This window comes from Canis lupus, chromosome 11 (assembly GCF_003254725.2).
Source record: "Canis lupus dingo isolate Sandy chromosome 11, ASM325472v2, whole genome shotgun sequence".
In the NCBI taxonomy this organism is placed as follows: domain Eukaryota; kingdom Metazoa; phylum Chordata; class Mammalia; order Carnivora; family Canidae; genus Canis; species Canis lupus.
Window position 1 is genome coordinate 1,220,529 of NC_064253.1, and position 269,853 is coordinate 1,490,381.

A 269,853-nucleotide genomic window follows, 5' to 3' on the forward strand; every position below is an offset into this window, starting at 1 on the left:
ACAAGACCCTGCCTCTCATGCTACAACAGACAAAATAGAATACCATACAAAATGCAGCATCTCAGGTAGTAAATCTAAGGCCTCTCAGAGGGAATATCACCTACAGAAGCCAGAATGTTGTGTGTTTTCAGGAGATCATTCAGAAGTGGCAGCAGTAGGGACCCCTGCCTCAGGTCAGCACTTGCATCATCCAGGAGGCTGCCACTCCAGGAGCTCAGGATCTCTCAAGCTGTTCTAGACAGTCCTCTTACACAAAAGCCATGTGAAATTTGGCATGTTCTCTGAATCATCCATTATAATGAGGGCCAGCCTATTGTGTATCTATTTGATCACTGCTAGGAGAAGGAACAGGAGAATTCTGGACACAGCCAACTTTCCCAGACCCCTGGTGCTGCCATTCCCTGATGCTCAGCATCAGCTGTAGTAAGTAAAAAAAAAAAAAAAAAATGCTAGGTTCCAACATTAAGCAGCAAGGGTCTGATTGTGCCTGTTACATATCTGTCATTCCACAGTGAATGATTCTAGTCCAAGACATGATTCTATGGGACCTCCTCCTCCTTAATACCCTTGAAATTCACTAGGGGATTTTTTTTCTCTACCTAACACTAGGCTCTCCTCTCAGCAGATCTGTCTCTATCCCAATCTAGAATAGTCTAGCCCTCCTCTGACACTGGCTTCATAGAGCCCTCTATTCTGGTGTTGGTGATATATCTTGCCTCAGCCTTCCTCTTCACTTTCAGGACTTATCTCTGATTCAAATCTCAGGCACCTCGATCTCTTTTATCTTGAACTGTTGAAGGTCTGCCCTGTGGTTCTTACTATCCTAGAACAGGAAATTAGATTCAATAAAGCTAGCAATAGAGAAGATGAGTGGCTGGAAGTGGAACTGTGGGACCAGAAGACAAGGGAAATTTGGGAGGGACAGAGGCAAGAGAGGAGGAGGGTGTGTGGAGGACAGCAGACCAACATCTGTCCTAAATCTGGCCCACATACTGATCTGAGCACCTGTAGAGGAGCTGATGGTGTTACTGAAGAGAGGCTTTATGATGCTCTAGACATAAATGCAGATGCTTCCATGACATGACACAGAGAGTAGATCTGGAAGGAAGAAGCGATGCTTCCTCTGGGCTCTTACATGGAGGCTGGCACCATTGTTAGCACCTCAAGGAATGAGAAGTAGAGAAGCATCTTGGCCAGCACCTCAGCCAACACACGATCATTCCCATGACAGCCAAGGGAAATGGGAGGATTTTCTAAGGGGTGTAGGGGCTACAGATGTGGCCAGCAGAGGGGGAAGAACTCATAAAGGATAAAATGTATCAAACACAAAGATAAGTCAGATACTACAGTTAGCACTTCAAAGGATTATCGTATTTAAGTATCAAAATGACCCTACATGGAATGTAATATTGCTCTACAAGCACAGAGTACAACCTAGACACTCAGATTTGAGGGTCAGCTCATATGCATGAGTCATGATGTCACTGTCCTCAAGTTTGCTCTGGATCTTAGCTCCATCATCTGTAAAAGACAAAAATAATAGTGACTACATGAGAAATAAAATGGGTAATAATGGCAAAGGACTTGACATCATGGAGGACTTAAATAAACATCTGTAACTCTCACTTATGATTATCCCCATTTTATCTATTAGCAAACATGATTAGTAACTTATTCAATACAGGAGCCCACATTTGAATAACAGACTGTGACACCAAAACACAAAATCTTATCCATGAGAAAGTATCTGCCCAAAGACTCAAAACTTATAGTGTCTTCAGACAGCCATGCCCTAATATCATGGTGGCAAGGGGATTTATGTATCAACCTAAAAACTTTATAACTATCCATGTGATCTTTCAAAAGTAAGTGCTAAAAATGTCACTGAAGATATAAAATAATTGAGAGAACTTACTCCCTTACACCCTCACTAAAGGAACTGTTGAAGAATAATTTCAGCAAAAACAAAGGTGAACCTAGAGAACAGACCAGGAATACAGGAAAAATGGTCCCAAACTGTATAATTATGCAATATAATTAGTTTCTTAACCCATTAAAAGAATAGATTCTATGTAACAATTAAAATTCATGGGAATATTTGATGGGTATCAGGACTTCTCAGGTACCCTTGAGAAGAGGATACAAATATAGAATAAATGAGATTTTGTCAGAAAATATACAATTAAACTGATTTGGGAATGGGACTTCAGAGTGAGTTGGTCAGCAAAGCCTTTCCTCAAAAAAGCAATTAGAGACACCATCACCATAACAAGATGGTATAAACTTACTATTCCCTGCTTCTCCCTTCTAATGCAGAAATGATATTTATTATTATCATCATCATCATTATTATTATTATTATTATTATTATTCAGACAGCAATAAGAAGACTCTGAAGGCTAGAAAAATAAAAGTGGACTGACCAGGAACCTCATGACTTGAGGAATTACATGGGATGAGTTCCCTGTGTGTGTGTTTTTTATGCTCTCATATATATCCAGGACTTGGTGCCAAGGAGGTCTGGAACCTGGAACCACCAATGGGGGTATACAAAACAACAATAATAAAAACCTGCTGTCACTGGTCATAGGACAAGAAAGGAGAAGGCCAACAGAGACTGAGTTGGGACATTCAACCCTCGCTCCACAACGGAGTCATCAGCAAGCAGCCCCAAATGCCCATAGTGGCAGCAGCAGCAGCAGCAGCAAAGCCTTTGGTCTCCCTGCCCTTTGCCAGTGGCATAAGGAGACCCAAGAGAAATGACCTCTGACCCACCCCTCTCTTCAACGGAAGGTGGCCCACGGACACTAGAATTAGTAAACACTCTGTCCCCATAGGCAGCACTAGCAGGAATTAAGCAGGAGTCCTAGCAACTTCAGAAGAATAAAGAAGATCAGAATAGCATTGCAAGGCTCTAGACAGTCAAGCTCACAAAAATAGATCAGAATTTACTAACCCTCAACAGCAAAACTACCTGCTAAATAGAAGATTAAAATAGGGTAAAGAGGTAAAGAGTGTCTTAACATCATAACAGAAACATTGAGGATATAACAGGAAAATCATTCCTCATATAAAGAACCAGTGAAGCCACAATTTGCATAAGAAAAGACAACTGGGGGCACCTGGGTGACTCAGTGGTTGAGCATCTGCCTTTGGCTCAGGTCATCCCAGCGTCCTGGGATGGAATCCTGCATTAGGGCCCCCACAGTGAGCCTGCTTCTCCCTCTGCCTATGTCTCTACCTCTCTCTCTGTGGTCTCTCATGAATAAATAAATAAAATCTTTTAAAAAGAAAAGAAAAGAAGACAACTGGCTGACACCAATATCCAGACAAGTAAGATGATGGCTTGACAGACAAGGATTTTAAAGCAGTCACCATATAAAAATGCTTCAATAATCAATTACAAATTCTCTCTTGAAACAAAAAACAAAATTTTAAGCAATGAAATAGAAGTAAGAAGAAAAGAACAAAATGGGAAGAAAGAACCAATTTGAATGACAACAGATTTCTCATCTAAAACAATGGAGGAAAAAAAATTTTTAAAATAAATAAATAAATAAAACAATGGAGGCCAAAAAGAAATGGCACATTTTTCAAGTGCTGAAAGCATAGAACTGTCAGTTTTGAATCCCATATCCTTCCTTCAGGAATGAATGGGAAATAATAGTGATATTCTAAGACAAAGGAAAACAAAGAGAATTTGTTGCTAACAGACCTACCCTTAAAAACTCAATAAAAGCAGATCTCCAAATTGAAAGAAAATAGTAACAGAGGGAGATTGAAACCTTCAGAAAAAAAACAGTAGAATGGGTAAAAATAGAAGTGAATATAATACACAATCCTTCACCCTATGGGTTTCTTTAATCACTTGTAGCTGAACCAAAATTTGTAACATCATCTGATGTGGTGTTCAATGTATATAGTAGAAATACTTATATTTTAAAAGTAGGGAGGGTAAAGGTAAGTAAATTTTCTACATTTCACTTGAAGTGGTAAGACATCAACACCAGTAGGCTGTGGTCACGTACATGTGAGATTACACCTAGAGCAACTACTAGGACAACTACAGGAAAAGTAACATATGCTGGCAAACATTATAAATAAATAAAATTTAACTCTAAATGCTCAGGTAACTCACAAGATTGAAGAAAAAGGAAACAGAAGAATGAGAAATATAGGGAACAGATAACAAATAAAATGACAGAAGCATGCCCTAGTATACCAATAATTACTTTAAATGACTGTAGTCTGAATATACAAACTGAAAGAGCTTGGCAGACCTAAGCATATGTTGCCTGCAAAAACTCACTTCAAACATAATGACATACATAGGCTGGAAAGTAAAAGGACAAAGCATGCAAACATTATTTTTTTATAATCAGAAAAGACTATATAGATATCAGATAAAGTAGATTTTAATGCAAAGAAACTTATTAGGAACAAAAGGTACATTACAGAATAACAAAAGGATCTTTCTGCCAAGAAGATACAACAATTCTAAATGTGTATTACCAAACAATAAAGCTTCAAAATACATGAAGCAAAAATCTGAAAGAACTGAAAGGAGAAACAGACAAATTCACAAGTATAGCTGGGGACTTCTGTCCTCATTTATTAATCGATAAAATTAACACAGAAAATCAGCAAAATAGAAAAATTCAGTAAAGCTAGTAACAAAAAGAATTTGGCATTTATAAAACACTCCCAGACAGTAAAATGGACATTCTTTCCTGACATCCATAGAACATTATGACCCTTATCCAGGGTCATAAAATAAACCTTAACAAACCTACCCTTTTAAGGGTAGAAATCATAGAGTATGTTCTTTGATCATACTAGACTAAAATGACAAATCAATTACAGAATGGCAATGAAAAAATCTCCAAATATTTGAAATTAGACAACATACTTCTAAACTCATGAGTCAAAGAGGGAATCGCACAGGAAATAAAAATTGAAATGAAAACACAAGGTAACAAAAAATTTGTGAAATACAGCTAAAGCAGTGTTCAGAGAGGTACTTAGAGCAATAAATGCTTACATTAGGAAACAGAACTCAGTAGAAACTCAATAATCTAAGTTCCTGCCTCCAGAAATTAGAAAAATAGCAAAAATAAATACCAAGCATGCAGAGAGAAAGAATTAATAAAGACAAAAGCAGCAGCCAATGAAATTGAAACAGGAAAATAGAGAAAAATAAGCAAAAACCTACTTTTCTGAAAAAAATAAAATCAACAAGCCTTTATCAAGATTGATATGACACTAATCACCAATTATCAGCAATTAAAGAAAATATCACAATGGAACTTGCAGTCATTAAAAGAATAATGAAAGGATACTTACAACTTAAAGGAATGGAACAAGTCTCAAAAACCACAAACTACCAAAATTAAGCCAAAATGAAGTAGATAACCTGACTATTCCTAAAACCATTGAAGAAAATTAATCTCTAGGTATAAACATCCCCCAAGAAATCCCTGACCCCAGAGAGTTTCATTGGAGTATTTTATCAAATATTTGAGGAAGAATTAATGCCAATTTTATACAATATTGTCCAAAAAATTTAATAGGAGGGAATACTTCTCAACTCACTTTTTTGCAGCCAGTGTTGTGATACCAAAATCAGATAAATACAGCACATAAAACATCAAATCTCACATGGGTGTCTTCAAAAAAATTTTAGCAAATCAAATCCAATAGTGTATACAAATAACAATACATGAAGAAGTGAAATTTAATATGTTACAATATATTACAAGTATGCAAGACTCATTCAGTATTATAACACCAATCAATATAATCCACCATATCAGCACAGACTAAAGAAGAAAAGTCTTGTATGATCATATCAGTTGGCACAAAAAAAGCATTGGACAAAATTCAACAGCCATATTCCTGATTTTAAAAAATATCTTACTACAATAGGAATATAAGCAATCATCCCCAATCCTGTAAAGAATATCATACAAAAAAAAATCTACAACTAACATCATAATTAAATGTAAAAAGAGGGGCAGCCCAAGTGACTCAGCGGTTTAGCGCCTGTTTTTGGAGGGGAGTGTGATTCTGGGGACCTGGGATGGAGACCCGCGTTGGGCTCCCTGCATGGAGCCTGCTTCTCCCTCTGCCTGTGTCTCTGCCTCTCTCTCTGTGCATGTCCCTCATGAATAAATGGATAAAATCTTTAAAAAATAAATAAAATATCTTGATGAAGTCCCAATAGTTCATTTTTGCTTTTGTTTCTCTTGCCTTCATTGATGTATCTTGCAAGAAGTTACTGTGGCCAAGTTCAAAAGGGTGTTGCTTGTGTTCTCCTCTAGGATTTTGATGGAATCAAAATTTTTGATGTCTTGCATTTTGATCTTTCATCCATTTTGAGTTTATCTTTGTGTATGGTGAAAGAGAGTGGTCTAGTTTCATTCTTCTGCATGTGGATGTCCAATTTTCCCACCATCATTTATTGAAGAGACTGTCTTTTTTTCTGCTTTGTCGAATATTAGTTGGCCATAAAGTTGAGGGTCCACTTCTGGATTCTCTATTCTGTTCCATTGATCTATGTTTTTGCACAGCAAAAGAAACAGTCAACAAAACTAAAAGACAACTACAGAATGGGAGAAGATATTTGCAAATGATGTATCAGATAACGGGCTAGTTTCCAAGATCTATAAAGAACTTCTTAAACTCAACAGCAAAGAAACAAACAATCCAATCATGAAGTGGGCAAAAGACATGAAGAGAAATCTCACAGAGGAAGACATAGACATGGCCAACAAGCACATGAGAAAATGCTCTGCATCAATGGCCATCAGGGAAATACAAATCAAAACCACCAATGAGATACCACCTCACACCAGTGAGAATGGGGAAAATTAACAAGGCAGGAAACCACAAATGTTGGAGAGGATGCGGAGAAAGGGGAACCCTCTTACACTGTTGGTGGGAATGTGAACTGGTGCAGCCACTCTGGAAAACTGTGTGGAGGTTCCTCAAAGAGTTAAAAATAGACCTGCCCTGACCCAGCAATTGCACTGCTGGGATTTACCCCAAAGATTCAGATGCAATGAAACGCTGGGACACCTGCACCCCGATGTTTGTTTGTTTATTTATTTTTAATAATAAATTTATTTTTTATTGGTGTTCAATTTGCCAACATACAGAATAATACCCATTGCTCATCCCCTCAAGTGCCCACCTCAGTGCCCGCCACCCAGTCACCCCTACCCCCCGCCCACCTCCCCTTCCACCACCCCTAGTTCGTTTCCCAGAGTTAGGAGTCTCTCATATTCTGTCTCCCTTTCTGATATTTCCCACTCATTTTTTCTCCTTTCCCCTTTATTCCCTTTCACTATTATTTATGTTCCCCAAATGAATGAGACCATATAATGTTTGTTCTTCTCCAATTGACTTACTTCACTCAGCATCATACCCTCCAGTTCCATCCACGTTGAAGCAAATGGTGGGTATTTGTCATTTCTAATGGCTGAGTAATATTCCATTGTATATATAAACCACATCTTTATACACTCATCTTTCAATGAACACTGAGGCTCCTTCCGCAGTTTGGCACCCCAATGTTTATAGCAGCAATGTCCACAATAGCCTTGTCTATACAGAATCTTTTTATTTTGATGTAGTCTTAATAGCTTATTTTTGCTTTTATTTCCCTTACCTCAAGAGAGTCATCTAGAAAGATGTCATTATGACTGATGTCAGAGAAACTACTACCTGTGTTCCTATCAAGGACTTTTTTTTTAATTTTTTTTTTTAATTTTTTTATTTATGATAGGCACACAGTGAGAGAGAGAGGCAGAGAAACAGGCAGAGAGAGAAGCAGGCTCCATGCACCGGGAGCCCGACATGGGACCCGATCCCCGGTCTCCAGGACCGCGCTCTGGGCCAAAGGCAGACGCCAAACCGCTGCGCCACCCAGGGATCCTCCTATCAAGGACTTTTATGGTTCAGGTCTCTCATTAAAATTTTTAATCCATTTTGAGTTCACTTTTGTGTATAGTGTCAGAAAGTGATACAGTTTCATTCTTTTGCATGTAGCTGTCTAGTTTTCCCAAAACATTTTATTGAAGAGAATGTCTTTTTCCCAATGAATAGTCCTACCTCAGTTGCTGAAGATTGACCACATAATTATGAGTTTATTTCTAGGCTTTCTGTTTTGATCCATTGACCTGTGTGTCTATTTTTGTTCCAGTACCATACTGTCTTGATGACTACAGCTTTGTAATATAACTTGAAGTCTGGAATTGTGATACCTCCAGTTTCTTTTTTCTTTTTCAAGATTGCTTTGGTATTCAGGGTCTTTTGTAGTTCCATACAAATTTTAGGATTGTTTGTTCTAGCTCTTTAAAAAAAATGCTGTTGGTATTTTGATAGGGATTGCATTCAATGTGTCTGTTGCTTTGGAGAATATACACATTTTAACAATATTGGTTCTGCCAATCCATGAACATTGAGTGACTTTCCATGTCTTTTTTTTTTTAATTTTTATTTTTTTTTATTTTTTTTAATTTATTTTTTATTGGTGTTCAATTTACTAACATATAGAATAACCCCCAGTGCCCGTCACCCATTCACTCCCACCCCCCGCCCTCCTCCCCTTCTACCACCCCTAGTTCGTTTCCCAGAGTTAGCAGTCTTTACGTTCTGTCTCCCTTTCTGATATTTCCCACACATTTCTTCTCCATTCCCTTATATTCCCTTTCACTATTATTCATATTCCCCAAATGAATGAGAACATATAATGTTTGTCCTTCTCCGACTGACTTACTTCACTCAGCATAATACCCTCCAGTTCCATCCACGTCGAAGCAAATGGTGGGTAATTGTCATTTCTAGTAGCTGAGTAATATTCAAATGTATACATAAACCACATCTTCTTTATCCATTCATCTATCGTTGGATACCGAGGCTCCTTCCACAGTTTGGCTATCGTGGCCATTGCTGCTATAAACATCGGGGTGCAGGTGTCCCAGCGTTTCATTGCATTTCTATCTTTGGGGTAAATCCCCAACAGTGCAATTGCTGGGTGGTACGGCAGGTATATTTTTAACTGTTTGAGGAACCTCCACACAGTTTTCCAGAGTGGCTGCACCAGTTCACATTCCCACCAACAGTGTAAGAGGGTTCCCTTTTCTCTGCATCCTCTCCAACATTTGTGGTTTCCTGCCTTGTTAATTTTCCCCATTCTCACTGGTGTGAGGTGGTATCTCATTGTGGTTTGGATTTGTATTTCCCTGATGGCAAGTGATGCAGAGCATTTTCTCATGTGCATGTTGGCCATGTCTATGTCTTCCTCTGTGAGATTTCTGTTCATGTCTTTTGCCCATTTCATGATTGGATTGTTTGTTTCTTTGGTGTTGAGTTTAATAAGTTCTTTATAGATCTTGGAAACTAGCCCTTTATCTGATATGTCATTTGCAAATATCTTCTCCCATTCTGTAGGTTGTCTTTGAGTTTTGTTGACTGTATCCTTTGCTGTGCAAAAGCTTCTTACCTTGATGAAGTCCCAATAGTTCATTTTTGCTTTTGTTTCTTTTGCCTTCGTGGATGTATCTTGCAAGAAGTTACTATGGCCGAGTTCAAAAAGGGTGTTGCCTGTGTTCTTCTCTAGGATTTTGATGGAATCTTGTCTCACATTTAGATCTTTCATCCATTTTGAGTTTATCTTTGTGTATGGTGAAAGAGAGTGGTCTAGTTTCATTCTTCTGCATGTGGATGTCCAATTTTCCCAGCACCATTTATTGAAGAAACTGTCCTTCTTCCAATGGATAGTCTTTCCTCCTTTATCGAATATTAGTTGCCCATAAAGTTCAGGGTCCACTTCTGGATTCTCTATTCTGTTCCACTGATCTAGGTGTCTGTTTTTGTGCCAGTACCACACTGTCTTGATGACCACAGCTTTGTAGTACAACCTGAAATCTGGCATTGTGATGCCCCCAGATATGGTTTTCTTTTTTAAAATTCCCCTGGCTATTAGGGGTCTTTTCTGATTCCACACAAATCTTAAAATAATTTGTTCTAACTCTCTGAAGAAAGTCCATGGTATTTTGATAGGGATTGCATTAAACGTGTATATTGCCCTGGGTAACATTGACATTTTCACAATATTAATTCTGCCAATCCATGAGCATGGAATATTTTTCCATCTCTTTGTGTCTTCCTCAATTTCTTTCAGAAGTGTTCTATAGTTTTGAGGGTATAGATGCTTTACATCTTTGGTTAGGTTTATTCCTAGGTATCTTATGCTTTTGAGTGCAATTGTAAATGGGATTGACTCCTTAATTTCTCTTTCTTCAGTCTCATTGTTAGTGTATAGAAATGCCACTGATTTCTGGGCATTGATTTTGTATCCTGCCACGCTACCGAATTGCTGGATGAGTTCTAGCAATCTTGGGGTGGAGGCTTTTGGGTTTTCTATGTAGAGTATCATGTCATCGGCGAAGAGGGAGAGTTTGACTTCTTCTTTGCCAAATTGAATGCCTTTAATGTCTTTTTGTTGTCTGATTGCTGAGGCTAGGACTTCCAGTACTATGTTGAATAGCAGTGGTGAGAGTGGACATCCCTGTCTTGTTCCTGATCTTAGGGGAAAGGCTCCCAGTGCTTCCCCATTGAGAATGATATTTGCTGTGGGCTTTTCATAGATGGCTTTTAAGATGTCGAGGAATGTTCCCTCTATCCCTACACTCTGAAGAGTTTTGATCAGAAATGGATCCTATATTTTGTCAAATACTTTCTCTGCATCCAATGAGAGGATCATATGGTTCTTGGTTTTTCTCTTGCTGATATGATGAATCATATTGATTGTTTTACGGGTGTTGAACCAGCCTTGTGTCCCGGGGATAAATCCTACTTGGTCATGGTGAATAATTTTCTTAATGTATTGTTGGATCCTATTGGCCAGTATCTTGTTGAGAATTTTTGCATCCATGTTCATCAGGGATATTGGTCTGTAATTCTCCTTTTTGGTGGGGTCTTTGTCTGCTTTTGGAATTAAGGTGATGCTGGCCTCATAGAACGAATTTGGAAGTACTCCATCTCTTTCTATCTTTCCAAACAGCTTTAGGAGAATAGGTATGGTTTCTTCTTTAAACGTTTGATAAAATTCCCCTGGGAAGCCATCTGGCCCTGGATTCTTGTGTCTTGGGAGGTTTTTGATGACTCCTTCAATTTCCTCCCTGGTTATTGGCCTGTTCAGGTTTTCTATTTCTTCCTGTTCCAGTTTTGGTAGTTTGTGGCTTTCCAGGAATGCGTCCATTTCTTCTAGATTGCCTAATTTATTGGCATATAGCTGTTCATAATATGTTTTTAAAATCGTTTGTATTTCCTTGGTGTTGGTAGTGATCTCTCCTTTCTCATTCATGATTTTATTAATTTGAGTCTTCTCTCTCTTCTTTTTCATAAGGCTGGCTAATGGTTTATCTATCTTATTAATTCTTTCAAAGAACGAATTCCTGGTTCTGTTGATCTGTTCCACAGTTCTTCTGGTCTCGATTTTGTTGAGTTCTGCTCGAATCTTTATTAACTCCCTTCTTCTCTTGGGTGTAGGATCTATTTGCTGTTTTTTCTCTAGCTCCTTTATGTGTAAGGTTAGCTTTTGTATTTGAGTTCTTTCCAGTTTTTGAATGGATGCTTGTATTGCGATGTATTTCCCCCTAGGACTGCTTTTGCTGCATCCCAAAGATTTTGAACGGTTATATCTTCATTCTCATTAGTTTCCATGAATCTTTTTAATTCTTCCTTAATTTCCTGGTTGACCCTTTTATCTTTTATCAGGATGGTCCTTCACCTCCACGTGTTTGAGGTCCTTCCAAACTTCTTGTTGTGATTTAGTTCTAATTTCAAGGCATTATGGTCTGAGAATATGCAGGGGACGATCCCAATCTTTTGGTATCGGTTCAGACCCGATTTGTGACCCAATATGTGGTCTATTCTGGAGAAAGTTCCATGTGCACTTGAGAAGAATGTGTATTCAGTTGAGTTTGGATGTAAAGTTCTGTAGATATCTGTGAAATCCATCTGGTCCAGTGTATCATTTAAAGCTCTCGTTTCTTTGGAGATGTTGTGCTTAGAAGACCTATCGAGTATAGAAAGAGCTAGATTGAAGTCACCAATTATAAGTGTTTTATTATCTAAGTATTTCTTCACTTTGGTTAATAATTGATTATATATTTGGCAGCTCCCACATTCGGGGCATATATATGGAGGATTGTTAAGTCCTCTTGTTGAATAGATCCTTTAAGTATGAGATAGTGTCCCTCTTCATCTCTCACTACAGTCTTCGGGGTAAATTTTAGTTTATCTGATATGAGGATGGCTACCCCTGCTTTCTTTTGAGGACAATTTGAATGATAAATGGTTCTCCAACTTTTTATTTTCAGGCTGCAGGTGTCCTTCTGTCTAAAATGAGTCTCTTGTAGACAGCAAAAGGATGGGTCCTGCTTTTTTATCCAGTCTGAAACCCTGCGCCTTTTGATGGGGTCATTAAGCCCGTTCAATTTCAGAGTTACTATTGAAAGGTATGAGTTTAGTGTCATCATATCTATTCAGTCCTTGTTTTTGTGGATTGTTCCACTGCACTTCTTCTTAAAGGGGAATTTTAAGAGTCCCCCTTAAAATTTCTTGCAGAGCTGATTTGGAGGTCACATATTCTTTCAGTTGCTGCCTGTCTTGGAAGCTCTTTATCTCTCCTTCCATTTTGAATGAGAGCCTTGCTGGATAAAGTATTCTTGGTTGCATGTTCTTCTCATTTAGGACCCTGAATATATCCTGCCAGCCCTTTCTGGCCTGCCAGGTCTCTGTGGAGAGGTCTGCTGTTACCCTAATACTCCTCCCCATAAAAGTCAGGGATTTCTTGTCTCTTGTCTCTTGCTGCTTTAAGGATCTTCTCTTTATCTTTGGAATTTGCAAGCTTCACTATTAAATGTCGAGGTGTTGAACGGTTTTTATTGATTTTAGGGGGGGATCTCTCTATTTCCTGCATCTGAATGCCTGTTTCCCTTCCCAAATTAGGAAAGTTTTCAGCTAGAATTTGTTCAAATACATATTCTGGCCCTCTGTCCCTTTCGGCGCCCTCGGGAACCCCAATTAAATGTAGGTTTTTCTTTCTCAGGCTGTCGTTTATATCCCTTAATCTATCTACATGGTCTTTTAATTGTTTGTCTCTTTTTTCCTTAGTTTCCCTCTTTGCTATCATCTTGTCTTCTATGTCACTCACTCGTTCTTCCACCTCGTTAACCCTCGTCGTTAGGACTTCTAGTTTGGATTGCATCTCATTCAATTGATTTTTAATTTCTGCCTGATTAGCTCTAAATTCTGCAGTCATGAATTCTCTTGAGTCCTTTATACTTTTTTAGTATAGTGCTTCTGAATTGGCTTTCTGACATTGAATTGTAATCCAGATTTTGTAACTCTGTGGGAGAGAGGACTGTTTCTGATTCTTTCTTTTGAGGTGAGGTTTTCCTTCTAGTCATTTTGCTCAGTGCAGAGTGGCCAAAAGCAAGTTGTATTGGGAAAAGGAGAAAAAGAGAGGAGAGAAAGAAGGAAAGAAAAGAGAAAGAGAAAAAAAAGGGAAGAAAAAAAAAACGAAAAAAAAAAGAAAAAAGAGAAAGAATAAGAAAGGAGAAAAAAAGGGGGTGGGGGAAGGAAACAAATCAAAAAGCAAAACAAAACAAAACAAAACAAAACAAAAAAGAACCACGGGGGAGTATCTTCTGATTCTGTGTACTTTAAGTCCCTTGGCTTCTCGTGGAAGTTGTCCGTCTAGCGGGTCTTCTGGGGGAGGGGCCTGTTGTGCTGATTTTCAGGTGTTAGCAGTTGGGGGAGCTGCTCTGCCCCTGCCTGGTGCAGGGCTCAGTGGGGGTTGTTTGCCCCGTGAGGCCCCAGGAGGAACAACCCCAGTGGCGGGGCAGCTCTGGACCCCTGGATTCAGCTCCGGCAGGAACTCCGGAGCTCTGGGTCTGCAGGGCCTGGAGGCTCCGGGGCGGGGCCGCTGAACTGCTCAGCTCGGGGCAGGAGCGTCCTCGTGATCCTGGGCCCTCCCGGCCTCTGCCTGTCCCGGGGGAGGCCGGATCCTGGGCTGTGTCCCGGTGCCCTGTGCTCGGGGCCTGTGCTGGTGGATTCGCGTTCCCGGGCCGCCGCCCCCGAGCTGCTCGCGCCCCGCAGCCCCCTCCGCGGAGCCGCCCCCGAGCCCCTCCGAGCTGCTCCCGCCCCGCAGCCCCTCCGCGGAGCCGCCCCCGAGCCCCCCGAGCTTCTCCCGCCCCGCAGCCCCCTCCGGAGCCGCCCCCGAGCCCCCCCGAGCTGCTCCCGCCCCGCAGCCCCCTCCGCGGAGCCGCCCCCAAGCCCCTCCGAGCTGCTCCGGGTCCCGCCGTGCGCGCTGCAGCCCTTAGGGAGCTCGGCGCACTCTCCCGGGGCGCAGGTGTCTGTTACTGTCCCCGGGAGCCCAGGGCATCCCCGCCCTCCTGGGTCCTGCTCCACCTCCCCGCGAGCCCCTTTCCCCCGGGAAGGTCGGTGCAGCTCCTGCTCCTCCGGGACGGGGCTCTCCTGTCCTGGGGACACTCGCCCCGGCCTCAGCCCGGCTCCTCGCGGGGCCCCTCCCCCTTGGAAGCCTTTTGTTTCTTTATTTCTTTTCCCCCGTCTTCCTACCTGATAGGAGCGCGAACTCTTCTCACTGTAGCATTCTAGCTGGTCTCTCTTTAAATCTCAGGCCGAATTAATAGATTTTCAGGATAATTTGAAGGTTTTCTAGGTAATTTGGTGGAGACAGGTGATTTGGAGACCCTGCTCTTCCGCCGTCTTGCCCCCGATCACCACTTTCCATTTCTTTATTCATCTTCAATTTCTTTCATCAATGTATTATAGTTTTCAGGGTACAAGTCTTTCACCTCTTTGTTTAAGTTTATTCCCAAGTATCTTACTACTTTTAGTGCAAGTAAATCTGATTTTTTTTTAAATCAGATTGCTTAACATCTCTTTCTGCAGCTTCATTACTGGTGTATAGAAATACAGTGGATTTCTAGAAGTACATTGAATTTTGTATCCTTACGGAATTGATTTATCAGTTCTGGTAGGTTTGTTTGTTTGTTTGTTTGGTGGAATCCTCAGGGTTTTCTATATATAAAGTATTAAGTCATCTGCAAATAGGAAAATTTTGCTTCTTCCTGACCAATTTGGATGCTTTTTATTCCTTTCTCTTCTCTGATTGCTGTGCTTAGAATTTCCAGTATTATGTTGAACAATAGTGGTGAGAGTGGACATCCTTGTCTTGTTCCTGACCTCAGAGGAAAAGCTCTCAGTTTTTCACATTTGACTATGATGTTACCTGTGGATTTTTCATATAAAGCCTTTATTATGTTGAGTTGTGTTCCCTCTAACCCCATTTTGTTGAGGGTTTTTATCATGAACAATGTACTTTGTCAAATGCTTTTTTTAAAAAACATTTATTTATTATGATAGAGAGAGAGAGAGAGGCAGAGACACAGGAGGAGGGAGAAGCAGGCTCCATGCCAGGAGCCCGACTCGGGACTCGATCCCGGGACTCCAGGATCGCCCCTGGCCATAGGCAGGCGCCAAACCGCTGAGCCACCCAGGGATCCCCTCAAATGCTTTTTCTGCAGCCATTGCAATGATCATATAGTTTTTATCATTTCTCTTATTAATGTGAGGTAGAATGATTGATATGTGAATATTGAACCACCCTTGTATCCCAGGAATAAATCCCACTTGATCATGGTTAATGTTGGTTTTGTTTTTGTTGTTGTCATTTTTTTTAAGTATTTTTGGATTCAGTTTGTTAATATTTTGTTGAGTATTTTTATATCTGTTTTCATCAGGGATATTGGCCTGTGGTTATCTTTGTGCATGGTGTCTTTATCTGATTTTCGAATTTCCTTCCTCTTCTATTTTCTGAAAAAAGTTGAGAAGCATAGGACTCTTTAAATGTTTGGTAGAATTCATCTGTGAAACCATCTGGTCCTGGACTTTTGTTTGTTGGAAGTTTTTTGATTACTAATTCAATCTCCTTGCTGATAATCAGTCTATTACAAATTTTCTATTTATTCCTGATTCAGCTCTGGCAAGTTATGTTTCTAGAAATTTATCCATTTCTTCTAGGTTGTCCAGTTTGTTGGCATATAATTTTTCATAATATTCTCTTAAATATTCCTTTGTATTTTTATGGTGTTGGTTGCTATTCCTCTTCTTTCATTTCTGATTTTTTGAGTGCTTTATTTTCCTTTTTTATTTTTATTTTTGTGAGTCTGGGTAGAAGTTTATTAATTTTGTTGATCTTTTCAGAGAACAAGCTCTTGGTTTCATCCATCTATTCTATTTAGTTTCTATATCATTTATTTCTGCTCTAATCTTTATTATTTCCCCTTTCTACTGGCTTTAGGCTCCATTTGTTCTTTTTCTAGCTCTTTTAGGTGTAAGGTTAGATTTTTATTTAACATTTTTCTTGCGTCTTGAGGTAGACCTGTATTACCATTAACTTCCCTCTTAGAACTGCTTTTACTGCATCCCAATGGTTTGGGATCATTGCTTCCATTTTCATATGTCTCTATCTGATTTTTATTTCCTCTTTGATTTCTTAATTGAACCATTTATTGTTTAGTAGGATATTATTTAACCTCCTGTGTTTCTGCTCTTTCCAGATTTTTTTTGTGGTTGATTTCTAGTTTTGTTGCATTGTGGTCAGAAAAGATGCATGGTAAAACTTTGATCTTATTGAAATTGTCAAGACCTGTTTTGTTACTCATAGGTAATCTATTCTGGAGAATGCTCCATGTGCACTTGAAAAGATGTGTATTCTGCTGTTTTAGGATGGACTGTTCTGAATATATCTATTAGATCCATCTGCTTTAGTGTGTCATTCAAAGCTACAATTCTGTTGTTGTTGATTTTCTGTATGGATGATCTGTCCACCAGTGTAAGTGAGATGTTAAAATCCACTACTATTGGAGGAGGAGGGGCAAGATGGCGGAAGAGCAGGGTCCCCAAATCACCTGTCGCCACCAAATTACCTAGATAACCTTCAAATCATCCTGAAAATCTACGAATTCGGCCTGAGATTTAAAGAGAGACCAGCTGGAACGCTACAGTGAGAAGAGTTCGCGCTTCTATCAGGTAGGAAGACGGGGAAAAAGAAATAAAGAAACAAAAGGCCTCGAAGGGGGAGGGGCCCAGCGAGGAACCGGGCTGAGGCCGGGGCGAGTGTCCCCAGGACAGGAGAGCCCCGGCCCGGAGAAGCAGGAGCTGCACCAACCTTCCCGGGCGGAAAGTCCTCACAGGGGGTTGGAGCAGGACCCAGGAGGGCGGGGATGCCCTCGGGCTCCCGGGGACACTAACAGACACCTGCGCCCCGGGAGAGTGCGCCGAGCTCCCTAAGGGCTGCAGCGCGCACGGCGGGACCCGGAGCAGCTCGGGGGGCTCGGGCGGAGGAAGAGGCTCCGCGGAGGGGGCTGCAGAGCGGGAGCAGCTGCGGGGGTGGTCTCGGGGGCGGCTCCGCGGAGGGGGCTGCGGGGCGGGAGCAGCTCGGGGGGGCTCAGGGGCGGCTCCGCGGAGGGGGCTGCGGGGCGGGAGTGCGAATCCAGCAGCGCAGGCCCCGGGGCACAGGGCGGCAGGACACAGCCCAGGATCTGGCCTCCCCCCGAGAAAGGCAGAGGCCGGGAGGGCCCAGGACAGCGAGGACGCTCCTGCCCGGAGATGAGCAGATCAGTGGCCCCGCCCCGGAGCCTCCAGGCCCTGCAGACCCAGAGCTCCGGAGTTACTGCAGGAGCTAACTCCAGGGCTGCAGAGCTGGCCCCGCCACTGGGGTTGTTCCTCCTGGGGCCTCACAGGGTAAACAACCCCCACTGAGCCCTGCACCAGGCAGGGGCAGAGCAGCTCCCCCAAGTGCGAACACCTGAAAATCAGCACAACAGGACCCTCCGCAAGAAGACCAGCTAGACGGACAAGTTCCAGGGGAAGTCAAGGGACTTAAAGTATACAGAATCAGAAGATACTCCCCCGTGGTTTTTTTTTTTTTTTCTTTTTGATTTGTTTGCTTTCCCCACCCTTTTTTCTTTCTTTTTCTTCTTTTTTCTTTTTTTTCTTCTTTTTCCTTTTTTTTTCTTCCTTTTTTCTTTTTCTCTTTTCTTTCCTTATTTCTCTCCTCTCTTTTTCTCCTTTTCCAAATAGAACTTGTTTTTGGCCACTCTGCACTGAGCAAAATGACTAGAAGGAAAACCTCACCTCAAAAGAAAGAATCAGAAACAGTCCTCTCTCCCACAGAGTTACAAAATCTGGATTACAATTCAATGTCAGAAAGCCAATTCAGAAGCACTATTATACAGCTACTGGTGGCTCTGAAAAAAGCATAAAGCACTCAAGAGACTTCATGACTGCAGAATTTAGATCCAATCAGGCAGAAATTAAAAATCAATTGAATGAGATGCAATCCCAACTAGAAGCCCTAACGACGAGGGTTAACGAGGTGGAAGAACGAATGAGTGACATAGAAGACAAGTTGATAGCAAAGAGGGAAACCGAGGAAAAAAGAGACAAACAATTAAAAGACCATGAAGATAGATTAAGGGAAATAAACGACAGCCTGAGGAAGAAAAACCTACATTTAATTGGGGTTCCCGAGGGCGCCGAAAGGGACAGAGGGCCAGAATATGTATTTGAACACATCCTAGCTGAAAACTTTCCTAATCTGGGAAGGGAAACAGGCATTCAGATCCAGGAAATAGAGAGATCCCCCCCTAAAAACAATAAAAACCGTTCAACACATTTAATAGTGAAGCTTGCAATTTCCAAAGATAAAGAGAAGATCCTTAAAGCAGCAAGAGACAAGAAATCCCTGACTTTTATGGGGAGGAGTATTAGGGTGACAGCAGACCTCTCCACAGAGACCTGGCAGGCCAGAAAGGGCTGGCAGGATATATTCAGAGTCCTAAATGAAAAGAACATGCAACCAAGAATACTTTATCCAGCAAGGCTCTCATTCAAAATGGAAGGAGAGATAAAGAGCTTCCAAGACAGGCAGCAACTGAAAGAATATGTGACCTCCAAACCAGCTCTGCAAGAAATTTTAAGGGGGACTCTTAAAATTCCCCTTTAAGAAGAAGTTCAGTGGAACAGTCCACAAAAACAAGGACTGAATAGATATCATGATGACACTAAACTCATATCTGTCAATAGTAACTCTGAACGTGAACGGGCTTAATGACCCCATCAAAGGGCGCAGGGTTTCAGACTGGATAAAAAACCAGGACCCTGGGATCCCTGGGTGGCGCAGCAGTTTAGCGCCTGCCTTTGGCCCAGGGCACGATCCTGGAGACCCGGGATCGAATCCCACGTCGGGCTCCCGGTGCATGGAGCCTGCTTCTCCCTCTGCCTATGTCTCTCTCTCTCTCTCTCTGTGTGTGTGACTATCATAAATAAATAAAAATTTAAAAAACTATTAAAAAAAAAACCAGGACCCATCTATTTGCTGTCTACAAGAGACTCATTTTAGACAGAAGGACACCTACAGCCTGAAACTAAAAGGTTGGAGAACCATTTACCATTCGAATGGTCCTCAAAAGAAAGCAGGGTTAGGGGATCCCTGGGTGGCGCAGCGGTTTGGCGCCTGCCTTTGGCCCAGGGCGCGATCCTGGAGACCCGGGATCGAGTCCCACGTCGGGCTCCCGGTGCATGGAGCTTGCTTCTCCCTCTGCCTGTGTCTCTGCCTCTCTCTCTCTCTCACTGTGTGCCTATCATAAATAAATAAAAATTAAAAAAAAAATTTAAAAGAAAGCAGGGTTAGCCATCCTCATATCAGATAAACTAAAATTTACCCCGAAGACTGTAGTGAGAGATGAAGAAGGACACTATCTCATACTTAAAGGATCATTCCAACAAGAGGACTTAACAATACTCAATATATATGCCCCGAATGTGGGAGCTCCCAAATATTTAAACCAATTAATAACCAAAGTGAAGAAATACTTAGATAATAATACACTTATACTTGGTGACTTCAATCTAGCTCTTTCTACCCTTGATAGGTCTTCTAAGCACAACATCTCCAAAGAAACGAGACCATTAAATGATACACTGGACCCGATGGATTTCATAGATATCTACAGAACTTTACATCCAAACTCAACTGAATACACATTCTTCTCAAGTGCACATGGAACTTTCTCCAGAATAGACCACATACTGGGTCACAAATCGAGTCTGAACCGATACCAAAAGATTGGGATCGTCCCCTACATATTCTCAGACCATAATGCCTTGAAATTAGAACTAAATCACAACAAGAAGTTTGGAAGGACCTCAAACACATGCAGGTTAAGGACCATCCTGCTAAAAGATGAAAAGGCCAACCAGGAAATTAAGGAAGAATTAAAAAGATTCATGGAAACTAATGAGAATGAAGATATAACCGTTCAAAATCTTTGGGATGCAGCAAAAGCAGTCCTAAGGGGGAAATACGTCGCAATACAAGCATCCATTCAAAAACTGGAAAGAACTCAAATACAAAAGCTAACCTTAAACATAAAGGAGCTAGAGAAAAAACAGCAGATGGACCCCAGGCCCAGCAGAAGAAGAGAGTTAATTAAGATTCGAGCAAAACTAATCGAAATTGAGACCACAAGAACTGTGGAACAGATCAACAGAACCAGGAGTTGGTTCTTTGAAAGAATTAATAAGACAGATAAACCATTAGCCAGCCTTATGAAAAAGAAGAGAGAGAAGACTCAAATTAATAAAATCATGAATGAGAAAGGAGAGATCACTACCAACACCAAGGAAATACAAACGATTTTAAAAACATATTATGAACAGCTATACGCCAATAAATTAGGCAATCTAGAAGAAATGGACGCATTCCTGGAAAGCCACAAACTACCAAAACTGGAACAGGAAGAAATAGAAAACCTGAACAGGCCAATAACCAGGGAGGAAATTGAAGGAGTCATCAAAAACCTCCCAAGACACAAGAGTCCAGGGCCAGATGGCTTCCCAGGGGAATTCTATCAAACGTTTGAAGAAGAAATCATACCTACTCTCCTAAAGCTGTTTGGAAAGATAGAAAGAGATGGAGTACTTCCAAATTCGTTCTATGAGGCCAGCATCACCTTAATTCCAAAAGCAGACAAAGACCCCACCAAAAAGAATTACAGACCAATATCCCTGATGAACATGGATGCAAAAATTCTCAACAAGATACTGGCCAATAGGATCCAACAGTACATTAAGAAAATTATTCACCATGACCAAGTAGGATTTCTCTCCGGGACACAAGGCTGGTTCAACACACATAAAACAATCAATGTGATTCATCATATCAGCAAGAAAAACCGAGAACCATATGATCCTCTCATTAGATGCAGAGAAAGCATTTGACAAAATATAGGATCCATTTCTGATCAAAACTCTTCAGAGTGTAGGGATAGAGGGAACTTTCCTCGACATCTTAAAAGCCGTCTTCGCAAAGCCCACAGCAAATATCATTCTCAATGGGGAAGCACTGGGAGCCTTTCCCCTAAGATCAGGAACAAGACAGGGATGTCCACTCTCACCACTGCTATTCAACATAGTACTGGAAGTCCTAGCCTCAGCAATCAGACAACAAAAAGACATTAAAGGCATTCAAATTGGCAAAGAAGAAGTCAAACTCTCCCTCTTTGCCGATGACATGATACTCTACATAGAAAACCCAAAAGTCTCCACCCCAAGATTGCTAGAACTCATACAGCAATTCAGTAGTGTGGCAGGATACAAAATCAATGCCCGGAAATCAGTGGCATTTCTATACACTAACAATGAGACTGAAGAAAGAGAAATTAAGGAGTCAATCCCATTTACAATTGCACCCAAAAGCAGAAGATACCTAGGAATAAACCTCACCAAAGAGGTAAAGGATCTATATCCTAAAAACTATAGAACACTTCTGAAAGAAATTGAGGAAGACACAAAGAGATGGAAAAATATTCCATGCTCATGGACTGGCAGAATTAATATTGTGAAAATGTCAATGTTACCCAGGGCAATTTACACGTTTAATGCAATCCCTATCAAAATACCATGGACTTTCTTCAGAGAGTTAGAACAAATTATTTTAAGATTTGTGTGGAATCAGAAAAGACCCCGAATAGCCAGGAGAATTTTAAAAAAGAGAACCATAGCTGGGGGCATCACAATGCCAGATTTCAGGTTGTACTACAAAGCTGTGGTCATCAAGACAGTGTGGTACTGGCACAAAAGCAGACACATAGATCAGTGGAACAGAATAGAGAACCCAGAAGTGGACCCTGAACTTTATGGGCAACTAATATTCAATAAAGGAGGAAAGACTATCCATTGGAAGAAAGACAGTCTCTTCAATAAATGGTGCTGGGAAAATTGGACATCCACATGCAGAAGAATGAAACTAGACCACTCTCTTTCGCCATACACAAAGATAAACTAAAAATGGATGAAAGATCTAAATGTGAGACAAGAGTCCATCAAAATCCTAGAGGAGAACACAGGCAACACCCTTTTTGAACTCAACCACTGTAACTTCTTGCAAGATACATCCACGAAGGCAAAAGAAACAAAAGCAAAAATGAACTATTGGGACTTCATCAAGATAAGAAGCTTTTGCACAGCAAAGGATACAGTCAACAAAATTAAAAGACAACCTACAGAATGGGAGAAGATATTTGCAAATGACATATCAGATAAAGGGCTAGTTTCCAAGATCTATAAAGAACTTCTAAAACTCAACACCAAAGAAACAATCCAATCATGAAATGGGCAAAAGACATGAAGAGAAATCTCACAGAGGAAGACACAGACACGGCCAACATGCACATGAGGAAATGCTCTGCATCACTTGCCATCAGGGAAATACAAATCAAAACCACAATGAGATACCACCTCACACCAGTGAGAATGCGGAAAATTAACAAGGCAGGAAACAACAAATGTTGGAGAGGATGCAGAGAAAAGGGAACCCTCTTGCACTGTTGGTGGGAATGTGAACTGGTGCAGCCACTCTGGAAAACTGTGTGGAGGTTCCTCAAAGAGTTAAAAATAGACCTGCCCTATGACCCAGCAATTGCACTGTTGGGGATTTACCCCAAAGATTCAGATGCAATGAATCGCCGGGACACCCACACCCCAATGTTTCTAGCAGCAATGTCCACAATAGCCAAACTGTGGAAGGAGCCTCGGTGTCCATCGAAAGATGAATGGATAAAGAAGATGTGGTTTTTGTATACAATGGAATATTACTCAGCCATTAGAAACGACAAATACCCCCCATTTGCTTCGACGTGGATGGAACTGGAAGGTATTATGCTGAGTGAAGTAAGTCAATCGGAGAAGGACAAACAGTGTATGTTCTCATTCACTTGGGGAATATAAATAATAGTGAAAGGGAATATAAGGGAAGGGAGGAGAAATGTGTGGGAAATATCAGAAAGGGAGACAGAACATAAAGACTGCTAACTCTGGGAAACGAACTAGGGGTGGTGGAAGGGGAGGAGGGCGGGGGTTGGAGGTGAATGGGTGACGGGCCCTGAGGGGGGCACTTGACGGGATGAGCACTGGGTGTTATTCTGTATGTTGGTAAATTGAACACCAGTAAAAAATTAATTTATTAAAATGAATAAATAAATAAATAAATAAATAAAAATAAAAAAGGATTGAAAAAAAGATATCAGTGTTGTATATGGAATAAAGGTCTGAAAAGAGGAAAAGTTAAAAAAAATCCACTACTATTAATGTATTACTATCAGTTATGTCCTTTATGTTTGTTATTATCTGTTTTATATATTTGGGTGCTGCCATGTTGGGTGCACAAATATTAACAATTGTTATGTCTTTTCTTTGGATTGTCTCCTTATTGATTATATAGTGTCCCTCTGTCTCTTGTTATAGTCTTTGTTTTAAAGTCAATTTTGTGGAGGAGGGGCAAGATGGCTGAAGAGTAGGGTCCCCAAATCACCTGTCCCCACCAAATTACCTAGGTAACCTTCAAATCCTCCTGAAAATCTACGAATTCGGCCTGAGATTTAAAGAGAGAACAGCTGGAACGCTACAGTGAGAAGAGTTCATGCTTCTATCAAGTAGCCTGCAGGAAAAACCATCTGGTGTATAGCTCTCCATCCCTGCTGGCTCTAAGTTATTCCCAGCATGTGCAATCAGAGGTATGAGGTTAGTTCTCCTCATCCACCCGAAACTGATGTTCATATATGTGATATGGGAGTTCAGTTTCACATTGTGTCTCTGAATGGTGAGTGATTAGGCCCACACAGTTTATTAAATAAACCATTTTTGGGGGATCCCTGGGTGGTGCAGCGGTTTGGCGCCTGCCTTTGGCCCAGGGCGCAATCCTGGAGAGCCAGGATCGAATCCCACATCAGGCTCCCGGTGCATGGAGCCTGCTTCTCCCTCTGCCTGTGTCTCTGTCTCTCTCTCTCTCTGTGACTATCATAAATAAATAAAAATTAAAAAATAAATAAATAAATAAACCATTTTTTCCCACTGACAGTAACTGTTGTTGCTGTAGACTGATTACCAAGTACGCTAGGATACAGTTCTGACTCTCCATTATGGTTCTTTGTTCTCCATGAAGACTCCTAACTCTGGGAAACGAACTAGGGGTGGTGGAAGGGGAGTAGGGCGGGGGGTGGGAGTGAATTGGTGACGGGCACTGAGGGGGGCACTTGACAGGATGAGCACTGGGTGTTATTCTGTATGTTGGCAAATTGAACACCAATAAAAAATAAATTTATTATTAAAAAAAATAAAAATAAAGTCAATTTTGTCTGATATAAGTATTGCTACCCTGACTTTCTTTTCATATCCATGTGCATGATAAATGCTTCACCATCCCTTCAATTTCAATCCGCATATGTCATTAGAGTCTTAAGTGAGTCTCTTGTAGGCAGCATATAGAAAGGTCTTGTTTTTTATCCATTCTGTCACCCTATGTCTTTTGATTGAAATATTTAGTCCATTTACACTAAAAGCAATTATTGACAGGTATATATTTATTAAAATTTTGTTACTTGTTTTGTGCTTGTTTTTGTGGATTTTCTCTCTTCCTTTCTTCCCTTGCTGTCTTCTCTCACCCTAAGTTTTCTATCTTTGGTGATATATGCTAATTCCTTCTCTTCAGTTTTTGCATATCTACTCCTGGGTTTTGATTTGTGGTTATCACTAGGCATGTATATAACATCTTCTACATACAGCAGTCTATCTTAAGTTGTAAGCTTGATTCCATTCTTTACTCCTTTCTTCCCCATATTTTAGGTATATGGTGTCATATTTTACTTCCTTTTATTTTGTGAGTTCCTTGACTGATATCCTTATTTTTACTGCTTTTGTGTTTCTTATTTTTCTAACTCCTATGGCCTTTCCTTTGCATTTACCGAATCCACTTTAACATTTTTTGTAGGGCTGGTTTAGTGGACATGAAGTCTTAACTTTTGTTTGTCTATGAAATTCTGTATCTCACCTTCTCTTCTGAATGATAGCCTTGCTGTATACAGTATTCTTAGCCTCAGATTTTTCCTGTCAGCACTTAGAATATATTATGCCGTTCTCTTCAAGCCCGTAAAGTTTCCACTGACAAATCCCCTTATGGGGTTTCCCTTATATGTAACTGTCTTCTTTTCTCTTGTTGCTTTTATAACTCTTTCTTTATCAGTGCTTTCTGCCATTTTAATTGCATGTGTCTTGGTGCATACTTCCTTGAGTTGATTTTGTTGGAATATATCTGTGCCTCATAGATATGAATTTCTGTTTCCTTTCCCAAATTTGGGAAGTTTTCAGCTACTATTTCTTCAAATACATTTCCTGCCCTCTTTTCTCTCTCTTGTTCTTCTAGGATCTCTATAATATGAATCTTTTTACACTTGATGGAGTCACTGAGTTCCCTAAGTCTATTCTCACTTTGCATAATTATTTTCCTCTCACTTGCTCAGCTTGATTATTTTACATTACTCTGTCCTCCAGGTTGCTGATTCACTCTTCCACTTCTTCTAGCCAGCTATTTATTACAATGAGTGTGTATTTAACTTCAATTATTGTGTTCTTCGTATCTGATTGGTTTTTTATCTCTATTAAGGATCTCATGATGTCCTCCACTCTCAAGTTCAGTATCTTTAGATCATTACTTTAAATTCCCTGTCAAGCTTATTACTTTTCTGTTTTGCTTAGGTCTCTTGCTGTGATTTTGTCCCATTATTTTCATTTAGGACCTATTCCTCTGTCTCCTCATTTTGCCTAACTCTCTTTGTCTGCTTCCATGTGTTAGGAAAGTCAGGTACCATTTTGTTCTTGAAAGTAGTGAGTAGGGCATGTACTTTTAATAAGATGGTGCTGGTCCTCTTCTACAGGGAATGTGCAGCCACTACAGAGACTGGGACAGGCCAGATTCACTCCACAATGCATGAGAAGGCAAGGGGTGCAGTTTTAACAAGGTGCACATGTCCTCCCTAGGAGGTGACCAGCCACCACCGCTGCTCCCCACAAAGGGAGCAGTAGGGAGACAGTGTTGGCAAGATTCACATGGTCTTCTGGGGGTGGGAGGCTGGCAGCACCAGGACTTAGGCAGGCCCAGCTGTGCAGGGGAAATGGGGTTTGGTGTAAGCAAGTTAGATAAGTGCATTCTAGAGCCACACCCCTTCTAGAACCATTCCCTAAAGTGGCCATGTGTTTATGCTGGGGTGCAAGGGACAGAAATTGTACCTGCCAGCTTCTTTTTTCCTGGAGAAGTCCCTCAGTGAACTCTGAGATTAATAAATTACTCTCCCTTCTGTATGCCCCAGGCATTTTTCAAACCCCTGCTTCTATGCTGTATCCCCCCTCAAGCTGTTGTGCTCTCTCTTTAAGGGCAGGGACTCAGCTTTTTTATCACCCTCTAGGCTCTTCCAGACGAGCCTACTGATTTTTAAATTTCCACGCTTGTTTGATTTTAAGAACTTGAAAATTTGGTCCCTCTGATTTTCAAAGCCAAATGCCATGGAGATTTGTCTTCCCCACACAGCTTCCCCAGTGTTATAGTCTATTTCTCATCTTTCACCACCCCAAGGTTCCCTCCCTCTGGCAGCCAGAGTGACGGTGTTTAGGTCTCCACTGAGTCTCCACCCTTCCTACTCTCTTCAGTGTGGCCTCTTCTTTACAGTTAGTTGTGGAGTTTGTTCTATCAGTTGTCAAGTTGTCCAGTTCTGGATTATCTTAACTAATGTTTTACCTAGTTTTATCTGTGGGGTAAGTTGACTTTAGGGTCCTCCTACTCTGCCATAAGTCCATTTAGAGGTTTAATACAATTCCTATCAAAACTCAGCAAGATTTTTCACAGATATAGACAGCTAATTCTAAAATTTTTATGAAAAAGAAAAACTCCTAGGATATAAAAAACAATTTCTCAAAAGAATAATGAAATGTCAGGAATCACTCAATGCTAAGTCTTACCATTTAGCTACAACAATTAAAGCAGTATGGTAATGTAGGGAGAAGAAGTTAGCGATTCATCACTTACATATAACACCCAGTGCTCATCACAACAAGTGCCCTCTTTAACACCCATCACACACTTAGCCAATCTCCCCATCCACCTCCCCTCCGGAAACCCTCAGTCTGTTCACTATAGGTTAAGAGTCCGTCTTATGGTTTACCTTTCTCTCTTTCTCCTATGTTCATTTGTTTTGTTTCTTAAATTCCACATGAGTTAAATGACATGGTGTTTGTCTTTCTCTGACTGACTTAATTCACTTAGTGTAATACAATCTACCTCCATCCACACTGTTGCAAATGACAAGATTTCATTCTTTTTTATACCTGAATAATATTCCATTGTATTATATATGCCATGTCTTCTTTATCCATTCATCAATCCAAGAACATTTGGGCTCCTTCTATAATTTGGCTGTTGTTGGTAATGCTGCTATAAACATCAGGGTGTATGCGTCCCTTTGAATAATATTTTTGTATCATTTGGGTAAATACCTAGTAGTGCAAATACTGGGTTGTAGGGTAGTTCTATTTTTAACTTTTTGAGGAACCTCCATACTGTTTTCCTGAGTGGCTGCACCAGCTTGCATTCCCAACAACAGTGCAGGAGTGTTCCCCTTTCTCCACATCCTCGCCAATGTTTGTTGTTTCCTGTGTTGTAAATTTTAGCCATTCTGACAGAAGTGAGTTGATATTTCATTGTAGTTTTGATTTGTATTTCCTTGATGATGAGTGATGTTGAGCATCTTCTCACGTGTCTGCCAGCCACCTGCATGTATTCTTCGTAAAGTGTCTATTCATATCTTCTGCCCATTTCTTAACTGGATTATTTGTTTTTTGGGTGTTGAATTTGATGAGTTCTTTATAGGTTTTGGTTACCAACCCTGTATCAGATAACATAATTTCCAAATATCTTCTCCCATTCTCAAAGATGCCCTGTAGCTTTGTTGATGGTTTTCTTTGCTGTGTAGGAGCCTTTTACCTTGATGAAATCCAATAGTTCATTTTTGCTTTTGTTTCCCTTGCCTCAGGAGATATCTCCAGTAAGAAGTTTCTATGACTAAATCAAAGAGGTTACTGCCTGTGTTTTCATCTAGGAGATTGATGGTTTCCTATCGCACATTTAGGTTTTTAGATCATTTTGAATTTATTTTTGTGTATGATGTAAGAAGTTCATCCAGTTTAGTTATTCTGTGTGTTATTGTCTAGTTTTCCCAACACCATTTGTGGGAGAGACTGTCTCTTTTCCATTGGAAATTCTTTCTTACTTTATTGAAGATTAGTGAAGCATATAGTTGTATGTCCATTTCTGGGTTTTCTATTCTGTTCCATTAATCTATGTGTCTGTTTTTGTGCCAGTACCATACTGTCATGAAGACTGCAGCTTTGTAATATACCTTGAAGTCTGGAATTGTGATACTTCCAGCTTTGCTTTTCTTTTTCAAGATTGCTGTGGCTATTCAGGATCTTTTGTAGTTCCGTGCAATTTTAAAATTATTTGTTCTAGCTCTGTGAAAAATACTGGTGGTATTTTGATGGGAATTGGAATAAATGTGTAGATTTCTTTGGAGAGTAGAGACAATTTAATGATATCTGTTCTTCCAATCCATGAGCATGAAATGTTTTTCCATTTTTTTGTGTCTTCCTCAAATGTCTTTCATAAGTGCTCTATAGTTTTTAGAATACAGATCTTTTACCTCTTAGGTTTGTTTTATTCTGATTATCGTATGGTGTTGGTGCAGCTGAAAATGGGATCAATTCCCTGATTTCTCTTTCTGCTGCTCCATTATTGGCGTATAGAAATGCAACAGATTTCTGTATGTTTATTTTGTATCCTGTGATTCTACTGAATTTGTTCTAGCAATTTTTTGGTGGATTCTTTTGGGTTTTCTACAGAGAGTATCATGTCATCTGCAAATAGTGAAAGTTTGACTTCTTCCTTGACAATTTGGATAACTTTTATTTCTTTTTCTTGTCTGATTTCTGAGACTAGGACTTCCAGTGCTATGTTAAATACCAATGATGAGAGTGGACATCTCTGTCTTGTTCCTGACCATAGAGGAAAAGTTCTCATTTTTTCCCCATTGAGGATGATATTAGCTGTGGGTTTCTCATATATTGGCCTTTATGATGTTGAGCTATGTTCCCTCTATCCCTATTTTGTTGAGGGTTTTTATCAAGAATAGATGCTATACTTTGTCTAATGCTTTTTCTACATCTATTGAGAAGATTATAGGGTTCTTATCCTTTCTTTTACTAACATGGGGTATCACATTGATTTATTGATTTGCAAATACTGAATTACCCCTGCAGCCCAGGAATAAATCCCACTTGATTTTGGTGAATGATTCTTTTAATGTATAGTTGGATTCTATCTGTTGAGAATAGAATTCTATTTGTTGAGAATTTTGGCATCCATGTTCATCAGGGATATTGGCCTATAGTTCTCCTTTTTAGTGGAGTCTTTATCTGGTTTTGGAATCAAGATAATGCTGGCCTTGTAGAATAAATTTGGAAGTTTCCCTTTAATTTCTATTGTTTGGAACAGTTTGAGAAGAAAAGATATTAACTCTTGTTTAAATGTCTAGGAAAATTCCCCTGGGAAACCATCTGGCCCTGGACTTCTGTTTGGTGGGAGATTTTTTATTTCTTTGCTTGTTATTGGTCTGTTCAAATTTCCTGTTTCCTCCTGCTTTGATTTTGGCAGTTTATATGCTTCTATGAACATATGCATTTCTTCCAAATTGCTCAGTTTGTTGGCATATACTTTTTCATAACATTCTCTTGTAAAAATGTTTGTTTTTCTGTGGTGTTGGTTGTGATATCTCCTCTCTCATCATTTTATTTATATACATCTTTTCTCTTTTCTTTTTGATAAGTCTGGCTAAGGGTTTCTCAATTTCATTAATTCTTTCCAAGAACCAGCTCCTAGTTTCACTGATCTGTTGTACTAGGGGGAGGGGGGGGTGTATGTTTGTTTTTATATCATTCATTTCTATTCTAATCTTTATTATTTCCCTTCTTCTGCTGGATTTAGGCTTCATTTTTCTTTTTCTCATTCCTCTGAGTGTAAGTTTAGGTTGTGTATTTAAGATATTTCTTGCTTCTTGAGATAGATCTGTATTGTTATATACTTCCTTCTTATGATCACTTTGACTCTATCTCAAAGATTTTGGACCATCGTGTTTTCATTTTCATTTGTATCCACGTATTTTGTAAAATTTCTTCTTTCATTTCCTGGTTAATGCATTCATGTTTTAGTATGGTGTCCTTTAACCTCCATCCATGTATTTGTGCTCTTTCAAAATTCTCTCTTGTGGTTGACTTTGTTTCAGAGCAATGTAGTTGGAAAAGATGTGTGGTATGATCTCAATCTTTTTGTACTTATTGAGACCTGATTTCTGACCCAGTATGTGATCTATTCTAGAGAATATGCCATGTGCACTGGAAAAAAATGTGTGTTCTCCTGCTTTAGGATGAAATATTCTGAATATATCTGTTAAGTCCATCTGGTCTACTGTGTCATTTAAAGCCATTGTTTCCTTGTTGATTTTCTGCTTTGATGATCTGCCCATTATTGTAAGTGGGGTGGTAAAGTCCCCTACTAATATTGTATTATTGTCAAAGAGTTCCTCTGTGCTTATTATTGTTTTATATATTTGTGTGCTACTAAGTTGGGGGCATGAATATTTACAATTGTTAGATTGTGTTGGATTCTTGTTGGATTATGCCCTCTATTATGATATAGTGCCCTTTTTCATCTCTTGTTGCAGTCTTTGCTTTAAAATCTAGTTTGTCTGATCTAAATGTGGCTACTCTGGCTTTCTTTTGACATCTATTAGCATTATAGATGGTTCTCCATCCCCTAACTTTCAGTCTGCAGGTGTCTTTAGGTCTAAAATGGGTCTCTTGTGGGCAGCATATAGATGGGTCTTATTTTTTTATCAATTATGATACCTTACATTTTATTAGAGTGTTTAGTTCACTTACATTTAGAGTGATTATAGATAGATATGAATTTAGTGCCATTATGCTACCTGTAAAGTTGCTGGTCCTGTAAATTGCCTCTGCTGCTTTCTGATCCTTATCACTTTTGGTCTTTCTCTCTTTCTCTCCCAGTCAAAAGCTCCCCTTTCATATTTCTTGCAAGGCTAGTTTAGTGGTCATGAACTCCTTTAATTTTTGTTTGGAAACTTCTTTATCTTTCCTTCTATCTTGAATGACAGACTTGCTGGATAAAGTATTCTTGGCTACTTATTTTTCCCATTTAGCATGCTGAATATACCATGCCACTCTTATCTGGCCTGCCAATTTTCTGTGAAAAGATCTGTTGCTAACCTTATGTTTCTTCCCTGGTAAGTTAGAGATTTCTTTTGTCTTGCTACTTTTAGGACTTTTTCCTTATCTCTATGTTTTGCAAATTTTATTATGATATGTCTTCATATGGGCCTGCTTTCATTAATTTTGATGGGAGTTCTCTATGCCTCCCAGATCTTAATGTCTGTTTCCTTCCCAAGATTAGGGAAGTTTTTAGATATAATTTGCTCAAACAAATATTCTGCCCTTTCCCCCCCTCTCTTCCTTTTCTGGGACTCCTATGATACAAATGTTATTATGCTTTATAGAGTTGCTGAGTTCTCTGAGTCTATATCCATGATGCAATATTTTTCTTTTTCTCTTCTTTTAAGCTTCATCATTTTCTATATTATGTATTCATTTTCTATTTCTTCCATCCTTGTCATTACATCCAGTGTAATGCATCTCAGCTATATAGTGTTTTTTATTTTGGTCTGACTAGTTTTTAGGTCTTTTATCTATGTTGTAAATGACTCCTTTGTGTCTTCTATGCTTTTCTCAGGCTCAGCTAATATCCTTATGATTGCTGTTTTAAAATCTGGATCAGGCATATTACTTATACCTGTTTCGATTAGAACCCTGACCTTCGCCCTTTTCTTGTTTCTTTTGGGATGAATTCCTTCATCTTGGCATTTTGTCTAGGTTTGTGTTCTCTTTTGTGTGTTAGGAAAGTCTGCTATGTTTCCTGCTCCAGAAAATAATGGCTTTGTTCAGAAGAGGTCATATACTATCCAGGGTCTTGTTCTTCAGTAAGTGTTTCTGGTGTATGCTGTGTGCACTCTGCTGCTGTTTTTGGCTACTCTTTCCCTCAGATCAGCCCTCTGCAGAGTTTCTCTTTGCCTGCAGTGGGGAGTTTTGAGACCTTGTCCAGAGGGTAGTATCTTAACCAGGTGTGCTCTGGTCTGCTTGTTAATAGAGATCTGATGCTATTTCCACTAGAGCTAAAGCTTTACAGCACTATATCTTCAGTATATTGGTGCATACAGGGGGGTTTATGCTGGTCTTCTGAGGAAGGGCCCCACTGCTCTGCTTCTCAGGCATACTTACCCTAGTAAAGAAGCACCTGCTGAGTGCACGGGGATATGCCTTGGTGTAAGCAGCTCAGGCCTCCACTGTTGGTGCTATGCTGCTCACTGAAGTCAGTCCATGCTGATGGGCAGGGGAGAAGAAGTAGCACTAGCCCTCTCCTTTGTCCCTGGAGAGGGGAATTTACTCATGCTAATGTCTGGAAGCCCTAACAGGAGAGTGAACAATCTCCCCTCATATGTCTCAGGCATCCCTCAGAACCCTGCCCTCACTCTGTGTCCAAGTTGTCTGCAATTTATCCCAGGCAGACCAGCTAAGTTTAAAAACTCTAAATTTTAGGAACTCAGTGTGGTGCACACCTGCAATGTTCCTCTGGGGGAGACTCTTGCCACCCTAGGGCCAATGCAGGTTTGTCCAGAAGGGCCATTGCACCAATGCAAAGGAGCTTAGAGTTTAAAGTAAAGCATTAGCAAAAAGCCAGTGTTAGGAACCCTGAGGAGGTATCTCTACCGCTATTCCAAAGGGTGAGGGAGCAATGCCAGTTCTTTTGTCCCCTCAGAAGCAATGATACCTCACCCAGATGCACACCAAAAAGGGGAACTGCCTCTCCCAGTGTGCCCCAGGGGTTCCCCAGGTCTCTATCCTCCTTTTCCACAGGAGCACTGTAGCACCCACCAGACTCAACACCAGCCAGGGTATGGACCTCTAAAAGCAGTCTTTGAACTCTGCTCATTGCAAAAACTCACAATAATCAGCCACTATCCTTTTCCCAGTCAGTGTTTCCTTGTGTGATCCCCTGTGCACTCTTTTCTCTCCTCTCTCACCTCCCTCCATGATCAGAGCCTCAACAAATGCAGCAACAGAAACAAGCCTCAGAGTAGGGAAGAGTCAGAATCCAAGACCATTACATATATTATCCAAAATATCTACTTTCTAAATAAATAAATAAATAAATAAATAAATAAATAAATAAATAAAACGTTTACTTTTCAACAACAAAAAATGTTATCTTTTGTCATCTAATGCAAAGCAACAGGGAATTGTGATGCATATTCAGTGGGGGAAACAAACAATAGAAAGTTTCTGAAGGGGCCCATTTATCAGACAAAGCAGACAAAACTTCAAAGCAACTATTTTAAAGATGTTCAAAACACTAAGAGAAAAAACATTTAAAGAATTAGCGGAAAGTAGAACAAGGACTCATTCAATAATCTCAACAAAGAGAAAAAAAATTTTAAAGAGTGAAATGGAAATTCTGGAGTTAAAAAATGTAATTGAAATGAAAAAACAAAACAAAACCCAGCAGATTTCAGATCTCAGGTAGCAGAAGAATAAATCAGTGAATTTGAAAATTTATTAATAGAAATTATCTCATCACATGAACAGAAAGAAAAACAATGAATAAAAATGAAAAAAGCCCCGCAATCCTGTGGAAAACAACACTTAGATATAATGGAAGTCCTGGAAGGATAAGAGAGAAACGGGCAGAAAAAATGATGGCCAAAAAGTTCTCAAATTTGATAGGACATTTATTTACAGATCCACAGATCTCAATGAATTGCAAGTAGAATAAATACAAAGATATCCATACCTAGACACATGAGAGTCAAACTGTTGAAAAAGAAAATATTGAAAGCAGAAAGAGAAAATGACATCACCCACAGAGGAATCACAGCAAAATTAACAGCTAATTTCCCATCAGAAACTTTAGAGCCAGAATGCAGTGGATTGACATAGTCAATGTGATAAAAGTGATAAAGTGATAAAAGGGGAAAAGCTGTTGACAAGCAACATTAAGAAAAGTCTTTAAGGAGGATGCTAATTTGAATTCCTATGAACAAAGAAAGAGCATTGGAAAAGACAAATGTATAGGTAATATAAAACATTGATCAATTTTTTTATTTTCTTCCTGTAATTTAAAAGGCATAAGATTACAAAATAATAATTATAACCTGCACTTTTAACATCTAAAGATGCAATAGCATCTCAGACAGGAGAAATAATATATTTATGTTGGAGCAAACTTTATCTTATTTACTAGAAATAAATTAGTATTAATCACTTAATTCAAATTAATCTGAAGTATATTTCTTTTAAATTTTATTTTGATATAATTTTATATTTGCAGAAAATTGGGGGGAAAGTACAGCGAATTCCCTTATACTCTTCAGCCAGCTTCCCTCAATGACAATATCTTGTATAACTACAGTACAATATAAAAACAAGGAAAATTACATTGGTACAATCTACAAAGTTCATTTAGATTTCGCTACTTTACATGAATTTATTTGTATCTGTATTTCTATGCAATTCTTTTACATGCAGATTTGTGTTACCATCACAATCAATATATAGAATTACCAAAAGCCTCCCTTGTGACATCTCTTCATAGCCACATACATCCACTACCCATCCCATGCCTAACCATTGTCAACCACTAATCTGTTCTCTAGTTCTATACTTTTGTTATTTCAAGAATGTTACATCAATGGAATCATATGCTATGTAACCTTTGGGGATTGGTTTTATTCACTCATCATAGTTCTCTTGAGGCCCATCTAAATTGTATGTACCAATAGTTTTTTTTTTTTTTTTTTTTTTGCTGAACGGCATTTCATAGTATGGATGTACATAGTTGTTTAATTATTCAGCCATTGAAGGACCTTTGAGTAGTTTCCAGTTTGAGGATATCAAGAATAAAGCTGCTATAAACTGGTGAATAAGTTTCTTAATGGAAATGTTTTCATTTCTATGTGATAAATGCCCAAAGTGCAATTGCACAGTTGAATGGCAAGTCCACTTTTGGTTTTCAAAGGAACTGCCAAACTGTTTTCCAGAGTGGCTGTATCATTTTTTATATTTCAATTTTTTACTTAAATTCTAGGTGTAGAATTTAATGATTACATATACACTCAGTGCTCATCACAACAAGTGCCCTCACTAATACCAGAGTGGCTGTATCATTTTGCATTTTGACTCACAATGTATGAATAACCTAGTTTTCTACATCCTCACCGGCATTTGATATTATTACTACTTATTTAGTGATAGGTTGTTGTTGTGGTTTTAATTTGCATTTCCCTACTAGCTAATGATGTTAAACATCTTTTTGTGTGTTTGTCATCTGCATGTCCTGAAGGAGATATTTGAAAATTCAAGATGTAAATTGTAGTTCTTAGAGCAACCACTATGAAAATAATTTTTTTAAAAAGTAAAAATAAAGGGGGAAGAGAGATTAAAATAAACACTAAAAAAATCTATTTAACACAAACAAAGGTAGTAAAGGAGGAACAGAGAAGCAAAAAGCAAAAATAAAACAGAAGACAAAACACACACGAGACAAATAGAAAATAAGTAACAAAATGGAAAAAGTAAATCCACCAATAGCAATAATTAAAATAACTGTGAATAGATTTAAAAGTCCAAATAAAAGGGCAGAGCCTGGGTTTTAAAAAGTAGACTCAATTATATGCTGACTATAAGAGATACAACTTAGATTCACATATACAAATGAGTTGAAATTAAAAGAATGGAAAAAGATATTAATTGCAAACAGTATCCATAAAAGAGCTGGAGTAACTGTAGCAATAATTGGTAAAGGTGACTTTAAGGCTAAGAATATTACAAGGGAGGAAGTGGTGGGGCACCTGGGTGGCTCAGTCAGTTGAGCATCCAACTCTTGATTTTGGCTCAGGTTATGATCTCCTAGGTCATGAGATGGAGCCCTGTGACAGGCTCTGCACTCAGTGGGGAGTCTGAAGATTCTCTCCCCCTCACACTCACACACATGTGCTTTCTCTAAAATAAATAAATCTTTTTTAAAAGGGAGTAAGAGGGACATTTCATGATGAAAATAGACAATAACGTAACTACAGTTGTGTATTGTAAGACTCTATTCCCAATAGCTGATGGAAAAATTGGACAGGAAAGTAGTAAGAATAAAGAGACTTCAACAACACTATTCAATAACTTGACTTGACATTGACTGAACACTCTGCCCCCAAACAGCAGAATATACCTTTTTTTTAAGGACCTGTGGAACATTTTCCAAAATAGAGCATATGATTAGCTATGAAAATGTCCCAATAAACTTAAAAGAATTGAAATCATTAAATGTAGGTTTAAGGACACAGTGGAATAAAATTATAAATCAAAACTAGAAAGAAATGTGCAAACCCCCCCCAAATATTTGGAAATTAAAGAACATACTTCTAAACTATGGGTAAAAGAAAAAATTATAACAGAAGTTAGAACATATATTGAACTGAATGTCATCCAAACATAGCATCAACATTTTTCTAATGCCAATAAAAGGGGAATTTGTAGCTTAAAATACCTAAATTAGAAAAAAGGTCTCAAACCCCCTATCTTCCATCTTGCAAAATTTTTAAAGAAGAGCAAACTAAACCCAAAGGAAACAGAAAGAATTAAATAATATTAGAACCTAAATTAACAAATATAGAAAATGGAAAAGTGACAGAGGAAGTAAAAACCACAAAATTTGATTTCCTTAAAAAATCAACACAATTGACCAGCATTCAGCCACATTGAACAAAGGAAAGCAAGAATGAGAATGGGAGATGTTCAGATGGATATAATGTAGAAAAGGCACTAACAAAGTTGGAAATGGAAGAGAGGGCATCATTTTCTGCCTTACAGATATTAAGATAAGGAAATACAAACAAATTTTATTCCAGCACATTAGAAAACTGATGAAATGGGCACAATCCCAGAAAGATACCAGTTTCTGAAACTAATTCAAGAAGAATTAGAAAACCTTAGTAAAGGGGATCCCTGGGTGGCACAGCGGTTTAGTGCCTGCCTTTGGCCCAGGGGGCGATCCTGGAGACCCAGGATCGAATCCCACGTCGGGCTCCCAGTGCATGGAGCCTGCTTCTCCCTCTGCCTGTGTCTCTGCCTCTCTCTCTCTCTCTCTCTCTGTGTGACTATCATAAATAAATAAAAAATAAGAAAAAAGAAAACCTTAGTAGACCTACAAGATATTGAATTAGTCATTTTTATTTTATTTTTTTTGGCGGGAGGGAACACATGCCTTTTATTGGTCTAAGGAGCATAACTAGTTCATAGGCTTGGGCAGAGCTCCCCTATCTGTATGGCTCCCATCTCCCTCTGGGGGATGATGACTCATCATCATGGGGGTTTCTGACTCACCCCCAGGGAGAAGAGTGTTCTGGACAGGGGTGGCAGACAGAGCCAGGATAAAAAATACAGAACTGGGGTCTGAAAGGGTATCATGGTGAAGTAGAAAACACAGGGTTATGAGATCATCCAAATAAAAAGTCCACCAGGGCAGAAGAGAAGTTTCTCCACATGGGCCCCCCACCTGCCCTTGCCAGGAATGGGAGGGGGCAGGAAGCTTTGGCTGGAGATTTCCTACTGTGCCCTTCATGCCATCAGCATCTCCTGGATGTTGTCCTCAGCTTCCTTCACACTCCACTCCAGGTAGGATTTTTTCTGTTCTAGTTCTTTAATTTTTTCTTCTGCTATGTTCTGTTTCTCATTTTTTTCTGTTCTAGTTCTTTAATTTTTTCTTCTGCTATTTTCTGTTTCTCTAACAGCTAACTGAATTACCTCCTTGGACTGAAGAATAAACATTCTTCGTACACCTTCATACATGTTAGTCTCATCTACCAAAGTCATAATCTCTGTATCTGTAAGATGTGCGTGCTTTTTCATTCCGTTTAGCTGTTCAATCTGTATGTCTGCAAGCTTCACCTTCTGTTGAGTGTCAATAACTTTGGCTTGAAGTTCTGTGAAGGCCTTCTTCAACTCCAGATCCACGGGAGCCACCATCTTGGTTCCTGAATTAGTCATTTTAAATCTTCTCATAAAAAGAAGGCAGGCCCACATGGCTTCACTGGTAAACCCTCCAAAGCATTTCAAAAAGAAATTATACCAATCCTACAAATTCCTTCAGGTATACAGGAGGGAACCCCTTCCCAGCTCATTCTATGTGGGCAGTATTAGCTCTGACAAAAACAGCACAAGAAAATAAAATTTCAGGCCAATATCTCTCATGAATACAGACACAGAAATACTCAATAAGAAGCCAGCCCCTAGGTGGCTCAGTCTGTTGAGCCTCTGACTCTTGATTTCAGCTAAGATCATGATCTTAGGCTTAAGAGACTGAGCCCTGAGTCATTTGGGCTTGGTGCTTAGTATGGAGTCTGCTGGAGATTCTCTCCCTCTTCCTCTCCTTCCCCCTCCAATCTTCCTCTCACTTATGCTCTCTTCTCTCTCTAAAAAAAAAAAAAAAAAACCTATTAAAAAATACTTACCAAATATAAGCAAACTGTACACCAGAAAGAGTGAGTTTTACAGTTTGCAAATTAAAATCAACTCAATTATGGGAGGAGCCCAAAATGGAATGTAGATTGTGAGAAATGAATCTAGGTGTGGTACAAATGGGAGCTTATAAACTCCTTGAAAGAAAGCTGAAAGAAGCTGATTTTAAAAGTCGTGTTTTAGGGACGCCTGGAGGGCTCAGTACTTGAGTGTCTGCTTTTGGCTCTGGTTGTGATCCCTGCAGTCTGGGATCCAGTCCCACATTGGGCTTACTACAGAGAGCCTGCTTCTCCCTCTGTTTATGTCTCTGCCTCTCTCTCTGCGTCTCTCATAAATAAATAAATAAATAAATAAATAAATAAATAAATAAAATCCTTAAAAAAATAAATAAAAGCAGTGTTTTAGTTAAAAGCAGTGGATACTATAAGACTACACAGAAATAATTGTACACAAACACTTTGATAAGTTCCTCACAGGGTTAGCAATTCTGAAACTAAAGTACATGTATTCTAGGACTGGACAAGTAAGTAAATACATTATAAATAAATGTAAATATATTAAATTGGAAAAATTTTGGATTTGGAAAAATATTAAATTGGAAAAATAAGTAAATATAATATAGGTAGATTAGACCAGGTTTCTCTGGAGAAACAGTTGGAGAAAGAAGTTACACATAAGCAAAGGGGAACAGTTCTGGAGGGAACCCTGTGGTTCTGAATTATAGTCTGAAATGCCAGTATGGATTCATTTATGCACACACATATACACACACACAGAGAGAAATACAGAAACATAGGTAAGTATGCATAGTCAGAAACATATATTTCCTAACTCTGTCTCCTGAGAGGACTTAGAAGCCGAGACTTCCTGAATACAACTGAGTGCCCATACCTGGTTTTTTTTAATTTTATTCTCCAATTAAAGGAAGCAAAGCTCCTTGGAGCAGTAATGGACTCCAGAACTGAGATAGATAAAATACAAGATGATCCTGGAGCATCTTGTGGTGCTAGAAGGTAAAGAAATCCTGCAGAAAGGGGGAAGAAGGGAATGCAGGCATGAGCAGCCTTGTTAAAAGGACTCAAAAACTACCTGAAATAATTTCACAATGGTGACATTTGGAACAATTTGAGCAACAAAATTAATAGTGATTAGATAATAGGACAAAGAATAAAATAAATCCTGATGAGCCCCTACAGATTTACATGATTGAATAAACAAATAAATCAAGAGAACCCTTCCCTAGGGAAGATTTTTTTTTAAGATTTTATTTTTTTGAGAGAGAGCACAAGCACAGAGACAGAGGGAAAAGCAGACTCCCTGCTGAGCAGAGAGCCCAAAGCAAGGCTTGATCCCAAGACCCCAAGATCATGACCTGAGCTGAAGGCAGCCGCTTAACTGACTGAGCCACCCAGGTGCCCCCTTAGAGAAACATTTTAATTAAATGTAGAAGAAACAAAGGAAGTAGAAAGAAAATCACCATTACAACAGCACAATAATGATTGCTGTGGGCAAGATTCACAGATAATGCAAAGTTCAAGGATAAACAGGGTTCTTTTGTAGCATCAAAGTATGACTCCCTCCCCCGCCCCATATTTATTACACAGGGGAAAATAACTATACAAAGTGGAGAACCCTGGCAGACAACACCTTAATCAGATGATCAAGGTTAACATTTCCCATAATAAGACATACAGATATATACCTCTGAGATGAGAAGGGTACATCACCTCTGTGAGATTTTTCTTAAAAATCCATAACCTCTATGTTCTTCTATGAAAACAAAGAGATACAAATCCAGGAAATTCTACAAAATATCTAACCAGTACTCTTCAGACATATCAAGGTTACACAAGGCATTAAGACCGAGAAACGGTCAGTTTGGAAGAGTCAAAGGAAACATGACAACTAAATGCAATTTGGAATTCTGGATTGATACTGAGACAGAAAGCAACCTTTACTAGACAAACTGGGAAAATCCAATTAAAGTCTGAAGTTTAGCTAATGGCATCATATCAATGTTAGTTTCCTGGTTTCGTTTTTGTTTGTTTGTTTGTTTTTGTTTTGTTTGTTTGTTTTGTTTTTTAGATTTTATCCATTTACTCATGAGAGACACAGAAAGGCAGAGACATAGGCAGAGGGAGAAGCGGGCTCCCCATAGGGAGCCCAATATAGGACTAGATCTCCAGACCCCGGATCACACCTTGAGCCAAAGGCAGATGCTCAGCTGCTGAGCCACCCAGGCATCCCAAGTTTCCTGGTTTCGATAATGGTTCGGTAAGATGATAACATTAGGAGAAGCTTAGTGAAGGCTAGATGGGATTCTCTGTACTCTTTGTAAACTGTTCTGTAAGTCTAAAATTGCAGCAAATTTAAGAACTAAATAAAGACTAAATTGTCACAGGTCATTTCCTTCCTAACATATACTAGACATGTTCAAGCCCATAGCGATGTCAGAGAGTAGGTGAGAAGTAGAAGTGGAAAAAGGCTAGTGTGTGGGTTGCTTTCCCATGCACTCAATACAAAAATCAGGAGTCAGCATCTTAGAGGCATGAAGTGGTACTCCTTTCCTATCAGCTGAGCCATAGATAACTTGACACAGTTAAGGCTAGCTCTTTATACAAGTCCATTTTTCCTCCACTATGTTCAAAGAACAAAGACATGGAATATTTGGCAAATTAACAAAAAGTCACATATATATTCAGTATATATTGTTATATGTAATATATGTTATATATTTGATGTTATATATGTATGTTATATCATATATGTTATATATGTATATGTATTATATACATATCACCTATGTATCACACACATAAATAATATATACATATATTTTATATCAATTATATATTCTATTATTATGCATTCTAATTATGTATTATATACATATATTATACATATGTATTGTTATATATACATCTATATTATACATATCCATTACATATATACAGTATATATCATGTATATTACATATACATTAGATTATGTAATATACAATATACACATGCACATATATGACTATATATAACATAAATGTATATGACTATATATGTGTGTGGCACATATAACTTTGTTCCTTTACTGAATGTTCATGTGGTACCAAGTGTTCATATGTAGAAAGGAGAAAGATGGACAAAGGTTCAATTAAGCAAATGAGGAAGGTGGGCAGGGGCAATTATGGCAGCCCTGGATGTCTCACCTGCTCCTCCCCTTTTGCTGGGACCCTGCCCACTGGGTGGGCCAGCCTAACAAGCTCCAGCCACCCAGTTTCTTTCTTTCTTTTTTTAAAGATTTATTTATTCATGAGAGACACAGAGAGAGAGCAAGAGAGGCAGAGACACAGGCAGAGGGAGAAGCAGGCTCCATGCAGGGAGCCTGTCGTGGGATTTGATCCTGGGACTCCAGGATCAAGCCCCAGGCTGAAGGCAGACGCTAAACCGTTGAGCCACTCAGGGATCCCAGCCACCCAGTTTCTAAGGACACATCTGGCAGAAAGACAATGGGAACAGAACGTTGTCTCTGTGGAGAGAGCTAACCTACTTGATGGGGGTATTGGTCTCACAAGGCACAGTGCCCTGGCCTTAGCTGGACTTTGGTGGTTTCCTACAATGCTTCTCCAAGGAACCAGCGAGGCCCGTACAAAATGCCTGGGTGAGCCAGGGAAGGAGGACCAATTTTTTAGAGCCAAGCCAAGCAAGGCAGAAGTTTAGGGAACACCAAAAAAAACAAAAAAAAAAACAACAACACAGCGGGTGGAGGTGCTCCTCCATCTGCGGGCCTGATGGGTTCTGCATCGGCCAGAAGCTCTTCCGCGGTGCATCAGTGCTGGGGGCGGGAGGGAGAAGTGAGGACAAACCCGCAGGCTGAGCCTGCTGCAGTTGGAGATGGCCTCAGGCTTACCCTTCCAAGACCTTGTTGATCCACTGGATCACAGCTTTCTTCTCTAGGTCAAGGTCTTCAGCAGTGACTCGATAACCTAGCTGGGGCGGTGGAGGCAGGATCATTGGGTCATTTCCCCTCGATGACAGCAGTAGTGGAATCTTGCGCTTCTGCGGCCTGGAGTGGGCAGATGCCAGTGAGCGATTCTTTAGAGTGTGCTTTCGCCCAGAAGGTGCATCTGCAACCTTTTCATTCCTGATCTTTCTTTGTGGTTCCACTGAGGCCGACGAGCTAGAATGACAGCTTTCCTCACTGGCTTTCTTTGTCGGCAGCTGGGGCTGGACTGAGGATGGGGCTGGCCCCGGCACCCCAGATGCACCTCGACGGCTCCTCTGTAAGGGTAGGAAACCTCGAGTGGAGCTGTAGGAACTGGTGATGGCATTGCGTTTGCTGCATGAGCTCAAGAAGCAGATGTGGGATTTCTTCATCAGGCTGTCTTCTAAGCTGGTGGAACAGAAGTCTCTCTTCAGAGGCCCAGGTGTAGGCACGAAGGAAGAGAGGACTCCATTGACCATCAGACGCCTAAATGCTGACTGTACACTTCGGCTGCCCTCAGGCCTCCTTCTCAGATCGTCCTGCCTCTCGGGGACTGGGTACCCTTCCTCTGGCCTTGCCAGCCCTGCCCTGCCCTCTACCAGGGAGGTCAGGTCCTCCTCCGCCTTGGCTCTCACTTGACCATTCTCTTTGAGGGCCCTCGCCAAGGTCTCCCTTACACACGGATTTGGGAGGTGACCAGGAAGTGAAGACCACATACAGATGACTGTCTGCTTCAGAGCCAAACGGAGCGTCGGTTTGCCCTTAGCCGATGCCATCTTCAGGATCACTGAGGTGCAGAACATCGTAGAGGTGCAAGCAGGCAGCACTGGCTTCGGATGGTCGGTCTGGGGCAGAGCGGAAAAGGCCCCCAGAAATAAACACCGGGCCTGCTGGATCGGATACTGCCGCGGGTGGATTATGGCAAACCGCCTGCGAGGCCGACGGCGACGCGGCGAGGCCACAAGATCCTCATAGGACAGCCCGCGAGCCACTTCGAGGGTCGGCGCCGCTGAGCGCACCCGGCAAGCGGGGGGAACAGGGCAGGCGGGGTGCGCGGGCCCAGGCCCGGGGCTCGCAGTTGTCTCGGGTCGGTCCCCACCCAGCAGAGCAGAGGACGGTGGCCGAGGGCGAGGCCGGCTCAGGTAACTGCCCATGAGGAGCAGTTCTGCAAGGTCGGGTCCTTCAAATGGAGTCAGTGGCTCCGAGAGGTTTCCGTTGGCTGCCAAAGCGGCCCCAGGCAGAGCGCAGACTGTTGGGTGCGCCGCCCGTGACGCGTCCTTGCAACGTAAGAGCAAAGAAGCGGGCGCGCGAGCACTGCACGAGGGAAAGGGGAGCGCACCCACAGGTCTGCCCGACCCTTGCTTCGCATCGAAGGTGTTGGCACGAGGTAGACAAGCTCTGCGGGCGCAGCCGCCCTTCACGCAGCCAGCCCCAGCCTGGTTAGCGGGACCGTGCAGACCGTGGTTCCCAGAGCCCACCCAGGAGTGCCCACGGCAAGCAAAACATTCAGAGTCAGCCCCGGTCCACCTGTGCTTCCTGCCACCCCCCATACTCAGGGGTCAAACCTCTCAGAACCCGTGCTGCCCAGTTCCTGAGGGGTGGTACAACCACCTGAAATGTTCAGGAGGTGGGAGGACATTAGGAGGGAACTGGCTAGACATGAGATATCAAAGCGCAGTCGCTGACCTACCCTCTTTCCTTTCCCTAGAATCTTATTTTCCAGGTATTCCTTCTTGTCTCTCCCTCCCCTTTCCTAGGAAGTAAGGATTCTAGAAACATTTTATAAAATCAGAACTTACAGACCCCAAAGAGTTGCAAAGCAATCCTGAGAAAGGACAAAGCAGAAGGCATCATGCTTCTTGATTTCAAGTTATATTATTACAAAGCTGTAGTAATCAAAATGGTATGTAATTGGCATAAAAACATTCAAATCAAAAAGCAGAAGAGAGAGCTCAGAAATAAACCCATATATATATGGTCAATTAATTTATGGCAAAGGACTCAAGAATATACAATGAGGAAAGGACAGACTCTTCAATAAATGGTGTTGGGAAAACTGGGTAGCCAGATGCAAAAGAAGGAAGCTAGACCACTTTTCTATATCAAACACAAAAATTATCTCAAAATGGATTAAAACCTTAAACCAAAACTCCTGGAAGTAAGCATAGGTGGTAAGCTCCTCCAAGACATCAGTCTTAGCAATGATTTTTTGGATTTGACAGCAAAAGTAAACAAGTGGGACTATATAAAAAAATAACTCTTGCACAGCAAAAGAAATATCAACAAAATGAAAAGGCAACAAACTGAATGGGAGAAAATATTTGCAAATTATATATCTGATAAGAGGTCAATATCCAAAATATATAAAGAACTCATACAACTCAATAGCAAAAAAACAAACAAAAAACAACAACAACAACAACAAAAAAAAAGACAACCTCCAAGTAAAAAATAGGCAGAGAACTGATAGACATTTTTCCAAAAAAAAATCTACAGATGGCCAGCAGGTATATAAAAACATGTTTAAAGTCACTAATCATCAGAGAAATCCAAATCAAATCTACAATGAGATATCACCTCACACCTGTTAGAATGGCTGGAATCAAAAAGACAAGAAGTAGCAAGGGTTGGCAAGAATGTGGAGAAAAGGGAAACTTGTGCACTGTTCCTAGGAATGTAAATTGCTGCATTCACTATGGAAAATTAAATTTTAAAATTTACCTTAAAAAATTAAAAATAGGGATCCCTGGGTGGCGCAGCGGTTTAGCGCCTGCCTTTGGCCCAGGGCGCGATCCTAGAGACCTGGGATCGAATCCCACATCGGGCTCCTGGTGCATGGAGCCTGCTTCTCACCTCTGCCTGTGTCTCTGCCTCTCTCTCTCTCTCTCTGTCTCTGTGTGACTATCATAAATAAATAAAAAAAAAAAATTAAAAAAAAAAAAATAAAAAAAAAATTAAAAATAGAATTGCCATATGACCCAGCAATTCATTCTGGGTATTTATCTGAAGAAAACAAGATATTTCACTAATATGAAAAGGTATATACACCCTTATGTTCTCAACAGCATTATTTACAAGAGCCAAGATATGGAAACAACCTAAATTTTCATCAATGGATGACTGAATAAGGAAAATCGGTATCTACACCCAATGGAATATTTTTCAGCCATAAAAAAAAGAATAAAATCCTGTCATTTGTGACAATGTGGATAGACCGTGAGAGCATGATGCTAAGTGAAATAAGTCAGCGAGAGAAGACAGGTACTGTATATCTCATTCTTACATGCAGAATGTAAAATTTAAAGATACAAAAATAAAATTAAAAAAAATAAAATAAAATTTCAAACACTTAGCTCATAAATACAGAGAACAGATTGGTGGTTCCCAGAGGTGGAAGGTGTGAGGTGGGCAAAATGGTCGAGGGGAGTCAAAAGGTACAAACTTCCAGTTATAAAATAAATAAGTCATGGAGATGTGATGTACAGCATAGTGACTATAGTTAATAATGCTGCACTGCATCTGTGAAAGTTGCTGGGCAGCTCGGGTGGCTCAGGTGGCCTTCAGCCCAGGGCCTGATCCTGGAGACCTGGGTTTGAGTCCCACATCGGGCTCCCTGCATGGAGTCTGCTTCTCTCTCTACCTGTGTCTCTGCCTCTCTCTCTCTCGAATAAATAAATAAAAGTATAAAAAAAAAAGTTGCTAAGCAACTAAGTCTTAAAAGTTCTTTTCACAAGAAGAAATTCTGTTACTATTTACGGAGCTAGATATTAAACTTTCTGTGGTGATCATTTTTCAGTATGTCCAAATATCAAATCATTATGTCATACATCTGAAACTAATATAATGTGGTATGTCATTTATATCTCATTAAAAAAATAATCCATTAGATTTTTAAAAAATCAGAATTAGAGGTAACAACTTGAAGTCTTTTGAGGCAGCCAGGAGCAGTATTATCTGGCACCTAAAATTTGATTCCTGTTTTCAAGGTCATGCTTTACCATCACTTCAATCTTTGTTTTCTGCACCTTAACAGATCCTATGGGCCGTTGTGTCATTCTTTTTCAATAAGTCTGTGTCTGTGGAATAAGAGAGATGACCTGGGAATTCAAGATGGAACTCAGAATTTAGCTCCCCACAAACATTCTGACTGATGTTGATAGGATTAGTTCAATAATGAATACATTAGAATATTTAGGCTACTGAACAGCTTTTTTATGTTCTCATAATTACCCTCACTTCCTTGTTGTTGTTTTTAATCTTTTTGCCTTCATTTGGAATATTATCACTTAGTGAATGACACAAGTCATTTTGTTAGGCCAGGTAGTTTGTTTTTCAAAGTAATTATTACTGCTCTCAACAAGTAGTAGAAATTACGATTTTGTAGAACCAGTACCTAAAGGGCTATACATTGGGATGCCTAAGTGGCTCAGTGGTTGAGTATCTGCCTTCGGCTCAGGCCCTAATCCCAGGATCCTGGGATTGACTCCGGCATCTGGAGCCTCAGAGGGTGCCTGCTTCTCCCTCCGCCTATGTCTCTGCCTCTCTCTGTGTGTCTCTCATGAAATAAAATAAATAAAATCTTTAAAGGGCTGTACATTAATAAGATATACAAATGGTTCTAAAATCCAGAAGTTGGACTATCATTTTTTTAAATATTTATTTATTCATGAGATACACACAGAGAGAGAGGCAGAGACATAGGCAGAGGGAAAAGCAGGCTCCATGCAGGGAGCCGGAAGTGGGACCTGATCCTGGATCCTGGGATCAGGCCCTGAGCTGAAGGCAGACACTCTGCTGAGCCACCCAGGCATCCTGGACTATCATTTTTAAGCAAAAAATTTTGACAATACTGACTTATCCTCCCAATGTTTAATCAGCCTATTGTGCTTCAAAGCCCTTTTTAAAATGAAATAAGAGAAAAATTCATTATACTACAACAACATGGATAATATTATCCTAGGCATTTAAAGGTAACCCACTACTCTACTGAAGAAATAAGTCTCAATTATAGACACATTAAAGTAAAACATAATCATATTTCTGTGATCCAACAAATATGTTGAATAATTCTTTTCAATTACTAATTTTTAGACAGCTTTATTGAGACATTTATTCACCATAAAGTTCACCTATATTAAGATTACACTTCAAGAATTTTTAGTAACTTTACAAAGTATGTAATTTTCACCAAAATCTAATTTTATAACATTTCCATTAACCCAAAAAGAAAATGTGTGCCTGTTTGCAGTCACTCCCCATGCTTACCCACAGGCAACTATTCTTTTTGTCTCTATAAATTTACTTTTTCTGAACATTTCATATAAATGAACTCTTATAATATATACTCTTTTATGTCTAGTTTCTTTCACTTAGCATATTGGTTTTGAGGTTCATCTAAGTAGTAGCATGCATTAATACTTCATTACTGTTTTTTGGTTTAAATGGAAACTTATTTGTTCACAACTCTGAGATCCAAGTGTCAGCAGAGTGGATTTCTTTTGAGCCCACTCTCCTTGGTTTGTAGATGGCTCTCTCCCCACTGTGTCCTCACATAGTCTTTCCTTTGCATGTGTGTATCCTAGCCTCCCCTTCTTATAAGAATGTGTCATATTGGGTGCACCTCAGTCATTGACTCTTGGTTTGGGCTCAGGTGGTGGTCTCAGGGTAGTAAGGTGGAGGCCCACATCCGGCTTCATGCCTGAGATTCTTTCCCCTTCTTTTCCACCCCTTTCGTCCCCTGACTGATGGTCTCTCTAAAATAAAATAAGTCAATAAAATCTTCAAAAAAAAAAGAACAAGTCATCCTGGATTAGAACTCACCCCAATGACCTCTTTTAACTCCAAATACCATATTCTGAGGGTTAGGATTTCAACACGTGAATTGTGCAAGGACACAATTTAACCATAGCACTCCATTCCCTTGTTTTTCCAGAATTTTCAGAATTCACATCCACACGTGCAAAATACATTTGCCTTATCCCAACAGTCACAAGTCTTAACCTATGAACTTTAAGTCCAAAATACCATCTAAATAACATCTAAATCAGGTATGGGTGAGAATAGAAGGATGGTTCCTCCTGAGGCAAATTCCACTACAGTGATAAAACTGTGAAACCAAACAAGTTATCTGCTTACAAAATACAATGGTGAGACAGACATAGGATAGATATTTTCATTCCAAAAAGAAGAAATTGTAAAGAAGAAAGCAAGCCCAAAACCTAACAGCAAATTTTATTAGATTTGTATGTTATTCAGACATTTAGTTTATTGTCTCAACATCAGCATTAGCATCTTTGATTCTTCAGCCTGCAATACTTCTACAGAACACATTTATAAGCATTAATATATGCAGCTAATATTAAGATGTTTTTTGGAAAATTCCATTAGATTTTAAAGCTAGAGAATAATCCTCTTTGGCTCAAATGTTCTGTCCTCCAGACCATCCAAGGTACTGGCCTTGCTCCCTCAGCCCTGAGCTGCACCCCAAGCCCTCTGGAACAAGGAGACAGTCTTGCTGGCTGAACATGTGCCCTTTAAACACATGGTGGCAGTGGCAGCCCTGTTGACTTCTGACCTGTGTCTGGGGGCATTTTTTCCTTGTTACTAAAGCATGACCTGTGTTCACATCCAGACAGCTATGTCATCCCATGTCCTGCCTGTGGAATCCCAGAGGTCTGACAGGGTTTCTTCAGTTCATCCCACCTCTGTCTCTCCTCAGTCCAAGCTACAGTGCTTCTGCTAGGATGATTGATTGGATCCACATTATCACATACCATGATCTCTTTAGTGGAGCTTATCCAGCCACACACCTTTGGTGCTCTCTTGAGCAGACCTCATTTTTTGCAATATGGATTAACTGATAATTTTTCAAATCTTCACATTAGTTCCTTTTTGCTTGATAATTCCATTTTCAATTGTTTCTCTCCTGTCACATTTTGCTATAAGCATTCAGGAGAATGCAAGTCATGCCTTCAATGTTTTTCTTAGAAATAGCCTCAACTAAATATCTAAGTTCATCCCTTACACATTCTACTTTTCACAACACATGGGAATACAATTTGGCCAAGTTCTTGGTCACTTAATAGCAAGGATCAGCATTCTTCCAGTTTCCAATAACATGTTCTTCATACCTATCTCAAAATTTAGTAGGAGAACTTTTAAAGTTCATATTTCTCCAGAGAGAAGAGAGGAGCTGGAAATGGAGTTAATAATTTATCATGCATATGTAAGGAAAACTCCATAAATGCCAGTAGTAAGGGTTTAGAGAGTTTTGAATTCAGTAAACATATCCCTGTACCAGGAGGGTGATGTGATCCAACTCTATAAGGACAGAAGCCTCTGCTCTCAGGACCTTTCCAGACTTTGACAGTGTATCACTTTATCTGGCAGTTCATCCATATCCTTTAGCATATTCTTTATTATCTAATAAACCAGTAAACATAAGTGTTTCACTGAATTCTGGAGTTGTTCTAGCAAATAATCAAATCAAAGAGGAAGGAGGGAGAACCTCTTATTTATAGCCAACTTGGACAGAAGTTGTGAGTAACCTGGGGAACTACTACATGCAATTAGCATCTAAAGTGGGGGGAGGGGGCTTAACCTGTGGGATTTGACTCAATCTCCAGGTAGGAAGTGTCAGAATGAATTAAATTATAGGAACCCAGTTGGGATCACAGAATTGCTTGGTGTTGGGAAAACCCACACACATCAGCTGTCAGAAGTGTGACTATTAGTCATGAAAGTAATGGAGAAACACACAGGAGGGAGAGTGAGGTTTCAAAGTTTTCCTCTTGTGTTTTTGTTTCTGTTTTTTAATCTAGGAATTTTTTAGTTTTAACTCTTACATTTACATATATGATCCATTTTTAATTAATTTTTGTATATTACATGTATCCTGGTGTACTATCATCATTTATTGAAAAGATTATCCTTTACTCCACTGAATTGTGTTGGCACCTTTGTTCAAAATCAATTAATCATAAATGTCACGGTTTATTTCTCAATTCTGTTCCACAGGCCTGTGTATCTTTTCTTATACCACTATCAAACTATCTTGATTACTATAGCTTTGTAAGTTTAAAATTGGGAAGAATAAAAGACCCCACATAGCCAGACAATCTTGAAAAAGAAAAACAAAACTAGAGGTATTACAATTTCAGATTTCAAGTTATATTACAAAGCTGTAGTAATTAAAACAGTATGGTACTGGCACAAAATTAGACACATAGATCAATGGAATAGAACAGAAAACCCAGAAATAAACCCACAATTATATGGTCAATTAATCTTTGACAAAGAAGGAAAGAATATCCAATGGGAAAAAGCCTCTTCAACAAATGGTTTTGGGAAAACTGAACACCAACATGCAACTGAATGAAACTGGACCACTTTCTTATACCATACACAAAAATAAACTCAAAGTGGATTAAAGGCCTAAATGTGAAACCTGAAACCATAAAAATCCTTGAAGAGAGCATAGGCAGTAATCTTTCTGACATCAGCCATAGTGACATTTTTCTAGATATGTCTACTAAGGCAAGGGAAATAAAAGCAAAATAAACTATTAGGACTACACCAAAATAAAAAATTCTGCACAGCAAAGTAAACAACCAATAAACCAAAAGGCAACCTACTGAATAGGAGAAGATCTTTGCAATAAGGGGTTAGTATCTAAAACATATAAAGAATTGATATAACTCAACACTCAAAAAATAAATAATCCAAATAAAAAGGGCATTTGACATGAACAGACATTTCTCCAAAGAAGACATCCAGATAGCCAACAGATACATGAAAAGATGCTCAGCATCACTCATTATCAGGGAAATACAAATCAAAACTACAATGAGATATCACCTCACACCTGTCAGAATGGCTAAAGTAAAAAAATACAAGAAATAACAAGTGTTGTCAAGGATGTGGAGAAAAAGGGATCTTCTTGCACTGTTAGTGGGAATATGAACTGGCACAGCCATTGTGGAAAATAGTATGGAGATTCTTTTTTTTTTTTTTTTTTTTTTTTTTTAGTATGGAGATTCTTTAAAAAGTTAAAAATAAAGCTACCTAAGAAAAATAAATAATAATAAATACATAAATAAATTATTTATTTTTTTATAATCCAGCAATCAATCTATTGGGTATTTATTCAAAAAGTACAAAAACACTAACTCAAAGGGATACATGCACCCCTATGGTTATAGCAGCATTGTTTACAAGAGCCAAACTTTGGAAGCAGCCCAAGTGTCCATAGATGACTAGATAAAAAGGTGTGGTATATATACACAATGGAATATTATTCAGCCATATAAAGGAATGAAATCCTTTTTCATTCAGCGTGGATAGAGCTAGGAAAACAAAGAAGTCAATCAGAAAAAGACAAATACCATATGATCTCACCCATATGTGAAATTTAAGAAACAAAGTAAATGGGCAAAGGAAATACAAGAGAAAGACAAACCAAGAAACAGTCTTAACTAAAGAGAACAAACTGATGGTTACCAGAGTGGAGGTGGGTGAGCGGATGGGGGAAATAAGGGATGGGGAATAAAGAGTGCATTTATCATGATGAAATAAAATAAAATAAATAAAATATAAAATAGGAAATTATATGTCCTCCAACTTTGTTTTTTTAAGATTATTTTGGCTATTCTTGGTCCTTTGTACGACCATAAGGATTTAAGGATGATCTTGCCAATTTCTGGAGGAAATAAAGGGCCAGCTGAGATTTGTAAGACATTGAATGAATCAGTAATCAACCTAGGAATATTGCCATCTTAAAACTATTATGTCTCCAAACCATGACCATGACCATGGGATATCTTTCTACTTACTTGGGTCTTTAACTTTCGGCACAAAAGTTTTATAGTCTTCAGTGTAAAAATCTTACATGTCTTTTGTTAAATTTATTCCTAAGTCATTTATTATTTCTGCTGCTAATGTGAACAGAATTGTTTTTCTTAATTTCATTTGCAGACTATTCATCGCTGGTTTTCAGAAATGTAACTAACTACTCCATATTCATCTATCCTGCAGTCTTCTTTAACACCTATTTTTGGGTAGAAAAGTATATGTGTGTGTCCTCTAGGATTTACTATATATAAGAACTTGTTCTGAATAAAGACAGTTTTCCTTATTTTCCAATATGAATACTCTTTTTCCCTCCCTAGTTGCACTGGATAGAATGTCCTGTGTGCCGCTGAATAGAAGTGGTGAGGGTAAACTTTCTTCTTTTGTTTCTGACTTTAGGGGGAAGTATTTAGCCTTCCACCACTAAGACCACTAAGTATGATGTCAGCTGTAGGGATTTTGCAAATACTCTTTATAGTTGAGGAAATCCCCCTCTATTTCTAGTTAATAAGGAGTTTTATTATGAGTGGATGGTAGATTTTGTGAAACATTTTTATGCATCTATTGAGAAGACCTTACGAAATCTGTCCTATATTAATATTATGGATTATATTCACTGAGTTTCAGATATTAAGTCAATCTTGCCTTCCTGTGATAAATCCTACGTAGTCATGGCATATTATCAACTTTATTTAGTCAGACTTTGTTTGCTTATATTTTGTTGAAGTTTTCTTGTATCTACATTCATGAAGGATATTGGTCTATAGTTATCTTTTCTTGTAATGTCTATGTAAATTTGGAATAAAAATAATCATGGCTTCATAGAACTATTTGGGAAGTGTCCCCTTCTCTATTTTCTGGGCACATTTGTGAAAGATTGGTATTATTTCTTATTTAAATTATTGAAATAATTCACAAGTATATTCATCTGGCCTGGGACTTTTTATTATGGGAACTTTTTAAAAACTCTTTGTTTTCAAATAATTATACATTCAAAGGAAGTTGCAAAAAAGTATACAGAGGGATCCTGTGTACCAGTTTCCCCAAATGGTAATACTTGAATAAGTATAGTATAATATTAAAGACAAGAGATTGACATTGGTACAATGCACAGAACCTATTCAGTTTTCACCATTTTACATGCACTTATTTATGTGTGTGTGCACTTGCACATGTATGCGTACCACTATGCAATTTCATCACATGTGTAGAGTCACATAACTGTCAATACAATCAAGATTCAGTACTCTACCATCATCACAAGGCCCTCTGATTTCTATTCTTTAGTAACCATATTCACTACTTTGGGAAGATTTTTAATTACTAAAAACCTTTACTTCTTATAGGTAGATTTAGATTTTCTATTTCTTCTGGATTAAGCTTTGAACTTTTTGGTTTTGCACTTTGTTTTTCCTTACCAATTTCTTTTATTGAAGTATAATTAACATACTGTGTTATATAGCTTCAGGTATATAATATAATGACCCAACATTTCTATAAGTTACTCAGTGCTCATTATTTAAGTGTACTCTTAATTCCCTTTATTTAGTTCACCCATTCCCCGCCCCGCCCCCACCTCTTTTCTGGCAACAATCCATTTGTCTTCTGTATTTAAGAGTATTTTTGTTTGATTGTTCTTTTTTTTTTTTTAGATTCCACATATATGTGAATTCATATGGCATTTGTCTTTCTTTTTTTTTTTTTTAATTTTTATTTATTTATGATAGTAACACAGAGAGAGAGAGAGAGAGAGAGAGAGAGAGAGGCAGAGACACAGGCAGAGGGAGAAGCAGGCTCCATGCACCGGGAGCCCGACGTGGGATTCGATCCCGGGTCTCCAGGATCGCGCCCTGGGCCAAAGGCAGGCGCCAAACCGCTGCGCCACCCAGGGATCCCGGCATTTGTCTTTCTTTGGCTTATTTCAATCAGTATAATACCCTCTGCATCCCTCCATGTTGTTGCTGAATTCAGTTTTGGTAATTTGTGCCTTTCTAGGAATTTTCCATTTCATCTTATGAATCTAACTTGTTAGCATAAAGTCTATAATATTCCCATAAAATTCTTTTGATTCCTGTAAGGTTGGTAGTGATATGTCTCTGTCATTCCTGATTTTAGCATTTTTCTGAGAACTTAAATTTTTATGCTTTCAAGAACTGACTTTTGGTTTCATTAATTTTTTCTACTTTTTTCTGTTTCTTATCCAACTTATTCCCACTATAATCTTTTCTCTCATTATTTCTGCTTACTATGAGTTTAGTTCCCTCTTCTTTTTCTAGTTTCCCAAGTTGGAAGTTTAGATTATTGAATTGAGATCTCTTCCTAATAAGTGTTTCAAGCTATAATTTTCTCTCTAAACACTGTATTACCTGCATTCTATAAGCAAACAAAACAAAAACCTTTTGTCAAAATTGTTGTGATAAAAAAGGACATTAAATATTGATGAAAAGGAAAATCTGCCAAGACTATAACAATTACAAACATATGTACCGAAAAGAGCCCCAAAATATATGAGACCAAAATTGATGAAATTGAAGGGAGAAATAGGTAATTCTACAAAAATAGTTAGAGATTTCACTACCCCAACATCAAGAATGGATGGAAAATTCAGACAGAAGATAAATAAAGAAATACAGGACTTGACCAATGAAACCTAGCAGACAAACACCAGACACTTCAAACAAAACAGCAGAATACACATTCTTCTCAAGTGCACATAAAACATCCTCCAGATTACAGCATATGTAGCCATAAAATAAATCTCAAATATTTAAGAAGACTGAAATCATAAAAAATAACTTCTCCAACCACAATGGCATGAATTTAGAAATCAATAACAAAAGGAAAACTAGAAAATTCACAAATATGTGGAAATTGAACAAATGAAAATAATACAACATACCAAAACTTATGGAATGCATTGAGACCAGTGTTCAGAGAGAAATGTATAGCTATAAACACCTACATTAATAAAAAGAAAAATCCCAAATCAATTACCTAACTTAGCACCTTAAGAAAACTAGAAAAAGAAAATCAAATTAAATCCAAAGTTAACAGAAGGGAGAAAACAAGAAAGATCAGAGCAAGACATAAAAAGAGAGAGAGAATGGAAACCAATAGAGAAACTCAACAGAACTGAAAGTTGGTTCTTGAGGAGGGGCAAGACGGCGGAAGAGTAGGGTCCCCGAGTCACCTGTCCCCACCAAATTACCTAGATAACCTTCAAATCATCCTGAAAATCTACGAATTCGGCCTGAGATTTAAAGAGAGAACAGCTGGAATGCTACAGTGAGAAGAGTTCGCGCTCCTATCAGGTAGGAAGACGGGGAAAAAGAAATAAAGAAACAAAAGGCCTCCAAGGGGGAGGGGCCCGCGAGGAGCCGGGCTGAGGCCGGGGCGAGTGTCCCCAGGACAGGAGAGCCCCGTCCCGGAGGAGCAGGAGCTGCACCGACCTTCCCGGGCGGAAAGGGGCTCGCAGGGAGGTGGAGCAGGACCCAGGAGGGCGGGGATGCCCTCGGGCTCCCGGGGACACTAACAGACACCTGCGCCCCGGGAGAGTGCGCCGAGCTCCCTAAGGGCTGCAGCGTGCACGGCGGGACCCGGAGCAGCTCGGGGGGCTCGGGGGCGGCTCCGCGGAGGGGGCTGCGGGGCGGGAGCAGCTCGGGGGGCTCGGGCAGAGGAAGAGGCTCCGCGGAGGGGGCTGCGGGGAGGGAGCAGCTCGGGGGGCTCGGGCGGCGGCTCCGCGGAGGGGGCTGCGGGACGGGAGCGCGAATCCAACGGCGCAGGCCCCGGAGCTCAGGGCGCCGGGACACAGCCCAGGATCCGGCCTCCCCCGGGACAGGCAGAGGCCGGGAGGGCCCAGGACAGCGAGGACACTCCTGCCGCGAGCTGAGCAGATCAGTGGCCCCGCCCCGGAGCCTCCAGGCCCTGCAGACCCAGAGCTCCGGAGCTACTGCGGGGCTGACTCCAGGGCTGCAGAGCTGGCCCCGCAACTGGAGTTGTTCCTCCTGGGGCCTCATGGGGTAAACAACCCCCACTGAGCCCTGCACCAGGCAGGGGCAGAGCGGCTCCCCCAAGTGCTAACACCTGAAAATCAGCACAGCAGGCCCCTCCACCAGAAGACCAACTAGAAGGACAAGTTCCAGGGGAAGTCAAGGGACTTAAAGTGTACAGAAACAGGGGATTCCTGGGTGGCGCAGCGATTTAACGCCTGCCTTTGGCCCAGGGCGCGATCCTGGAGACCTGGGATCAAATCCCACATCGGGCTCCCCGTGCATAGAGCCTGCTTCTCCCCCTGCCTGTGTCTCTGCCTCTCTCTCTCTCTCTGTGTGACTATCATAAATTAAAAAAAAAAAAAAGTATACAGAAACAGAAGATACTCCCCCGTTTTGTTTTTTTTTTTTTTGCTTTTTGATTTGTTTGCTTCTCCCACCCCCCTTTTTTCCCTTTCTTTCTTTTTCTTTCTCTTTTTCTTCTTTTTTCCTTTTTTTCTTCCTTTCTTCTTTTTTCTTTTTCTCTTTTCTTTCCTTCTTTCTCTCCTCTCTTTTACTCCTTTTCCCAATACAACTTGTTTTTGGCCACTCTGCACTGAGCAAAATGACTAGAAGGAAAACCTCACCTCAAAAGAAAGAATCAGAAACAGTCCTCTCTCCCACAGAGTTACAAAATCTGGATTACAATTCAATGTCAGAAAGCCAATTCAGAAGCACTATTATACAGCTACTGGTGGCTCTAAAAAAAGGCATAAAGGTCTCAAGAGACTTCATGACTGCAGAATTTAGATCCAATCAGGCAGAAATTAGAAATCAATTGAATGAGATGCAATCCAAACTAGAAGTCCTAACCACGAGTATTAACAAGCTGGAAGAACGAGTGAGTGACATAGAAGACAAGTTGATGGCAAAGAGGGAAACTGAGGGAAAAAGAGACAAACAAGTAAAAGACCATGAGGATAGATTAAGGGAAATAAACGACAGCCTGAGGAAGAAAAACCTATGTTTAATTGGGGTTCCCGAGGGCGCCGAAAGGGACAGAGGGCCAGAATATGTATTTGAACAAATCATAGCTGAAAACTTTCCTAATCTGGGAAGGGAAACAAGCATTCAGATCCAGGAAATAGATCCCCCCCCTAAAATCAATAAAAACCGTTCAACACCTCGACATTTAATAGTGAAGCTTGCAAATTCCAAAGATAAAGAGAAGATCCTTAAAGCAGCAAGAGACAAGAAATCCCTAACTTTTATGGGGAGGAGTATTAGGGTAACAGCAGACCTCTCCACAGAGACCTGGCAGGCCAGAAAGGGCAGGCAGGATATATTCAGGGTCCTAAATGAGAAGAACATGCAACCAAGAATACTTTATCCAGCAAGGCTCTCATTCACAATGGAAGGAGAGATAAAGAGCTTCCAAGACAGGCAGCAACTGAAAGAATATGTGACCTCCAAACCAGCTCTGCAAGAAATTTTAAGGGAGACTCTTAAAATTCCCCTTTAAGAAGAAGTTCAGTGCAACAATCCACAAAAACAAGGACTGAATAGATATCATGATGACACTAAACTCATATCTGTCAATAGTAACTCTGAACGTGAACGGGCTTAATGACCCCATCAAAAGGCGCAGGGTTTCAGACTGGATAAAAAAGCAGGACCCATCTATTTGCTATCTACAAGAGACTCATTTTAGACAGAAGGACACCTACAGCCTGAAAAAGAAAGGTTGGAGAACTATTTACCATTAAAATGGTCCTCAAAAGAAAGCAGGGGTAGCCATCCTCATATCAGATAAACTAAAATTTACCCCGAAGACTGTAGTGAGAGATGAAGAGGGACACTATCTCATACTTCAAGGATCTATCCAACAAGAGGACTTAACAATCCTCAATATATATGCCCCGAATGTGGGAGCTCCCAAATATTTAAATCAATTAATGACCAAAGTGAAGAAATACTTAGATAATACTTAGACACTTATACTTGGTGTCTTCAATCTAGCTCTTTCTACAATCGATAGGTCTTCTAAGCACAACATCTCCAAAGAAACGAGAGCTTCAAATGATACACTGGACCAGATGGATTTCACAGATGTCTACAGAACTTTACATCCAAACTCAACTGAATACACATTCTTCTCAAGTGCACATGGAACTTTCTCCAGAATAGACCACATACTGGGTCACAAATCAGGTCTGAACCGATACCAAAAGATTGGGATCGTCCCCTGCATATTCTCAGACCATAATGCCTTGAAATTAGAACTAAATCACAACAAGAAGTTTGGAAGGACCTCAAACACGTGGAGGTTAAGGACCATCCTGCTAAAAGATGAAAGGGTCAACCAGGAAATTAGGGAAGAATTAAAAAGATTCATGGAAAATAATGAGAATGAAGATACAACCGTTCAAAATCTTTGGGATGCAGCAAAAGCAGTCCTAAGGGGAAAATACATCGCAATACAAGCATCCATTCAAAAACTGGAAAGAACTCAAATACAAAAGCTAACCTTACACATAAAGAGGCTAGAGAAAAAACAGCAGATAGATCCTACACCCAGCAGAAGAAGAGAGTTAATTAAGATTCGAGCAGAACTCAACGAAATCGAGACCAGAAGAACTGTGGAACAGATCAACAGAACCAGGAGTTGGTTCTTTGAAAGAATTAATAAAATAGATAAACCATTAGCCAGCCTTATGAAAAAGAAGAGCGAGGAGACTCAAATTAATAAAATCATGAATGAGAAAGGAGAGATCACTACCAACACCAAGGAAATACAAACGATTTTAAAATCTTTTTTTAATTTTTATTTATTTATGATAGTCACACAGAGAGCGAGAGAGAGAGAGAGAGAATGAGAGAGAGGCAGAGACACAGGCAGAGGGAGAAGCAGGCTCCATGCACCGGGAGCCCGACGTGGGATTCGATCCCGGATATCCAGGATCGCGCCCTGGGCCAAAGGCAGGCGCTAAACCACTGCGCCACTCAGGGATCCCAATTTTAAAACATATTATGAACAGCTATACGCCAGTAAATTAGGCAATCTAGAGAAATGGACGTATTCCTGGAAAGCCAGAAACTACCAAAACCGAAACAGGAAGAAATAGAAAACCTGAACAGGCCAATGACCAGGGAGGAAATTGAAGCGGTCATCAAAATCCTCCCAAGACACAAAAGTCCAGGGCCAGATGGCTTCCCAGGGGAATTCTATCAAACGTTTAAAGAAGAAACCATACCTATTCTCCTAAAGCTGTTTGGAAAGATAGAAAGAGATGGAGTACTTCCAAACTCGATCTATGAGGCCAGCATCACCTTAATTCCAAAAGCAAAAAAAAAAAAAAAAAACAAAAGCAGACAAAGACCCCACGAAAAAGGAGAATTACAGACCAATATCCCTGATGAACATGGATGCAAAAATTCTCAACAAGATACTAGCCAATAGGATCCAACAATACATTAAGAAAATTATTCACCATGACCAAGTAGGATTTCTCTCCGGGACACAAGGCTGGTTCAACACTCGTAAAACAATCAATGTGATTCATCATATCAGCAAGAGAAACACCAAGAACCATATGATCCTCTCATTGGATGCAGAGAAAGCATTTGACAAAATATAGGATCCATTCCTGATCAAAACTCTTCAGAGTGTAGGGATAGAGGGAACTTTCCTCGACATCTTAAAAGCCATCTCCGAAAAGCCCACAGCAAATATCATTCTCAATGAGGAAGCACTGGGAGCCTTTCCCGTAAGATCAGGAACAAGACAGGGATGTCCACTCTCACCACTGCTATTCAACATAGTACTGGAAGTCCTAGCCTCAGCAATCAGACAACAAAAAGACATTAAAGGCATTCAATTTGGCAAAGAAGAAGTCAAACTCTCCCTCTTCGCCGATGACATGATACTCTACATAGAAAACCCAAAAGCCTCCACCCCAAGATTGCTAGAACTCATCCAGCAATTTGGCGGCGTGGCAGGATACAAAATCAATGCCCAGAAATCAATGGCATTTCTATACACTAACAATGAGACTGAAGAAAGAGTAACTAAGGAGTCAATCCCATTTACAATTGCACCCAAAAGCATAAGATACCTAGGAATAAACCTAACCAAGGAGGTAAAGGATCTATACCCTAAAAACTATAGAACACTTCTGAAAGAAATTGAGGAAGACACAAAGAGATGGAAAAATATTCCATGCTCATGGATTGGCAGAATTAATATTGTGAAAATGTCAATGTTACCCAGGGCAATTTACACGTTTAATGCAATCCCTATCAAAATACCATGGACTTTCTTCAGAGAGTTAGAACAAATTATCTTAAGATTTGTGTGGAATCAGAAAAGACCCCGAATAACCAGGGCAATTTTAAAAAAGAAAACCATAGCTGGGGGCATCACAATGCCAGATTTCAGGTTGTACTACAAAGCTGTGGTCATCAAGACAGTGTGGTACTGGCACAAAAACAGACACATAGATCAATGGAACAGAATAGAGAACCCAGAAGTGGACCCTGAACTTTATGGTCAACTAATATTCGATAAAGGAGGAAAGACTATCCATTGGAAGAAAGACAGTCTCTTCAATAAATGGTGCTGGGAAAATTGGACATCCACATGCAGAAGAATGAAGCAAGACCACTCTCTTGTACCAGACACAAAGATAAACTCAAAATGGATGAAAGATCTAAATGTGAGACAAGATTCCATCAAAATCCTAGAGGAGAACACAGGCAACACCCTTTTTGAACTCAGCCACAGTAACTTCTTGCAAGATACATCCACGAAGGCAAAAGAAACAAAAGCAAAAATGAACTATTGGGACTTCATCAAGATAACAAGCTTCTGCACAGTAAAGGACACAGTCAACAAAACTCAAAGACAACCTACAGAATGGGAGAAGATATTTGCAAATGATGTATCAGATAAAGGGCTAGTTTCCAAGATCTATAAAGAACTTCTTAAACTCAACAGCAAAGAAACAAACAATCCAATCATGAAATGGGCAAAAGACATGAAGAGAAATCTCACAGAGGAAGACATAGACATGGCCAACAAGCACTTGAGAAAATGCTCTGCATCACTTGCCATCAGGGAAATACAAATCAAAACCACAATGAGATACCACCTCACACCAGTGAGAATGGGGAAAATTAACAAGGCAGGAAACCACAAATGTTGGAGAGGATGCAGAGAAAAGGGAACCCTCATGCACTGTTGGTGGGAATGTGAACTGGTGCAGCCACTCTGGAAAACTGTGTGGAGGTTCCTCAAAGAGTTAAAAATAGACCTGCCCTACGACCCAGCAATTGCACTTATGGGGATTTACCCCAAAGATACAGATGCAATGAAACGCTGGGACACCCACACCCCAATGTTTATAGCAGCAATGTCCACAATAGCCAAGCTGTGGAAGGAGCCTCGGTGTCCATCGAAAGATGAATGGATAAAGAAGATGTGGTTTATGTATACAGTGGAATATTCCTCAGCCATTAGAAACGACAAATACCCACCATTTGCTTCAACGTGGATGGAACTGGAAGGTATTATGTTGAGAGAAGTAAGTCAATCGGAGAAGGACAAACATTATATGTTCTCATTCATTTAGGGAATATAAATAATAGTGAAAGGGAATATAAGGGAAGGGAGAAGAAATGTGTGGAAAATATCAGAAAGGGAGACAGAACATAAAGACTCCTAACTCTGGGAATCGAACTAGGGGTGGTGGAAGGGGAGGAGGGTGGGGGGTGGCGGTGAATGGGTGACGGGCATGAGGGGGGCACTTGACGAGATGAGCACTGGGTGTTATTCTGTATGTTGGTAAGTTGAACACCAATAAAAAATAAATTTATTGGGATCCCTGGGTGGCGCAGCGGTTTGGCGCCTGCCTTTGGCCCAGGGCGCGATCCTGGAGACCCGGGATCGAATCCCACGTCGGGCTCCCGGTGCATGGAGCCTGCTTCTCCTTCTACCTATGTCTCTGCCTCTCTCTCTCTCTCTCTGTGTGTGACTATCATAAATAAATAAAAATTTAAAAAAATAAATAAATTTATTTAAAAAAAGAAAAGAAAAAAAAGAAAGTTGGTTTTTAAAAGATCAAAAAGATCAACACTATTGACAAACCTTTAGCTACATAATCAAGAAAAAAGACTCCAATGACTACAATCAGAAATAAAAGTAGAGAAAAAAAAAAGAAAAAAAAAAGAAATAAAAGTAGAGATATTACAAACAACTTCACACAAATAAAAAGGATTATAACATAATACTATGAAAAAATGTATGCCAACAATTCAATATGTAGATGAAATACTACTTATATTGACTCAAGAAGAAATTAAAAAGTTAAACAGACCTATAACAAGTAAACAGTTTGGATCAGTGATCAAAACTTCCTAACAAAAAAGTCCAAGATCAGATGTTTTCAATAGTGAATGCTACCAAACATTTATAGAGGCCTTAAAACAAAATTCTTCTCAAACTCTTCCCAAAAATAGAAGAAGAGGGAACATTCCTAATTCATTCTATGAAGTCAGTATTATTCTGATAACAAAACCAGATAAAAACACTACAGGAAAACTACAGAGCAGTATCCCTTGTAAACATAGATACAAATCCTCCACAAAATATCTTTGAACTATATCCAGAAGCATATTACAAGGATTGTGCACCATGACCAGGTGGGTTTTATCCTAGGAAGGAAAGCAAGGGTACCAAAAATCAATGTGTACCACACTGATAGAATGGAAGAAAAACTATAATCATCTCAATTGATGAAGGAAAAGCGTTAGACAAAATCTAAGAAATTTTCATGATAAAAACATGCAATAAACTAGGAATAGAAGAGGGACTTCCCCATGATGATAAAAGGCATCCACAAAAGGCCCACAGCTAACATAGTACTCAATGATGAAAAGCTAAAAGCTTTGCCCCCTAGGATCAAAAATATGATAAGCAGACCCATTTTGCCACTGCTTATTCAACATAGTACTGGAAATTATTAGACCAGAAAAACAAGTAAAAGCATTTAAGCTAGAAAAAAAAGAATTAAAATTATCTCTATTTGAAGGTGATATGACCCTCTTACAAAAACTAGGGGATCCCTGGGTGGCTCAGCAGTTTAGTGCCTGCCTTTGGCCCAGGGCATGATTCTGGAGTCCTGGGATCAAGTCCCACGTCCGGCTTCCTGCATGGAGCCTACTTCTAACCTCTGCCTGTGTCTCTACTGCCCTCTCTCTGTGTCTCTCATGAATACATAAATAAAATCTTTTTAAAAAAACTAAAACTACTAGAGAATCCATAAAAATACACAAAAAAATGCTATTGGAGCCAATAAATGAATTCAGCAAAATTGCAAGTACAAGGTAATACATAAAAATCAGTTGTGTTTCCATATACTTGCAATAAACAATCCAAAAAAGGAAACAAAAAAAATCCAAAAAAGGAAATTTAGAAAACAATTCAATTTATAACAGCATCCAAAAAAAAGTACGTAGGAAAATATTCAAGTAGTGTAAGAATATACACTGAAAACTAAAAAACATGCTGAAGAATTTAAAGACCTAAGTAAATAAAAAGCCACCTCATGTTCATGAATTGGAAGACCTTTATTAATGAATTGGAAGACAATACTGCTAATATTTCAATACTCCCCAAAGAAATCTACAGTCTATAGAATCACTATCAAAATCCCGAGGCAGTTTGTTTTTGTTGTTGTTTTAAGAAATGGAAAAACCAATTCTAAGTCCATATGTAATTGCCAGAGAACTTAAATAGCCAAATAGTCTGAAAAACAAAGTTGGGAGACACACTTCCTGATATCAAATCTTACTACAAAACAACAATGATCAAGACACTGTGATGCTGGCGTAAGGATAGATGTAGAGATAAATGAAATAGAATTGAGAGGTCAGAAATAAATTCATATATCTATAGGCAGTTGATTTTCAACCTGGGTGGCCAACACAATTCAGTGGGGAAAAAATAGTCTCTTCAACAATGGTACTGAGACAACTGGATAGCAAATATGTAAAAGAATTAAATTAGATCCCTATCTGACACCATAAATAAAAATTAACTCAAAATGGATCAAAGATCTAAATGTAGGAGTTAAAACTATAAAGCTCATAGAATAAAAGATAGGAGTAAATCTTTATGACATTGTTTTTTGTTGTTGTTTTGTTTTGTTTTTTCAAAGATTTTTTTATTTATTCATGAGAGACACAGAGAAAGAGGCAGAGACACAGGCAGAGGGAGAAGCAGACTCCTGAGGGGAGCTCGATGCAGGACTCAATCCTAGAATCCCAGGATCACGACCTGAGCCAAAGACAGATGCTCAGCCACTGAGCCATCCAGGTGCCCCGAGGACTTTGGATTTAACTAGGGTTTCTTAGATACAACATCTTAAGCATATGTGACAAATTAAAAATGAACTTGACTTCATCAAAATTTAAAATTTTTGTGTTTTAAAGTACACTATCAAGAGACCGAAAAAAAAAAAAAAAAAAGAAGAACTTAACAGAGAATGGGAGAAAATATTTGCAAATCATACATCTGATAAGGTTCTAGTATCCAAGATATATAAAGAACTCCTATGAGTCAAAAAGACAAACTACTCAATTTAAGAAATGGACTAGGTGCTTGAAATAGACATTTTTCCAAAGAAGATATATAAATGACCAATAAGGACATGAAAAGATGTTCAATGTGATTAGTTATTTGGGAAATGCAAATCAAAACCACATTGAGATACCACTTAACACCCACTAGGATGACCATAATCAACAAAATAAATATCAAGTGTTGGCCAACACATGGAAAACTGTCACCCTCATACATTGCAGATAGGAATGCAAAATGGTGCAGCTACAATAGGAAACCATTTGATGGTTCCTTAACAAATTAACTTAGAATTACCACAGGACCTAGCAATTCTGCTCCTAAGCACATGCCCAAAAGAATTGAAAACAGGTACTCAAAACACATACCTGTACACACAAGTTCATAGTAGCGCTATCCATAGTACCCAAAAAGTGGACACACCCTAAATGTCCATCAGTGGATAAATGTATAAGCAATATGCAGTCTATCCATACAATGAAATATTATTCAGTCACAAAAAAAAATTAAGTGCTGATATAGACTACAACATAGATGAACCTTAAAACTATGCAAAGTGAGAGAAGCCAGACACAAAAGGCCATATATTGCAAGGTCTTATCTATATCTAGAATAAGCAAATTACAGACACTAACAGCTGCCAGGGGATGAGAAGCGGTGAAGTCGGGATGGCTGCTTTATAAATAAAGCATCTCCTTTTGAGGAGATGAAAATGTTATGCAACTAGATGGTGGTGATGGTTGCACATTATAAAGTACTAAGTCCCACTGAATAGCATACTTTAAAGTGGCTAAAATTGTGAATTTCATTATGTGAATTCTATCTCAACAAAAAGGAATAGATTACTGATGCAATGACTTAGATGAATCTTAAAAGCATTATGCTAATTAAAAGAAGCCACTTCAAAAAGCTACCTAGTTACTTCATGATTGCATTTGTTTGATATTCTGAAAAAGGCAAAGTAGATTAGTGGTTGCCAGGGGTGAATGCTGCAGGACAGCATGAAGGAATTTGGGTGAGTGATGGAATTGTGTATCTTGGTTAGGTAGTTGATACACCCATCTGTGCATTTGAGGAAATTTATAAAACTGTGTATCAGAATTTCATTGTAACTACATTTTAAAATACATTTTTAAAGGGGTATAGTATGAATCATGTCTTTTATTTTCTAAATGCTGATGCTTTGACATCTAGAGTTTTGTTGATCCTGGAAGGACTGTCCCTCTCAGGTTAGCTAACTCCTAGAGATAGTAAACAACTTCTAGGAAAGCAAATGTACCCTTCATATGCAAACCACATAACCCAGAGCCGCCACCCCCAACCACCTCCTTTATAGGCTTTCACACTCTACCACCTGCCCTAATAACTCAGCACCAGGTATCAGATGTCCAAGGGGCAGCCCCTATACCCCAGAGCCCACTGAAATTACTCAAAACTAGCCAATCCTAAATCTGCTGACCCTGCCTCACCAGGGAAACTGGTGGAAACTACTGTAAAGGCTGTCGCCCACAATTGCTGCCTCTCCCTCAGCCTCCTGCCTGACCCCCTGCACCCCGCCCCCTTACTGTGGCATTATGTTCCCTCCTCCTGGGATCTTTCCAATGGTGTCGTCTCATCCTCTGTCCACCAAGCCAAAGCTATATAATTTAAAAAAAAAAAAAAAAACCTATATTTTAAAACAAACAACAAGATTTATTCAGAATCACCAAGACACTTTCCCAAAAAATAAAGAGGTGTGATTTGCTATACCAGACATCAGGATTTATTTCTGATTATGCCATAATAATTAGGATGGTTTGGCAGAAAGATAGATAATAGAATAGAGCAAAAAGCCCAGAAACAGACCTAGGTCATATACAACTTTAAAATAGGTCCTAGGTGACAGAGCTTAATAGTTCTGAAGATCTGGGAGGCTTCTCAATGTATATATTTTAAGTTATTTTGGATTTTTCGTAAAGATAACTGTCTTACTTAGTTTCATGAATGGAACATTCATTTCTTTGTAGGTCTTCTATGTTGTTCTTCAAATATAAAGGGAAGCTTGGCTTGTTGCACCAGCTGCTTCACAAGGGCTCAGCTCCTGTCACTGGCAGCATGCAAGCTGAACCAGAAGCCACCTGCAGAGGGTACTGTGCAGGGCTGGAGGACAAGCTGGATCACCTCTCAGAGCCCTTCCAACTTGTTTCCCACTCAGTAGTTCTGGTAGGCTGTTCATACATGTGTCTCCAAGAGCTCAACTGATAAGTTCCTGTTGAGTGAGCAAGTACGGAGAAAAGGCACAGACAGTAGGGGTGTGCGGAGATCTCTTGGCGTGCCAGGCAGCATTCCTCACATCTGGGGCCCTTCCTGTTTGCATAATGCATCCCCCAAGATATGGCCTTTGCTCGAGACCATAGATGGCAGAGACATCTCCAAACCAGCAACAGGGTAATGCTATGGGGCAAGTCAGTTCCCAAGAAGAAAAGTCAAGATGAATATAGCACCTACCTGATAAAGTTCTGGTGAGACCAATTGATTAAAAAGGAGCAAGGAGCTCTCACTCATTCACCTCTGTATCTGAGTTCCTGTCACAGGTAAGAGTGCAAGATGTAACTATTGAATGAATAAGAAAATAAATGCATTGCGTACTTTGCATGGAGGCTGGCCTGTCAATACCCAGTAAATACAACTGGATCGGTCACCTTCTCTAAAGAGGGGTCTTCTTCTCTGAGCACAAGTACCCCAGTACAGACAGAAAGGGGAAAGATGGACCCTCCTGACTCACATTGTCTATGCAGATCTTCCTCAAAATACTTCAGCTCATGTCTCCAGTGTGCTTTTCTCTATAGGTATAAAATATGTGAATTTGAAAGAGCATGCTAAAAATCATTCATAAGGCCTCACTTTGTGCACAGTTTTTGAAAATAATGTGAACCCTTCTAAATTAAAAAAATTATTGGGGCAGTGATTTTTTTTTTATGTTTCTGGACTTTCTTTTTTAAATGTTTTTATTTAAATTCCAGTTAGTTAACACACAGTGTTATATTAGTTTCAAGTGTACAATATAGAGATTCTGTTTCCATACATCACCTAGTGTTCATCACAATTGCTCTCCTTAATCCCCATCACCTGTATCTCCCATTCCCCACCCCCCTCTGATAACCATGTTTGTTCTCTATAATTAAGAGTCTGTTTCTTGGTTTGCCTCTCTCTTTTTTCCCCCATTTTGCTTGTTTGTTTTGTTTCTTAGATTCCACATATGCGTGAAATCATGATATTTGTCTTTCTCTGACTGACCTATTTCACTTAGCATTACACTCTCTAGCTCCATCCAAGTCGTTCCAAATAGCAGAGATTTTAAAGATACCCAGTCTTAGGTGCATGGCTGCACGACACAATACAGCCACACGATGGAGCCATTTAGGCGGTAACCAAATTGTCACTGCTGTTGCTTAGGACCTTGCAACCCAGGCTGCTATGCCCCATATTTCACCTGCAAGTGGTCTGTGTGACTTTTCTTTCTTTCTTTCTTTCTTTCTTTCTTTCTTTCTTTCTTTCTTTCTTTCTTTCTTTCTTTCTTTCTTTCTTTTCTTTTCTTTTCTTTCTTTTTCTTTCTTTCTTTCTTTCTTTCTTTCTTTCTTTCTTTCTTTCTTTCTTTCTTTTCTTTCTTTCCTTCCTTCCTTCCTTCTTCTCTTTCTTTCTTTCTTTCTTTCTTTCTTCTTTCTTTCTCTTTCTCTCTTTCTTGCTTTTTGTCCATGACTATGCTGTTTTAAAATTTTTATCACACTGCCAGCTGTGCTCCAAAGAAGTGCCACAGTAATGTACCACATTCATTGGGTGGCAGCATTAGTGCCAGAGCTGAGAAACACAAACATGAATCAGTGCTTGAAATCACATGTGCTACAATGTTATGAGCCAAGGAAACTTCTACCACAGTATGCCATGCTATAATCCCAGAGAGTGTATGAAGAAAAGACTGTTAAAGTAGAATCACATAAGAGCCATTAATAGACAAGCACCAAGAAAAGATACACACACACACACACACACACACGCACATGCACATATGCATGTTTAAGGGAAAAATTACCCTTGATAAAAGTATATTTTCAATTATGCAGTGTCTTCAGAAGCACATTATTTCAAACAAAATGGAACCACTTGAAAAGATTGTGTTCCTAATTTGGCCCCCCAGAGATGGATAGAAGGAATCAAATCCTATTCCCCACAATAGCCCATTAGTTAGTTGAGCACCAGTGCTGCCCCCATGTGGACCAGTCTCAGGGGAAAATCAAGTCAAGGCCATGCCCTGTGCAGTGGGAGGGCATGAGGATGAACAAACATGGTGGCCTGTAGGATGGGGTCAGGGCTGCTGGTGGGGAGGGGCTCCACCTGGGCATCTTCCTTCCTGCATTCAGGTGGACCTTGAGGCCCAGATCAGCAGCGCCCTGGCCACAGGCAGGTGGTGGCACAACAGGCAGATCCTCAGATCTCTTCATCCTTCCCACCTGTCTCCCTGCCTTCCTTTCTTTTTCTCACTCAAAGAGATCACACCATGTTTGCTCTGTCATTTGCTCCTTTTTTTTCACTTAATCATATCTCATGGACAACTTCCACATGAGTGCATATAAAGCACTCAAGAGGGTCCACCTTTCCCCTTTCCACCTGTACTGGGATACTTGTGCTCCTCTGGAATGCCCAGGTAGCTCAGTGGTTGAGCGTCTGCCTGTGGCTCAGGGCACGATCCCGAGGTCCTGGGATCGAGTTCCGCATCAAGTTCCCCACAAGGAGCCTGCTTCTCCCTCTGCCTATGTCTCTGCCTCTTTTTCTGTGTCTCTCATGAATAAATAAATAAAACCTTAAAAAAATAAAGCAATCACCTCCTTTTAAAGGCTGTCTGGTATTCCACAATCTGGAGCTCTATTAATTTACTTAAATCCCTTCTTGGGCTTTTCTCTGTCTCACAAATGTGGAGGTTTTCACATAGATACATTGTACCTCAGAGACACAGAAATCCATGGTTCTTCATCCACAATTGAATGAAATTACTATCAGGCAACATCCTCCATTCCCACAGATGGCACAAACAAACTGCCCACACATTTGATTAGTCATTTCTAGACTGAATTTCAGATCCTCCCAAGATAACTCAGGCTCTTTGGGGTCAATGCTCGGTCTGTCAAGGCTCCTACAACTCTCCATCACCTCCCCTCTTCCCTGAAGGTAATCTAAGTTTGGGAGTTGTAGACTCCTCGGAGTTCACTCTCCACCCTCAGCAGCTCTGGGCAGAGTTAGGGTCTCTGCTGTCTGTGATCACTGGCATGTGGTCAGCTGGCCCGGTGCCATGGCCTTGTTGTAACTCTGGCTCCTCCAGAGCACACCTGCTGGAGTGCATTGTAGAAACCAGTTCCAGGACCTCCCTTCAGCCTCCCTGGCATGTAGTGCATGAGGCCCACTCTGGGAGGCTTGGTGGCAGCTCCTTCAGCCCTTGCTTGTCTATCTTCCACAGGCTAGGGACCTCCAGCACTGAGCTGGATGTGAACTTCTCTGTGGTACTCATGTTATTCCCCGGCAACCCCCAAGGAAACAAAGCACTGCCTCCATGCCCTGAATTATCCCTTAATCTTCATCTCAAGACCACCTTCCTGGGACTATGCCTAATTACTGAGGACACCAAGTAGGATTAGGTCTCATCAGACTCAGGCCCCTACACTTCTTCCTGTCTACCTATGACACACGTCTTTCCCAGGGGAAAAAAAAAATTCATAGCGACATCCCTCTTTTGTGGTGTCATTTTTTTAACTCTATGATCTGAGTCTTCCATTCTTTGCCATTTCAGGAGTTCAACCCAAAATTTCTTCCTAACACTTGCAAATCAAAAGCTATCTATTTTCAGGCTGGTTTCTCTACTCTTAGCTTGATTATTTTTTAAAGTTTTTATTTTAATTCTAGTTAGTTAGCATACAGTGTTCTATTAGTTTCAGGTATACAATATAGTAGATTCAGTACTTCCAAACATCACCCTGTGCTCATCATCAGTGCCTTCTTAATCGCCATCACTTGTTTCCCCCATCCATCCCACAGCTCTCCCCTCTGGTGACCATCAGTTTGTTCTCTATAATAAGGAGTCTGTTCCTTAATTTCTGTCTCTCTTGGTTTCCCCTTGCTCATCTGTTTTATTTCTTAAATTCCACATATCAGTAAAATCATATGGTATTTGTCTTTCTCTGACTGACTTATTTCACTTAGCATTCTATCCTCTAGCTCCACCCATGTTGTTGCAAATGGCACGTTTCATCCTTTTTAATGACCTAGTAATATTCTGTTGTGCGTATATCTTCTTTATCTATTCATCTATCAATGGACACTGGGGATGCTTCCATAACTTGGCTATTATAGATACTGCTGCTATATCAGGGTGCATGTATCCCTTTGAATTATTTTTGTATTCCTTGGGTAAATACCCAGTAGTATGAATGTTGGATCATAGGGTAGCTCTATTTTTAACTTTTTGAAGAAACTCTATATTGTTTTCCAGAGTGGCTGCACCAGTTTGCATCCCATCAACAATGTAAGAGGTTCCTTGTTCTCACATCCTCACTAACACCTTTTATTTCTGTACTGTGAGGTAATATCTCATTGTAGTTTTGATTTGTATTCCCTGATGGTGAGTGATGATGAACATCTTTTTTCATATGTCTGTTGGCTATCTGGATGTCTTCTTTGGGGAAATGTCTGTTCATGTCTTCTGCCCATTTTTAAATTGGATTATTTGCTTTTTGGGTGTTGAGTTTTATAAATTCTCTATATATTGTGGATACTACCCCTTTATCAGACTATTGTTTGTTGGTCCATTTTTTTGATTACTGATTTAATTTCATTGATGGTTTGCAGTCTGTTCAAATTTTCTATTTCTTCATGTTTCAGTTTTGGTAGTTGGTATGTTTGTAGGAATTTATTCATTTCTTCTATGTTGTCCAGTTTATTGGCATATAGTTTTTCATAAGTTTCTCTTAGAATTGTTTGCATTTCTGTGGTGTTGGTTGTTATTTTTCTCTCATTGGTGATTTCATTTATTTGGGTCCTTTCTCTTTTTTCATAGTAAGTCTGGCTAGAGGTCAATCAACTATATTGATTTTTTTTTTCAAAGAATCAGTTTCTGATTTCATTGATCCGTACTGTTGGGTTTTTTAAGTTTCTGTGTCATTTATTTCTGCCCTAATCTTTAATATTTCCTAACTTCTGCTGGCTTTAGGCTTCATTTGTTCTCTTTTCTAGCTCATTTAGATGTAATGTTAGGTTGTTAATTTGAGATCTTTCTTGCTTCTTGAGATAGGCCTATATTGCTATATGCTTCCCTCTTATGACTACTTTGGCTGCATCCTAAAGGTTTTGGACCATTGTGTTTTCATTTTCATTTATTTCCATGTATTTTTAAATTTTTTTCTTTAATTTTCTGGTTAACCCATTCATTCTTTAGTAGCATGTTATTTAACCTCCATGTATTTGTGGTCTTAACAAATATTCTCTTGTGGTTGACTTCAAGTTTTATAGCAATGTGGTTGGAAAATATGCATGGTATGATCTCAATCTTTTTGTACTTATTAAGGTCTGATTTATGACCCAGTATGTGATCTATTCTGGAGAATGTCCCATATGCACTGGAAAAGAATGGTATTCTGCTGCTTTGGGATGAAATGTTCTGAATTTATCTGTTAAGTCCAACTGGTCTAATGTGTCATTCAAAGTCATTGTTTCCTTGTTGATGTTCAGTTTAGCTGACCTGTCCATTGATGTAAGTGGGGTATTAAAGTCCCCTACCATTATTGTATTATTATTGATTAGTTCCTTTATGTTCATTATTAACTGTTTTATGTATTTGGGTGTTCCTGTGTTGGGTGCATAAAAATTTACAATTATTATTTCTTCTTCTTGGATTGTCCCCTTTATGAGTATATAGTGTCTTTCTTTGTCTCTTGTTACAGTCTTTGTTTTAAAGTCTATTTTGTCTGATACATTGTTACTCTGGCCTTCTTTTGACATGCATTTGCACCATAGAAGTTTCTGTAACCCCTCACTTTTAATCTGTAGGTGTCTTTAAGTCTCTCTGGTAGGCAGTATATACATGGGTCTTCTTTTTTGTCCATTCTGTCACCCTGTGTCTTTTGATTGGAGCATTTAGTCCATTTACATTTAAAGTACTTATGATAGATATGTATTTATTGCCATTACTTGTTTTGTGGTTGTTTCTGACAATTCTCTCTGATCCTTTCTTGGCTCTCTTTCATGGTTTGCTGATTTTTATTTAATGAAATATTTGAATCTTTATTTATTTTTCTCTTTATTCTTTGCAAATTTTTTATATGATTACCGTTTATATATGGGTTTTTGATATATGGTTACCGTTATATTTGTATATAACCTCTTCTGCAGATAGCAGTCTATATTAAGTTGATGGTCATTTAAGTTTGAACACATTCTTTGCTCCTCTCCTCCTCATATTTTAGGTATATGTTATCACATTTTATATTATTTTTTGTGAGTCCCTTGACATATTTTTTACAGAAATATTCATTTTTACTGCTTTAATGTTTCCAATTTTATACTGTCACTTTTGGTTTCTCCTTTCCACTCAAAGAGTCTCCTTTAATATTTCTTCCAGAGCTGGCTTAATGGTCACAAATTCCATTAGTTTGTGTTTGTATGGGAAACTCTCATCTCTCTTCTATCCTGAATGATAGTCTTACTGGATAGAGTAGTCTTGGCTGCAGATTTTTCCTGCTCAGCATATTAAATATATATTGTTCCACTCTATTTTGGCTTACAAATTTTTTGTTGAAAAATCTCAGGCCTTATGGGTTTTCCCTTGTAAGTTACTCTTCTTTTGTCTTGCTGCTTTTAGAGATTTTTTCCTTATCACTATATTTTGGAAATTTAATTACAATATGTCTTGCTGTGTGTCTGCTTCTGTTGATTTTGATAGGAGTTCTCTGTGCCTCCTGGATCTGGATATCTGTTTCCTTCCCCAAATTAGGGAAGTTTGCAGCTATTATTTCTTCAAATAAATGTTCTGCCCTCTTTTTTCTCTTCTTCTTCTGAGACTCCTACAATACAAATGTTATTCTGTTTGATGGAGTCACTGAGTTCCCTAAGTCTATTATCATTTTGTGTAATTCTGTTTTTTTTCTCTCTCTCTTTTTCAGCTTGGATTGCTTTTCATTGCTCTGTCTTCTAGGTCACTAATTTGTTCCTCTGCTTGGTCCATCCTGCTGTTCATTCCATCAAGCATGTTTCTCATTTCATTTATGGAAAGCTTTACCTCTACTATGCTATTCCTTACCTCTGTATTAAGGACGTCCCTGATGTTCTTCCATTCTTTTCTCAAGTCCAGTGAGTGTCCTTATGATCATTGCTTTAAATTATGTGCCACTCATGTTGCTTACATCTGTTTTGCTTAGATCTCTGGCTCTGGTTTTGTCTTGTTCTTCCATTTGGAATAAATTTCTTGGTCTCCTCATTTTATCTGCTTCCCTGTGTTTCTGTGTATTAGGAAAGTCATATATGTCCTCTGCTCTTGAAAGTAGTAACTTTTGGGGCATCTGAGTGTCTCATTTGGTTAGGTGTCTGCCTTCAGCTGAGGTCATGATCTCATGTCCGGGGGGCATAAGACTGGGCATGGTGGGGTGAGTGGGTGCAACTTACAACAGTGGCTGAGGCCATGGTGGCTGAGTGCTGTGCTGCGGCTGGGCAAGGTGCACACACAGGTTTAATAAGACTTTCCCTGAACCTTGGGCCAAGTGTCTGTGCAGCCCTATATCCTTCAGGCAGCTCTGTGTTTGTGTCAGGGAGTAGGGGAGGAAAATGGTACCTATCAACTCTCTCATTTTGGAGGACATCCCCCAACATGCCCACAAATCTGAATGGAAAAAAAATCTGTCTCCCATTTGCCCTGGCATTGTGTAAACTGCCATTTTTATTTTTATTTTTATTTTTTTATTGGTGTTCAATTTGCCAATATATAGCATAACACCCAGTGCTCATCCCATCAAGTGCCCCCTCAGTGTCTGCCACCCACTCACCCCCACCCCCCCACCTCCCTTTCCACCACCCCTTGTTTGTTTCCCAGATTTAGGAGTCTCACATGTTCTGTCTCCCTCTCTGATATTTCCCACTCATTTTTTTCTCCTTTCCCCTTTATTCCCTTTCACTATTTTTTATATTCCCCAAATGAATGAGACCATATAATGATTGTCCTTCTCCGACTGACTTATTATTTCACTCAGCATAATACCCTCGAGTTCTATCCACATCAAAGCAGATGGTGGGTATTTGTCGTTTCTAATGGCCGAGTAATATTCCACTGTATACATATACCACATCTTCTTTATCCATTCATCTTTCTTTTTTTAAATAAATTTATTTTTTATTGGTGTTCAATTTGTCAACATATAGAATAGCACCCAGTGCTCATCCCCTCAAGTACCCACCTTAGTGCCCGCCACCCAGTCATCCTCACCCCCCGCCCACCTCCCTTTCCACCACCCCTTGTTCCTTTCCCAGAGTTAGGAGTCTCTCATGTTCTGTCTCCCTCTCTGATATTTCCCACTCATTTTTTTCTCCTTTCCCCTTTATTCCCTTTCACTATTTTTTATATTCCCCAAATGAATGAGACCATATAATGTTTGTCCTTCTCCGATTGACTTATTTCACTCAGCATAATACCCTCCAGTTCCATCCACGTCGAAGCAAATGGTGGGTATTTGTCGTTTCTAATGGCTGAGTAATATTCCACATCTTCTTTATCCATTCATCTTTTGATGGACACCGAGGCTCCTTCCACAGTTTGGCTGTTGTGGACATTGCTGCTAGAAACATTGGGGTGCAGGTGTCCCAGCATTTCCCTGCATCTGTATCTTTGGGGTAAATCCCCAACAGTGCAATTGCTGGGTCATAGGGCAGGTCTATTTTTAACTCTTTGAGGAACCTCCACACAGTTTTCCAGAGTGGCTGCACCAGTTCACATTCCCACCAACAGTGCAAGAGGGTTCCCCTTTCTCCACATCCTCTCCAACATTTGTTGTTTCCTGCCTTGTTAATTTTCCCCATTCTCACTGGTGTGAGGTGGTATCTCATTGTGGTTTTGATTTGTATTTCCCTGATTAAACTGCCATTTTTATATTGCCTTTCTGTGCAGGCTGCTGTCTTCTCAAGGTGGTGGCCCAGCTATCATTTACCCTCCCTGTTCACTAAGTGCTCAGTCAGCTGACTTTTAAAGCTTCAGGCCCTAGGTCCCACTGATTTTACAAACTCATGAAATTCAGACTCTCAGTTTATTTATTTTTTTTATTTTTATCTTTTTTAGAGAAAAAGAAAAAGAGAGAGTGCACAAGCTGGGGGAGAGGACAACAGAGAGAGGAGACAGAGAATGTTAAGCAGGTTCCATGTTCAGTGCAGAGCCCAGTGCATGGCTCATTCACAAATCTGAGATCATGACCTGAGATAAAATCAAGAGTCAGATACTCAAATGACTGAGCTACCCAGGCAGCCCTCAGCCTCTCCAATTTTTAAAGCCAAACATTATGGAGATTAGTATTCCCTCTGTGAACTCCTGGATTTCTCTGCCCTGTCCACACGTGCAGCTCCCTTCTTTCCGCCGGCAGGTTCCCTCAGCCTTTCTGACCTTCCTTTCTTTTTCTTTTTCTTTTTCTTTTTCTTTTTCTTTTTCTTTTCCTTTTTCTTTTTCTTTTCCTTTTTCTTTTCCTTTTTCTTTTTCTTATGTAGGGTCCTTGACCAGCATGGGGTTTGAACTCATGACTATGAGATCAGGAGCCACATGCTCTACCAACTGAACCAGCCAGGCATTTCTGACCTTCCTCAACTTTTACCTGTAGCTTCTTCTCTATATTTAGTTGTGGAGTTTGTTCTGTCTTTGGATCACTCTCCAGTTTGTTGACTTGGTTGTGGATGATATCTAGCTGTAAACCTGGGATGTGGTAAGCTCAGTTCTCTTACTCTGCCATCTTTCCCAACACTTCTCTCTGCTCTGAGCTTTAAGACATTGAATTTCAAAGTCAAAGGACAGTCATTACTTGGTGATCCTTTTGCTTCCCATCCTCCAGAAGACTATTCTGGGCATGTACATGGATGGTGGCAAGTTGTAAGGGTGCAAAGAGAAAAGGTCTTCATGCTGTCAATTTCACTGAATTCTCTGGACCAAAGTAAGACAAGAGGATCAAGAGACAAGATATCAACATCAACTCCTTATGCGAGAAGTAGCAAAGTCACATTGTAAAAGTGTATGGATACAGGGACATGTAAGGGATGGTGGCCATCTTTGCAATATACCACATTAATAGAAGGGAAAAATGTAATAATAATTTTTTAAAAACCATTGAACCCAACTTGAGCTATAGATTGGATGGAATCCAAATCAAATTCCCAGCAAGTTATTTTGTGGATATGGACAAACTGATATTAAAGTTTAAGTGGAGAGGCAAAAGACCACAATAGCCAACTCAATATTGAAAGTGAAAAACAAAGCCAGAGGCCTGGCACTACTTAACTACAAGACTTACTATAAAGATACAGCAATCAAGACAGTGTGTATCAGCAAAAGAATAGGTAAATAGATCAGTGGACTAGAATAGAGAGTAGAGAAATAGGCGCACATAGATATAGTCAACTGATCTTTGACAAAAGATCCAAGGCAAGACAATGGAAAAGATTCTTTTCAATAAATGGCACATTTAGAACAATTAGACAACCACACGGAGAAAAATAAATCCAAACAGACCTTATACCCTTCACAAAAATTAACTCAGAACGGAGCATAGACCTAAATGTAAAATGCAAAACTATAGTACTACTGGAAGGTAACATAGGAAAAAAGCTAGATGACCCTGGGTATAGCAATGACTTTTTAGATGCAACAACAAAAATGTGGTCCATAAAAGAAATAATCAGACTTCACTAAACTTAAAAATTTCTGCTCTGTGAAAGGCAATGTGAAGAGAACAGTGAGACAAGTCACAAACTGGGGGAAAATATTTGCAAAAGACACCTCTGATAAAGAACTGCTAACCAAAATATTAAAAGAACACTTAAAACTCAATAATAAAAACAATTTAAAAAGTGAGCCAAAAACATGAACAGGCATCTCACCAAAGATGACTTATGGATAGCAAGTAAGCACATGAAAAGATGCTCAGTATCATCTGTCATCAGGACATTGCAAATTAAAACAACAATGAGATACCAAATAAGAATGGCTAAAATCCAGACCACTGACACCACAAAATGCTGATGAGGATATGGAACAACAAGAACTCTCACTAAGTGCTGATGGGAATGCAAAATGGTACAATCAATTTTGAAAGAAAGTTTAGTGGGTTTTTTTTTTAACTAAACACACACATACCACATGATCCAACAAAGAGCTGAAAATGTATGCTCACACAAAAAGTTGCACACAGATGTTTATAGCAGCTTGCTTTATCATTGCCAAAACCTGGAAACAACCAAGATGTCCTTCAGTGGGTGAGTGGATAAATAAACTGTGGTATATCCAGACAGTGAAATATTATTCAGTGCTAAAAAGAAACGAGCTATCAAACTATGAAGATATAGAGGAAATTTAAATTTATATCACTAAATGAAAGAACCCAATCTGAAAAGCCTACATACTGCATGATTCTAACTATATGACATTCTGGAAAAAGAAAAAACTATGGAGACAGTGCAAAGATGAGTTATTGCCAGGGGCTGAGGTTTAAGGGAGGTCGAACAGGCACAGCATAGAGGAGTTTTTAGAGCAGTGAAACTAGCCTGTAATAGTGGATATTTGTCAACACCCATAGAATGTACAACCCATCATTAACCCTAATGTCAACCATGGGCTTTGGGTGATAATGTGTTAATGTAGGTTTACCAATTATAATAAATGTAGCACTGTGGTGAAGAATGTTGATAGTGGGGAAGGCTACACATGTGTGGAAGCAGGGGATATATGGAAAATGTCTGTGCTTTTGCTGTGAACCTAAAATTACTCTAAAAAATAAAATCTACCAAAAAACATTCCATTGGACATGATACTGTACATAGAAAACCCAAGAGACTCCACCCCAAGATTGCTAGAACTCATCCAGCAATTTGGCAGTGTGGCAGGATACAAAATCAATGCCCAGAAGTCAGTGGCATTTCTGTACGCTAACAATGAGACTGAAGAAAGAGAAATTAAGGAGTCAACTCATTTACAATTGCACCCGAAAGCATAAGATACCCAGGAATAAATCTAACCAAAGAAATAAAGGATCTATACCCTAAAAACTACAGAACACTTCTGAAAGAAATTGAGGAAGACACAAAGAGATGGAAAAATATTCCATGCTCATGGATTGGCGGAATTAATATTGTGAAGATGTCAATGTTACCCAGGGTAATTTACACATTTAATGCAATCCCTATCAAAATACCTTGGACTTTCTTCAGAGAGTTGGAACAAATTATCTTAAGATTTGTGTGGAATCAGAAAGACCCCAAATAGCCAGGGGAATATTAAAAAAGAAAACCATATCTGGGGGCATCACAATGCCAGATTTCAGGTTGTACTACAAAGCTGTGGTCATCAAGACAGCGTGGTACTGGCACAAAAACAGACACATAGATCAATGGAACAGAATAGAGAATCCAGAAGTGGACCCTCAACTTTATGGTCAACTAATATTCGACAAAGGAGGAAAGACTATCCACTGGAAGACAGTCTCTTCAATAAATGGTGCTGGGAAAATTGGACATCCACATGCAGAAGAATGAAACTAGACCACTCTCTTGCACCAGACACAAAGATAAACTCAAAATGGATGAAAGATCTAAATGTGAGACAAGATTCCATCAAAATCCTAGAGGAGAACACAGGCAACACCTTTTATGAACTTGGCCACAGTAACTTCTTGCAAGATACATCCATGAAGGCAAGAGAAACAAAAGCAAAAATAAACTCTTGGGACTTCATCAAGATAAGAAGCTTCTGCACAGCAAAAGAAACAGTCAACAAAACTAAAAGACAACCTACAGAATGGGAGAAGATATTTGCAAATGACATATCAGATAAAGGGCTAGTTTCCAAGATCTATAAAGAACTTCTTAAACTCAACAGCAAAGAAACAAACAATCCAATCATGAAATGGGCAAAAGACATGAACAGAAATCTCACAGAGGAAGACATAGACATGGCCAACATGCACATGAGAAAATGCTCTGCATCACTTGCCATCAGGGAAATACAAATCAAAACCACAATGAGATACCACCTCACACCAGTGAGAATGGGGAAAATTAACAAGGCAGGAAACCACAAATGTTGGAGAGGATGCGGAGAAAAGGGAAACCTCTTACACTGTTGGTGGGAATGTGAACTGGTGCAGCCACTCTGGAAAACTGTGTGGAGGTTCCTCAAAGAGTTAAAAATAGACCTGCCCTATGACCCAGCAATTGCACTTATGGGGATTTACCCCAAAGATACAGATGCAGGAAAACGCTGGGACACCTGCACCCCAATGTTTCTAGCAGCAATGTCCACAACAGCCAAACTGTGGAAGGAGCCTCAGTGTCCATCAATAGATGAATGGATAAAGAAGATGTGGTCTATGTATACAATAGAATATTACTCAGCCATTAGAAATGACAAATACCCACCATTTGCTTCGACGTGGATGGAACTGGAGGGTATTATGCTGAGTGAAATAAGTCAATCGGAGAAGGATAATCATTATATGGTCTCATTCATTTGGGGAATATAAAAAGTAGTGAAAGGGAATAAAGGGGAAAGGAGAAAAAATGAATGGGAAATATCAGAAAGGGAGACAGAACATGAGAGACTCCTACCTCTGGGAAAGGAACAAGGGGTGGTGGAAAGGGAGGTGGGGGTGAGTGGGGGGCAGGCACTGAGGGGGGCATTTGACGGGATGAGCACTGGGTGTTATTCTGTATGTTGGCAATTGAACTCTAATAAAAATAAATTTTAAAAAATTTGCCTTTGACAGTCTGAAAAGTAGGTCTTGATAAGATATTCCTGGAGTTCCAAAAAATCTGAGCTAAATAAGTTACACAAAATGAAAAAAAAATCTATTGAAAAACATTCCATTGGTTCATAAAGATAGGAAAGAAGAAATAAATTAACAAAAATATAGGACAAAAAGGAAATAAATGGCAAGATGATAGACATAAACCTAAATATCTTAGTCATTACATTAAATATAACGAATGGCCTAAAGCCAAAGATTGTCAGTCTAGGTTTGTTTTTTTTTTTTTAAGTCAACTAAATGGCATTTATGAAACTTTTTGAACATAAGGGAAGAGCTACAGTCTGTTATGCTATAATGCTTGTTTTGAATATTTGAATTTTATGCAACACAGTTGATAGATTAGGAAACAATTTGACCATAACACAAATTTTGCATTTGCTCATGTGTGAGTTCATTTGCAAGAAACATTAGTAAATGCAGAAAATTGTACCCAATCCCAACTGATTCAGCCATGTAGAAGTGCACAAAAGCACAAAGGCACAAACCTCTAACACCTAGCAGCCACCTGGCTTCACCATGTGTTTTATGAGCCATATCCACCCATATTTGGTGTAACAATTTTCCATTCTGTATGATTTCAGATAACCTCCCTTCCACCACTTCACACTGACTCATAAGCTGCAACAGTTCCAACAACCATTGAGACTCAAGCAACCTTGAGTCTTATTTGGGGTAAAAATGCCATATTTATTGCAGTGTTTATCTACTTCTTAACTATTTAATGTGTATAAAACTGTGCTACTAATTCATGTACCATAAAATTCATCCATTTAAAGCATATAATTCAATGCTTTTTTGTATGTTCAGGCAGTTGTACAACCATCCCAGAATCAATTTTAGGTTTTATTACTTTAAAAAAAAACAAAAAAAAACCTGGTACTCTAGCTATCACTCTCTTCTACTCTCATGCACCAACCCTAAGCAACTGCCAATATACCTTTCTGTTGCTATATATTTGCACATTCTGGAAATTTTGTGTAAGTGGATTCGTATAACATATGGTCTTTTGTGACTGGCATTTAGCGTAATGTTTCAAGGTTCATCCATGTTGTAGCATGAATCATTACTTCATTCCTTTTCATAGCAGAACAACAGTCCATTGTATTGATATACCCCCATTTAACTTATCCATTCATCAGTTGGTAGAAATTTGAGTTGTTTCACCTTTGGACTATTCTGAATAATGCTGCTATGAACATGTGTTTATACAATTTGTGTGGATATATGTATTCATTTCTCCTGTATATACACCCGCCAGTGAAGTTGTTGGGTCATATGGTAATTCTACTTAACTTTTTGAGGAACTACCGGATGGTTTCCAAAGTAGTTCCCACAAGCAGTAGATGAGAATTCCAATTTCTTCACTTCCTCTGCAAAACTTGTTATTTTCCATTGTTTTGATCATGGTCATCCTAGGAGGGATGAAGTAGCATTTCATTGTGATTTTGATTTCATTACTTTGATGACTAATGATGTTGAGCATCTTTCATGTTCTTATTAGCCATTTGTGTGTCTCTTCTTTGGAGAAATGTCTACTCAGATCCTTTGTCCATGTTTAACTGAATTATTTGTCTTTTTATTACTGTTATAAGAGTTTTTTATAGATTCTAGATACAAGTGCCTCATCATATGTATGATTTGAAAGTATTTTCTCCCATTCTGTAATCTGTCATTTCATCCTCTTGCTGGTATCTTTTGGTGTACAAAATTTGCTACTTTTGATAAACCTCAATTTATCCATGTTTTTCTTCTGTTGCTTCTGCTTTTGGTGTCATATCTAAGAATTGCTTACCAAATCCAAAGCCAAAAAGGTTTACCCCTTTGGTTTTTTTCAAGAGTTTTACAGTTCTAGCTCTTACATTCAGATCTTGATACATTTTGAGTTATTTTTTGTATATGGTGTGAGGAAAAGGTCCGACTTAATTCTTTTGCATGTGACTATCCAATTAACTGAGCAGTTTGCTAAATAGACTATTCCTTTCTCATTGAATTGGTCAGTTGGCAGCTGTCAAAAATCAGTTGGCCATATACAAATAAGTTTATTACTGGACTCTCAATTCTATCCCATTGATCTTTATATGCACATTATGCCAATGGATTATCATTGTTCGGTGGTAAATTTTGAAAACAGGAAGTTGTGAGTCCTTTAACTTTGTTCTTCCTTTTCAAGATTGTTGGCAATCCTGGATACCTTAGGTTTCAATATAAATTTTAGAACAGCCTGTCCATATCTGCAAAAGGGTCATTGGAATGTTATAGGAATTACATTGAATCTATAGTTCTATAGTTTGGGGAGTATTGTCATCTTCACAGTATAAGTCTTCCAATCCTAGAACATGAAATTCCATTTATTTAGATCTTAGAAGTTTCAACAATATCTTGTAGTTTTCAGAGTGTAAGTTTTTCACTTCTTTTGTTAAATGTATTTAGGAATAAATAGGAATGTATCTCCCAGTCCCCTTCACCCATTTTGCCCAACCATTCCACCATTCTCCCCTCTGGCAGCTATCAATTTTTCCTCTGTATTTATAGGTCTTATTCTGCTCTTTGTTTATTAATCACTTGGGTTGTTTTTTTTTTTTTTTAGATTCCACATATGAATGAAGTCATATGGTATTTGTCTTTCTCTGACTTATTTCACTTAGCATAATACCCTATAGGTCCATCCATGTTGTTTCAAATGGCACAATCTCATCCATTTATTTATTTATTTATTTATTTATTTATTTATTTATTTTTAAAGATTTTATTTATTCATTCATGAGAGACCCAGAGAGACAGAGAGAGGCAAAGACACAGGCAGAGGGAGAAGCAGGCTCCGTGAAGGAAGCCCAATGCGGGACTCCATCCCGGGAATCTAGGAGCATACCCTGGGCGGAAGGCAGGTGCCAAACCAGTGAGCCACCCAGTGATCCCCAATATCATCCTTTTATATGATTGTGTAATATTCTATTGTACATATCAGCCACTTGTCCATTCATCTATCAGTGGACACTTAGATTGCTTCCATATTTTGGCCATTGTAAATAATGCAGCAGTTAACATAAAGGTGCATATATCCTTTTGATTTGGTGTTTTCATTTTCTTTGGGTAAACACTTAATAGTGGAATTATTGAATCATTATTGAATCATCAATCTTTCTCTTGTTCCTGATGGAGACAAACACAAATCATCCAGTCTCTCACCATTAAGAATACATGAATTGTGTGATTTTCATAGATGCTCTTTATTAGTGTTGGTTTCCTTCTAGTCCCATTTTTTTTAATGTTTTTATCATGAAAAGGTGCTGAATTTTGTCAAATGCATTTTCTGCATCAATTGATATAATGTTGTTCATTTTGTTTTTTGGCTTTTGAAATGTGTACTATATTAATTGATTTTCAAATGTTAAACCAACCTTGCATTACTGGAATGAATCCCTCTTGGTTACAGCATATAGTTACATGTACATGTTGATAGATATTATTTGTTAGCATTTTGTTGAGGATTGTTGCATCTATATTCATAGAAAATATTAGGGTGTATGGGGCACCTGGGTGGCTCAATTGTTTAGCATCTGCCTTCAGTTCAGGTCATGATCTCAGGGTCCTGAGACTGAGCCCTGCACTGAGCTCCCTGCTCAGTGGGGAGTCTGTTTCTCCCTCTACTTGTACTCTCTCTCTCTCTTACTCATTCCTTCTTTCTCTCTCTCTCAAATAAATAAATAAAATATTTTTTAAAAAAGAGAAAATATTAGGGTGTAGCTTTCTTTCCGAGTGATGTTTTTATCTTGTTTTGGTATCGGGATAATAATGACCTTGAGAATGAGTTGGAAGGTGTTCCCTCCCTCTTCTATATCTCAGGAGAGTTTATGAACCATTGGTATTAATTCTTTAAATGTTTCACCGGATATAGTAGGGAAGCTATCTGGGCCTGAGTTTTTTCCTTGTGGGTGGTTTTTTGGGTTCCTAATTCAAATCTCTTTGCTTATTATAGGTATATTCAGATTACCTATTCTTTCTTGAGTCAATTTTGGTAGTGTGTGTATTTCTAAGAATTTGTACATTCCACCTCCATTATCTAATTACTGGCACACTATGTTCATAGTACTCCTTTATACTCCTTTTTGTTCTTGTAAGTCAGTGGTACTATCCCATATTTTATTTTTTATTCTACAAATTTAAATTGTCTCTTTTCTCATAATCAGTCTAGCTAAAAGTTGGTCAGTATTGTTGATTTTTTCATAGAATTAACTTTCTATCCTATTAATTTTCTATATTGTTTTTCTACTCTCAATTTCATTAATTTCCAACTGTATCTTTGTTATTTCTTTACATTTTCTTTCATAAAGTTTAATGTGCTCTTCTTTTTCTGGTGTCTTAGATCACTGATAAGACCTTAGCTGTATCCCATAAGTTTTGTATGTTGTCTTTATTTTATTTACCTCAAAGTATTTTATTAAGATTTATTTTTTTATTTGAGAATGTGGTGGAGAGGGGTCAAAAGAGAGGGAGAGAGTGAATCTCAATCAGACTCCTTACTGAATGCAGAGCCCAACATGGGGCTTGATCTCACAACACTGAGATCATGACCCGAGCCAAAATCAAGAGTCAGATGCTTAACTAACTGAGTCACCCAGGCACCCCTCATTCACCTCAAAGTATTTTCTAATTTCCTTTTTTATTTCTTCTTTGACCACTGGGTATTTAGATATATGTTGTTTAATTTCTGAGTTTCTCAAATTTCTCTCTGTGATTGATTTTTCATCTACTGTGGTGAGAGAACATACTTCATCTGATTTCAATTATTTTACATTTACTGGCATTTGCTTTATGTCCTACCACATGGTTTCCTCAGGAGAATCTTACTTGTGCACTAGAGAAGGTTTCTGCTGTTGAAAGGTTGAGTGTTCTATAGGTTCTATGGATCCAACTGGTTTATAGTGTCATTCAGGTCTTCTATTTCCTTGTTGATCTTGTTATTCTCTCTATTGTTAAAAGTAGGGTTTAGGGGCACCTGGGTTGCTCAGTCAAGTGAGCATCTGATTTGATCTTGGCCCAGGTCTTGATCTCAGGGTTGAACTCTGATTTTTTTTTTTTTTTAAGTTAGAAGTAGGGTTTAAAGTCTCCAACTCTGGGACTGAGTCCCACGTCAGGCTCCCTGCATGGAGCCTGCTTCTCCCTCTGCCTGTATCTCTGTCTCTTTCCCTCTCTCTTTGTGTCTCTCATGAATAAATTAATAAATTTTTTTAAAAAGTCTCCAACTCTGTAATAGTCTATTTCTCCCTGTCTTGCTGTCAGTTTTTGATTTGTGTGTTTTAATGCTTTGTTGTTAGGTGCATATTTGTCTATAATTGCTATACCTTCAGGACGGATTAATCCTTTTATCATTATAAAATGTTCCTCTTTATCTCTAGTAACATCATCTGTTTTGAAGTTTATTTTGTCTGAGATTAGCCTACCATTCCAGGTTTTGTATGGTGGCTGTTAATATGATGTATCTTTTTCTATCCTTTTTCTTTTCAATCAATTTGTGTCTTTGAATCTAAAGTATGTATCCTGTAGACAGCCTATTGTTGGGTCTTGTTTTTGTACATTTTGATCATCTCTATTTTTTTATTGGATTTAATCCACTCACATTTAATGTTGTTATTAATATGATGGGTTTATTTATTTGCCATTTCAATTTCCTGTTTTCTATATATCTCATGTCTTTTTTGTTCTTCTATTTTCTTCTATTTCTCTTCTATTCTTTTACTATTTCTTTTTCTATTCTCTTTATTTTCTTTTTTAAAATGTTTATTTATTTTAGGGAGAGAAAGGGAGAGAGAGAGAGATCATGAGTGGGAAGGACAGAGGGAAGGAGAGAGAATCTGAAACAGACTCTGCACTGAGTGCAGAGCCTGACTAAGGGCTTGATCTCACAACCCTGAGACTGCTACTTGAGCTAAAACCAAGAGTCGGACACTTAACTGACTGTGCCACCCAGGTGCCTGTAAGTGAATATTTTCTTATCTAACATTTTAATTCCTTTAATGAGTTGTCAAACTACTTTTTTGTTATTTCCTTCGTTATTGCTCTTGGGCTTACACATACATCTGAACCATCAGAATCTACTTATCTTTTTTTTTTTTTTATGATAGTCACAGAGAGAGAGAGAGAGAGGCAGAGACACAGGCAGAGGGAGAAGCAGGCTCCATGCACCGGGAGCCTGATGTGGGATTTGATCCCGGGTCTCCAGGATCGCGCCCTGGGCCAAAGGCAGGCGCCAAACCGCTGCGCCACCCAGGGATTCCTCTACTTATCTTTTTAAAAATATTTTATATTTATTTGAGAGAGAGGGAGCACAAGTGGAGGGGAGAGGAGGAAAAAAAAAAGGAGAAATGAGCTTTCCTGATGAGCAGGGAGCCCAATGAGGGGCTCAATCTCAAGACCCTGAGATCATGACCTGAGTCAAAGGCAGACACTTAACTGACTGAGCCTTCCATATGCCCCAAATCTACTCATATTTATACAAAATTAATTCCAGTAAAATATGGGACTGTTAGTACTATATAGCTCATTTCCTTTTTCCCTCTTTTTTGTGGTATTATAGTTATACATATTTCATCCCTGTTACAAATACAATACAATGTTAAAACTTTAAAGTTTTAATTAGAACTTTACATAATTTTGTCTTTTATTTTTTAATTAAATTTTTTATTTTAATGCCAGTATAGTTAACATACAGTGTGATATTAGTTTCAGGTATACAATATAGTGATTCAACAATTCTATGCATTACTCAGTGTTCCTTATGATAAGTGCACTCCTTAATCCCCATCACTTATTTCACCCATCCTCCCATTCTTCTCCCATATGGTATAGTCATCAGTTTGTTAAGACTGTATTACTTGATTTATCTCTTTTTCCTTTTTTTCCTTTGCTCATTTGTTTTGTTTCCTAAATTCCATAATTAAATGAAATCATATGAGATTCCTCTTTCCCTGACTGGCTTATTTTACTTAGCATTGATTCTGTGTTGCTGCAAATGGCAAGATTTCATTCTTTTTTAATTATTTTTTATGGTTGAAAAATATTCCAGTGTGTGTGTGTGTGTGTGTGTGTGTACCACATCTTATTAATTTTATGTCTTTTAAAGAAGCTGAGATACAAAATGATATCAAATATATAGTTACAGCATCTGTCATTTTAGGTTTCTTATTTACCATTTCTGGCTCTATTTGTTACTATGGCTTTGAATTACTGTCCATAGTGATGTCTTCAACCTAATATAGCTTTGTCCACATCTCCCTCCCTTGTGCTAGTATTGAAAATACGTTACATTTCTACATGTTAAGGGATCAACAAGTAATTATATACATATCGTTTTATATAATCATTTTTAAATCTGTTAGTAGTAGAAAGGAAAAGAAATATGCATTTACACTGTCTTTTATAATTACATTTATTGGTGTTCTTTGTTTTTTTTTTCATGTGGAATTGAATTATCTGTGATCACTTGCTTCCAGTCTGGAGAAATTCTGTAGTATTTTTTTGTGAGGTGGATTTTCTAGCAATAAATTCTTTCAGATTTTGTTTATCTGGGAATGTCTTTATTATGCCTTCATTTTTTGAAAGTTTTATTGTCTATAGGATTCCTGGTTGACAAGTTTTTTTCTTTAGACACCTGAAATATGTCATCCAAGTGTCTTCTGGCATCCATTGTTTCTGCTGAGAAGTCAGCCATTAATCTTATTGGGGGGGTTCCTGTATGTGATGATTCATTTTTCTCTTGCTGCTTTAAAGATTTTCTCTTTGTCTTTGGCTTTCAGCATTTCTACTAGGATATATCTGCTTGTAGATACCTTTGTGTTTATCTACCTATCATTTTTTAAGGTTCTCAAATGTGAAGTTTTCTTTCAAATTTGGGAGATTTTCAGCCAATTTTTCTTCAAATGTATTTCTTCCTTTCATTTCCTTCTATTCGTCTGGCATTTTTATTACACGTATATTGGCACAGTACTGGTGTCCCACATTTCTATGAGGCTCTCGTTCATTTTTCTTTATTCTTTTTTCTCTCTGTTCTTCTGATTGTATGATCTCTATCCATCTATCATCAAGATCACTGATTCTTTTGCTAGTTCAAATCTAGTGTTAAGCCTACTATAGTAAAATTATTTCAATTATACTTTTCTGCTCTAGAATTTCCATTAGATTCTTTTTAATAATTTCTACTTTTATCGATGTTCTTCATTTAATGAGACATTTGTCATGATATATCCTTTATTATAAGCATGATTTAGCTGAGTTCTTTAAAGATATTTGTGGCTACTTTGAATTTTGTTAACTCAGACATCTAGTCTTTCTCACAGAAAGTTTGTACTGCCAGCTTTTTTCTTCCGAGTCAGACTTTCCTGGTTTTTTGCATGTCTTATAAATTTTTTTTGTTGGAAACTGGACATTTCAGGGAATATATTGTAGCAACTTAAGGTACTGGTCTCCACCTTCACCTTCCCCAAGATTTGTTGTTTGTTGATTTGTTTAGCAATTAACTGGATTATTTTAGTGGCCTCCATTGTTCTCCATCAGTGTAAATGTTATATTGCTCCTTAGCAGGTACAGCCAGAACATGTACAGTTACCCTGGGATGACAGGGATTTGGGCCCTTTTGATTCTTTCGTTCCCATCCACACCCAGATGCTAAGCTCCATTATTGCTGACTGAATACTCTATTGTTTTTAACAATGCTCTGGGGCTTTAATTTTTGCACAGACTGATCAAATTAAACTTGGGCTCCTTAACAGGAATAGATTTTGAAGTCAGAAATTTGTTCTGACCTCAAAGGAGCTCTTCTTGGCCCTTATGGTTTATTTTAGACCTCTAATAAATCTATGAGTGTTCCCTTCTCTTATTTTCCCCAAAACCTCCATTGTTTTTTAAATATACCCTTAGGCTTGATCTTTCTTACTTTCTGTTGTGAATGAACTTAGTTCTTTTTGGAAGAGCTTCAAAGTATTCTATCTTACACCCACCTCTCCCTTTGGGAAAAATCTCTGATCCAGACTCTAGAGTTAAGAGTGAGAACAGTAATATGCTTCTTTCTGGGAAAAATACCTGCTTTAGGAGCTTGATGCTCCACAGAAAAGGAGGGGAAGCTGCAGCTTCTGTTCTTCTTGGTTTGCCTCTCCTATCATCGGGACCCTCACTTTACAAACTAACTGTGGTGAAGGCAATCAGGGCTCCTGGATTCTCAGTGTACCATACTTGAGGTAGATCCTCTGTCTTATGAATGGGGACTGGGTAGAATGTGGGGGCTTCACCTCTGGCTACATACACTCACCCCAAACCTAGCTTCTGCAACAGGTAACAGGTACCCAGGGGCAGGATGAGAGATGTTGATGCCCTACCCCTTCCGGAAAGAAACCATGGGCCTCTGATTGAGGGCTAGAGGGTAGGGTGCCTTATACTCTTGGCTACACATGTCTGTAGTGGAATTTCCATCACTCTGAGCTTGGGGAGGGGAGGGAATATGCAGACTGTACTTTAGCCAGAGCTCTCACTGTTTTTACTGAATTTCATACGTTTTCTTGAATAAGTGTTTCTTCGTTTTCTGTATACCCTTAGGACCATTTCCAGAGAATTGCCTTTTTAAATTTTATTTAAATTCAATTAGCATATAATGTATTATTGGTTTCAGAGGTAGAGGTCAGTGATTCGTCAGTCATATAATACCCAGTGCTCATTACATCCCATGCCCTCCTTAATGTCCATCACCCAGTTATCCTATCTCCCCATACCCCTTCCCTCTAGTGACTCTCAGTTTGTTCCTTATGATTAAGAGTCTCTTAAGATTTGTCTCCCTGTCTGATTTTGTCTTTTTTTATTTATTGACCTAATTATTATTTTACAATAATTTTCACCAGTGTCTACAGACTCCTTATGTTGCTATGCCAAAAGTAGAACCTCTGATACCATTTTTTACTAGATTCCTATCTCCTTTTCTTTTTTTATTGTGTCTGGCTGAAGTTTTTGAGTATTATGCCCCTGGTCTCATTTCCCCTCTACATTGTGGTTTTTGTTGTGAGATTTGTGTAGTCTGGTGACTTTTAGCAATGCATATGTTGAAGTAGAGAATTGATTGTAAGTTGGAAGAAAATGGATAAGAGATAGACCAACACCTACTCACCTACTAGCCAACAGAAAAAGTTGGTGTGGCTATAATAATGTCAGACCAAATAGACTTTATGTTAAGATGTATTACAAGAGATAAAAGTTATAAGTATTACATACAGGGGCACCTGGCTGGCTCAGTTGGTAGAGCATGTGACTTTTAATCTCAGGGTTGTGAGTTCAAGCCCCATGTTTGGCATGCAGCTTACTTAAAAACAAAACAAAACAAAAAACGCAAGTATTACATACAGCTAAAAAGGTCAATTTAACAGGAAGTTATAACAACCTTAAATTCACATGCCCCCAAAAATATTCCTCCAGAATACATGAAAGGAAGAGTTGCCAATCACATTGTAAAGGGCATGAATACAGAATGAAATAAAGGTGGCTATCTTTGCAACCTTCCACATTAATAGAAGAAAAAACGTAATTATAATACTTGATTAATCTATTAAAAAGGAAAAAAGCACTTCATTAACTCATAGAAAAATAAATACATAAATACATGATAATGTATATTTAAATTACATAAAGCAAAAATTAACAAAACTAAAGAGAAAATTTACAAATCCAAATTGCAGATAGAATTTTAACATATCTCTTTCAGTAACTGACTGAACAGGGCAAAACCCAAAAAGTTAAAGATACAGGAGCTCTGCATAACATAATTAATCAACTTAATTTAGGTGCCATGCTACACTAAACAACCTTTTCAAACATTATTTCCAAGTAATTATGGGCTGTTTACCAAGATAGACCACATCCTGAGCCTAAAGGAAGCTTCAGCAAATTTCATTGGATTGAACTCACTGAGAATACATTCTCTGATCAAAGAATAACCAAACTAAAAATCAAAGTTAACCTAAAAATCCCCAGATATTTATAAATTAAGTAATGTATTTCTAAATAATTCATAATTCACAGAAGAAAGCACACTGGAAACTTTAAAATGTTATGATCTGAATTATAATAAACATAGCAATCAAAACTATAAAACACTAGAGATAAAAATAAAAGATTAGATAAATGGATGGACATAGTGTATTCATGATTGAAAGTTATTAAGATGGTAATTCCTCCAAATCTATTCAATGGAATTCTGTTCAAATTTCCGGCCAATTTTTCAATTCTGAAAATTCACAAGCTGGTTCTAAAATGAACATGGAAATGCAAACAACCAATAAAAAAAGTAAGACACTCTGGAAAGGGAAGCAAGAATTTTAAGCACTGAGAATATCACATATTAAAAGTGGTCATAAAACCACTTGGTATTGGACAAGAATATGCCAGTACACAAATGATGTCCAGAGACATCTCTCCATGTAAGGTAACACGGTTTATAACAAATGTGCTTCTATGATGCAGGGGAGAAAGCTTGGTTATTTCAACAAATTATACTGAATTAATTAAATAACAATATGAAAAAAATGGAGGCATCTGGTTTCTCAGTCAGTTAAATGACCAACTCTTGGGATGCCTGGGTGGCTCAGCAGTTTAGCGCCTGCCTTCGGTCCAGGGCATGATCCTGAAGTGCTGGGATTGAGTCCCACATCAGGCTCTCTGCATGGAGTCTACTTCTCTCTCTGCATGTGTCTCTGCCTGTGTGTGTGTGTGTGTGTGTGTGTCTGTCTGTCTCATGAGTAAATAAATAAAAAAGTCTTTTTAAAAAAATGACCAACTCTTGATTTCACGTAAGATCACCATCTCAGGATTGAGAGATCAAGCCCCATATGAGGCTACTCACACACCATGGAGTCTGCTTGAGATTCTCTCTCTCCCTCTGCCTCCAACCCTCGCCCTGCACTCTCTCTCTCTCTCTCATTCTCTCTCTCAAGTCAATAAATCTGAAAAAAAAGTGCTTAACTTCAACAATAATTAGGGATAAGTTAATTAAAGCTCTAATGGGATGCCACTACAAGCCAACTGGAATGGCTAAATTAAAAAAAAAAAAATCAAAACTGACAATACCACATCTACCAGTTACACTACTGTGGAGTCCAAAATGGTACAAATAACAACAACAAAAAATAGTTGGCACTGTCACAGAAATTGAAGATACACATTCTCTGACCTAGCAGTTTCACTCCTAGACACACACCTAGAAAACAGGCACATGTACACCAAGAAACATAAAGAAGCATGTTCATAGCAGCAAAATTTGGAAACTAATAACAACTGAAACTTCCATCAACAGTAAATGGACAAATAAATTGTGGTCATCTCCACAATGATGAAAATAGTGAAGCATAGATCCTCATATTGGTACAGATGAATCTCACAAAAGATGCTGAACAAAAGAATATATAGGAGTCAATTAAAACAAAGTTAAAAAAAAACAGCACATATATTTGAGTACTAAAAAGATAAAGAAAAGCAGAGAAATTAAAGCCAGGATTTGGTGGTTAGGGAGGAGTCTGTGATGGGATATCTTGGGGGCTTCTATCTGGAATGCTGATGCCATTCTATATCAACTGATGTGGGCAGTGGAGACATAGGCTTTTAAATATATATTTATAATACATTGACCTATACTTTCCATATGTGTATTATATCTTTTTTTTAAATTTTATTTATTTATGATAGTCACACAGAGAGAGAGAGAGAGGCAGAGATAGGCAGAGGGAGAAGCAGGCTCCATGTACCGGGAGCCCGACGTGGGACTCGATCCCGGGCCAAAGGCAGGCGCTAAACCGCTGAGCCACCCAGGGATCCCTGTATTATATCTTAAAATAAGTTTTTATTTTAAAGCTAAAAATGCTGGAAGAAAATAAATATATAGCTGAGAAAAAGTCTAGCTTCATTTTTTGGGTTGTCTAGTTTCTCCAACATTATTTTTTAAGTCATCTGAACTATCCCCACTGATTTGTGATTCCAACTTAAAACATATTTAATACTTACTCGCAGTTGAGAGTCAGTAGTGGTTATCGACAATCTGGTCTTGGTTTTTGGCCGGGATGAACGGACTTTTGCGTACGGGGTGGGGCTGGAGTGTGAATAAAGTAGAATAGAATTGCTGGGGAGGGAAGATGCGATAGTTATCGTCATGGGATTTATTTTTAAATAGGAAAATTCTAGAAACAGAACTGAAAAGAGAAAGGAAGTCTGTGAGAGGGTTGCCAAGTCAGAGTAAAGTGTCACCTGATACAAGAACTTTTGAATGAGCTCAGAGTAAAACTATTTGGAGGAGATCTAAGGAAGAGGCCGGGCCTGCAGGGTGGAGGTCTGTTACCCTGGGAGCCTCGCCCAAGGGTACAACTTTCATCCGCATCAAGTGGGTGGTCGCAGAGAGCTTGCCGAATGTTCTCGGAGATTTGACACACGGCTGTTTCTTAGTCGTGTTCGCCGCTTTATTTTTTCTTCTTAAACACCGATTAAAGGAAATTACGGAACGACGCGCGCGGACACGCTGGGTCTAATCTTGGCCGCGGGGGTCGCCGCCTTCTCCGCGAGCGGCGGAGGCGGGGCTGGGGCGGGGCTGGGGCGGGGCTGGGGCGGGGCTGGGGCGCTACCTGCGGGCGCCGCCCGGGGCGGTCCCGGGGTGGGGCTCGGAAGCCGGACTCGGACCCCCTCGGGCCGCCGGCGGGGCGCACCGGGCAGGCTCCCCACGCCCGGCGGCCGGGAGGTGCGCGGGGCGGTGCCAAGGCCCGGCCCCGCCCCTGGGAGGGGTGTCGCCCAGGCCCGGCCGCCCGCGGGTCCCCGCGCCCGCACTCGGCGCCCCGGGCAGCGGCAGCGCGGGTCGGAGCGAGCGGCGCGGCCGGAGATGCAGCGGGGAGCCGCGCTGTGCCTGCGCCTGTGGCTCTGCCTCGGACTGCTCGACGGCGAGTGCGGTGAGGCCGGGCGGGGCGCGGGCGCGGCGGGGCGCGGCGGGGCGCGGGAGCCTCAGGCCCCGGGGGCAGGGGGCCGGTGCTGGGCGCCGGGGGCCGCGGACACCGGATGGGGCGCGGCGGAGCCGGCCAGCGGGCTGGGGAAGGGCGGGCGGAGCCTGCGGACGGGCCGGGACCGCGGCGGCTCAGCGCCTTTGGAGCCGGGCCCGGCGCCCCGCATCCCCGCTGGGCCCTTCGCTCGCGCACTACCTTCGCGGCGCCGCACGGCCCTGCCCGGAGACCCGCCCGCGAACGGGACGTAGCCGTCCCCGCCGGGCAGCCCGGGTGCGCACTTCCCGGCGCCTCGCAGTCCGCAGAGGGCGCTCCCCGCAGGTGTCCACCTCCCCGGCCGGGGATTGCGGAGGCGGGGTTCTGGGGGCCGCGGAGACCCGCGCCGCAGGGCGGACTGGGCGCAGCTGCCCGTGGGAACTTGGGGATCTTGAGTTGGCGTCGCAGGACAGCGATCGGCGTGGCGTGGCGGAAGAGGCAGGATGCCCGCGCGCCCTGCACTGGGCGGGGCAGCAGCCTTGAAGGCCACACTCAAGAGCTTGGACTCCAAGGCAGGAGCAGCCACGGAAAGCTCATGAGCACAGGAGAGGCCGGGGTAGGGTCTGTGACAGGAATAGGACCAGAAGTTGCCCCTGTGCAGGTGGAGAAAAGGGAGTGTGGGAGATGAGAAAGGGAGCAGAGAAGTATCATTGCACAGAGATGCCAGGGCGTCGGTGAGGATAAGCTCTAGTGAGCCAGGCAATCAGAGGGTAGAGAGAGGGTCATGAGTCCCCCCCCAATGGCTGGGGAGAAAGTACTGGAAGGGCTGGGGTGGAGGGGTCCTTGCTATTTTTGAACACCGCAGATATTGAATATGGCTTGACATGCTTCCTCTTTTTTAATGATCCTCACAAGGGAGTGTTAGACCCATTTTACAGAGGAGGAAGCATAGAACAGGGACATATGTAACTTCTCCAATGCTCCCGAAGGCCAGCAATAAGAGCAGTAGTCAACCCAGGTCTGTAGGATAACAGAGCTCTCTATTCTCTATGCCTTCACAGGCTGAAGGGCAGAGGACAGGGGAGATGAAGGAGGTGTGGATGAATCTAGAGGCAGGATGGAGGAGGACATCTATCTGGCTGGGGCCTCTGAGTTGGGGCAGGTCAGAGATGAGGAGCTGCCCCTTTGCCCTTCCTTGCTCCCCTGCATCCAGCCCAGGGCCAGGCTCTCACAGATACTTAGTGTGCTTGCTAAGTGACCGAAGGAGTGTGGAGAGAGAAGTGAAGTGGGTCAGGCTGAGGAGTGGGAGAACCCCCTACACACCCCTTTGAGAAGACATCTAGCAGCCAGTTGGGTATAGTGCCTGAAGCTCAAGAGAGCCTGGGCTGGGGAGCTGGAAAAGGAGCAGAGCAGAGTCCAGGATGGGAGCTAAACGGGAAGAGGCTTTCAGGGAGACAGGGAACATTCTGCAAGGTGAGCCTGGTGTTGGGTGATCAAGAGATGGAGGAGGAAACAGGGATGAGGCTGGTCCTGTGGGGGAGTTCAGGTGGTTCTTACCTAAGTCAGACAGTGAAGAGGAGGAGAGAGGATGTTAGCTGAAGGGGCCCATGGAGGAGGGTGGCCTAACTGGACCATGGCATGGCTGGTGGGAAATGTGCCCTGCATTTGTCCTGAAGCTCCCAGCCTGATGGAGGATGCTAGAGCAGAAGCATAAACACTTTAAGTGTAACCAAGTGTCAGGGGAGCCAGAGTGGGTGGCCAGGTACTGGTAGGTGAGAATTTCAGGGATGCTGAAGCTTAACCCTCAAAGGTATGCAGTAGCCCTTAACCCTCAAAGGTATGCAGTAGCCCTACATCCAGATTTCTGTTCCAGCTCTTCCCCTAAATTCCTGGCTGTGTGGCCTGGGCCCCAACTTCCTCTCCCTGCATCTCAGTTTCCACATGCATAGCAGGGCAATGGGCAAGCACTTGAGAGGCTGTGCTTGGGCTGGACTTTATGGCTTGGGTCCTATTCTAGTTCCAAAAAGTAGTTCCTTGGCAATGTCCCTGTGGAGAGGGCAGGTGGCAGAGGACAGGCCCAAGAGGCTTTGTCTTCAGGGCTTAGTCTAAAGAGAAGCTGGGTTGCCCTGGCCTGAGGACTGGCCCTTGCTGAGGCTCGTGTGGCCAGTCATTGTGCATTCCCCTGGCTCTGTTCCTCAGCCCTGAGCTAGATTCAGGTGTGGACAGAGGTATGGGGAAGGGACGGGGCATGCCAGCCAGGGTAGGCAGGATGTGGGGGCCGCCTTACTTGGTCCTGTGGGCTGCTGGTTCCAGCTCAGTCACTGTGGCTGAAAGGCTCCCTCCCAGAAGAGGACCGTGCACAGGGCACAGTGCCCACACGACCAGGCATTAGACTGAGAATGACGTGCAACAAGAGGATTACCTGGCCAGCTTCCTGATGTTCCATTCCCAACCGGCCCCAGGCAGTGGGACCCCGACCCCAGGAAGGAGACTGCAGTTCTATGCAGGTCACAAGCCATGGTGCCTGCTCAGGGTGGCTCAGGGAGGATTTGGACCAGCTCCATCCTGCAGGGATTTCCTGAGTGCCAGACTAGCAGGAACGTAGGCATGGTATCAGACACCTGTATAGTAGGGACAAAAGTGCTCAGTGACCCCTTTGAGCCCCAGTTGGTAGCTGGGGGCTGCATAGGAAGATGGCATCACTTCTAGCTGAAGGCTTCCTGAAGGGATCTGCGGACTCTAGGGAAGGGAATTCCAAGTATCGAAAAGAACTCCTCAAAAGCGCAGTCAGGAAAGTCTAGAGGGGGCCACGGGTAGGGTTGGGGAGGTGAGGCAGCTGGAGATGGAGATGGTAGGAGCCAGCAGCACACCTAATAATGGAAAGTTCTGGGCCACGTCCCCTGAAGGCACGGTCAGAGGGGCAAACAACACAGGAGCCCACCACAAGGAAGATGAAGCAGGGGAGGAGGGGGCAGAAGGTGGAGGGATTGGGGTGTGGGGTAGGGGGATGTGTGCTAGTCTGTGGCTTAAGCCACAGAATGGGTCATGAAGGTTGTTTACTAGATGGGGACCCTGGGAGGAGGAGAGTATGTGGGGAAAGATGAGTCGCTGCCCTGGGAGGCAGGTCCTCCAAGAGATGTCCAGCAGGACTTCCCGGGAGACCCCAGTTGACCAATCTGGGCCAGATAAGGAAGGAGGACACTTGGGAGCACCTGACTGTAATAAGGCAGAGGGGAATCGGGGGATCCAGGAAAATTAAGTGGGTCTCAGCCACAAGGGCTAAGGTTCTTCTCTGGGTCTAGCCGACACTCCTCCCGCTGTCACTGGAGCGTAACCGTCCCCATTGCAGGTTTCTCCCTGCCTGTCCCCCCAGCTCTCAGGGGTGCCTCCCGGGGAGGCAGGGGTCTGGAGAGCCCCCTCACACTCCCTGCCCTAACTTCAGCCAGAGGCAGCCGACGTGTCCAGCTGGAGCCAGGGATTCCTGAGTTTCGATCCTTTTCAGACACTGGCTTCCTCTGGGATCTCAGTTTTCCGGCCAGGCCGAAGGGAGAAGTCTGGGAGCAGGAAGGTGCGGGCATTCAGGGCTGGCAGCGCCCGCCCCGCCCCCGCGCCCCAGGCCACCTCTGCCCCCACCCCTCGGGCCAGGCCCCCGATGTGGGCGGCCACGAGCAGGCGCAGGGCAGGGTGGCCAGTGGGGGAGTCCCGCCACGCGGCCAGGAGGTCAGCAGGGGTTCATGGGAAAGGACTTGCCGGCCACAGGAGAGGACATCCTGCCTGCGTTTCCCTCTTCCTGCAGCAGGAGCCCACGGCCCCGATTTAGCAGCGCTGGGGGGCCACCTCTGAGCCAGCTGGACTGTCTGATAACACCGCCCGTCCTGTCTCTGGGGAGCAGAGCCCTGACCCCAGGCAGGCCCGGGGCAGCTGCCTGGCACAGCTGGCTGCACCCACAGCTGTGCTGGGGCTGGGAGCTCAGATCTGCCAGGGTGCCCCTACCTCCAGGTCAACCTCAGGGGGTACTCAGGCAGCCCCTGCTCCCACTCAGCCCCCACCTCCCTCTCTGCTTCCAGAAATTGCCTCCAAGGTGCCCCAGCGGGACATCTCTAAAACACAGGTCTGATCTTTCAGTGGCACCCCCATTGATAAGCACCAGCTTCTTCTGGGGTCCCAAGGGCAACCCTAACCAGTCCACGTAGCCTGCCCCACCACACACCCCAGACCTTAGCACATGACCTTTCACCTGCTCTAGAGACACCCTGCCTCTCACCCTGCCCTTGGGGAGGCTGCCAAGAACTCCAGGCAGAGGATGGTGCTGCTTCAAGTGGGTGGGTGAGAGGGGGTTCCATTCCCACTTACTGTGTGCCCCCAGAGCGTGGAATGTGGGCTTTCAGGAGGGACTAGGGGAAGCTCTTATCCTTCCCCAACTTAAAGCACCATCCTTAGAGCTACTGTAAGTTCTACCAAACAGAGATTCATTCATATTAAGCAGCACACACGCACCCACAGATGCATATTTGAAGTGTCTAGCAGTGGAGCCTCCCCTCAGTGTAAAATGGTTAATTAAACCATTTTACCCTAGGGTTTGTGAAGGCTTTAGCTCCATATCACAGGCTTATTGTGTCCATTTTGGAGATTAGGAGTTAAGGCCAGAGGGATGAAATGGCTCACAAGGTGCTAGAGAAGCTTTGTAGGAATGTCAGGCATCAGCTATCTGGTCTCAGATGGCATGGGGGCCCAGGGGTTTGAAGGGACAGGTGGCTGTCCACATTCCCCAAGGAAGAGTCTGGGTGGGGGAGGCAGGTGCAGTCCTAAATTTCTGACCACCTCTTGGACATTTTTACCTTGATTGCTCCAGAGACCTTTCAAAAGCAGCATGCCCCACAGACACGTTGCCTTTCCCAAGTCCACCCTGACCAACACGCCTACCTCAGTGCCTACATCTCCACCTCTGTCCCTCACCTCCACACCTGCCCAAACACTCTGTGCTGTCCCTTTGCTCCCCAGATCCTCACGGGGAGTCGGGACAATCACAGGCCAATCTCATGCTGGGGATACCACCACGAAAGGCAAACATAAGCCCCCTTATCCTTGCACTAAGCAGTTGTCAAATGCAATGAGCCAACCACTGCGAGGGTTGAGCCCCTCCCCCCACAATGAGAGGGCCTCAACATGTGACACTAGGGTTGGAATGGTCACCAGTCATCTGTAAGGCCATGCAAAGAACACAGCTTTTGCTCCCAAGTAGCATAATGGTGTTAGGTGGGAGAGGGCCTTGTGTTCTAGAGAGAGAATCTAACCATTGGGTAAAGTCTGAACCAGTGAGGAGAGACTGGTGTGGGGAGACACTGGCGTGGCAAGCCAGGGGATGGACGTTGAGGCAGGCCAAACAGTGGGTTGGAGAGGCGGGGTCTGGAGTGGGGCTGTCCCAGGATCTGGCTCTCTGGGTGGAAGGCGTCCACTGCTAGGTGTCTGAGCGCTATAAGTGCAAAGCACTTTGCCAGAGGGGCAGGGAGAGAAGAGGGGTAAGCCTGGAGCTCCCAGCTACCCCGCCTTTGGTGCTGCCTCTGAGAATGGATATGACTTCGTGACCAGTTAATTGCCTGTGGGGGATGAGTGGCGTCAGGAACGCTTAACAGATGACCGCCAGCCACTAAGATGGCAAACCTAGCAAAAGGGAGAGCCAGTGCTTCCAGGACTGGTGGAGAAAAGGTGGTTCGATCAGCTTATGGCCTTTACTATTCCATAAACTGCAGAAATGCAAGGAATGCAGACACGTAAAGAGTCAGGAGTTGCTTCCCATAATCCTGTCCCCTGAAGATCATCTCTGTGCCTTTGTCTTCTCAATTTCAAAATGACAAGAATAGCACCCACCTCAGGGGGCATTAGAAGGGTGTGGTGTGCACAGGTGCAAAGCCTGGGCTGACACACAGAAAGTGCTAAATCCATGTTTGCTATTATTATCCTAACAGGATGTATGGGGGAAGCAGAATTTGGGAGTCAAGGAGTATAAGCATTCTTCTATCACTGTGAGCGCCTGTTTGCCTATTTGCCCACACCCTTGCCAACATGGGAATTCTCTATCCTTGAAACACTTGCTCATCTTGTAGGGTGGAGAGTTGTGTGTGCCCTGTGGCTCCAGGTGTCCTGCTCAGTGGTGGGTGTGGTGCGGTCTGAGGGGTGGAGGTTCCCTGCCAAGAGACATTTTGGAAGCCAGGTGCCCCTCAGGACTAGGGCTCAGGAAAGCGACCCAGAGAGGGTGGAATAGCTCAAAAGTAGAGGTGGAGCCCTGGAGGCTGCCATCACCAGGAGAAGGGAGCACACCAGTGAGCAAGGCCAAGAGCCTCTGGCTGGCCTGTGACCCAGGACCCTTTGCTGTGGCCTCATTGCCCCACATCTGTTCCATCTACCTGACAGCTCCAGGTCACCCATATTCCAGCCTTGCACATTCCTTCTGCCCTGTGTGTTCTCCTGAGCCAGCGAGCTCCTACTCAGTCCACAAAGCACTTTTCAGCTCCTCCTACCAGCAAGGCTTTCTCTGACCCCACACTGCCCCCTCCCCACTGCAGCCTGCTGTGACATACAAAACACTCAGCAGGCAGTGACAGCCAAGGGCCCAGTATGCATTTGTTCTTGACGTAGTATTATGTTGTTTGTGTTCCTGATAATTCTGGGGACGATTCTCATTTTGCAAGTGGGAAAACCGGGGCTTGGAAAGAGCAAGTCAGAGAGTGGCATCATGGAGCACACAGTCAGGCTCAGGGGGCCCCAAGCACATCCTGGGAATGAACAACCCCTCTTATCTCAGCCTTCTCAGTCTTGTAGGGTCAGGGGACTGTGGCCTCTTGGCCCTCACCCTTGACCTCTGGAGGCACAGAAGTTAGCTGCCAGGTATGGGGGGACTCTAGGACCGAACACCCTTGTGATTCTCCCTCTAAGAGTGAAGGGAGAGCAACCTGGAGCAGGTCTCCCCAAAACTGCCCGGCTCTCAGACAGATGCATAGAGGCCCCAGGCCCAGCCTCGCCTGGCCAGCTGTTCCCCATGTTCCTTCTTGGGCTCACCTCCGTCCTCCTGGGCACAGCTGTGAAGGAGAGTTCAGATGAGACTGGCATGACTGCCACATAGTCCCCATCCCCCACAAGGTGACCATGGCAGTTGTCTGCAGTAAGAAACTGTCAGCATGTGGAGGGATACCCCTGAGCTCACAGACCATCCCAACTTCATCCCTGGGTTGGCCATCCATGCTGGACCTGAGGACAGAGCAGTGACCAATGACGGGGCTGGGGCAAGGACAAGGCACTCAGCCTTAGGTCTCCCAGTGAGTAGCAGTAGCCATCATCTAAGCACTGGGCACTGAGAGCAGGAAAGAATAAAGGACACAACGTGAGGCCTGCAGGGAGGTGGGCAAGGCTGGCAAGGATGTGGTAGATGCTGGATGTGGCAGGTGCACTGGAGGTTGAAGCCGGCCAGGAAGGTGGAGCCTGTTGGGATGGACTTCACCCTGGAGGCCAGGCCAAGGGCATGCACAGTTCCCAAGGGCCACAGGGACCCGGTGAATGTGTCTTCAGGCCATGACGCCCCTCTGGGCCGAGGGACCAATTGGAGGCCAAAAGGGAGGCTGCTGAGGAATAGAGAGGCAGGTAGTTCTGGGAGAGTAGCGGCCAGAGATGTGAGGACTGGGACCTGGGCAGGGACAGGCCCAGACTCGGCCAGACATGAGCTCCTGCACAGCTGCCAGCCCACTGCCTCCGTGAGTCCTGGGGCCTCAGTTTCCTCATTGCCAACTGGCCTCGGATTCTTCCCTTCCTCCTGGGCTGTGTGAGGAGCAAAGGAAGCAACGACTGCAAGGCTATGGTCGACTGCAAGGCTATGGTCGGTGCCTCATATTCAGGACTTCCCACACCCCCGCCCCCTGCCACTTGCCCCTCACCCAGGATCCCAGTGTGCTGCTCTCACAGCCGGCTGCCTGTGGCTGACGCCAAGGTCCCCACCGCCCAAGGCTGCTGACAGCACAGAGAAGAGAAGGTGTGCACTCTGGCCTCTCCGACCTCTGCCCGGCGCCTGCCCCGACTGCTCTGTTGCAAGCTGGGGTCCAGGGCCGCTGGCCAGGGGAAGGAAGAAGCCAGTTCCTGGGCCAGGAACAGGAAGGCAGGGGGAGTGCAGCAGAGGCCAGGATGACAGCGCTTCCTGCTGCGGGAAAGGAAGGACAGTGGGGACAGACAACAGCCAGTCAGGAAGGATGCATCTTCTTTGGGGTTGCAGGTGGGGGCTGGGCAGCGTGGAACCTCTGGGCAAGGCAGTCATTGGGTCAAACCTGTCTTAGCTGCTGAGCATTCTAGGGTACACGTGGTCACCAGGGAGCTTGGTCTATAAAAATGGAAACAGGGTCTAATCTAGTTCCAACATAAAGGACAACCTGAGGTTTAGCCAGCCAGTCAGCCATTCACCTATCCTTCTATCCACTCACCCATCCATGCATGCATGCATCCATTCATCCTTACATCCATCCATCCATCCACTCCTCCTTCTATCTATCCATCCACCTATCCATCTATACGTCTATCTGGCTACCCCCCCTTCCATCCTTTCATCCATCTTTCCATCCATTCATCCACCCACTCACCTACCTGCCCATCCATCCATCTGCCTGTCCATCTATTCTTCTTCTAGCCTTCCTTCCATCTTTTCATCCATATATCCATCCATCCATCCACCCACCCTTCTATTCCTCTATCTGTCCATCTAACAATACAGCTAGCCATCTTTCCATCCACTTACTCATTCATCCATCTATCCATCCACTCATCCACTTTTTCATTCAACAAGTATTTATAGAGTCTTAGTTCTGTGCCAGGTACTGTGCTAAACATGCGGTGGGGTTAAAAAAAAAAAAAAAAAAAGAGAAGCACATCCTACAGCTGCTCCCATATGGGGAGATGGGAGCTATCAAGGAGAAGCCTTGGGAGGGGTGAAGAGGGTGTGGGTCTGATGTTCAGCATCAGAAATGTGGGACCCAGGATGTCTGGAGGGTGTCCAAGTGCAACAGCGACTGGGTACTTCAGGCTGGAGGTGAGAGGACAGGCCGTAGAGACTCTGGAGGTATCTAGACACTTAAGGGAGAGATCTACAGAAAAGAGACTGAGGTGCTGGGCAGAGAGAAAGGAGGAAGACAAGGCAACAGTGAGCTCACAGAAGGTAGCAGAGGAGGTGGTAGCCCTATTCCCTGCCTGGAGTGCCCACTGGTCCTGCAGCATGGAGATCATGGGATGCCTTGACTCCATAAAGCATCTGCACCCCAGAGGGAGGATGAGCAAATATGAGAGGAGGGGACAGCAATGAAGGGGAATAGGAAAGGGGGCAGGGCTGGAAGGGAATAGAGGATCAAGGAATTTGGGAGGGGAAGGGTTAGGTATTTATAGGATGGGAGATGGAAGGCTTGGCTTTGGGGAGTATCAGAAGGTTTCCAGGGCCCAGGCAGGGTGTGTGGAGTTTGGATGTGGGAAGATCTCCATCTAATGGCTTTATTTCATTAATGCTGAGAGTGAGGGAGGAGAGAACACCCTGTGCTTCAGTCCAAGGGCCCATTTAGGATCTGCCTATAGGACAAGAAAGGAGGGGTGGGGTAGCAGCATAGGGCTCTGGCTTTGCACTGCATGCTGAGCCACTGAGGGCCATGGTGGTGCCACAGGGTTGGAATGGAAGGTGAAAAACAAGGAAACAATCCGATTAGTGGACCAAGGGCCATAATGTGCCAGGACAGGGATGAGGCCAGGAGAGGGTATCTATGGAGAGGAGTCCCTGGACTGGGAATTTTGATGAGGCTGAAGGACTTAGCGGTGGTAGGACAAGGGCACCTAACAAGAGGCAGATGAGATGGGGAAAGCAGCGCAGGAAGGCAGGAACTTGGTGGTGGTGTAGCTTCTGATAAGGACCAGGTCCAGGGTGTGCCCAGGAAGTGAGTGGCTGACAGGAGGAGGGAGGACAGTGGAGATGAGGACCACAAAGGCCAGCATGCTGGTGAGTCATCTGTGTGGATGTTGAAATCATGGGGAACAGGATGGCCTGAGTTGGGGTGATGGGAGCTGGAGAGGCAGGAACAGAGAATGAGGGGAAGTAACAGGACTGCAGCTGCTGACAGCCTTAGTGGGGAGCAGGTGGTACCATTAGAGAAAGGAGATGACCGCAAGGAGCTTCCACTGCCAGGCATGTGCAGGGGAGAGCACTACTACCTCTGGGGCAGGAGTCCTTAGGAAAGTGAGGTTTCAATTAAGCAGAAGGGATGGAGGAGGACAGTCAGGTCCACAGCAAAGTCTGCTGATCATTCAGGGCCTGGTGGACGTGAGTGAAGACAGGGGCACTGGGACAAGAAAAGAGAGACTTGTACAGGTGGATAAAGGGTTGCCAAGGACAATGGATGGTCTCTCTGTTTAGTATAGTGATATGGACGCTTCCTTTGGTAATATGATAGCCTCTGGGAAGGGAGATCCTACAGGCCCCATTCCCTATCCATCAGCCCACTCTAGCATCCACCCTTCCATCCACAATCCACCCATCCATCCATTCCTATCCACCCACAGTCCAACCATTCAGACCCTATCAACCCATCCACCTACCACCCTTTCGTTTACCCATCCACTATCCACCCATCCACCATTGATTCATCATTCCATCCATCCACTATCCATCTACCCACCATCAATCTACCCACCTATCCACCCACCCATTTATTCATCTGATCATCCATCACCCATTCTACCATTATTGAATCTTCCATCTTCGGTGTGTATCTTCTCTGTACTGAATTTAGGAATGTGAAGAAAACATAGCCTCTCCCCAATGTGAGCAGAAAACCATAATTCAGTCTGAGAAGTGTTCTAACAGTAGGGGCCCAGGGAGCCAAAGCTGCTTGAGTAACACTGATTGCCCCACCAGGGGAAGAGATGTATGAATTGGGCCCAGCGCGGGGGGGGGGGGGGGGGGGGGGGGGGCTCCCATTAGGAAAGGAAATACAAATGTCCAGGGATAAAAGACAGGTGAAGACAAGACTTCAAGATATGAAAAGTCTGGCACTTTGGGACAAAGGTGAGAGCTCTGTACCTCTCAGAAATGTATCCGGAGATGAAGCTGGAGAGAAGGGCAGTGGGCAGAGTCCTGGCATCCCCCTACTTTATCCGGAAGCAAAAGGGAGCTGCCCAAGGAAGTGGGGCTGGCATCTGCCACAGCTGCATGGCCAGGGGTGCCAGGTGTGTGCCTTGGATGTGTACCCCAGGGGACCATGGGCCTCCCTGGGTGTCCCAGGGCAGTGCTGCAGGCCTCACCATGGGCATGCACAGGCCTGGGGCAGGTGGGTGCTGGCAACCATGCCTCTCCTCTGGTGCCCACACACTAGCCTCAGGCCTGACCCCCAACTGGTCCACTGGGAGGGCCCATTCTCTCATCCCCTGCAGGTCCAGACCCAAGCCCACTGTCCCTCCTCTTCTATAGCTCAGAGGCCAGTTGTCTGCTTGCTGTGGCTTTATTCACCTTCCATTCCCTGGAAAATCCTATTTTTCCTTCAACACCCAGGCCCTAACTCCTAGAGGGGAGCTTTCCCTTTGCAGAGCACCCCCTTCCCAGTAGCCTTGCCTGGAGGTGTGCAGTGGAGGCTGGTGTGCATGGAGGGCTAACACTCACCCTAGGGAGGATGAATCTGGTGGCAGAGCCCCCTGGCCTGACTGCCAGGAAGGGGTGCACTGGGTTCAGGCTGGGTCAACAGTGGCCAGGTGAGTGGCCTTCTGAGGGTGGTGGTGCAGCCCAGTAAGAGGGCCTCGTTTTCCCTGTCTGTACAATGAGACTAGATGTTCAGTGAAGACCTTCTCCTTCTGACCTGCGTGGTGGGGTGCCTAGAAAGTTTTGGCCAGCAGGAGGCATGGAAGGGAGGGGCGAGCCAGGCCCTGGCCAGTGGCCATCCTGTCCATGTGATCTGAAATGAGATCTTGGTGTACACAGCATGCCGTCCTGGTGCTGCCTCCTAGGGCAGGTCAGGGTCAGGGTGGTGTAAAGCCAACTAGGTGGAGGGTCCCTGGGATCCACGTTCTGCAATTAGCTGTCAGGGTGGGACAATGCTGCATCAGGGAGCTGGGCCAGAGAGGACAAAGGAGCTGGATCTGTGGGACTGGAGAGGATGGCAGGCTGGGGCCAGTAGTGGTCAGTGCCCCCCAGGAGGACAGGGACACAGGGGGAGGGACAGGACACAGCCCTGGGCCTCCAGCCACACAGTCCTCTCTTCCTGTTGTCTCAGGATGGTCCTGGCAGGATGCATCTGCCAGAGTTCCATGTCCAGACCTCCCCCAAGGCTTGCTCCTACCCCTACCGGGATCGCACGCACACACACACACACACACACACACACACACACACGCCCATGGGCACGCACACACTGACATGCCAAAGACATGCATACACATCCACTCCATAGGCACACATATCCACACCCACAAGTACAGACACATACATACACACACGCACACGTGCGCACGGACCCTCACCTATCAACATGCACACAGGCGGGGGCACACACTGCCCTGCCAGGAGGAGGATGGTGGGCAAGAAACTACATGGGCAGCAGGGCAGCAGGAGGGTTTTCAACCAGGCGAAGCAGTTAATTGTGCGATTGGGGCCAAGCCCTGGGAGGGGCTTGGAGGAGTGGGAGGAATGAAGGAACAAGGCCAGGGATTAGGGGGGAGCTAGGGTAGCTGGAGGGGGCTGCAAGGGTGAACAGAAGCATATGGAGCCAAGGACATGAGGTAAAGTCCACAGGACCTGGGAAAGAGTGAGGTCATAGGCAGAATTTTGGGGGAAGGCCGAGGCCCTTGGTTCTGGGCATCTGGGGAGGGTCTGCACTGTAACACCAGTACAAGCAGTGGCTGTGCATCTGAGGTTCAGGAAGGAGGGGCCTCAGGCAGACATGTGAGGGTCACAATGCCAAGGTGACACATTCCAGGTCTCCCCCAGTGTAGGATCAGGCCTGCAGTCTCCCCAGTCGACTTCATGCTGACAGCTCAGCTTATGTGGGGCCAGAGATTGGGGTTGGGTAGGTCAGGGCTCACTGGGGTCTGGGACCTGTCTGCTGCCAGGGCCAGGAGCTGGGGCAGTCTCTGCCCCAGGAAAAAGTATACTCTTAGTACTGGATTGACGTCACCATGTGAACTCACGACCCAGCACCACACTAACCCTGTCTTCCACCCCAGGCCTGGCAAGGGGCTACTCCATGACCCCCCCAACTCTAAACATCACGGAGGAGACACACATCATTGACTCCGGTGACAGCCTATCCATCTCCTGCAGGTACTCAGACCTCAGCCAGAGAAATGGGCCTGGGTCCCCACCCCAGGCCAAGGGGACCGGAGAAGGCCAAAGCAGGAGGTAGTAGAGGAGAGCCCAGAAGGCAGCCCCTCCCCGAGGCAAAGGGACCTCAATGCTTAGTGGGGCTCCCTGGTCACCTGGGGGTGGGCACCCGAAGGCATGGACCATCCTTGGCCCTGCAGACACCTTGCAGCCACTCCCACCTTGCCCACACTCGCACCTGGGACACTTCTTGCCTACCTCCCAGGTCACCCTGCATGGACCCCAGATCCCCTACATCCACCCCAGCCACCCTCCACTGGCACCAGGCCCACCCACCCAGACTGGCCCCGTTACAGTCCCTGTAGCCCCAGGGATGATCAGCAGGCTTCTCTTCAGGCCAGCCTACCTCATGCAGGCCTAGGAGCCAGTGAGCCCCAAAATTGGGCTGATCTGATCTCTGGATGAGATGGGCTGCAGGCAAGGCATGGCCCCAGGAAGGGTCCCAGGGACTGTGCCCTGGGACCACAGCTGGGGCCTCTGTTATGCTCTCGTGTCCTCTGCCAGGGGGCAGCACCCCCTTGAGTGGTCCTGGCCAGGGGCTCAGGAGATGCCAGCCACCAGGGAGAAGGATGGCGAGGACATGGGAGTTGTGCAAGACTGCGAGGGCACGGACACCAGACCCTACTGCAAGGTGCTGCTGCTGCCCGAGGCACACGCCAACAACACAGGCAGCTACCGCTGCTACTACAAGTACATCAAGGCCCGCATCGAGGGCACCACAGCCGCCAGCACCTACGTGTTTGTGAGAGGTGAGGGGACCCAGGCTGCCTGGCCCCGCAGCTGCCCAGGAGACATGGGCCAGGGGCTTGGATCCTGGAGCGGTAATCTGCACTTGCACCCCCCGGCCCCATCCTGCAGACCCTGGAGGGAAGGGATGCCCGACTGCCCCTCACCTGAGTGGAGGACCCCCGAGCCCCGCCTTCCCCTCTCACAACCTGCTCCCTCTCCCCAGACTTGGAGCAGCCATTCATCAACAAGCCAGACACGCTCCTGGTCAACAGGAAGGATTCCATGTGGGTGCCCTGCCTGGTGTCTTTCCCCGGCCTCAACATCACGCTGAGATCGGTACAGCCCTTATCCCCAGTCCCAGCCCAGGATCCAGCCATCCTGTCCCATCCCGGGGAAAGGTGCCCACTGGTCTGGCTGGGAGAAAGAGTACTGACGGCCACCGTGTCCCTGCAGCAAAACTTAGCACTGCAGCCTGATGGGCAGGAGCTGGTGTGGGACGACCGCCGGGGCATGCGGGTGCCCACGCCACTGCTGCGCGATGCACTGTACCTGCAGTGCGAGACCACCTGGGGTGGCCAGGCCTTCCTCTCCAATCCCTTCCTCGTGCATATCACAGGTAGGGGCCGCCTGCACTGCAGGGCCCTCCCCCAGTGACCACTGCCCACGTCCCAGGAGAACTGCAGGAGGAGGACGGGGGATCCCCCAAATCCCAGTGGTGGGGCCGGCCATAGGTGCCACCACTGATCTTGGTGGGCGCCCTGCGCATGCCATCCCATGAGGAGCATGGGGGTCACTGTGCATGTATCACCAGGCAATGAGCTCTATGACATCCAGCTGTTCCCCAAGAAGTCGCTGGAGCTGCTGGTCGGGGAGAAGCTGGTCCTGAACTGCACAGTGTGGGCTGAATTCAACTCGGGTGTCACCTTCGACTGGGACTACCCAGGGAAGCAGGTGAAGCCGACGGCCCCACCACGGGCCATACTGGAACCATCCCCAAAAGTCCTTGTCACTGCCTACACCTGCCCTATGCCTGCACTGTCCCCAGGGGGTCCCCATCACTGGCCACGCCCTCCTAGCCTCTGAATGGAAGAGGTGTGGACCCAGTCCCGCCTCAGAAGCCCCTGTCTGATGAAAGGGGCTACCCCAAGGAAAATTCTAGGTCTGGGCCTAAGGCTTCCAGGCCCACTTCTGGGCTGGGGTATGTGCCCTGGGCATTCAGTTCTGCCAGAGGCCACCTGCTCTGACCCTGGGCTTCCCCTGGCTGTGGGTAGGCAGAGCGGGGTAAGTGGGTGCCAGAGCGGCGCTCCCAGCAGACTCACACAGAGCTGTCCAGCATCCTGACCATCTACAACGTCAGTCAGAATGACCTGGGCCCCTATGTGTGTGAGGCCAACAATGGCATCCAGCGATTCCGGGAGAGCACCGAGGTCATCGTGCATGGTATGGCTTGCGGCTGGCTCAGGTGTCAGTCATCAGGCCTGGGGCCCCGGGGTACTTGTGCAGTGGGGGCAGGGGCAGAGGTCAGGGTGCACCTGAGCAGTGTGGAGTCTAGCCAGAGGGAAGGGAGGGCAATGAGTAGACCCCAGGAGGGCCCGATCTGCAGGCGTCTGGCCCCTGGGCGTGCTGGATCGTGGCTGAGAGCCCCTGAGCAGTGGTGGGTCAGTGCCTTCAGGCCCCGACTTTACACTGATGCCTCCCATCTGGCAGAAAAGCCCTTCATCAGCGTCGAATGGCTCAAGGGTCCTGTCCTGGAGGCCACGGCAGGAGATGAGCTGGTGAAGCTGCCTGTGAAGCTAGCGGCATACCCTCTACCGGAGTTCCAATGGTACCAGCCCTGGTCCCCTGCCTCTCGCTACCCACCAGGTCCAGCAGGAGAACAGACCACCGGGCAAGAAGTGCAGCATCCCCCTCCCATTAGGGTCTTTGCCCTGAGACCCTGACAGGGACTTGCCTCTGAAGACACTCTAAGGAGTGTGCACCTAATACAATAATTAAGCCAGAGGGAAAGTTATCTTGCTACGAAACTGGGCAAGCTTGCACCTACGGGGCTGCTCTATGTGTGGGTGCAGTGGGCACAGTGCAGAGCTTTAGCTTACTGGTTCCTGCACCTGCTCAGTGTATTGGAGGGCCCTGCCAGTGGGAGGGTGTTACAGAGCTCTGGCCTGCCCAGCAGAGTAGCTTTGGGTTTCCCAGGCCTCCCTGGACAGATTTGTCTCCCCGAGGACCCTCCTACCAGAAGCTGAGATGCCACAAGGGTTCCACAAACTGTTGTAGAGAAAGGCTCAGGGCCAGGCCGGAGCTGTGTGGCAGTAATCAAGAGTTTCCAGGAGGCCCACAGGCTCCATTGTCCCAGCTCTGGTCTGTGAACTGAGAGTAAGACCTCTCCTATGGGATGTATCAAAGGTCAGTGAGGCAGTGAGGGAGTCCCTTAGTGATGGTCCACCCTTGCTAGGTGCTCCCAGAGAGCTCCCTAAGAGCTCAAGTTGGCATAGCATCCCTACACACACCCTTGGGTCATCTGAGCAGTCCGTGTGGCCCAATGCTGGAAGGTCACACTCTAGCCTGACCCCCCCATGGTACAGACAGGAAACAGGTGGGGGAGGGGACAGGGCATTCCTACCTGAGTACTGAGTCCCCTGGGAGGGTTCTGCTTCATCCTTTCCCCGATGGCCAAAGGAGCCCTGCCCTTCCCAGCCTGGGGCACCTCCCTCCAGGCAGGATAACCTTTTCTGAAAGCCTGGGGCTGAGCAAGCAGAGGCCCCAGACATTGTCAGCTGGGATCTCACTGTGCTGGCCGTGGGCTTACAGCAGGCTTCTCCTAGGAGGGCCCCAGGATGGCCTGGGCCTGGTATAACCCTACATCTGAGGCCACAGGCTCTGGGCTCCATTGCAGGGGTACCTAATATAGGACCAGCATTTGGGGGGCAGGGCACAGCCTGGAGCCTCCTTCATATATCAGCCTCCTAGAGACACCTGGAGCTCTGCCCTCTGCCCCCGAAGGCCAGCAGGACTGCTCCTGCTCTGAGAGGGAAGCCCAGCTCTTCATTCAGGGTCTGGCTGCTTCTCACCATTCCCACTACATCTGGTTTTTCTTCTCTCGCTTGACCAACATCTGCCTCCAAGAAGCACTCAGCTGGGCCCACTGTCCACTGAGACACCTGCCCCGGGACCCTGTAGCACACAGGGGCCCACTCTACTAGGTTGTCAGGCGATGATTATGAGTACGTGAATGGATGGAAATCTAGTGGACAGATAGGCAGGCCGGTCCTCCACTCCCGAAGCACTCTGTGTCTGGGGCAGTGCTGACACGAAATGCCGTAACTCCGTTCAACCTCGCGACCCCTGCAAGAAAGTGCATTGTTTCCCCAGTTTTCAGATGAGGACACTAGGTGCCCAGGCCCATGAGAGGGCTTTCCCCTGATCATAGATACAGCAGGTGGCAGACTCGGGATTTTGCACCAGAGCCTGGCAGACCACATGGCCTCGGGTCTGTTCTGCCCTGCCCTGCTATGTGACCCCAGATGAGTCATGTCCCCTGCTTTCATCCCCCTTCACTGTTGCTGACCAAGGATGTGCCTCAGCCACAGCTCTGTGGCTGAATACCAGGTCAAGGCACCTTCCCCAGGCCTGAGGGAGGACCATTTCCACGGAAAGCATGGGTTGCAGAGTGGCCACCCTGCAAGTACTCCCAGCTCAGGCCTGGGCAAGAGCCACCCTGTGGGGTGTGAGGCATCTGCTTACTCGCATATGCATTTATTTGCATATGAATATGCACTGAATGCCTGCTTCTACCGCTCTATTTGTGAGGGACATAGCAGTCCAGGGAGGACGGTGTCCACATGGCTTAGTGGGGGAGATGGATGGTCAATAGACACGTGTGTGAAAATCAGTATGCTCATGAGCAAGCAGGTACAGAGCAGAGGGCAGGAGCTGGTTCATAGGGCGGTAGGATGAATGGGTATTTATAAATGGGAGAGAGGGAGCCATACAGGTGTGTAGAGCATTGAGCATCCAAGCAAGGAGGGGACAGCGAGTGCCAAGGCCCCAAGTGGGAGTATGGGAATGACCAAAAGTTCCTGTATCTGAAAAGTTCCAAAAGGGCAGAGCTGGGGGTCAGAAAGTGGTGATGGTCTGGGCAGTGCTTCTAGGGGACTATACCTCCGATCCTTCCCAGCACACCCCACTGAAGCCTGTGAGAAATGGGGCACTCTGGGCACTGTAGTTGCCTCTGGGCCCGCAGATGTGAGACCTACCATCCCCATAGCCCTGAGGCCACCTGCTCTCCATCCCAAGTCACTGTCCCAGCCCGAGCCCCTGACACCCTTCCCTGAAGCCTTCTGGTCAGGTCTAGGAGGGGCCTTCTGCTCCAGCCAGGCCCATTAGGACTCTGGCACCAGCCTCCTCCCGCCTCCCCAGACAGTGTACGCTGTTGGTGGAGCCTGGGTGTGGCGGGGCTGGAGCGGGATCCATGCAGTCCCCTGAACTCCCTTCCTGGGCCAGGTACAAGGACAAGAAGTCAGTGTCTGGGCGCCACAGTCCACATGCCCTGGTGCTCAAGGAGGTGACGGAGGCCAGCGCGGGCATCTACACCCTCGCCCTGTGGAACTCTGCGGCCAGCCTGCAGCGCAACATCAGCCTGGAGCTGGTGGTGAATGGTATGGGGGCAGAGTAGGAGGGAGGACAGTGCGTGGCAGGTGTGCCGGCAGGGGCCTGCTGACCAGGCCAACTGCCTGTGCCCCCAGTGCCCCCCCACATCCACGAGAAGGAGGCTTCCTCCCCCAGCACCTACTCCCGCCACAGTCGCCAGGCCCTCACCTGCACTGCCTACGGGGTGCCCCCCCCTCTCAGTGTCCAGTGGCACTGGCGGCCATGGACACCCTGCAAGACCTTCACCAAGCGCAGCCTGTGAGTGTGGCTCTGGCCTGTCCTTCCTCACTTCCCAGCCCTGTCCCCAACCTTGGCTGTGAGCCCCTTCTTACCACTGCCTGCACCCATCCCCAGAGCCCTGCTCAGAGCCCTACCACAATTCAACTAGAGCCAATCCCTGACCTCACCTCTCCTGATTGAGGTCCACATGCCCCCAGTCAGGCTGGGCTGGACACAGGAATGGCGCAGTCCCCACCCATCACCCTTGAAAGTAAAGCCCCCAGGACACAAAATTACATCATCCAGGAGGACCTAGGGACCTGGGCATCAAGTGGGTGGACCTGAGCTCATTAAAGAGCCTTGTGCTCAGCCTGGGGACATACCAACCATGCCCAGTTAGCTTTTTCTGAGCCATGCCCATGATGACCACTTACAGAAGAGGCAGCTGAGGGTAGGAGGAGGGATCTGATTTTCCCAAGGTCATGGCTGTAAGCAGCAGAGCTAGCCCGACTGCTGGGCCATGCTCCCCAGTGCCGCCAAGCTTGTGTGCCAACAAGACAGACTGCCCTAGGAGTATGCTCAGAGCAGTGACAACTCGGGACAAGCAAGAGATGGGAGGGGGCTGCCAAGCTAGCCAGTGGTCTGGAGGGCACTAAGGTGGAAGGCCACAACCTGGGGAAGGATGATGCTGGGAACCCGAGGAGGAGACAGAGTGGCTGCACCGGGAGACGGGCTGTAGCCCCCACACAGTCAGTGGAGGAGGCTCTATAGGGGTGGCCTGCTACACCCAAGGCTCATAAGAGATTCTTCTAGACCACCAGACACTTCCAAATTTGTTTCCCTCTGATACCTTCCCTCTACCCCAATCTCTGGGTCAACTGACAGAACCATGGAGTTGGGAGGACTCTTGGGTGGCTCAGCAGTTGGGGTCTGCCTTCAGCTCAGGGCATGATCCCAGAGTCCCAGGATCCAGTCCCACACAGACTCCCCGCAGGGAGCCTGCTCTTCCCTCTGCCTGTGTCTTTGCCTCTGTGTGTCTCATGAATAAAATCTTTTATTTAAAAAAAAAAAAGAACCCTGGGGTTGGGGTCTTGCTGGGGGCAGATAAAAGCCTCCCCTGGGGTCCCAGACCCATATTCCAACAAAAGACCAAAGGTACTGGGGTCACATCCAGCCCAGGAAGGGGCTGCAGCTCTGGAAGGAGAGAGATGGCTTCCTGGAACAGAAGTGGTGACTTTGCTACCCCTGGGAGATCCAGGTGGACTTTGCAGGAAGAGGCACATCTCAAGTAGGGGATGGTGGGTAGAGCAGGCTAGAGATGAACCACAGGGCCACAGGTATGTGCTACTCTGAGGGCAGCAACCCTTTGCCTACTGGGGACAAGATTGTTGCAGGGCCATGAGCGTAAAGGGTGGAAGACAGTGTTCCAGGCACAAAGCCCCAATCCCTGCCCTTGCCTCAGCCTGACAGCCAGCCTTACCCACCCATGTGAGTAGGTGACCCTGAGTATGACAGCAGCTTGACCCCCACTCCCTGAGGGGCATTCTCTGCCCACACCTGCCCTGCCCTGCCCCCTCCTTGCTCACAGCAGCCGGCGGCAGCAGAGAGACCACATGCCACAGTGCCAGGACTGGCGAGAGGTGACCACCCAGGATGCCGTGAACCCCATCGAGAGCCTGGACACCTGGACCGAGTTTGTGGAGGGGAAGAATAAGGTACACGCCAGCCATGCCACTGACAGGGAAGGAGAAGGGAGGTGGGGAGGGCCATCTCCTGGCTTCCATCTCTACCAGGCCTGCAGAGTTCTGAGAGTTGGTGGTCTTTCTGCAGTGTTTCTGGGCCTCAGCTACCCTTCCTATATGTGCATTGGAGGGGAGGGACCTCTAGCTGCTTTCCAGACAGGGAAGCTTTGATGGAAGGTGGCCTGGCCAGGTCCTGGGCCCCAGCCACCCACAGGCCCTAGGGCTAGGAAGGTCAGGCCCACGGCCAGCTAGGTCCCCTCTGAAGGCAACCAAGCTGCTGGCCCAGCCTGGAGGCAGTGCCTAGAAGGGGCCAGGCGGGGGAGGGGACAAACAAAGGCACCCACTTCCTACAGTCACTTCCTGTTTTCCTGCACACCTCCAGAGCCTCTTCCTGTTCCAGGCCTGGCCAGGAAGTGCCCAGCTTGGAAGGGGGGTTGGGGGAGAGGTTGTTTGGATGGTAGGCAGGGCCTAAGGCCTTCTCTCCTCCCCCTGCCTCCAAGCTTCTTACTGCCCAGGCCAGAGGCCTTCTGGAGATCTGGGACCCATTCTCATTCCCTTCGCTGGCCACCATGCAGGGCCCTGAGAGAGGTGGTGTGAGCAGCCCCAGGACACGTGGCACATCACAAGGATCTTACACAGTGACCAGCCTTGCCCTGCCCTCCAAATCATAGCCCAGTGCTTGCTGGGTCTGTGCCCTTGCTCAACATGGCCAGAGCCCCAGCCCATCCATGCCCAGAGGTCCCTCTTGCTCAGCCTAACATTGTCCTCGGACCTCAGCCACAGCCGATGCCAGCTGTTCATAGCTATGCCCTGGACTTTCCCAGAGAGCCACCTCTGCTGTGCAAGGGCTTCACCTTCCACTCCCCACCTCACCCTTCCGGGTCCTGCCTCTGAGCTTTGGTCCTTCTCAGCTCTGGGCCTCTAGCATCCCTGATACTCAGCTGACCATGGCAGCCTCCCTGCAGGTAGGGAGGACGGTCAAGCTGGGAGGAACTTGGGCAGGACATGGATCCGTGTGCTTGTGCTCTGCTTAGACGGTGAGCAAGCTGGTGATCCAGGATGCCAACGTGTCTGCCATGTACAAGTGTGTGGTCTTCAACAAAGTGGGCCAGGACGAGCGGCTCATCTACTTCTACGTGACCAGTGAGTGACCTGGGCAGGTCTGGGTGGAGGTCAGGAACAAGAGGAAGGCGAGAAGGCCTGAGAGAGGACAGTGAGGCCAGGTCGGGCCCATTGAGTTTCTGATGAAGTGGGGTGTCCAGGAGAGATACTTAGGGCCCACTGGGCCCCTGGGTCTGAGCAGGCAGGATAGATTTGGAGGTCATGAGCCTATGGACTGGGGTGCTGATCCTCCAGCATGGAGTGGCACTCTCTGCCTCCAGCCTTGGAGGTGCCTCCCCACCGGTGCCCTTCCTCTCCCTATGGCTCCACCTCCCTCCCAGTCCCCTTCCAACAGAGCAGCTGGCTCACAGGTACACTTCCCGGGGGAAAGATCCATAGTTTCGTCCAATTTTCAAATGTGTTAGTGACCCCAGGAAAGCTAAGAAGCCCATTAAAGGGACAGTTGCTGGGCCCAGGAGTGTAAATGAGGCACCTGGAAGGGACATGGGGCCAGAGAGAACCCTGCAGGAGGGAGGAGGGGAGAGGAGCCCACACAAGCCTGACAAGGAGTGTGGCCAGACAGACAAAAGGAATCAGGAGCGAGGCATTGCCACAAGCTAATGAAACAACAAGATAATTTCAAGGAGAGGCCAGTGGTGGAGTGTGGTCAGCAGCAAGGCAGGATGCAACAGGACCGCACCAAGTGTGCTGATAAGAACCACACGGATGACCTGGGCTCCCGGGAGTGTAGGGGCAGCAGCCAGGTTGGGGCTCAGACGGTAGAGAGCTAGAAGAAGGTGAGGCAGGAGAAGTCAGTGGGGCTGACTTCAGGGAGGGCCCCGTTGGTCAGTGCTGGGGAAAAGAGTACCCAGAAAGTCCCCAGTCCAGACTTAGGTGGTACAAGTCTTGGCTGAGGGCAGAGTGAGTTCAAAAGCAGTTGGAAAAGCGAGAGCAAGCACCAGCGTGGGCAGGTGGGTGAGCCAGCTCCGGGTGCCCGTCACAGAGGCTCCTCCTCGCTCCGCAGACATCCCCGATGGCTTCAGCATAGAATCCGAACCATCGGAGGAGCCCCTAGAGGGCCAAGAGGTGCGCCTGAGCTGCCGGGCAGACAACTACACCTACGAGCATCTGCGTTGGTACCGCCTCAACTTGTCCACGCTGCACGATGCTCATGGGAACCCGCTGCTGCTCGACTGCAAAAACGTGCACCTCTTCGCTACGCCGCTGGCAGCCCGCCTGGAGGAGGTGGCGCCAGGGGCGCGCCACACCACGCTCAGCCTGACCATCCCCAGCGTGGCACCTGAGCACGAAGGCGACTACGTATGCGAGGTGCAGGACCGTCGCAGCCACGACAAGCACTGCCACAAGAAGTACCTGTCGGTGCAGGGTGAGGCGGGCAGCGCTGCAGGGGAGGGCTGGCAGAGCCCCGCGAGGAGCCTTCCTCCCCGCCCAGAACCCTGTCTTTCCGGGAGCCTGAATCTGCAGGAGGGTCCTCCTCCCCATCCCTACGGTGGAGGTCCACAGCCCACACGACCCTGCGCTCAAATCCGATCCTTCCCAGAGCTTGGCACAATCCGTCCCCCCTCTCGGCTTCCAGCCCTGGAGGGCCCCTTCCCCGAACGCCCTCTTGTTTCCTGCAATCCCGCTTAGCTCCCCCTTGACCCCCCCCCCCAGCCCTGGAAGCCCCGCGGCTCACGCAGAACTTGACCGACCTCCTGGTGAACGTGAGCGACTCCCTGGAGATGAGGTGCCCGGTGGCCGGGGCACACGTGCCCAGTATCTTGTGGTACAAAGACGAGAGGCTGCTGGAGGAAGAGTCCGGTAGAGTGGTGGACCCCGGGGCGAAGGGCGGGGTGCAGACGCTTACCAGGTCAAGGCCCTAGACCTACTTGAACTCGAAGCCACACACCGTCCCCTACAGGAATCGACCTGGCAGACTCGAACCAGAAGCTCAGCATACAGCGCGTGCGTGAGGAGGACGCGGGCCGCTATCTGTGCAGCGTCTGCAATGCCAAGGGCTGCGTCAACTCCTCTGCCAGCGTGGCCGTGGAAGGTCCGGCCTCCCCTTAGCGCCCTGCCACCCACCTGCCACCTGCACTTGGTGCCTTCTCATAACCACTTCCCTCAAGCCGTGCCCACTAGAAGGGGGGCTTCCTGCAGGGTTCACCCCCTTCCCCCTAACACACACACGCAGACTGGCCCCTTTTCTGCCCGCACAGGCTCCGAGGATAAAGGCAGCATGGAGATCGTGATCCTTGTCGGCACTGGGGTCATCGCTGTCTTCTTCTGGGTCCTCCTTCTCCTCATCTTCTGTAACATGAGGAGGGTGAGTGCTCCTCCCCCAACTGAGCCTCTTCACTGCTCCTGTGGGGTCTCTCTAGGCCATTCACAGCCTGTAAGATAAGGAATGGGGTCCTCCACCATCCTGGCTCACCTGGAAGTCTCACCTCCCAGGAAGCCTCTCTGACCCCTCCATGCTGGGCTCCTATACAACCAGAGATTGTCAGTCTGCCTGTCTCCTCCTTGCCTGAGAGTCCCAAAGGACATCCCACCTGTCCTGGGGAAAAGTTCACCCAAGATGGTGGAATGGCCAAATCAATTAGTTGTCCCCACCCCACCCCAGCCAGCCCACGCAGATATCAAGACGGGCTACCTGTCCATCATCATGGACCCGGGGGAGGTGCCTCTGGAGGAGCAGTGTGAATACCTGTCCTATGATGCCAGCCAGTGGGAGTTCCCCCGGGAGCGGCTGCACCTTGGTGAGGGGATCAGCCAGCACCCCTCACCCACCCATCCATCCTATCCTGCCCTTGTAGACTGCTTTCTTCTGAAGTGCTGAGATGCCTCCGTTCTCAGGCCAGAAAGTTATGCCTGGCCCCCACCTGGTCTGTCCTGCCATCTGGGCGGGCACCCCAAGAACTTGGCCAGGGCTCCAGTTCTCAGGCCCCCTAGGGTCACTTCCCACAGCTCTCAGCAGGGTGGACCCAACACACCTGCCGGGAGAGGATGCAGGCCTTCCTGTCCACTTCTCTCCTCCCTCTCTTCCCACTCCTGATCTCCCTGCTCTTCCTGTTTGGCAGAGAGGCTCCCAGGTTTCCTCCCCCTCCTGGCCTTCCTTCCTGGCCCTCCACAGGAGTTGCCCCTGCTGCCAGTCCCTCCCCACCCTTGCCCTCATACAGCTCACCTGGACCCGGCTCCCCGCTCCCACAGGGAGAGTCCTAGGCCATGGAGCCTTCGGGAAGGTGGTGGAAGCCTCGGCTTTTGGAATTCACAAGGGCAGCAGCTGTGACACCGTGGCTGTGAAAATGCTGAAAGGTGCGGGGTCAGCGACTCTGAGTGGGCTGGTGGGGCCGTGGTTCAGGAGGGGAAACCGAGGCACAGAGCCAGAGTCTACCCCGGGCTTTTCACGGAGGCGTTAGACTCAGATCTGAGCAGTCCTTCCCAATCCGGCCTGGAACTGCGGCCTCAGGAGGCGAGCGGGTCAAGCCGGGGACCCTGGCCCGCCGCGGCAGGCGCCCTAGCTGCGCCTCGTCTGGGCCGGCGGCAGGGGTGGGGGCGGCGGGCCCGGCACCGCGCGAAGCCCCCGTGTCCCCTCCAGAGGGCGCCACAGCCAGCGAGCACCGCGCCCTGATGTCGGAGCTCAAGATCCTAATCCACATCGGTAACCACCTCAACGTGGTCAACCTCTTGGGCGCGTGCACCAAGCCCAACGGTAGGGAGCTCGGCCGGGGCTGGCGGGGCTCCCGGGGCGGGGGGCGGGGGGCGGGGCTCGCGGGGCTCCCGGGGCGGGGGGCGGGGTCCGAGCTGCCCCGCTCGCGCTCCCAACCGCCCCGCTCCCGCGCGGCCCTAGGCCCCCTCATGGTGATCGTGGAGTTCTGCAAGTACGGCAATCTCTCCAACTTCCTGCGGGCCAAGCGGGAGGCCTTCAGCCCCTGTGCGGTACGTGGGGCCCTGCCGAAGGCCCGAGTCCTGCCGGGAGCCTGCAGGGACGCGGGGGCGGGGGCGGGCGGGGGCGGGGGGGGCGGGGCGGGGGCGCCCGGCGTGGGCGCGGAGCCCCCTCACGCCCGCTCTGCACTCGCAGGAGAAGTCCCCTGAGCAGCGAAGGCGCTTCCGCACCCTGGTGGAAGGTGCCAGAGCTGACCGGAGGAGGCCGGGAAGCAGCGAGAGGGCCCTACTGTCCCGGCTCCTCATGGGCAAGGGCGGGGCAGGGCGGGCGCCTCCGGGCCCGGGAGGTGAGAGCCTGGCTTCCCCTTGCCCAGGGAGGGGCCTTAGGCACGATCGGGGACCACGGGAGAAGCGGGCCCCAGGCCCTCCTGGAGGGGCTTGCATGGGTGAGCGTGTAATGGATTTTCCTTTGGAAGGGAGGAGGACCCCACAGGGGCAGTTTCCACAGAGACTTTTGACGTTTGGGCATCAGCACTGGCTATCTAGGCATTGGCCTTCCAGGCAAGGGTGGGAGCGGACAGGCAAAAGTAGCAGGTGCAAGGTACGAGGATGCAACAGTATTCACCTTTCTGGGAGTGGTTCGTGGGTTTGCAGAGCGCTAGATGCTGAGGGGCAGGAGAGGGGGCCCACCCGCTTGTGAGCTAGTGCCAGGAGCTTCAGGGGCCTGACCAGGAGGGATGAGGCCAGGCTTAGTGATCGAGTGCCCTCTTTGGGGAAGGGTATTGATGGGAGTCATGGAAGAGCCCCACCCCCCACTGCCCACCCCCACCAGCTGAGCCTGCCTTGCTCCTCTGTGCAGCCCAGGACTTGTGGCTGAGCCCGCTGACCATGGAAGACCTTGTCTGCTACAGCTTCCAGGTGGCCCGAGGGATGGAGTTCCTGGCCTCACGCAAGGTGACCACCCCAGCAGGCCCCTCCAGAAGGGAGAAGGGTGCATACGCCCTGTTCATCTCACTGCACAGCGATGCTGTGGTCAGCACACGTTTCTCCCACTTTGCAGAGGAGGGAACTGTGACCAGAGTGTGCGAGTGATTTCGTGATATCTCTAGCCAGTCAGTGTACAGAAGGGTTGTAGGATCTGTCCTACCCCACAGCCTCCTCTGCCTCCCCATTTCCATGAACCCTCTGCATGGAGAATTCTGGGAGAGCATAGAAACCTCTCCCAGAAAGAGCAGGGCTCAGGTGGGGGGGGAATGAGGGGGCCTCAGGGATCTGTGCTGACCACCCTCTCGCACCCCTCCCATCCTGTACCCCTAGTGTATCCACAGGGACCTGGCTGCTCGGAACATCTTGCTGTCAGAAAGCGATGTGGTGAAGATCTGTGACTTCGGCCTGGCCCGAGACATCTACAAAGACCCTGACTATGTGCGAAAGGGCAGTGTGAGTGCAGGCCACAGAGGGAGGGCCGAGAGTCAGCTGGGGGACTCAGTGCCATCTACATGGAAGGTCTGAGAACCACCTACAGGGACCTTAGTGGCCCCAACAGGGCACATGGGGCAGGGGCACAGAGATGGGAGCTGACAACTGGAGCCTGTGTTTGGCCCCATGGCTGTGCCCATTAGGTGGACACAGCTGACTGCATGTCTGCTGAGCAGGATGGCCATTGAAAAGTATATGGGTGCTGGGAGCAGCGTGTGTCTCATTGGTGGTGCTCAGAGGTGGCAAGAGGCACTTGGATGAACACTCAAAGCAAATTGGGGGTTCATCCCCAGAGGAGGAAGGAAAAGGCTTGCAGAGAGGGGGTAGTGGGCAGCGTGGGGCTAGGATGTGGTGGGTCAGCCTGCAAGGTTTTTGCCCTTCATTCTAACTCGCGAGTGGGCAGAGGCAGGTAGAGGGGAGAGTCAGGTGAAGCCCCATCTGCAGACTATGAGGAAAGAGGAGTCAGTGTGCTGGGGGTGAAGGCAGAGGCCTATCATGGGGGCCAGGACCCTCAGGGCTCCCAGGTAGAGGCCCTAGAGGTAGAGACACCGGCAGTGGATGGGGAAAGCACATCAGGAGCCACAGGACGAGGGATCAGGAGTGATGCCCAGCTTCCGGTGGGGGGCCAAGTGAACAACTGAGGGGGGATGGTGAGGGTGTGCAGGGTCCCATTTCCTCCAGAGACTGGGTCTCGGGTCTGAACGAGGAGGGGTCCCAAGTGCCCCCCCAACAGTGCACAGAGGAAGAAAGGGGCCCAGACAGACCCAGGAGAAAAGCAGCAGGGCAAAAGCCTTCAAGGAAGACACCAGGCACCTACGGGGTGGGGGCCGATTGTGACCGTCTTCTGAACACACAAGGGGTGGATTTGGCCATAGGTCTTTCTTGGGGTGTGGCTGCAGGGTTCTGGGGAGGCTACAGGTGAGAGAGGGGCTACCCAAGGGTTTGGCCTCTCCCTCTCTGCCCTCCCTCCATGGAGACATACTTCCTTCGGCCTCCCCCAGGCCCGGCTGCCACTGAAGTGGATGGCCCCTGAGAGCATCTTCGATAAGGTGTATACCACGCAGAGTGATGTATGGTCCTTTGGGGTGCTGCTCTGGGAGATCTTCTCCCTGGGTAAGTGCAGGGCAGGGTGTGGGGGAGGGGAGAGGCAGGGTCACAGGCTGCAGCCCTTCTGAATGAAGCGGGGTGGGGGCTGGTGGCCCAGAGGTGTGCACCTGGAGCAGTCATTCAATGGCAAGTGGTTCAAGAGCCCTCCCTGTCTCTCCTCTGCCTCCAGCATGGGCCACGCTGGCCCCACCCCTGGAGGGTGCTGTGCTCGAGCTTCTGATGAGGCAGAGCCTATGTTTACTACCTGGTCCCCGGGATCACCACAGGTCCCCGAGGAGCGGCCTCATGTGTTCCCCAGATCTTCACCTCCCTGAATGACCTGTCACTGGGGATGCTTCTCCTGCCTTCAAGGGCTGGGGAGCGCCCTGGAGAAGACTGGATGCTCACTCAAAGAGTGTACCTACTTATGAGAGCTCCGCATAGGGCCCTGGGCCCTTCCCCCGGGAGCAAGATGAAGCCCCCGCGCCAGGGCAGAGGCAGGCAGTGAACAAAAGGAGAAGTAAAAGCACCAAAGAGCCACTATGATGAACACTATCACTAAAAATGCGAGGGCCTGGAGAGCACAGGGAGGGCAGGAGCTGTGTGTGAGCTGGGGAGGGCCCAGCTGATGAAGGGGTTTTGGGTCAGGCAGGCAGGCTGGAAGACAGCAGTCCAGGGTCGGGGGTACAGGTCCCCACCTGTTGGAGGTGGGCCAGGGGTGAGCAGGGGCATCAGGAGGTGCAGCAGGCAGGAGGATGGGAGGTCCGTGTAGCCCCTGCAAGCCAGCCAGGGTGACGACCTGGACTAGGTCTCAGGGGAGCCGCTCAGGGCTTTGAGCAAGGGAGAGAGCAGTGTGACTTATCTTGCAAAGATAAGCCTGCTTCTGTGGAGACAGGCTCTTCGGGGCTGTTCTTCCTATGGTCAGAAGAGGCGAGGTGCTGTAGGGCAAGGAGGAGTTAGGTCCTGGGTATCTTGGCAAAGCCTCAAGATTTAGGAAAGGATTGGACTGAGTGGCCAGGGAGGGCGTCTCTGAAGAAGGTTCATTGTGACAGGCATGGCTCAATTGGCTCAGTGTGGCTCCCTGACCCTGGTGATCCCCCCCTGTTTTCATCCATCATCCTCTCTTAACCAAGTGGGGAACTATCATTGGGAGCAGAAGTGCCTTGGCTGCCCACCCCCCTCAACTCTGGCCTGGAAGCAGCAGGACCAGTCCCCTGCCACAGGGGGCCAGGACAGAGGCAATTTGGGGAGCTTGGCTGAGCAGGTGCTGGCTCCCCACCCACCCCTACCTCATCCTGTTCTGCCCTCAGGGGCCTCCCCCTACCCGGGGGTGCAGATCAATGAGGAGTTCTGCCAGAGGCTGAAAGAGGGCACACGGATGAGAGCCCCGGAGCTGGCCACTCCTGCCATGTGAGTCTCCCTGCTGGCTCTGCAGGTGGGGGAAGAGGGGCCAAAAGGGGGCATTGCCACAGGTGGGGGTTCTTGGATGCAGGCATAGGAAGAGCAGGATGCAGGCAAGGGGCAGCCGTGGGGAGGTGGTGCAGGCACAGGGCTGGGGTAGAGGCCTGCAGATGAAGATCTTACTCCACCCCTGACCCACCCACTGGTCCATTGAGGGCTCTCCTCCCTGCAGGCAGAAGAGACTGGGTGGGCAGAGGGGTTTGAGGGACCGAGGTCATGCAGGGGAGCCGGGGTCTGCTGGTGCAGAGTGCAGGTGCGCTCCGACCACAGGCCAGAGCCAGTTTTGCCTGCAGACGCAGCATCATGCTGAGCTGCTGGTCAGGAGACCCCAAAGAGAGGCCTGCATTCTCGGAGCTGGTGGAGATCCTGGGGGACCTGCTCCAGGGCAGGGGCCAACAGGTAAGTCCTCTGCCTGCCCCATCCAGCTGTGGCAACCTCTGGCCCCAGCCCCAGAGCCATCAAGCAGGTGGCCAGGGTCCGTCTTTGGCCACGAGTAGTCCCCAGGCTGGTCTTCAAGGGGTCTTCAAGGAGCCCCTGTGTCCCATAGAAGGATAAGGTGTTCCCCTGCCTCTTTGCACTTCCATGTCCTGCAGCCCCACCCCCCGCGCCCACCCTGACTTCTGTCTCCCTCTCACTGTGTGCCTGGGGGTGCAGGGAGCAAAGCCAGACCAGGGCTTCCCCGATGCTTTGGGGTCTAGGGGAGAGAGCAGGGACTGCCTGCAGCACTTGGAGTCCAATTCTGCCCCCAAACAGGGGCCCCCCGCTGTGCCCTCCTCCTTGTAAATGGAGGGCTATTGGGAGAATTTACCAGACAGGCTCATTTAACCCTCAGAGTGCCTGGAAGCACAGTAATTCACCAGCCAGGAGCCCCAGCAGTCCCAGGCACAGGGGTGGGGGCTGAGGAGGCACGGCAGTCTCTGATACTGGTGGCCTCTGCCATTCCTTCCAGGAGGATGAGGACTGCATGGCCCCCTGTGGCTCTCAGAGCTTGGAGGAGGGCAGCTTCTTGCAGGCGTCCACCACGGCCCTGCATGCTGCCAAGGCCGACATCGAGGACAGCCCACTGAGCCTGCACCCACACAGCCTGGCCACCAGGTCAGCCGCCCTGCCCAGATCCCAGGATTCCCTGGGGCAGGGAGAAAGCAGTTTGGACGTGGTATATTTTATTCTCACTAGTCATCAAGGAACCGCAAACTATAAGGACTTGAGAGGCCATTGTACACCAACTCAAAGAACACAGTGATTTTAAGTGACAGTACTGGGAACAGTGGCTCCCTAGAGGGCCTGCTTAGCCTTGGGGCCCCTCCAAGGCCGTGTAGCCTGCGCCTTGGCTTTTCTCTGCACCCCCTCAGACCTTCTCCCTGCCCTGCAAGCCTCCTCTGGTTCTGGTACTCCTACTCCCTGAAAGCCCCTCCCTGCAATTTGAAATCTGGGATCCTGGGAGCAGAGCAGGCCAGCCACTCACTAGTATTCAGGATTTTTTTTTTAAGATTTTATTTATTTACTTATAAGAGACACAGAGAGAGAGGCAGAGACACAGGCAGAGGGAGAAGCAGGCTCCCTGCAGGGAGCCCAGTGCAGGACTCGATCCCAGGACCCTGAGATCACAACCTGAGCCAAAGGCAGATGCTCAACCACTGAGGCACCCAGGCGTCCCTGATATTCAGGTTTTAGAATGCAGCCTAAGTTCCTGGAGTTCTGGATCTGAGGTCTCTTGCTGATGGCTATTTACACTCCAGGAAGGCTGTTCACATTCCCACTGGTGTTGCCAAGAGAAGGGCTCTGAGACCTGCCACCCTCGTGTCCCAGGACAGGAACAGCCAGCGGGCTCCCACCAGGCTCCTTCCACCAGCCACCCCAGCACACATGTGAATGTGAACATACACACACGTACACATGCACAGTCCTGCACACACCAGACTGCCTGCCTTGCCCGGAGTGGCCCGTTCTGGGGTGAAAGCCTCCCCACATCTCACCAGCTCCATGCCACACCCCTCAGCTCCCATGTCCCTCCTCTTGCACAGGAGAGGAGATAGCTCAGCACAGGGGGGACCCCGAGAGGAGCCCAGACCAGCAGTCAAATCCAGGCCCCATCCTCATAGCTCCAGCCTGGAGTCCTTCTGGGAGGAGAGGAGCAGAAGGAGAGGCAGAGAGAACTCTCTGGGGCACATTTCTTCAGCACTGTTTTCTCCCCTCAGATATTACAACTGTGTGTCTTTTCCGGGGTGCCTAGCCAGAGGGACTCAGACCCAGGGCCCCTCCAGGATGAAAACATTCGAAGAATTTCCCATGACCCTGACCACCTACAAGGCTTCCGTGGTAAGTGGGGTGGGGTGCGCCTGCACCCCCCAGATCAGGGTGGCTAAGCTTTCTCTGCCAAGAGGAACTATCAGGGACTCCCGAGTGCAGCAGGGGAAACCAGCTCAGGAAAGGGTACCAACTGCCCCTCGAAATTTCAAGCACAGATTATGCCTCGGGCATGTTGGGGTCTATGTGCCCCTGCAATGCCACCGTCTTTCTACTGCTTTCTCCTGTAACCTCACTCACACCGGGTCTCCCCTCCACACAGCAGAGAAACCCAGAGGATTGGTTGGATTATTATTGGATTAGCCCGAGGCAGGGCTTCCCTTTGGTGGCCTCCAAGCCATGTGGCCAAAGAGAAGGGGACAGTGTCCCTAGAGGAGGAAACCGGGGTATGGGGCCCAGGGCACAGCTGTGTCCTCAGATCTAGTCAAGCAGAGTGGGCCTCTCCTGGCACCATGAGGCTGGAGCCCCTGCATCCATTTCGTAAAAGGACAGATACATCCTCAGCTTGGTGCCAGTACACACAGCCTCCCTCCAGAAAGGCCTGCTCAGTGAGCGCTGGCCCCAGGCTCATGTTGCCAAGCACCACACAAAGAATGTTGGGGGGGCCCCAGCTCTGACAGGACTGCCGTTCCCCTCCATGTCATTCAAAACGAGAACCATGCCAAGTCCCTCACCATCTAAGGATTACAGAGCCCCACTAAACCTGGGATGTGTCTGCATGAGGACCATTTTTTTTACACTGGATTCTTTCTATGCACTCCCTGTTTCTCCTTGTATTCCTGCTCTGTCTGCACCCTGAGCACTTGCATGGCCACCTTGTAGGTTCCTCAGCGTGTGTGCACTATCCCAGGTTTGCCGCCTCCTGAGTACAGACCAGGCATGATCCCCAGCCTCAGTTTCCCCTCCTTGGCAGGGCTGTGTGACCCTCACTGTGCACTCCAGTGAGGAGTGGCCACCTGCTTTCCGCTCACTTTCTGCAGGACAGGTGTCAGGCCAGCATGTGGGTCCGTGCCACCCATGCCATCCTGACTGAGGGGCAGCTGCCAGCAGATGGCCTTGTTCTCTGTACACAGGATAACCAGACGGACAGTGGGATGGTGCTGGCCTCTGAGGAGTTTGAGCAGCTGGAGAGCAGGTACAGACAAGAAAGCGGGCTCAGGTAGGGCATCCAGAGCCTCTTTCCCTGCAGGGGGCCGGGAGGGGGAAGCTGGCTGGGCCTGTGTGCACCCATCACTGACTCACCTGAAACCTTTTATGGCTCCCTACTGCTTTTCTGTGTATTCAAAGCAAGCTTCCCTAGAACTCTAGGCCTTTGGCCACCAGCCCTCCCAGAGAAGCCCCCCCCTAACCATCACCATCCTGGCCCAGCACACCTGCTGCTCATCCCTACACCCCCTTCCATTTGACAGATGCTCAGATGCCACCTCTCTGTGAACCAAGTATGATCACCATGCCCACCGTACATGCACACCCCTCCACAGCTGGGGGACACCACCACCATCCCCAGGCCCCACTACGTTTAAGCTTGATGGTGCAGGAGCCAGACAGATCATGTGACCTGGAGTTGGCTGGTGTCCTATGTTGATAAGAATGCAGTCACAGAGAAACCCTCATCTAAGAAGCTAGCCCCCCCACCAAAAAAAAATCCCTGAACGTTTAATCTTTTAAAGGTATAGATGAAGTTATAGACATTATAGTTACATGTCTATCCATTCGCTCAATTAATCAACTTGCACATAGCTGTTTAAATGACAGGACCTATGGGGCACCTGACTGCCTCTGTCAGTAAAGCATGGGACTCTTGATCTGTGCCTTTGTCAGGAGCCCTTTTTTGGGTCATCTGACACAATTTTCCAGAACAAATCCTGGCCTCTGCCTATGCTGTTTATTAATCATTGTATGATGTTGTCATTAAGTATTTTACCCCAGACCCCAAGTATTTATGTGTATCACATTAGAATAGTTGATGTGATTCTTCACCTTTCTGGTAGGTGCATTTATGATCTGTGCAACTGAACCAAGTAGGGGTTCTTTTCCCAGCTGCCTACAAAGGATGTGTTTGCAAAGCTGGGGATGCTGGTGGATGTGGGGGTCACATACCCAGCCATAATTACTGCATCTGCACCATGCATCTTGACCTCCTTTTTTTGTTTCTATTGATTCTATCAGGTGATCTCTGTTAGTAACCTAGTTTATTTACTCATGAGAGACACAGAGAGAGAGGCAGAGACACAGTCAGAGGGAGAAGCAGACTCCCTGCAGGGAGCCCTATATGAGACTTGATCCCAGGCCCCGGATCATGACCTGAGCTGAAGGCAGAAGCTCAACCACTGAGCCACCCAGGCATCCCTGTTAGTAACCTAGTTTAATGCTAATTGCATTTTTGGAAATAGTTTCTGGCTAATATTTCTTTACCAAACAGTATTTTATATCTCAAAAAAAAAAAAAAAACAGTAATTCCATAAAAGGGTTAGCCAGAGGATGATTGCCACTTAAATTCTAATCTCCACACATCTTCATAAAAACACTTGGAGCAAGGCCACTTAGAGCCCATGCCCATGACATAAGCAGGAGAGAGACTGGAGTTTATGTGCAAGTAGGGAACTCAGTACTGGGACCAGCAGAGCCATACCTGAGTCATGGTGGAAGGAGAGAAAGAGAAGGACTGCCCTGGGAAAGAGAAGTGTTTCAAGGTCCTTGGGACAAACCAGGGGGATGATGAAGGAGACAGAGGTCTGGTGAAGGAGAGCAGGGCTCCAGGGCAAATCTAAGGCACCAGACGCAGCCGTCTTGTAAAGGCATTGCTTCTGAACAGCCAGTGAGCAGGAAGTGAGTGCTTAGTGGTGAAGGAAGAAGAAAGTTGCAGAAAATAAGAATCCTCCAAAAGTAAGAATCCAGAAGACAAGGGAACCTGGGTGGCTCAGTGGTTGAGCGTCTGCTTTCGGCTCAGGTCGTGATCCTAGGGTCCTGAGATCAAGTCCTGCATCAGGCTCCCCACAGGGAGCCCACTTCTCCCCCTGCCTATGTCTCTGCCTCTCTCTCTCTGTGTCTCTCATGAATAAATAAAATAAAAAAGAATCCAGAAGACAGATATACACCCAAGGAAACCATTTATTACAGAAACTGCACCTACAGGAGTAGCAACAGCCCTATTGTCCACACAGGTTGCCTTGGAAACATATGACCAGCCCCTGAGAGGTGCAACAGGTCACCTGGCAGGTACATTCACGCAGGTGGAACATTCTCCAAACAGGTGCAAGGATAGAACATGCCTTGGAGGGCGCTGTAGGGGAGAAGAAGGAGGGAGTCTACCTGCCTAGTTCTTTTCCTGTCTCCTGTGAACCACTGATCAGCAACCCCTACCATGGGGTCCTCACTTCTGAGTCACTCATCTGTCCCTTTCAGTGGCCATGCAGTATAGCAGATCCACACACCCTGCAGTGTGACATTTCCTCCAAGCGTGTAGGTAAGAGGAAGACCTAGAAGCCTTGGACTTGTGGTAGGTTGGCATGGCTGCACAGTAGCAGCCAGGCAGGACCTGGCACTCCCAGCAAAGTGACTGGTTGGTCCCTGGTGGCCATACAACACAGGACATGAATAGAACCTTTGCAAAGAAGGATGCAGTTGAAGAAATTCAATGTGATATCACAGATGTGGTTCTAATGCAACACTCCTAAATGAAGAAGCTTCTGAAACCATTCACATTCCCAACCCCCTTCCATAGGATAACCAGATATTTCTAGTCCAGGAAACCTCAGCATGAATAATCATGAACAGAAAAAATAAGCTCTATCCATACATATAAGAATAAAAAGAATGAGAATGAAAACTTTTCAGTAGGTTTAAAGACAAAAAAAAAAAAAAAGCAGGGAAAAGTGGATACAATACTACAATGTGACTTAAATATATAATTAAACAAGAAGTTGCACTGGGAACTAGAAACTCCAATTAGAATGGAATTCCATTAGGATGGAAATGACCAGTGTGAAGGAAAGATATTGAAATAAAAGACAAATCCCCTCAAAAATGAGATGCCCAAGGATCAGTAGATATAATTAGGGTACCCAAGGATCGATAGGTAGGATCGATTCTTCCTTCCAGGGAAAGACACTGAGGATGAACATGAAAAGACAAAAAGAAAAGAAAACCAAAATAAATAAGGAGGTTAGGAAGATCCGAAAGTTGGTAAATGCAGTAGCTGAGTAGGAAAGATCCAGGATATGTAAAATTGGAGCCTCCAAGAAACACGATGCCAGCAGTGAAACAGAACTAATATTTTAAACTTGTAATTCAAGGGCCCCTCTTAAGTGAAAGAAGAACTGAATCTACATATCAGAAGAGGGTCTGGGAAAAATACTCCAGAGCAGTAGACTTGGATGCACATCTTCGTTGAACTGTTAGATTTTCAAAATGAACATTCTGGGAACTCAGGCAAAAAGGCTGAGTCATTTATGAAGGAAAAAAAAGTCAAATCAATGCTTAGTAGCATACAAAGGAAAATCAAAACTAGTAGCAACAAAGCCATGTGTTCAAAAATCTCAAAGAATGGGGCGCCTGGCTGGCTCAGTTGGTTAAGCATGCAACTCTTGGTTTCAGCTCAGGTCATGATCTCAGGATCCTGAGATCCAGCTCTGCATTCAGTGGGGAGTCCACTTGAGGATTCTGTCTCTCCCTCTCCTGCTACCCCTCTCCCAACTCATGCTCTATCTCTCAAGTAAATAAGTAAATGTTTTGTTTTTGTTTTTGTTTTGTTTTGTTTTGTTTTGTAATCTCAAAGAAAGAGCTAAGTAGGGAGATCCTAGGGCCCTCAGTGAGGAGGCAAGGGTGGCGGCTGGCCTTAGCAGGGCCTCCCAGGTGGGAGAAAGAAGCCCAGGGCTCATTCTGAGAGTGACGAAGAGCCATTGGAGGGCCTGTCAGGAGGAGAAGGACATTCTCCAGAGGAAGGGGTTCTGAAGCAGGGTTGGGAGAAGAGGAGATGGGCCAGGATAGTGCAGGGCATTGGAGGTGGAGCCAAGCAGGGCACACAGAGAGGGTCTTGGGCACATTCTGGAGTCAGCACAGGCAGAACTTCCGGATTGGGTGTGAAGGGTTCGGGGATAAGGGCAGAACAAGAATGATGCCCGGGGGCCTGAGTCTCGGTGCATTTACAGAGATGGGCGAGTCTGAGAGAGAAGCGGGTCTGGGGGACGTTGTCTGTTGTCCTGCCCCCGGGTTCAGGACAGAGGAAGCTTCCGTGTTTGCCAACATTCCCGTCAGTCCCATTCGATGTGAGTCAGGTCTGTGCTCCCAAGGTCTCTGGGCTCCCTTGATGCTCCAGCTCTGTCTTGGGTGATTCCAGCCAGACCCCAACCAGGGTCTTGTCCCCATTTTCTCTTTGTCTTACTGACCGTCACCTTCCCTGTCTCCGCAGCTGTAAAGGATCGGGCCGGAATGTGGACATGACCAGGGTGCACCCCGACAGCCAGGGGTGGCGACAGCGGCCAGACCAGGGGGCGCAGGGAGGCCAGGTGTTCTACAACAGCGAGTACGGGGAGCTGGCGGGGCCACACGATGAGGGCGACTGCCCCCCGTTGGCCCGCACTCCCTTTTTCACCGACAACAGTTACTGAGTCAGTCCTGGGCAAGGCCCCCAAGACCTCAAGTCTAAGAGTTGGTGGGGGCCACGCCTGGCTGAAGGCCCAGGCTGAGAACTCTTCTCCCTCAGCTTGAACCATGAGGTGTTTCCTCCTCCCTACTTAGGAAGAGCCAAACCCAGGCTCCAGGGGCTCCCCTAGGTTCCATCACCACACGTGACCCAGGCCACCTTGTGGCTCCTCCAGGGCCTTCGTCCCTCCAGATTCAGATTCCATTCACCCCCACATCCACAGGGCATCCTGATTGCCTCCTCCCACCATGGTGGGTGGTAGCATGATCCCCATCTTCTGAGGAGGACACTGAGGGTCTGCGAGTAACAGAGGTGGGGGTGGAGCCAACATGGGCTGGGGTCTCCAGGTCCCACACCACTGTCCTGTGGAAATGGCTTTCTTGCCTCTCCGAAGCTGAGGTCAGGTGCCATATTTCCATCTCAAATAACAGATGAGGAACTGGAGGGGTAGGGTGTCCTCTCCTGAGCCTGGCCAGACAGCTCACCCTCCCGGGGGCCATGGTCTGTGCAGTGCCAGGCGTCACCATGTACCTCCACTGGGTGTTGACAGCTCTTCTTTTTTTTTTTTTTTTTTTGTTTGTTCGTTTTGTTTGTTTGTTTTTTTTTGACAGCTCTTCCACAGATGATTTTTCATTAGAACTTCAGAGACTGGGCTGCTGTGAAGAGTTTCTCTTTCTAAACTTTAGTCTGAGGGGGGCCCAGGGAAGGTTTTTGTGAATTTAGATGATTCTTGCCTCTGAACCCTGCCCCAGTCAGGTGCCCACATAGCACAAGCCGCTCTGGCCTCACCTGCCTGGCCCAAAATTGGAAGAAGCACCTGATGGTCCAGAGCTGAGAAATGCCTGGTTCTTCCCCCTGGATCTGCCACCCAAGGCACCTTCCAAGCTGTGAATAGCCTTTTGAGAAGCAAACACCGTGGACCCACTGAGGAAGGTCTCTAGTGCTGGCCCAGAGGAACCAGGGACATTGCTCTGTGCCAAGAGGCTGTCAGCAGGTGTTCTTGTGGCCCTGGGGGTGCCTGCGTGCTTCCCCCCGGTCTGTGCCTGATGGTGCCCTGGCCGGCCAAGACTCTGCTCTCTCAGGGAGCAGCCCAGGGCCCTCTGGAGGCTGGAGCTGTTCTGCCCAGGTCCCCTCCCCAATGCAGCACCTACTGCCCAGTTACCCCTACTCCCAGCTGGAGACAGAGCCTTCTCCAGATAGCACCACGGAAGTGGACAGTCCCTCCACCCTCGCCATGAGGCGCTTGCAGGACAGGCGGCCGTGCAGCGAGCAGGGGCTTGCCGCAGAACCCCCCACCCCTCTGCCTGCTGTGTATTGTTCCTTTGAGATATGTCGAATGCACGTGTGACATCCTCGCTGTCTCCAGTGGCCCTCCTTCTCTGATGTCACCTGGCCAGGAGACAGGGGTCTCAGGTTTACATGGTCGACATCCCAAGGCTGTTCTTAAGCAGAAGAGCAAGGTTCATGATGCAGGTGCAGGGGCGGTGCCCTGGAACCCTCCCTCCATGCATACCACGTATGTCACCTCTCTTCCTGTCACGTAACTGCACACACAAAACTGTACTGGGAAGAAAACCGACCACAGCCTTGTAGACCGTATGTTCTGAAAATATCTAAAGTATTTAACAAAAGATAATAATAAATTTGATGCCAGTCTTTGAGTTACGGTGAATGGGTTCTCCGCTAAGTCTCAGCTGCCCGGGAAGGTTGGATTCCAGGCTCCCTCCCACAGGGTCGGCAGTCCCCGGAGGCCACCAGCAGGGGGCGCTCAGGAAGCCTTGCTCCCCCAGCCTGGCCTGCTGCAAACCTGTCCTGATGTGAAGGGCCATGGCTCTCTGTCCCTGCCTGTTAGAGCCAAATGTGGCCTCAGGCCCTGAGGACCCGTGACTCATGGCCGGGGAGCACGGCCCAGGCTGGGTCGCTGCCACCGGGCCCCTGAGTTTCACTGGGCCTAGCAGGTGCCTTCGACCACCCCCATCTGCACACAGGGACAGCCCACAGGGGTGCCACAAGCACCTGGGTCACCTCCCCAGTTAATTGTGTGCCTGGCCTCTGAGGTCAGGAAGGTCTGAGCTGGGATCCCAGCTTCAGTCACCCCCAGACTGAGGCGTTCCAGCCAGGCAGGTGTGGCAGGGCCCTCCACAGCTCTGCCCTGCTGAGCTTGTGTGATTTCCCATCACAGGCGAACGCCTGGCTTAGAGGTGGCTGCAGATTGAGGCATGACACTAGCCATATGGATGTGGCCCAGCAGCAGGGGTTCAGAAGGGAGAGCAAGCCATGTGCCCTAGACTTCGCTTCAGGCTGGACCTAGGGATGTGGAAAATAGGCAGGGGACACCTCACCCAGGGAGCAGACCCTGTGGGCAGGCCTTATGCCTGCCCTGTCCAGGCCTTTCCGATGTTGGGAAACCTTCTGGGTGCCTGCATTCCTCCTCGGGCTCTGATGCCCACTGTCCTGGCTTTATTTTTGACTCTAGTGGGAAGAGCCCCTCCCCACAAAGGCACCTGTATGGATGGGTCTGTTGTTACTTCCATAATAAGTCTTATCTAAATGTGAGTACAGAAAAGAATACACACACCAATTAGGTTTAGGCATTTCAACTTTATCACATTACGGGTTGGATGAAGCCACTTTTCCTGGAGAGATACGTCAATCCGGGTGTCAGCCATCGGGATGCCTCCCTGGTTGCCCAGAGCCTGCCCACACATGAAGGAAAGCACCACTGTGCCCTGTTCCTGGCAGGGCTGTGCTCGCATTTCTGGGCTCCTCTGTCCTACCTGGCTGAATGCTCAGGGCTGTACTCAGTGTCACAAGGTCCCAGCCCTGCCTCACTCCCCAGAGCACCAAGTGTGAATGGGAACTCAGTCCGCACTGGGGCATTGGGGCATCCCATCAGTGTGTTCCCACCTTGGGAACCTCTCTGCCCCAGCCCCACACTCCTGTGAGTCGTGGCTCACCTTCTTTAGGGGGCATGGGGCCAAGGCCCACTGGAGTGTCCCTTGATGCTGTTTGTTACATCTTGACACCCATCTGACAGCCAAGGGAGCCACACATCGTCCTAGGCCATGGGGCACACAGAGTCTCAGTCCCACAGAACTCACAGGCCAGAGTCCATGCTGTCAGGAGTGACACTGGGCAGAGCTCGGCCTGGGAGGAAGAGTGGTAGCGAGGCTCAGCTCAGAAGGAAGGTGGGGTAGGAGTGGCAGGGGCATCTCATGGGGCCTGGGAGCCCAAAATTAGGAGGAGGTGGCCTCTTATTTTAAGGCCAGAGGAAAGTTTTGAGGAAGGACTGATGTGCTCTGACTTACATTTCAGTTCTTGAAGGAGCAGAGTGGGGCCTCCTGGGAAGCAGGGCCCAGATGGGAGGAGAGATGCTGGGCTGCCCCAGGCTGGGCTCTGAGCTGGAGGAGAAGATGTTCTGGGAGACACAGGAGCAGAGGAGGAGCTCGCTGTGAGCTGGGTCCCTGATCAGATTGGTTATGCAGGAAAAGCAACAAAAAACGCTTTTCCTATGTGGTCTTCTACCAAAGTGGGTTCCCAGACCTGCTGCACCCGCATCACCGGAAGCCCAGAGCATTCCCAGCCCAGCAGCCACAGTGCCAGGGGCAAGCCAGGACACAAACCCTGACTCACACCCGAGGCTCTTCCTGGCTTCCTCAGGCCCAGGAAAGTGCCGAAACCCAGAAGGGAAAAGAAAAAGTTCAGCAGGAAAGGAGTCGCTAGTCGACATCAGGTTTACCAGACAGGGTGGGCCTTTGGGGAAGAAAACAGGCCAGGGCAGTGGGAAGTCTGTCTTGAGAAGGATTTGAGTCAAAGTGGTGTTACCAGGGGGAAGTGTAGCCCTGGCATGAGGCTGACCTGGGAGTCAGTGGGCACCCTCTGTGGATCTGCTGCTCCTTATCTAGGGAGCCCCTGGAGCCCTCCCACTGCAGGCAGCAAGTGGGCCCCATGCTGGGCCGCAGGCGGGTGCACCTCGGGCCCTTTGGAGCCAGTCTGCAGGGAGACATAGAAACCCTATTACTTTCCTGCCAGAGCTGGACCAGAGGTGGCAAAGTTTGCCATAATGCAGGTGTCGGGGGTGGGGGTAATCCTGAAGGGTGACCGCGGAGAGGGAAGTGTGGATTTGGAAGGTAAAGCAGCATCCTGGAGGGCCTCAGCTGCCCTCCGTGGGGCGCAGGCTCTAGAGAGCCAAGTGGGTGCGGCTCCCAGGGTGACATCTCTGCACTGCCCTGGACGTGGCCAGAAATCCATCAGAGATGGTTTGGGTGGGGCCGCTGGGGAGACCAGTGGTTGAGCATCTGCCTTTGGCCCGGGGCGTGATCCTGGGGTCCTGGGATCGAGTCCCTCATCGGGCTCCCCACAGGGAGCCTGCTTCTCCCTCTGCCTGTGTCTCTATCTCTCTCTCTGTGTCTCTCATGAGCAGATAAATAAAATCTTAAAGAGAGAGAGAGATGGTTTGGGTGCAGCGGGCAGCCAGGCATTGCCCTCCCCCCTTCCTAGCTGCCCTTCCCTGGGGTGCAGCCAGGTGTCATGGTCCCCCCATGGCCTCTGAGAAATGGGAGTAGCAGAAGGGGATTGCTACTAAAACCCCTTGAAGGTGTTGAATCCGCCCCTAGCAGGCCTCTCCTTGTACGGCAGCAAGTACCTCCCTGCGTCGTGGGGCGCTGCTCCGGAGGCTGGGCTGGCATACCCTGCTGCGGCCCGAGCCACCTCCCGCCCCTCGCTGGGTGCTCCCGCCACAGCGCTGCTCGCTGGGGGACTTCCCAGTCCTGAGGGACACCTGGCATGGGGGGCGCCCAGGGAACTAGACAGACCCACCCACTGGCCAGACCTCAGAGGGGCCGCTGATGTTCTCGGGGCTGCGTTTCTTCTGACCTATGAGTGTGGTACGAGGCACCCCTTCACCCCACACCGGTCCCATTCAGGGAACCACCAGCAGCAGCATTTGCGGTCCCGGGATGCTGGGGCCCCACGCCAGCCCGGCCAAATGGGAAAACGGGGCCTGGTTATACGGATGTGAGCCAGCGGCTGCGGGGCCAGCACGGCTCTCGGCGCCGCGAGCCCCCAGAGCCCGGGAACCCGGAGCTTCGGACCTGGCGTGAGCCGCGCAGGGCAGCTTTCCCACCACGGCCACTGATGCCTCCGGCCACGGCCAACGGCTGCCCCCCCCCCCCCCCCCCCGCCGCAGGGCTTGGCGGGGACGCAGCCCTGGTCAGGGAAGGGGCAGAAGGAAGCACGCAAAGAAGCCAGGTCAGTATTGCCCCGAGAGAAGGCCCCGTGGAGACAGGGACACTTCCCAGAGCCGCAAGGCGCCAGGGCCCGGACGTGCACGCTGTGACAAAGAGGAAGGGGCCTGAGGGGAGGTGGGGCCAAGGCCCAGGACACCACAGCCCTCGGGGTCGGGCTCCGCAGCCAGCCTGCTCCTCTCAAGGCCGCCCCGAAGCCCTGCTGGACGGCCGCGTCCCCGCTCCCAGGGGAGCCCTGGCCATGCCCCCCGTCCTCGTGGGGGCGGCTCGAGGCAGGACAGTGGGGCACTTTCGGTGGGCTGGCACGGCGGGCCCGGCCCAGGAGGGCTTCCCGGGGAGGAGACAGGATGGCCACGGCCTTTGGGGGTCTCTGAGACCAGGCTGCCGTGGGGCGGGGTGGGGTGGGGTCCCAGGACCAAGGAGCCCCTCAGCGCTGCCCATTCCTGGGTGGGAAAGGACCCCAGAAAGAATGAGAAGGGCAGCGTGGGCACCGCTTCCAGGCTTGTGTGCGCACAGGCCGCGCAGGTGCAAACAGGGGGTTCAGGCGGAGGGTCTGTCCTGAGCCTGGGAACACTGCCAAATGTGCGTGGCCATCAGGGGACCCCGCGGCAGTGAGCTGTTGTAGGAAAAGCAGAAGGTTGGTATGGCGGACCCCCCGAGACCCAGGGCGCTCTGGTGATGTGCGGTAACCAAGGCCTCAGCCTGCACCGGGGGCTCGACCCACCCACAGGAGTGCCCAGAGTACCATGCTCCTTGCTAGGGGACAGAACTGGTGTCAGGGCCCACTGCAGCTTGCTCCACTTGCTTAGCCAGGCTAGGAGGCAGGGCTTGGAAATAGAGACGCTGACCTGGCACAAAGGGAATAAGAGAATAAGGGAGCTCCCGGGATGTCAGGGATAGAGCGGACAGTACGAGGTGGCCCCACCCGGATGTGAAGGGACTGTCGCCTGTGTCACAGCACAGGGACGACTATTGGAAGCCCCTGTCAGTGCTGCTGAAGTCAGAGCCATGGGGCCCCGGCAGACACGGCCAGCTCCCTGCCAGAGCATTGCCAGAGCTCCCTCCCACCCAAGCACCTAGCTCTGGGGTCTGGTGGGCTTCATGGTCCTTCTGCAGCCCAAAAGTTGGTACTTGACCCCGACACCCAAGGCCACCAAAGGTCTCATCCACCTTCAGCACCTCATTCCCAGAGGAGCGAGCCAATGTTTGTTTTGGCCCAAAAGAGGTCCTGCGAACATTGCCCAGGACAGGCTGACCGTGTCACCTGCAGGAGTGGCACCTCAGTGTCAGTGGCCCCTCTGGCAGCGGAAGGCAGGTGTGTACTGGAGCCGCTTGGGAAGGCCCAGGTGTGTACTATAGCTGCTGTCCATCCTGCACCTCTCCTCATGCTGGTGAGGCTCGGACACCCCTCTGGACACCCTCTGCTGGCCTGACACGGGGAGGAGGCTACACAGAGCTTGGAGGGTGTGGAGGGTGGAGAAGTACCCCAAAACTATCCAGATCCTATTTCCTGAGCCTCTGAATGTTAATCTTATATGGAAAAAGAGTGTTGGCAGATGTGATGAAGTTAATCATCCTGAAACGAAGATGAGGAGACTATCCTGGTGCCCGGAATGCACGTATGGCATGTAACCTCAAAGAAGGAGGCATAAAGATCTCTCTCTCTCTCTCTCTCTCTCTCTCTCTCACACACACACACACACACACACACACACACACACACAGAAGACAAAGTGGCTACATGACCACAGAGACAGAAATGGGAGTGGAACCAACACATGCCAAGGGATCTGAGCCGCCACCAGAAGCTGGGAGAGGCTCACAGAGCCTCTGGGGGGAGCTTGGCCCTGACAGCAGTCTTCATTTCCACCCAGAGATACTGGACTCCCAGCTTCCAGACAATGAGCAAATAAAAGTACATTGTTTTCAGCCACTAAGTACGTGGTGAGTTGTTCCCGGAGTGTCAGCATCCCCTGCTCTGCAGCACCCCAGGCTCAGGACAGACCCTCAGCTCCCCACCCACCACCACCACCACCTGCTGCCAGAGGTTCGCAGAGGATTAGGGTGGGGAGTGGGGGCATGAGGCGAAGGGTGAGGTAGGCCGCAAAGAAGTCCTGACCTTGACCATTAACAATTTAGGGACCTGAGGCCAGTCCCTCAGCCTCAGTTGTAACACGGGGCCCCCATGACACACACTTTGCTGGCTGGCTGTGGGGGGCTATTTCTGGAGCTGGAAATCTTGGGGTGCATTTGAAGAAGGCCTACCATCACTGCGCACAGGCTCATGGGAAGCGAGGAATAGGTCTACTCTGACCACCATCAGCCAGAAGGGGGCACAGAAGAGGGGGTGGGGGCTCTAGACACAGAGAACTTCAGGACAGGGATGCGGGGGTACTGCTGGAACGCCACCAGGAAGCCAGGGCTTCCAGGAACTCACAGATTGTCAGCCTCTACCTCCTCTGGCTTCACTCCAGTCTCTGCTGGCTGTCAGCCTTCTCTGGTCATATCTGCATGGTGAAAGGTGTCCCCGGGTCAAGTCCCAAGGCCCCACACAAAGACTGCTCAGGTACAGATCAGCACGTCTGAGGCTCCAGGACAGGAGCCTGGATAAGGTCCTGGCATGCAGGGGTTCCCACCCGGCACAGTGCCGACTCCCCCTAGTCAGCACCTTGTAGAAACATGGTAGCTGTCTCTGTACTTGAGGTGGACTTGAAGGCAAACAGGCCAGCGAAGCAAGCATGACCAGGTCGCCAGGCTGAGCTCTCCCCGCACAAAGAACAGGACCCTCACCTTTTCTGTCAGCTTTCCCTCTGTGGGGAAGCACAAGTTGGACTTGATCAACAGCCTGTGACCTTGACTGAAAGTCAGGGCAGAGCCAGGCCCTGCGCTAGGCCCTAGTGCCTGGCCTTCTGACCCAGCGACCACCAGACCAGGCTACACAGGCTTGGGCAATGCTGGAGTGCCCAGGCTGCATCACAGCCAGAGTGGAGTGCAGAGGAGCAGGTGATCCCCCACATACCCCAGCCCAGTCCAGATGCACAACATTTTCCTGCATCATTTTTGGCAGTGACATTATGAAGACAGCCCGTGGTTTCCGTGACTATGCACCAAGTTGTCCCCAGTTACTTCCAATAGAAGCAGATGGCTTCTGCACTAGGGACAGTAGGCCCAGAGCCAGGAGCTGGTGAGGCACTTAAGGCCTTGAAAAGGTTTTCATGTTAGTTTCTCTTTAAATAATTTTTTTTAAAAAGCAATATAATAGTAATGAATATGTATAATAGTGGATCCAGCTGAGATTGATCAGTGCAGCCATGAAATATATATATATATATATATATATATATTATATATATATATATTTACTTTTTAAAAGATATTTATTTATTTGATTATTTATTTATTTATTTATTTATTTATTTATTTATTTATTAGAGAGACAGCACAAGCAGGGTGAGTGGGAGAGGCGGAAGCAGACTCCTCCCTGAGCAGGAAGCCCAACATGAGGCTCGATCCCAGGCTCCTGGGATCATGATCTGAGCTGAAGGCAGATGCTCAACCAACAGAACCCCCCATGTGCCCCTATTTTTTAATTTTTTTTTTAATTTATGGAAGAAGATATCCACCTACCAAAGCAGAAGTACTGATGACCCCACAAAAGCCATACTACAGACCTGCTTCCTTTTATAATAATGTCATGGACATCGTCACAAGGCATTTTTGTTGACATGTCCGGTTACGTCTGTAGGATTAATTTCTAGAATGAGATTTGTACACAAGGAGATTACAAGATGGATGCTTGATCTCTGAGGCCTCTTAAACACCACTAGGGATTTCTGTTTCTACAGAACTTTGTAAACACTGGTAATTTTTGTCCCAAAGTATTCTCTTGTCTTCTATCAAATCATTAGAAATTTCAAAACAATTTTAGTCATTACTTGCTTGAAAACATGGTGCTTGCTTTCTCTGTGCTTGACTTGACAATGGTCATTAGAAATTAGAAGGTTAGCTCCCATCAGTGAGATTAGAAAGATACTAGAGACCTTTTCAAATTTAATTCTTATGATTTCCCGTTAAGCATATGCACTTACTTTATTCTCTCCCAAATTTCTACTAAAAATGGACTAATAATAATTATTTCAAGTTGTAAACCCACAAAGGCAAAGAAAACTGGCCAGAAAACAACAATGACAAAACAAGCCAAAAATTTTCTAAATGATAAATAAAATGGATGAACGGGATACTCACATGCAGAAACAAACAAACAAAAAAACAATGCAATTGAACTCTTACATTATACCATATACAAAAACTAACTCAAAATTGATCAATAACCCAGATATAAGAGCAAAAAACATAAAACTCTTAGAAGAAAATATCAGGATAAATCTGCATGAACAAATCTTGGCTTCGGCAACGGATTTTTAAGATATGACAACAAAAGCACAAACAAGAAAAGAAAAAGCAGGTAAATTGGACTTCACCAAACTAAAAACTTTCATGCATCAAAGAACACTATCAAGAAAGTGAAAAGAAAAATAACCTACAGAGTGAGAGAAAATGTTTACAAACCATTTATCTGACAAAGGTCTAGTATGCAAAATATATAAAGAACTCTTATAACTCAAAACAAAAAGACAAAGAACCCAACTCCCAACAAATAGACAAAGGAGTTTAATAGACATTTTTCCAGAGAAGATATAAACAGCCATCCATCGTTAAGGAAATGCAAATCAAAAACATAATTAAGGTACAATTTTATTCATACTAGGATGCTTAGAATAGGAAACCAGGAACTATTGGTGAGGATGAGAAAGAATTGGAAACCTCACATAAAAAACAGTAGAAACAGTTTGGCATTCCTCAATAGGTTAAACATAGAATGAGCACATGATCCAGCAATTCCACTCCTGGGTATCTACTGGAAGAAGTGGAAGCAGGTATTCAAATAAGTACTTGCATATACATGTTCATGACAGCACTATTCACAAGAACCTAAAGGTGTAAATAGCTCCCATTGGTGGGTAAGCAGGTGGTGATGTGTACATAGAACACTCAACCACAAAAAAGAATGAAGCAATGACACCTGCGACAACATGGATAAACCTCAAGGTATTATGCTCCCTGAAAGAAGCCAGACACAAAAAGTTGTGTATAGTATGATCACTTTTTTTTAAAGATTTTTTTTTTTATTTCTATGACAGCACAAGCAGGGGGAGTGGCAGGCAGAAGGAGAGGGAGAAGCAGACTCACAGCTGAGCAGAGACCCCGACATGGGACTTGATCCCAGGACCCTGAAATCAAGACCTGAGCTGAAGGCAGAGCCTGCCAGGTGCCCCTGTATTATCACATTTATATGAGACACCCAGAATAAGCAAATTCATAGGGACAGACCTCGGTGTGATGGTTTGGCAGGAGGTGGGGAGGAGGCAAGAATGGGCAGGAACTTAATGGGTATGGGGTTTCATTTTGGAGTGATGAAAATGTCTTGGAACTAAATAGAGGTTATGGTCGCACAGCACTGTTTGCTTTTAAATAGTTAATTGTATGTTACGTGAATCTCATCTCAATAAGAATTTAACTTTAGCAGACAAACAATAGAGCAATAATTTCCCAGGGGGAGTGGTAGGTGGAGGGATTGGCAGTGCCAAGGAAGGGGAACCCCATGGTCTGGGAGGACACTGCCCCATGTAGGGCTCTGAACGGGTAGGTTGGGCAAGGGATGGACACGGGCTTACTGGTTGATGGTCCTATGAGTAGAGCAGCTGAAGCCCAGGGAGCCTTCCCACACCCTACACAGCTGGTGACCAACCCAGTCTCATCCTGGCTGGAGCCTGAGGTTGACCTTGATCCTTCGGGAAAACTGGAGGAGAGAGTGGGACACATGTAACTCAGGAGGAGGTAATTTCCTGGACAGAATTCTCAGAATGGGGCAGCCCCTGGGGCCCTCTCGCCAGAATGGAGCAGAAGGACAGAAGACTTGAAGGGGTGTCTCTGTAAATGTCCTCATCTTATAGAGGATCCCAATGAAACCTTCTGTTGGGGAGTTTGGGAAGAATTAGCAAAAGCAGTAGACAAAACTTGGAAAATAAAAGTACGAGGCACTTGTGTTTGATATCAGGAAAAAAATTTACCAAAAAAATGTTAAACGTGACCTCATGAACTACTTTTATTGCTCCCTCTTATCTCAGATGTAATTGAATATTTGCAGGGGGCACTTGCCCTGGGCACCAGAAGCAAAGATGGAAGCCCAGTTGGGGACACAGTGACATGGTTTGGCTCTGGAGAGGAAGGTCAAGAAAGTTCAGATTCCAAGTATCTTCGCTCCATGAGTCTGCGTCAACTCTTAACCATCTTCTCTGGTTGGGACCCAGTTCTCGTTTAGTGCATTTGAGAAGGTCAGATAAAGCTCAAAGAAAAGCCACCTGCCCCAGTCCCCCAGTGTTATGCTTGTAGTGCCATTAGGTGGGTCTTGCCCAAGAGCCCAAGGAATTCTGCCTTGATTCAGCCCTCCCTTTGTGACCCCCAGGGAGGAACAGCAGAGAAGAACAGAATGCCAGAGTACTTGGAGCCCTGACCCACAGAGCCTGGAGCCTGGGCCAGAGCCTGGAGTCTAGATTGTGGGCCCGAGGGGCTGCTTCCCTGGACTGTACCCATGAAAGATGAGGGGCCAAGGGGCAGAGAGGACCAGCACTGGCTGAACCACAGCCACTTGGATAGAAGTCAAGGAGCAGTGGGACTACCAATGAGCAGGACCCCTCAGCCACACAGGACACGGACAGGCTGGCAGGAGCCATTGTCTCTGGGGGCAGCAGTGGGCCAGGCGCAAGCATCCACACAGCTCCTATGCCTGCAGGAAATCTGGTCCATCCTGTTCTTTTTTCTGTAAACCCACTCTGTCTAACAGCTAAAAGTGTGGATGACCAGGCGGGGAGAGCCATCAGGACCTCCTGACCGCCCGCTATCAGAGGCAGGTCCATGGCTCCTTTGTATCCTGAGATCTGCTCCCGAGATACAGCCCCCAGAACTGTGAAATGGGTCAATAATTAAGTCGACTCTGAGGACCCATTGACCCAGAATCCTGCTCTATTTCAGTGCTGCCCAAGCTCTGCGGTCAGGGGTGTGCTCCGGCGACTGGTGGCTGAGGAGTCTAGGTGAAGCCAGCAATGCCACCATGTCCAGGGTTTAACCAACAAGAGAGCAGCTCCATCTGCAATTCCCACAACCAAATGTTACTGGAAAGTCGTGGCTCAGGTCCCCACAGAGAATGGAGCCTGACCTTGGCTCTCCATTTCTCCACGAGGCTCCGGCTGAGATTCCCCACCCCCACCCCCAAGGCTCCAGTGGGCCTGGGGTCCTCAGGCTGCGGCCGTACCCCAGCGGTTGGCTGGCCCTGGGGCTGCTAAGGCTTTCTCTCAATCCCAAACCAGGATGAGCCACGCCTGCTCTTTTGGGATCCATGTGTCTAAGCCTCAAAGGAATAAGAGGCCTGTGAGAACATTCCAGCAGTGCCACCCGCCCCACCCAACACATGCACACAGTTGGCACACTTCCCTGGCGATTCTCTGCAGCTTCTCCTTAAGCTACATCTCCTCAGCCAAGTGGAGGCAATGTTCCCAGCAGGGGACACTGCCAGGAAACGCTGAAGCAGAAGGCGAGACCTCCTAGCTGTGTCCACAAACTTTTCTGGCTTTCTCCTCAGCCCCAGCACCCTTTCCCATGGCAGGAGGCACAGTCACCCTGACTGGTGGGAGGACAGTAATCCCAGCTGCCAGCCCAGGCTTTGCCAGAGGGGGCTGGCCAGAGAAAGCATCTGTTTGGTGAATGCTGGGGGCACTGCGGGTGCGGTGCAGGGTGAGCTGCTTTTCCCCCTGGCTGCACCCTTCACCCCATCTGGCACTCCCATCGAACTGTGTCCCAGCATCCCTTAGGAAAAAATCTCCCAGAGGTGAAGTTTCACAAGTTGAAAATGCGTTTCCTATTGCAATTACTTCAATGATCAACAAAACATAGATTTATAATGCAAAAGACCCCCCCCCAATAGCCAAGGAAAAATATAAGGATTGGGTGAAGACCACTCGTGTGTGCCCACGCTCATCATGGCTACCCTAAACCCCACATCTGTAGGCGGGGAGTGCAGAGCACCTGAAGAGGTAACTGCCTGTGGCCCCACCAGGAGGAAGGTCTAACCTGGGGAGCCAGGACCCCCCACTGTACAACATTTCCATGGTCTGGCAGCTGGAGGGATGGACTGGGGCCACTTCTGCCCCTTCCTCACCCGGGCCCACTGCTGGAAGACCAGCTGGGGTCAAAATAGAAAGCTCTCTGCAAAGGCAAAGGCCTGGGTGGGCCTCATGCCCACAAAGCATAGCTGCATTCATGCTTTGGCTGAAGAGCCCGGCCTCTGGCCCAGGGGATCCTACCAGCAGGAAGTCCCTGGGCCCCAGGCCGGGTGGGGGAACGGGCTTCCCAGGGCCCCCCAGCTTGTGCTGGCCAGGGCTCTATTAGCGGAGCAAACAGCGTGTTTCTCGGGAGGACGTGGTGGGTGAGGCTGCGCCTGGGGCACGGGTGAAGACGGGGTACACGAAGCTCTGCGCTCAGGAGCAGCCGTGGAGCCCAGTGCGCCCTGGGGCTCGCCCTGCCCTCCTGGTGCTCTGCCACCGCAGGGAGCGCTCAGCTCGTTGCCACCGGGGCGGGCAGCGGCGGCAGGGCCCAGCTCGTCCGGGGCCCCAACCGTAGCCGGCCCGCACCCTGTTGCCTCTGCCCTGGGCACCTGGCCACTCCTCTGCTTACTGCCTCCAGGGGTCCTCGTCCCTCTGGCCGTGGACCAGAGCGTCTCATGGAGGGTTCCAGGATCGTGTGGCCGAGCTGGGCCCTGAGGCCATGGGGGCCGTGAAGGTGCGGCTGGTTATGTGGGCACTGCAGGCCCTCCCAGGGAGGGCACCCGCTCCCCGCTGCCCTCCCCCCACTGAATGCAAACACCCCGCTCCTCAAAATGCTACAAAGGCTACAAAGACGGCCAGGGAAAGCTCACTGCCCAACCCCAGGGGAAGGTCAGCCTCGGGTGGGAACTGGGTTGACCCTATATGAAGGGCAGGGGGGCTGCAGAGGGCCCCAGGGGCATGGCCCTTCCAGGAACTCCGCCCGGGCCCCCTCAGCTGCTTAGTGGCAGTGGGCGGGGGGCCCTGACGTGCCCTCGCTGAGCTGAGGATGGAGTATCCCTGCCTGGGGACAAGATGCTGCCATCTGCAGACTGGGGACCTGCTGCCCAGCTCACCATTCGAGTGCTTCCCCAACTCTCCCGATAAACATTGATTAAGAGCAGCTTTGGGGCTGACTTCTTGCCTTGCTAACCATCCTGTTCCTCCCCTGCTGGCAGTGGTGGTGCTAGAGAGGGGCTGGCGGTGGGATGCCCCCCCCCCTCCGGAGGGGCACTGCTGGGATCATGGTGGGGCGGGGTGCCTGTGTGTGACAGACCCTTCTGACACGTGGCAGGTGACATAGAGCTAGTAATTTAAAGGTGGCAGGCGTTAGGCAAGTATGTGTTAGTTAAAACCGGGATTTTTTTAAATCACCTGTTACACTCTGCACAAGCCTCCAAACAAAGCGATTTGTTGCAAATATTTCAAAGTTGTTTTATTCCCTGGAATGAAGCAGGAATTTGATGTTTCCCTGGGGCTTCTGATAGTTTCACTGAAATAAGTTAGTGGCTTTGATTGCTTCTGTTCTACTGGAAGACCCACGTTTCTGGACAGATCCCCAGCATTGATGGGAAGGCGCCAGGAGCCAGGCATTGATGTCTCAGGAGAAACTTCCCAGAAAACTCCTTTTTTGTTGACAACTTATAAGTTAAGGAAAAGGATAGCTCTGCTTCACATTTCCTGGGAGGGGCTCTCCCTGGTTTGACTACCAACCCACCAGGGACAATCTGAATCCATTTGTATCTGTTTTATATGAAAACAAGGGTCTGGCTTTTTTCTCTATTTTGACAAGGATATTTGGGGATTATAGATGGAGGAGGGTGCATTTTGACAAGTTCACAGGTCAACCTAGAACAGGGAGCTCATCAGGAACCAGATTAAATTTAAATCTCTCATCAACACCACAGCCCCCAAGATTCTCAAGTGTTCTGAGTCTTTGTGTAAGGATCTAGTCTGGACAAAAATAAACCAATAAGGAGATGAATCACTGTGCATGTCTGGTGAAGAAGGCAGTGGGGACATGATGTGACCTGACATGACCACAGGCCAATTTCTTCCAACATTACATATGTTCCTCAGTTAATGCACCATATTAAAATGTCCAAGGGGATCACTGGAAGAACGCCGTGTGCTACAGGAGCTTGTCGGAAATGACGGTGGGCTTGGGGCCTCAGCCAAGGACCCCTCCTGAGATGGCCCTGGGACCTTCTACTGCTGGAGCCTTCCCAGGGAAACAAGGGAAGGGAGATCACCAAACTTAGTAGCAGAGGGAGACCATGAGTAACATCTGAAGTCCTGAGGTTGGGCAGCCCAGGTGGCTCAGCGGTTTAGCACCGCCTTCAGCCCAGGGCCTGATCCTGGAGACCGGGGATCGAGTCCCATGTCGGGCTCCCTGCATGGAGCCTGTTTCTCCCTCTGCCTATGTCCCTGCCTCTCTCTGTGTGTCTCTCATGAATAAATAAATAAAATCTTAAAAAAAAAAAAAAAAAGAAGTCCTGAGGTTAATTGCAATGGCTAGCTTCCTCTCCCCTGTAGATTCCTAGGAAGAAACCAACCATAATCCTGGGGAAAGAGGGAATATGGTGGAAAGTAGGATTTCCTTAAATATCTTATTTTGCCCATTTGACTTAGTAACTATTTTTTTTTTTAAGATTTTATTTATTCACAGACACAGAGAGAGGGGCAGGGACAAAGGCAGAGGGAGAAGCAGGCGCCACGCAGGGAGCCCAATGTGGGACTCGATCCCGGGTCTCCAGGATCACACCCCAGGCTGCAGGCGGTGCCAAACCACTGCGCCACCGGGGCTGCCCATAACTATGTAATTATTTCACATGATTCTAAAAGGCCAAATAAAATTTTTTCTTAAAAAACTTCTAAAAATAGAGATAACAAAAAATGAGAAAAGAAACCTAACTTTCAATCTAGTGGTGCTATAATCTCCAAAGAGTATTCCTGATTGGCTGAGTTGGAAGATTGTGCGACTCTTGGATCTCAGGGTCAAGAGTTCTAGTCCCACACAAAATGCAGAAATTAGTAAAAACAAACAAAAAAACTTAAGAAGAAAAGAGTAACTATTTCAAGTAACATGAAAAAATAGTAATTTAACTCGACATTTTGGAAGAGGCAGTTAACAGCCCAAGGGTGACAAACCTGAGACATCTGGCAAAGTGGAAAGGGAATGTTGATAGAACTCAAAATTTGAACATAAAGTATAATTATAATTGCCTGGTGTATTTTAGCTGTAGAGGGACAATATCTCTTATCTCTACCCCCTGAAAATATCTAGAAATGGGCCAATCCTGGGGCAGTGTTCTCCAGTTGTTCTCCAATTTTGTTCTTTCCTTGCACCCAGATTGTGGCCTCAAGATACCATTTCTCACTGAAGGAGAAATTTCTTTGGAGAAATGGCTGGTTCCAGGTATGGAGCAGGAAATGTGAAAGGTGAACCTAGAATATCTTTTCATACCAGAATAGAAGTAAACTAATAGAGATTACCAGGATTCTGCCAAAAAGACACAGAGACCAGTCTGAGTAAGTCTCACACTGGCCAAGGATAGGGAGTATAATGGTGGTGAGTGCAATGATGACACTCATCAAATGTTTAAATCCATGTTTTTGATACGGGGGGTGGGGCGCGGGGGGACAGCCTGTTTGGTAACCTTTGGAGGACACAATAAATTCATTATTCTGAAAACTGAAGAATATTTCAAAGTGCAAAGTTAAAAAAATTAAAAGACAACTGAGAAAAGATATGCAATACACGTTGATTGATTAAAGGGTAAGTAAGTATGCTGGGTACATAAAGAATCATGAATTAACCAGAAAAGGACAAAATCCTCAACAGGCATAAAATCATAAGGGGAACCTGAAGTAGCAAAAAAAAAAAAAAAAAAAAGCCTGTTATTAATAAAGGAAATATAAACAGAAATCACAGTGGGTTACCACTATATCCATCAGATTGCCAAAAACTAAGACAAAAAACTGAGTATTGGCAAGGTTGGAGAATAGTAACATTTTATAAACTTCTGGTGGGAGAGGGGACAGAAACACTTTGGACAGAAGTGAGCATCTCTAGTAAAGTCAAACACACACATGCCCCAACCCCTAACCATTCCAACCCTCAGGACTTCACTCCGGAGAAGCTTGCACACAGCGGCACCTCCCAGAAAGTTCAGATCAGAATAATTTGTAAGGGCTGGGGGAAGGGCAAAGAAAACTAGAAACAACTCAAAGATACTTGCAAATAAGGGTAGATACTGGAATATTCATACCATGCAAAATCACAATGCAGCTTACCACTACATGCATTAACACGAGTGACTCTCAAGTAACTCAAGTCCCAGAAGAAAAAAAAAGATTTCATTTGCCTTTTGAGATAATTTATATACACCATAAAATTTATGGTATGTAATTCAGGGGAATTCTTAGAGTATTCAGTGTTCTGCAACTATTACTACTATGCATTTTCAGAACATTTTTATCACTCCAAAAAGAAACTCAGGTCTTCTTTGGAGAATGTCTATTCAAATTCTTTACCCATTTTTAAATTGGGTTGCTTTTTCATTGTTGAGTCATAATTGTTCTTTATATATTCTGGAAACCAGACTCATCAAATACATGGTTTACAAATATTTCCTCCTATTCTGTGGACTGTGGTTCCACTTTCTTTTCCCTTGAAGCACAAAAGTTTTAATTCTGATGAAATCTAATTTACCTCTTTTCTTCCCCAAGCTTGCACTTTAAGATGTCTTATCTAAGAAACTATTACTCAACCCAAGGTCATGAAGATTCATACCTGTTTTTTTTTCCCCCTAAGGGATTTTAGTTTTAGCTCTTACATTTAGATTTTTTAAAAATTCCGTTTAGTTACTGTACATGGTGTGAGACTGAAGTCCAACTTCATTCTTTTTGCTTCTGGATATTCAGTTGTCCAGCCCCATTTGTTAAAGACACTATTCCTTCTCCTAATAAGATGCCTTGGTTATCTTTGTCTCAAATCAATTGACCATAAATATAAGGGTTTATACCTGGCCTCTCAATTCAATTCCATTGATCTATATGCTATTGTTAGGCCAAAACCACACTTCTTGATTTTTGAAGCTTTGTAATACATTTTGAACTGAGGAAGTTTGAGTCTTCCAACTTTGTTCTTTCTCAATATTCTTTGGCTCTTTGGAGTTCCTTGGATTTCCATGAATTTTAAGATCAGTTTGTCAATTTCTGCAACAAACAAAAAGCCAGCTGGAATTATGATAGGGACCAGAGTTAAATCTATAGGTCAGTTTGGGGAGTATCATCATCCTAGTAGTATTAAGTGTTTCAGTCCATGGACATGAAGTCTTAATACTTATCTAGGAGTCTTCTTTCAATGCTTTATAATTTTCAGTGTAATCTTCTATTTCTTTGGTTATATTTCTTCCTAGTATTTATTTTTATTGTAATATAATTACTTTTTTTTCTTTGCTAGTGAATAGAAATGCAATGTTTATTGTATATTGGGCTTATTCCTAATAAACTTGCTGAATTCATTTATTAGTTCTAATAGGTTTTTGGTGTGTAGACTACTTGGGGTTTTCTATGTATGTACAAGATTATGTCATCTGCAAATACAGTTTTTCTTCTACTTCTCTGATCTTACTTTTTATTTCATTTTCAAGCCTTATTTCCCTGGCTAGAATTTCTAGTACAATGTTGAAGAGAAGTGAGAAGAGTGAACATCTGGTCTTTTTTCTGATCTTAGAAGGAAAGCCTTCACTCTCACCATTAAGTAGGATGTCAGTTGTAGGTTCTTTGTAAAAGCTCTTTATTAGGCTGAGGAAGTTCTCTTCCATTCCTAGTTTGGTGTTTTTGTTTTCAAATGAAAGGTCATAGAATCTTGTCAATTTATTTCCTGAGGCTAATGAGATGATCTTGTGGAATTGCCCTACAAACTATTGATAGAGTGTATTACATTAACTGGGGATATTATGCCCATATTGCATTTTTTAAGGTAAATCCCATTTGGTCATGTTGCATAATCATTTTACATATTGCTGGATTTAGTTTCCTTCTATTTTGCTGAAAATATTCCTAGCTGTATTCAAAAGCAACATTAGCTTTTGATGTAGTTTTTTTCCATGCAACGTCTTTGTCTGGCTTTTACATAAGAGTAATATTGGCCTCACAGAATGAGCTAAGTTGTTCCTTCTAATTTTTGGAAAGGATTGTGAAGAATTATTTATTCTTCAGTACCTGGAAGACATCACCAGTGAAACCACTTGGACCTGGGCTTTTCTATATACTTTTCATTTTTAATTCAATTTCTCGTTAAATATTTATTTGGATTTTTTAAAAAAAGATTTTATTTATTTATTCATGAAAGACACACACACACACAGAGGCAGAGACACAGGCAGAGGGAGAAGCAGGCTCCATGCAGGGAGCCCGATGTGGGACTCGATCCCAGGACTCCAGGATCACGCCCCGGGCTGAAAGCACGTGCTAAACCGCTGAGCCACCCAGGGATCCCCTATTTGGATTTCCTATTTCTTGTCAGTTTTGGGAATTTGTCTATTTCACCTACATAATCTCAGTCATTAGACTACAACTGTCCATAGTATTCCATAATAATTTTCATTCTATAAGGTTGGTAGTAATGTCCCTCCTTCAATTCTAGATTTTAGTAATCTTTTTTTTCTGCTCAGTGTAAGGCTCATCAATTTTGCTGATCTTTCCAAAGAATCAACTTTTGTATCTGTTGATTTCGATTTTTCTATTCTCTATTTCATTATTTTTCACTTGTCCTTATTATGTCCTTTCTTCTGCTTGCTTTGAGTTTACCTTGCTCTTGTTTTCCAGTGTTTTGAAGTGGAAGATCAGGTTACTGATTTGAGATCTTTTAAAATGTAGGTATTCATAGCTACAAATTTCCCTTTATGTACTGCTTTCACTGCATCACGTAAGTTTTGTATATGGTGTCTTTTCATTTATTTCAAAGTATTTTCTAATTTATCTTCAGATTTTTTTTTCTTGTGGCCCGTTGGTATTTAGGAGTACAGTTTAACTTCCACATATTTCCAACAAATTTCCCAACTTTCTTTCTAGTTTCACTTCATTGTGATCAGGGAATATACTTGGTAAGATTTCCATTCTTTAAACTTACTGGTTTATGGCATAGCTGATGGTCTACTGAAGAATGTCCCATGTGTGCTTGAGAAGACTCTGTACTCTGATATGGTTAGGTAGAGTATTCTATACTGTTATGTCTTCTTGGTTTATAGTGTTCAATCCACTGGGAATAGCGTTTTGGGCAATGATTAACATCAATCATCTATCCATTTCATTCTGTCAGTTTTGCTTCATGTAGTTTGTGGTTATCGTTTAGCAATGCTCATGATTGTAAAATGTCCCTCTTTATCTCTAGTAATTTTTTTTGTTTTCAAATCTGTTTTGTCTTATTAGTATAGCCACACCAAGGTATGTTTGCACACCTTCTTCCATCCTTTTACTTCAACCTGTGTCTTTAAATCTAAAATGTGTCTTCTGTAGTTAGCATATGGTTCGATTATTTTTATCTAGCCTGACCTTTATTAATCCATTCACATTAATATTGACTTATGCCTATCATTTTACTTTTTTGTTCAGTCTCATACCTATTTCTCCTACTTTCTGCATTAATATTTTTAGTGTAATATTTAAATAATTACATAAAACATAATTGAAAAAGTAGATTCATATATCCAAATTATCCCAAATATACTTGTTTTCTCATAACTGAATCATTAAAAGTCATTAAAAAAAATTTCAAACCGGGACACCTGGATGGCTCAGCAGTTGAGCATTGGCCTTTGGCTCAGGGAATGATCCCAGATCCCAGGTCCCAGGATCGAGTTCAGCATCAGACTCCCTGCAGGGAACCTGCTTCTCCCTCTGCCTGTGTCTCTGCCTCTCTGTCTCTCATGAATAAATAAAATCTTTTAAAAAAATTTTCAAACAACATCAACAAAGCCAGTTTAATTCTTTTATAATCTATTTAACTTCGTAGCAAAAGTTTATCAACTTCTTTCCAAGTTAAGAACATTTTTGCTCAAGTACTAATCATCAGCTTGAGTAACATCCAATTCAAATTTGCATATATTAAAAAGCAATTCTAACTTACCAAGATACCAACAAAGTATTCTTCAGGTTTTACTTGCAGTTTTAGCAGCCAATTTGCAAAATGTGATGACACTTAAAATGTTAGAAGCAGCACTCTTGGTGTTCACACAACTTTGTGTTGTGAAGTTCAACATGAATTCTTGTCCCTGTCTGTGAAGATCACAAATACCCTTTCTTCTTGGAGCTTCAATTTTGGTTCACTCATTTGCAGCTTGATACTACTAAGAAAATGTGTATCATACTGACATGATTTGCTTTTAATTACTGCATATTTTGCAAGCATTTTTGTTGCAAAATAATCTTAAATCGCTATTAAAAGAACTGTAAACCATTGTTAAAGTTTCTTCATAATTCAACCAATGAGTATTAGTAAAGATAAGACCATTAAATTGCCTTCTGTCCTTCTGAATAGTCTCCACAAGCTGGTGAGGGTTCCTTGCTTTCGAACTATCCTTAATTTTAGCAATTATGACACTTTTCAGTTTGTTTCAGGAAATTAAGTGCAACTATTTTCAATATGCATCATAAAGTGAAACAAAACAACAAAGGGAATCCAAACTCATTAAATTCCAATCCAGATTTTTGACCTAATGCAGCTGGAACACTATCTGTAGTGACAGAAGCGATCTTTCTTCATAACTAGAAGAAATCCTTTGGAAGATGTAAAAGATGCAAATATATCTAGGTTTTAAGTCTGATTTTAGGCTGAGAATTCACATTTCTTTGTAAATTGGAAGTCCTTTAAGAAAAAGCATACACAAAGTATTAACTGGTTAGTGTCTTTTGTATCACACAATTTATCTAAAGCTAGTAAGCACTTTCAACTTTTAAATTTTGAACAATCTTTAAGAGTACTAGGAAGGTCTTATATTCTATAGGTAACAGCTGGCATAACTGAAACTATTTCATTTTTGTAAAATACTTTGTGTCATTTTCTAACAAAATTTCCTTAATGGAAATATATTTTTTATACTGCACCTCTATTAAAATGGCTTTTTCCTGTGGAAGAATACAAGCCTTTTTACAGCTCGCCAAATCTATAAGCTCATATCCTGTTATAAAGAGTTTTTAAAAAACGACATTTCTGTTAGACTTCTAATTATTTCAGGTGATTAATTTCATTTATTCTTTTTTTAACTGTTGGCAGGAAACATTAAATTCACTAAGTATTTGAAGAAAATGTATCTTAATGTTGCTCACTTTATTTCTTTACACAGGTTTTTCCTTTTCCTCTGATGCAACAAGTTGCGATTGTTCATCATGAAATTCGTGATAGACATTCTAGATTTTATTGTTCCAATTGTGTGACTAGCTTACTTCTGTATTAGCACTGATTTTAAAGTTAACAATTTGTCTGTACTTATTTTTTAAACCAGAAAAATAATTTATATTAAAATGAAAAAGGCATCTCAATTACTAATGGTCTACATTGGCACAGTAACTCATGGTGCTAGCAGAAAGGATTCAAACACATTATAATGTTACTCTGGCTAGTAAAATATTGTTAGGAGGAGTCAATTCTTTGACATCAATTGGTCATGTGTTTACGGGTTTCATGTCTTATACAATGTTTCAGATAAAGGGAAATTTGGTCCTATCACAATAAAGGTTCATTTAACCAAAAAACGTCTTACAGTTCCCGTCATACATGCCATATCTGAAGTGCTCAAAAGGCACATGTGGCTAAGGATGCCATATTGAACATAGGTCTAATCTGCTGCATGACAGGAAACTTAACAAGGCTTAGAATTCCTGGATTCCTTCCATTTGTTATAAGCTGCTCTATGAAAGTATCTCCTAACACCTAGTAACTACTTAACTATCCAGTTAGAAGCACACTGGATCTGTTTTGCAAACTAAACTATGAAAATAATGCAAAATGAAGTAGTGTAGCTTGAGAAACAATTCTTTGCCTAAGTGTTTTCGTGAGGTCATTAAAGAACAAATGAGGGCCTTGGTGGCAAATACTTCTTAAGACATGGTGAGTCAGGGTTTGTCTAATGAAAGTAATGAGTGACTGAACAAAACTCACGTGTCTTCACCCACAAGGGATGAGGGACAAATCGAGGTTCTTATTGACTTCTGAACATTTCAAATTCCCTTTCCTTTTTTCTCTTATTGCCCTGCAAGCCATCCTCAGCTTATCTATCAAGTGGACCATGCCAGAGCCAGTTAACTAGTTTTACAGTTTTAACTCACCCTCCAAAGCACTGCTTAATAATAACCTTTCTAAAATATAAACCTGGTAATGTTGCACCTACTTAAAAGCGTTATATGGCTCTTTATCACCACCTACAGGTTTAAGTTCAAACTTTATATGGTTCAAGGTTCCAAAGGCATCCAGTGTTCCACTGTTAGTGTGCTTCCCACTTCAAGATTCACCTCATGTTGAAACTCATAACTACCCACGATTCCATGAAGAGTTTTACTATAGCTATTATTCAGCTGGGAAACAGGTTTTTAGTCCTTTAAAAGTAGCTCTAAGGTGACCTCTGGAAAATTTTGTAGGTTCATGTAGAGAAATTTGCTCCCTCCTTAACTATTATGCCTTTAGTACATGTTATATTAGATTTTAATGATCGATAAGCAACTTAAAGTCAGAGATCATGGCTGATTAAGTCTCTATTTCCAATCATAATGCAGTGTCTGAGAAGAAGAAATTCATTATGTGACCAAGAAAGGTACATTAATAACTCTGATCACCAAAAACGGACCAACTACACATAGTGCCCTCACCATCTGAGCTGCTCAGAGTTACAGCAGGCAAGCATTGTGGTCGAGGAGAGAAGGGCTCTGGTAACTCACAAAGCTATGTTGAGTACATGTCCCCCACACACCTATGTCACTGCCCTGAGAACCAGCCACCTGAATCAGCATGAGTATTACAAGGGAAGTAAGCCCTGCATCCTGCTTTGGTCACACTATCATTCCTTTTCAATGTCCTTAACAGACCAGGTTTTCAAGAGTTACACAACGTTGAGAAACAGTACGCGTAGGGTTGCCACACAGGGGGAGATGCTCAACCGACAGGGCTGTCGGGCTGGTGGATGAGACATTAACTAAGACACAGCTGTGCTGTGCTGACAGGCTCCCTGGGGCCTGCAGCTTATTCACTGTGCTACAAAGACTGACAAGTATCTGGCATTAAGAACTCTCCAGCCTGCCCACCTCCGGTCATGTTGATGTGGTGAGCACAATTTCTTGTGACAAGCTCAAAATAATTTAACAGCTTTAAAATACATTAGAATGACTTGAAGTTTGCCTACTTTAAAAAAAGGCCATTTCCTTAATTATTTGATTTGAAATGTTAATGTTGCTGAAGAAACCACAGAAACCGGTTCACAAGCCATCTTGTAATCCAGCAGTTTTCCCAATTCTTACAAACTGGTTGATCAGTCATTTGGGGAACAATTTAAACATTTTGTTTCACTATTTGGAGGAAATTAACTTAGCTATTTCTCCAAGTCTCATAAAAATTCTAGTAAAAACAATCCTCTGCAAGATTCTCCTAACACATAATCTGTTTACTAAAACTGTCTTCACAGTGCTTATGAAACCTTATTTTAAAATCAATTTAAAAAATAAAATCAAATTTGAACGCCTAGATAATATTCCAAAATGGGAATTCTCAGTACTATAACATCATTACCTAGAACACAAAAGCTTTATTCTGAATATATTTCACTTTACGTTCCCTTAGGTACTTGGTTCCTCTAAAGAACATAAACTAGAAATGATAAAGTAACACGGACATAGTACTTTTCTATACACTTACTTTTGGGCAATTTTAAGGAGAAACAAAACTTGTTACAGAGATAAAACTATATATTAAGGATTGGGTAGAAGATGTGTACTTTGAAAAAGTGGACAATGGGGCACCTGGGTGGCTAAGCAGTTGAGCACCCACCTTTGGCTCAAGTCGTGATCCTGGAGTCCTGGGATGGAGTCCCACATCAGGCTCCCTGCAAGGAGCCTGCTTCTCCCTCTGCCTGTGTCTCTGCTTCTCTCTGTGTCTCTCACAAATAAATTAAAAAATACTTTAAATTTTTTTTAAATTAAAAAAAATTAAAAAGTGGACATCTTGGCAAAAATTCATTGTCGTCTGATTTTAAATGATTTTCTTCTAGCATCTACACTAAAAATTACAATTATAGAAGTAGTTTCTAAAAAACAAATGGACTTTTTCTGAAGAGCTGGGAAGTCACATTTTTAAAGTTTATACATACAATAAAATATACATGTGAAAAGTAGAACATCTAATGAATTAGTATAACCCCACCAACACAATGTTTGTTACTGAATTTAAAAGCATTTATTTAAAATATATCAAACTCCTTCCAAAAGACGGAAGACATATGAGCCCATTTCTTATATTAACGAGGTATATGGTAACAACAACAAAATTCCTAAATGCAAATGCACCATCAGGTGCCTAAATATAAAACTGAACTTTGGCAAAGATAGAGTGTTATACAGAAAAACACAACCAAAGCACCATTTCCCTGTATCATGGTCCTGGTCCCCCATCCACTCTGCCCCCTTCTCAAAGGGTGAGCTATAACCCTGTCCCAGATAATCCAGAATTTTAAGTATGTGGTCTGCTGACTAACAGTTATTTTTCTCAAACCTTAGTACTACAACTATACAAATTACACTTCTAAAAATTTGAAACAGATATTGAATTTATTGGTTGGCTATGAGTAGGAAAATACATCAGTAAAGAAAAGAGACCCTGTATATAAATATAATACTAGCTAGTTACAATTTGACCAAGAAGGTTCCACTGAAAAGAACAGTAAAAGCCCTTGTTACCACTAGTCCATAGGTACATATTCGGTTTCCCATCACCCTTATCAAAGAGCTGCCTAGGCAAATGCGACATTCTCTGAGCTTTAGTGCAGATAATATGCTGGGTTTTGTTACATGAATGGTAAACAAAAATTAGTCCAGTGCATTACACAATATAATGTACTGTGAATAAAGACTACTCTATTTTAGACACTACTTCAACATACCGGTTATTAAATTTTATGTAACCAAAAAGAAGAGCAAAATGAACATCTTAAAAAATACTGTTTACGAGCAGGGGAGAAACACTTGCTAAAGGTGTTCTTTGAATTATCTGCAGCACCTGTACTGAAAATTCTGATTGATTTGTTAAAGGAACAGACTGCTTTAACTGTTTTGCCTAAGTTGGATTTGTCTGATACATTACATGACCCCAAAACCTTAAAAGTCACTATGGAAATGAATTCCATGAATTTAAATAGTAAAAAATGGACTACTACAACTGGAATTTATTACTGAAAACCTGAATCTTAGAAGAGCTTTGAAATGTTAATTCCAACATTTAGAAGTGCATTACACCCAAATTAATAATGTCTTTAGGTTTCAAAGTGCTAACTCAAAATAAGTTTTCCTGGCTGTCACCAAATCAAGAGTAAAAACACATTTCTTGGAGATTCTCCTTGCCTGTCTTATAGGACTATGAAAGCTGTAATCAACAATTTATTTCTACAAGTTTAAATTATGCCATAAATTAATTTTGATGAACATTATTTAAATTCTCAATGCATAAACAATTACCAATAATACGGTAAAATGTACTTCAAGAGATTTACAACAAGGAATTGTGTGCCTCCAAATTTCTGATCAGTAAAAACAGAAAAGATACCCCCAAAATTTCTGTAGAACATTCATAAAATGGACTTATCCCCAGCAAGAACACTGAAATTACATTATGGCAACATCACATTAAATATATTGTTACAGAATTTTGAAAAAAATCTATACTGAGGAAATGTACTAGTTTTATTGCATTTTAAGGAGTATGAATTACTGAAAATTCTTCAGGACACTGAAAATGTTTAGAATACAAAACCTTGCTTCACAAAAGTTATCAGCCTATTTTGGTGACTGTTTATTCTTTACAGACCCAAAATATTTCTTCCTCTTTTGAAGGTTACAATTTTAAGTCTACACTCTTGGTTCAATTTATCACTATGTAAGATGGAGTAGCAGTTCAAACATATCCACAGAATGCAGTGTGCCCAGAAGAGGCAAGAACAAATAGTTTCAAGACATAACAGGCCCTTATATCTTACTATGCTGCCCCCAAGTTCAAATATATCGCAGACAATAACAAATACAGATGACAACATTTTGTGTAAAGCTCAAACCTTTAGCATCTAACAAGTGCACTCTAGTTCCAGCATCTATGAAAAGAATACATCCTCTATTAACAAAGACAAACGAGTAAGTGCTTCTCCGCTCCCCTTCCATAAAGCTCTCTGGACCATAATGCAGATCATAGGAAAAGTGGTCTCCCTTGCCTCATCAGTCCAACCAGCTCCAGCTTGCCCTCACTGGAAATTGTCATGATGCACATTACCAACACAGTGTTTAGGAAAAATGAGTAAACACATCTTTTATTCACACCTTACAAAAAATAAAATAAAAACGAAAACCCCATAAAAAGTTATGCATTGGTTCTACATCAATAATACCAGCTTTCCAATGTATTGATTATAAACTGGATATGTCTGGTGTCAGCACAACTTAAACAAAAAGCAAAAACTAAAAACCCATCACAACAAAATCTTTAAAAACCTCAAAGGAAAAACCAGGTCCCAGACAAAGATTCAAGATCAAAGCCTTTTGGAAAATTCTTAAAAAAAAAAAAAAATCATTTATTTAAACGGTATGTTATTTTATTTTCTCTTAAAAACAGAATAAGCACATTTAAGTGCTAAATATTTTTCATAAAATTTTAAGTCATTATCCAAAATGACTCATTTTCTGTATAAAAATTGTTAAAAACATTTCAACATGTTCTTAATGCTCACATGTTATCCTTTTGCTCCCCTGCCTGCAGTTGAAACAAAAGCAGTTAGACCGAGTTCCCTCTGAATTCATTTGATTTTTGAGAGAATGAATGAGAACAGAACACATACAAGTTAACTTTGCAAAGTTAAAAGCTGGCTTTAATCTCTAATCTACCACTGACACTATGGGAAAATACAAGGTACAATATAACTTTTATCTTGGGTGAACTATTATGTCTTAGTCACTTTATAAATGATCTGAAGAATTGTCTTAGGGACCTGTTTTGAAAACACATCTCATTTACACTGCTTCATGAATGGAAAATTGCTTTTTTAAAAAAAAGGAATGATTAAAAAAAAAAACATAGAGACGAAGGAATATATGGGAAACAAAAAGAATTCACATGATAGTAGTATTCTGGGTGACGGACAGCACTGTGCAAGGACACCATGAAGCAGTGCTTGGGTCTGGTGAGCCAAGACCCAGGGACCCACCCTATGGAACACGTTCCAAAATGTGATATTCAATGCTTCACAATGGGAGAAAAAGCCACAGCTTATACAAAAGCGTTTTCATAAAATTCTCACAAATGTTAAACAGTATTTAAAAAATATAAAAGAGGATGCACAGATTTTCTCTGCATGCACAGGCAGTGCTTGGTGAGAACAAACTGAGGCAGGCACAGTGGAGACAGGACAGGAAATGTCTCCAAAAGGAGTTAAGAAGCTGCATCCAAGCAGCTGTAATTTTTTAACTTCAAAAAGTTAAAGATTTAAAAATATCAGAATGTACATATATCAACCATTACATTCAGTCCATAAATGCCTACAGATTATTCACTGCTCAGCTTATCTGTCCTAGTAGATAGTTTTTGTAAAAACCCAGGAATTCATGGGTAAGTTGCCTCTGGTCTGAGAAAATGTCCAAAGCTTTAAGCAGATTTAGATTTAAAGAGCAATGTTCTCAGTTTAAAAATAAAGTAGTACAAAAGGGCTAACAAAAACCCTAACAGTGCAAATCATCAGCAGAGAAAGTCTGTTGCAACTTCTTTTACAAGCTGGCCTTTATAACACATGAAACAGTAAAAAAACTTAGCCTTAGTTTACAATACAATCATTTCCAAATCTGATTTTTTTTAGTACAAAATTTCATAAATCAGGTCTTCTGTGGATCATATACAATCATAAAGGCTAAATTCAAAGTCTCTATTTTACAAACAAGTCTGAAAAGGGAGGGAGTGGAGTATGGAAGAATGGTCTCTGGATGTTATTACTGGCCTCAAAAAAGTAGTGCTACAGATTTCTGTGCAAAGAGAATATGCTGTTCAAATATTTTCCTATTTCAAGGCATGAAAATATTATATTGGATAGAAGAAACAGGAAAATTACTTGTAACAAATTAAAGATAGGTGTAAACACACCAATCCCTGTCTAACAGTATATAAAGCATATTGGGCTCAGAATTTGTCTGTTGCTAGCACCTGGCTTTCATACTATATCCTTATCAAATAATCAAGATTGAAAATTCAAATCATCAAGGAAAAGGAAAAAAAAGAAAAAAAAATGACAACCCTGGTGGCCATACCTCACTCCCCTATATTCAGATTTTGAGTTTAAAAGTGAAATTGAGGTCGTCCTCTGAAGGTACTTGACTACCTCCTGCCAGGAAGGTGAATGCCATTAACTTGGGGCAGGAAAGGCAGTAAGAGCTCCAGTTGTGCAAAAAGTGAGAAGTGGTCGGAGGGGATGAGTGGGTGTGGGCAGCCGCTGATATTATTCTCAACTAGCCAATGGTGGTCCAGAGGTCCTAGGATGCCTAAAGTGTTCAGCTGAGGTTTAGAATAGAAGATGTAGTCAATTATACCCTGAAAAACAGAAGGAAAAAAAGATGAGGGTTTATATAAGATAATACTGAAACACGAGAGCTCTCAAGACATACCCTGCAGTCATCTTGGGTAAACAGAGAAAGTGATTAGCACATGGGAAGAGGTACTACACAAACCAAACGGTCCCCCAGGTGTCAAATCCAGCAGAATGAAGACAGTTTAGGGATGATTATCATTCATTCTTCCTCTTTTCTGCACCTTTTCACAATCTTTTTTTTTTTTTTTTTAATTTATGATAGTCACACAGAGAGAGAAAGAGGCAGAGACATAGGCAGAGGGAGAAGCAGGCTCCATGCACCGGGAGCCTGATGTGGGACTCGATCCCGGATCTCCAGGATCGCGCCCTGGGCCAAAGGCAGGCGCTAAACCGCTGCGCCACCCAGGGATCCCCGCCTTTTCACAATCTTTAATGAGACCTACAAGTCCTTCATGGTATGGCCTCGGCATCTCTCTCTTTTAAAAGATTTTATTTATTTGAAAGAGAGAGGCAGTGACGGAGAGAGAGAGAGAGAAAGAGAACGAGTGAGAAGAGGAAAGGGAGAAGCAGTCTCCCCGTTGAGCAGGGAACTCCCTCCATCCCAGGACCCTGGGATTCATGACCTGAGCCAAAGGCAGACATTAAACTGAGCCACCCAGAAACCCCCTGGCTTCTTTCCTAACTTGATTTGTACTATTTTCCCATGCTTACTACCCTATTAGCATGCTAGCCATTTTTTTAGGGTGGGGAGAAGGACATTCCTTGTAGGTATCAAGCTCCATCCTGCCCCAAGGCATCCACACACGCTGTGCCCTCTGTCTGGAACACTTTCTTCTATGTGTCATTTGGCTAATTTCTTCTCAGCCTTCATGTGGAGTTCAAACACTTTCAAAAGTCCTTCCTGAATCTTGCCCTCATGCACTCACTACTTGCCAGCACCTCTAAGTCTCTTTTCTTGCTCATGCACTCCCCAAGGTATAACTACACATTCACTTGTACTGTGGAGACGGGTCTCTCCCACCAGACTGTGAGCTCCACAAGGGCCGGGACATCTTGTCCTGTCTGTTCCCAGCAGCACCCAGGCCCAGCATTGGGCACCCAGCTGACCACCTCTCAGTTTGCCCCTCTCCTCCTTGTAAAACTTCAGCCTCTCCTAGACATGCTTTCAGCTAAAAATATTTAAGCACATTCGAGTATCTTCCTTTTATTTCTGTTATCAGCAACAGGAACAGAAAGAAAACAAAATCCCTAATGTCTCCCACCATTTGGTCATCATCACTCCTCCCCTCTTTTTCAATCACTCTGCTTCAAATAAGAATCTCAAAGTTGGTTTTTACTACCTCATTGCCCAGTAATATCCTTCACTTCGCCACATTCTAGTCTTCTTGCCTACCCCTCCAGTGAAGCCTCCCTCACCAACAGCTCTTTGAAGCTTACATAATGCTTCTTTTTCCCTAGAAAAGGCCTTCTTGTCTTGGCAGTTAGGCTCCTACACTGTCCTGGATCTCCTCCTCCCTCTGGTTACTCTTCTGTCATTTATTGTTCATTTTCCCCAGAGTCTGCTCCAGCCTCTCTTCACCTCCACGCACTTATCTGTTAAATTATCTAAGGGTTAAATTATCTACAGTACTATGGCTCCTCCAAAGTCCAATAAAAAAAGTTTCAAGTTCTTCCACAGTTTCTCAAAGAAGTCTAAAAGCCCTTAACAGCAAAATTAAGAACCAGTTAACAGTAGTATTTAACACTCTAACACACAATCTAACCTGAATGATGATTTTCCCAGGAGTTTAGAAATGGAAAACTAAGATTTAAGAGCAGAAATGCAAAAAATGGTTAAAAAGAACAGATGAATGCAAGTCCTAAGCAACCAATGATATTAAAAATGAGGAGAAGCACTAAGGCAAGGCTCTACATTGTAAGCTTAATTAACTGTGTGTGAAGGCATATAAATAAATATAAATTATATTATTAAATGGCTAATATAAACCACATTTTGGCACTCAAAGAGTAGTTTCAGTTAAAATATGAGAGATGAAATATGTCACTCCAATGGACACCAAATTAGATACTATGGTACTTTCTGAATAGCTGTTAAGTAATGAACATTATTATAACATAATTGTCCCCAAACAGTGACAGTTAAACTCAGGATTTATTATCATTATTTCATCTGATTTCTTACCCTGACTCTAATAGGTACCTACCAAGTAGGAATGGGACACCAATCACACAGAATTCCACAGAAGAATAATAAGAGAATACTGCTGTCAACTAATTCAACATGGTTTACTTCTAGTCTGAACACACATCAACATTTCAAAGACATAATAAAGTTACAAGACTCTCCAAAAAATGGAGGTTTGAAAAGTTTCTCAATCTCAAGTCACCTTGAAATCGAACGTGTAATTTGTGTAAGGCATCAGGCCACTCTCATAGGCACTCTTTAACTTGAAACCATGAGTGATCCTTCCATTGGTTGTCCCGTTTTTCCCATTACAGCTGAAATTTGTAAGACTTTCATTGTATCTCAGTTCTTTAAAGTCTTTATGATTTGTTTCTACTCCACCAGTGCTCAAATATTCTACAACACCTATAATGAAAACACAGGTATTTTGAAAACTGTCAAGTATAATATGCAGTGTACAAAACTAAAAAAATATAATAGTAAATACTTTGTGCCACACAGTCCCCCTTTCTAAAATGTCTTGTTTTTTGGTCTGTTTTTTTTTTTTTTTTCCCACATTTCCCAGAACTTATCTAAATCTATTTTTACACGGTTTTGATCCTAGTATACTGAATATTTTATACTTTGCTGTGGTGTTTCATAGTTGTTATAGTAGTTCCTTATTTTTTAAAAAATTCCTGTGGTTTTACTTTTTAAAAAGAATTAACTCCATAATCAACATCTTAGTATCTAGGTTTCTACCTATGTTGAATTATTTACTTGGTATGAAATACCAAGATTATGATTAAATGTGGTGTTATACATATTACCAACAATGGAAGAGAATGCTACCAGCTAGATGGGCTCTGCAAATAGTTATTCTACTTTTCATTTAACTAGTTAGCAAAGCTGGACATCTTCTCATGTGTTTGCTATTAAAATACTGTATTTTTTCAACACTGAAATAAGGCTTAATAAGTATTATTTGAGTAGATTCTCTTTTTGCCCCTCAGATGCTCTGTAGTTAAACAGAAGGCAGAACACATGCGGAGAAACTGTCAGAGAATAATCCCCACTGCTTCAGCAGCCGTGTCCCCAGAGAGCTGGATGAGATGGGCTGAAGAGTTATGGATCTCAGATACCTTTACTTGCCCTAAAAATACATTTTAATAGTTTCTATCTTCTTACTGGCTCTCATCCATCATGGTGTCAACGATGTGTGTGCTGGTGAACTTAACCACTCCAAATGTGCGTGTGTGTATACATGGGTGCCCAGGCACATAAGCAAAGGCAAGGAAAATACTCTGTGTGAATGAGAGTATAAACGAGGAGCTGAAATACAAAAAGGAATACTCTGATATTATAAGAACTATGGTTTGTTCACTGTACTATCCAATTGAAAAGTATTCAAGAATAAGCCTTTCTGTATTCTTCTACACTGTAATAAAAGTCAAGATCCCTGTTCTTTTTTTGTTCAAATTGCTAGCCTCATCTCTGTAAATAAAGGATCTCAATTTCCACCTAAGTAATATTGGTATCAAGTCCACCAATATTAATATCCTGAAAATAGCCAATTTAAACTGCCTATTACTACATGCTGGAATCCCAGAGAAGCTTGCTTAATAACCTTCTCAGAGTCTGATTATATGTGACCTGGGGATAATGAAATATAATCATGTGTTCTTTAACAAGTTACTTCAAGTTATTGACTACATGATTATTAAAGATGATTAATGTCCTTCCTCCTCTGGTTTTCATAACATCATCTCATTTTCAAAATAGTCTTCCTACTACACACACCTAAATATTAAACCTGATTCACAGTTTAGCTGCAGTGTTGCAGCTAAATTTTCATTTTGATTGAATTGGAATTACCGAAAACAACAGATTACAAAAACATTTTAAGTCAAAAAGGCATTCTATAAAATATCTTTTCTTACCAGAATCTGGCAAAGAATTAAGATCTGCACATAACACCAGTGGAATAGTTCCAAATTCTCCCAATACACTGGACTGGAGATTTCGTGAGGCTTTATCAATAATGTTCTTTACTTCTGAGAGGAACATCATAGTTTGAACCAACTTCACATCAGAGTACTCGGGGTCCCAATGCATATGAGCATTAGCCACAAGAATAAGTTGTTTTTCTGTTCCAAGATGTGGCTTTCCGGCTATATTAGGTAAAAAAGAAAACAAAGAGACAGACAAAACCCGCCCATCAGCCTAGCTGAAAGCAAGTAGTATCTGAGTCTCAGGTACAAAAAGGGACCCTATATTTACCTAACAACCACGCACCTGATGTCTACATCTGCTGTACCACAAACATGAGAAACAGCCTTCTACAAGCTGGGTGAACAACCCAAAGTGGGGCATTCACTTACTTGAACACACACATCCCATTCTATTTGGGATGGCTTATTTTTAAATGGTTGTCTCCTTGACACTTCTGACTTCATTCAGATGTTCTATATTGAGTCTCACAAAATTAAATCTATATCCTTTCTCTTTGATATATTTAATATAGGCACTAAGTTTCATCTTTCTTTTCTCTCCTTCAGGTTAAACATCTCCCGTCCCAACTGTTCCTTGAGTGATAGAAGTTTCAGTTTTTGGCATGATGATCACTCTAAATATACTTTTAATTTGAAATCAGTGGTCCATTTATCCAAAACTCAAAACATTTCAAATAATGATTACAAGTAGGTCAGGAAGAGAAGTTAGCTTACAGAGTATCCTTGTGCCAAGAAATTACAGGAGCATATGGAGTTCTTCTTATTTTAACTAATATTTACTTCAACATTTCTTTTATGTAAAAAATTATTAGGAGCAAAAAAACCCCTAATTTTTCCTTTGGCTTTATGCCTTTCAAAGTTTCAAACACTTTTATGGGCACTGCTTTGTCATCTTAAGCTTTGTGGTAGAGAAAAAGTGATAGGATATTATAGAAATGACTTAAGTTCTCACTGAGTTTCTTCAGGTGTTAGATAAGACTATTAATATTAGAACAAATTTTCTGCTTTCTATTAAATTTTGGAGGTCAATTTTACAGGAAGTGAAAAGGTCACTCACATGACATTTCAATCAATTCCTTTCGAAGTTCTAGCAGTACTGCAACTCCAATGTTATCTTTTGTCATGACTCTGTTCAGCATAGCTTCAGACCCTTCTGAATTTGCCATTGCTAGCTGATTAAATTCAACAGTGTGTTTCTGAACCAAAGTAAATCTAAAACACAAACAAAAACACACACACAAACATAGAATTGGGAATACCAAAGTATTAGCTTTGTGGGAAATGCAGTTTTCCCAAGCTTCTGTAACAAATACAATGGCATGTAAATCACATCATGGAAAATCCTCCACACTTTACACCATGCTTCCCACATCCATTTCAAGTTGTTCTCAGTCTGTTACTGATACCAATAACATCTTGAAATCCTTTTACAATGTAAGATAATGTAGTCATCCTCTGTTTAAGTTTCATGTTGGAATATTCCATCTTGTAATTTTTAAATAATTCTTTTCCAAAATACAGGTTTAAGAATCCCTCTACTATTCTAGAGGGAATGTTAATTACAAGGTGTTTCAATTAACAATTGGAGTTAAACCCTAGTGAACACCTGAAGAAACAGCAGCACTTTCAACAAGTCTCCAAAGTAAGATCACTTCTGATGCTTCAAAACACTTTAAGTCAACAGTGTTGCTTTACTGAGTAATACAATGCTTCGTTCTCCAATTTGCCAACTAATTTCCACACCCTGGACTCCCTGCAAATACTGAGAAAATTCTTTTTTAAACATGACTTACTTTTCTGTCTTGAAGAATATTGCACAGCCATCGACATGTTTTCTTTCTTGTTCTGACATTGTCCTAGCTCTAGATTTAGGACTAAAGAATCCATTATAGCCACGTTCTTTCAGTTCTACCAGAAAAAAACTGTAATACTGCTCTGTTTCAACCTCCTGAAAAATTGCAAATGGCAAAGTTATTTTATAAGACCAAAATCAGTACTATGCATTAACTTTACATGTACAGTTTGAAGGGCTGCAATAATTGCAAAGGACTAATCTGCAGAATAAGGAATGTCACATCTTTTCAACATGGAAAGACATACACCTCTATGTGTGTATATTTTCTTTATTTTAGAATTGATGGGGAATAAGAATCAGAGAGGTAGAAGGAACTTCGCAGATTCTAATTTCAGACCACAGGGAGAAAGTGACTCGCCCAAGGTCATGTAAATTATTGTAAGAGTAGGACTGAGACCCTAAAGTTACTGTGTATGCATCAGGCTCAATGTGCTCTCTGCTATGTCCTAATTATTCTATTACTGCTGATGATAAAGTAAAACCATACTTTTACAATGCCACAATTTCAGTGACCCTGTCACCCAATTAAAACATAGTGCAAGGGCATTTGGAAGGAAAAGATGAATATTTGACTGTCATAGCAAACGCCTAAAACTCAAATTAACCAATTTGCACCATTTGGCAGCACTGTGCTATAAAACAAAGCAGGTAGTAAATGCTCCCAGGATTTGGAGCTAATTTCTTACCAGAATCTGGCAAAGAATATTGGCTAAAAATAGAGCCAATATTTTTAGAATTGCTGAGCTGGAATTTCAAATGTGTCAGGGTAATGTGTTCCCAATTTGTCCTTTGCTTATCAACACTGGGGCATTTGTGCAATTTACACTCTTCTGATGACTTACCTGAAGACTTATGATATCAGCATTGCAGCTCAAAATTTCTTGAATAATGGCCTTTTTCCTGTAGTCCCAATTTAGTGCCCAAGACGGACAGTAGCCGTATAACTGCCGGGTCGCATATTTATCACAAAGAACATTATAGCACATGACAGAAAACAAGGCTGTAGGAAAGATAACTTTACTTATTCACACACGTGGCAGAAAAAAAAGGTGATTTCAGTAGTTTTCACTTAAATGCTAGGTTTGATTTTATTCATTCAATATATATTCACTGAAAAGCTACTAAATGTCAGGCATAGAAGATATAAATAAAGTTGAATAAGGAAGGAAGGACAGATAGCTGAGCAAACCATAATATGATGTGTTACTAGTTACAGAGATACCCATAGAAGGTTTGAAGCTCAAAGACCAAGATCTTAAGCCCTCTGCTTCTAAGACCAGGGTTTATCATGTCTATACTTCCTCTATCACTCTGCTAACTGCTAATATAGAATGTGGGAAATTGACAGTTTTCCTAATAGGCATGGCTAATTTTCTTCTATAGAACAACTATTATTAATTCATGGTAAAGAAAGAGGTATCACAGACCAAATCCTACTATATCCATCAAGCTATTTTCATATAAGTCCCAAGCTATTTTCATACAAGTTAGGTTAAAAGGAAATCAGAGGTCATTAATTCAATTTCTCTCTCAAGTAAGTGTTTTGGCTGTCTCACAATTCTGTAGTTATCAAATACATTTGGAACATACTAGGGTTTGGAAACTTCCAATATAAAGATTTTGGTGTATTTATCATGATAAATGAGTTTGGTCAATACTTTACAGCAGAGCTTCTCAATTGTGGCACTAACAACATCATGGGTAGGTAAATTCTTTGCTATGGGGTGAGGGCTATATTAGCAACATCTGATTTCTAACCCTGAGATGTCAGTAGCAATTCCCCCAGCTGTGACAATAAAAAAAAGTCTCCAGACATTGCTAATGTTCCTTGGGGGATGAAAATGCCTCTGGTTGAGAAGCACTGCTCTACAGCATACCTATGGCATAGTAGGGAGGCCAGATAAGTAATGATTAAGTCTTTATTATTACCTCTCAAACCAAATAAACCTTAAGCATTCAACTGTCACACAGTCCAATATCTAACTCAGGCCAACAACACTGTTAGGTTTATAATGCCAAGTAAAAATAAGTCAAAAAAAATATAAGGCTACCAACCAGTTGGCCTTGTCCTGTCTGGTTCTTGTAACATAATCCAAGATCGTGGAGGTGGCTGTTCTGTTGAAACTAGTTGAATATAAAACAAAAAATTAAGCAATATTCTTACACATCTTCCTAAAAAAAATCGTTTGAACAAATGACCACTTACTTCTTTTTGCAGTACCTGCCAAATTATCAAGCAAATAGTTCAGTAGCCTTCTTGTTCCATCTGGTTCCAGATAGAGGTTCAATATATCCTGGGTAAGTGGATTTCCTGGAAATATTTTAAGTAGGTAAAATGAAACCAAGAAAGGTAACAAAATATTTCAAAAGTAAGAAACATACCAAAATTATCAGATCATCTATAACAATGTACATAGTTACTACTAATACACCAAACTAGAGGAAGTATTTTTCCAGTTCTTGATGTAAAGAATAAAAATGATTCATACCATGTTCTATAGAAGTATCCAGAAAGTGACTCTTGTGGACTGATGTCAATCTAGAAGAGATCTAATAGTGCTCTATATCTGGCCCTGCCTCAACATTTTTACGACAATCAAACCCAAGTGAAACCAGAAGGGGAAGAGTGGGAAGGAGGGGTCAGACAAGGGAAAGAGGACAGCTACTATAATAAATCAGAGAATCAAAACTTAAGAATACAACATAAAGCTAACAAGAAGTTATCCTAATGACAAATGTAGTCTGCACTTAAGATTTTTAAAAATTCGGGATCCCTGGGTGGCGCAGCGGTTTAGCGCCTGCCTTTGGCCCAGGGCGCGATCCTGGAGACCCGGAATCGAATCCCACATCGGGCTCCTGGTGCATGGAGCCTGCTTCTCCCTCTGCCTATGTCTCTGCCTCTCTCTCTCTTTCTGTGTGACTATCATAAATAAATAAAAATTAAAAAAAAAAAGATTCTTAAAAATTCTACTAAATAAAGTAATAACAAGATGGAACAGATTTGGTTTAAGATTAAGTCACTCCGAGGAAAGGGGAAAACCCCAGGGCTGTAAGCCATCTGTAAATTCAAGAACTGTTTCATAAGTGCCACAAATGAAAGCAAATGCAATGGTTTACATTGCTCTACAAGTAATTACATTACTCTACAAGAGTCTCAAATCCTTTCAGAAGGGTATCTTACATACTTATGAAAATTAACAGTACAATGAACTGCTGTGAACATCAAAGTTCCTATCCATGCCACACAGGGGTATATATATTGTTCTGGATGCTACAGCTCCACTTTAAGAAAGACTAATAAATATTAAAGATTGAAGAAGAAAAATGATTAATAAATCATCATAAAGTGATTATAAGATTTTAACCATGTTAAATGAAAAAAGATTTTCAAAAGATGTTGCCCCCCCCCTTCTCTGCCAGAGGAGTGTTAGAGAAAGCCAGCAAAAACAGAAGGTTTAAGTAAGATCCAGAGTCTCATAATATGACTATGTCCAGTTTCAAGTAAAAAATCACTCATCATACCAAGAACTAGGAAGATTTCAAAACTAAATGAAGAAAAATAAACAAAATTCCAACACCAAAATGACAAAACATTAGAATGATCTGATCTAAATATAGCAGGCATGACAAAAATACTTAAATGAGAAATTACAAACATGTTTTAAGTAAATGAAAAAACAGGGAGCCTCTACAAAGAAAAGGAACAAATGTATAAAACACATTTTAAAAATGAAAATATTAAAACTAAAAAATGGAATAAACGAAATAAAAAGTTCAGTGGATGGGTTCAACAGCAAAATAGAGGGTCAGAGGAAAGAAGCAATGAACTAGAAGACAGAATAGTAAGAATTACCCAATCTGAACAACAGAAAGGAAACTGAGAACACTGAACAGAGCCTTAGGGACCTGTGGGACCACAACAAAATTCTAAGTTTCATGTCCTTGGAGTTGTGGAAGCAGAGAACAAGCAGCACTGAGCTGAAACAGTACTCAAAGAAATAATGGCTCAAAAACTCCCCAAATTTGGAGAGAAACACAAACCTGTAGATTCAAGAATCTGATAAAACCCAAAAAGGATACACTTAAAAGAATTCGCAGCAAGCCACACCATAATTAAACTTCTGAAAACTAAAGACAAAAAAATCTTGAAGGCAGCCAGAGAAAAACATCTTACCTCTAGGGAGAACACAATTTGAACAGTAACAGATTTCTCATCACAAGCCATGGGTGGTCAAAGGGAAGTGACACAATATATTTAAGTGCTGAAAGAAAAGAACTCGTAACCCAGAGTCAATACCCAATGAACATAGCCTTTATTTTTATTTATTTTTTAATTTATTTTTATTTTTAAAAGTTTTTATTTACTTATTGAGAGAGAGAGAGAGAACATGAGCAAGGAGGAGGGGCAGAGGGAGAAGGAGAAGCAGGGAGCCCAATGCGGGACTCCATCCCAGGACCCTGGGATTATGACCTGAGCCGAAGGCAGATGCTTAACCAACTGAGCCACCCAAACGCCCCTGGAAATAGCCTTTAGGAGAGAAGAAAAATAAAGACATTCTCAGAGGACAGAAAACTAAGAGAATCTACTAACAGCAGATCTACCCTAAAAGAATCAGAAGTTCTCCAAATCCAAAATAAATGATGAAGAAAGGAACCCTGAAACACTAGAAAGGAAGAAGACTATGGTCTTCAAAAGGGGGCAAATGTAATAGCCTTATCTTCACTTAAGATTTCTAACTCATGTTCAGCTGTTAAAATATTTTTGTAACACTGGTTTGGTTCTAAATATATGTAGAGTAAATATTTAAGATGATGGGAGCCAATAAAAAGTCATAAAGAGAGTTAGGGATCCTGTATTTCATTCAAAATGATAAAATGAAAGCACTAGTAGACTTGATAAGTTATATATATTGTCCATAAGAAACTCACTTCAAATACAACACTCTAAGCAGGCTGAAAGGAAAAGGACGGAAAAAGAGGTCATGAAAACCTTAATCAAAGGAAAGCAGTAGTGACTAGTTAGCATCAGATAAAGTCAATCTCAGAGAAAATAAATTTACTAGAGACAGAAAGTGACATTATGTAATGATGGAGAACATATAGCAATTTTAAGCATGCATCCACAAAATGACAGACTGAAAAATACTTTAGCAAAAACTGATAGAACTGAAAGGACAATAGAGAATCAACAATTATGGTGGGAGATGTTAACACTCCTCTCTCAACAACTTGACAAAACTAGGAAAAAACCTTGTAACACCATCAATCTAATGGGCACTAACTAGATTAATATATAAGATCCAGTTGAGATTTAGAGAACATTCTATCCAACAATAGCACAATACATATTCTCCAGGGCCTAAGAGACATAAACTAGTATAGACCATACCCTGGGCCATAAACTACCAAATTTCCTCAAATTTAAGAGAACTTAAATCCTCCATAATTCTTCACTCACAAGGGAATCACACAAAAAATCAGTACTGATAAGACAAAAGGGAAATCTGCAAACAGCTGGAAAATTCTAAATAATCCATGGGTCAAAAAGGATGTTTTAAGGAAAATTTTACAATGTGCTGAATTAGTGAAAATGAAAACACACCTTATTAAAATTTGTGGTTGGACACAACTTAAGTAGAGCCAAGAGGGAAATTTAGAGCACCTAATGCATACATTAGAAAAGGAAAAATTTCAATTCAATAATCTAAACTCCCATCCTAAGAACCTAGAAAGAACAAAATAAATCAAAAGCAAATAGAAGGATTAAAAATACTAAAGAACAGGAATCAATGAAATTAAAAACAGGAAAAATAGAAGGAGTTTTTAAAAAGATGTTTCTTGGGATGCCTGGGTGGCTCAGTGGTTGAGTGTTGAGTATCTATCTTCAGCTCAAGGTGTGATCCTGGCTGGGATCGAGTCCCACACTGGGCTCCCCACAGGGAGCCTGGTTCTTCCTCTGCCTATGTCTCTGCCTCTCTCTCTGTGTCTTTCATGAATAAATAAAATCTTAAAAAAAAAAAAAAAGCTGTTTCTTTGAAAAGATCAATAAAATCAGTAAACCACCACCAAGACTGACAAAGAAAACGAAGACAAAAATTACCAATATAAAAAATGAAAGGGGTTATCACTACAAACCCTACAGAAATCAAAAGGATAAGAGACATTATGAAGAATTCTACATACATAAATTTAAACACATATATGAATGGGCCATTTCCCTGAAAAAAAAAAAAAAAAAAAAAACCTGACCAAACTCAGTATGTAATTTAAATAGCCCTATGCCTATTAAAGAAACAAATTCATAATTTAAAGACTACCAGAAAAGAGGGGCACCTGGGTGGCTCAGTTGGCTAAGCGTCAGACTGTTGATTTTGGCCCAGGGAATGATCTGAGAGTCATAGGATCAAGCCCTGAGTCAGGCTCTGTTCAGCACAGAATGACCTGAGATTCTCTCTCCTCCTCTTCCTCTGCCCCTCCCCTCTACTCATGCATACTCTATAAACAAACAAACAAATAAAATCTTAAAAATTCCCAGAAAAGAAATACCCAGGCCCAAATTGTTTTGCTGGAAAATTCTACTAAGCACTTAAAGAATTAACTCTAATTCTATAGACTCCTTCAGAAAGAGGGAACACTTCCAAATTCATTTTATAAAGCTAATACCAAACCAGATAGAGTGAGCATAAAACAAATAAAACTAAAGACAGGGCAGCCTGGGTGGCTCAGTGGTTTAGCACTGCCTTCAGCCCAGGGCGTGATCCTGGAGACCCGGGATCTAGTTCCATGTCAGGCTCCCTGCATGGAGCCTGCTTCTCCCTCTGCCCCCCCCCCTCTCTCTCTCGCTCTAATAAATAAATAAAATCTTAAAAAAAAAAAAAAAAAAAACTAAAGACAAATACCTCTCATGAATACAGAGTCAAAGATCCTTAAGAAAATATTAGCATACAGAAGTAAGCAATAAATAAAAAGAATGAGAACCGTGACCAAGTGGGATTTATTCCAGGAATACAAGGCTGGTTCAATACACAAAAGTCAAAGCAAAGAAGCAAAATTTTAAGAAGCAAAATTATATAATCATATCAACTGATGCAAAATAAGCACCTGACAAAATTAAAAATTCTCAGAAAAAGAGGAATAGAGGAAAACTTCTTCAAATTTGTAAAGACAATCTATAAAGTACTTACTGCTAACATTATACTTAACAACGAAGACAAAATACTTTCAAAAAAAGATCAGGAAAAAGAGGATGTCTGTTCTCACAACTCTTATGCAACATAGTGCTAGAAGTTCTAGTCAGTACAATAAAGCAAGAATAGGAAAGAAAAAGCAGACAATATTGGTAAGTAAGAAATAAAATCATCCCTCTTTGCAGATAACATAATTCTCTACTTCACAGAAAATTCCCCAAAAAAATTGTACAAAAAAAAAAAAAAAAAAAAGCAACCCTAGAACTAGAAGTAAATTCAGTAAGGTGGAGGATACAAGTTAAAAATATAGAAATCAAATTCAAAAAGACCTAGGCACCCCTGTTTACTGCAGCATTATTTAAAATAGCTAAGATACGGAAGCAATCCAAGTATCCATCCATAGATGAATGGATAAAGATGTGGTATACACATACGATGGAATATTACTCAGCATACGATGGAATATTACTCAGCCATAAAGAGATCTTGCCATTTGCTACAACATGGATGGACCTACAAGATGTTATACTAAGTGAAATAAATCAGAGGAAGATAAATATTACATTATTTCACTTTATGTAGGGTTCAGCTAACAGGGAAACACAAATTAAACCACAGTGATATCACTACACCTCAGAATAGTGACAACACCAAGCTGGTGACGATTCAGAGTAACTGGATCACTCATTTATCACTGGTGAAAATGTCAGATAGTACAACCACTCTGGAAAACAGTTTGGCTAGAAAACTAAACATGACACTAACATATGACAGAGCAAACTGCATTCCTGGGCATTTATCCTAGAATAATGAGGACTTAATGAAGACTTATGTTTCCACAATAACCTGTACACAGAATTGTTCATAGCTGCTTCATCCATAATTGCCAAATATTGGAAAGCCAGATGTTCTTCAATAGGTCACTGGTTAAACAAATCATGATACATCCATATCATGGAACACTGCTCATCAATGTAAAGGAGCAAACACGCAACAACCCGCGTGAATCACCAAAAAATTAACCTGAGTGAAAGAAACCAATCTCAGAAGGTTACATACAGCACAATCTACTTATACAATATTCTTGAAATTTCAAAACTGTAGAAATGGGGACGATTATCAGTGGTTGTCTGAAGTTAACAAGTAAGCTGGGGCAAGCTCAGAAAAATAATAGAATTTGTCCCAAAAGAAGTGCAACCAGTGAAACAATCCTTCCAGGAAAGAAACATAAAACCTGGATGTCAAACATTAGAGGATCTTTCTGAAAAGAAGAACAAGGGATCCTCAAAAACTAAGGTGCCACAAGACTGGCCTACCCCTTCCCACACTTCAAAGGCTTTCATACATATTAACTCAATGTGAAAATCTGTGACTGATGACCCTCACTTCAAATACAATTGTGAATCCTTACAGAAATGAATACAGTCAAAGGTCTGTAAGATAAATACTGCAAGATTACAAAACCTGAAACTACTAAAAGGACATAAAAATAGTAGCTGCCTCTGGGATGAGCAAGGGACCTGAAGAAGAACAAAGAGAGTTTTCACACTCTATAATGTCCTGTTTCTTTTGCATTAGAAAATAGACACAAAAGTCACAAAATACTGTTAATTCTTATGGTTAATATATAGATACACATTGCTACATTTTATATTTTTGTTTCTCAAAGTTAAAACAAGAAAATGTAAAAGGTACACTCACCATAGGGAGACAGATCTATAGCTCGCTCACATTTCCCTGACCTTTATTTTAAGGAGCCTCAGCCAAGCCAAGCCCATACAGAAAAACTTTCCAAAGAATCATTTATAAAGCTGATGTTTGTTGAATATGGCTTTACATACATTTGTAAATGTTTTTTTTGTATTTTCTATTTTACTTATTTTTGTGAAATTACTGTTACTTTTATGATATGAAATGGATTTATAGGAAAGAAAATCTTATTTCTTAAGAAATAAGAGTAAAATTCTTGAAGACTTTATTATGTGACTATTTTTTTAGGAATTGATTATAGAGTAAGGTAGATACAAGACTGGTAAAGAACCACTTAATGTGATAAAAAAAAATTCTAGGTACTGACATATTATTAAAAATATAACTTTTAGGGGCATCTGGGTGGCTCAGCTGGTTAAGCATCTGTCTTTGGCTCAGGTCAAGATCCCAGAGTCCTTGGGATTGAGCCCCACATCAGGCTCCCTGCTCAGCGGGAGAGTCTGCTTCTCCTCCTCCCTCTGCCCCTACTCCTGTTTGTGCTCTCTCAAATAAATAAAATCTTTAAAAAAAATATGACTTTAAATTTTGCTGATTAAAAAAATACGTATTTCCTAATAGTTTTCACTAGATCAATTATGTCCTCAAATTCTAATCGATTAATGAAGTCCTCATAAACCAAGTTTTTAAAAATGCTCAAAAACTGATCGTTATTAGTTATTAGCAGGTTCAAATGTATCACAATTTTTCACTCACTGATTTCTGCATTCTGTGAGTCTCTGGTTTTTTAGATTTGAATAAAAGGGGGGGAAAAAAGCCATTCGTAGTATGATGAAACAAAGTGTGACCTCAAGAATGCATCATCAGAACGTAGAACTGACTGAAACAAAGGCTTTCTAGAAAGCAAAGTTGGGCTAGCAGTGAAAAAGAATACAAAGGTTAGTAAACAGTCTACTGGTGGACAAGACAAAAAATCCTGGGATATATCTAATAAACTGATGAAGTTTGGAGAAGAGTGAGCCTGATAATTCCTGGCAAAAGGATTCCCTTGTATAGCTTCTTTAGACTCAAAGACATACATACAAACCACAAGAAACACAAATATGGGAAATCATACCTTTCAGGCCTAAAGTCTGCAACTGAAACAGTTTTCCCAGCTCAAAAGGTAGAACTCGTAACAGGTTGTTATTTAAATGGAGTTCCCTGTGGATGTAAAAATTCCATGTCAGTATATATATTACCTTTTAACTCATAGCTAAAATTAGCAATATAGTTTCTTTTTTTTTTTTTTAAGATTTTATTTATTTATTCATGAGAGAGAGAGGCAAAGACATAGGCAGAGGGCAAAGTAGGCTCCCTTCAGGGAGCCCAATGAGGGACTTGATCCAGGGACTCCGGGACCATGCCCTGAGCCGAAGGCAGACGCTCAACCGCTGAGCCACCCAAGTGTCCCAGCAATATAGTTTCTAAGAATATAATCTTCTAAGAATGACAAAATCATATTACATTCCAATGTCCAGAACAGTACTTCTTCAACGATATATAGTAAAAAATAAAACAACAAAAAAGTCCCAGACTGCCACAAACTGATACATTTTTAAAATACAAGAAAAAATTAAATTATGAGAAAAATGAGATGGGGAAAAAAGACCAACAAAACACAACCCCTTATTTTAAAAAAGTATTAAATTCAACAGATACAAAACTACTCTCACATGTTGTGTATTTCACTGCAGGTTGATGACACAGTTTACAAACTGGCACAGTCCACAGACCACCCCAAGAGCAGAGTTGAACCAACACATGTGGAGTCTACTACAGCTTTAAGAAAGAAGAAATGATAAAACAGCCTAACTTGTGAATTGTTAAAGAATTAAAATGATCATGTAGCACCAACTGTAAATAGTTCATGACAGCTGCAAAATTAAGTTTATCATTAACATTTCTCCAAATTAAAGTTTTGCTTTAGAAATGTCAGCTATGTTAACCACTAATGATTATTTTAATGATTCTTTTGTACAGATAACCATATTGTAACTATCAAAGGAGTCTTTAGTAGGAAAAAAAGACCCAACCAACACTGAGATACTTAAAATTTTCTAAATAAGTTTATTAATTTTTATTTTTTATATTTTTAAAGATTTTTATTTATTAAGGAGAAACACACATACACACAGAAAGAAAGATGGGGGCAGAGGCAGAGACATGGGCAGAGTTGGAGAAGCAGGCTCCATGCCAGGTGCCCATTGTGGGACTCAATTTCATGACTCCAGAATCACACCCTGAGCCAAAGGCAGATGCTCAACCACTGAGCCACCCAGGTATCCCTATTTATCAACTTTAAATGTAAATAAGAACTACTTCTATAATCCCCTGGTTCTTGGGATTTAAATGTACCTTCGTTTTTACTTAATGAACCAGAGGCTGGTGAGTCCATAAACCAAACAGGAACAACTAGTTTCAATTTATTTCCACATATATCACATAGGAAAGGAGGTCTTTAAAGGAGATTAAAAATGGTCATAGTTTATACTCAGTAATTAAGCCTAAAACAATGTCAAAAAGCTGGACTGGGAGCAATAAAGGTAAAGAAACTCTCACAAGGTCCTTATTTCTTTTTACTATGCAGCAAATGGTAGAAGGCAGCAAAAAAAGCCAGTGGAATCAAGAGAAAAGGCAGGTAATATGAAATGGGGCAAGATTTTCCATTAGGATTAGCATACTAACCGGAACTTAGCTTTACATTCAACTTGGGTAGATCCCATCTACCTTATAAAACAGAGATAATAAAATAAATAGCAATTACCATTAAATACAGTTTGTGTCAGGCAGGGTGCTGGTAGTTTCTCACTCATTACTACAATTATCTCTCATTTTAGCCCTGGCCAGGTAACTATTATACAGCAACGTTACAGAGAACAAAACGCTCAGCAAGTTTAGGAAGCTTGCCCAAAATCAACACCTCATAAAGTCAGGATTCCAAAAAGAACTGAGTGACTCCATGCCCTATCTACCTCCTATACTCCACATGATAGTCCCCCAAACCCAGTGACTAATTCTAGCTTCTTTCAAGTCCAGGCTTTATTACCATCATGCATATAAGCCCACGGATGGCTCATTAACAGTGGTTTCCTGGACCCTGTGTTAACCAGGGTATGATGCCCCAGAATCTAGGGGTGGAAAGTACCACAACTGTCTGTCATAGGTGAGTGTGTATGTGAGATAACATAACTGCCTTCTATCTGTCTATCCCCACTTGTCCAAATAAAGTACATCATACAAAATGTAGCAATAAAACAAATTTTAGGCAAGATAACTACTGGATTTATTATTTATTGGTTGACATTCAAGTTTCTCAGAAAACTTCATGTAAAGGTTATAGTTAGGTTTGCTTTTGTTCAAATACCATTTAATTGGTTCTGCTGTTTCTGGGCAAAATAAATGCCTTATTTTGTTTTTAGGGGGTATAAAGTCATCTAAGAAGTAAAGTCTGCACACCTGAGTGATACCATGTTTCCGAGTTCTGCCGGTAAACTCCGGATTTTATTAGAGGACAGGTCCAGATACACCAGATTGTGAAGCTTGGCAATGTCTGAAGGAATGCGGGACAGGGAATTGTCACTCAGGTGCAAAGCTGTCAAGTGAGTTAGTGACCACAAAGATGAGCTTAAGCTTCTTACTTTTCCTGTAAGAGAAGAAAAAATTGGGAAAGGATTATATAATGCTCTCTATAGTTTGGTCCCTGGATTAAGGGACATTTAAATGTTTCTATGAGTAATAATAATAATTTATCATACAAAAAATTGTAAGGAAGGGTTTAACAGGAGAAAGATTACCTATTCCAGAAGGATGCGCTGCTATTAGGTTATAAACTCTCCTTAACAAACTAAAAAATCTAATGTTTAGAGTGCACCATTATTTTTAAGTGCACAATAGTTAAGACTCTATTCTTTAAAGTTGCTACTTAGCTATGACATGCAAGAAAAGGTACGAATAATTTATAGTAATGATAAATCCAGTATTTCACCATAATTAATTTGGAATTATGGCAAAAAAAAAAATCAAATCCAGTATCTGAGAAGCTATTCCTACTCTAGAAAATAAGAATTCTGCCTGAAAACAAAAGGTACACAATATACTCTCAGATTAGCAGAGTTAAGCTGTACCGAATAATTACAAGCAAAAATACCCAGAAACATTACAGATATGAAACCATAAATATATAATCAAACAATAGTAGACACAGGATTTAGTAACAGAAAACAATTACTTCAATGCAACATTAAACTAGTACTTCGGTAACATCTTGATAAGATGCTAATTTTTCTACAGTCCGTTGAAGAACTAAGAACTTCCCCCCAATCTCTTTAATGGTCCAGAATCTAGTCTGAGAAAGAATGAAACAGAGATGTACTGGAAATACACTAGTCTTTAGGAACTGATTTTCTATTGGCTGAAAAAGCAATCTTGAGACTTCTAATCAGGATAGAGTAACAGGGACCAAATTTACTATCCTACCTGAACAACTATCATACCAGACAATATACATGAATCAACAGACTTCAGAGATCAGACATCAACCAGCACAGAAGAGTGACCCCACCCCTGAAGAATCACAAACCAGGCAGCTTATGGACAGTAACACAGGGAAGGGATCCTAGGGGCAGCACAGTGATCTCCCCCAAGTTCTGGAGACAGGGAAGCCAAGATGACTAGAATTTACAAAGGCAGAGTACCAGAAAGGAGATGAACAGAAAAAGAAGTCTGGAGATAGGAAAGAGATCCCTCCTCAAGTTTTGAGCTGAGTACCTATCATTATAAATATGTGAGAAACTGCCTGAGCCAGAGGGAACACCCAAAAGGAAAAGAAACAACAATCCCCAGATTTATGCAAAACTGAGGCTGATATTCCCAACTACCAGAGGGAAGATTTCATAACTCAAAAGGTGCCAGACTTAGCGATACAAAATTAGCCCTAGACAAAAGACTGCTCTGGCCTTAGCTAAGAAAGTTTAAGAGCAAGCCTCAAAAGAGTTAAACTGCTTCTAAGTAACCGAACTGTATCCCAAAACAAAGCTCAATACTGGTTATAAGAACACAAAACTATGTTCCACCCAACAAGGCAAAATTCACAATGTCTGGCATCCAATAAAAAATTACTAGGCATGCAAAGCAGAAAAATAACAGCCATAATGAAGAGAGAAAGCAATCTATCAAAACCAGTCCAGAAGAGATAAGGACAATAAAATTAAGTCATTAGAAACTACTCTAAGTGTATTCTATATGGTCAGAAACTAGAAGACTGGGCAACCCCGGTGGCGCAGAGGTTTAGCACCGCCTGCAGCCCAGGGCGTGATCCTGGAGACCTGGGATCGAGTCCCACGTCGGGATCCCTGCATGGAGCCCGCTTCTCCCTCTGCCTGTGTCTCTGCCTATCTCTCTCTCTCTCTGAATGAATAAATAAATAAATCTTAAAAAAAAAAAAAAAAAAGAAACTAGAAGACTAAACTTGTTAGGCAGAGATATAAGATAGCAAAGACACCCAAAGTGAACTTCTAAAGTTGAATACCATGTCTAAAATGAAGATACAGCAATAAAACTACCCAAATTAAAAGAGAAAAAATTCACATTTAGACAACTTTAAACAGCCTAATATATACATAATTGGTGTCCTGAAAACAGGTATGTGTTGGGGACAGAAAAAAAAAATCTTAAGAAATAAACCCGAAAGACAACTGGACATCCATCCACATGCAAAAGAATAAAGTTAAACCACTACCTCATACCATATACAAAAATTAACTCAAAACCTCTTGGAAGAAAACACGCAATTATGCAATGGTATGTTAGATAGGACACTAGTAGCACAAGCAACAAAAAATATGTTAATTGTACTTCACTAAAATTAAAACCTTTTGTGCCTCAAAGGGCACCATCAATAAAAAAGTGAAAAGATAACCCACAGAATAGGAGAAAATATTTAAAAATCATAAATTTATTAAGACATTTGTATCCAGAACATATAAAGAACTGATACAATTCAGTAAGAAAAGACAAATAATTCAATTTAAAAACTGGGCAAAGAACAGGTACTTATACAAGTGGCCAACAGGCACATGGAAAGATGCTCAGTATCGCCAGACAGGTAAGGTATGGTAAGGTAAGGTTAATCAAAAAGCACAATGATATACAATGATATACTACTTCATACACACTAAGATAACTGTAATCAAAAAAACACAGATGACAGCAAGTATTGGCAAGGAGTACAGAAACTGGAACCTTCATACACTACAGATGGGAATATAAAGTAATAAAGCCACTCTGGAAAATAGTATGGCAGCTCCCGGAAAAGGTTAAACACAAGTTACTGCATAAGCCATCAATTCATTCTTACATATATATACAAAAGAAAGAAAAACATGTATCCACATAAAAATTTATACATGAGTATTTATAGCAGAATTATTAAGAGTTCAAGAAGTGGAAACAATCCAAATATCTGTCAACAGATTAATGGATAAACAAAACATGGTATATTCCTACAACAGTATATGCAATATTAATACATGCTAAAACATGGATGAACTTTAATATTTTGCTAAATGGAAAAAACTGGTGATCATATATTATAGGATTCCACTTATTTGAAATGTCCAGGACAGTAACAAATCCACTGAGACAGAAAAAAGATTAATGCTTACCCAAGGGCTGGCTAATTGAGAAGAAATGAGGAACGTCACTAATGTGTACAGGGTTTCTTTTGGGGACAATGAAAATGTCAAATTGATTGTGGTAATGAGTGCACAACTCTATGAATATACAAATCACTGAATGTGCATTTTAAGTGGTTAATCATGTAAGATATATCTCAAGCTATTACAAAAAGAAAAAAATGAAGACAAAGAGGCAGAAAAATTCTCCACTTTTGATGAAAACTAAAAACTTAGACACAAAAAGCTCATGAAACCCAAGTGCGTGAAAACTCCATGAAGAGCAAGAAAGAAAACTACAGGAAGGCACCATCTTAATCAAATGGCTGAAAACAAGTGATAAAGAGAAAAATCTTAAAAGCTGTCAGAGGAAAAATAATTACACAGAGAAACAGATAAAATGTTGCGGACTTCCACTTATAAAAAAAAATGTGAGAGAAGACAGCAGTAATCTTTAATGTACTGAAAGGGGGGAAAAAAATCCTCAGAGTCTAACAACCCAGCAAAAATATCTTTCAAAAATGAAGGCAAGTTACAAGATAAAAAGAGCCATAGAGATGGATGGTAGCAAGGGTAGCACAACATTATGAATGTCATTTGGTAAAAACCTTCCCACAGGACGCTCAGTGGTTGAGCATTTGCCTTTGGCTCAGGGCATGATCCCAGAGTCCCAGAATTGAGTTCCACATCAGGCTCCCTGCATGGAGCCTGCTTCTCCCTCTGCCTGTGTCTCTGCCTCTTTCACTGTGTCTCTCATGAATAAATAAATAAAATCTTTAAAAAAACAAAACAAAACAAACTTTCCCACAAACAAGATTCAAAAACCAGAAGAGCTCACTGGTGAATACAACCAAACTTTTAAGGAAGAACAATTCTACACAGATTGAGCCAGAAAACTGAAAACAAAAAGATACTTTCCAATTCATTCTATGAGGCCAACATCACTCTGATACCAGTACAAAAAAACCTACAAATCAAATCCTTCATGAACATAAATGCAAATTTTAACAAATCAAATCTAACAATATATTAAAAGGATAATAACCAAGGAAGACTGGTCCCAGGAAATTCAAGGTTTGTTAAGTACTAGAAAAAAAATTACTCAAAAGAAAATATTCAATTATTCAATAGAAAAGAGAATCATCTACAGAGATGTAGAAAAAGCATTTGACAAAATAGCATTTAGAATCAGCACCTAATCAAATCAGATCATCAATTTAAAAAAAGAAGCTCTCTCAGTAAGCTTAGAACCGAACTTCTTCAATCCTGATAAAGGGCATCTATAAGGTTAATGATAAAAGAATTAATGTTTTCTCCTAAGATCAGAAACAAAGTAAGATACGTCCACTATCACCATTCCCATTCAAAATTATGCTGTAAGTTTTAGCCAATTCAATAAGACAAGAAAAACTTTGAAGTGGAAAGAGAGAAGTAAAGCCATGGCACAATCATCTATGTAAAATCCTAAGATTCTATAAAAATACTAATCAGGGAGTTTTTAGCAAGAGTGTAGAAATAATATATCAATATACAAAATATCTACTGTTTTTATATATAGCAACACACAATCAGAAACATATTTAAAATAACATCTACAATAACACCAAAATTATGACACAGAAGCAAATCGGACAGAAAAACATGCAAGCAAGACCTGGGTACTAAACACTACGGAACACCCCAAAAGAAATTAAAGAAGTCCTAAATAGGTAGAGAGATATACAGTGTTTAGAGATCAGAAGATTCAATATTGTTAAGATATTAGAGCTCCCTGAACTGGTTTAGAGAGTCAACACAGTCACAATCAAAATGCCAGCATGTCTGAAAACTGGCAAGCTGATTCTAAAATTCATATGGAAATTCAAAGGCCTTACAAAATTCAAAACAACTTTAAATGCTTTATTTACATGGAATATTAGCTGTATGCCGCAGTTCTATGAACTGAAAAATAAATAAATTTGTTTTATAAATAGGCTATGCTGTAGATTCTACTCTAATTATTACACAATAAGGAAAATCACTTTCTCAGATCAAGATCGATTTTATTACACAGCTGTACTGAGGTATAGTTGACATATATTAATTAGCATGTATGTAAAGTGAATGATGTGATGATATATTTGGATCTGTGTGTACATCTTTCAAACTATCACCACATTCAAGGAATATATCCATCATTCCCTAAAATCTGTAATTCCTTTTCCCCACCTCCTTCATTTGTCCATTCCCTTCCCCAATCCCAGGCAACCACTGTTCTGCTTTTTTCAACCATAGGATTGGTTTATATTTTGTAGAATTTTTATTTTTTTTTTAATTTTATTTTATTTTTTATTTATTTATGATAGTCACACAGAGAGAGAGAGAGAGAGAGAGTCAGAGACACAGGCAGAGGGAGAAGCAGGCTCCACGCACCGGGAGCCCGACGTGGGATTCGATCCCGGGTCTCCAGGATCGCGCCCTGAGCCAAAGGCAGGCGCCAAACCGCTGCGCCACCCAGGGATCCCGTAGAATTTTTATATAAAGGGAGTAACATAGTATATACTTTCTCTTTTTTTGGTCTAGCTTCTGTATTTATTTTGATTATTCATCCATGTAGTTGATTTTTAATAGGTGATTCTTTTTTTACTATTCCATTATCTGGATATGCCAGCATTTGTTTAATCATTTACTTATTAAAATAATGTGGATGATTTCTAGTATTTGGCTATTACAAGTAAAGCTATATTTATGTACAATTCTTTGTAGAGGGTATAACTTCTCTTAGGCAACTACTTAAGAGTAAAACTGTTATGTTTTAACATTTAAAAAAACTCAAAACTCTTTTTGCAAAGCGGTTGTCACATTTTATGTAAAGCACTTAAAACAACACAAACTACTGAGTGCATGTTTTGCATGTGTTTCAGCCTCAAGATGCTACTTAACAAAAAAAAAAGGGCTTGAAAAATGCATTTTTATATTTGAACTTAACAGAAGCATACAAAATTCTCAATCAAAAAGGTAGCCAGAAAAGAAACTAAGTAGTCTGTGAAGAAGAAAAGGGGGGGGAGGGGAATCAAGTCTAAACAGTCATGTATAAATACATCAGCCATACAGGTGGGATTATCCTGACCTCAATTAAGAGATGTGTTTTGGGAAGTAATTCCATTCTAAAGTGTCCAGAATCCAGTGTCCAGACCAGGATTTCAGGCTCGTAGCTAGGGAAACTGCAACTTGGGAAAAGGAAGAAGACTGTGTTGTGAGAATGACAAACTGTACTACGGGGGAGAGAGAGCCTAACTGAATTACATGAAGGGCACTAAAGAGAACAGTTGGCAGATTAAATACATAGATAGTGCTTAATTTAAACATAGTAAAGTTGATGGGGAAGGAATTTTACTGAACACAACAAAGCACATGAATTAACAAATGGAAGTTTCATCCAAAAGGAAAATACAACTGCAAATGCCCTGAGCCAAAGACAGCTGCTCAACTGCTGAGCCACCCAGGTGTCCCTACATGATTCTTAAATGTGATTTTAAAAAGAAAAAAAATGAAAAAACGATGGAACTATGGACTTTCAAACTTTTTTTTTTTGCTGTAAAAGATTTTCTAACACTGATCTAAGGTTAAGAGAGATTCTAAAAACATTAAAGGTTAAGATGCTTACAGTTTTGGGGCACCTGGGTGGCTGGCTCAGTGGTTGAGCATCTGTTCAGGTCGTGATCCCAGGGTCCTGGGATCTAGTTCCACATCAGGCTCCCCCGAGGAAGACTGCTTCTCCCTCTGCCTATGTCTCTGCCTCTCTCTCTGTGTCTCTCATGAATAAATAAAATCTTAAAAAAAAAAAAAAAAAAAAGAAGATTCCTTACAGTTTTAACTGCATTTTCACTTTTAAACTTGATTCCCTACAATGAAAGAGAAACAGATCATCATTTTAACTTTCCTCATCCACTCGTTACATCCTTTTTCATTATCAAGTTTATATCATCTCCAAGGAAGATAAACAAACGGCCAATTAACGTACTCTGGATTTCATGAGCTATCAGGGAAATGCTAATGAAAACCATAATGAAATACATCTTTTACCACTAAGATGACTAAATCAAAGAGACATATGTAACAATTTTTACCAAAGAGTGGAGAAATTAGAACCCTCCTACAAGGTTGGTTTGGAATGTAGAGTGATACAGAAACTCTGGAGAACAGTCTGGCAGTTATTCAAAAAGTTAAGCAATTACCATATGATCCAGTAATTCCACTCCTAAGTATCTACCTGAGAGAAATGAAAATACCCACATAAAAACTTGTACACAACTGTTCATTGCAGCACTATTCTTTAGAACCAAGTAGAAACAGTCTGTGACTTATAGCAAGAAATACATACACATTTGGGGGGCATCTGAATGGCTCAGTTGGTTAAGCATCAGACGCTTGGTTTCAGCACAGGTAATGATCTCAGGGTCTGGAGGCTGAGCCCTGTGTCTGGCTCCCTGCTCAGCTTGGGCTCCCTACTCAGTTCCGAGTCTACTTGTACCTCTCCCTCCCTCCATTTCACACACTTTATCTCTCTCTCCTTCTAATAAATAAAATCTTGAAAAAAAAATAAAAGAAAAATACGTTTGGTCTTCACCTGTTTCCAGCGTGGAGGCCCTAAAACCCTTGAAATTTCCTAAGTGATTAAGCAGTGAAGTTTCTTTTGTTATCACAGGTACCCTCCTGAAAGACACTACTAGAGTTTTAACCTTAAGTGAGGTGACTTTCTAAAGCCCCAGGAATGGGGGCTGGTTGCCAGGGAAGCCAATCAAGATGAGAGGGATGAAACTTTCAGTCCCCACCAGCCCAAAATCTCACCCCCACCAACAACCAGGAAGGAGAGAGGGGCAGGAAAAGTTATATCAATCTCCAGATTTAATCAACTGTGCCTAATGAAGCCTCTGAAGGAAACCCTGAACTGTGGAGTTCTGAGATTCCAAGATGAAGAATACAGAGAGGTAGGATGCCTGCGCGGCTCAGTGGTTGAGCATCTGCTTTCAGCACAGGGCGTGATCCCAGGGTCCTGGGATCGAGTCCTGCATCAAATCCTGTGGGGAGCCTACTTCTCCCTCTGCCTATGTCTCTGCCTCTCTCTGTCTCTCATGAATAAATATATAAAATCTTAAAAAAAAAAAAAAAGATACAGGGAAGTATGCGAAGGGTGAGGGGTTCAGAAAGAGCATGGAAACTTCTTGCCTGTTCCCTACAACTTGCCTTCTGCATCTCCTTCCATTTGGCTGTTCTTGAGTTTTTATAATAAACCAGTATCTAGTAAGTAAACTCTTTTCCTAGTTCTGTGAGCCAATACAACAAATTAAACCCAAGGAGGGGTCCTGGGAAGCTCTGGATTTATAGCTCCTCAGTCAGAAGCACAATATAACGACCTGGACTTGTGGCTACTGTCTGAAGTTGAGGGAAACAGTACCATGGGACTGAACCCCTAACTTGTGGTACCTGACACTACTGTCAGAACTAAGTTAAAATCATAGGATACCCAGCTGAGATGGTGTCACAGAATTGCTTGGCGTGTGGAAAATGCTGTAATGCGTGGAAGTAGTGTTGTAATAGAGTACTGAAAGCAGAGGAGACACACAGGAGTGTATTTTTCCAGACAAATAAATGTTATGATACCTGCACATGGAATATTTAGCTGCTAACAGAAACGCAATCCTGACACATGCTACAATATGGATGAATCTTGAAAACATAATGCTAATGAAATAAGGCAGTCACAAAGGCCTCATGTTATATGATTCCATGTAGATAAACTGTTCAGAATAGGCAAATCTATAGACATAGAAAATAAATTACTGGTTACCTATGGCTAGGGGATTAGAGGGAAATGTGAAGGGGCTGCTAATAAGTACAAGGTTTCTTCTAGGATGCTAAAAATGTTTTCAAAGTGATTGTGGTAATAGTTGCACAACTCTGTTAATAAAAGAATAAATAATAAAAAAATAATAAAAAACCCCCAAACTGTGTACTTTACTGATGAACTGTAGGACATGTGAATTATATCTCAATAAAGCTGTTATATAAAAATTAAGTTTATAGTATAAGAGAAAACAAAATTATATACAGAAAACAGTAATTTGTATGTATACAACAGTCAGATGAAAAAACAGTAGAAGATCCTATTTATAGTAAGAACCGAGAGGTAAAATACCTAGGAATAAATCTATTAACAAGTATATTAGACTTAAAGATACAAAGAGGAACAAATGGAAAGACTCCTATAAATCTCCCAAATTTATAAAATAACATGATCATGATAAAAATGCCAAGACTAGATAAGTTGATTCTGCATTTCATTATTAAAAAAATAGCTGAGTATCATATGTCAAAACTATAAATGCATATATATCCCTTCTGACCTATTAGGAGAGATGCAAACCAATCTACAAGGTTATTCACTGTGGCACTATTTGCCACAAGCTGATCATCACTATAGTACCACCACATTGACAAATATTATGGAGCTTAAAAAGTACAAGAGAGTTGTCTCTATACTTATCTCTCCAAATACAGTATTACATGAAGAAAAAAGCACAGTGCAGAAATACGTATACAGTATATTCTCTTTTAAATTAAAAATGAGGTGGGGAATGAGAATCTGTATTTGGCTTTGTATATCGTGAAGTACTCCAGAATAATGCAGAAGAAACTACTAATTCCGTGTGAATGCATATGTGTGGGCATGCTGGGAGCTATAATATGTGTGTGTGTGGGGGGGAGGGGGGTGGAAGAGAGATCTCCACTGTATGCTTTTTTATGTTCTCCATGTCTCCTCTTCCTGAGATGTCCTTAACTCCACTTTCCCCTGGCTAATATCATTAACTCAGTAGTCAGCTATTCTAGGATGCTTTCCCTGATCCTGCCAGGCTGGCTAAGACCGTCTTAGAGAAAAGATAATAGGTCAGACTTTTTGTCCTGTGTTTATCACAGTTTTATAATTATCTTCTTGGGAGTTTCTCCTATAGCCTGCAAGATTCCTGAAATCTTATGTCCCATCATCTGCCACATTAGAAATTTAAGAATAAATGAGTAAACAACATGTAAGTGATTTCCAGTAGTAAGTGATGACCTCAAAACTCCTATTCTGGATGTCCTGCCTCCACTTGAGTTCCCTCCGCTCCTGTTTACCTGTCCCCACTCTAAACTTCCTCAAAGCAGACACTAGGGTCACCCAGAGGGCAGACAGCTGCACAAGCAGGTTAACGTATTGAAAGCTGCTTGTCTCCGGGGTACACTTACCAAAAGCTACACTCATCAAAAAGAGCTAAATATTCTCTTAAAAAAAAAAAAATCAGAACTTGATCCAGAATTTGAGAGACATGGTCTGCCACTCTTCCATGGATAAACATGAATAGAGCATACTCAAACTTAACTTAAACTCAAATTCAACTGAAGACTTCAAAATGTCAGAAAATGTCACAAACTAGAAAAGGCTAACGTGTGGCCCTAGAGCTAATTAAGGCACCTGATTCAAATATCATTTCAAGACTACTGAGGACACCTGCTGTCTCCCCTACCTCCCCACCCCACCTCCCATGGACGCAGCACCTGTGCCTGCTCTTCTGTGAGCCCTGCAGGCCAAAGAGCTGCAGGACATGCTGTGGAAACAGTTGGGGCCACTGCCCCAGCTGGTCACCATCTGCCAGCTCATGTGGCTGCCCTCGGGAGGCCACTCTTCTACCAAGGAGCTCCAACTGGTGGTGGAGCAGCTGTGCATGGCCAACACCAAGGAGCATGAGCAGATAAAAAACCTCAACCTGGGCTTTGCCAAAGTGAAGACACTTGTGCCATTTCTTCCCCAAAGCAGGAAACCTAGCAAAGGTGATATCTTTTAAGGTACAACTGATTATATATAATCAGTGATGTTTTCAGAGGAACCAAAGACTCTGAGAAACAAAATCCAGAGGACCAGAACCATAGCAACAGTACTTCTGAAACGTCTGTGTCCTTGGCTAGAAAGCTATCAAGAAACATCACCCAACATGCCAGCTATACTGTGGGCTTGAAGAATGAGGAGGAAAGGCTCTGCTCAGATGGTGGCAGTGGTGAGTCAGCATACACTTGTCATCAGAGTGTGACAAGTCTACAACTGGAGTTATCTCCCCAACCAAGAGTCTGGACAGATTCCTAAAAGTGGAAGTCCTGAGTCACTGGCTCCCCCATGTATGAAAAGTGAAAAGGCCAGCCCAGGGCTCCCTTCTAGAAACAAATATATGCAGTCTTGAAAGTTTAAAAAAAAAAAAAAAAAAAAAAAGACTACCAAGCAGTCCAGACCCAAGGCCCCTTTTTCCTGGAAGGTTCTTCAGGACGGCTCTGGTTAGTATATTTCTCCCTACCCTATACTGCCACCTCCAGGGCCTGGAACAAGTAGCTGCTGGGGGTTACAGATGTACCTCAAAAGCAGGCAATTACAATGCTACTGCCACACAATGGAAGAACAACCAGAGGAACATGAAAGTTGTTTGGTATCTGCAAATTCTTTAGGCAGAATTTAAAAATTTGTCTGCATCTGAATTTCCACTAACAGGAAGGTTACAGGAACGACAGAATAATTTGTTGACCAATCATCCTCCTGAGAGAAAAACTAATTGAAAACAGGGTACAAAACACAAAAATGAATATAAAAGCACTGGAGAACTACAAAGACAGCAAAGAAATGAGAGACAAAGAACTTAGACGAAAAGCAATGAGTAGTAGTAGGCAAGACAGTCCCCTCATTACCCTTGGCAAAATATGGAAAATCACAAGCAGCAAACGCAAGAAGATAAGGCAAAAGCAGAGAGGCTGAGGGGCTAAGCGAAGCTTTAATACCTCTTCCGCCACTAGGGAAACAACACAGGAATGCAGGAAACACTAAGGAAAAAGACCCTGCTGAACCACCAAGATTCCAGTTAGGACCTACTAATTGAGTAAGTGTGACCTGCAGTAAGCCAACCCACTGAACAACCTTAAATAATTCAAATGAGATGAATTAGACTATGGAGAGCTGCTCCTACCTGCCAAGGACCAAAGTAAATCCGTTCCAAAGGAAGTGAACACCAACCCCACAGACCATCAAGTCATTGTTTCATATAATTTCCAGCATTCAATGAAAACTCCCAAAGGATTGAAAACCAAAAGGAAAAGAGAAACAGGGGATCCCTGTGTGGCTCAGTGGTTTAGCACCTGCATTTGGCCCAGGGCGTGATCAAGTCCCATAATCGGGCTCCCTGCATGGAGCCTGCTTCTCCCTCTGCCTGTGTCTCTGCCTCTCTGAATAAACAAAATCTTAAAAAAAAAATAAAAAATTAAAAAAAGGAAAAGGAAAAGAGAAACAACAAAAACAGAACTCCCAGGAGATTCAAATACTGGAATTAGCAAACAATCTTTTAAATAAAAAACTATGATGGACATACACTTTAAGCAAAGATAGAGTGACACAGACTGGATTTATCCTCCTACATAAAACAAATAAAAACCAAACAAGTATATGAAATACTGAATATCAGACATCACACACTAGGCAGCACAAGAGAGTAATCATTGACAGATGGGAAATAAACAAGGTAAGCCTTTAAGACCATTCTGCCTGGGAGTGCAGGGAGATGGAACCCAGATGCAGTCTGGCAGTCTACTACATGAACTGATATGAAGCTGGCATTCCAGAAACGCCAAAGTGGCTAGAGTTCATAGTGTTTAGTGCCAAAGAGGAGAGAGCACCACATAGAAAGAAAGCTCTAGAGATCTGAGGACCCTCTTTGAGTCTTCAGCTGAGTAAGTGATAAGCGAATAAACCTTAGGCCAGAAATGGGGAAGTGAGGACAAAGTGAAAAGGGCAGAGGGAACAACCCTTAGGATCATACAGGACCAGGAATAGTTTGTGGTCTCACCAGATGGAAAATTTTATAAGTCAGAGAATTCAGAAAGGTAGTAGTTAAAAGCAAGTACTTGATAGAATCAAACTATTTCCAAGTAATTTAACTAAAGCCCAGAACAAAGCTCAGGAGTATTTATAGGAGTATAAAAACATCCAGCACCCAATAAAGTAAAATTCACAACATGATGTGTCTAATAAAAAATTACCAAGCATACAAAAAGAGAGAAAGAAAAAGAGAATGGGTAGGGGGCATGGAAAGGAATTGAAGCAACTCAGGATGAAAAAAGATGGAATTAGCAAATAAGGACATTAAAAATTATTCTAGCTATATATTACATACCTTCAAAAAAGGTAGAGGCAAAATGTTAAGTAAAGGCATGGAAGATTAAAAAAAAAACAACAAAAACACTTTTAACTTCCAGTTATGAAAAATACACCAATACTGGATGAACAGCAAACTACATACTGTAAAAAAAAAAATTAATGAAACCAAAGACAAAGCAATAAACACTGTCCTAAGGTGGGGGGGTGGGGTGGGTAGGAATGGAACAATTTAAACAAAGGATTAATGAGCTGTGAGACAACTTAAGATACAAGTAACTGTATTCCAAAAAAGATGGGTGGGATAGGGGAGAACATAAAAAATTATTTGAAGAGTGGCCTAAACTTTTTAAAATATCATGAAAACTATAAACCTACAGATTCAAGAGGTTCAACAAAACCTAAGCACAAGGAAAAAAAAAAAGACACCAAGGTACATCATCATAATCACATTGCTAAAAACCAGCAATAAAGAGAAATCTTAAAGCACCTACAGAAAAAGGACATACATAAAAGAAACTAGGATAGGAACAACAGCAGACTTCTCATAAAAACACAAACAAGAAGATGGTAGAACAGGATCTTCAAAATACTGAAAGATGAAAACTGTCAACCTAGAATCCTATACCTGGAAAAATTATCTTGCAAAAAAATAAAGCAAAGTAAAAGACTTTTTCAAACATGAAACTTGAATTAAAAAAAAAATCACCTGCAAACCTGCATTACAGAAAATATTAAGGAAAGTTCTTCAATTGGAAGGAAAATAATAATAGAAACTTGCTTACACACAAGGGAATGAAGAACACTAGAAACAGTACGTACACAGGTAAATAAAAACTTTTTTTAATACTTCACCCTTTAAAGGAAAAATATTATAGTGTGAGATTTATAACATATATAAGGAAAACATGACAGCAATAGCATAAACTTCAGAAGAAACAGATTGTTAAGATTCATGCTAAATATGAATATTCTTGATTCACTTTATATTATAAACCCTAAAGCAACCATTATTGAACAAAGAATTAGAGCTTATTAGTCAGCAAAGGAGATAAAATGGAATTTTACCTAGAATGTTTAGTTAATCCAAAAGGAAAAAAAGAGAAAAGGCAACAAAAAACAGATAGGAAAATAGAATATAAATCACATGACAACATATTTAAACCCAACTAACAATTAAAAAGAGAAACCAACAGTATCACTGAAAGCACCCTTCTGAGAACATCACTGTAACTGGGAGGAGTTAAGTGCAACTTAATTATGAGTGAAAAGTGTTCATAATAAATCTGAAAGCAGGAGTTCCAAACTGACCAACCAAAGCTCCTCAATGAGAAAAAAACCCCTCCAAAAATAGAATTAAGATTTAGTGAGAAAGGCGTAAAAGAGATGAAGGGGGAGAAAAAGGTCGAAATAAAAATGAGAGAAGGGAACAGAATCAGAAAGTTTCACTGCAAAGACCAGAAGAGGGAGCTCTGAAGTTAGAAAAACAATCCTGAATCATAACTTCTAGAACTTCAGAAAAACTAAGTTTAAATAAAAATGAACAGAAACGTTAAATGCTCAAGTCTCATAAAAGTTATTAAGCATTTTTAAAAGTTACCAGAATAGGGGCAACCTGGGTGGCTCAGTTGGTTAAGTGGTTAACTCTTGGTTTCAGCTCAGGTCCTGATCTCAGGGTCATGAGATCCAGCCCTGGGTTGGGCTCCTTGCTCAGTGGGGAGTCTGCTTGAGATTCTCTCTCCCTCTCCCCTTATCCCCCACCCACACACACTCATGTGCTCTTGTGCATGCACATGCTCTAAAATAAATAAACCAATCCTAAAAAAAAATAAAAAATAAAAAAAGGTTACCAGAATAACTCCCTACAGACAAGGAAAGCATACCACAAACATGCTCCAAAAACTATTACTTAAAACTTCAAACTGAGCTAAAAAAATTGGCATTAAGAAAGTTATAAAAATATAGAAGAATTAGAAAAACTCAGTTAAGGAAAACTAAATTGCCAAGAACTTAATAATGAATAATCACAAAATGAGAATGTTTTCAGAAAAGGAAGACATTTTTAAAAATCACAAGTAAACGAAGAACTATGGATTCAAAATCAATCCTTTTTTTATATACTAACAGTGAACAACTGGAATTTTGATTAAAAACAATACCATTAGCAACCCAAAAATGAAATACAATTCTAACAAAATATACACATGATTTGTATGAGGAAAACCAAAACTTTGAAGAAATCAATGAACTAAATAAATTGATATTCCATATTCACAGATAGGAAGACTCAATATATTATCAAGATGTCAGCTTTTCCCAACTAGACCTATAGATTCAATGCAATCTCAACTAAAGGTCCAGCGAGTTAATTTATGGATACTAATAAACTAATTCTAAAGTTTAAAAGCAGAGGTAAAAGACCACAGGACAGCCCAACACAAAACTGAAGAGTAAGAATAAAACTGGAGAACTGATACCAGCTGCGTTTAACACTTACTATAAAGCTACAGTAACTGGCAAAAGAACAGACAATCAGATCAACATAATAGAGAGCCCAGGGATCCCTGGGTGGCTCAGTGGTTTGGCGCCTGCCTTTGGCCCAAAGTGCGATCCTGGAGTCCCGGGATCAAGTCCCGCGTCGAACTCCTGACATGGAGCCTGCTTCTCCTTCTGCCTGTGTCTCTGCCTCTCTGTCTATCATGAATAAATAAATAAATCTTTAAAGAAAAAAAAAAGAGAGAGAGCCCAGATAATACCCACAGAGTCAACTGATTTTGACAGAAGAGCAAAAGCAATACATCCACAAGACAAAAAAAAAAAAAAAGAAAAAAGAAAAAAAGAAAGAAAGAAGATACTTCACGCTCTTCATAAAAATTAATTCAAAATGGATCACAGACCTAAAATGTAAAACACAAAACCATAAAAATCCTACAAGATAGCACAGAAGAAAATCTATGATTTAGATTTGCAATGACTTTTTAGATATAACATCAAAAGCACAACCCAGGGATGGCTGGGTCACTCAAGTGGTTAAGCGTCTACCCTCGGCTCGGCTCAGGTCACGATCTCCGGGTCTTGGGATTGAGTCCTGCATCAGGTTCCCCATGAGGAGCCTGCTTCTCCCTCAGCCTATGTCTCTGCCTCTCTCTCTGGGTCTCTCATGAATCAATAAATAAAATCTTTAAAACAAAACAAAACCACAACCCATGAAAGAAATAATAAGCTGGACTTTATTAGAATTAATAACTTCAGCTCTGTAAAAGACACTGTCAAGAGAGTAAGACAGGCCACAGGCTGGGAGAAAACATTTGCAAAGACCTATCTGGTGAAGGACTATATCCAAAATATACAAAGAACTCTTAAAACTCAACAATAAGAAAACAACACAATTAAAAATGGGCAAAAGAAGTGGGCACCTCACCCAAGTAAATATGCAGATGGTATATAAACATATGAAAAGATGTTCTTTAATCATGTCATCTGGGAAATGAAAAATTAAAATAATAATGAGATACCACTATACATACCATCTAGAATGATCAAAATCCTGAACACTGACAACATGAAATGCTGGAAAAGATGTGGAGCAACAAGAAGTCTCATTCACTGTCAGTAAAAATGCAAAACGATACAGACATTTTGGAAGAATTTAATAGTTTCTCACAAAACTGAACATATTCTTAACATATGATCCAGCAGTCGCACTCCCTAGCATTTACCCAAAGAACTGAAAACTTACGTCCACAGAAAAACTTGCACATGGATGTTTATAGCAGCTTTATTCATAACTGCCAAAACTTGGAAGCAACAAAAATAGCCTTCGGTAGATGAATGAATAAACAAACTGTAGTACATCCAGACAATAGAATATTATTTAGCACTAAAAAGAAATGCGCTATCAAGCCATGAAAAGACATGGAGGAACTTAAATGCATGTTACTAAGTGAAAGAAGTCAATCTTTAAGGCTACATACTATATGATTCCAACTATGTGACATTCTGGAAAAGGCAAAACTATGGAGACAGCAAGATCACTGGTTTCCAGGGGTTAAGGGAGAGGGAATGAAGATGAATCGGCAGAGCAGAGGACTTTTAGGGCAGTGAAAATATTCTTTATGATTTATAATGGTGGATATATGCCATTATGTATTTGTCTAGACCCATAAAATGTATAGCATGAAGAATGAACCCTAAGGTAAAGCATGGACTTAGGATGATAATGTCAGTCAATGTAGGGTCACTAACTATAACAAATGCACCATTCTGGTAGAGGATGTTGGTTGTGGAGGAGTCATGCACCGTACTGTGTCACATTTGTTGTGAACCTAAAGCTGCTCTAAAAAAATAAAGGATATTTTAGGAATGCCTGAGTGGCTCAGTCAGCGAAGCATACGACTCTTGATTTTGGCTCAGGTCTTGATCTCAGGGTCCTGAGTTCAAAACCCACATGGGGTTCCATGCTAGGTGTAGAGTCAGTCAACTTAAAAAAATTTTTTTTTAATTAAAAAAAGAAAAACAACAGAACAATGGTTGCCAGGAGCTGGAAGCTGGGGCAGAGTCTGCCTAAATGGGAGTTAGGGGCCCCTGGGTGGCTCAGTCAGTTAAGCCTCTGACCTAGGCTCAGGTCATAATCTCAGGGTCCTGGAATCAAGCCACATATGGGGCTCTGTGCTCAGGAGGGAATCTGTTTGTCCCTCTTTCTCTGCCTCTCCCCCTGCTCATGCTCTCTGCCTAACTCAAATAAATAAAATCTAAAAAAAGAAAAAAAAAAAAAAAGGTGGGGGGGATACATGATACATGGGGAAGTTTTTTGGAGGTGATGAAACTCATATTGTAACTGTGGTGGTGGTTATACAACTGTGTATATATAAATGTACAACAATAAGGTGAGTTTTACTACTGTATTTTATTTTTATCTTCCTGTAAATTATACCTTAATTAAAAAAAAAAAAGTTTTAAAAACGATTCGAGACAAATATGCAAATTTAGAGAATAAATCTCTGAAAAAACCCAAAGGAACCAGCATACCAAAAGTTATTACCCAAACTGTCCTGAAATTAAAAGAAAAAAAATTCAAACTACACACATACATGTTTTTCTTAATATACCGTACCTGAGAATATAAAGGTAGAACAAAGCCAACACCAAGATATATTCCAATAAAATTACTGACTTAAAAAAAATCCTTTGGGCATGTAGGCAAAAAGAGCAACTAACTAATAAGTGAAAGAAAATTGAACTGTCATCAAAGCCTGTTGCAAAACGGAAGTAACATACTCAGGATATTTCAGGAAAGAATGTGAGCCACCTATTTTATATTCTGCCAAACTGACATTTGAATATAAAGATACAAACTGTTATTAATGTGCAAGAAACTCAGAGAATATTGCTACCATGAGCCCTTCCTAAGGAAACATCTATAAAACAAGATTCCAGAAGTCCAAAATTATTAGAGATAAATGAACTAGTGGGAGACACTGAATTTAAATACTTACTAACAAAACAAAGTCCAAGTGGGGATTGTATCCACATTAAATGGGAAGGCTGATAGTATGTCATGACTACACTCTCACAATATAGAGTACAACTATTTAACAGGAGTGGGGTGGAGAATGGGAACGATATTCCAAGCAGTTCTACCTGCTTTCAGTACTCATATTAGTGGTAGTATTTTTAGTACTGTTATTCTGAGACTGCAATGTAATATGGGATAAACCAAATAAGTAATTACAGGATATTCAAATTCCATCATCCCATATCCCTGAGAACTAGGACACGCAGCATTAAAGGAGATACACATGTAATTATAGAAAAGGTTAAATAAAATCCCTGTTATTCTAAATACAAATCAAAAGTATCAGTATATTTTTATAAGACATTTTATAACTGTAAATATACAAATGTATTTTATATATTTAAAAATATTTTATCATATTAAGCATGTATACATATACAAATATATATCTGTCAACTCTCTCTCTCTATATATATAATACACACACATATGAAGATATATATAGTCCTATTTCCTAGCTCTGTCCAGTGGAAACACTTAGAAACAATGACCCACCCAATAGCAACAAGCATCCCTAGCAACAGATATTTTGGTCTTGAAATATCATTTCCAACTAAAAAAAAAGACAAACAGATTTTTTGGAAAAAATATTATTCCAGGTTTGAGGCAAGAAATACACAAGATAAGCCAAGAAAATCTTGCTATACCAGATAGCGAGGAAACTACTAAAGACAATTAGAGTTGTATCAGAAACTCAGAAATCATTTAAAAAGCTCTCCCATTAGTCAACAACCGGACAATTTAAGCAACAAAATAAAGTAATAATTACAACTCATGATTTACACCTGAAACCCAAATGTTTAGCTACAGTAGTTAATAATGACATTTTAAAAAACCTAACTAGTCACCCTCAAAGGATGACAATTTATCTTGAAAACTAGTAAATTAAAGGAACAAGCTTTCTTTTCTGCCTTTCCTATATAAACTGTATACTGGGTCATCAATCAATAAATAAGGAAAAGCATCTTTTTATAGATGCAGCTCACTTAATGAAAAAAATGAAAAGAAAAAAGAAAAAAAATGAAAAAAAAATGACAGAATTAGAATATCACTATTTAGCAAACCCTAAAAGAATTAATGGCTCTAGGCACTGAACATTAGTGGAAAAGACCTTCAGATTTTATCTGCTATCTGACGGAAAAGCAACCATCATCTTAAGCCCTGCCCAGGGGTCAAATCTGAGCCTGACCAAGCCTTTGCATCCAGATGCCCATTTGTAGGGGATGAAAAACATGTTCAACTGCATGAGTCTCCGTAAGCAAAACAGAGCCTGTGGTGAAACAAGTCAAACCACCCCAAGTTTAACACAGAGAGGGAACCTGTAAATTAAGACATACTAAATAAAAAGAGGATGGGGACTAAACCATAATGCTTAGATACACACAATTTGGTATCAAAGCTGTAAGGGAACAAAGAAAGTGATTACTGGAAAAGTAAGAAAATAATGGTTACTTTTGAGAGCAGGGAGGTGGTTATGATTGGCTGTCACGATGGACAGAGCTGGGGGAGGTAAAAAAAGTTCTAATTCTTGACCTGGATAGTGGTTACAAGGCTTAGGCCTTATAATAATTCATTAATAGATTTGTCTTTGTGGTTTTATGTGTTTCATTCAAAAGGCTTTCTTTAAAAAGTAAATGATTGGGATGCCTGGCTGGCTCAGCAGCTAAGCATCTGCCTTTGGCTCAGGGTGTGATCCCAGTCCCAGAATCGAGTCCCACATTGGGGTCCCTGTGAGGAGCCTGCCTCTCCCTCCGTCTATGTCTCTGCCTCTCTTTCTGTGTCTCTCATGAATAAATAAAATCTTTATTTTTAAAAAATAAATTAAAAGGTAAATGATTAATAGTTATTTGGCTTATCTGGTTACCTCCAAATGGCAAAAGGAACTCACCACCCATTCCCCCTGGAACCAAAGGAGTACATGAGAAAACTGAGGGTCCAAGAGTCAATGACCTCAGGTCCCTAGGACTTTGCATCACAGAATCTTAAAGAACTGGTGCTAAAGTATATATATGAACCGTCTGCATGAACTGAAGTCAGCCTTGACAATTTACACATGTTGGAGCTTATGTATTAAAGACTGGCTGAGACAATAAAGTGACCTTCCTGATAGTGGGTTTATTACAAAGCCCTGTTCCACTGACCTATTTCAACCAATAGTTTATCTTCCATGATACTAACATGATACTTTCTTCCTGTCTTGTATAAAGATTTCTTTCTCACAGTAAGCAGAAAAGTTATTTAAATTTGCCAAGGAGTTCCCAACATGAAGTAGAGAGAGGAAACAGTGGAGGAGAATCCCCATAACCTCAGAGATATAATCTAAGTGAGTACTTTCTTTTAAAAAACAAACAAACAAACAAACAAAAAAAAACCGATTTTATTTATTCATGAGAGACACACAGAGAGAGAGAGGCAGAGACACAGGCAGAGGGAGAAGCAGGCTCCATGCAGGGAGCCCAATGTGGGACTTGATCCTGGGACTCCAGGATCACGCCTTGGGCCAAAGGCAGGCGTTAAACTGCTGAGACACCCAGGGATCCCCTAAGCAAGTACTTTCTAAGCTTATTCTGACATTACTAGAAAAAGGAAACTTCCCTACAAACAAATGACTTACAACTCAAAAACTGCTAATACAGACTGAAAAGAGAAAAATACAATTAAATACAAACCTGAAGAAATTAAAAGGGGAAAGCAGGAATGGGTGATTGCCTAAGCTCTGAAGGTAACTGATAAATCAGAAAGTGTATTTCCCTTTGGGATACCCTGACCCAGAAAGTCAAATATGACTGGAGAGGGAGGAAAAAAAGAAAAATTTTACACTACCACACCTACTCTATGAAACAGAAACTCAACTTAATTACCACTAGCATTCTAAAAACCAAGAGAGAGAAACCAGATTAATGTGCATATCCCAGGGAATGTTTAGGTTTACTGAATAGGTTAACCAGAAATTTTGAGCTGACAAGGGAAGAATATTACTATCATTACTTCCTTTTTGGCTTCTTGTAAATATTTTTCTATCTAGAATGGCAGTTATATTTTGTCTATTAGTTATCTATACAAGTATATTCTATTCTTCTCACTCCCTAATATGCATAAGGTCCAGAATGGCAGGGACTGTGTTTTTTTTCCCCATCTATGTATCTTCCATATACCTAGTACAGCACCTGGCAAAATGTTTTACACACAGCACATGGTCAGTATGTTTGCTGCATTAAATAAAAAAAATTAAAAAAAAATCCAGGATAGTCAGAAAAAAAGAAGAGAAAACTTGTTCATTATTTCAGAAGGCAAAAATCAAGACAGACTGGAAGAAAAGTATGGAGAGGCCAATCAGACCAACATTAACACAAAACTAAAATAAAACTAAATAAAAACTAAAAATAGCACTGGTTGCCCTGAGAGGTTATAATGTCCTTTTACCACCTCTGAAGTATTAAAAAAGCTGCATGCCCACTGGCAGGAATGATGGGGATATCTCTGGAGGCTCATCTATTTCTTTGACTGTGTCTAGACTGCCATTAAGGTAGAAGGGAACTTTGGGATATGCTTTAAATTCTTTTAAGATTTCATGTTTCTGAATAAGCCCATCCTTGGAGACTCAGACTGAAAAGTAAATGAAGAAAATAAGGAGAAACAAATCTATTACATAACCTGTACTTAGGATAGGCATTTCCCACCCCACTGGAATCTGTAATTTGACAATACAAAAGCCTGACTCTACTTTATCAGAGAATTACATATCAGAACAAACCTCTGTGCACCAGGCATTTCACAAGTGTTTTTTCATTTCATCCTTGTTATTATCCACATTTTATAAAAGGACACTTCTACTGAAAGAATAAGTAATAAATGGGTTTTGAACTTTGACTGAAACCATGTTATTTCCACTGAACCTTCCTACTTCTAAGATAAATTAGCACTAGCAAAATAGAACATTGCCTCTTTTGTGCATTGGCATTAGAAATCTTAATTTTCTACCATATCTTGATTTCCATACCATAAATTTATATGTGCCATGTCTTACCACTTATTTCAAGCTCTGCCCAATGTGATTTCTTTCCATTTGCTGCTTCCTCAGAGGACATAATTGTGTACATCTTCCTAGGGTCAGGGGGTTCGTATTTTTCTTTGGGCATGCCTGTTGAGTTAAAAAAAAAAAAAAAAAATCAGCATTCTGAAGAACCACATAACTGAAAACAGTATCTTTTTAAAAGTAAGTACACATATTATGATCTCTAAATACCATTTCCCATTAAAAAGAACTAGGCATTTCTAGGAGAAATGGAGGATTTCAGGCCCAGGATCAGAAAAATACAAAAAAGTGCTGGGTGCTAACAAAGATGCTGTGACTGTGGAAGACACAACAGACTGCATGAAGAAGCTCCCACTGGCCACCCGTAAGACCACATAAACATCAAAAGAATGACTGTGAGTCATTATAAACTGCATGAATTCAAAACTTTAATAAAAAAAAAAAATAAAACAAAATTCCGTCACCTAAGAATTGGGAAAAGAAAGAATCAAGCATTTATCCTGCATTTCTGGCTGAAACTAGGTAAGGGAATGTTCTTAACAGAATTCCAGCTAATAAATGCATAAAGAGTTAGATAATTAGAAAAATCACTATTTCGCAACCCCTAATGAAAAAAAAAATCCAATGGATAACTAAGGCTATGAGACTTCAACCCAATGGTCAATATCATCATTAGGATGAGATATGTGACAATACTACAATGCCCTTGACACCTCATCCAAACATATTAAAAATAAAAAACTGAACATAAATCCTATCAAGCGCTAGTACTTCCAGTGCCAGCTGAACAAAATAGAGGAACATGTTAAAAATAACACAAGACAACAATGTGAACATACTGAACACTACTGAACTGTATGCTTAAAAGTAATTAAGACATAAATTTGGTTATATTTAAACCACAATTAAAATTTTTTAAAAATCTTAACTCCACAAAAATATAGCCAGCTAGATGCAGAATATGGAAAGTGCTACATGAGAAAGATCTAATTTCTTCAACAAATAAATGACACACAAAAAAAGAGGAGAGGCAATTGACATGGATTAAACAATTTACAGGACAAAGCAATCAAATGCACTATATATACCTTGTTTGAGTATAATTTGAATAAACCAAGTGTAAAAGACATTTCTGAGAATCAGACAATTAGAAGTACTAAATTAAGTTGATACTGAAAGACTATTGTTCATTTCACTTGTGGTTATTTCCTTAAACCTATGTTATCAGTACATTTCAAAATATTAGGTGAAATGAAGTCTCACACCCTTGCATATCCCCCAAATTTCCTTGACCAAGTCTCACTTCACCTTATGCATTGGGATGAACCCAAATCCACTTTAGCCAACTCTCCACCTACTCTGGATAAATACAGCTGGAGAAAAACCTATCACCATGTGAACTTAAAGTGAGCCAGTCAGCACTCATTTACCTCAAGCAGACTATTTACGCTGCCAGGAAATCAACTGTAAATTCTCCTAGTCCCTTCTACACAACTTCGCTCTTCAAACCTCTAACTCGTATTCCTCCATCTTCCCTTTCTTACATCTATTTTCTCATTGAAACAGAAAACCACTGCAAGAGGCCTTTCGATGAACTCCCACCTCCACCCATTTACACTCTCTTTTAGTAGGACAAATTGCCTGCCCTCTGAACAATCAACCCCACCGCATCACCTTGCCTATTCAAAGACTTTACTTGGTGATTCTCTCCTACATCACTTTTTCCCTCTATACTAGATCTTTACCTTCAATATACATATACATGGTATTATCCCCTCTATTTAAAAGTCCTAACCCCAACTCCCCCACCAGTTATATTTTTTTTCTCATTCTCTTCACAAAAAAAATTATCCTCAGGAGTTGTATATGCTCTGTCTCCTAGTTCTCTTTTCCCAGTTATTCAAATCAGTGTGTGCTTTTAACATTCCACCAAAAACTGCCAAGAAGAAAACCAGTGACTTCATATTGTTATATCCAATGATTGTTTCTTAGACCTCCTTTTGCTTGTCCTATGATCAGTATTTGATGTAGATGATCACTCATTTGTAGACATACTTATTCACTTGGCTTCCAGGATCTTTTATCTTGGTTTTCCTTTTATCTCACTAGATTTAGTCTTTTGCTAGTTCTTTCTGCAGAGTGAGAATTAATTCCATTTACCGACAGAAACCTGAAGCCCAAAAAAGATTTAAGCAATTTAACCAGCATTTTAAGGCTGAGAAGTAGCAGTCAGGCTTTGTGTCTGATTAAAAGTTAAAGCTAGTTTCTAAGTGAAATAAGCCAATTACAAAAAAAAAAGACAAATATTGTATGATTTCATTTATATGAGGTACTAAAGTAGAACGGTAATTTCAGATTATGAAAGAATTACGGAGATGGATGGTAGTAATGGTTGCACAACATTATGAATGTATTTAATACTACTGAATGCTACACTTAAAATGGTTAAGATAGTAAATTTCAAGTGTATTTGCCACAATAAAAAAAAAAGACTGGAAAAAAGTCAAAGCAACTTTCATTATGCTTTGCTGCCTCCCTACTGATGGGAAGTAAAGCTATTTTTGAAACAGAAATGGGCTTTGATTGGGTAGTCAAAACACAGGAGGTAAAATAATCCTTAAAAGGCTGCTTGAAGAAATATAAATGGTGAGACTAATCATCAGCACAAGAAATAACACATCTATTCTTTGTTTTGTTAAATATTATTGATAAAACAAACTGTTCTCTTATATGTTAACTTCTTGAAAATAGAAACACAATGACTAAAGTTTTTCCACTGATGATACAAAATACCTAATACAGAGAGCTAGCTATGAAGTCAGAAACTGTTCCTGAATAGAGGGACAATCTGGCAAAGCAAGTGTCCTTTCTGAATGATATGAATATTTCAGTAATAACCTAGAAAATATAAAGTGTTGTGTCAGGCTACCAGAGCTTGATGAGACCAGCCCTTAAGATCACCCAAACACTATTATTCTAACTAAATTCTACTTAAAACAAAACAAAACAAAACCATCTGATCTTCATTGACTTTTCCCAATAGAATTTAACAATGGTAAGAAATTGGCTCTGTCAGGCTGAGGTTAGTATTTTGGTCTTATTATTAATCATTTGACTTCTCAGTAGATGTTGAGAAGTCTGGGGACGCCTGGGCGGCTCAGTGGTTGAGTACCTGCCTTCGGCTACAGGCATGATCCCGGAGTCCCACATCTGGCTCCCTGCCTGCTTCTCCCTCTGCCCATGTCTCTTCTCTTTCATGAATAAATAAATAAAATCTTTAGAAGAAATAAAAAAGAAGTTGAGAAGTTTGATTTATCAACCTCATGCAAGCCTACTTAGTTTTTTTTTATTTATTTATGATAGTCACACAGAGAGAGAGAGAGAGAGAGAGAGAGAGAGAGAGAGAGACATAGGCAGAGGGAGAAGCAGGCTCCATGCACCGGGAGCCTGACGTGGGACTCGATCCCGGGTCTCCAGGATCCCGCCCTGGGCCAAAGGCAGGCGCTAAACCGCTGCGCCACCCAGGGATCCCGCCTACTTAGTTTAAATCAAGGTCTAGAGTTTGATCACACTTCAGAGAATGGACAGAAGTGTTACTGAACTAAGAAATCTGAAAACCAGCTATGGACCTGGTATCATTGCACCAGAGTCATAATTTTGCCTAGGTAGCCAGCCACTCCTTTTCCTGTTTTTTCATAATGTGACATGGGTGGCCTTAAAATTCAGAGACAGGTCATTAAACTCGGATGCAGCAAGGAGATCATCTTTATTTTCCAATCCCTGAGAGTAAAGATTTGGAAGGGGGGGATTATGACAGCATATAAGAAATGATAGCATGTAAATTGTCTAATCACTATACTGTACACACTTGAAACTAATATAACTGTGTGTCAACTATAGTCAAAAAATAAAAATTAAAAAAAAAAAGGTAGCAAACTGGACAAACTTTTTCCTGGAGCAGCAAGAGGAACACATCTGCTCACTGAGCAACACCCTACTCCCACTTTTTTTTTTGGGAGTATGACAAAAACATAGCATTGGTAGAGAAAAAGATGTAAGAATGCATACAATTTAGAATGTTTCCCAAGACTTTGAAATCAACAAGCAGATCTCTCCTCTAAACAATCTGCAGTGACATACCATATTTTTATCTAAAAAGACTAAAAGGTTTCCAAAACAGACTTGAAAACTGCCAATGATTACAAAAGACTTTTAAAAATAGCTACGCCAGTCAGCAGGTATGTAGCACCTGACTTTTCATAATCCCCTATTCCTCCAATCTAATGCCAGGCGTCACTAACTGATCCTGGCAGCATAAAATCCATCCCCACTGTAAATCTCAGAGAAAGTTTTTCATTATCTTAGAATAATTATTCACCTTAAAGAAACAGAACATTATTTACCAACACAGAAAGATATGCTTTCATAATTAAACATTTTAAGAAATGGCTTAAAAATACAGAACTATAACCATTGTGGGAAAGTTAGTGTTGCAAAGCAGAGTTACGAACCACAACATAACTAATAAAACTATCCTGGAGCATTTAAACTAAGAGTACTCTATCTGCATAGCACAAACTTAGAAAAACTGTCATCTTAATAGGGAAAAAAAAAATTTGGAATCCACATATTCTCTACCCTACAATTCCAGAAATGCTGTGTATGTGTGTGTATAGATGTAGTGAGGGGGCTATGAGAGGAATCATAAGGAGGGTTTATAAGGGATTTTATCAGAATCTAAGGTAGAGAGAAAAAACAACTAAAGAAGCAGACTAGAATAATACCTTCACAAAGGTCCTTGCAAAAAGTTCTACAACATCTCACAGCTCCAGCTCTAGATTCCTAGATCCCTAGTTACAGCCTTTTATAGTAAATCAAATTTAACCATTCTTTGGCTAAGACTGGAACAGCCACTGGAGACAGGGACATAAGGAAAGGGATAGGAGACTCTGGTCTATTTTTCTGCCAGGAATCAACTTATACTCACAATCAAAATTGGGGACAACCAAATATCTGAATGTTCCCCATGGGAAAAGAGTGTGTAACTACAAAAACTGTCAATTGGGAGCTGAAATCCACTAATCATAATGTTCCATAGTCAAAAGGTGTGCCAACAGCCTGCCTCTCCCAATCCATACCTAATCTTCAATCTGAGGGGAAACCAACAGAAGTGCCTAAGAACCCACCCATGCCACATCTGAATAAAAAGCAAGTCAATACTGACTGGTCAAACATAAGTGTAACACACAGCACAATGATCATATAAAATCACTACTACAAGAGAAAATAGAAAAAAAAAATAGAAAAAGAAATAGAAAATAGAAATAGAAAAATATTCTGCAAAAAATTGTTTCTTGTGCTTAAAGAAGCTAAAGAAAACATGATGAACAAAAATTACAAATAAAGAAGTCAACTATGGGACAACACAAACTGAAATAAAAAGAGTACAGATCTATCAGGGGAAGAAGTATTTGAATATTAGAATCTCTAAAACAAGATTAGGCAATAAAGGAAAGTCACAGAATACATAAGCATAATTCCCACAAAAGGCAAACGTTGGCAAAACTCAAACACACTTTTTTATGGAAAAACAAGAGATGATAATGTAATATCTAAGAGAGTAATTACCTAAGTTGTAACTCAGTATACCTACCCTTTGGTATTTACCAGAGAAATAAAAAATGTACTTCCAGAAAAATACATTTATATAAATGTGAATAGTGTTATTCATAGTTGTCAAAAACTGAAAACTGAAACCATCAACAATGAAAGGAAAATCAAATTGTGATATATCCAAATACTACTTAGCAAATAAAAAAAATTCAACTACTGATACATACACATATACACATATATAGATGAATCTCAAACATTACACCGAATATAAAAAGACCCAAAAGATTCCATGTACATGAGTTTGCAGTGATAACAGTGACTGCCCTTATAGGAATTGATGAAAGTATTCAGGATCTTAAATGAGGGTGATTTATACTGATATATGTATTAATCAAACTCAAACTATACATTTAAGGTCTATATATTTCACTTTATATAAACTTTCCCTTAGCTAAAAACATTCTGAACTCAAACACTTGGTCAAGTGTGAAGACAAAAGGACATTTTCAGACAAGCAATTACCAACAACATACAACCTCATGTACTTTTCTGAATTGCTCATTACAGTATTGTTTATGATAAAAGTACAATTTAAGTGACCATTAATAAGAATGTATGGTTAAATGAGTTACTATGCAGCCATACTATGGAAAATCATGCAGATGTGAAAAGAATATTAACTACTGGTATCATACTGAGTTGTTCACCTCACAGTTTAGGATTAAGGAAATAAGAATACTTAGGTTAAAGATGTTAGGACCCAAGATTTTCAGGGTAAGAAAACATTTATAAATCAAGGAAATTAAGTGAAAACAACAAATTGACTTGAGAATATCAGTATTAACTCATGATTTTATTTCTTTAAAGATTCTATTATTGATTTGAGACAGAGCCCACACAATGGAGGGACAGAGGAAGAAGACAAACACGCTCTGTGCTCAGACAGGAGCTCGATCTCAGGACCCTGAGATCACGACCTGAGCCAAAATCAAGAGTTGGACACTTAATGAACTCTGCCACCCAGGCGCCCCTGAACTCATTACTTTAAATTTGTTTTTAACTACACACTGACATGTTCTAGAAATATTATTTTTCTGGAATAATAACACCCCTAATCCTCAGTTTTGACCTCTACTAACAAGAAAGCAAAGTTCTTTGTGTAAAATGGCCAATCACAAGTTTGGGGCAGGAAATGTATAAAATGTGTAAAGCCTGACACATCCTTTAGTGCCGAGAACACAAGTCAATATGACACAGGAGCCAGCTAAAAGGGGTCCTCACTGGCTGAAGCTGTGACAATTTGAGCAAAAAGAATCATAATTATAATGGAATGAAATACACTGAATCCAAAACTTTTGAATAACATGATCATTATTAGTGCTGCAGAAAACAGAGCAAGCAGGATTAGTAGCAGAAGGAAACTACAGCACTAATCAAGACATAAAAAAAAGCAAGAGGGGAGGGGAGAAGGGAGGAAAGAAAAAGCCATAATAGGTGCATGTCAGCCACCATCTGAGGCAGCTTTTAAACTAAGAAAACTGGTAACTAAAGAGAAATATTTGAGTGTTCATCTTTTCAGCGGGTACCACATTTCTGGTGACCACACAGCTCCAGTCGAACAATAGTCCTGCTTTACAAAAGAATGACAACTAATAAATGAAGAATGAAAATTAAAAAAAAAAAAAAAAAGCAACATCATTTTGTAATTCCTTTTCTGGGCAAGGATTACAAATTGTGTTAAAACCATTATATGAATCACTGGCAGTGGTGTAATGCTAAAGTAATACCATCACCCAAACTGTTTTCTGATTGTAAGATAGAAAATGTTCAAAGGAGGAATAAAAGGTTACCTGCTTCATTAATTTTCGCAACACTAACCAGATACTGAGTTTCTCAATAAAACGACATCACAGAACATGAAGTACACATCAGCAGGTTTACCTTAAGAACTAGAGGAATTGACCAGATGACACCAAGGAAAAAATAAGACAAAACGAGAATGCAGGATCCTGCAAGATAACTGGTCTGCTGCCTTCAACAAGCTGGACTACTTTAGATTTAAAGAGAATTAAGGGATATAATCAGGTGCAATAAATGGTCCCTATATAGCATCTACAAATCAGCAATGAAAGACATTTTGTGAACAGCTGGAAAAACATTTAATACCCAGTTCATATTTAAAATATTAATGAGAAATTATGAAATCATGTTATTTTGGCTATATATAAAAATGTTTGTTAAAAGGCACTCTGAAGTTAAAGAATTTATTTTAATTATATTGGCCAGATCTTTTTCAAGGAAATGGGAGTTACAGCCATTCTCAACTGACAAAATAAAATGCTAAATTTAACATCTCTCTTTTCCCTTTTACATTTTCTCCTCCATTCTTTATGTTTTATTTCTTTCTCAAACATGAAGGAGGAAAAAAAGGAGAAGGACAGAGGAAAGGAAGGAAGGGAACCAGGAAGAAATAAACTCATGTCCAGAAAAACCCTTTTATTCAACTCAACAGGCTCCTCTCAGAGCTACAAGTTAGAGTATACAGTTGACCCCTGAGCAACATAGTTGAAAATCCACATGTAACTTCTGACTCCTCGAAAACTACTAAGAGCCTACTGTCATCTGTAAGCCTTACTGAGAACATAAACATATAACACATATTTGGTATGTTGTATGTAGTATACTGTATTCTTACAATAAAGTAAACTAGAGAAAATGTTAAGAAAATCGTAAGAGAAAATACAGTTACATAACTGTACTGTAAAAAAAAAATCCACATATAAATAAACCTATGCAATTGAAACCCAGTATTGTTCAAGAGTCAATTATATATTTTTAAAAGATTTATTTATCCATGAGACACAGACTGAGAAAGAGAGAGGCAGACACAGGCAGAGGGAAAAGCTGGCTCCCTGCAGGAAGCCCGATGTGGGACTCGATTCCGGGATCACAACCTGAACCGAAGGGCAGCGCCCAACTGCTGAACCATCCAGGCATCGTCCCAAGAGTCAATTATATGAAGATGTAGTGACACTAACCTTAGTGTCAATTTATTTCTTCCAATCCAATTTTTCACTAAATCCAATGATTTTTACCTCTTTAGGATTTCTAAATCTCTCTTCACCATTTTCACTGCTACTGGTTCATTTTGCCCCTCGTCATTTCTCAGCTTCAAGTATTAAACAATATCCTCTACATCTACCTTCCAGAGTCCCAGAAGGAGTCCGTCCACTCTCCTGCTTAAACTAAGATGGTCCATCTGCCTAAAGTCCAAACTTCAAAGTCCTTTACAATCTACACTTAGCCAACCACGTTTTCACCTTTCTTCATCCACTTACACACATGCCACCCTATAAGGTCCTAAATTGATTAGAGCAAACCTACTTCTAAGGTGTAGTTTCTCAGTATGTGCTAATCCTTTCACCAAACAAGCTTCACCTTAAACTCCTACTCCACCAAGCTGACAAGCAAACTCAAGCCATGTGGTGGAGCCTTTGTAAGCTCTTCCCAACAAAAGCACACATTCACCATTTCCCCTCCCCTGCACACGGGACATTTACTCCAGCATCTATCACCCCACAAGGTTGGCATCGCCCAGGGTCTCGTCAGCTCTAGCACATTACACTAATGACCTGGACTAAACATTCTTTCTCTCATGATCCAGAAGCAGGTTTTCCTAGAAGAGAAATCCAAAAGCAACTAAGCACATCTGAATTATGCTTCATTAGCTAGCTTTCTCTACAGAATCATTCATTCAACAAATATTTTCTAATCACCTTCTATGTGCCAAGTACTCTGCCAGGTGCTAGGAATAAAGAATAAATAAGAAATATGTGATTGTGGAGCTTAATCCACTAAGGGAGCAAACAAAAGTTTCACAACCATGTATGTAATTACACTGCATCCCTCATTTTTATAGGCATTACTTTCATTAAGTGTACCTGTATCTAAGATCTTTACCTGCCTTTTTCCAACTAATATAATGGCCTCTTATATTTGGAATGTATGCCTTAAAATTACAACTAACCTAGGTACCACTCTCAAATTCTTCTTCCTCAAGTTGAGTTTTCATTACACTTTTGCAAAATTTAGGAAAAAGAGCTATTCTTTGTAAAGAACTGGAAAGTCGTCTGGAATGATTTCTGGTCCTATATACAAGCTTAAAACTATGATTCTATGGCACCCTCTCTCCCATCACTGGCCCTCCCTCAACTTTCCACTGCTTAGAAAATATTCAAACATCTTAGTTTAGAATTTAAAATACTTACTTTCCAGACGTTATTCCAGTACTATTCTTTCAATACAACTGGCAGACAACTGCCATCCTTCAAATATACTCCACTATCTTCCTTCTATTCCCCAATTATTACAAAAACACCAAGCCGTTACATGAATGCCACAAAAAAACAACTCCAACAAAAACAACAAAACAAAAACCTCAAATAAACAGGGCAGCCCCGGTGGCTCAGCAGTTTAACGCCGCCTTCAGCCCAGGGCATGATCCTTAGAGGCCCAGGATCGAGTCCCGCGTCGGGCTCCAGGCATGGAGCCTGCTTCTCCCTCTGCCTGTGTCTCTGCCTCTCTCTCTCTCTCTGTCTATCATGAACAAATAAATAAATAAATCTTTAAAAAAAAAAGATAAAAAAAAAAAAAAACTCAAACCAAGAAAAAACTCCCCTCTGATTATAATCCAAACAATTTATCCACAGGTACACTGAAAAATTGTGCATAACAATAAATACAAGTTTAACCTGGATTCTGTTCCTACCAAGGCATGTATGACATTTAAAATGTTATATAAACGGGATCCCTGGGTGGCGCTGCAGTTTAGCGCCTGCCTTTGGCCCAGGGCGTGATCCTGGAGACCCCGGATCGAGTCCCACGTCGGGCTCCCGGTGCATGGAGCCTGCTTCTCCCTCTGCCTGTGTCTCTGCCTCTCTCTCTCTCTCTCTCTGTGTGACTATCATAAATAAAAAATTTTTAAAAAAGTTATATAAACACAGTAACACAATAATTTGATACCTTAAAAAAACAAAAACTCTGAAATTTTATTTTTTTTAAAGATTTTTATTTATTTATTCATGAGAGACACACAGAGAGAGAGGCAGAGACACAGGCAGAGGGAGAAGCAGGACATACAGGGAGCCTGACATGGGACTCGATCCTGGGTCTCCAGGATCAGGCCCTGGGCTGAAGGCAGCACTAAACCGCTGAGCCACCCAGGCTGCCCAAAACTCTGAAATTTTAAATTAATAGTAATTATGGCTGAGATGGCAGGCCTAACCACACCCTGTAAATTACTTACCTTCTGTTTTTTCCAGGTTTATTAGTTGAATTCTAAACATGAAAAACATTGGACTCTCTGTTAATAAAAGCCACCAGCCCCCTTGTACTAGATTCTTAAGTCTCCTTTAGACCTGCTACAGCTCACTTTAAACCTCAATCATTCTGACTCTCAATGTCATCACTATTCGTTTTCTTTTTCCACCATGACTGATTAAAAGTTCACACAGACAATAAACCTCATTCAGGAGCTGTCCTTAGCGGCAAAACTACCACCACCACGTCTAGTTTCACTGTGGCCAACCAAGCATTTAAAAACCTCTGCAAAAAAAATAATAATAATAAAAATTAAAAAAATAAATAAAAACCTCTGCAAAAGAGGACTATCCTAATCCAAAAAGCAAACTTAACTCCTAACTGTAGATCTGTAGAGTTCAAGGGCTACTCTCATAAATAACTAATGATACTACTGCAGGTATCTTACAACTCATGATAATTTCTCAAACAGGTATCTGAATTGGAGAGAGAGAATAAAAAGCTAGTGGAAAAAAACAAGGTACCCAAAGGATCTTACTAAAAACTGAAATTGTCATCTTGGTCTACTAACCTGCCCTTCCTCTATGATCCCCACCTCAGTTTTCAAAGCCAGAAACAGGAGTACAATCCTTAACTTTTTCCCACCCAACCCCAGCCTTCACATCCAGTCCCCCAACCCATTTTAACCTCCTAAATCTTCCTCTCAATTGCCTGCCTCAATTTCCTAGGCTCTTTCTTCCCTGAGATATGAGCTAACCCAACAGTCTCAGATCCATGTTCTTCTGCTGTCCCTCAGCTCAAATGCAGCCTAAACACCACCCAGTGTGACCTCCTAAAAATACAAGTACTTACCTCCAGGTCCTAAAACCACATCTCCTTCATCTTTGTACCCGTAGACTGATACTGTGCCTGACATAAAGGAGGCTTAAAAATGTGTTGAACTACACAGAGGAGACCCACACTCATTTTAAAAACAGTTTTTTGACCCAACCCCTGCATGCCTCTCCAGTCTTATCCAATTCCCATTTACCTCTCACCACACTCCAGGCTTTAGCATACGCTGTTGCTTCTGCCTGAAATGCTGTTCTCCTCCCCTCCAGATACCTTAGGGATTCTAGGCATCTTCAAATGCCAATCAGATATCCAACTTCAAAAAGGTTCTTCTCCCCTATCCCTCCCAAACACAGGAGCTTATCATTCCCTGCTTTGAGCTATTCCGAACCTTGAAGATATTTCTATAAGAGTATCTTTAACTCCACCCTATTTTTTTTTAACATCTCACCTACTCTAATACAGCTCCTTGTATTTATATTTTAAATATTTTTATCTCTTCAGAGCCTGGCAAATAATAAGTTCTTGATGAGTAATTTTAAGCAAATAATTCTTTGAATTTGAATTTTAATTCAAATAATTCAAGAAGATGTGATAGTTAAAAAAAAAAAAAGTGCAATATTTTGTAAGAGACAGGTGTATCAACAGAAGCAGTGCCAATTTTACCAGCAATAAGAAAAACTAATACCTAGGCTTCTAATCTTGAAGGCAAAATCTAGAAAAATCAGACAGAAAGGACCAAAAACTGAGAATACTGGTTCTAGGATAGCCTAGGATAAGAATCAAGGAGACAAACTTAAGGTTGAATTGTATAAACATAACCTTAGTGACATGCTCTAGCAAAATATGGGCAAATCCCGAACAAATGGGGGTAAGGGCAAAACTGCTGCAAGCCTATCTGCCACAGGGCACTAGGCAGGAACAACCAATGTTATTTGAGCATTTAATTCTCGTGACAGGGCTATGCAGCCCTTTCATGTACATTATATCATTTAACCCTCAGGACTCCTGCAAATAAATACTATCATTCTCCTTACAAACACAGGGAAGGTCCAGAGAATAATTTACTTGCTTGTGGTCACAGAGATTCTAGTGGCACAACTATGATTTAAATCCAAGTTTGATCCACAAGTCTGTGCTCTCAACCATTAGTCATTTACCTGTATTATTCTCAATTTAATTCTCAAAGCAACCCATAAGGTAGATGCTATCCTCATTTTATTTTAAATTAAGACATAGGGTTTAAATAATTTGCTCAAGGTCACACACACTTGGTAAGTAATAGAGCTGGGGGTTTGAACCTAGTAAAATCTAGCCACAAAGCCCCCTCACCAACTCTAGAATTCTATCACTGATAAAGCCAAGATCTCATGTTCCATCTCCAAATATTGTATTGCTGAGACCATAAGCCCTCCAGTTTCCTTCTCAGACGTATCATCTTCCAGAGCTAGTCCACACCTGCCTTCTTTACTCCCAAACTCTGCCTAATACTCTAAGACAGAAGAGGTCAAACACTATCATCTCAGGATGCTTACACAGTCTTAAAATTCACAAGTACCTCAAAGAGCTTTCATCTATGTGGGTTATACCTGTCAACATTTGCTGTCCTAGAAACCAGAACTAAGAAAATTCAAAATATCCATTAACTTGTTATATATAATAAATCTACCATATGTTAACAATTTATGAGAACTATTTTCAAAAACAAAGTAAAATTTCATGAAAAGAATGACACTGTCTTACATTGTTGCAAATCTCTTTAATGTATGACATACTTAAAGATAGCTGGATTTGCACATCTACTCTGAATCTGATCAGATATCACACATCATTTTTTTTGGCTTCTGGAAAAGTCCACTGTACACGTGTAAGACAGTAAGAATGAAAAAGACAAATACCATCTTAGTAATATCTCTAAGAACTATAGCCAACTCCTCCTCCCCCCAAAATCACATACACAATTTCCTTAATAAATCCTTAAGTAGTACAAAAATAAGTTTCAGGACAAATTGGTTTAACTAAAATTTCCAATCAGTAAGACCTCTTTGGGGCACCTCGGTGGCTCAGTGGTTGAGCATCTGCCTTTGGCTTAAGTCATAATCCCAGGGTCCTGGGATCGAGTCCCACCCACATGGCCCTCATAAAGCGCTTGGGATCGAGTCCCACATGGCCCTCATAAAGTCCCTCATAAAGTCCCTCATAATCCCAGGGTCCTGGGATCGAGTCCTCCCAAGGCCCATGTCTCTGCCTCTGTGTCTCTCATGAGTAAATAAATAAAATCTTAAAAAAAAAAAAAAAAAAAAAAAAAAAGGTCTCCTTGAAAACAGGGATCTTGAAATTATGGTAAAATATTCCTCCAAAAACACAGCTGAACAGCAGGATGTAGCAGTCAATACCAATCTCTAAAAGGAAAAGACTGGCAAACCCATCTGTATCCACAGTGCCCAACCCAGAACAGACCGCCTGTAACAGACGGACTACACTGCTGTTAAAACACAATTCTAACCATGTGCATGTGCCCAATAACACATGAATGAATACAGAGAGTAGTACACAGAAGTTTCCTATGTGATAACCTCAAGAAGCCACCAATTTTAAAGGCCAAAACGGTTCAAATTCTAGCAATTTCATTCCACCCAATAAATTAACTCAAAATACAACCATAAAGACACCAAGTATAGGCCACTCACAAATTTCAACCCAAAATAAATACAAATATTTGCTAGGTTAGATTTTTATCTTCTACATTTGAAGTCAAACATAAAGTACAGAACAACATACTAAGACAAATGTGATCTGCCATCTAATCAGCAAAAACTGAGTGTTCACTTAATACGGTGTTAAGTCAAAACCATGATTTGTGTGGTAAAACCTCACCAAGATCAAAAAGATAAGACAAGTGACGCCATCAATCCTAAGTGTGCTCCTTAGCATGAGATTACCAACAACCATCCGGTTTACAGCTTCGGCACCAAATAACAGCTGATGGAAGCGAACAGAAATCTTTTCATTTCTCTATTTTTTTTTTTTTCAGATTTTCCATAATCCATTTGCTTCTCCCTCTCTTTACAATGACTTGTAATAGTATAGCTACCACTATTTAGTGAAGATTTGGGGCTCTTGAGGCACTCAATATTTATTCTAGCTGCTAATTCATAAATACAATCACTTGGGAGGTTTTAACCCACTCATTCTTTTTTTCCTCTTAAAGAAAATTATTGGGGATCCCTGGGTGGCTCAGCAATTTGGCGCCTGCCTCCCTTTGGCTCAGGGCGTGATCCTCGAGTCCTGGGACCGAGTCCCACGTCAGGCTCCTGGCATGGAGCTTGCTTCTCCCTCTGCCTGTGTTTCTGCCTGTCTTTCATGAATAAATAAAATCTTAAAAAATAAAAAAATAAAAGAAAATTATTCATGATATTGACCTTACAAATCATCAAGAAGCCTTTAATAACACTAGAATATTGCTCTAAAACTACTGAACGATGTTTCAGAAGCTTTGGAAAGAAATCTAGCGCAACTCTGTCCAAATGGAGTTCCACTATACACGGCTTTTTTGACAGCATATGTGATTGCCTTTTCCTAAAACAGTTGAAATGCTTTAAAAAACTGGATTTTGGACCAGCATGAATAGTATTCTTATGTGGACTTTCATGAGGTTTTTTATTTATAACCTAAAACAGAATCAAAAATAATAAGAATCTGCCAAGCAGCTCTATTTTATCAACATGATTAGCCACCAGTGTAAATGGTTATAAGTTTGGGGCAGCAACTGTGTCTCCCTGTATTTTTCAAATCTGTATCAAAGGTCCATTCCAAGCCACAGCACCATGAGTGTGTGTCAGGACAGAAGTGGGGGAAGTACAGTGAAATTAAGAACACAAACTAGAGTCAAACAGACCTATCTCAAGAAAGATGTGTTTACATTCACCTTTAAGATTAAAGCTTCCTTGGGATCCCTGGGTGGCACAGCGGTTTGGCGCCTGCCTTTGGTCCAGGGCGCGATCCTGGAGACCCTGGATCGAATCCCACATCGGGCTCCCGGTGGATGGAGCCTGCTTCTCCCTCTGCCTGTGTCTCTGCCTCTCTCTCTCTCTGTGACTATCATAAATAAATAAAAAAAAATTAAAAAAAAAAAAAGATTAAAGCTTCCTCATTTACAAAGAAGCTATCTATCTCACAATTTTGGTATGACGATTAAATAAGATAACACATGTAAAGCACAATGTCTTGTACATTAGTAGCATTCAACAAAGCTATTTTTTCCCTGTGACTACAAATCCCTAAGTCTGAGTTTCTCTAGTTTCCCTAAAATTAGAAACCAAATGGTAATTCTTTAAATGTCCCAAATAAAGTACGGTTTTCACTTTCAACAATTTTAAATGAAAATATATGAAAAGCTGTTGGTCCACAAAACATGGCAGTTGGCTTCATCAGATACTGCTTTATGATGCTGTGGTATTTACATAGAACTAACTATACCATCTTGTGAAAGAAAAAAACTGCCCCCCAAAAAGCTCAGTGCAAATAATATTTTTGACTTAACGTGAATTCATCTTCATTTCTTCTTGGTCTTTAATTATCAGGGACTCCTCTAATACCCTTTTTCATCTATCCCACTCACACGTCCCCCACTCAAAATCTGCCTAGTTAAAAAAATCTATATACAACAGCTAGATGAATGGAGAGAATCACCTGTAATGCTCTTTTTTGGATAAAAGATCACGGATTAATTTCTGCTTGGCTAGATCTCCACATGCTTACTTTTTAAGGTATATTTTTGTAGCAAATGACTTTGAAAGAAAATGACTAAGCCTAATGATTCCTTCTCTCTCTTTTTTTTTTTTAAGATTTTTATTTATTTATTCATGAGAGATAGATAGAGAGGCAGAGACACAGGCAGAGGGAGAAGCGGGCTCCATGCAAGGAGCCCGATGTGGGGAACCCATCCCAGGTATCCAGGATCACGCCCTAGGCCGAGCTAAACCGCTGCGCCATCCAGGGATCCCTAATGATTCCTTCTTTGATACTATTCTACATTTAGGGGCACCTGGGTGGCTCAGTTGGTTAAGTGACCAACTCCTGATTTTTAGCTCAGGTCATGATCTCAGAGTGAAGGGATCTAGCCCTGTGTGGGCTCTGTGCTCAAAGGGGAGTTGGCTTCAAAGTTCTCTCTCCCTCTCTCTCTCTGCCCCTTCCTCACACTCTTACTTGCACTCCCTCTCTCTAAACCAAAATAATAATAATAAAATAAAAATAAAAGTGCATCAGACACTTCGTTCAACTCTGGACTATTGAGCACAGGACAAACACAAACCTAGCAAGGGGTATGAAAAGCAAATGTTAGTCTTCCAGTAATTTAAGACTGAAAGTTCTAACATTATGATTTTACATCAGATCTACCTCCAATGAGGAAAATTTTCTTGTTTTTGAAATCACAAAGAAAATACCTTCATGTGACCAAACAAAGTCAATCATTTCAGCCAATCATATCAGGGAAAAGCCTTAAAAAAAAAAAAAAAAAAAAATATATATATATATATATATATATATACATTAGAAATTCATTTCCTCGGTTTTGGACTTAAAGAAAACATAAGACTGAAAAATAATATAGGTGTCGACCTTCTCTCAATCCCGTCTCTTCTTTAAACTATTACCTTCTTTCCCTCTTTTCCACTTTAAGTTTTTCAAACAGCAGTCTATAAACTTTTTCTTAACCTCCCACTTGCTCAAAACCTAACCTAGAGTCTGACTCCCACGCTCCCAAGTCTCAGAAAAATTTTCTCTGCTTATATTCACCTAACCGCCAAATCCTAAACCATTCTCAGAGCTCATCCTATCCTAAACCTGGCCATCACTAGTCACCACTGAAAACACCCTCTTGGAGACAGAACGTAAAGACTGCTAACTCTGGGAAACGCACTAGGGGTGGTAGAAGGGGAGGAGGGCGGGGGGTGGGAGTGAATGGGTGACGGGCACTGGGTGTTATTCTGTATGTTAGTAAATTGAACACCAATAAAAAATAAATTAAAAAAAAAAAAAAAGAAAGAAAACACCCTCTTGCTCAGCGCTTCTACTTCTCTTAGCATCTGTAATTTTGCTCTCTCCTATTCTCCTATCTCTTTAATCATTTTATTGCAGTCCTGTCCAAAATGTAATATTGGCTGTTTCTTTTCTTTTTTTTTTATATTGGCTGTTTCTAAGGGTTCCCTTGGTCCTCTCCTTTTCCTTTTCTATATTAACGTGAGCTCCATGAGTAAGTTTCACACTTACATGTACTTTCATTCTCAGCACATGCCAAAATGCTCAACTGATTCTCAAATGGGAACCCTACCACCCCAAAAAGGTGAAAAGCATTTGTTCATACACTCTTCCCAAGTGATGCTCTAAGTTCCAACACTAACTATATAGTTGTCAAATCTATAAAATCCCTAAGCACTCTCTGGTCCAGATAATACTTATTAGACATACCTACCTAAATATCCAGCAGGCCATGTGAAACTGAAGAATCAAAAGCAAGCCATTCCACTTTCCTTGTCTAAACCTGCTCTTCTTCCTCTACTTCCCAAGTTAAACCATACCAAGTTATCCAAGCTAAAAAACTTCTGAATGGTACACTATTTTTATAACTCATCGCTAATCTATCCCTAATTCTGTTATCTTTCAAATTTATCTGATCCTTTAAAAAAAAAAGATTTTATTTATTCATTCATGAGAGACACAGAGAAAGAGGCAAAGACATAGGGAGAGGGAGAAGCAGGCTCCCTATGGGGAGCCCGATGTGGGACTGGATCCAGGGACCCCAGGATCACGACCTGAGCCGAAGGCAGACACTCAGCCACTGAGCCACCCAGGTGCCCCAAATTTATCTTATTCTTTTCCAGCTCCTATTATGTCCTTGACCTCTCACAAGGACTTAAATGAACTCTCTGACCTCAGTTTCTTGACCCCTTTCATCTAACCTCCACATTTTTACTATGTGTCTCCTAAAAAAGCGTGTCACAATTCCCCCACTCCTATCCAGTTAACCTCTCAATGGATCCCCATTATAGACAGACAGAAGTCCTAACATTTAAAGAAAAAGCCTAAGACTATTCACTGACTGTTTCTGGCCAACCCTCCTGTCCTCATCATTGCATCTTGTTTCACAGTCCAAGTTGTATGTAACCTCACTTTGCACATGCTTCCCCTTCTCCAGGAAAAGTCCTACTCAGCCTGACAAGTGCCTATTCACCCTTCAAAACTCGCCTCAAAGACCTCTAAGATGACTCCATCAAGTTTCCCAAACAAAATTAGCTATTCCGGGATCCCTGGGTGGCTCAGAGGTTTGGCGCCTGCCTTCGGCCCAGGGCATGATCCTGGAAACCCCGGATCGAGTCCCACATCAGGCTCCCTGCATGAAGCCTGCTTCTCCCTCTGCCTGTGTCTCTGCCTCTCTCTCTCTGTATGTCTCTCATGAATAAATAAATCTTAAAAAAAAAAAAATCAGCTGTTCCTTCCTCAGTATGGCCCAAATGCTTTGTATATTCCTCATTACTGTATAATCTGATGAGTGCTTTATTGGTTCATTCGTCTTTATACCCCACCATAAATCCACTTGGGACAAAAGACCATAAGCCCCATAAGGATAGCAAATCTATACATGGCGCCTGACATATGGGTGTTTGAGTATTTTTGGAACCAAGTTTTAGTACTATTTTAAAATGCTGTATTCACGTATAATTAGTTCTGCTATATTGCTTGTTCTGAAATGTGAATTCGTTCCAATGTGATTGATATATCAGGGAATGTGAGCACAAAGTGAAATCCTCATTTGCATACCATTTATCTGCATCTAATGCACTAGATGAAGGTAGAAAACTGCACCTAGCTGAAATGAGCTGTGCAGAAACAAACAAAACACACATACCTCAAACACTATCTGCCCCATGAGTTCGCTATGTGTGTGATAAGCCACACCCACCCACCCATATCTGGTGTTACTCTAACATTCCATGTTAACCTTCAGGTAACCATGTAACCATGTTACCATTCAGGTAACCTGCCTTCTACCATTTCACAGAAACTCACAAGCAGCAAACCTTTCCATGCCCGTCTCCACAAGCAAAACTTTCTCAATGTAAAGTGTCCCATTTATTACAGCATTTATATATTCATTCCTTAACCATTTCACATGTCTAAAACCGTGTTACCATTTTCATCAGGTTTATTTTTAACAATAAGCCACTAAGTTTTTTAGTGTTGTGTTTTGATTTCATTTTTTCCTTTGGGCCTATAGTTTTTACTGCACAATTTTGCATAGCATGGTAACTTTCATGAACCTCTATGCTGCTTCACAGCAGAGTGGGCTACATAAACTATCAGCTCTATGATGAACTCTTAGACTTTAAGAAAATTTCAATATTCCAACTGCAGTAAGTTACTGGAGAGAAAATTCTGGCCTCCCACAAGATTCACATACATACAGCCCATGTCCCAGCAGACTATTAGGACAGTCACAACCTTTAAACTTGGTGTCCCTCACTTCTAGTGAGCAGAGGGTGGTTTTCTCCAGCTTAAGCTCTACAGTCTGCCTAAGCCTAGCTCAAAAAACAAATGCCCGAAATTTCAAGTGTACCATTTTATGGGTTTCATCATTTTGACTGCTTTTAACTTCTAAAACATCCTGACATTTTGATTTCAAATAACTCTCTGTTATAAGGCAATTGGCCAAACCCTCAAGTTCGTTATATAAGGAACACAACAGACACTATACCCAGGTTAAAAAGATTGAGAGTCACTAACTCCATACTGTCTCAAAAGTGACTTTATATTTTATATGTAGGGCCTCCACTAAATCCTCCACACTAGATGTCAAAGTGGTCTATTAAATCACCTTGCTCCCCTAATAAAAATATTTCGGCTCCTCCCTTTTGGGATAAAGATAAACTTCATGTTTAGTTGAGCAAACACCGTCCTTCAAAACCTAGGACACACACCTATCCAGTCACTCTCTTGTTCTAGTACACCTCACTACTGGCCTTACCCCAACTCTTGTCATCTCAGTACACTCACCACTCTCTTCTATTTAAAATGATCCCCTCTCCCTAGTTTGACAAACATCTATTCCAGGTCATTTTCTGTAAAGCTGCTCACACGTCTTCCACAAATTTAATGATCCTTTCTTCTATTCTCTCATTGCACTATGTACACCTTCTATGCCTATAGACTACATGGCAAAAACTGCGTAGAATTCATTTTTGAATTCTCTGAGTCCAACGCTGTACCCAGAATATGCTATTCCTTGACACATAAATGAAGTTATCAAGAAAATACAGATGGATGAAGGAGAGGTAAAGGCCAGAGAAGCGGTAAGGTTAAGGCAACGTATGTATAAGTCCCCATTTTGGACACAAGTAACTTTCTCCTCTTTAATATTTGTTCAAATACTAAAATATGATGCATTCCACTGTACTCTAATGCACCAGGCTCTGTATACATAAGTTTACAGTTTATTCAGTATTTCTTAATTTCATATAGCATTTTCTTAATCACACTTTGTTGTAAAATGGCTACCTTGGTAAAGTGAGTAGCAGCCAAGTTTAAGGAAACAAGTACATCAAGATGGAAGCTAAGGATTAACACTGAAATTGGAACATTTTTCTAGACAATAACGTTAAGTTCCATTCACAACAATAAAGCGTATACAAGCACTGCATACCTACAAATCCAAGCCTTTTCTGCATTAAAATACATGTCCTTAGCTGAACCTATTTGGACCTTTCCAAAGCGATAAACACTTTAAAAGCAGAGCTTCTCAGGGGCTCATGAGTAGCTCAGTGGTTGATCCTGGGATGGAGTCCACAGGGAGTCTGCTTCTCCCTCTGTCTATGTCTCTGACTCTATGTGTTTCTCAAGAATAAATAAATAAAATCTTAAAAAAAGAAAAAAAGGAAGGGCTTCCCAACCAGTCTACTCTGCATATGGGGAAGTTGCCAGTGTGCAAATATTGGTCTCTTGCCCTTATGACCCAAGGTCTACAGCTGTGAGCACCACTGACCATTTATTCCAGTATGCCTTACATACATTATGCCTTTCATTGCACTAGGATATGAAAAACGCTTATGCTTCAAACAACGTAAGAAGGTTAACATGTACCTAGTGGAATGCCTAAGCACTGACCGAAATGTGAATTTATCACTACAAGTACAGTGGGCAAATTCCTTTAATGCCTTTATCTGCAGCAAGGACCAAGTTCTATAATCAACTTAACAGTCTGAAATTAAAAAAAAAAAAAAAAAAAAACAGTCTGAAATTTCACAAAAATTGTAGGTTCAATTTGCCACCAAGATTTAAGAAACCTGAAAACACCTACAAACCAAGTATGTATTCAAAGGGCTTCTTCAGGGATCCCTGGGGGGTGCAGCGGTTTAGCGCCTGCCTTTGGCCCAGGGCGCGATCCTGGAGACCCGGGATCGAATCCCACGTCGGGCTCCCGGTGCATGGAGCCTGCCTGCTTCTCCCTCTGCCTGTGTCTCTGCCTCTCTCTCTCTCTCTGATGTGACTATCATAAATAAATAAAAAAAAAAAATTAAAAAAAAAAAAACAAAGGGCTTCTTCATCAACATTACCACTGAGACACTTCTGAAACTATGCACGTATCAACTCTCAGAGCAAATCTTCTCAGTCTCACAAGAAAACTTGTCTTCTATTCCATTCTTGTTTTGACTACTTTAGTATCTTGTTTAACTGCAAACTGAAGAGACACAACTACCACAAATAATTTCTACCCATTAAAACACCTTCTGCCCTCCCAAAAGAACTAATCTCCAGCAAATACCACATAGACTCATGTGCTTTCCCTCTTCACTGCAAGCACGTTGGCCACGTCACTTGAACCTTTCTAGGTCTGTTTCCACAGTCATAGCTTTTCAAATATTTTGTTTAAAGCATGTTGACTAGACTAGATCACTGGTCAAAAAAATATGAAGCAATTTTAACTCTAACAGACATCACATTCTGAAGACTGTGACAACTGTTCTGACAGCAATTACAAAGAAAATCTTCAAAACCTTTTGATCTATGACCACATCAGCCCGGAAAGCCTGCAGAACTGTTCTGGAATGGCAAACCCTAGCGTCCGGTGAAAAACAATCAGTGCCATTACCCGCCGTTTTATTTTTCACTAGTTCATACTCCCTCTCTTCCTCCCTAAAATGAAATTTCCAGACACAAGAATGTAAGAAATTCCATACTAGCACTAATGAGACAACGCACCTAGAAAACAGTAAGTATGGGAACTCAAAGTCAAGCAGATTATTTAAATTACCTCAGCTCAACACAGTACACGCAAGATGGGTCAAGCAAGGGTACCTGCACAATGCTGTCATCTGCGGTAACAGTTAAAGAAAAGATCACAGGTGTTCCTTAGCAGGCTCTCTGGGGGGAAAGGGAGGGAGAAAAGTGTCAAAGAGAAAAAGTTTCCAAAGAAAATAACGACTGGTGTTTAGAAATAAAAAGGGAGACATGCGGTTGGGGTTACGGGAGGAAACTGCTTCCAGTAAGTTCTGAGCGATACCAGGAATCTCTCCGTCGGGGGCTAAGTAAGGGCCTCTGAATCAGGTCCCCGTCACTCCCGCCCACTTCCCCCCAAGTCTGCGTTCAGATGAATTCGAAAGACTTTCGGGGTAGGGGGTCAACCGCTGGTTTACCGCGTTGCGGTAACCGCGAAGCTCCACACTCCACGACGCACAATCCCACACGGCCACTCCGCCAGAGTTGCCACCCATCCCGGCCGAGAGGCGCGGACACCCGGCTCGCCGCCCGCGCCCCGCCCCCGCCCCCGCCCCCGCCCCCGGCGCGCCCCGCCCCCGCCCGCGCCCCGCCCGCGCCCCGCCCCGCCCCGCCGTCAATCAGCACCCCCCGCCCCCCGGGCTGGGCGCGGGGGCGCGGCCTGGGAGCCGGCCGGATCAGCACGGCCGCACTTCGGAGGCCCCCGACAGCCGCCGCTTCGGCCGAGCCGCGGGCTCGCCAGCCTCACAACTCAAACCGCCCGCGCCGTGGCCCCGCGCGCCGCGACCGAGCGGGCCCCGCGCGCAGCCAGTGCGGGGAGCGCGCCCGGCCGGGCCTCGGGCCCGCCGTGCTCACCTCTCGGGGTGCGCCGCCTTCCTCCGCCGCTGCCGCCGCCTCCTCCCTGTGAGTGCAGCGGGGTCTGACCTGTGGAACCACCATACCAGTCCCGCCCGCTGCTGCAGCGCCGCCGCCGCTCCGCCGCCGCCTCAGCCGCCGCTCTTTGTTCCCCCTTCGAGCGCCACCGCGTCAGCCGCCCCGACGGGCCACCGCTACGCCCTCCCGCCCTCTCGGCCTCCCGCCTCGCCCTCCGCGCTGCGCCCGCTGCCGCCCTCGCCTCCGCGCCGCCGACGCCGCCTCCACCGCCGCCGCCGCCGCCTCCTTCGCGCCCCCCTCGTTTTCATTGAAAGCAAACAAGCATCATGGCGGCGGCCCCGTCCCCCAGCCAGCGAGCACCCCGACCGCCGCCGCCGCTCCAACATCCCGGCCGCCCATTGGCCGCCGCTGCCGGGCGCGACCATTCGCCGTGCGGCGGGGGGGTCGCTCCCCAAGCCCCGCCCCCCGGCGCCCCTCCGCGCTGCGCGGCGATGGGCCGGCCCGGCGCTCTCCGGGGCCCCGCTCCCGCCCGCTCCCGCCCGCTCCCGCCCGCTCCCGCCCGCTCCCGCCCGCTCCCGCCCCGCGCGGTGTTCTGTCCCGCTGGGTCCCTGCTCTCTCCCGCCACTGCCCTCCGTTTTGCCGTCCGTCCTCTCTTCCTGGTCTGGTCTCGGGCTGTCCACTTTTGTGTGCTGTCTTCCCACCGTTTCCTCGCCTACTTCCCCTCGTTCCGCTGTCCGTTGGTGGGAATGCGGGGCGGCCCGCGACCTGACTTCAGCCGCCGCCGTGGCCTGCCCGAGGAGGCCTCCGGTCCTGAGCAGCCGCCTGCTGCTTGCCTCGAACGGGCAGGAAAAAATTAACTCGTGCCCCGTTTCGGCCCATTCACGGCCGCGCAGTACAGTAAGTAGGCTGTGGTGGAGGGGTCCCAGCCAGAGCCCCAGCCCGAGCTCTGCCTTCGGAAACCGAGCTGTCGGGCAGCCCGGGGGGCGCAGCGGGTTAGCGCCGCCTGCAGCCCGGGCCGTGACGCTGGAGCCCCGGGATCGAGTCCACGTCGGGCTCCCTGCGTGGAGCCTGCTTCTCCCGCTGCCCCTGTCCCTTGCCCCTCTCTCTCTCTGTCTCTCTCTGTCTCATGAATAAATAAATAAAATATTTTTAAAAAGAAATCAAGCTGTTGTCCTTAGGTGGCGAGGAAGGCGAGCAGAGATCACTGGGCATGGTGCTTGCTTCGGGGCACGTTCCTGACAGGTGGCTGAGACCCCGTGCTGGAGCCAGACTGTACAGAGGAATCCGGCCCCACCCTGGCCCTAGTAAGTTCCCCGTCTAGGCCGAGAGAGACGTCCAACAAACGTTCTTTAGAGGGGCATGCATGGGGAAAGGATGGCCGTCCGTCCACCTACCAAGGATAGGCAAGCAGGGATGGGTCACTGGCTCCTGGAAAAGTCAACCCTGAAGAAATAAACGGCTGTGAAATTGGTCCCGGAAATTAACAGTAGCAAAGAAGTGAGACACCCCCTCAGGGAAGATGGACTTGGGCTAGGAGGTTATGGGAAATGGATGGCTGCTTGCCGCTGAGGTGCAGAGGAGAGTAGGAAGAGCGAGGAAAAGAGGAAGGACTGAAGCTGCTGGAGTTCCGTGCTTGTTTCTCCAGCATGGCCTTGGGATGGTCCTTACCTGTATTCTTCCAAAAAGTCAAGTGACAGCCTAGTCCTCAAGTGCCAGAGGACACTGGAAGGGGCTGGGCAGCACCAAAAGCCCAGCAAGGGCGAGGGATTGATAAGACAAGTGCAGACTGACCCCTAAGCATTCCTGTCCATATGCTCCAACCCCAGACCACCAAGTACTGGCGTCCAGCTCCTGCTATTCAGTATCACCTACCTGAGGGACTGATAGCCATCTAGGTCTCTTCCCCCCACTTGAGCACTGTGCCCTAGCAACTGATGCTGTAGCCTGGACAGACAGGTGCCTTTTGGTAATTCATCCTCCTAGAGGGAGCTACTTTTTATAATTGGCACAGGGTATATGGAGAATGAGAAATCATAACGAAAAACTTAGTGCATAAGACAACTTTTTTATATCTTATGATTCTCCTGTCCAGCTAGACGGTTCTACTGGTCTCACTGGAGGTCTCTCATGCCTATACCTGAGGTGGTGGCTAGGGATTGGATGTCTGCCATCTCAGGGCCCCCCGGTGAGACCTGTATCTCTGTGTAATGTTTCATTCTGCTTTTCTGTGGCCTCTTCCTCCAGCAGGTCATTCTAGATGTCCTAGTTGGCAACCTAGCGCTCCATGAGGAAGGAAGAAGAAGCTGGCAGGCCTTCTGCGGAATATCATGTTCTCTGTATTCTATTGGTCAAAGCAGTCACAAGCCCAAGCCAGATTCAGGAAGAGAAGATATAAGTAAGTCAGGAGCTGCATGCACATACAGGGAGGATGGACTTATTCAGGGCCATCTCCTTAGGCTAGGTACCACAGAGAAGGTACCAATGGTGGCCCTCCCTAAGCACATCCTGTTCTCTGTGAAGAGAAACCACCAAATGCCTCACCTTTACAGATCCAGATCAAAGAGCCTCATGTGTTAGGCAAGACTTCCCCATTGCAAGTTATAAAACCCCAACTCAAATAGGCTTTATGCAGCAAGAGGTCATTTATGAAAAACAAACAAACAAACAAAACGAGGTCATTTATGTACACAGATGTCATGTAACTGAAAAGTTCAGGCATCATAAGATGTCCCCAAAAATCGATCTGACTCCCTCACTCTGCTCCTCTGGTCTGCTCCTCTACACTAGTGTCCTCACAGACTTTTGACCAGGCAAGGAAGATGGCCACCAGCATCTGCTTCTACCAGATTCTACCAGTTTCTCCATGTGGATAGAGTACTTCTTTCCTCATTGTTCCAGCAAAAAGCCCAGGACAGTCTCTCACTGGCCTGGCCTAAGCCCCATCTCTGTGTAACAAGGCATGAGGTCAGCCCTACATGAACCAAATGTATCAAGAGGGGGCAAGGGATTCCTCGGGGAGAGTTGAGGACAGCTAAAGAACAGGAGCAGATTCCATCTCACACCTCTGAGAAGGCTTCCCTGGTTAGAGTTGGTCACTGTCTCCTCAGCTCTCCACCCTCTGTCCCTCCATTAGGGGACTTAGCAGAAGATGCTCCTGTCTCCTGCCATGCTGTGAGCTCACATATAAGTCTGACTCACGTTGTCGCCTCCATGCCACTAACTGGGATTGCTTTTGAGGCTTTCCAACCTGCAGGCTTTCCCAGTTTCTTCCTCTCTGTTACGAGAACCTTGGCCACTCAGCTTTGATAATCTGATGCTTTCTCTCAGGGTGGAGACTTGCTGGCTAGGGACCAGAACTGATGACCAAGATCTCTGACTCCCCAAAGACATGGATCCACCCTAGTCATCTGTCTCTTTTTCTCTTTTTCTCAAGGCCTTCAGGTCACAGTTTTCTTCACAAAGGTCCCTTGTCCATTGTTTTAACCTGCGGTTGGTTGAAAACTGTACTCAAACAGCTGTAAGACAAGAAAGGAATTAGCTGGCCTAAACAGCTTTAAAGGGCCAGGAAATAGACATCAGCTTTAGGTGTGGCTTGATCTGGGGGCTAATGCCACTCAGTTCTGCTCACCTCCATGTTGGTTTTTATCATCAGGGACCACACTGAAGCAGAATGGATGCCAGCTCCTGCCAGACTCCATAGACATCCTGGGCCTGCCTCATTTTCATCCCTGAACCAAATGCCACATTCAGGGCAATGTTCCATCCTGGCCAGGAAGATGTCACATGCCCACTCTTGGACCTGGATTATCTTCAACATCACTCAAAGCATATATGAAAAGAACTGGTGGGGGGAGAGAATTCCCCCCAAAAAACTGAGGCTGCTGTTTCTCGAAGAAAGGAATAGATGTAGAAAGGCAGAAAGAAGCAGAGGTCCAAGGCCTCTGTATCAGCTGTACCTGCTCAGACCTCCTGCTAGTTGCTTCTCTGGGAACCCATCCAGTCCTGGTTCAACTACCAGTACACAGTGAGGAGAAAGTGCCTTGGTGCCTCAGAATGTGGGAGACAGGGTGGGGCTCTCCCATTTCAGAGCTTGGATGCTCTCCCTGAAGACTCACTGTAAAGAAGTAGTGGGAACAGGCAAAGGCTGCAAATCCATTTCTGTTTTCAAGTGTATTTTTTTCTAAGGTTAAACCCCCTTTTTCCTTGTTGTATAAGTAATTTGCGGTCATGGTTTCAAAAATGCTTAAAACCAGGACACCTGGGTGGCTCAGCGGTTGAACATCTGCCTTTGGCTCAGGGTGTGATTCCCAGGGGTCCAGGATCAAGTTCCTCGTCAGGCTCCCCACCGGGAGCTTGCTTCTCCCTCTGCCTATGTCTCTGCCTCTCTCTCTGTGTGTCTCACATGGATAAACAAATAAAATCTTAAGAAAAACAAAAAACTTCAAAAATGATTAAAACCAAACAGCAGAACGGCATGAAGAAGAAAATTAATGTCTCATCTCTGGCCCTACTCCAGCCACACTCTCTAGAGATTTGAATTAATTACAAAGCTTTGGCCTTAAATAACAAAACAAAACAAACACAGCAAAACACCTTCAAATATGCTTACTGGATGAGGTGCTTACTGACTCTGAGACTGCAAGTCCAAACATTAGGGTTATTTGATTCAAATTCTATGGGCAGATTCATCACTGATACTACCCTGGGTGAAAAATATTTTGTTCCTTTGCTACTTATTATGGGACATATGGGGTGTCGGGGTGATGGCAGGAGACCAATTGTGGGTCTCTCCAGAGATGGTAGGGGCCATGGGGCTTCACTGGGAGGGGCTGAGGTGACAGTGTCTCCAGAGTCTTTATGTGTAATTTGATTTATGGTCACTATCTGAATTTGTTAGGATTTATTCAGTGTCTGGAATAGAAGCCTGACTCATAATTAAGCAGAAATGGGAACTTACTGCCTCAGGGTAATGCTAGCTGCTATAATAAATACAAAATATCTTGCTCATGTAACAACTCTATCAGCAGATGAGTTTCTTGCCTGTAGTGATTCAGGGACCTGGGGACCCAAGCTCCTTCCTCTGTGGATTTGTCATCCCTAGTTCAAGAGTTTTTGTGGGGGTGGGGGGCGGTCCAGGTACTCCTTAGGGATCTGTGCCTAGACCTCACGGTAGGATGCTGTGAACCAGATGAAAAAATTTTCACATTTCCTGCCATTTTGAATCTAGGTAACAATCCCAGTAGAATGAGTAGTACCTGTATCACCAGTGGAAACCCCAGCCTGACAGTTTAATATTCTATCCTATTAGTTGGGGAGATCTCCCCTCCCCCAGTTAATTGTTTCTTTTTTGATTGGGGTGAAATTCACATAACTCAAAATTAACCATTTTTTAAAGATTTTATTTATTTGAGAGAGTGAGGGAACGGCAGAGGGAGAAACAGACTTCCCACTGAGTAGGAGCCCAATGTGGGGCTTGATCCCAGGACCCTGAGATCATGACCTGAACAGAAGGCAGATGCTTAACCGACTGAGCCACCTGGGCACCCCAAATTAACCATTTTAAAGTTTGCAATTCAATGATATTTTGTGCTTTCACAATGTTGAGTAACCCTCTCTCTCTAGTTTGAAAACATTGTCTTCATCCTAACAGAAAATGTTGGGGATATCCTGAAATATCATTTTCATTCATTTACTACTTCAAAAATGCAGTAGCTATTAGAGCCTTCAGTAGATCTTGTGATTTGATATGCTATTCAAATGCATAGAAATTATGTCATAATAGAATATCTTGGTAACCATATTTCAGTATAACTGATTTCCTTTGTAATCCTATGTATCATATTTAATGATTTTTAGAAGACATTATTCTGTCTTTATGATGTCTTTAGAAGACATTATTCTGTCATTATTCTGTAAAACAGGGGTTTACAGACTTTACCAGACTACCAAGGTGGCTTGTGGCATAAAAAACGTTAAGAATCCCTGCCCTAGGCTTTGGAGCCCTCTGTATCCACCTGGTAAACAGGGCAGAGATGGAGAGAAGCCTAAGTGCTTCTTAACTAGCTTAGCTTGAAGTTACTCATAGCACTCCTTCCCATGCTCTGCTGGCGAGAACTAGTCATGTATCCCACGAAATGCAAAAAAGCCTTGGGAAAGATTTCACAAGCTTAGAACTTGATTCTGTCTGAGCAGCTGCTTCTCAGCAACGAACCTATACAAATGGAAGGAACAGCATGAATTTTGTTGAACAGATGACCATCTCAGCCACGGTCATCCCTCTGTGTACCAGATATCCACATGCATACTTCTTCTAACAAAGGGAGCCTCCTCTTACCAACCCCAAGGAGGCCCCCATCTATTGCTGCCTCCTTCCCTTAGCCCTCCTGCTGTCCTGCTGCCTGGAACTTGAAGCTACTACCATCTTTGACCATGAGAATGAGCCCACAACGTCAGAATAAGAATGGAAGCTGGAAGAAACCTAGTTGCTGAGCATTTTATGACGGAGATACACAATACCAGCTCAAGGCTAAATTCTTCCAGAATCAAGGTGCGTCTTTGGCTGGAGATAAGATTGATGCCCCATCATGCAGAAACCAAAAGCTTGCTGGGAGAAAGGTAGACTGAGAGTGTTGCCTTTCAAACTGAGTTGATTATTTAAAAAATAGCCTCAGTTTCATTAGGTTGTGAAATTTGGTAATGAGCAGACCACAAAAGCAAATAAAGAAATGACTCAATTCCTAAGATTTTAAAACTGTGTCCAAGCAATATCTTTGGCTATGAGTACTTTCATATGGAATTAATAAAGTATGAATAGAATGGAAGCCTAGTAGGTTTTGGAGGGAAATATATTGCCAAGGGAACCACCAATATGGCCCATGACTCCGCAATTATTTAACCCTGTAAGCAACACCCAATTTCTCAAATCTGCACCAGCCGGAGGCAGGCACTCTAATTCCCAAGTCTAATGTGAACACGAAAGATAACGTACCTTGTAGAAGGCAGGGGTAAAGCTGTAGAGGCCAGTAGACAAAGGTCTGCCAGGTGGGCTGACCAATAACTTACTCTACCTCCAGAGAAGTGTTCCTAGAAAACCAGATGGGCAAGAACCAGTGACTACTGTAGAGCTAACCATCCTCCCATTTTCCTCTTTTTAAAGTTATTTTAAAGAGGCCAAATGGCTAATTTGTACTGCGACTACAGGATAACTCTTCTTCCAGAATAAAGATGAAATTTTCCAACATCCCTTCAGTTGCCAGCATTCTTACAGCTGTGTAGGAATAAATATTGAGACACCCTCTGCTTTACTCTCATCAGAGAATAAAAACCCCAGAGTGGGGGAGGGGCAGACACCTGGCTGAGCAGAGTAGGGGAGGGAAACTGGGGTCTGATTTCTTCTGAGTGCTTTCTTTCACTTTTGGTTTTAGCCTCTCTTACATTTAAACAACAACAACAACAACAACATAATTTTCAGTTGAATATGTAGCTGATGCCAATTTCTGAGACTTTTGAAGATTTTGAAGTTTTGCTGTGCTTATTTTCCTTTATGGAAGTTTCTTTCCAGCTTAAAAAAAAAAAAACACTTTCATTTTGAATTAATTATAGAATCACATGAGATTGCAAGGAAATGTACAAAGAGGTCCCATGCACTCTTCACCCAACCTCCCCTGATGCTCACATCTTGTAGAGCTCTAGTTCAATATCAAAACCAGAAACTTGACATGAGGCACAAATCATTGAGTTTACTCAGATTGTACCACTTGACATATACTTGGCTATGCAAGCGTACATGTATGTGTGGCTCTATGCAATCTTGTCATGTGTGTAGCTTCATGGAACCACCACCACGGTCAGGATACTTAATTATACCATCACCTCAAGACTTCCTGCACTGTGCTTTTACAGACACGTCCTCCCCTTCCCCACCCGTCCCTAGCCCGGGTCAACCACTAACCTCATCTCTCTAATTATGTTCTTTCACAAGGGCCATATAGATGGAATTATGCAGCATGTATCCTTTGGTGATGGCTTGGCATAACTTCCTTGCGGTTCATTTGAGTTGTAACAATAGTTGTTTTTATTACTAAATACTGTTCCACAGTATTTATGGATATGGATATACCACAGTTTAACCATTCATCAGTTGAAAGGCATTAAGGTCATCCCTAGTTTGGGGCTATTATGCATAAGCCTGCTAGAACATTCACGCACAACATTCACATACAACTTTCCGCTAAAAATGAGCTCTCACTCTTCTGTGATAAAGGCTGGAGAGTGTCATCGCTGGCTCATGTGATAACTACATTTTTAGTTCTTTCTTTTTTTTAAGATTTTATTTATTTATTCATGACAGACACAGAGAGAGAGAGAGAGGCAGAGACACAGGCAGAGGGAGAAGCAGGCTCCACACAGGGAGCCCAATGTGGGACTCGAGCCTGGGTCTCGTCTCCAGGATCACGCCCTGGGCTGAAGGTGGTGCTAAACTGCTGGGCCACTGGGGCTGCCCATACATTTTTAGTTCTAAAAGGAACTGCCAAACCATTTTCCAGAGTGGCCATATGTTTCAAGTGTATTACCTTGGGTGAGGTACAGGGAGGCCAGACACAGATCAAAAGAGAAAAAACAAAGAATTTTATGGTATTGTTGACCCAGGCTCATTGGGAGGAATATAATACACCATCTAGGTGTAGGGCTACATGGGGAAGCACCAGGATTGGGCAGGAGGCAGAAAGAGGGCAATTATGGGCAATTGTGTTTGTTGTGATTTCTGCAGGAAAAAAATGGGCAAGGCAAGGTTAAATGAGTTTTGGATTAGCTTATTTGAATCATTTTGGTGGGTTCTGGGGCATAGGAGCTGTCCTTGGTCGTCTGGTACCTGGCCCCGGGGTAATTAAGGCAGGTGTATAGTGGGCAGAAGATTGATAGCTCAATAAAGAGGGTGGCTGGGGTGCAGGCATAATTGGATGCTCCAAGAGAACTGATTAGCCTCCAGCCAGCGTTTTTTTAGCCAGACAGCATTTTAAAAAATTATATTATCCTGTATTATTTCACATTATTTCACTCATACCTCACTGGGGAGTGATCCAGTTTCTCCCCGTCTTTATTAGCATTTGTGTTATTACTAGTTTTCATTTTGGTCATTCTGATAGGCATGTGGTTTTAGTTGGCATTTTTCTAACAGTTAATGATGTTGAACATCTTTCCATTAGCTATCTGCTTATTTGCCTCTCTATGCCTTCTGTGATGAAATGCCTCTGTGTGTCTTTTGCCCATTTCCTAATTGGATTGTTTGTCTTTTTTAATGTCAGGTTTTTAGAGTTCTCTGTGTATTCTAGGTGCAAGTCCCTTGTCAGATATGTGACTGGCAAATATTTTCTCCCAGTCCACAGTTTGTGTTTTCATACTCTTAACAGGGTCTATGACTGAGCAAAAGTTTTAAAATTTGATGAGATCCAGTTAGTCTTTTTATGAATCATATCAAATATAAGAACGCTTTGCCAGAATATTTTGTCAGACTACAGAATACGAATACAGAATATTTTCTCTTATTTTTTTAGAAGTTTTATAGCTTTACATCTTACATTTAAGTCCATGATCCATTTTGAGTTAAAATGCATATAAAATGGGAGGCTCAGTTCAAGGGTTTTATTTGCTTTTATGTTTTGGCTATGAATGCACAATTGTTCCAGTACTATTTACTGAAAAGGTGGGCCATCTCTGAATTGCTTTTGTTCCCTTGTCAAAAATTAATTGACAAAAATTAATTGTGGATCTGCTTTTTAACTCTCTTTCTGTTCCATTGATCTATGTGACCATCCCTCTGCTGATATCACAGTGTTTTGATTATTGTAGCTTAGTAAAGCCTTAACATCTGAAGAATGATTACTCCTGCTTTATGTTTCTTTTTAAAAATAGTTTGGGCCATTGTAGAGCCTTTCCCTTTCCATATAAAAAATAAACATTTTTAATAAGCATTTCTATATCTATAAAATTAACCTTGCTGAAATTTTGATAGGAATTGAGGTAAATCTATAGATCAATTTGGGAAAATTGACATCTTGACTCTATTGACTCTTTCAAATCTTGAACATGGTATGTCCCTCGAATCTCTTTCGATTTCTTTAATCAGCATTTTAGAAATTTATCCAACAGATCTTGTGTATGTTTTGCTAGATTTATTCCTAAGCACTTCATTGCTTTGAAGCAATTTTAAATGGTATTTTTGGTTTTGATTCCTACTTTTTTAGTGTCAGTATACAAAAATATAAGTGATTTTTGTGCGGCAATTTTGTATTCTGTCATCTTACCAGACTCATATATTAGTTCTCGGTGATTTTTTGCGTATTCTTTGGAATGTTCTATGTAGACAATCATGCTGCTGCAAGTAGAGATGTTTTCATTTCTTCCACTCCAATCTGTATGCCTTTTGTTTTGTTTTGTTTTGTTTTTTCTTGCCTTGTCACAGTTCTAACAGTGCTCTGTTCTTAAGAACAGTGTCAGAGTTCTTAACAGTACTATGCTGAATAAGCCTGGTGAGAGCAGAAATCCTTACTTTGTTCTTGATCCTGGAGAGGGAGAATGCAGTCTTCACCATTGGGAATGATGTTAGCAATAGGCTTTGCAGATGTTCTTTACAGGGCCAAGGAAATCCTTCTTTATTCAGTGTACTGAGAATTTTTATCATGATTTAGTGGTTGAATTCAAGAAAGTGCTTTTTCTGTATAAACTGATAGACTCCTTTGTGATTTTCAATTGTTGAACCAACCTTACATATCTGAAATAAATCCCACTTGATCATGGTGTATTACTCTTGTTATGTATTCTTGGATTAAATTTGCTAAAATGTTCTTGAGGATTTTTGCACCTAACTTCATGTGGGACGTAGGTCTGTAGTTTTCTTGCGTGTGTTAGGTTTGTCTGGTTTTTCTATCAGAGTAATACTGGTCCAGAAAATGAGTTCCAAAGTGTCCCTCAGTTCCTGTTTTCTGAAATAGATTGTGTAAGATTGGTGTTAATTGTTTAAATGTTTGGTAAAATACTCCAGTCAAACAATCTTGGAGATAGAGATACTATTTTTTCCCATTCTTTAACTTTGCACCTGCCTATGCCTGAGGTGAATTTCTTATACGCAATAGAGTTGGGTTATTATTTTTAAGCTACTCTTCCAAATCTTTTTTTTTTCTTCCAGATCTTTTCATTGGTGTATTTAAACTATTTAAATTTAAAGCAATTATTGATACATTAGGGCTAAGTCTGCCACTTTGTTTTGTGTTTTCTGCATGTTCACAGTCTCTTTTTCTTCCTATGTTTCTTTTTTCTTGCTTCCTTTCAGTGCCCTGAACATTTTTTAATTTCATTTTGATTTACTGATAGATTTTTTGAGTATTTCACTGTATACTTTTCTTAGTCATTTTCTCTAGATGTTATCATATGTGCTCACAGGAGGAAGTTAATCATAGCCTGCTAGTGTCAACATTCTATTATTTTGAGCAAACTATAGAAAACTTACCTCCACTTAGGTTCCTTGATCTTTTCAATTTACAAAATATAATTTTCTTAAGTGTTTTCTCTACATACATTGAGCACCATATCAGATTGTGGTATAACTTTTGTTCCAAACATAAAACAAGATGAAGAAAACTCACCAGGGAAGGCTATCCTATTCTGTTTGCGCATTCCATTGTTTTCCTCCCCTTTCTGGGTGCTCTGGTTTCTTCTGTCATCATTTTATTTTTTTCATTTCTGGGAAGTTTCCTTTAACCAGTCTTTTTTTTTTTTTTTTTTAAAGTAATCTCTGCACCCAATGTGGGGCTCGAACTCACAACCCGGAGATCAAGAGTCACCCACTCTACGGAGCCAGCCAGCCAGGCACTCCAGCCATTCTCTAAGGGTAGCAACAAATTCTCTTAGTTGTTCTTTATCTGCAAATGTCTTTATTTCCCCTTAATTTAGGAGGGACAATTTTGCCAGATGTAGCCTTCCAAGTAGACAGTTTTTCTTTCAGATGAGAAATCTGCTGTCAGTTGAATTGCTATTCCTTCATGGGGCAGTACGTTGTTTCTCCTCAACTGCTTTTAAGATTTTTTTCCAGAGTTTAATTATGACGTGTTTTGGTGTGGAGTTCTTTGGGTTTTCATAGTTGGAGATCTCATCAGTTCTTGAATCTCTAGATTTGTGTCTTTTTCCAAGTTTGGAAAAATCTCAGCCATTATTTCTATGAATACCTTTTCCATTGCACACACTTTCTCCTTATCCTCTGGGAGTTTTATGATGTCCTTTATTGCACCCATAGTCCCTGAGGCTCTGTTGATTATTTTTTCAGCCTATTTTTTTTTCCATTGCTCAGATGAGTTAGCTCTACTAGTGTCAAGCTTACTGAGCCTATCCGCTTTCATTTCCACTCTTCCACTAAGTGTATACAGTGAGGTTTTATTTTGGATATTGTATTTTTTTTTCGTTCCATCATTTTCATTCAATTCTTTCTTTTTATAGCTTCTTTTTCTTTCTTTTTTTTTTTTTTAATTTATGATAGTCACACAGAGAGAGAGAGAGGCAGAGACACAGGCAGAGGGAGAAGCAGGCTCCATGCACCGGGAGCCCGATGGGGGATTCGATCCCGGGTCTCCAGGATCGCGCCTTGGGCCAAAGGCAGGCGCCAAACCGCTGCACCACCCAGGGATCCCAGCTTCTTTTTCTTTGCCTGGACTTTCTTTTCATTTGTTTCCAGAGAATTTGTAAGTGACCGTCAAATCATGGTTTGTTTGTTTGTTTATGTTTTATGCTGGCTGCTTTAAAATCTTTGTCAGATATTTCCAACATGTGATTTATCTCAGTACTGGCCTCCGTTCATTGCCTTCTCTCATTTGGGTTGTGGTTTTCCATGTTCTGGGAATGACAGCTGATTTTCTATAATACCCTTCATATTTTGGTTATTGTGTGAGAGAACTCTTTTTTTTTTTTTTTTTTTGTTTGTTTGTTTGTTTGTTTGTTTTTTTTTTTGAGAACTCTTCATCCACTTGTATCTTCTGTGTCAGCAGGGGTCGCCCAATTTAGAATGCCGAATGTATCTCCTTTTGCAGGCTTCAGTTCTTTTTTTTTTTTTTTTTAAGATTTTATTTATTTACTCATGAGAGACACAGAAAGAGAGGCAGAGACACAGGCAGAGCGAGGAGAAGCAGGCTCCAAGCAAGGAGCCCGATACGGGACTCGATCCCAGAAATCCAGGATCACGTCCTGAGCCAAAGGCAGACGCTCAACCGCTGAGCCACCCAGGCGTCCCTGCAGGCTTTAGTTCTAAGGACAGTTTTGTTTTCTGAGTCCTTACTGTGCTATTCTGATTGGCTTTATTCTGGTGCTTCTGGGCTCCTGCTCATTGCCCAGCTACCCTTTCAAAGGGCAGGAGGCACTTCTTGGGTTTGACTGCTGTTTCTCGGTGACTTGCTTATAGGGGATAGGGGTGAACAGAAGCTACTGGACCTGAATCTCCTAATGGCTCTGGGCACACAGTGGGGAGATGTAGCTGCTTTGCTGTGCAGTTGCAGGGGACCAACCAGTCCCTGGTTGCCCAGAGGGGCCCAGGACCCCACTCTGCCCAAGGCCTTGCTGCTGCCCCTGCCCCATCACCAGTGCTCTGTTTATGGAATGAAAGCTGGAATGGCTGGAGACTTTGCTGCTCTGCTGTTGCCAGTGGATCCAATGCCCTGCATTGTGGTGCAGAATCTAGATTTTGAGGTTTTAATCCAGCCTTTCTGCTTTCCCCACAGTTGGGTTACTTTTTTGCTGTCTGAAGTCTAGATAAGTTATAACTCCAATAACTGCTTTCCACTGGTCAAATTTGTATTGCTGCTTCCCCTCACTGTCCTCCTTGTTTTTGTGCTGTGGGCCTATTTACCTCTCTCCTCATCCTGTCACTGTAGTATTCGTGTGGTTCCATAAGAATGAACTCAGATGGGTGTACTCAGCACTCTATCTTAAACAGAATTCTCTCTTACGGCATTTAATTTCCTACATATCTATGGTCACATCCTTTTCCTCATTCCTAATATTGCCCATTTCTGTTTCTAGCTCCCGCCCCCCTCTTGAAGACATACTTGTCAGAGTTTTGTCCATTTTATTGGTTTTCAGGGAATATCTATTGGGGCTACTCTTGCTTCTTATTTCACTAATTATTTTAAGATTTTATTTATTTATTTGAGAGAAAGAGTGAGTGAGAGAGAGAGAGAGCATGAACAGGGGGAAGGGAGAAGCAGACTCCCCACGGAGCAGGGAAGCCCAATGTAGGGCTTGATCCCAGGACCTTGGGATCATGACCTAAGCCAAAGATAGATGCATGTGACTGAGCCACTCAGGCTCCCTATTAATTTCTTTTTGAAGTTTACTAGTTTCCTCCTCCTACTCTGTTGGTACTTGTTTTATTATTTATTTTCTTTCTAGAAGTAAATGCTTAGCTCATTTGTTTTTCTTTTTTTTCTCAAATTTTTTTCTTTTTTTCTTTTTTTTTCTTTTATAAACTTACACAAGACTGTGTTTTTTTTCCTATAAGTTGGGTTATGTGAAATAGCTTTTAATATATGATATTATCATTGATATTTAATATTTTACTTCATGTTTTTTCTCTAAAAATAGTTACCTATGAAATTTTTTAAAATTCTGGATGGCTCTGGAATTCTGGAAGGTGTAGGGGAATAGGAGTGAGGCAGGAATAAGCCTTCCTTTTGTAGTTAATTTCTCAAGTATTGCTTCATGGTAAGAAAATACTCTGTATATAAAAAAAAAAAAAAGAAAATACTCTGTATAATGTCTACATTTTAGAATTTACTGAGGTGTTCTTTATGGCTGAATAAAACAAGTTTGGCAAATGTTCCATGAGTACTTGAAGGCAGTAATCATTCTGTGAGAGATTCTTATGTTTGTATATAGAAGATAAGAAAAAGAATTTGCATTGCAACTCAGGAAATAACTAATATTTACTTCATGCTTATTTGGTGCTGTGCACTATTCCAGGGTTTTCAACTTGGGCACTACTCCTATTTTGGCCTGGGTAATTCTTTGTGTGGGAGGCTATCCTGCACAGTGTAGGATAAGTTTAGTAGCACCCTTGAGCTCTACCCACAAGATGCCAGTAATAGCTGTGGCCTCCTTACCCAAGTTATGATGACCGAAAACGTCTCCAAACATTGTGAAACGTCCCGGGTACAAAATTGCCCTTGACTGAGATCCACTGCTGGCTTACATTTATGGTGCATTGAATCCTCATCAGAAGCCTATTTGGTAGTTTCTACTGTTCCCATTTTTGTAGACGAGTATCTGTAAACTGAGAAAGTGTCTGTAAACCGAAGCCCAGAGAGGTTCAAAGCAACTTTCCAAAAGGTGCAGGGCAATTAAGCATTATTTGTAACTGAAAAACCAATACAAAGCAAAACAGAATCAACCTAAGTGTCATTCAATACATTGTGGGATATACACACAAAGGAACTTCGAAAAATTTAACTACTTGATTTATTTACGATGAGTAAATCTCAAAAACACAGCTGAGAAGAAAAAGCAAGTTGTAGCAATCTTTTAGGTGACAATACAATATGTATTATTGTCTGTGACCTCTCTGTGGATTCTTTTTTTAAAAAAAGATTTATTTATTTGACAGAGAGAGGGAGGGCATGAACACAAGCAGGGGGAGGGGCAGAGGCAGAAGCCAACTCTGCTGAGCAGGGAGCCCAATGCATAGCTTGATCCCAGGACCCTGGGGACTCAGGGCTCCATCCCAGGACCCTGGGATCATGACCCAAGCTGAAGGGAGATGCTTAACCAAATGAGCCACCCAGATGCCCCTCTCTCTGAGGATTCTAATTAGAGTTTTCCTTTCTGATCCCTTGCCCATTCCCAGGATTATCCCTGTGTCTCCAGGAGTCCGTGCAGGTTCCTATCTCTCCATCTCTCTCTGTCAGGAAATTGGCTTTCCTCGTGTCCGGAGGCTCTTGTTTTTCCGTTCACATATAGGGAAAGAAACAACCAGGATATTGGGGGGGGGGGGGGGGCAGGGCTTGCTGGCTGGCAGTCACCATCATGGGGCCAGCTCTGCCTGGAGACTGGGGTTGCAGAAGGCAGTTGTGGCCTAGGCACCAGAACTCCCTCTGGGCTGGGTGGCCCTTGGGAGCCCCTGAATCTCAATGTACCCACTCCTGATTCCTCCGTGGAAACCTTTAGCTGTGGACACCCCCTTTTCTTTGTATTAGGGACCCATAGGGCCTTTATTCCTTTAGGCTCATGTTAATAGGGTTTTGGGAAACCAGCAGACACCCACCCAATGCATACTGGTAGGTCAGTAGCCACTCAAGTGTCTGCTTTTTGACTTCTTAAATGGTATTACTGCTGTTGCTCCCTTGTCTATTCCCATCTATTCTCCCCATGCATGCAGATTTATGTGAGTGTGTGTGTGTGTGTGTATGTATACACACATATGTCTGTTGCTAAAACACTAAAATACATCCCCTACCACTGGTTGGTAAATAGATGCTGCCCTGAGCCTCCAAGTGTCCCCTACAGCCCTCACCCCTTCCCTGAGATCCCCCAGGCACTCCAAATGATCCAGAAACTGATGGGGTAAGGCTTGGTTTAGCAGGGAGGGCTCTCCAGAGCCCATCACAGCACTGAGGCCAGCCTCTGTCCTGGGTGGCCATGGTCTCCTTGCCTATGATTGTTCTGTGTGGCACCCTTGCCTGGGAGAAGTAATTGCATGAATGTGGCTGATCCTAAAGTCCTCACCTCTACTTTGAAAAAAGTCCCTGAGTGATTTTGCCTCCCCGCCAGATTTGCAAGCTACTGGCATGGATGACAGAGCTGGGGTTCAGACAGACCTGGAATCTCACCCTGATTTCCTCTGCCCTCCAGGTGCATGAACTTGGAGCCATCACCTCCACTCTCTGAGTTTCTTTTTCACCATCAGTGACATGGGGAAAGGGTTGTTGGAGCTATCAGAAGAGATCCTGTGCATAGCAAGATCATCCTGGGACAAACGGGATGCCCTGGGAGCCCTCCTTTGGGGACACCATGTAATTCACCCAAAGGCCGCCAGGTGGGGCCATTGACATCAGTGACCCCGAGTGGCTGCGCTCTACCAGGTGGGCATCTGCGTCTCTGAGTCTTTTTTTTTTTTTTTTTAAGATTTTATTTATTTATTCATGAGAAACACAGAGAGGAGAGAGAGAGAGAGGCAGAGACACGGGCAGAGGGAGAAGCAGGCTCCATGCAGGGAGCCCGACGTGGGACTCTATCTTGGGTCTCCAGGATCACACCCTGGGCTGAAGGCGGCGCTAAACCACTGAGCCACCGGGGCTGCCCTCTTGAGTCAGTTTTGTTGGTTGTTTTTTCTTTGAGAATAATGGCTCCCCCAGGAAGACAGAATCAAAACCTCTGGGTCTACAGCTATGATTTTAGTCCACACGATGAAAATCTGAGACGACTGATAGAGAGCACTAGGGGCCCAGACCTCCCTCCCCCTAGAGTAGGGCCTCATCCTTGGTTCTTCCTTGCCTTAGCCTCAGACCTTTAGGCCCACTATCGGACATGCGCCCCTGGGATCAATGGTATGAGCCTGTTAGAGAACATTTCAGGGCCTGGATTTTGGCAGTCCCTCCAGAATCTGCTCTGTGGGCATCTCCCAGCCCCATGCACAGTGCCAGGGGTGAGGAGCTCCTTGGACTCTGCAGCCTGCCTTGGCCATAGGGTGAAGGCATGGACCCTCATCCCTCTGATGTCGGCTTCGGCCAAGGCAACTGGATAAGTCATACTGATCCTAGAACCTTTGGTTTCTCCTGGGAACACCCATCAGCAACAGGAACCGAAGGAATTCTGGTGGAGAAGGTGGCTGTAACCATCTAGATTAAAGACAGTGGGGTATGGTAGGAGAATACTGGGGACAGATTCAGAAAGGATGCAGGATGCAGAGGGGGACAGGAGCCAAGGGAGAAGGGCCTAGAAAAAACACAAGCTTCCAACTGTGCTCCCAAGATCAACAGTAGCTGCAGCACCTGGGGGGCTTGTCAGAAATGCAGACTCTCCTGCCTCCCCGACCTGCTAAGCCAGAACTGCATTGTAATAAGACCTCCAGGTGATTGATGTGTACCTTGACGTCCAAAAGCTCTGGTCCAGAGTGCTGACCATCACCCCGAGAGAGGATGCAAGAGGAACCACCTAGCAGGTGTGGATGAAAGGAACCACTGGAGTCAGTGCAGGTGGGGAAATTCTGTAAGTTTCATTCGGGCTTATGGGATTCGGGGGTACCTGAGGACACCCAGGCACACTGTCTGGGAGGACCTGGGCATGTACCTGAGGCTGGGGGTGGGAGGTGCCGCAGTGGGAGCCAGGAGTTCCCCTGTAATCATTCAAGTGCAGATAAAAATCCCTCCAGGAGGGTGAGTAGCAGTGAGGGTGTCTGGGTAACCAAGCCAATTATGTGATAGAGTGGACTTCAACTCAGCTCTTCTGACTCTGTGATGAGAACCAGAACTTGCCTGTGGTTCAAACAAGTGTCCTTGCTGCCATGGGGATTCTCAGGCTTGTGTCACCTGCCAAGGGCCCCTCCTCTGAGTAGCCAAACCCTTGTGACAACTTGTCCACCTGCCTGTCCACCCACACCTAGATTGGCATCTCATATCTGTTTTGCTGCTTCTAACCCCCCAGAACATATGGACTTCTTTCCCACTGCTCCCTGCTGTATCAGCCTCCCCTTACTGGATGCAGGCTATTCCTGGGCAATTCCCCTTCCTCATCCCCCAAGCCAACTTGATCCTGCTCCCCAAATCCATCCACTTCTTCTTCCCAGCGTTCCCTCTCAAGAGCATATCTTGGACCACATGACTGCCATGACCTCGAAGGGGTCTCCTAGAGTACGGTCGATCTCTCCAATTCCCTCTGCCCAGAGCAGCCAGAGCAAGTTTCCTAGAGGCAAGTCGGTTACCCCCTACTTCTGCTGGGATTCTACTGCTGGCTTCCTGTGGCGCTAAGCACAAAGTCAAACCTGCCACTAGGTACCCAGTGTGTGTGAGTCCGGCCCAGCAACCTGTCCTACTCTGACTGGGTCACTCCCCGCTGTGTCTCGTGACAGCCTCGCTCCATCCTCCTGCTTCCCAGGCCTGCTGGGGTGGCCTGCAGATCATAGCAGCTCCTCCCCTGCATCCCCAGCTGGAGAGGCCTCCCCTCCCTGTTCACCCCCTGTTGACACACTGAGCCTTTCCTTCGTCACAGATAGCAGCGTTACTACCGTGTATCTGCTCCTTCCCCTGGTGGTCAGCTGTCTTCCCCCAGTACTGTGGGTTCTACACTGTGAAGGTAGCAGGTGCCCACCGCGTATTTGTGTTTCTGCTCGTGTCTAGTGACTGGCCAACACGTTCCAGGACCCTGAGAAATTCAGGAAATACTTCCAGAGATAAAGCGGGAAGAGGGGTAAAGCTCTGAGTTTGGGTAAGCTGTAGTTTGTGAGTAGAGACTCATAGATAGGGTTAACTGTGAGATGATGCTGGAACGTGCTTATGGAAAGCAGAGAGATTGAGGTGCCCAGATGGGAATCATGGAATGTGCCTGGAGGGGCTCTGGGATGTAAAAGCCAAAGATAATGAGGCCGGGCCCAGAAAGCCCCAGAGACCTCTCAGCTGGATCCCGGTGGTACTGCTGGGCCACCTGCTCTGGTCCTGATGCCTCCCCTGCCCTCTAGCCCAGTCCTCAGCCAGGCTCTCCCCACCCTGATCTGCTACAGCCCCATCTAAGCCCACGTCAGCTTCTCTGCCCTGACCGCTGTCAGATGGTGTGACTCTCAGATGTGATCTTCCAGATCAGTAACTACACCTGCTCCTGAGGTTTGCCCTGTCCCTCCAGGGCCCCTCCAGCCTCTCCTCCACCCCGTAGGGGGTCAGCAGTCAGCCACCCTAGGCTGCTCTTAGTCAGCTCCCACCTGCCCAGCCTTTCAGGAGCTTTATCTATTCTCTGAGCCCGGTTTTCTTGTCTGTGAACTGAGGTGAGGGAGCTTCCTCTCTGACAATGAACATGAAACACTTCCCCCACCTTCCCCACTTTAGATCTTCTGGACTGGTGGGGAGGAGACCCACTGGAGCTGACCTGTGACCAGAAAATTTGACAGGAGGCATGCCTTTCTCCTTGCATAACATCTGGGTGGCAGGAGTGGAGGGGGGAGCCCCTTTCATCACCTTCTCCCCTTGACTACCTCCATTCTTATCTTGAGTGCACAGATCCAGGATACTTTTCCATCACTCTTCTCAGCCCACCTCCAGTCTCCGGGAAAGATAGAATGTGCCAGTTGGCAGCAGGTACCACCCAGAGTTTCCCAGCTGTGGCTGGTACAGAAGGAACAAGACAGGAGGGACAACCCACTCCGCCCTTGCTCTCCAGCATCTGGAAAGCCCTAGGGGAATTCCACGGTCATGTTGACTCCAGTCAAAGTTGCCACACCCTGGCCTCATCTGCAGGCACCCTCAGCTGCTACCCATTCTTTCAGCCCCAGACCCAGCTCTGTCCTCTGGAGAGCCTCCCTGATGACCCCAAACCCCAGGACTCTCTCCTCCTCTGAGGACTGTGCCACTTAAGATAGCACTTGCACTGGATAATGTTGGGCTTTATGCAAAACTCCATTCACTGATTTGGTGCTTTCTGGAGTGTGGAGTCTCCCCTTTATGCCTGGCCAAGTGCTCAGTGTTTGGTGGCTGCCATGAGCCTCTTCTCCATTCCCCTACACACAGGCCAATAGGCTTGGTGGGCTCTGAGGAACCCTTTAGAGCTTCCTGCTCTTAGGAACAGATCAGAGACACTTATGAGCAACTACTGTGGCCTAAGCGGAGCTGTGGGAAGCATTTGGGAACTCTCAATCCCCCAGTCTTGCTCCCTTCAGAATGGATTAGGCCTGAAAACATAGAATTTTTAAGCTTGAGCGGGATGCCAATCAGCCAGGGAAACCAAGACAAATGCTGCTTCTCCCAGCCCTGCCAAGGGGCTAGAGGCAGGGCAGAGAAGTCTCCAGAATGCCCTCCACCAGTGGCCTCACATGGGGTGGGATCTGGGGACCACACCCTGGCCCAGGCACAAACTCCAAGCTCTGTGTCGCTTTAGGGGAACTGCCATGGGAGGCTGTGGGCCAGCTCACATGTCAGCAATGCGTCTAGCCTGCAAAGCCTCCTTCCATGGCTGTCCTCACCCTGGTGCAAGCAGGTAAGCAGGATTACTGCCCATCACTTTGAGATTAGGGAGGTTGACACTGAATTCTCCCATCTCAAGGGGCAGGCATGTCTCTCTGTCTGTCCTGCTGCCCCCTAGGGCCTCTTCCAGCTGGGGAAGGTGAGGACAGTCCCATGGCAGGACTTGATTGGCTCTGTCTGGTCCCTACAAAGGAAGATAGTGTTTGCACTGGGACCAAGACAGGCGCTGGTGAAGCCCTATAGTCCAAACAGCATACCCGGTGGCCAGGCACAACCCCAGAGCCAGTTCTGGGCAGCTGCTGGCGGTGGGAAGGCGGAAAGTGCCAAAGGGTGCCATAAGAGGTTGCAGCAGATGTGGGCATCTTCTGGCGAAGCATTTGCTCTTTCTGCCCACCCAGCATCCACTACCTCTTACAGGAGATTTCCCTCAGGCATCTCCCTGGTCCCACTCTTGGTAAATGAAGCTCCAGGGAGATCGCCATTCCCAGCACCCACAGGCACCAGGCCCAGACCCAAAGGCTGACTCAGAGAATTCCACTCCCTGCCAAAGTTATTGCTTCTGAGGTGGGCAGAGGTTCAACCCAGGAGCAAAAGTCCCACCATTCAGGGACTTTTGTAGGGACTGTTTCCTGTGGGCTTGCTATGCTGGGCACAGGACATCTCAATGCCTGGGACCTGCTTGAGCATGAAGCCAGGGCAGAGTGGGGAGAGGGCAGGGTGGTGAGGAGATGCACAGGCCTGGGGATCAAGGTACCAGCCACCGACCAGGGATGCCTGCTGTCTGCCCACCGGGTTTCAGCCAACCCAGACAATGAATGCCCTTGGTCTTGGGTCCAGTCTATGCCCCTGCCTGGAAGAGCACAGCAAGGCTCAGAGCCCAGCAGGCTGAGACCAGAGCTTGGATTCCCGACAGGAGAGGAGCGTGGCCATGCAAATTCACAGGAGAAGTTCTAGGTGGAGGCTGGGTGGACAGAAGTGTGTGTGTGCAGGAGGGCAGGGAGAGGAGGGGGAGGCAGGGTCTTGAGCCAAGAAATGAAGGAATCTGCTGATGGTACCAGAAGCCCTAAGCAGGGTTCTGGACAAGTCCAGGGAGGCTTCCCAGAGTGAAGTACCAGGGCTTCCCCTCCTGCTGACACTCAGATCTGCTTCTAGGAGTGGGCAAGAGAGAGGCCTACAGGAGGGGGCCTGAGGCTAGGGAGTGAGACTGGGAATATGGTCCTGAAGCTTTCCTGAATAAATCAGCTTTCTCGGGGTCTACAGGACCCCTCATTGAACAAAGACTCAGGCTCACCCCATCCCTGAGAGGTAGTGGATGTAGGAGCCCAATTAGACCTGACCCTGACTTTCAGCAGTTGTTCAGGCCAGGCTAGGCTGCCCTGGGGGGCCCTTACCCACCTGGCCCAGGGACTTGGGGACCCACTGTGCCAATAGGCTGACATCTGCTCTTGGGCCCCCAGCTTGTCAGATGACTGAAAACAATACCCTGAAGGGGAGTGGTGGTCTTTGGAGCTGCTGGCTTTGAGTTGAACCCCCAGGATAACTCCTCTCTAGGCCCTGCTGATCCCTCCACCCGCCAGCTGACAGAGCAGCCAGGCACCAGGTCACAGCTTCCTGGAAGAGAGGCCCCGTGGCCACTGTAACAAATTATCACAAACTGGAGACTTAAAACCAGACGCATTTATTCTCTTATAGTTCTGGAGGCCAGAAGCCTGAAATCAGTTTCCCTGGGCTGAATTCAAGGTGTCGGCAGGGCTGGGTCCCTCTGGGTGCTCCAAGGAGAATCTGTTCCTGGCTTTTCCCAGCTTCTGGTGGCTGCAGCCATTCCTTTGCTGGTGGTCGTGTCGCTCTGGTCTCTGCCTCAGTGCTCACATTACCTCTTCCTCTTCTGTGTCTAATCTTCCTCTGCCCACTCTTATAAGGTCACTTGTGTTGCATTTAGGCTGGCCCCAAGGATCCAAGATGTTCTCCCCATTTTAAGATCCTTAATTTAATCACATCTGCCAAGACTCTTTCGATATAAGGCAGCATTAATAGGTTCTAGGATTAGGATCTGGGTATCTTTGGGGGCTATTACTCAGCCTACCACCCACACTCCCCCACTCCCACCCCCATGTGGAGACCCCTGGTCCTGGAGCTGGAAGGTCCCTTGGCACAGTGGGTATTAAAGATTGGGCTCCTAGGAGGAGGCAGCTCCTTGGGACACCCCACCCTCCAGTTGGGGGTGACTGAGGTGTCAACCCCACACTCTCCCTGAGAGGCTCCCCAAGGCGTAGTGAGTAGTTCCAGGCTGAGTAGCTTCCTGGTGAATGGCTGGAACACATTGGTTCCACTTGATGCAGAGCCTTGAAGCACATGGCCTTCACACTCCCAGTTCCATGGGGTGGTTGTTAAGGAAGCAGACTCCCAGGTCCAGGAATCTGAGTCTTTCACAAGCTCCCAGGGGACTCAGGTGCTAATGAAGTGAGAGGACAATTGGGGTATAATCATCTGACGAGATGAACTATAGGGTTCTCCTGAAGATTGTTGTCATGGAGGCTACTTGTGTTCAGAGAGATTTCTTTCTTACCTCTGCAGGTCAGGACGTTGGGGGTCCTGTGAGCTTGGGCGTGGGGCAGGAGGGTGAGTCTAACAGAACTTCCCCAGCATCAGGTGAGCAGCAGCACCCACACTTTGACAGGTAAGCCTAGAAACAGAAGTGTTCCCAAGTGCAAAGCCCTTGGAACTCACCAGAGATAAGCCTACCAAAGTGGAAAGCCCTCTTCAGCACCCCAGAGTCAGGATCTGACCACTGTCCAGCTGGCTTCCCCCATCCTGGGCGGCCCTGCTGCTGGAAAGTGGTCTTCTGAAAAGACGACACATTGACCATGTTCTGGTCTTGGGGCTACCCCAAAGGATACTCAACTGTCCCTTCAGATCGATTGCTTAGCAAACCCAGGTGTTTCCCATGGCCCCACAAATATCAATGAAGGGCCCACCCCATGCCACACTCTTGGACACCTCTGTGAACAAAGGAGAGAGATCTATGGACCCCTGGAGCTAGTCTTCTAGGGCGTGGGTGTTTAGGATTGAGCTACACTGTGTCTTCATTGGAGCATCAAGGATGAAAGGCCACCTCACCAGCAGGACCAAGCAGGGCAGAGGACCGGGAGGGATACCACTCTTTGTTTCTACCTGCCCTCCCTTCCCCAGAGTAGAGTCTGTTCCCAAGAGCTCAGGGTCTTGTCTTGGGCACTCTGAGTCCTAACATAATGTCATCCTCCCCACCATGACCCCATCCCCAGCTGGTCCCAAGACAGCTTCCTGTCCACAAGAGAGGAATGTGTCAGATAGGACGGGTGTCCAGAAGTCCATGTGGCTTTACCACTGACTCCTGCAAGGGGCCAGCTAGATGGCTATCCATTGCTTCTATGGGCACAGCTCCCACCCCTTCCCTTCCTGCTCATCTCTCTTCCGAGCACCCATATGAAGTTCTGTCCATGGGAGGGGAGAATAAGTGGAAGGAGCCTTTCCAATAGGGTGCAGGCCTTGAAGCCCAAGAAGACTCTGCTAGCTCAGGGTGTGGTGTTCCTAGACCTCAGCTACAGGAGACACCACTCACCTTTCTTCAACAATACCCCAGCGCCATGTTTGTGCTATTCCTCCTTCTTTTGAGAGACTTCTCCTATACACACTGCTGCCTTCTGCCACACAATCTGCGTGTCTGCTGATTACCTGCTACACACCAGGCACTGTTTTAGGCACTAGGGATACAGCAGTGAACAACCTGGACAAAAGCTCTGCCCCAAGGAGCTTATATTCCAGTGTGGGGAGGGGGAGACAGGGACAGAAATGGGAGCCAGGTGGCGGAACATGCCATGGAGAAACCAAAGGCCAGGTCAGTGGACAATGAGCACCAGTTGCAGGAGAGGGACAAGAAAAGGTCCTGTTGAGACGAGGACATTTGAGCAGAGACTAGGGAGAGCAAGAGAGGGAAGCATTCTATCTGGGGAAGAGGCTTCCAGGCAGAAGGAAGGCCAAGAGCAAGACCCAGAAGGGGGTCTGTTCTTAGCTATGCCCTTGAGTGACCCCTCCTCCTCCTCCCCCATCAGCCACAGATTTAGGCCCTTGACACCTGCTGATTCGATCACAGTAGTCACCCCTGGTCAGAGGGATCTGAGGTGTGTGTGTTGGCAGAGCCAAGGTCCATGGGAGCTCCTTCCACCTGGAACAGAGAGATGTGGCTTTCCCTCTGATCCTGGAACCGAGGCTGCCACGTCTCCACCTGGAGAGAAGCTGGTCTGCGTGAATGAAGCCTATACACGTTCAGAATGTGATGAGGAGGAGGGAAAAAAGAGCCGGTGTCATTGGTTCCAGTTTTCTGTAAGTCTCCTCCTCTCTGCCCTCCTGATCTGAGTTGGCTTCTGTATTGTTTGTATTTTTTATTATCTGTTTATTATTAGGTTTTGACATCTTGAAAAAAAACCTTTCTGGGAAGACTTCCCCTCCAAGGGCCCTTGGCCCTTGGAGATGGGGGCGGGGGGCCCAGCCCAGAGCATGCCTTTGTTATGCAAACTGAAAATTAACTGTTCCAGTGCCAGTAACTGCTCTACCTGGTCCATGAAGCCCAGTGCTCCTCTGCCTTAAGCATCCCAGGCCAGGTGACTGGCAACAAGGGACCACCCTATAGCTTAGAACCAAACCAGCAGATCCTAAACTGTTCACCCTGAGACCTCAAGAAAGGCTCTGGCCCAGACCTTCCCCTCTTTCTTGTATTCTGCCTCCTGACCGCACTGGTGTCTTTCCCATGTGGCCCTGCATGGTGTGCTATGCCCCTGTCTTCAGAACCAGTGAGTATAATACTTTATTTTTCTGAGCCTCTCCTGGGACTCCTCTGTGGCTACCCCTGACTGACCATCACATAAAAAAAATCCATGAAACATCTTTCTCTCACTTCTCACCAGAAATCCTTCCCTGACTTCCCCACACGTAAAACTCTTCCTTACTCCTTTAGATCTGTTTCAATGTCACTTTGTCAGTAGCCTCTGAGAAGGCTCCCTCTTTCCACTGGGGTCCTGCAACACACAGCTCAGTAGTCAAACATCAGGCTTTTGGAGCAGAGATGCTCAACGCTTGTTGTCCCCCAGAGCCCAGAGCAGCACGCAGAGGCACTAAACAAATCTAAGTCAGAGGAGATGGCTCCTGGACAGTCCTTTATGGAAAAATCTGGCAAAATATGGCAAGAACTTTAACACCATTGCCCTAACACCTCCACTTCTATGAATCTGCCCTTTGGAAATAATCTTTAAAAATAAAAATAAATTTCTGCCTAGAAGTACTCATCACACTTTATTTGTTTTAAATTTATTTTTGGTCATTGAAGTTTTGCATGCATACAAAAGAGACACATAAGAAATGGTGCAAGAATTATATCAAGAACAGCAGTCCCTCCATGTTATGGTCAAGTTTTCTAGCTGATTCTGTATGCATTAATGTTTAATATCTCTAAATAGCATACTTATTTTTTTTAATTTTTATTTATTTATGATAGTCACACACAGAGAGAGAGGCAGAGTCACAGGCAGAGGGAGAAGCAGGCTCCATGCACCGGGAGCCCGACATGGGATTCGATCCTGGGTCTCTAGGATCACGCCCTGGGCCAAAGGTAGGCGCTAAACCGCTGCGCCACCCAGGGATTCCCCTAAATAGCATACTTATATTGCTACTTCTGGATTGTTTCATTTTAAGTTCATTTTTTGCATTTCCACAGTGCAAGATGAAAACTTAGGTCACGTCCCTTCTTTTTCTCTCCCCAGCCGCTATACCCACTTTTAATCCCTCGTTTTCCCCATATATGCAGTTTTATTGTCATTTTGGCCAGATGGCTCTTCAGGAGTTGTATCATTATGTCTATGTAAATGCTATTCACAGCTGAACAGGTGGTGCCATAATTGCTTTTCCTCTCTAGAACAGCCTTTTGTTTGCACTAAAGGTAATGATTGCCGTCTCTTTCTCTATGTACTCATCCCTAAACTTTTATTCCACTTGGTGTCTGCTTCCTTCGCGGAGTCATTATCGAGACATCTGAAGCCATTCTAATTGATCATTTTTTAAATTTTTTTCCTTCTTGTTTGGGATCTTCTAAAATATGTGCTCTTTATTCAGTATGCTAAAATTTCATTATGATATATTTTGGTGTCGGTGTATTTTCATAAATTGTGCAGAGTACCTTTTGAACAAGGTGTGTTCTTTTTCTGGAGGCTCATGATTCTGGGAAATTTCTTGAATTATTTCTTCAGTCTCTCTTTCTCCTTTGTTTTCTCTTTCTGAAATTCCTGTTATTCAAACATTAGACTTCTTGGGCTGGATTATGTATTTAAATTTTTTCTTTATATTTTCCATCTCTTTGTTGAACTTTATATTTCTGGGATCAAATTTTTATTTTATAAAAGCAAAGGTTTTTTTTCCCCTCTGGTTTCCCATCTTTTTAAAATATAAAATTCTGTTCTTGGATCATGGATGAGGATATTAATAATGGTTGCTTTTTTAAAAGTTTTTCTTTCCATGCATGGTTTCTGCCTCCTTCAAGTTGTTTGTTTGTTTGCTTGTTAGTTTTTGGTATCCTGACTTGATAGAGGAAAAATTTGGTCACATGTGTCATGGTCTCTGACTTTCCGATCACATTTAAAATGGGGAAAAGTAGAATGGGGGATTTTTAGTTCCAGCCATGACAAACAAACAAGTATTGGATCTACCTTCTTCCCCTAGACAGCTATCACACTATACACGATATGAAGTGACCTTTGAAAAAAGGGAAATGTGATAAGCTCTACATCCATTCCAGCTTTCCATCTGGGAGCACTTTCCATACCACAAACAGTTGCTGAAACAGGGGGCACTGGTTTTATTGGGTGGATGAAATGGGGATTTGTGTTTAGAGCTGCTACAGCAGCTAGAATCTTTGGGGCAGAATAAAAGATGGGAGGAACCTGGGCAGCCAAGGATACATAGAAATGTGCACAGTAGTCTCTTTGAGTCTTCGGCCAAATATTGAGCTAGCATCTTGAGAGTGAGACTTTTTGAGGCCACTTGGAGAACAATAATTAGGAAACTGAGCTGAACTGAGATTCCCAAGGTCACACAGATTGGAAGGAATTGTAATTCCAAAGAGCCAAAAGAAAAAGAACTGGATGAACGTCAAGCACTCAGATGGGACACCACAAAGATAAACAAAACATAATACTTTTTAATGGAAAATAACGTAGCCTTGTTCCACAAACATGTAGGATAAAAATGTCCAGCATACTATCAAAATTTACTAAGCATAAGAAGCCCATAAAAAGAGGGGGAAAAGTCTATAGAAACCAATCAAATATGACAAAGATCCTGGGATTGGCAGACAAAAGTTATCACAAGAAATTCAAGGAAAAGATGGCGGCCAGCACAGAAGTCAAAACGTGAAAAGGGAAAAATATTAAAATTCTAGAACTAAAAAATGCAGTACTTGAGGTTAAAAATTCACAGAATGGGTTTAATAGGAAAATGAACTGTACAGAAGAAAGGATTAGCAAACTTGAAGGCAAGTCAGTAAAAACAATCTAAACGACTGTACACAGAGAAAAACAAAAGAGTAGAGCTTCAATGACCTGAAGCTAGCACTCTTAAGATGTATGTAATTAGAGTTTTAGAAGGAGAGCAGTATTGAGACCAAAAATATATTTGAAGGAGTAATGGCCAATTTTTTTCTAATTTTTTCCAAATTTTATTAAACTATGGTACATATAACATTAGCTTTAGGTGTACTGTGTGTTCTGATATGTGTCTACATTGCAGAATGGCTACCACAAAAGTCTAGTTAATATCCATCACCCTATGTAGTTACAACTTTCTTATCATCATGAGAACCTTTAAGATTTACTCTCTTAGTAACTTTCAAATGTAAGATACAGTGTTGTTAGCTTCAGTCACCATTGTGTACATTACATCCCCAGGACTTATTTACCTTATAACTGGACATTTGTGTTTTTTGACCATCTTCACCCATTTTGCCCACCCTCCACTTCTGGCAACCACCAATATGTTCTTGGTATCTCTAAGTTTGAGCTTTTTAATATTCTAAATATAAGTGATATCATACAGTTAATCTTTCACGCTTTTTAAAAAACTCATTTTAAAAAATTCATGTTTTTTCCTTCTGTATATCCAAACACCATATATTTAAAGCACACAGTTGGATCTTGCTTTATTCAGTTTGATAAGCCCTGCCTTTCACTTAGTTCATTTACATTCTGTTAATTATCAATATAGTGGGTTTATTGCAGAGCATCTTTCTATTTGCTTTCCATTTGTCCCATGGATTTTTTGTTTCTTTTCTCTTCCTTTCTTGCCTTCTTTTGGACTAATTATATATTTTTAGAAGTTCCTTTTTGTCTCTTCTATTGGGTTTTTAGCAGTTCTTTTTTTTTTTTTTTTTTTTTTTTTTAGCAGTGCCTTTTTATTTTAAACTTTTGGTTATTGTTGTAAGGATTACAATGATCATCTTCAACTTATTACAGGCTACCTTGAATTAGTATTATGCTTTTTCACACATAATTTAAGAAACTTAAAATAGTATACTTCCTTTCACTCTCTTCTATACTTCATACTGTTGTTATTACATTTTTAAAACTCATATATGTTGTAAACTCCACATTACATTGTTTTTGTTACTTGCTTCAAATAGTCAATTGTCTTAAAAAAAATAAGAAACTAGAGTGACTAAACAAAGTAAATTTTAGGACAAGGACTATTACCAGAGATAGAAACATTTCATAATGATAAAGCTTCAAATCATCAGGAAGATATAATACTTATAAATGTGTATACACTTAATAGGAGAACTTTTAATATTTAAGAAGCAAAAACTGATAGATCTAATGGAGAATTAGACAAATCCACAATTATAGTTAGGAATTTTCACACTTTCCCTCAGTGATTGATATAAACCAAAGTAGACAAAAAAGTCAGTAGGAAATGAATGCTTTTAACATTACTGTCAACCAACTTAATCTGATACTTTTAGAACACTATACTAAACAACCTTGGAATATAAACTCTTTTCAAGTTTACATGTAACGTTGTAACTTTCATTAAAGTAGACCACTTGTTGGTCAATAAAACAAATCTTACTAAATGCAATAGTATTAAAATCATACAATGGATATTCTCTGACCACAACAGAACTAAATTAGAAATCAAAAACAAAAACAAAAAAAATCTAAAAAATTACTAAATATTTTAAATTTCCCAGAACATTTCCATCAAAAAATGAATGGGTCAAAGAAAGAATACTGTGGAAAATTAAAAGGCATTTAAACTGAATTCTAGGGTAAAAAAGCCAAAATATCAATATTTGTGGAATGCAGCTATAGCAGAACTTACAGGGAAATTTATAGCTTTTGTAGGGGTTCAGGACAGATCCCCTCCCTCCCAAATGTGCCACTTTGGTATGTGGATTATTTTGAGCTGAAGGCACTTGAGATCCTGCAAGCTCAAGAGAAAGTTTTATCTTTCTTTAATTGCACAGAAGAATCTAAATTTAGAGTCTTTCCCAAAGTAAGAGTTATTAACAGAGATAAATATTATCTGAGTGACCCATCTCTATGGTAAGGCAAAATTTAATTACCAAAAATCTGCTCTTCTTATCATCCTATAAAGTACATTATTTTCCCATCTAAATCCCAGATTCCTATCCCTTTCTCCTTAGTTTTGAATCATGTATATACCTCATTTTGCCTGTCTTTGAAATTTCTATGTCTTTGTAGATTCCATGTATGTACGCCTATTACATTTGGTTTTCTCCTGTTAGTCTAACTCACACTGTAATTTGTTTCTTAGTCCAGTTGGAAGGACCTTTAGGGGAACAGGAATTCTTGCTTCCCAACACTTAAAGTAGGCTACAATGGAGCCCAATGTGGGGCTTGACTCAAGACTCTGAGATCAAGACCTGAGCTGAAATCAAGAGTCAGACGTACAACCAACTGAGCCACCCAGGAGGCCTGCTCCCCAACACTTTAAATTATTATATTATACAAGAGTGAAAGCTTAAAATCAATTTTGTAAGTTTCTGCCTGCAAAAGTCATGAGGGAAAGCAATAAGTTAAAAGGTAAAGGATCTCATCACTGGCCCAGAATCCAATAAAACAGCAAATATGTAAACAATAGAGGAAATCAACAGATCAGAAGATGGTTCTTTGACAGAGGAGTCAGCTTGAAGAGATCTCAATGACCAAATGTGACTATTTGGGACACAAAATAAATAATAGGTTATAACTCACATGGTAAAATAAATATCCATGAATCTGATATAAATATTTAAATATATAATTAAATGAGGGACAAACGCTCTTTCTTATAGCAGTGTTCTAATTCATAAGTGTAGAAGGGATGATGGAAATAGAAAATCATTACTTGGCAAGCACCACTGTAATAATTGTCACAGGCAAGGAAACATTAATTGCTGCTAAAAATTAGTAATCTGGAAGTCTCCCCCAACAGGCTGCCCATTAAATACAAAGAGGAAAATAGTAACTTTATAGTGGGGAAAATTGGCAGACACCACCTTAACAAACTGACCAAGGCTGACATTAGCATTGATGAGACAGGTCAACAGCGTGTACTGCCTGGTATGCTGCACTGGGAAGGACATGGCACCTGCTTGTGCATGCAGCTTCTTGACCACCCACTCCCACTTGCATGGAAGTATTTGTGGTTGTGAGAGAGGACGTCAAGGTGACTCTGTGTATCAGTCCAGATCTGATCAGAGAAGCAGAACTTGCAGATAATTATAGGGACTTATTAGAGGAGTTGGACCTTAGGTGATGTGGGAGCTGGTTAAATAATCTCTGTGAATTCTTGCTTCTGTGCCTGGTACTGGAGCCTAAAGTCAGCAGACCAGGAAATCAGAAGAGATTTAGATGTGAAGAGAGGGAAACAAGGACAAGCTGGGACGTGTAGGCATGAACTGGAGCCTATAAGAATGGACTGGAACCTATGCTGAACAATCACTGTCTTCAAGTCTTCAGTTTTGATGATGAAAGTGACCTGCTGAAGAAGCTGGCACCCTTCATCATGATGCTAAACATGTACTTGGCCCAGGAGCCTGAGAAGCCAAAAGAGGATCTGGCAGCAGCTGTCTACACCAACCAACTGAACCAGCAGGTAAGTGTGCTGTGTAAGCCCCAATGGGGCTCTGCATTAAGGAATATGCAGCAGCTTCACTTCCACCTCCATAATCTCATGTGAGATGTCTCTGGTCCATGTGGATCTGGAACTATGCAGGGACAGGAATTCTGGGAAATAGTTCTAGCTCAGCTAACTTGACACAGTGAAAATCTACCACACTTCAACTTGGTTTCCCTCCAGGCACTTGGGGTCTTGGCCTTCATGGCAATTCACAGCTCTCTGGGTCCTGGCACAGTCACACAGACTGGGGGATTCATAATAAAAAGGGTCCATCACCAATTCCCCATGCACTGCATTCCACTTGTATCTTGATTTCATATCTTCCAAGGAAACACTGTTCCAAGGAAGACAACTCCAGGTCATTTTTCCAGTCAGGCTTACTTCTGTGAAGAAATGGTCCAGGCTGTTACCTTTTCTCATGAATGTGTTCCCGCTTTTCATATTCTCTGGAAGAGTTAGTGAGATGGTTTCAATGTCTTCCTTAAATGTTTAGGACAATTCATCAGCAAAGCCATCTAGACTTTCAGTATTTTGTAGGAAGGTCTTAAATTATGGGTTAAATTGCTTTAATATCAGATTTTCTGCCTTCCTCATCCTATTTTGCTAAGTTTTTCCCCAGGAATCTATTATGTTTCCATTTTCAAATTTATCATCATGACCTTTTATATAACATTTTACATTTTTAATGTCCAAAGAATATGAGATCCTGCCATTTTTTTTTAATTTTTATTTATTTATGATAGTCACAGAGAGAGAAAGAGAGAGAGGCAGAGACATAGGCAGAGGGAGAAGCAGGCTCCATGCACCGGAAGCCCGACGTGGGATTCGATCCTGGGTCTCCAGGATCGCGCCCTGGGCCAAAGGCAGGCACCAAACCGCTGCGCCACCCAGGGATCCCAGATCCTGCCATTTGTGACAATGTGGATGCATTAGAGGACATCATGCTAAGTGAAGTAAGTCAGACAGAGAAAAATACTGCATGATCTCATGGATATGTGGAATCTAAAGAAGTTGAATACATAGACACAGAGTAGAATGATAGTTACCAGGGACAAGGAAGTGGGACAAAATGAGGAGACATTAGTTAAGAGGTACAAAGTTACAGTTATGTATGATGAGTCTAGAGAGCTAATGTACAGCACAGTGATCATGGTTAATAACATTGTGTTGGATACTGGAAAATTGCTGAGAGTAGATATCATCTGCTCTCACCACACTTAGAAAATGGTAGCCATGAGAGAAGATGCATATGTTAATGAGCTTGACTAGTAATCCTTTTACTATGTATATGCATATCAAAATGTCATATTGTTCTCTGTAAGCATACACAATTTTTATTTCAGTAAAAGAACATGCAGTGACATTTTTTTTTTCATTACTGGTTATTTGTGTCTCCTCCCTTTTCCTCCCTTAATCTCATTAGAGGTTTGTCAATGTCTTAATCTTCAAATAGCTCTATTTCAAGTTTTCAAATTCTCACTATGTGTATGTTTCTTTTACACACATTTTTGTACTTATCTGTATAATTTCCTTCCTTCTATTTTATTTGAGTTTAATTTGCTGTGTTTTACATTTTTAAAGTCATACTTATTTTAATTTCAGTGAGATGCCTATATGGAGCAGAGGTCCATTGTGTGTATTCAATCTACCATCGTTAACTAAAAACCCAGAAGAAATAATATATACTTATATATAATACTGGGAAATACCTGATGACTCAGTCTTAGGCCTAACTCAAGGTCACAGATATTTTCTCCTATGTTTTCATCTAGAAGTTTTACAGTTTTGCATTTTACATTTAGGTCTCTGATCCATTTTTCATTAATTGATGTATAAGATATGAGGTATATGTTGGGGTTTTTGCTTTTCCATACATGTGTCCAAATATTCATTGGACAAAATAAATTTTTACTTATTTATTTATTCAGAGGGAGAGAGAGAGAGGTAGAGACACAGGCAGAGGGCGAAGCAGGCTCCATGCAGGGAGCCCGACATGAGACTCGATCCCAGGTCTCCAGGATCACACCCCAGGCCGCAGGCGGCGCTAAACTGCTGCGCCACCAGGGCTGCCCACCAGCAACATTTGTTAAAAGAATTTATCCACTTTTTACTGAATTGCCTTTACATATTTGTCAAAAATTGGTTTTCATTCCTACAAAAAAGCCTATTGGATTTTAATTGGGATTACACTGAATCTATAGTTTAATTTGAGGAAAATTACTATATTAATTTGAAATAATTCATTGCTAATATACAGAAATAAAATTGACTTTTGTACTTTGATCTTGTATCTTGAATTCTGGTTAAATTCATTTATTAGTTCCAGTAGCTTTTTGTAGATTCCACCAGATTTTTACATAGACCATCATGCGGTCTATGAATGAAGGGCTTTTCTTCTTTTCCAATCTGGATTGATTTCATTTCCTTTTCTTGCTTTATTGAACTTGCTAGAAGCTCCATAAAAAGAAAACAATATTTAAAAACTAGCATTTTTAGTGATAACAAAAATACGAAATATAAATAAGTAAAACAAAAAATGCACAATATCTATACAATGAAAATAACAATACATTGCTGAGAGAAATTTTTGAAGACCCAAACAAATGGAAAGACATACCTGGTTTGTTCATTGGAAGAGTCAGTGTCATGAAGATGTCGATTTTCCTCAAGATGATCGATTCAATCAGGGCCCCAAGGCCTAACAACAAATTTCCCTGCTCTTGCCAGATATTACCCCATCCAGAGGGAAAGGCACATTACCCAGGAGCTCCCCTATTAACTGGACCTGAGACACCTCACCCAGTTCTTGATCTAACAGGTTCATTTCTCTGCTAGCCCATGGAAATGCTCAAACCAACATATCCTCCTAGAGGAACGAAGGGTCAGTCCACATTCTTACAGCCCCTGCTGCTTCCTTCTGCTCCCGAGTGCAGTCTTCCTGTGGCCTTGCATGGCGTATAGTGTCCTCTTCCCCTGGGCTGTGAGTATATGTAACTAACAAATGGCTATCTCGTCTGTCCAGTGTCAGCTGTTGTATGTTCAGCCATCTCATACTATTCCTCCCTCAACAAAGGGTAAGAGGCCATCAGACCAAATGGCTAGAGTGAAAGACTGACCATACCAAGTTTTAATAAATATGTGGCACTCTCAAAACCGTTGGTAGAAATTTAAAAAGGCACAGTGATTTCGGAAAACAATTTGATAGTTTCTTAAGAAGTAAAATATGGGGACGCCTGGGTGGCTCAGTGGTTTAGTGTCTGCCTTCAGCCAAGGGCGTGATCCTGGAGTCCCGGGATCAAGTCCCACATTGGGCTCCCAGCGTAGAGCCTGCTACTCCCTCTGCCTCTCTCTCGCTGTCTCTCATGAATTAAAAAAAAAAAAAAAAAGAAGAAGAAGAAGAAGTAAAATATGGGTAATGTTACTGAAAATAGTGGAGTGGGGAATTCCAGGGGCTTATCTCTCTCTAAAAACACTGAAAAACCTTGGCAAAAATTGTCAGAGGCAATCTTATCAGAACTCTAGAAAATAATCAAAGATTTCTAGCAAGCAAGAGCTTAACCAGAAGAAAGGCCACTGAAATATGATAGGAGGGCTTTTTGGCAGCTAACTTACCCTTTCCCAGTCCACGTACTGGGAGCTTGGGAGCAGAGTGGGTACTTGGGAGCAGAGTGGACTTTGTTCTCAAGAACCTGTGTTTGTTTTGTCCTGTCTGAGGTTCCCTGAAGGATCCAGGTGAGGGTTTTGCCAACTTGGAACTCTTTCAGGATGGAGAAGTGGCTATGCAGAGGATATTGCTCAAAGACATTGAAAGGCAAATGAACAAGCAGCTGCCACCTGGGTTTGGGGAAGGGGGAGGGAATAACAATTGGAGGAAAAAGTAAACATGCCAGAAGCTTGGGAAGAAAAGTTAGAGGTAACCAAAAAAAAAAAAAAAGAAAGAAAGAAAAGTTAGAGGTTGAGATACGCTGGGGACTAAATGCTTTGAAAAGCTCCCACATGTAATGAAGGATCTAGAAAGTCTTGTGCATGCCAGCCAAGGGCATGTGCTCAGAAGAGCTTTTACCTTTTGCTGTCCTGTAGGTTTCAAACAGCAGAAAGTGAAGTCTCAGGCAGAGTTGAAAATGGCCTGGCTGAGCACCAAAGGTGTGTCCCAACACAGAGACAACCTGCAAAAATCCGCAAGAGTATTCTTTTCCTTTTTGCTTGTGTTTTCTGTCTCTGTCTCTCTCTCTGTCTCTGTCTCTCTCTCTGTCTCTCTCTGTCTCTCTCTCTCTCGGTTCATGGTATCTCAAGAAATCCCTATTTAGCTTTTACTGCCGACTATGCTAAAAAACAGAGTCATTAGGGGCCACCTATATCAAAGTATAGTCTTTACAAAATTGTTTTTAAAAGTCACCAAACAAGCAACTGCAACTCACAGCAAGCAGAACACATCTTGAGGAGATGACAGAATCCAGGTTACAATAGTGTAATAGTCAAAATGCCCAGTGTTGAGCAACAACGAAATATTAGGTGGGCAACAAAACAAAAAGTTATGGCCTCTTCACAAGAAAAAACAATTAACAGAAAGTGTCCCTGACATTAGAATTACCAGACATAACTTAATTGTCTTAACCACACTCAAGGGAAAAAAGTGAACCATGGACAGAAGATGAAAGGAAACCAGAAGGATGTCTCAACAGATAGAGAACATCAGTCAGGAAATAGAAACTGTAAAGAGGAGCCAAACAGAAAATTTGAAGATGGCTAGAGAATGTCTTTGTGTCCCTTTCCTCCCCAAATTCATGTTGAAATCAAATCACCAATGTGGTGATATTTGGAGGGTGGGCCTTTGAGGAGAATATTTGAAGGAGGAGGCCTCTCATGAATAAGGATTAGTGTCTGTAAAGAGACCCAGGGAGTTTGCTTGCCCCTTCCACCATGAGAGGCTATAGTGAAAAACTGCAGTCTATGAGCCAGAAAGTGGGCTCTCCACAGACACCAAATCTGCCAATATCCTGATCTCAGACTTCCAGCCTACAAAATTGTATGAAATATATTACTGTTGTTTATAAGCCACCCAGCCTGTTGTATTCTATTTTCCTTTTTAGATTTTATGTATTTTTTATTATTTTATTTATTTATTCATGAGACACGGGGAGAGAGAGGCAGAGACAAAGGCAGAGGGAGAAAAAGACCCCCTGCAGGGAGCCTGATGCAGGACTCAATCCCAGGATCCCAAGATCATGCCCTGATGCTCAACCACTGAGCCACCCAGGTGCCCCAGATTTTACTTATTTAAGAGAGAGAGAGAGAGAGAGAGAGAGAGAGAGAGAAATAGCAAGAAAGAGCATGAATGGAGAAAAGAGGGAGAAGCAGACTCCCTGTGGAGCAGGGAACCCCATGTGGGGATCATGACCTGAGCCTAAGGCAGATGCTTAACTGACTGAGCCACCCAGGTGCCTTCAACCTGTGCTATTCTGTTACAGCAGCCCTAATGGACTAAGACATGAAAAATCCAATACCTAAAACAAAAAATTCACTAGCAGGGATCAATGTGAATTTGAACTGTCAGAAGAATAATCAGGGAACTTAAAAATAGGTCAAATTAAATGATCCAGTCTCACAAGTAGAAAGAAAAAAGAATGTTTTCTTTTTTCCCATGGGACACCATTGAACATGCCAACATATGCATCACAGAAGTCCCAGAAAAAGAGAGAAAAGGGGGCAAAAAAATATTTGAAGAAATAATGGTCAGAAACTTCCCAAATTTGATAAAATACATTAATGCACACATCCAAGAAGCTCAGTAAGTTCCAAGTGGGATAAACTCAGGATCTACACTGACACACACACATTAAAATTAAACTATTGAAGATAAAAACAGAATCTTGAAAACATCGTGACAACATAGGTGAACCTGGAGGACATTATGCTGAGGAAACAAGTCAGACACAGAAAGACAAATACTGTATGATCTCACTTATATGTGGAATCTAAAACAGTAGAATTAAAAAATAAATAAATAAATAAATAAAAATAAAATAAAACAGTAGAATTCATAGAAACAGTGAGTAAAATGGTAGAGATGGAGAGATGTCAAGGAGTATGTTTTGTTTTGTTTTGTTTTTTATAAATTTATTTTTATTGGTGTTCAATTTGTCAACATATAGAATAACACCCAGTGCTCATCCCATCAAGTGCCCACCTCAGTGCCCGTCACCCAGTCACCCCCACCCCCCACCCACCTCCCCTTCCACCACCCCTAGTTCGTTTCCCAGAGTTAGGAGTCTTTCATGTTCTATCTCCCTTTCTGATATTTCCCACACATTTCTTCTCCCTTCCCTTATATTCCCTTTCACTATTATTTATATTCCCCAAATAAATGATATCATATGTTTGTCCTTCTCTGATTGACTTATTTCACTCAGCATAATACCCTCCAGTTCATCCACATCGAAGCAAATGGTGGGTATTTGTCGTTTCTAATGGCTGAGGAATATTCCATTGTATACATAGACCACAGCTTCTTTATCCATTCATCTTTCGATGGACACCGAGGCTCCTTCCACAGTTTGGCTATTGTGGACATTGCTGCTAGAAACATCGGGGTGCAGGTGTCCCGGCGTTTCATTACATCTGTATCTTTGGGGTAAATCCCCAACAGTGCAATTGCTGGGTCATAGGGCAGGTCTATTTTTAACTCTTTGAGGAACCTCCACACAGTTTTCCAGAGTGGCTGCACCAGTTCACATTCCCACCAACAGTACAAGAGGGTTCCCCTTTCTCCGCATCCTCTCCAACATTTGTGGTTTCCTGCCTTGTTAATTTTCCCCATTCTCACTGGTGTGAGGTGGTATCTCATTGTGGTTTTGATTTGTATTTCTCTGATGGCAAGTGATGCAGAGCATTTTCTCATGTGCATGTTGGCCATGTCTATGTCTTCATCTGTGAGATTTCTATTCATGTCTTTTGCCCATTTCATGATTGGATTGTTTGTTTCTTTGCTGTTGAGTTTACTATGTTATCCAGGGCAATTTACACGTTTAATGCAATCCCTATCAAAATACCATGGACTTTCTTCAGAGTTGGAACAAATTATTTTAAGATTTGTGTGGAATCAGAAAAGACCCCGAATAGCCAGGGGAATTTTAAAAAAGAAAACCATAGCTGGGGGCATCACAATGCCAGATTTCAGGTTGTACTACAAAGCTGTGGTCATCAAGACAGTGTGGTACTGGCACAAAAACAGACACATAGATCCATGGAACAGAATAGAGAACCCAGAAGTGGACCCTCAACTTAATGGTAAACTAATATTCGACAAAGGAGGAAAGACTATCCACTGGAAAAAAAGACAGTCTCGTCAATAAATGGTGCTGGGAAAATTGGACATCCACATGCAGAAGAATGAAACTAGACCACTCTCTTTCACCAGACACAAAGATAAACTCAAAATGGATGAAAGATCTAAATGTGAGACAAGATTCCATCAAAATCCTAGAGGAGGGATCCCTGGGTGGCGCAGCGGTTTGGCGCCTGCCTTTGGCCCAGGGCGTGATCCTGGAGACCCGGGATCGAATCCCACATCAGGTTCCCGGTGCATGGAGCCTGCTTCTTCCTCTGCCTATGTCTTTGCCTGGCTCTCTCTCTCTCTCTCTGTGACTATCATAAATTAAAAAAAAAAAATCCTAGAGGAGAACACAGGCAACACCCATTTTGAACTCGGCCACAGTAACTTCTTGCAAGATTCATCCACGAAGGCAAAAGAAACAAAAGCAAAAATGAACTATTGGGACTTCATCAAGATAAGAAGCTTTTGCACAGCAAAGGATACAGTCAACAAAACTCAAAGACAACCTACAGAATGGGAGAAGATATTTGCAAAGGACGTATCAGATAAAGGGTTAGTTTCCAAGATCTGTAAAGTATAAGGTTTTGGTTATGCAAGATGCATAAGTGTTGAAGATCTAAGACACAACAATGTGAGTATAGTTAACAATACTCAATTGAATACTTGAAATTGGCTAAGAGGGTAGATCATACGTGTTCCTACCATGCATGCGCCCATGCACACACACACAAAGTAGTAGCTATCTGAAGACATGGATATGTTAATTAGCTTGAATGTGGTGATTATTTTGCAACATATTTCAAAGAATCAAATTGTATTTAAATTTATTATCTTAAATATAGAAAATTCTTAATTGTCAAATATACTTCAATTTAAAAATTAATTAGCTAAGTTTTTAAGAGAGTAAAAAGACACCTGACATAATGGGAGAAAATATTTACAAATCATATATTTGATAAGGTTCTACTATCAGAATATATATAGAATTCTCACAACTCATCAGCAGAAAAGACAGTCCAGTTACAAAATGGATGAATGACTTAGATAGACATCTCTCCAAAGAAGATACACAATCGGCCAACGAACACATGAAAATATACTCACTGTCACTCTTCATCAGGGAAATGCAAATGAAAATCACAGTGAGATACCACTTGAAAGCC

The 269,853-nt window shown here is 42.8% G+C and overlaps 3 protein-coding genes, 2 long non-coding RNA genes, 1 other non-coding gene and 1 pseudogene across 18 annotated transcripts; 3 read left to right on the plus strand and 4 right to left on the minus strand.

Moving 5' to 3' along the window:
• Window positions 1-1,349: 1,349 nt before the first annotated feature.
• LOC112659651 (nuclear envelope pore membrane protein POM 121-like) lies at window positions 1,350-44,705 on the minus strand. The gene is made up of 2 exons (XM_025446710.1): window positions 43,081-44,705; window positions 1,350-1,521 (listed from the first exon to the last, which is right to left on the minus strand). The coding sequence occupies exons 1-2, from the start codon at window positions 44,703-44,705 to the stop codon at window positions 1,518-1,520; spliced, it is 1,629 nt and encodes a 542-aa protein (XP_025302495.1). The 3' UTR covers window positions 1,350-1,517.
• Window positions 44,706-91,850: 47,145 nt separating this feature from the next.
• On the minus strand, window positions 91,851-99,201 carry LOC112659575 (uncharacterized). 2 transcript variants are annotated; one of them, XR_003136401.3, is made up of 3 exons: window positions 98,073-99,201; window positions 94,698-94,812; window positions 91,851-92,949 (listed from the first exon to the last, which is right to left on the minus strand). It is a non-coding gene; the product is annotated as an uncharacterized LOC112659575 (long non-coding RNA). The 2 variants fall into 2 exon arrangements; XR_003136402.2 differs by lacking the exon at window positions 98,073-99,201 and adding an exon at window positions 94,938-95,201.
• TRNAK-UUU (transfer RNA lysine (anticodon UUU)) lies at window positions 91,926-91,998 on the plus strand. The gene has a single exon. It is a non-coding gene; the product is annotated as a tRNA-Lys (tRNA).
• FLT4 (fms related receptor tyrosine kinase 4) lies at window positions 95,497-134,992 on the plus strand. Of its 2 annotated transcripts, XM_025446560.3 has the most exons (31): window positions 95,497-95,626; window positions 108,875-108,971; window positions 109,536-109,780; window positions 109,984-110,096; window positions 110,214-110,376; window positions 110,572-110,711; window positions 111,032-111,200; window positions 111,468-111,585; window positions 114,261-114,415; window positions 114,503-114,665; window positions 116,215-116,341; window positions 117,403-117,511; window positions 118,494-118,856; window positions 119,144-119,290; window positions 119,391-119,522; window positions 119,689-119,795; window positions 120,093-120,228; window positions 120,680-120,784; window positions 121,068-121,181; window positions 121,320-121,408; window positions 121,551-121,701; window positions 122,214-122,308; window positions 122,672-122,794; window positions 123,835-123,946; window positions 125,230-125,329; window positions 125,674-125,779; window positions 126,330-126,475; window positions 127,579-127,699; window positions 128,761-128,846; window positions 133,098-133,211; window positions 133,943-134,992. In XM_025446560.3, the coding sequence occupies exons 1-31, from the start codon at window positions 95,560-95,562 to the stop codon at window positions 134,046-134,048; spliced, it is 4,119 nt and encodes a 1,372-aa protein (XP_025302345.1). In that variant the 5' UTR covers window positions 95,497-95,559; the 3' UTR covers window positions 134,049-134,992. The 2 variants fall into 2 exon arrangements, with proteins under 2 accessions (XP_025302345.1, XP_048972415.1); XM_049116458.1 differs by having other exon boundaries at window positions 133,098-134,992.
• On the minus strand, window positions 115,661-120,792 carry LOC112659574 (uncharacterized). Of its 5 annotated transcripts, XR_004803493.2 has the most exons (5): window positions 120,654-120,792; window positions 119,658-119,862; window positions 119,182-119,472; window positions 116,213-118,843; window positions 115,661-115,999 (listed from the first exon to the last, which is right to left on the minus strand). It is a non-coding gene; the product is annotated as an uncharacterized LOC112659574 (long non-coding RNA). The 5 variants fall into 5 exon arrangements; XR_003136396.3 differs by lacking the exon at window positions 115,661-115,999 and having other exon boundaries at window positions 118,088-118,843; window positions 119,687-119,862; XR_007414191.1 differs by lacking the exon at window positions 115,661-115,999 and having other exon boundaries at window positions 118,088-118,843; window positions 119,660-119,862.
• A 24,583-nt stretch (window positions 134,993-159,575) lies between the features above and the next one.
• CNOT6 (CCR4-NOT transcription complex subunit 6) lies at window positions 159,576-229,085 on the minus strand. 7 transcript variants are annotated; one of them, XM_049116460.1, is made up of 14 exons: window positions 228,944-229,085; window positions 228,170-228,235; window positions 227,172-227,360; window positions 205,043-205,156; window positions 182,022-182,208; window positions 179,641-179,726; window positions 171,836-171,940; window positions 171,685-171,753; window positions 170,472-170,629; window positions 169,568-169,722; window positions 168,832-168,986; window positions 167,703-167,933; window positions 165,986-166,188; window positions 159,576-163,600 (listed from the first exon to the last, which is right to left on the minus strand). In XM_049116460.1, exons 4-14 carry the CDS (start codon window positions 205,152-205,154, stop codon window positions 163,388-163,390), a joined length of 1,674 nt encoding a protein of 557 aa, XP_048972417.1. In that variant the 5' UTR covers window positions 205,155-205,156; window positions 227,172-227,360; window positions 228,170-228,235; window positions 228,944-229,085; the 3' UTR covers window positions 159,576-163,387. The 7 variants fall into 7 exon arrangements, with proteins under 7 accessions (XP_048972417.1, XP_025302392.1, XP_025302391.1 ...); XM_025446607.3 differs by lacking the exon at window positions 227,172-227,360; XM_025446606.3 differs by lacking the exon at window positions 227,172-227,360 and having other exon boundaries at window positions 228,126-228,235.
• LOC112659576 (factor in the germline alpha-like) lies at window positions 192,799-193,432 on the plus strand (annotated as a pseudogene).
• Window positions 229,086-269,853: the final 40,768 nt, after the last annotated feature.

Coding starts and splice junctions, on each gene's coding strand:
- LOC112659651 (XM_025446710.1), bottom strand. CDS start 44,705: ATGGGGGGTGGCAGGAAGCACAGGTGGACCGGGGCTGACTCTGAATGT.
- FLT4 (XM_025446560.3), top strand. CDS start 95,560: ATGCAGCGGGGAGCCGCGCTGTGCCTGCGCCTGTGGCTCTGCCTCGGA. Junction 121,182..121,319: donor CGCGTGCACCAAGCCCAACG/GTAGGGAGCTCG, acceptor GCGCGGCCCTAG/GCCCCCTCATGGTGATCGTG. Junction 121,702..122,213: donor GGCGCCTCCGGGCCCGGGAG/GTGAGAGCCTGG, acceptor TCCTCTGTGCAG/CCCAGGACTTGTGGCTGAGC.
- CNOT6 (XM_025446607.3), bottom strand. CDS start 205,154: ATGCCCAAAGAAAAATACGAACCCCCTGACCCTAGGAAGATGTACACA. Junction 171,754..171,835: donor GGCAGGTACTGCAAAAAGAA/GTAAGTGGTCAT, acceptor ATATTCAACTAG/TTTCAACAGAACAGCCACCT. Junction 166,189..167,702: donor TAATTCTTTGCCAGATTCTG/GTAAGAAAAGAT, acceptor TTTTCATTATAG/GTGTTGTAGAATATTTGAGC.